The sequence below is a fragment of the Bos grunniens genome, chromosome 3 (genome assembly GCF_055505025.1).
Source record: "Bos grunniens cultivar Pamir isolate PY7600 chromosome 3, Bosgru_T2T1.0, whole genome shotgun sequence".
Classification (NCBI taxonomy): domain Eukaryota; kingdom Metazoa; phylum Chordata; class Mammalia; order Artiodactyla; family Bovidae; genus Bos; species Bos grunniens.
This window is the reverse complement of record NC_141167.1, coordinates 77001163-77289520: the sequence shown is the minus strand read 5'-3', so window position 1 is coordinate 77289520 and position 288358 is coordinate 77001163. Positions and strand designations below refer to the sequence as shown.

At 39.6% G+C, this 288358-nt stretch overlaps 1 protein-coding gene, 1 non-coding gene and 1 pseudogene across 6 annotated transcripts; 2 read left to right on the top strand and 1 right to left on the bottom strand.

The window, feature by feature from the left end:
- Positions 1 to 67770: 67770 nt before the first annotated feature.
- On the bottom strand, positions 67771 to 67876 carry LOC147375878 (U6 spliceosomal RNA). The gene has a single exon (XR_015161785.1). It is a non-coding gene; the product is annotated as a U6 spliceosomal RNA (small nuclear RNA).
- Positions 67877 to 145307: 77431 nt separating this feature from the next.
- PLPPR5 (phospholipid phosphatase related 5) lies at positions 145308 to 284948 on the top strand. 4 transcript variants are annotated; one of them, XM_086391381.1, is made up of 6 exons: positions 145308 to 145701; positions 188946 to 189078; positions 195955 to 196205; positions 235051 to 235227; positions 246169 to 246303; positions 280516 to 284948. In XM_086391381.1, exons 1-6 carry the CDS (start codon positions 145465 to 145467, stop codon positions 280546 to 280548), a joined length of 966 nt encoding a protein of 321 aa, XP_086247507.1. In that variant the 5' UTR covers positions 145308 to 145464; the 3' UTR covers positions 280549 to 284948. The 4 variants fall into 4 exon arrangements, with proteins under 4 accessions (XP_086247507.1, XP_086247506.1, XP_086247510.1 ...); XM_086391380.1 differs by having other exon boundaries at positions 145323 to 145701; positions 246169 to 246288; XM_086391384.1 differs by lacking the exon at positions 280516 to 284948 and adding an exon at positions 275598 to 275822 and having other exon boundaries at positions 145323 to 145701.
- LOC147375877 (zinc finger CCCH domain-containing protein 15 pseudogene) lies at positions 212621 to 222759 on the top strand (annotated as a pseudogene). Its single transcript, XR_015160560.1, has one exon. The product of XR_015160560.1 is annotated as a zinc finger CCCH domain-containing protein 15 pseudogene (transcript).
- Positions 284949 to 288358: the final 3410 nt, after the last annotated feature.

Below are 288358 nucleotides of genomic sequence, written 5' to 3'. Positions count from 1 at the left end.
TTCTTAATGTAAACTCCAAAAATCTTACCATGGTCTGGTCTGACACTCTCTGGCATCATTCCCTATTAGTCTTTTTGCTCAGCTCCAGGCACCATGGCCTCTGGGCTACTCCTGAGACACACAAACTCTTATCTAAGGGCTTTTGCAGGACTTCCCCCTCTACCTTGGCATTTCATTCTCCAAATATTTAAATGCCTTGTTTTCTTACTTAGTTTTGATCTGTAATAATTAATTTAAAACCTTCTCAAATAAATCTTAAGAAACCTCAATTGAAATAGAGTTGGGAGACCAGAAGGGGGAGCTCTCACACCCTACAATGATAGCAGAGCACATTGCCAGGCATGAGCTCAACCATTGAGACTGTTACAATTCAGCCAATGAAAAGTCACTGTATATACTTTGAACTCTTAATTCTTACAATGGACTCTTCATTTACTATAGCTTTCCCAACTTCCCTTTCCTCTCTGTAAAATAGTTTTCTCCTTGTCATGTGGGATTTGCTCATGGTTCACCATGGCGACAGACCCCAAATGGCAGTTCTTTCCTGATCCCGAATAAACCCATTGTTGCTGGAAAAATAAAAGACAATCTGTTTGTCTGAGGTCAACAAGTCTTTCTTCAATATGACATCTTCAGAGAAGTCTTCCTTAAACCCCCCTAACTAAAAAGAAAAGGAATCACTTACCCCTCCAATCTACTCTCTTGCTCATGCTTAGTCATGTCCAACTCTTTGCAACCCCATGGACTATAACCAGGCTCCTCTCTCCATGGGTTTCTCCAGGCAAGAATGCTGGAGTGGGTTGCCAATTCCTCTTCCAGGAGATCTTCCCTACCTAGAGGTTGAACTTGTCTCTCCTCATACATTGCAGGCAGATTCTTTACCCCCAAGGCACTGGGGAAGCTCCAATCTATTATCTTACTGGATTTTAATTTTATTAATAAATAGAGGCTAAGTATTCTCATCCGTAGTTGGATGGTCCAGGTAGGACCTCTGCGTGTAGGTGGCACTTATGTTGAGAAGCAATAACAAGCATAAATTCAGTCAAGTGAAAATTAGGAAGAATGCCTTCTAGGCAAATTGATATAAAAGTCTAAAACTTGAGAAGTTTGGAATATTTAAAGCACTTATGTGGCTGGAGCAAGGAGGATGAAGGGGAACAAGTTTTTAGATGAGGTTATGTGATATTGTGCTGTATAAGAATGACCAAAATAATTTTTCTCATATGTTTTTGTTCTCTATTCATGGTTTCTGGCTCATAGTTCCTCAAATCCTTGAAATTTTTTGAGTGATTAAGAGCAACGGGAGCATCTTTTGCTAGAATATTTCATCTTATCCACAGTTCCTGAAATCTATCTCAGAGCCATAAAGGTAAAATGGGTGTCTTGTTACTCATAACAAGCCCCTGTTTACTACCACTGGGTTTATACTAGTTAATGAGATGAATTTTGGAAAGCACCTAAGGATGGGTGATTTCCCACGATTGCCAGGGAAACCAACCACAAAGATAAGAATGAAACTTGCAATCCCAAGCTCTGATTTCCTAGGATAGGAGGGGGGCTGAAGGATGCATCGATTGCCAATGGCCAAAGATCTAACCAACCATGCCGATGTTATGAGGGGGCTTCTCCGACGGCTCAGTGGGTGAAGAATTCACCTGCCACTGCAAGAGGCCTGGGTTCCATCCCCGGGTCAGGAAGATCCCCTGGAGGTGGAAATGGCTACCCACTCCAATATGTTTGCCTGGAAAATCCCATGGACAGAAAAGCCTGGGGAGCTCAGTTCATAAGGACACAAAGTGGACACGACTGAGTGACTTAGTATGCATGTACGCACACGCCTATGTAGTGCAGTCTTCATAAAAGCCCAAAGGACTGGGTTCAGGGAGCTTCTGGATTGGTGAAAATGTAGAGGTGCTAAGAAAATGGCCCTCCTGGAAAGGACATGGAAGCTCCATGCCCTTTCCCTATACTTGGCCCTATGCATCTCTTTCATCTGACTGTTCCTGAGTTATATCTTTTCAAATAAGCTGGTGATCTAATAGGTCAATGTTTCCTCTGTTGTATAAAAGCCACTCTAGCAAATTAGCTGAACCCAAGGTGGGGGTCTTGGGAACATCTGATTTATAGCCAGTTGGTCAGAAGTACAAGTAACAGTCAACATTTTCAACTGGCATCCAAAGTCAGAGGCAGTCATGTAAGACTGTGCCCTTAACCTGTGGAAGCTGATGCATCTCCAAATAGTGTCAGAATTTAGTTCCATTTAGTTAAATTCGTGGACACCCTGCTGGTGCTGTGTGAAAACACCTGCTACACACACACATACACACACACACACACACACACACACACACACACACATTGAGACTGGTTCCAGGAACCCAATTTAGGTTAGAAAATGGGCAAGAACCAGATCGAGTAAGAATTTTGGTTTACAGTAGATATTAGGTGTTACTGTAAATCTGATGGGAAGATATCATAAAATTTTAAGCAGGAAAGTAGCATTTTAAAAGGATGACTTTGGTCACCATGTAGTACCCTTTACAGAGATGATCTAACTGTAGTGATTGTTATAAATGAATACTCCCAAGTACCCTGAAGACACCTGAGGGCCCTGATCTAGTCTGTTCAGGTCAGTTCAGTTCAGTCACTCAGTCGTGTCCGACTCTTTGCGACCCCATGAGTCGCAGCATGCCAGGCCTCCCTGTCCATCACCATCTCCCAGAGTTCACTCAAACTCATGTTGTCAGGTAAAATTTCTGTGCTCAAGTGTGATTTGAATGAAGAAAATCTGAATAAAGGACAAGAAGAGAAGATGGGGGTAGGGGCAGAGAGAAGGTCATTGCATGCAGAGAAACATGTGTGAAGCCCCTGAATTGGTGCACTTGAGGCTTGAGAGAAGACCATCATGAGGTCTGGGGGGGCACGAACAGCTCACTAAAGAAGGAGAGACAGGTAGACGTCAGTCTGCCAGGGGCTTATAAACCATGTTAAGAGCAATAGAAATCAATGAAGTATTCTAAATAGGGAATGTCATGATCAGATTCTCATGTCCTAAAGATCCTTCTGGCACTTAAGTATACAATAGGCTTGGGTGAAAAAGTCTAGAAACAATAAATGCTGGAGAGGGTGTGAAGAAAAGGGAACCCTCTTACACTGTTGGTGGGAATGCAAACTAGTACAGCCACTATGGAGAACAGTGTGGAGATTCCTTAAAAAACTGGAAATAGAACTGCCTCATGACCCAGCAATCCCACTGCTGGGCATACACACTGAGGAAACCAGAATTGAAAGAAACACATGTACCCCAATGTTCATTGCAGCACTGTTTATAGTAGCCAGGACATGGAAGCAACCTAGATGTCCATCAGCAGATGAATGGATAAGAAAGCTGTGGTACATATACACAATGGAGTATTACTCAGCCATTAAAAAGAATACATTTGAATCAGTTCTAATGAGGTGGATGAGCCTATTATACTGGAGCCTATTATACAGAGTGAAGTAAGTCAGAATGAAAAACACCAATACAGTATGCTATGCTAAGTCACTTCAGTTGTGTTTGACTCTGTGTGACCCCATAGACGGCAGCCCACCAGGCTTCCCCATCCCTGGGATTCTCCAGGCAAGAACACTGGAGTGGGTTGCCATTTCCTTCTCCAATGCATGAAAGTGAAAAGAGAAAGTGAAGTCGCTCAGTCGTGCTGGACTCTTAGTGACCCCATGGACTGCAGCCTACCGGCTCCTCCATCCATGGGATTTTCCAGGCAAGAGTGCTGGAGTGGGGTGCCATTGCCCTCTCCGCCAATACAGTATACTAATGTGTATATATGGAATTTAGAAACATGGTAATGATGACCCTGTATGCAAGACAGCAAAAGAGATACAGATGTATAGAACAGTCTCTTGGACTCTGTGGGAGAAGATGAGGGTGGGATGATTTGAGAGAATGGCACTGAAACATGTATATTATCATATGTGAAACAGACGGCCAGTCCAGGTTCGATGCATGAGACAAGGTGCTCAGTGCCGGTGCACTGGGATGACCCAGAGGGATGGGATGGGGAGCAAGGTGGGAGAGGTGCTCAGGATGGGGATCACGTGTACACCCGTGGCTGATTCATGTCAATGTATGGCAAAACCCACTACAATATTGTAAAGTAATCAGCCTCCAATTAAAATAAATAAATTATAAAAAAAACAATAGTCTTGGGTGAGAGAGAATAGGGCAATTGTAGTATGGGTGTTGGAGGTTCTTAAAGGGTGTCCCAGGTGGCACTAGTGGTAAAGACCCCGCCTGCCAGTGCAGGAGACATGAGAGATGTGGGTTCGATCCCTGGGTTGGACAGATCCCCTGGAGCAGGAAATGGCAACGCATTCCAATATTCTTGCCTGGAGAATCCCAGGACAGAGGAGCCTGGTGGGCTACAGTCCATAGGGTCACAAAAAGTTGGGCATGACTGAAGCCACTTAGCAGCACGTATGGTGGTTCTTATAGTGCCAGGACCTGTGGCCTGGTCTTACATAGATATTTTATATACACCTTAAATTAAGAAGGCCAAAGGGTAGAGTGGAGTGGAATGCTGGTGGTGGGGGTGTAGAGAAGTACTTAAGATTATAGATGTAGATAGACAGTTTGTTTAAAATAATCCAAAGTTGGTGGTACATTACATGAAAGCTTGAGAAGATGGCAACGACAAGATGAATTCTAGGCCCTTGGTTTGTGCAAACGAAGGATGATGAATCCCTTCACCAAGGCAGGCTATTTAGTCATAGCATGTTGGTTTCTAAAATAATATGTTGTCCTGTTGTTGTTTGCTGTTGTTTGTTGTTTAGTTACTAAGTTGTGTCCAACTCCTGGTGAAACCAGGGACTGTAACTCACCAGGCTCCTCTGTCCATGGGATTTCCCAGGCAAGAACACTGGAGTGGGCTGCCATTTCCTTCTCCCAGGGATTTTCCCAACCCAAGGATCGAATCCATGTCTCCTGTGTCTCCTGTATTGCATAGATTCTTTACTGCTGAGCCACCAGAAAAGCCCATAATATGTTGTCCTAATTACTTGTAAATGACCTTGTAAAGTCAAATAAAGGCTTGAAGACTGCAACATATGACAGGTATTACCTTATTTTTTAGAATTTTATGTTTTAAATATAGTTTTTGCATTTAAGCCAGGAACATTCTCTATAAACAAAAACTCTTTTTAATATTGGTTGTTTTTACATACTTATATGGTATCTTTAGTGAGTGAATCTTATTAATTTTTCTCACAAAAAATTATCATATATTCTTTCTATGAGAATTTTCTTCCTAGCTAATAACTGTGACTGATAAAGACTAATTCTGCTTACCTCAATTCTAATCTTCTGTTTTCTCACTCTGTAAGTCATTTTTATCTCTTTGAGAGCAAAGGGGAAATTTTATTCAATGAGTGGCACACAGTTCCCGGTTTCTTACATTAATCTCCAGATAATAAACATTTTATAATGCCAAGACTTTTTTCTTCCATCTCACTTTTTCACATTATTTCCTGATAGCAAGTCTTTGTTTTGAAAAGTAAAATTCACCTAACACAAGACTAAGAATTTTTGAGTGTAAAATCAGTGGCAGTTAGTATAGTCACAATGTTGTACAAACATCACCTCTATCAAGTTCAAAACCATTTCATCACCCCAAAAGAAATCTCCATAGTCACTAAGCAGGTACTCCCTGTTTCTTCTTCTTCCCAGCCTCTGATGTCCAATAGTCTGCTTTCTGTCAATAAATGTTACTTTAATTTTTCTTCTTAACATAACTTTTAAATATAAAATAGTACATTTCCTCAGAATATACTTAACATGTACTCTATGATAATTTTGATACCTTACATTTGAAAGGCCTCAAGCATAAAATTAATATTCAGATCTAACCCACAATTTCTAACTGAATGCACACATTTACCTCCCAATTGTTTTAAATATTCAAATTCATTCAATAAGTCTTAACTGACACCTTGTACATGTTTAGGATTGTAAAGATTAAGAGTATAATACATGACCCTTCCATTCAGGGAATAAATTTTAGTAAGTTTACTTTGAGTCATCAGTTTAAGTACAATTAGTACTAAGTTTAGATTCAGAATCCATTTTAATTGGTAAGTGGAAAAACTAAGGCCCAGATGCCAGGAAATATTTCCAGGTTGTTCACCGTCCCAACTAGATGCTACTTGCTAATCAGGACTGTTTGGTGGCTTCTTGCCTGATTCTATACAATAGAAGAGGTTCAGCAGATTGAGCATGTCTGGCAATCTATTATAAGCGTACGGAATTTAGTCTCAAATAATTAGAGGAAAATAATTGAAGGGGGAAGACTAGAGATCTCTTCAAGAAAATTAGAGATACCAAAGGAACTTTTCCTGAAAAGATGGACACAATAAAGGACAGAAATGGTATGGACCTAACAGAAGAAGAAGACATTAAGAAGAGATGGCAAGTATACACAGAAGAATTGTACAAAAAAGATCTTCACAATGCTGATAACCATGATGCTATAACCACTCACCTAGAGTCAGACATCCTAGAATATGAAGTCAAGTGGACCTTAGGAAGCATCACTACAAACAAAGCTAGTGGAGATGATGGAATTCCAGTTGAGATATTTCAAATCCTAAAAGATGATGCTGTTAAAGTGCTGCACACAATATGCTAGCAAATTTGGACTACTCAGCAGTGGCCATGGGACTGGGAAAGGTCAATTTTTATTCCAGTCCTAAAGAAAGGCAATTCCAAAGAATGCTCAAACTACTGCACAATTGCACTCATCTCATGTACTAGTAAAGTAATTCTCAAAATTCTCCAAGTCAAGCTTCAACAGTACGTAAACTATGAACTTCCAGATATTCAAGCTGGATTTAGAAAAAGCAGAGGAACCAGAGATCAAACTGCCAAAATCTGCTGGATCATCAAGGAAGCAAGAAGAGTTCCAGAAAAACATCTACTTCTGCTTTATTGACTATGCCAAAGCCTTTGACTGTGCGGATCACAACAAACTGTGAAAAATTCTTCAAGAGATGGGAATACCAGACCACCCAACCCGCCTCTTAAGAAATCTGTATGCAGTTCAAGAAGCAACAGTTAGAACTGGACATGGGAAAGCAGACTGGTTCCAAATCAGGAAAGGAGTATGTCAAGGCTGTATATTGTCACCCTGCTTATTTAACTTATATGCAGAGTACATCATGTGAAATATTGGACTGGATGAAGCACAAACTGGAATTAAGATTGCTGGGAGAAATATCAATAACCTCAGATATACAGATGACACCATCCTTATGGCAGAAAGAGAAGATGAACTAAAGAGCCTCTTGAAAGTGAAAGAGGAAAGTGAAAAAATTGGCTTAAAACTTAGCATTCAGAAAACTAAGATCATGGCATCTGGTCCCATCATTTCATGGCAAATAGATGGGGAAACAGTGGAAACAGTGTCAGACTTTATTTTGGGGGGCTCCAAAATCACTGCAGATGGTGACTGCAGTCATGAAATTAAAAGATGCTTGCTCCTTGGAAGAAAAGTTTTGACCAACCTAAACAGCTTATTGAAAAGCAGAGACATTACTTTGCCAACAAAGGTCCATCTAGTCAAATCTATGGTTTTTCCAGGAATCATGTATGTATATGAGAGTGGGACTATAAAGAAAGCTGAGCACCAAAGAATCGATGCTTTTGAATTGTGGAGTTGGAGAAGATCTTTGAGAGTCCCTTGGACAGCAAGGAGATCCAACCAGTCCATCCTACAGGAAATCAGTCCTAAATATTTATTGGAAGGACTGATGCTGAAGCTGAAACGCCAATACTTTGGCCACCTGATGCGAAGAGCTGACTCATTGAAAAAGACCCTGATGCTGGGAAAGATTGAAGGCGGGAGGAGAAGGGGACAGAGGATGAGATGGTTGGATGGCATCACCGTCAATGGACATGAGTTTGAGTAAACTCTGGGAATTGGTGATGGACAGAGAGACCTGGTATGCTGCAGTCCATGGGCTCACAAAGAGTTGAACATGACTGAGTGATTGAACTGAAAGGATAAAAAGATTATAATTATCCAAGTGAGACAATTTCAACCATTTGTGTAGAATAATCTACATTTTAAATAAAATTGAAGAAGAAAGTTAAGAAGAGTGCTTTTTAAATTGTGAGGACTGGTTTACTTCTCTATCAAAGAGAGAGAGAGGAAGGGGAAGATCTTTTTTTGGTTGCAAATAATCAGTGTCACCAATGGGGGGAAAATCAGGAGGCAGAAGAAATGTATTAATAGGATATTAGGCATTCCCAGTAATTTAGCAAAAGTTGAGCAACTATATTACTTAAATTTAGGACTTTAAGGTAGCATTAGTGGTAAAGAATTTGCCTGCCAAGGCAAGAGACACAGGAGATGTGGGTTTGATCCCTGGGTGGAGAAGATCCTCTGGAGAAAGAAATGGCAACTCACTCCAGTATTCTTGCCTGGAAAATTCCATGGACAGAAGAACCTGGCCGGCTACAGTCCATGAGGTCACATAGAGTCAGACACAACTGAACAACTAACACTGACAGATTTATTTATAGTCTCTCTATTTCTTCTTCCTAAATTTCAAATTCCTGGGAGTGGCTGGATTTGCTTGGTTTGAGACAGGTATCTATCTGTCAAAGGAGTGATCATTTATGGTAATAGTTGGAGGGACATGAATAGACATGGGCTCTGGGAGTATTCCACTCAGTGTTTTCCATAAAGGGAAATAAATGAAGGAGAAGGCAATGGCACCCACTCCAGTGTTCTTGCCTGGAGAATCCCAGGGATGGGGGAGCCTGGTGGGCTGCCGTCTATGGGGTCGCACAGAGTTGGACACGACTGAAGCGACTTAACAGCAGCAGCAACAGCAGGATACAAGAGGTTATCTATTATGATGATTTTAGTGTTTTTTTTTTCATGTACAATTAGAAAATATATTGTTTCAAAGGTTGTGACATTGGAAAGATCAGACAAACCACACTTGGCAATTGAGTACCTTCAATAATCAAACAAAGAAAAGCAAAATAAAATAGCTTCAAAGCTTCGTTATATAACTATCAACCTTGTTCAGAGATACAGAATTGTAATGAAATTCTTCAACAATTTCTAGTCATGCAATTTCTATAAATATAGTTGTATATTTAAGGAATTAGAAAACAATAAAAAATAAAACTAACACAAGGTACAGATATTACATTTCTGAAATTAAACAAATATATATGACTCTTAAAAGAAATACTGATCAGATTCTTATCTCTCTGATCTCCTGTGCAAGGGTGCTAAGTCATTTCAGTCATGTCCAACTCTTTGTGACCCCATGGTCTATAGCCCACCAGGCTCCTCTGTTTATGGGATTCTCCAGGCAAGAATACTGGAGTGGGTTGCCATGCCCTCCTCCAGGGAATCTTCCCAACCCAGAGATCAAACTCACATCTCTTACATCTTCTGCATTGACAGGAGAGTTCTTTACCATTAGCGCCATCTGGGAAGCCCCCCGTCTCCTATGAAAAGTGCTAATTTCTTCTTTAGAATATGATACCCTACTCAGATGACTGAGGCAAGAAAACCTGCAAGCTGAGAGCCCCTCTCACGTTTCTTTAACTCAAGATCTAGAGAAGAGCCTCTGCAATTTGCTTTTTACCTCCTTAAATCTGCATGGTTCCTCAGTTATGGCCAGGATCAGAGAATGAGTCACTGGGCCTGCAAACCGGCTTCAACAGAGCTGCTCTGTTTATTTGTTTTCTTTACTGGTTTCTGCTTTAGGGTTAGCTTGAAGAAACGGATATCTGCTGTTAAAAATAATAGTCAGTAGATCACAAGGAAAAGGGAAATTTGCAGAAGTTTTCATGATGGGAGAAGAGATTGAGATAGTCCTTGAAAAACATAAGGATTTAGATAGACAGCATAAGAGGAAATACAACTCCAGACAAAGAGAAGAGTATGGGTAAAAACTAATCAGTTATAGAGACAAAGAGATATAAAAAACTTTCCTACAGCATCCTGCAATTACAGTCTCCATGTCCAATTTTTAATCAGTGGTTTTCCTTTTCAAGAAAAATATCTAGGATTAAGTAGAAAAAAAGTGAGTAAGGCCTATAACTGCAAAATCAGAGCTTAATTATGGTTATGCTATGTACTGGTTGATATTTGGCAAACTATTAACCCATGCAAATCTCACTGCTCTTATTCGCAAAAGAGACCTTATAATAACACCTGGTTTATAAGGCTGCTGTTAAAGAGTTTTCAGCAGGTGAGGAAGACAGACAATGAAAACAAAGAACAAATACATGTAAATCATGCTAATTGAGTTGGTAAAGAACCCAACTGCAAAACAGGAGATCTGATTTGGATCCCTGGCTAAGGAAGATCCCCTAGAGAAGGAAATGTCAATGCACTCCAGTATTCTTGCCTGGGAAATCCCATGGACAAAAGAACCTGGCGGGCTACAGTTCATGGGGTCACAAGAGCTGGACACAATTTAGCAACTAAACTGCCATCAGATAAAGGACAGTAGAGGTGGTTTAGTTGGGCAGAGCCATGGAAAGGGCTGTGCCCTTTTATATATATTAATCAGAGAGGGCCTCTAAAAAGAATGGCATTTGAGCACAGACATGAATGAAATGATGGCCCAAACCATGCAATTTTCCAGAGTAAGAATGTTTCAGGCAAATAAATAGCAAATACAAAATCCTTGAAGTGAGAGATCACTTGGCATAACCAAAGAACAATAAGGACAGCCAGAGTAGCTGAATCAGAAAGAGCAAAAGGTTAAAAGTAGTATCTGAGAGGAAGCTGATCTGGGAATAGGGGGGCAGATAAAGGAGATCTTATAAGATGTGTAAGAAATTTGTATTTTATTTATCTCCATGAAAGAGAGGGAAAACCACTGAAAGTCTTTGAGAAGTGACATAAAATGACCTATGTCTATGGAGACCAGACAGCAAGGGGTCATGAGTAGAAGTGAGGAAACCCATTGGAAGGTTATTGCTACTGTTCAGGTGAGACATAGTGCTGCTCTATAAATTTTACGTGTAAACTTTAATGTAAATATTTACTATTATAATTTCCATTTCCTCCATTCCAATCCAAGAAATTCATTTCAGCTCTGAATACTTCTATTTCTTGCTACATCCGAGAAGAAAAGGCGTAGTGAGGCCCGCAAAATGTAATTGACATTAAAATTAACTTTAATGATGTAATTCTCTTACTTGATAATGATGCATAGTTGTTACTGCTTGAAAATAACTGGGGTGTTAGAAGTCACAAGGAGGTATTTTGAAATTTGCCTTTTTTACCTCACAAGTGCAAAGTTTTCTTTATTGTATAGAAACAAGTAGGAAACATAATTTCTCCTGGGCCAGATTTCTTTTATGCCTGTATCTGTAATGAAAAGAACCTTGCTTAGGGAGGGCTGTTATCTCAGAAAATTAGGAAAAAATACTGGATTAAATGACATTTTATTACATACTTTATGAAAACATGATCAGTTTAATAAAAATACAATATAAAGCAATAATTTTAAAACAGCCTATTAGTATTTGCACTATATCGTTTTAATAGGTCGTTGTTGACACAATCATGACTATATGGTAATAATAAATTATTGTCCTGAGACTGATTAATGCATTCAAATTTCAAAATATGACAACCTTTATGAAACTTTGCCTCTTCTTCTTGTCTCTAAATATTTATTTTACTGCTCAGTGTTTTGCAAAGGTGAACAATGAAAGGATTCTTTAGTTGCTTCTTTTTCTATCCTCAACATAAATCTGATTTAGTATAAAAGCTTTGATCTGGGACTAGTTTAAATGCCACATATACCCAAACTCATGATCTTCCAAAGTCCCAGGTTTAGAGAATGCAGCAGTGAGGAATATTATTTCAGACACAGTTGGAAAAAAAAAAACAAACTCCTCATAGTTCTGTTTTGACAAAACAGAGTCACCTTATTTGCCCTTCATTTGAAAAGAAGTTGGTGATGATTTTAGAGTGTTATTTTCCGTAACCACTCACCACTCATTGGCATCACTCCTGCCACCTCATCTTACAATATTCACCACCACTGCCGTGCAGTTATCTATGTTACAGGAAGCCACACTTCCAAAAAAAAAAAAAAAATGGCTGTTTCCCAAATTTCAGTAAAATGACTCAGATACTGCCTGGTTTTCTGGTTTTGTTGCCAAAATGCTCTCACACGTGATATAATATGTATTATACATATTATATGTCATGCCATACTCAGTTGCTTCAGTTGTGTGTGACTTTCTGATCCCGTGGACTGTAGCCCACCCGGTTCCTCTGTCCGTGGGATTTTCCAGGCAAGAATACTGGAGGGGGTTGCCATTTCCTCCCTCAGGGGATCTTCCTGATGCAGAGATCAAACCCACATCTCCTGCATCTCCTACACTGTCAGGTGGGTTCTTTACCACTGAGCTGCTGGGGAAGCTCCATACATACTATATATCATGTTGTTATATGTATGAGATTATACATATATATCATATGATTGATATAAGAATTAAATGGGTTACAAATGTGAAAGTCTTTGGAAACCAGCAGAACACTTAATGTAGATCCTTGCTTTAATGATCTGCTTTTACCTTTTAAAAAAACTAACAAAACCTCCAGAAAGGAAAGGAGCAGAATTACTAGAATTTAGGAGGACAAAAATGTTCTACAAAGCTTTCTGGATTCAGTTGTATATTCTATACACAATTTATTTCTATCTAGCGTTTTTCATTTAAAGTAAGCTTTCTTAAACTAAGGCACTTTATAAAAAAGTTCTATTTATCGTTGTGGACAGAAGAGAAAAGATAAAAGTCAAGGCTCTTGATAGACTATTCTTCACATTAGATGCATCAGAAGCTGTGACATAGCTTGATATTTCCAGGTTATATTTTATTGTTTGATCATTACTCCTTTTCCACAGCCAAGACCTCTATGGGGGTGAAGGACAGCTTCACTTCCTTGACACCTAGATGTTGCCCTGGCCATGGTACTTGTTTTGTCCAATAGAGAGGAGTGAAAAGGTGCCAATTCCAGACTTAGTCCTTAATAGACAACAGCTGTCCCATTGGCCCTTCTGGGAGCTTCTGATCTACAGTATGAGAAGGATATGCCCCAAGCATTTACTGCACCTCCTCTCTGGGACCCAGAATGTGATACATAAAGCATCGCATCAGCCTATCTGCTGATACGTGAGCAGGAGACCACGTGGCTGTTGTTTTGTGTTGCTGATTTTGGTGGGTGTTTGCAAGGCTGCATTATTATGATCAGAGCTCATTGTCCTTATTACCAAGACTTACTGATAAAGCTTTCAGGGAATATGAAACCAAAATGGGCTTGCTTCTCTTCCCCAATCTAGTCTTTGAAAGAGCCCACTCAAGGAAAATCTGTTTCCAGAGCAGGACCCTAGAACCAGATCATTTATCCAGTGGACTCGAGTGGGAAAGGGCAAGAGGCAGAGAGGAAAAAAGACTACAGGATCTCATTTTAGAATTTAAGATAGTTGAAATCCACCGAATCAGGAAAAAAAAAAAAAAGAATACGAGTTAACTCAGTTTAACCCTTGTGGGAGGAATCAAGGTGTTGAAACAAGAGGTTATTAGTGTTTAGGGGCAATCTTTCTTTCTTAACTTGGAAATTAGAGATAAAACAGACCTCCCAACATGCACACTTGCACACACACACACACACACTGGACTTAACTGTTAAGCCTATAGGCAAGCAGAGTGTGGCTATGTCCCTGGGGCAGGGGAGACAGCAGCTTATCAGGATATCTTGCTTCTAACAAGGTTCAGAACATGCTACCCCAACATATGACACCTGAGCACATAGAATACTTCAAGCTGAAGGAATTTGAGAAATGACAGGGGCAGGGAGGACTTTTTTTTTTTTTTTAACTTTCTCCTGAAGCAGGTCATAAGATCCTTGTGTGAGAGCTGCCCTTCCTATGCCCAGAGGAAAGGAGCATTCTCATCTCCAAAGATGGAGGGATGCAGAGGGGAATCTGAAGGAACAGAACTTGCTCTGTTTTCTTGTTTACTGACACCTTTTTTTGTCCCATCACATTTTCCCATGACTCTCCACTCTACATCTAGGCTAACATAAAAGCACGCAGGTTTCTTTCTTTCCTTACTAAGTATTTCCTATTGTATATAACTTATGTTACATAAATGTGTATGCTTTTCTGTTGTTAATCCGTCCTTTGTTATAGGGACCACGCCAAGCACTTAGAAAGGTAGAGAGAAAAGTTCTTCTCCCTTACACATTCATCTTCATAAAACCACCTCACCCCAAGACTCTCTCTGGATCTTTCTGGTAGGCAGCAGAGGTTTTACCCAGGAGACTCTGAAGAGAGTCACCATTGGATATTCATTACATTGAATTCAAGGTAATGTTGTGCTCGGGCTTCCTTGGTGGCTCAGTGGCAAAAAAATTCACCTGTCAAGCAGGAGACATGGCTTCAATCCCTCGGTTAGGAAGATCCCATTGAGAAGGAAATAGCAATCCACTCCACTATTCTTGCCTGGGAAGTCCCATGGACAGAGGAGCCTAGCGGACAACAGTTCACGGGTGTTTGAAGAGTCACACATGACTTAGTGACTAAAAAACAACAAGTGTTGTACTCAAAACCAAAAGTTTCTTTATTTCTGTCCTACTCCAAATTCAGTTCAGTTCAGTTCAGTCGCTAAGTCGTGTCCGACTCTTTGCAACCCCACGAACCGCAGCACACCAGGCCTCCCTGTCCATCACCAACTCCCGGAGTCCACAGAAACCCATGTCCATCGAATCGATGATGCCATCCAACCATCTCATCCTCTGTCATCCCCTTCTCCTCCTGCCTCCAATCCCTCCCAGGATCAGGGTCTTTTCCAATGATTCAGCTCTTCACATCAGATGGCCAAAGTATTGGAGTTTCAGCTTCAACATCAGTCCTTCCAATGAACACCCAGGACTGATCTCCTTTAGGATGGACTGGTTGGATCTCCTTGTAGTCCAAAGAACTCTTAAGAGTCTTCTCCAACACCACAGTTCAAAAGCATCAATTCTTCGACACTCAGCTTTCTTTATAGTCCAACTCTCACATCCATACATGACCACTGGAAAAGCCATAGCCTTGACTAGACGGACCTTTGTTGGCAAAGTAATGTCTCTGCTTCTTAATATGCTATCTAGGTTGGTCATAACTTTCCTTCCAAGGAGTAAGCATCTTTTAATTTCATGGCTGCAGTCACCATCTGCAGTGATTTTGGAGCCTAGAAAAATAAAGTCTGCCACTGTTTCCACTGTTTCCCCATCTATCTCCAAATTATGACTATCCATTTGGTCCAATGTAGCAATGAAATTAAGATATTCTAATAATGACTAAAAGCATCCTATAGATGCCAAAAAAATTCTACCATAACCTTGTCAAATTACCAAATTCCCAGGGAGAAACTTTAAATCTCTGTATAAGTCCAAAGTTAGTCTAAAAATGAATCCAAGGCTGATATCAGATTCTTTTGTCTAATTAATAGAATGTTCAAAGAAATAAAAGCCTCAAGTCAATCTTCAGAAATGTCTTATTCTGCTTAGGTTCAGCTGGGAAAATTTTCCACATTGGTTAAAATGTGTTCTCACAGCAGGAACATCCTAAGACAGTCCCTTAATAGAATGGGTGATTAAGTTACTAGTTAATGATATTACTCTGAGGAAGCAAACAGATTTTATAGCTGTACTAATACATATTAGTTCTTAAAATTAAGCAAGTCAGAACTTCCCTAGTGGTCTATTGGTTGAGATTTTGCCTTCCAGTGTGGGGGGTTCAGGTTCAATCCCTGGTCAGGGAACTAGGGTTCCACATGCCTTGAGGCCAAGGGGCAAAACAGAACAGAAGCAATATTGTAGCAAATCCAATAAAAGACTTTTAAAAATTTCAGCAAGACTCCAGCCCCTGAAGGAGCTCCTGAGGGCAGCATTATAACACAGGACCCCTTTGGTACTCAGCGTTGATCAAAAACACTAGCAGAGTCTCAGTGGGATCTATGTAAAGGGAGTGGATGGAAAAAAACAAAACAAAACTTGACTTTAGCCTTATTCTATACTCAGTCAATTCAGTTCAGTCACTTAGTCATGTCCGACTCTTTGCGACCCTGTGGACTGCAGCACACCAGGCCTCCCTGTCCATCACCACCTCCCGGAGTTTGCTCAGACTCATGTCCATTGAGTCAGTGATGCCATCCAACCATCTCGTCCTCTGTTGTCCCCTTCTCCCTCTGCCTTCAATCTTTCCCAGCATCAGGGTCTTTTCCAATGAGTCAGCTCTTCGCATCAGGTGGCCAAAGTATTGGAGTTTCAGCTTCAGCATCAGTCCTTCCAATGAATATTCAGGACTGATTTCCTTTAGGATGGACTTGTTGGATCTCATTGCAGTTCAAGGGATTCTCAAGAGTCTTCTCCAACACCACAGTTTAAAAGAATTAATTCTTTGGTGCTCAGCTTTCTTTATAGTCCAACTCTCACATCCATACATGACTACAGGAAAAACTATAGCTTTGACTAGATGGACCTTTGTTGGGAAAGTAATGTCTCTTCTTTTCAATAAGTTGTCTAGGTTGGTCATAACTTTTCTTCCAAGGAGCAAGCATCTTTAAATTTCATGACTGCAGTCACCATCTGCAGTGATTTTGAGGCCCAAGAAAATAAAGTCTGTCACTGTTTCCATTCTTTCCCCATCTATTTGCCATGAAGTAGTGGGACCAGATGCCATGATCTTAGTTTTTTGAATGTTGAGTTTTAAGCCAACTTTTTCACTCTCCTCTTCTACTTTCATCAAGAGGCTCTTTAGTTCTCTTCACTTTCTGCTGTAAGGATGGTGTCATCTGCATATTCTAAACTAGCTTGCCAGAATCAATGACAGGTGAACTAAAACTCATTTGGGAGAAATCTCCTAAAAAGAAGTTAATTTTGGCAATTCTTATCTCATGTTTCTTATGTGTAAAATCCTTGAAAATTTTTCATTTCCTTTTTGCCTTTGAACACCCAGCTTCTGGACTCTTATGATGAATTGACTGTGAATTCTACCTACATTCTGGATTTTCAGTGCTTTTCCATCTGGATGTGGCTGCTGACTTTTGCCATGGACTTTTGCATTTGGTCAAATGGAAAAATCCCCTCCACAAATCTTTGAATTACAGCTGCTTTGTATTTTGTTGAAACTCCTATCCGTGAGGGCCGAGAAGGGCGAATACCTCTGCCATATGCCCCACTAGAACTATATAAAAATTAGATTGGGGAAAATTCAAGCTGTTGTCAGAGCTTGCATAATTAACAATTAACATAATTAACAATTTGGGACCAATTAGGAACCACGTGGCAGGACTCTGGAGCCTTGGGACCAGTAACATGACTCCAAGACTCATCCATCCACAGGGTCATGGAGCAATTTTCTAATGCTGCCTATCTAAGCCTAGCACTGCCAATTAAAGCCAAAAATTCACTAGTTCACAGGGACCTCAGCTGTTTTGCAACTAAAAGTAGCAATTATTATGCTGCTTCCCAATGTCTGAAAATTGTTGAATCTCACGTCAGTCTCCCATTTGAAGCCAGGCCAAACTATCACCAGGTATCTTAGGATCAAGCTGCAGCAGCCAAGAACCTAAGAGTCCTGCCTACTTTTTGGTTAAGCCTACTTGCCTGTAATCCCTCCTAGAAGCGAACCTGCTCACCTCTGGGTAAACCTGATACAACTCCCTGTGAGCCAGTGAGGTCAAAAATCCTGCCCAGTTTAGCTGCTTAATGTCCAGGCTCAGGGCTATTGGTTCAGACTACAGCCATTAATAGCCATGGATATACCTAGAAAAATATGGTGTTATACACACCAGCATCACCTGCTTGGGTCAACACCCCATCTGGTCAGCACTTAGTCAAGCATGAGCAAAGCTGAAAGATTCCTACTTTATTTACACTAGAAGTTAAAAAAAATTTTTTTTTTAATTTTTATTTTTTTTAACTTTACAATATTGTATTGGTTAGGCCATATATCAACATGAATCCGCCACAGGTATACACGTGTTCCCCATCCTGAACCCTCCTCCTTCCTCCCTCCCGGTATCATCCCTCTGGGTTGTCCCAATGCACCAGCCCCAAGCATCCAGTATTGTGCATCGAACCTGGACTGGCGACTCATTTCATACATGATATTATACATATTTCAATGCCATTCTCCCAAATCATCCCACCCTCTCCCTCTCCCAGAGTCCAAAAGACTGTTCTATACATCAGTGTCTCTTTTGCTGTCTCGTATACAGGGTTATTGTTACCATCTTTATAAATTCCATATTTATGCGTTAGTATACTGTATTGGTGTTTTTCTTTCTGGCTTACTTCACTCTGTATAAAGGCTCCAGTTTCATCCACCTCATTAGAACTGATTCAAATGTATTCTTTTTAATGGCTGAGTAATACTCCATTGTGTATATGTACCACAGCTTTCTTATCCACTCATCTGCTGATGAACATCAAGGTTGCTTCCATGTCCTGGCTATTATAAACAGCACTGCAATGAACATTGGGGTACACGTGTCCCTTTCAATTCTGGTTTCCTCAGTGTGTACGCCCAGCAGTGGGATTGCTGGGTCATAAGGCAGTTCTATTTCCAGTTTTTAAAGGTATCTTCACACTGTTCTCCATAGTGGCTGTACTAGTTTGCATTCCCACCAACAGTGTAAGAGGGTTCCCTTTTCTCCACACCCTCTCCAGCATTTATTGCTTGTAGACTTTTGGATCACAGCCATTCTGACTGGCGTGAAACTGTACCTCACTGCAGTTTTGATTTGCATTTCTCTGATAATGAGTGATGTTGAGCATCTTTTCATGTGTTTGTTAGCCATCTGTATGTCTTCTTTGGAGAACTGTCTATTTAGTTCTTTGGTCCATTTTTTGATTGGGTCATTTATTTTTCTGGAATTGAGCTCTAGGAGTCCTTGTATATTTTTGAGATTAGTTGTTTGTCAATTGCTTCATTTGCTATTATTTTCTCCCATTCTGAAGGCTGTCTTTTCACCTTGCTTATAGTTTCCTTTGTTGTGCAGAAGCTTTTAAGTTTAATTGGGTCCCATTTGTTTATTTTTGCTTTTATTTCCAATATTCTGGGAGGTGGGTCATAGAGGATCCTGCTGTGATGTATGTCGGAGAGTGTTTTGTCTATGTTCTCCTCTAGGAGTTTTATAGTTTCTGGTCTTATGTTTAGATCTTTAATCCATTTTGAGTTTATTTTTGTGTATGGTGTTAGAAAGTGTTCTAGTTTCATTCTTTTATAAGTGGTTGACCAATCTTCCCAGCACCACTTGTTAAAGAGATTGTCTTTAATCCATTGTATATTCTTGCCTCCTTTGTCAAAGATAAGGTGTCCATATGTGTGTGGATTTATCTCTGGGCTTTCTATTTTGTTCCATTGATCTATATTTCTGTCTTTGTGCCAGTACCATACTGTCTTGATGACTGTGGCTTTGTAGTAGAGCCTGAAGTAGGCAGGTTGATTTCTCCTGTTCCATTCTTCTTTCTCAAGATTGCTTTGGCTATTTGAGGTTTTTTTTATTTCCATACAAATTGTGAAATTATTGGTTCTAGCTCTATGAAGAATACCATTGGTAGCTTGATAGGGATTGCATTGAATCTATAATTTGCTTTGGGTAGTATACTCATTTTCACTATATTGATTCTTCCGATCCATGAACATGGTATATTTCTCCATCTATTAGTGTCCTCTTTGATTTCTTTCACCAGTGTTTTATAGTTTTCTATATATAGGTCTTTAGTTTCTTTAGGTAGATATATTCCTAAGTATTTTATTCTTTTCATTGCAATGGTGAATGGAATTGTTTCTTAATTTCTCTTTCTATTTTCTCATTATTAATGTATAGGAATGCAAGGGATTTCTGTGTGTTGATTTTATATCCTGAAACTGTACTATATTCATTGACTAGCTCTAGTAATTTTCTGGTGGAGTCTTTAGGGTTTTCTATGTAGAGGATCATGTCATGTGCAAACAGTGAGAGTTTTACTTCTTCTTTTCCACTTTGGATTCCTTTTATTTCTTTTTCTGCTCTGATTGCTGTGGCCAAAACTTCCAAAACTATGTTGAATAGTGGTGGTGAAAGTGGGCACCCTTGTCTTGTTCCTGACTTTAGGGGGAATGCTTTCAATTTTTCACCATTGAGGATAATGTTTGCTGTGAGGTTGTCATAAATAGTTTTTATTATGTTGAGGTATGTTCCTTTTATTCCTACTTTCTGGAGTTTTTATCATAAATGGATGTTGAATTTTGTCAAAGGCTTTCTCTGCATCTATTGAGATAATCATATAGTTTTTATTTTTCAATTTGTTAATGTGGTGTATTACACTGATTGATTTGAGGATATTGAAGAATCCTTGCATCCCTGGGATAAAGCCCACTTGGTCATGATGTATGATCTTTTTAATGTGTTGTTGGATTCTGATTGCTAGAGGCAAATGCCAGAACTTTTTGCTCTTTCAAATTGTTGCCCACACAGCAAAACATTGATTATTTATTAGACCAGGTGGTGCTAGTGGTAAAGAACACAACTGCCAATGTAGGAAATGTAAGAGACCCCAGTTAACTGGGTTTGATCCCTGGATCGGGAAGATCCCCTGGAGGAGGGCACGGCAACTCAATATTCTTGCCTAGAGAATCCCATGGAGAGAGGAGCCTGACGGGTTACAGTCCATAGGGTTGCAGAGTCAGATACAACGGAAGTGACTTGGCACATTTATGAGACCACAGTGAGTCTTCTACCAGTAAACACCATCTCCATCTCCATCACCCCACATTTGAAAGCCTTATCCATCCAGTCACATGGTCTAACCTAGATAACGAATGCCTGCTGGAGAGACTTAGTATTTATTTACAAGTTTACTGCATGCTTGAGAGTAAACCAGAGAAACGCTTCCTGCAGACAAGCCAGTCCCAAGGAGAAAGGAAAGAGCAACAGGTGGAGATAAACCCACCAGCCCACCACTGACAGGAGAAGGCGCTAGGAGAGCCTAGAGCCCCTGAGAACATTCAGAAGGATGAGGGACACATAACTGGTGCTTAGAGTAAGCGTTCAAAGCTATTAATATTTTTTTTCCCAAACATCTTTTACTGAAAAACCACCTCCCACTGACCTGAAGTGCCCATTTCTTTAATTAATCTAGTTACTCATAGGTCTGTAATTATGCATTCAATCACCACTTTATAAACCAGTTAAATTATGAAAGTGTTAAATATTGTGCTTTTAAATGTTTATGAGGGTTATTCTCCTCTCTTGTTCTTCCCCCCATTGTTTTAATAGATATAAATCTGTTAATTTTCCTGGGTTAAAAAATCATTTTGTGGTATTCTTTTTGAGATTACATTATAGATTTGGCATAGAATTCTAATACAATTATCAATAATTTATTGTATTTGTTGTTTTTGTTTAGTAGCTCAGTTGTGTCCGACTCTCTTCGACCCTATGGACTGTAATAGCCTGCCAGGCTCCTCTGTCCATGGCGTTTTCCAGGCAAGAATACTGGAGTGGGTTGCCATTTCCTCCTCCAGGGGATCTTCCCAAGCTAAGGACTGAACTGGTGTCTTCTGTACTGCAGGCGAATTCTTTACCTCTGAGCTACCATGTTTGCTTAATCTATTGTATACCTCTTATTTATTTGTACCTTTTTCTTCTAGGTTTTGAGCTCCCAAAGGGTAAGGACCACTTATTTTCACTTTTGCATTTCATATGATAGCTGCTACATATGCTAAGAGATACAAAGAGCAATTTTCAAATACATCTTTTTTTTTTTAACATCAATGCCTTCTTCCTTGAAAAAAAAAAAAAGGATCATCTCGTTAGATACTCCTTCCTCACTTTCTCTGTCTGCCATATTCTGTTTATTCTTCCATAATCACTTAGCTGAAACCTCCCCTGGGAAACTTCACCTATACCTGCACAGGTAGAGTCTTCTCTCTCTATGTTGCTGTATGACCACCTATATGTCTGTCGCTCGTTATATTTTGCAGTGGACGTATTTATCTTTCTTCCTAGAAACACCAAGTTAGGCTTCTGTACAGAGGGACTGTGATATTCTTTGTAATTTTTACCTTATACATTTCCTGATACATAACATGGTTTTCAACATGTGTTTAATAAATGAATAAATGCAAATTACATTTGCTTGCAACATTTATCACAATGGAAAGTAAATAAATTCTTTCTTATGTAATTCTTTAAGTATTTCATTTTCTTAAATAAGTATCTTCCACATTAGATAGTAACTTTCATAGTCAGAGACCATATAAGTCTTCCTTACCACTGTATCCTTTGGTTCTGGCACACAATGACTCATTAATAAACATTTATTGAGTAAATTGATAATATTTCATATTGCAAGTTAATAATATTACTAATTTTGTGAGACTGTTGTTGTTCATTTGTTCAGGCGTGTCTGAATCTTTGCAACCCCATGGGCTGCAGCATGCCAGGCCTCCCTGTCCATCCCATTTCCAGGAGTTTGCTCAAACTCTTGTCCATTGAGTTGGTGATGCAATCCAACCATCTTGTCTTCTGTTTTCCCCTTCTCCTCCTGCCTTCAATCTTTCCCAGAAGCAGGGTCTTTTATAATGAGCTGGCTGTTCACATCAGGTGGCCAAATTATCTGAGTTTCAGCTTCACCATCAGTCCTTCTAATGAATATTCAGAACTGATTTCCTTTGTGATTGACTGGTTTGTTCTCCTTGCAGTCCAAGGGACTCTCAAGGGTCTTCTTCAACACCACAGTTCAAAAGCATTAGTTCTTCGGTGTTTAGCCTTCTTCGTGGTCCAATTATCACAGGTATACAAGACTACTGGAAAAACCATAGCTTTGACTATTCAGAACTTTGTCGGCAGGGTAATGTCTCTGCTTTTTAATACGCTGTCTAGGTTGGTCGTAACTTTTCTTCCTAGGAACAAACGTCTTTCAATTTCATGGCTGCAGTCACCATCAGCAGTGATTTTGAAGCCCAAGAAAATAAAGTTTCTCAGTCTCTATTGTTTCCCCATCTATTTGCCATGAATGACGGTACTGGATGCCGTGATCTTAGTTTTCTGAATGTTGAGTTTTAAGCCAACTTTTTCATTCTCCTCTTTCACTTTTATCAAGAGGCTCTTTAGTTCTTCTTCACTTTCTGTCATAAGGGTGGTGTAACCTGCATATCTGAGGTTATTGCTATTTCTCCCAGCACTCTTGATTCCAGCTTGTGCTTCATCCAGACTGGCATTTTTGCATGATATACTCTGCATATAAGTTAAATAAACAGGGTGACAATATACAGCCTTGAGGTACTCCTTTCCCTATTTGGAACCAGTCTGTTTTTCATGTCCAGTTCTAACTTTTGCTTCTTGACCTGCATACACATTTCATGGGAGACAGGTAAGGTTGTCTGGTATTTCCATTTCTTGAAGAATTTTCCACAGTTTGTTGTGATCCACACAGTCAAAGGCTCTGGCATAGTCAATAAAGCAGACGTAGATGTTTTTCTGGAACTCTTTTGCTTTTTCTATGATCCAATGGTAGTTGGCAATTTGATCTCGGCTTCATCTGCCTTTTCTAAATCTCACTTGAGTACCTGTAAGTTCTCAGTTCACATACTGCTGAAGCCTGGCTTGGAGAATTTTGAGCACTACTTTGCTAACATGTGATTGCATGGTAGTTTAAACATTCTTTGGCATTGCCTTTCTTTGGGATTGGAATGAAAACTGACCTTTCCAGTCCTGTGGCCACTGATGAGTTTTCCAAATTTGCTGGCATATTGAGTGCAGCACTTGCACAGCATCATCTTTCAGGATTTGAAATAGCTCAACTGGAATTCCATAATCTCCACTAGTTTTGTTCATAGTGATGCTTCCTATGGTCCACTTGGCTTTGCACTCCAGGATGTCTGGATCTAGGTGAGTGATCATACCATCGTGGTTATCTGGGTCATTAAGATATTTTTTTGTACAGTTCTTGTCTGTATTCCCTGATAGCTCAGTTGGTAAAGAATCTGCCTGCAATGCAGGAGACCCTGATCAATTCCTGGGTTGGGAAGATTCTCTAAAGAAGGGATATGCTACCCACTCCAGTGTTCTTGGTCTTCCCTTGTACTCAGCTGGTAAAGAATCTGCCTGCAATGTAGGAAACCTGGGTCCTATTCTTGGGTTGGGAAGATCCTTTGGAGAAGGGAAAGTCTACCCACTCTAGTACTCTGGCCTGGAGAATTCCATGGACAATCCATGGGGTCACAGAGTTGGATATGACAGAGCAACTTTCACTTTCTGTGTATTCTTGCCACCTCATCTTAATATCTTGTGCTTCTGTCAGGTCCATAACATTTTGTCCTTTATTGTGTGCATCTTTGCATGAAATATTCCCTTGGTATCTCTAATTTTGTTGAAGAGATCTCTAGTCTTTCCCATTCTATTGTTTTTCTCTATTTCTTTCCATTGTTCACTTAGGAATGTTTTCTTTTCTTTTTTTGGGGGGGGAGGGGAATGAACATATGCTCAATTTTGTTTTTGTTCAGTTGCTCAGTCGTGTCTGACTCTTTATGACCCCATGGACTGCAGCACACCAGGATTCCCTGTCCTTCACCATCTACCAGAGCTTGCTAGAACTCATGTCCATTAATTCAATGATGCCATCCAACTACCTCATCCTCTGTCATCCCCTTCTCCTCCTGCCTTCAATCTTTCCCAGCATCAGGGTCTTTTCCAATGAGTTGACTCTTTGCATCAGGTGGCCAAAGTATTAGAGCTTCAGCTTCAGCATCAGTCCTTCCAATGAACACTCAGGACTAATCTCCTTTAGGATGGACTGGTTGGATCTCCTTGCAGTCCAAGGGACTCTCAAGAGTCTTTTCCAACACCACAGTTCAAAAGCATCAATTTTTCGCTGCTGTCTCCTTGATATTCTTTGGAACTCTAGAATTCCAAAGTATCTGTCTTTTTCTCCTTTGCCTTTTGCTTCTCTTCTTTTCTCAGCTATTTGGGAGGCTTCCTCAGACAACCATTTTGCCTTTTTGCATTTCTTTTCTTGGGAATGGTTTTGATCACAGCCTCCTGTACTATAGCAAAAGTTCATATTGAAGTTTTGCATACAAAATTACATAGAGAAATAGAAAGGATCAATAGACACTTCAGGAAAATGAATAATGCTGACTTATGATGTTGTCAAGATTTAAACTCTTTATTTTAAAGTCATGAAAAGACTGCAACTATGGGAGATGGACTACTGTCCTTCAGCAAATTAATGTCTTTATTTTGCTCTAAGTCAAAATATGATGAGTAATCTACCCATAAAGCATTTATATGGTGCATATAAATAGGTTGCTGGCAATAGAAATAGCAGCCAACAGGTTTACCCTGTCGACAGCAATTTATTAAGATGACAAATAGATAAAAGTAACATATAAAATGAGCCATAACCCTACTTCATTTTCATTTCAATGGTTACTCCAGAAGAAATCTTATTATCATTGTATTTAAATATTTCCCTATTGAATATTTGGAGTGTTTTTGATAGAGAAGAGTCTGCAGAGTCATCAAGTTTCCTTTTGAATGACAGTGGAATGTATCTAGAGAGGCACCCTTTAGAAGGAAAAATTATTCTGAAAATATACACATTATAGGCTCTTCATGAGCATGACATAAAAAAATATAGATGCCATTATTGAATAATGGACTCACCGTTAGTCATCAGTAAGTCACTGTTGTTAATATATTATGTATTAATATTCTACTTAATATTTGATCATGTACATTATTTTTATAGGAATAACTGCAAGTGTAGACAGAGTGCAAGTATAGAAAGATTGAAGGCAGGAAGAGAAGGGGATGACAGAGGATGAGATGGTTGGATGGCATCACTGACTCAATGGACATGAGTTTGAGTAAACTCCAGGAGTTGGTGATGGACAGGGAGGCCTGGCGTGCTGCAGTCCCTGGAGTTGCAAAGATTCGGGCACAACTGAGTGATGGAACTGAATTGAATGACTTATGAAGTGAAGGCTCAGACAGTAAAGAATCTGCCTGCAGTGCATCCCTGGGTCTGAACAATCCCCTGGAGAATGGAATGGCAACCCACTCCAGTATTCTTGTCTGGAGAATCCCATGGATAGATGAGCCTGGCTGGTTACAGTCCATGGGGTTGCACAGAGTTGGACAAGACTGAGCAATTTACACTTTCACTTTCATGAAGTAGGTACTGTTACTATTATTGTTCGATTATACAGTGTTCTAAGGCTAAAGTGGTCAGTGATGAGGTCTCTGTTACCAAAGTCAATCGTAGTAGAACTGAAACTTGAAATCAGTTTTGTCTGTCCAGGGAATTTTAACTACTGTGCTCTATTCTGTAGAGCACGCTGGCAGTGCAGGGAAGAGATATGGCTGAAATGTTTTTCAGGAGACTATTACAAATATATTTGAACTTGAATATATTTTGACATGGTATCACTTTATAGCTTTTTGCATTTCTGCATTTCTCATGGCTCTGTATTTCCTGATTACCCAGCTTGGTGCAACTGATCTCCCGGGCCACTGAAGACATCTGATTTTGAGACTCCTGTTTAATCACATCAAAGACATAGAATAGAATAGTAAATGGTGGAGGCTGGGGGCAAAAACAAAAGAGTTTAGGATCAATAATACTAGCTGAAGATCCAGCAAAAGTGTGCCTCTAGGCTCTAAATAACATCTGTGTCTATGTCTATATCTATATCTTTCTATCAACTCCATCTGAATTGGCTTTTAGAGCAGACCTCATTTAGTTTTGACAACATATATGTCGCAATTTTTATATGCAGATATCTCAATTTGGGATTACAGAAGACGGAACTAATTTAGAGGACATGGATCTGGCCCACAGGCATTTTGTTATCTGAATTAGGAGACATCTGGTAGGAAGTAGCTGAATAAAAGTACTATACTAAGAAATGTGAGCGCATAATTTGAGATTCAGAGCTTTATAATAGAAAGAGCCCAGGCTTTGGTGTCAGAATGACCTGAATAAAAATCTCAGAGTTTCTATTTAATAACTCTCATCTCCTGAAAATACCTTAGCCATCCTGTTTTACCTTTGGCCTATCTAGGATAAGAGTGTCAGGGCATTCCTCCCTCTAGCAAGAGCTTATGGAGCTCTGAAATGAATCCATTCACCTTTTTGTACCTTAACTTTCTGTGGGTATAAAAATCATGATATTTATACAGTTCATAGGTCTTTCTTTTTCCCCATAGGTCTTTTCTTTTGAATTGTCCTTTCTGCTTTTAGAAATATGAAATGACTTTCATTTTTACTGCTGTATTTTTTTGTTCTAGAATTGTCATTTCTTTTTTGCATTGTTAATTTTTTCCTAAATATCCATTCATGCTCAGTACTTACCTTTTCTGCTGAGCATGTTAACATGTTTATAAGAGTTATTTTAAAATTTCTGTCTGCTAATTCTAATCTCTGGAATAAATTTGGGTCTGTTTCTATTGACCATCCTTTCCTTTTCAAAAAATGTTTTCTTATGTTTGTATTTTTGGGCCATGCCATGTGGCATGGGGTTGAACCCACACCCCCTGCAGTGCAGAGGCTTAACACTGGACTACCGGGGAAGTCCCTTTTCATCTTTCTTTTGAGAATAGGTCTTGTTTCTGTGCTTCTTTACCTGATTGTAATTTGTATTCTGGATATTCACCAGGGGCTTCCTTGGTGGCTCAGTCAGTAAAGAATCTGCCTGCAATGAAGGAGACACAAGAGACATAGGTTCAATCCCTGGGTCACGGGAAGATCCCCTGGAGAAGGGCATGGCAACCCACTCCAGTATTCTTGCCTGGAGAATCCCACGGACAGAGGAGCCTGGTGGGCTACAGTCCATGGAGCTGCAAACAGTTGGACGTGATTGAAGTGACCAGGCATGCAGCACACACGTTGGTATAAAAGAATAGTGGGTATTGAAATAAATGACATTTGTTCCCATTAAGGATCATGCTTTTTTGTGTAATTTACACAGAAACTGAGTCTAGAATGAGTTGAAGTTTGGTTTAATGTCAAAACACCACTTGTTCCAAATAATTTGAGAGTTCAGTTTGGATTCTCCTTCAAGCAGGACTTGGGATTTAAGCACCAATAAAAATCTCAAGATATCTCCGTGTTTTACAGTCTTGCGCTTTAGGTCACCAGAAAGCTCAAACAGCGCTCCAGATCTACTCCCACCTTTCATCATTTCAGAGATCTCTATCTATCCCCTTTTTCTGCACTTAGTCCTTCATGAGCACCCCTGTTCACAATATAACCCTCAGGAAATTTGTGGAATTTCTTTCAGCTCTCCTGTTATTTCCCCAGTTCTGTCCTGTGTACTGGTGAAGACCCCACGGAAAAGAGTTGGCAGATGGGTGCAGACTTGTTCTACACCTGGAGGTCTTCAAGATTCTAGTCTGACTTATCAACTTATTGTTGCAGAGAAGCAGCCAATTCTGACTCCATGGTAGAAACTGTTTCTTTGACTTGCTTTTCAGTGCTTTTGTTATTATAAGCATACGTAATGGCTTAACTAAAAGGACCCTGCCCCTCTGCCTGTTGGTGAAACTAAAGTGCCTGTGTTCAGAACTTTGTCAGCCTGTAGAAGGCAGGAAGGAAGGAATGAACACCTTCCCTGCCCGAGGCTCGCCATTCTAGGAGAAGTTTGCAAGATTAATGACCTTTTACTTTGCTTCCTCACCTCCCCGCATCTCTGATCTATTAAGGAAACTGGCATCCAGACCCCTGTAAGATGGTTATTTTGAGGTGCTAGGCTGCTGTCTTTTCAGTCAGCTGCTTTCGGAATAAAGTCATTTTCCTTGCCTCAACACCTCATCTCTCGGATTCATTGGCCTGTCAAGCAGTGAGCAGAGTGAGCTTGGACTCTGTAGCATTATGAGAGACTTTTCAAAGTTTAGCTGGCTTCTCCTGGCTTTGCAACCTTACTGTCTACATTTGGCTTGCATTGTTTCCCACCATGTTTCCAGAGGTGAACCCACCAGGAGACCTAGGAAGACACTGTAATGCTCTCAAGTTTAGTTCCATTAATGTTTTGTGTACCTCACCTCTTCGTGGGCTATAAAAACTAATTTTTGTAGTTCATCCATCCATCTTTTTACTTGTTCCATTAAGAGCAATAATCTCTTGTGATTTTTTCATATTCTGAGTGAGCCAAGCTTACCTTAACCATTCTCAGTCACTATTTTGTCGTCTCTGAAAATGAGAACTTTGTGAAAATTTAAGATAGCAGATGAAAATTGCTTAGCATGATGCCTGACATTGGTAGGTGCTTAATAAATTTTAATGCCCTTTCTCCATTAGGTTGGCTATCAAGGAATGTTAACTAAAAAAAATAAACAGCTGTGCTGATTTTGCCTGAAAGCGTTTGGAAGGGGTTAGGTTTTGAAAACACAAAGCACAGATGGGCATAAAGGAATAAAACTAAGTCTCTGTCTGCCTTGTTTATTTCTTTCAGCTAATATTTACAGAATGTTTCCTTATCAACTGTGTTTGTTATGATAGGAACTGTTCTTAAAGAGACTTCTAAACCAGAGGTTTTGTGCTCACAAATTAATTTTTTTAATCCTATTAAAGTATCCACTTCATTCTACAAAAACAAACATGGTTATTTGCACTTAGGGGTTTGTTTAAAAGGGAATGGGAGATGAACTGGAAGTTATGAAAACAGAATGGAATCTGATAAAAGGACAACTAAATTAAAGAGCAAAATAGGCACAATGTATAACAAATTAAAAAGAAGTTAGGAAAGTTCTCCACAATCAAGGACAGAAGACAATGACTGATGGTGTTTATGTCTCAAGGAAGGAATGAATTTTTAAACGCCTTGTTATATACCAGAAAAAAGTTGTAGATCATTGTTAGGATTCACACCTGGAAGAATGAATTGGCTTACCGGGGATTGGAGAAAAGATCAAAAAAGGGAAGCTGCATTGTCAGTTACATTTCACCCTGCAGGAGTCTTCTCTGGATGGTTTGCATCTGCTCAGACCAAAAAGAATCTTTTTGTTCAGACTGCTTTTCTCTCATGAGGAGAGCCAGATGAGTGATCCCAATAGGAAGATGAAGTAAACCTTTATGTATTAAGAGATTGTTGTTGAACAGAATAATTACATTTGGGTATGTGAATTTTCATATCTTTCAATTTCAGTATATGATTCGTGGAAACAAAAGACAGGAAATTAAAAAAAAACACACAATGAAACCTGAATCACAGTACTGTGGGCTACATGCATCCCAACACTTAACATATTATATCTTAATCGGGAGATGTGACAGTATAGTGAAAAGTACATCCACCTTGATATCAGTGTACCACCTCTAATACTAGTTGTGTGACATTGGGCAAGTTACTGTAAAACTCACTTCTTTTACTTATAAAATGGGCATAATAATAAGAAGCTTGTCATTGTTCAGCCTTGAGAAGCTTGGAATTGGTGCCAAGCAAAAAGTTGGACACGAGCAACTGAGCACAAACAGCACAGAAGTAGATAGCAGTTTTCAGGGTTTCGTTTGTTTGATTGTTTTTTTTTTTTTTTTTTTCTGTTTAACTTGATTGAGCTTCCTTCCCATATCAGTTCATCAATTTCTAAGCCTTTGGGGTCAAACAGGGCATTGCACTAATCTTTCAGGATTTGTGTGGTTTATCCCCACTGTCTCTCTGATGTATCCCTTCCTTATGTTTCAGACTGGATCTGGTTAACATGTCAAAGACGCTGATCTCTAGAATTTAGTAGGGTAAAAGAGCCAATTTTTGTGGCCTGTGCAGCTTGATTGAGGGATATCTGAGAGGACATTATGCTTTATTTCCCAATTTAGGGTTTTTGGTGGATTTTAAATAATCCCTGATAATAGCAGTAAATATTAGAAACCCAGAGGAAAGGATGATAAAACTGATCAATTTCCAGATGAACATATGAATGAGAACAAAAGTCTTGCTATCTAAGAAATACATATTTTTTAAGCAAAGTTGAAGGGAAAACTCAATGAAACAATCACAAAAGCAAAAGCCCCCAAACTCCAAACCTATAGAATTTGATCTTCCATTTCAGTAAAGTCTCTGAAAATCTGCCCCCCTCCCAAAGAATCTCAGTGTTTCTAGTGAAAATTTACCAACAAATATGAACTCCTATTCATGCCAATATGGTTTGTTATAGTCAGTCTATCTTTAAATAGCACTTAAAAAAGAAATTGTAGATGCTAATTAAGAGAGAAAGAGTTCTTTAAGGAAACCAGGATTGTGAAGAAACACACTTGGGCTTAAACAGCCACTGTACCCATACAAGTTTCAGTTTCAGGAAGGAGAGAGTGTTCATAAGGTATGGTGTTGACAAAGAAACACTTTAAAACACTCTGCTGCTACTGCTAAGTCCCTTCAGTCGTGTCCGACTCTGGGCGACCCCATAGACGCCAGCCCACCAGGCTCCCCCACCCCTGGGATTCTCCAGGCAAGAACACTGGAGTGGGTTGCCATTTCCTTCTCCAGTGCATGAAAGTGAAAAGTGAAAGTGAAGTTGCTCAGTCATGTCCGACTCCTAGTGACCCCATGGACTGCAGCCTACCAGGCTCTTCTGTCCATGGGATTTTCCAGGCAAGAGTACTGGAGTGGGTGTTGCCATTACCTTTTCTGTTAAAACACTCTACTATTTTGAATTTGAGTCCCTAACTCCTATGTTCCTATCCTATGCTCCTATCTTATAGGAGTCCCTAACTTCTGTAAGAGGCAGTGATCAAGACCATCCTCAATAAAAAGCAATGCAAAAAGGCAAAATGGTTGTCTGAGGAGGCCTTACAAATAGCTAAGAAAAGAAGAGAAGCTAAAGGCAAGGGAGAAAAGGAAAGACATACTCATTTGAATGCAGAATTCCAAAGAATAGCAAGGAGAGATAAGAAAGCCATCCTCAGTGATCATTGCAAAGAAATAGAGGAAAATAATAGAATGGGATAGACTAGAGATCTCTTCAAGAAAACTAGAGATATCAAGGGAATATTTCATGCAAAGATAGGCACAATAAAGGACAGAAATGGTATGGACCTAACAGAAGCACAAGATATTAAGATGAGGTGGCAAGAATACACAGAACTATACAAAAAAAGATCATCATGGCCCAGATAATTACGATGGCATGATCACTCACCTAGAGCCAGACATCCTGGAATGCAAAGTCTAGTGGGCCTTAGGAAGCATCACTACAAGCAAAGCTAATGGAGATGATGGAATTCCAGTTGAGCTCTTTCAAATCCTAAAAGATGATGCTGTGAAAGTGCTGCACTCAATATGCCAGCAAATTGGGAAAACTCAGCAGTGGTCACAGGACTGGTAAAGGTCAGTTTTCATTCCAATCCCAAAGAAAGGCAATGCCAAAAAATGCTCAAACTACCACACAATTGCATTCATCTCACACGCTAACAAAGTAATGCTCAAAATTCTCCAAGACAGACTTCAACAGTACATGAACCATAAACTTCCAGATGTTCAAGTTGGATTTAGAAAAGGCAGAGGAACCAGAGATCAAATTGCCAACATCCGTTGGATCATCAAAAAAGCAAGAGAGTTCCAGGAAAACATCTACTTCTTTATTGGCTATGCCAAAGCCTTTAACTATGTGGATCACAACCAACTGTGGAATATTCTTCAAGAGATGGGAATACCAGGCCACCTGCATGAGAAATCTGTATGCAGGTCAAGAACCAACAGTTAGAAATGGACATGGAAAAACAGACTAGTTCCAAATCAGGAAAGGAGTATGTCAGGGCTGTATATTGTCACCCTGCTTATTTAACTTATATGCAGAATACATCGTACAAAATGCCGGGCTGGATGAAGCACAAACTGGAATTAAGATTGCTGGGAGAAATATCGATAACCTCAGATATGCAGATGGCACCACCCTTATGGCAGAAAGCAAAGAAGAACTAAAGAGCCTCTTGATGAAAGTGAAAGAGGAAAGTGAAAAAATTGGCTTGAAACTCAACATTCAGAAAACTAAGATCATGGTATCTGGTCCCATCTCTTCATGGCAGATAGGTGGGAAACAATGGAAACTGAGAGACTTTATTTTCTTGGGCTCCAAAATCACTGCAGATAGTGACTGCAGCCATGAAGTTAAATGGCCCTTGCTCCTTGAAATAAAAGCTATGCTAGACAGCACATTAAAAAGCAAAGACATACCCATTTGAATGCAGAGTTTGGAAGAATAGCAAAGAGAGATAAGAAAGCCATCCTCAGAGATCATTGCAAAGAAACAGAGGAAAATAATAGAATGGGAAAGACTAGAGATCTGTTCAAGACCTTTGCCAACAAAGATGTGTCTAGTCGAAGCTATGGTTTTCCAGTAGTCATGTATGGTTGTGATAACTGGACCATGAAGAAGGCTGAATACCCAAGAATTGATGCTTTTGAATTGTGGTGTTGGAGAAGCCTCTTGAGAGTCCCTTGGACTGCAAGGAGAACAAACCAGTCAATTGTAAAGGAAATCAATCCTGAATATTCATTAGAAGGACTGATGCTGAAGCTGAAATTCAGATAATTTGGCCACCTGATGCGAACAGCCAGCTCATTATAAAAGACCCTGCTCCTGGGAAAGATTGAAGGCAGGAGGAGAAGGGGACGACAGAGAATGAGATGGTTGGATGATATCACAATGCACATGAGTTTGAGAAAACTCTGGGAGTTGATGATGAACAAGGAAGCCTGGCGTGCTGCAGTCCATGGAATCACAAAGAGTTAGACACTTCCGAGCAACTGAACTGAACTGAACTCCTTTCAGTTTTCTGAAGAGTTAACATTTTTGTCAAAGAGAATGAAGACCATTAACGATTCAGTGGCCTCCTCTGCCCTCCCCAGGTCTTGCATCTTATTCTCCAATAGGAAAGAAAAAAGAATCCAGGACACACACACCCAAGGGAAAAGAAAAAACACCGACCCCCATGTCTAAGGTGAGCTGTCCTAGGCCGTCCTCTCCAGGACTTCTTATACAGTGCAGTTACAGTTGCCCCAAACTTGCATCACCTCACCAATTGTGATTGTGAAAAAAAGTCCTGTAAGTAGTCAGTGGATGGAAGTGTAAAGAAACGGTACTAGCTGACTAGACTGCCTTTCAAAAAGGAGTAATGCTGACCTTATTTCTATATCAACTCCAGGGAAGACCTACATCTAGAAAGAGATTTAGGGACTCAAGTTTAATTGATTTCTTCTTTGAAAAATATCTATAATATATAATAGATCTCCATTTTCAATTCCATGTTATATCTTCAGTTTTTTTTTTTTTTTATTTCTGTACTCTAGAAAAGCATATACATTTTTTCTGTCAATCAGAATTGCCATCTTATAGTTTCAGTTCTGCAGTGTATGACCTCAACAGTGGACTTAAGCTGTTCATATTTCATCTTAAGATTTCGAGTATTTTGAAGTTATTTCAGTCTACTTATATTAACTTAGGAGCCTGGTAGGCTGCAGTCCATGGGGTCGCTAAAAGTTGGACACGACTGAGTGATTTCACTTTCACTTTTCACTTTCATGCACTGGAGAAGGAAATGGCAACCCACTCCAGTGTTCTTGCCTGGAGAATCCCAGGGATGGGGGAGCCTGGTGGGCTGCCGTGTATGGGATCGCACAGAGTTGAACACCACTGAAGCGACTTAGCAGCAGCAGCAGCAGCAGAAATCATTTATGAAATTCTCAGTTTACTGCACTCATACGGTTCTTCATCAATCTTAATTGTGAGACTATATAGTTATTGTAGGCAATTATTTAAAATTTGTTAATGACAAACTGATGTTACTTGCAAAATTTACAATATATAATTTTTAGCATTTATGTGGACAAAAAGGAATTTTGTAACATGTATCTTGCTGTCTCAATATGACATCTTTACAGTACAAAAATATTACATGAGATAAGAGAAAATTTATACAGCACAAAGACGAAATTATAAAAAATGTAAAAGGGAGTGATGAGACATGGAAAATTAAATAAGAAGGTTAAACATACACTAAAAAGCATTTCTAGGAAGATAGGAGAGATATTAGTCAATGATACAATACAAGAGTTTTTACCAGAGACAAGGAAAAACATAAATCCTAAGATTAAAAGTGTCGAGCAGTGTAAGTGAAAGATTCACACCTCGGCATATACTCCTAAGTTTTCTAAAACCAGGAACAAAGAGCAGATTCTAAAAGCCTACAAGAAGGAGAAAAAAATGACTACACAGAAGTGAGAAATGGATTTGCACCATGTTTTTCAGCAACAGCAATGGCCGATAAAAGGCAGTGGAATATGCTTCACTGAAAAAGTTTAATAATACAAGGGAAATGAAACTTACACAAGAGTGAGCATAAAATTATAATACCTGACTTAGATAAGCATCGGCTTCAAGGCAATGCTTTCAACTGAGTTCCTAATGAACAATTTACTTAAATTACCCAACTTACTTGAGTATGCCAGAGAAAAGGTAGCTACACAGATAATACATGGACTGTAGCTTAGCTGGAAGATTAGCACTCCCTCATCAAGAACTCAGATCAAAAGAGGGAAAGACCAAGAGTCGCTACATCACAAAACCTATTCTCAGTTAAGTATGAATGAGAAAATTGGGAGAAAGCACATCTTTCCACAGATTTTCTGTATGGAAATCATCAAGTTACAAAAATTTTAATCATCTCAAACCAAGGTGACATACACCATGAAATGATTGAAAATGAGACTGATAGAGCACATAAGAAGAAGATGAACAAGAAAGTCAGAACATTTCCAAATTTTGAGGATCCCAAGTAATCTGGGTAGAGTTTCCCTTAGAACTCTGAGTAGAATGATGGATGCCAAATAATTCATGATTATTAATAAGATAATGTGTAATAAATTTATTAGCTTATATTCTATATGCATTGAAGAAGCCTGGAAGAATATATACCAAAATGCTAATAAAGAATTATCTTTAAACAGTAAAATTATTAATTATTTTTGCTTTCTTCTTTGCATGTATTTATAAAGAGAATTGGGACTTCCCTGGTGCCTCAGCTGGTAAAGAATCCACCTGCAATCCAGGAGACCTGGTTTCAATCCCTGGATTGGGAAGATCCCCTGGAAATGGGAAAAGCAATCCACTCCAGCATTTTTGCCTGCAGAATTCCATGGGCTGTATAGTCTGTGAGGTTGCAAAGAGTCAGACACAACTGAGCGACTTTCATAAAGGGAATTAAATAATTTTATACTCAGAAAAAAATAAATCAACTTTTCAGTTGATAAAATATAAATTAGAACCATTTTAATAACGGCAAAACTATACTATGTAAATTCAGGCTGCCATGATTAGTACACTGCTTAATATATCTAGAAGAGCTAAGACTTGACCAATTTGGTTCAAAAGAAAGCTGAAGTGATCAGTGACAAATTTAGTGCTTTCTTTTTATCTTTGCAAACTTAGGTAGCTAAGTTTATCTCACAGTTTATGTTCCTATTGAGAAAAAATGGAATAACATGTATATGACCACAGCTCTGATATATCCAGTAAGACTTTCTGATTCACTGTAAAGCACCAACTCTATATTGCTGGACATCAGCCACACTATTTTGCTTTTTTGGCTGGACTGTTGAATCCATGCAAAGCCTAAAGACATGGCTAGAATCTCCAACATGGTCTTTTCTGAAATCTCTGGTTCACAGATTCTGAATTAAACTCTGCAAAGAAAACAAAAATCTATCGATTCATTCAGGCAAAGATTACTGATTCCCCAGTTTCTTCTACAAGTAGATAGAAGTTTCAGCAGGGCATATCTCCCAGACTCTCATGCAGGTAGGTGCGGCCTTTTTTGTTGTGTTCTGGTCAATATGGAAGTGATATGCACATGTCTTCTGTGGGAGAGGACATCCTTCTACTCCTTTCCTCTTTGTGTTTCCTAGAAAGCAGACCACAGTGAAAATGAGTTATATTGGGCTATGTAGTGGATGAGGAAAATGCCTGGACAGCAAAGCAACATGATAGAAGGAGCCTGGATCCTCAGCATTATGCAGCTGCCTTATCTGCCCCACACCATGTATGCCTAGACTATTATTAAGTGTGAAATTATTTTTTTTTAAATAAACTGTATTGCTTTATTTATTTTTGTATCTAGATTAAAAAAAATTACTGGAGTACAGTTGCTTTACAATTTAGTTATTAGTATTAGTTTCTACTATACAGCAAAGAGAGTCAACTATATGTATACATATATCCCCTCTTTCTTGGACCTGTTTCCCATTCAGGTGAGCACAGAGCATCGAGTACTGCCATATAGTTCCCTGTGCTATACAGTAGGTTCTCGTTAGTTGTCTATTTTAGACATAGGATAAATAGTGTATATATGTTAATTTCGAAGTCCTAATTCATCTCACCCACTCTCCCCTTTCCCCCTTGCTATCCATACTTTTTCTGTATATCTGTTTCTTTCTCTGCTTTGTAAATAAGATCATCTATACCAATTTTTTGGAGACGGCAATGGCACCCCACTCCAGTACTGTTGCCTGGAAAATCCCATGGATGGAGGAGCCTGGTGGGCTGCAGTCCATGGGGTCGCTAAGAGTCAGACTCGACTGAGTGACTTCACTTTCTCTTTTCACTTTCATGCATTGGAGAAGGAAATGGCAACCCACTCCAGTGTTCTTGCCTGGAGAGTCCCAGGGATGGGGGAGCCTGGTGGGCTGCCATCTCTGGGGTCGCACAGAGTTGGATTCAACTGAAGCGACTTAGCAGCAGCAGCAGCAGCATACCAATTTTTAATGCATGTAGATGCATTAGTGTACAGTATTTGTTTTTCTCTTTCTGACTTACTTCACTCTTTAGGGGGGGGATACATTTTTTTAAACTACTGTGATTTTAGCCCTCTATTACAGCATCTGAAAAGTATACTCAATAAAGCATTTCAAAACTGAAGTAATGAGGCACTTGTTTATCTGTGGGATGGTCGGTTTAAACATGCATTCAAGAACTCAGGCAGTAGCTTTTTTTAATGTGCTACTCCCTCACTTGCTGGAAAATTGCCATATTCACTTATTATTTCAAAGTAGCACAAACTTCATTATTCAATAGTCAAGATTAGAGCTTGATAAAGAGGAGATTTTTTTATATTCATATGTTATTTTTTCTCTTTCTCACTCTCTTTCTTCAAGAAAATGCATATAAGCTACCAATTAAATTACTATGGGTTGGTGAAAAGATAATTTAACCAAATATTCCCTGAAGTTAGACAAAACCCATTACAACAGTACCCAAGGGCACACAAGGTTATTGGCATTATGGATGATTTTAATATCATTTAGTGAAATTCTTCAATAGAAGCTACAATTGATAATCAATGAAGTTATTTTCTTGTACAGGGTGAATTCATATTTACGCACTGCTTGAGTCACAAAGGGACAATTAATGTAAATCAGTTAATACAGAATAAGGTATTAAAGCAATATATAAATGCCAATAAAATATAGAATCATATTGTAGGGAACTCTGGCAATAACAGAATAGCATTGGTGTGACTTAATTACATTAATTTTGCTTTAAAAATATCTGAATTTTTCTGCAGCTATTTAATACTTCAAGAACACAATAATATTACAAAATAATGTCCAGTCCCCTCTTAATTATTCACACTGATGATGAATTGAAGTTAAGCCAAATTTCTGATTGTCCTTAAATAATTTCTAATAGAATGTGTTACGTGGTTTCAGAGATAGAAAATACAACAGATTTACCTTCTTAATTTTGTTTTTCTGAAACTAATATTAACATTAATTAGCACTCCATTTGTACCCACCAGGAAAATTATTCCAGACTTTAAATTTGCTACAGTTAAGGCATATTCAAATTCATTAGATTTTTCTATGTATATTAAATTTTTTTAATTTTCCAGGAATAGGGGAAAAAACTTCCAAAATAACTTACATTTGAATAATTCTTTCAACTTTTCAATCTCTTTTATAGTTATATAAAAGATTTTCCAAGATTGTATAGCTGATAACAGTTCTTAAGATCTCCCCTCCAAAAAATCTAATCTTTTCTTACCACAAAACTGCTATTTGGATACCAGCTAGTCCCAACTATATATATAGCTAAATAAGGATTGAATTTAAAATAGTGTATGAGACCCCAATCTAATACCTTGTTGCTGCTGCTGCTGCTAAGTCACTTCAGTCGTGTCTGACTCTGTGCGACCCCATAGATGCCAGCCCACCAGGCTCCCCCATCCCTGGGATTCTCCAGGCAAGAACACTGGAGTGAGTTGCAATTTCCTCCAATGCATGAAAGTGAAAAGTGAAAGTGAAGTCACTCAGTCATGTCCAACTCTTAGCGACCCCATGGACTGCAGACTACCAGGCTCCTCCACCCATGGGATTTTCCAGGCAAGAGTACTGGAGTGGGTTGCCATTGCCTTCTTTGAATACCTTGTTAGCTATTACCTAGTGTATGGCAACCTACTCTAGTACTCTTGCCCGGAAACTCCCATGAACGGAGGAGCTTAGGCTGCAGTCCATGGGGTCTCGAAGAGTCAGACACGAATGAGCCTAGTAGGCTGCCGTCTCTGGGTTTGCACAGAGTCAGACACGACTGAAGTGACTTAGCAGCAGCAGTAGCAGCAGCAGTGTATTAGCTTGCTAGAGCTGGGTAGCTCATATGACAAAAGTTTACTTTCTCACACTTCCAGAGGCTAGAAGTCTAAGATCAAAGTGTTGGCAGTGAAAATTTACTCTTGGCTAGATGGCCATTGCTCTTCATATCATCACATGTCTTTTCTGTGTTTGTCTGTGTCCTAAACCCCTTTTCTTATAAGGATACCAGCTATATTGGATTAGGTTCTACTCTAATGATGTTATTTTAACTTAATTAGCTTTTTAAAGCCCTATGTCCAAATACAGTCATATTATGAGGTACTGGGAGGTTAGGACTTCCACTCTGCTCATAACATCTGGAAAATATAATTTCCTTTCTTCCTATCACAAAATCTCAGGTATAGTTTCATAGACAGAAGGGTATGCTCCATCTGCTTCATTGGTATCTGAGGACTATAGTACCAGGTCACATATCCAGAGCCTGTTTGGAGTGGACAACACTGACTGTCTTCCTCATACACAGTATTTCACATGCTATTTCATTTGATCCTCAAAACAAATGTGCAGTAGGTTATTATTACTACAGTCATGAAATAGATGAAAAAAATGAGGACCGTCAGAGCTAAATGGTTTGTGCAGTGTTACATACGGACTGACAAAGTCATAATTCAAGCAGAGTCCTGAGACCATACCACCTGCAAGGTATTAACTAACCAAATGCCCTTCTTTGTCCCTTCTTGTCTTTCATTTATTTCTTTCATTTTGGTTTTGGGTGCCCTGATGAATTTTTTTCAAATGCTATAAAATTAGTGCTATAAGTGATATAGTTAGTTCTTCATTACCTCCACTATAGTTTGGCCTCAGGTCAAACAGAGAGGGAACACAGCCCTGCCCATCAATAGAAAATTGGGTTAAAGATTTACTGAGCATGGCCCCACCCATCAGAACAAAACCCAGCTCCCCCGCCCTCCCCCCACCGTCAGTCTGTCCTATCAGGAAGCCTCCATAAGCCTCTTATCCTTCTCCATCAGAGGGAAGACAGAATGAAAACCACAACCACAGAAAACTAACCAAACTGATCACATGGACCACAGCCTTGTCTAACTCAATGAAGCTGTGAGCCATGCTGTGTAGGGCCACCCAGGATGGACGGGTCATGGTGGAGAATTCTGGCAAAACATGGTCCACTGGTGAAGGGAATGTCAAACCAGTTCAATATTCTTGCCTTGAGAACCCCGTGAACAGCATGAAAAGACAAAAAGATAGGACACTGAAAGATGAATTCCCTAGGTTGGAAGGTGCCCAGTATGCTACTGGAGATCAGTGGAGAAATAACTCCAGAAAGAAGAAAGAGATGGGCCAAAAGCAAAAACAACATTCAGCTGTGGATGTGACTGGTGCCGGAAGTCAAGTCCAATGCTGTAATGAGCAATATTACATAGGAACCTGGAATGTTATCTCCATGAATCAAGGAAAATTGGAAGTGGTCAAACAAGAGATGGCAAGAGTGAATGTCAACATATTAGGAATCAGTGACCTAAAATGGACTGGAATGCATGAGTTTAAATCAGATGACCATTTTATCTACTACTGTGGGCAAGAGTTCCTTAGAAGAAATGGAGTAGCCCTCATAGTCAACAAAAGAGTCCGAAATGCAGTACTTGTATGCAGTCTCAAAAATGTCAGAATGGTCTCTGTACATTTCCATGGCAAACCATTCAGTATCACAGTAATCCAAGTCAATGCCCTGACCAGTAATGCTGAAGAAACTGAAGTTGAACGGTTCTATGAAGACCTACAAGACCTTCTAAAACTAACACTCAAAAAGATGTCCTTTTCATTATAGGGAACTGGAATGCAAAAGTAGGAAGTCAAGAGATACCTGGAATAACAGGCAGATTTAGCCTTGGAGTACAAAATGAAACAGGTCGAAGGCTAACAAAGATTTGCCAAAAGAACACACTGGTCATAGTAAACACCCTCTTCCAACAACACAAGAGAAGACTCTACACATGAACATCACCAGATAGTCAATACCAAATTTAGACTGATTATATTCTTTGCAGCCAAAGATGGAGAAGCTCTATACAGTCAGCAAAAACAAGACTGAGAACTGACTGTGGCTCAGATCATGAACTCCTTATTGCCAAATTCAGACTTAAATTGAAGAAAGTAGGAAAACCACTAGATCATATAGGTATGACCTAAATCAAATTCCCTATGATTATACAATGGAAGTAAGAAATAGATTCAAGGGATTAGATCTGATAAACAGAGTACCTGAAGAACTATGGATGGATGTTCATGACATTGTACAGGAGGTAGTGATCAAGACAACCCAAGAAAAGGAAATGCAAAAAATACAAAATGATTGTCTGAGGAGGCCTTACAAATAGCTGAGGAAAAAAAAAGAAGATAAAGGCAAAGGAAAAAAAGAAAGATAAACTGACTTGAATGCAGAGTTCCAAATAATAGCAAGGAGAGATAACAAAGGCTTCCTCAGTGATCAGTGCAAAGAAACAGAGGAAAATGATAGAATGGGAAAGACTAGAGATCTCTTCAAGAAAATTAGAGATACCAAGGGAACATTTCATGCAAAGATAGGCACAATAAAGGACAGAAATGGCATGGACCTAAAAGAAGCCAAAGATATTAAGATGAGGTGGCAAGAATACACAGAAGAACTATACAAAAGAGATCTCATCATGACCCAGATAACCATGATGATGTGATCACTCATCTAGATCCAGACATCCTGGAATGCAAAGTCAATTGGGCCATAGAAAGCATCACTACGAGCAAAGCTAGTGGAGGTGATGGAATTCCAGTTGAGCTATTTGAAATCGTAAAAGATGATGCTGTGAAAGTGCTGCACTCACTATGCCAGCAAATTTGGAAAACTCATCAGTGGCCCCAGGACTGGAAAAGGTCAGTTTTCATTCCAATCCCAAAGGACAAAGCCAAAGAATGTTCAAACTACTGCACAATTGCACTCATCTCACACACTAGTAAAGTAATGCTCTAAATTCTCCACATCAGTCTTCAACAGTACATGAACCATGAACTTCCAGATGTGCAAGTTTGATTTAGAAAAGGCAGAAGAACCAGAGATCAAGTTGCCAACATCCGCTGGATCATCAAAAAAGCAAGAGAGTTCTAGAAAAACATCTATTTCTGCTTTATTGACTATGCCAAAGCCTTTGACTGTGTGGATCACAACAAACTGTGGAAAAATTCTTCAGGGTATGGAAATACCAGACCACCTGACCTGCCTCCTGAGAAATCTGTATGCAGGTCAAGAAGCAACAGTTAAAACTGGACATGGAAAAACAGATTGGTTTCAAATCAGGAAAGGAGGATGTCAAAACTATATATTGTCACCCTGCTTATTTAACTTATATGTAGAGTACATCATACAAAATGCTGGGCTGGATGAAGCACAAGCTGGAATCAAGATTGTCAGAAGAGGTATCAATAACCTCAGATATGCAGATGACACCAGCCTTATGACAGAAAGTGAAGAAGAACTAAAGAGCCTCTTGATGAAAGTAAAGAGTAAAAAAGTTGACTTAAAGCTCAACATTCAGGAAATTAAGATCATGGCATCTGGTCCCATCACATCATGGCAGATAAATGGGGAAACAGTGGAAACAGTGTGAGACTTTATTTCCTTGGGCTCCAAGATCACTGCAGATGGTGACTGCAGCCATGAAATTAAAAAACTCTTGCTTCTTATAGAAAAGTTATGACCAAACTAGACAGCATATTAAAAAGTAGAGACATTACTGTGCCGACAAAGGTCCATCTAGTCAAATTTATGGTTTTTCCAGTAGTCAGGTATGGATGTGAGACTTGGACTATAAAGAAAGCTGAGCACTGAAGAATTGATGCTGTTGAACTGTGGTGTTGGAGAAGACTCTTGAGAGTTCCTTGGACTGCAAGGAGATCCAACCAGTCAATCCCAAAGGAAATCAGTCTTGAATATTCATTGGAATGACTGATACTGAGGCTGAGACTCCAATTCTTTGTCCATCTGATGTGAAGAACTGACTCATTGAAAAGGACCCTGAAGCTGGGACAGATTGAAGGCGGGAGGAGAAGGGTACATCAAAGGATGAGATGGTTGGATGATATCACCGGCACAATGGACATGATTTTGAGCAAGCTCCGGGAGTTGGTGATGATCGGGAAGCCTGGCGTCCTGCAGTCCATGGGGGTCACAAAGAGTCAGACACGACTGAGCAACCAAACTGAACTGATAAATCTAGTGAGGATTGGTTTTAAAATACATATATTCTCTCTATTTATTCATGATGTTTGTATATTTATTTTTAATACTATGTGTTTAAAGCAAAATAAATAGAATATTTTAAGCCAAATGAAATTTCTAACATTCAACCAGCTTTGACCTACAAAAGTGGCAATTTTCATAAGATTGAATCAAGAAATAACACAGTCAACACCCAGCTTCCTATTTGCATCTCCCTTGAATTCTTTCACTCGAGATTTACTTCCACTCCCATCTCTCATCAGACTCCATCCAAACCTAGCCATTTTTCAGTCACTTGTTTCCTTCCTGATACCAACCTGGAAACAAAGCAGAAAGCTCAGGGCAGACATGGTGATAAGTCTATTGAAAAGTGTATAAGTGAGCGGATTATGTGCAGAAGCTAAAACAAAATAACCACTTCCAAGCATAGCTTCTTATGATTCTATTCCACTGAGAAATTAAAGGGCTTCCTAGGTGTGTCAGTGGTAAAGAATCCACCTGCCAAATGCAGGAGATGCAGGTTATGTGGGTTGGGCAGATCCCCTAGGGAGGAAATGACAATCCACTCCAGTATTCTTGCCTGGGAAATCCTGTGGACAGAGGAGCCTGGCCAGCTTCAGTCCACGGGGTCGCATAGAGTCAGACAGGAGTGAGTGACTGAGCATACACACATGTTAAAATGAGTTCATGTTTACTGTTAGGTATTCTCTTCCCCAGAATATCTTTGTATGTCTTTACAAAGAACACCATTCAAAAAAAAAAAAAGACATTTATGATGAGTCTTGTTAGCTAATATGCATGTGAATCACAGTTAATACTTGTGGTAATTATCTATTGTTGTATAAAATGTGTGTCTGCTCAGTAGTGTCTGACTATTTGCAACTCTATGGACTATAGCCCACCAGGCTCCTCTGTCCATGGGATTCTCCAGGCAAGTTGTATAAAAAATACACCCCCAAATTTGGCGGCTTAAGACAATGCACAGTTATTAAGTCAGAGCTTTTAGAAGAGTGGTTTATTTGGGCAGTTCTGGCTCAGCTTCCTCTTCCTGCTGCTGCCAGGACCTGGTAGGAGCTGTAGGCATTTTGAAGGTTTGGCTGAGGATGGAAGGTCCTTTCCAAGATGCCTCACTCACATGGCTGTTTACAGGGGATCTCAGTTTCCCACTGACTTTTGGCAGGAGGTCATCATTCCTGCCATGTAGACCTCTTCTCATAGCATGGAGGTAACTGGCTCCAGACTCAGCAACCTAAGAGCAAACCAGTCAACTGGAGGACACAGTGCTTTTTATGACCAAGTCTCTGAAATCACAGGCCATCATTTCTGCTCTATTCCATTCAGTAGAATCAAGTCACTCAGTGCAGGGAAGGGAAATTAGGCTCCACCTCTTGAAAGGAGGAGCATCAAAGAATTTGTGAACGTGTTCTAAGCTACCCTACATCTATGTCATGCCATAAATCACTCAAGAAAGAGTCTGGTTCTCAAACAGTAATTGGAGAGCAAGCAGGAAATTTTTTGACTTTAGTTTTGTACAGATATTATAGAATATATTAAATAAGTCAACTAAGCATTAAACATTTCTGAAAAATAGATTACCAATACTGAACATAGAAGCAGAAAAATTGCCTTTACTCATTTAAAAGATCAAAATATCTTGATTCTAAAGCATAACGTACATGATATAAGGCCATTCCTTCATGGTTAGCTCACCTGTTGCTGCCATATTATAGCTTTACTCAGCACCTGATTTTATTTAAATTCCAAATAATTGACAACTTGCACAGAATTAGGTAAAATTAACCAAAATATATTAATTTTATGATATGTGTGACAAATTAGCATCTAAAAGTTATCCAAAGTTCATCTTTACCTGTGTTCTTGGTCTCCAAGAGGGAGCACCAAGATGTGAAGAATCGCATCTTTATTTTGAAAGGACAACTCTGGTAACTTATACCAAGATGGAGACTGTTGAAAATGATGCTGGCAATATACCACTGCAGTATTAATCATTATTTTCCTTCTAGTTTAATAAAGACCACATTTCCTTTTTCATCACTCAGTCACCGTACATATTAAGCTTTGTAAAAGATTACATTATGTTATATTTGAAGAGGGGAAGGAGAATAGTGCAGGAGCAGCTGCCTGGGGTAACCCTGCTGACTGATAATGCTTGCAGTGTGCAGACATCCAAGGGCCACATGACCCACAGCTGAAGCAAGACCTGGCATCAGCCATGCGCTTCTCTCTCTCTCTCTCTTTCTCATCTTGAATTTTGGGGATCTCAAGTAATTTGTTTCTAATCATTGTCAATTTGGATTAGTCTTTTGTGGTGAAATTAATTCACAGACTTTTCTCCCAGGATTTCTTTGAAGATTCTTTGCAAAGAAGCTTGGAACCCTCTGCTCCTCAAAGATATTCTTGTCTGCACTGTCTTCTTGCTTGGATTTCTCAGCCTGACAAGGTGCTTTTCTTGAGTGTGTTGCTAGCAAGGAAGCCCAAAGTCCAGCTTCCTTCTCTCATTTCAGCTTCACCCACGGGAAAATGAAATGGGAAAATTAAATGTCCCTTCCCTGTCAGACAGTGGGCATGCAGGCTACTTTACAATGACCCCTGTCCCCAGTCTTATCACTTCTTTATAAGACTGTGTTGAAGGTGTAGAGTAAAATTGAAAAACATATGCACATAAAAAATAATTAATTAGAATGTATAATTGTCATCACACAGATGTCTTACCATTATCTTCAGAATTAATTATATTTTTTATCTATCGATCGATCTGTAGAGATGTTTCACATATGGACGTAAAATGAAATATTTTAAAATAAATTTTATGAACAGATATCAGTAAGATCACTGTGTATCATGGATTTCCACCATACAATGAAAACCTTTTAAACTAAGTGTGTAGCAGGAAGGATTCTTTGGTAAACAAGATGCTCCCCATAAAAATTTTTTTTATTGTGAGACAATTTCTTTATTCTATATAAGCTTTCCCATCCATAATAATCTTCAGTTAAATAGTCACACAACTTCTATTTTTCACCATCACAAGTAAGCTACTACTGATACATTTAAAGTGGCTGTAAGCCAGTGGGATATTAGAAAGTGGGGCAGAATGCAGGAACAATTTTTCACGATGCATAGAACTGTCCTGGGTACTGCAGTACATGTAGCATTCCTGGTCCTTGTCTTTAAATATCAAAAGAAAGTCCAACTCATTATGATGACTTAATTCCCATATTAAGACCTATCAGAAGCTGAAGATATTAAGATGAGGTGGCAAGAACACACAGAAGAACTATACAAAAAAGATCTTCATGACCCAGATAACCACGATGGTGTGATCACTCACCTAGAGCCAGACATCTTGGAGTGGGAAGTCAAGCGGACCATAGAAAGCATCACTACAAACAAAGCTAGTGGAGGTGATGGAATTCCAGCTGAGCTATTTCAAATCCTAAAAGATGATGCTGTGAAAGTGCTGCACTCATTATGCCAGCAATTATGGAAAACTCATCAGTGGCCACAGGACTGGAAAAGATCAGTTTTCATTCCAATTCGAAAGAAGGACAGTGCCAAAGAATGTTCAAACTACCACACGATTGCACTCATTTCACATGCTAGCAAAGTAATGCTCAAAAATTATCCAAGCCAGACTTCTATAGTATGCGAACTGAGAAATTCCAGATGTTCATGCTGGATTTAGAAAAGGCAGAGGAAGCAGGGATCAAATTGCCAATATCTGTTGGGTCACATAAAAAACAAGAAAATTCCAGAAAAACATCTACTTCTGTTTTATTAACTATGTCAAAACCTTTGCCTGTATGGATCACAACATCTGTGGAAAATTCTTCAAGAGATGGGAATACCAGACCACCTTACCTGCCCACTGTGAAACCCGTATTCGGGTCAAGACAGTTAGAACCAGATATGGAACAATGGACTGGTTTCAAATTGGGAAAGGAGGATATCAAGGCTGCATATCGTCACCCTGCTTATTTAACTTATATGCAGAGTACATCATGCAAAATGCCAGGCTGGATGATGTGCAAGCTTGAATCAAGTTTGCTGGGAGAAGTATCAATAACCTCAGATATGTAGATGAAACCACCCTTAATGGCAGAAAGTGAAGAGGAACTCAAGAGCCTCTTGATGAAGGTGAAAGAGGAGAGTGAACAAGCTGGCTTAAAACTCAATATTCAAAAAACCAAGATCATGGCATCCTGTCCCATCACTTAATGGCAAATAGATGGGGAAACAATAGAAACAGTGAGAGACTTTATTTTCTTGGGCTCCAGAATCACTGCAGATGGTGTCTGCAGCCATAAAAGTAAAAGATGCTTGCTCCTTGGAAGAAAAGCAATGACCAACCTAGACAGCATGTTAAAAAGCTGAGACATTATTTTGCTGACAGGGTCCATATAGTCAAAGCTACAGTTTTTCCAGTAGTCATGTGTGGATGTGCGTGTTGGTCCATAAAGAAAGCTGAGTGCTAAGGAATTGATGCTTTTGAACTGTGGTGTTAGAGAAGACTCTTGAGAGTCCCTTGGACTACAAGGAGATCAAACCAGTCAATCCTAAAGGAAATCAACCCTGAATATTCATTGGAAGGACTGATGCTAAAACTGAAGCTCCAATACTTTGGTCACCTGATGAAAAGAGCCAAATCATGAGAAAAGACCTGGATGCTGGGTAAGATTGAAGGCAGTAGGAGAAGGGAATGACAGAGGATGAGATGATTGGATGGCATAACTGATTCAATGGACCTGAGTTTGAACAAGCTTCAGGAGATGGTGAAGGACAAAAAAGCCTGGTGTGCAGCAGTCCAAGGAGTCACAACTCAGTGACTGAACAACAACAACAAATTCCCATATACAATTTCCAAATATCTCCTGAAGTGAGGCATGCCACTGAAAATGACTGAATTATGGGAAGAGAGTGGAAGTGGTTTAGCTGGTTTGGCTCCTTCAGTAAGAAGGCAGACACCAACAACTAAAACCAACTGAACTTAGAATATGGAACACATCACATTTGGGGCCTGGTCATGATACCACAACACAGGGGATAAAAATCACACTTTTTCACCACTTCAGCTTCATCTACAGATGAACACCAAAATGTAGATATTTTGTCTCTTTAATGAGTCGATTACACACACATATATTTTTGCATGTCATTATCTGCTTGTAATTATAAATAAAAATTTAATTTAGACTCTATGGTTTTGACAGTGAGATTTTCCTTCCTTGACTATCTGAAGTGACTAAAACAATTTACTTATTTCTTTGCATAAAGATCATAAAATATATTAGCTAGTAATTCTGCATACACATTTTCACAGTTTTGACTCATTTACCTAACCAAGTGGTTTTTGCATTGAGAATATTTTATTCTGTAAATTTTCCAAACCAAGTGGGGAGGACAGTAAGGAATGTCCTTGTAATTTGAGCTCCTGCCACAGGTCAAAGTTCAGGACCTCTATCTCCTTCATCATATTCTTTGGGTCAGGGGTACCCTATCAAGTTATTGACAAGAGTACGTCTCCTGAATTGGCAGGCAGGGTCTTTACTATTAGTGCCACCTGGAAAGCCCCACATCTAAAGGAATGTTTAATATTATGGTAGGATTGGGTGGGGGGGAGGGGTTATTTTTCAGGCACAGAGGTGACAAGAGGAGGTGTGGCCATGGTGCCCAGTGAACTTCAGTGCACTATTTCCATAGTCATAATGTCTGTCTCTGAGACAAATATACTCAAACGTTGAATATCTGGTTATCCCTGCAACAAGGTGAAAGTGGCAATGATGCTCTCTCAAGCCAGAGGTAACTTTGAAAAAGAAGGATCCCTGTGGATGCTAAGTGCAATACAAGTGAGAAAATATGATGTTTCTGACATTCCAAATAGTGACTCAGGATGCAAAATGTCAGTTTCAGGTAAAGACAAGGTTAGCTTTGTAATGAGAATTTATGACACGTCCAGTGTGTGTGTGTATGTGTATATATATATATATTACTTACACAGTTTTGTCCAGCTCTTTGTGACCCCATGGACTATAGCCTGCCAGGCTCCTCTGTCCATGGAATTCTCCAGGCAAGAATAACTGGCTGCTGCTTCTGCTGCTACTGCTGCTGCTAAGTTGCTTCAGTCGTGTCCAACTCTGTGCGACCCCAGAGATGGCAGCCCACCAGGCTCCCCCGTCCCTGGGATTCTCCAGGCAAGAACACTGGAGTGGGTTGCCATTTCTTTCTCCAGTGCATGAAAGTGAAGAGTGAAAGTGAAGTTGCTCAGTCGTGTCTGACTCCTAGTGACCCCATGGACTGCAGCCTACCAGGCTCCTCCGTCCATGGGATTTGCCAGGCAAGAATACTGGAGTGGTTGCCATCTCCTTCTCCAGGGGATCTTCCCAACCCAGAGATAAAACCCAGGTCTCCCACATTGCAGGCAGATTTTTTGCCATCTCAGCCTCCAGAGAAGACCACAGAGCATACAGCCATGAATAAACTGATTTTAAAATCATGTCTCCTTTTTCCCCTATCTGAACAGGAAAACATGTTTCCAAATCATCAAAGCCAAGAGTTTAGGAGCTACACAATATTTCCCTGTTTCATCTTTGTAGAGGTAAGAAAATTCTGGAAATCTGACTTTAGAATATATATTAAGCAACAGAAATATGCTACCCCTTAAAAGTTACTCCATATATCTTCTGTTTACCTTGAAGCCTTAACTATAGAAATCTGTAATGTCATGAATGTATTTTCCTCCAAAATGTTTCATGGTCATGATGATTATGAGCATGTGTCACATGTATGTCATGTGCAAATGCCTTTCTAGAGCTATAGTTTCATTATCTCATAAATGCATTTTCTTTTCTCTGCCTCTACTTTCTAATATCTACTCCTACCTCCACAAGTTATTCTTATCCTAGGACCTCTCAGCTTTGTTCTGGAACTCCATGTGTTGACTTTACTTGGTTGATTAATATAGTTATAACTGTAACTGTGCTGTGCTCAGTTATGTCCGACTTTTGCAAGCACGTGGACGGTAACCCACCAGGCTCAGCTGTCCATGGAATTTCTGAGGCAACAATACTGGAGTGGGTTGCCATTTTCTGTTGCTGTTGCTGTTAAGTCGCTTCAGTTGTGTCCGACTCTTCGAATCCAGAGACGGCAGCCCACCAGGCTCCCCCATCCCTGGGATTCTCCAGGCAAGAACACTGGAGTGGGTTGCCATTTCCTTCTCCAATGCATGAAAGTGAAAAGTCAAAATGAAGTTGCTCAGTCGTGTCTGACTCTTCTCGACCCCATGGACTGCAGCCCACCAGGCTCCTCCATCCATGGGATTTTCCAGGCAAGAGTACTGGAGTGGGGTGCCTTCGCCTTCTCCATTTTCTAGCTGACCCTAAATTAGCCAGCAAGTGCTGACACTAATGTCATGCGATTCAGGATCTTCTATCTTTTTTCTGCATCATCACCACTCACCTGTTTTGGTTCCCTCCATCTCATTTTTCTTTCTCTCCTTCTTTTCCATCCTATGCTCTTCTTTTAGACTCACTATTTTATCAAGGTTTATAGGAAAGTTGAGCTTATGGGAAATTAGGGTATATCTTCAAGATTTTTGTATTGCACAAGCCAATTGTGTACCCCCATGAGAGAGTTCATGAGATATTTAATGTGCATCTGGATGAACCATTACTCACATTTGCTTTTCAGATCATGTGTGCATAAACAAAATATTCATAATGCATCAGTGACAATGGAAAAGGCACACTAATCAAAACCTGTTTGTCCAGCCAGAGTGAAAATGTTTATTTTTTATATATTTTTATTAAGTATATGCACAATATTAGAGATACCACAAAAACATTTTACAGTGACCTCATCTTTATTATAGGTATATTGTCCTTGTTATAATGAGTAAAAGTAATACTGTAATTAAGCCAGAAACAGTAATTGGTAATTGCTTCTTGCAATGATGGCTTTAATAATATTATAGCTTAGTGCTCAGACATAACATTTGCTTTCTTGGAGTCAATCTCCCATTTTCACCACTGCAATACAGTTCTCTATTATCCTTCTAAAAATGATTCACAGCAATCATATGTCTTTAAAGGCAATGGTATTAAGATATTAGCAGAGAGAAAGTGATGAGATAAACTTCAAAATGGTTTTCAATTTTTCAAACTTTCCAATTATTTAAAAATACTTTAAAACTCTAGAACTACAAGACATAAAGCTCCTTTACGAAACTAAATTTTTTAAACATCCAGTAAAAATACAAAGCAAGCTAAAATTAACTATGTCTAATATTTGTAACAGAGAATGTTAGCCTTAGTGAAAGCAATATTTACATAAAGATAAATAGACTGATGAATAATGGACAGGAGAAAATGCTTTCTTTATAGCTGGGTAAAAGATATACATCATGCTACTTCTACCAATTTTTCTTCCATTACCTGGAAAAGAAATAGCATGAAAGACAATAGGAAGAATTTAACTCAGTCAGACTATGAGTTAAACAAGTAGAAGTTCCTGAGTAGCTAAATAAGGCTGGCCATGGGAGGCACAGATCGAAGTGTTTCACTATTTTAAGTTCTCCAGTTTAGTTGGAGCAGGAGAACTGGAGCACAGCAGGATAATTAACAACCTCTAATGCCAAATCACGTGGTTCCTGAAACCAAAACAGTCTGGTGTTTGGAGAGCAATGGATGTTTAAAAGGATTCTAACAGCTGAAAAAAAAAGTTTTAAAAGGATGAGTTGGGGACAGTTGCTAAATTATTTGTGGAGTCAATCCAGGAAAACAGTTAAGCAGAGACAGAAAACAGTTGAGGTTCAAGGGGTAACGCATGAATGGTGACTAGATGTTTTAAACAAACTTTAAATAGTATTTTAACTGATGATAATATATGAAAGAAACTGCTAGTCTATCAATTTATTGTAAGTGATGTTAACTTGTGCCTCAGTTGAGTGAACTAGAGATTAGATTAAAAAACGTTTTGAAGAGCATTAGTCTACAGACTTTGGCCACCCATGCGAAGAGTTGACTCATTGGAAAAGACTCTGATGCTGGGAGGGATTGGGGGCAGGAGGAGAAGGGGACGACAGAGGATGAGGTGGCTGGGTGGCATCACTGACTCGATGGACGTGAGTCTGAGTGAACTCTGGGAGCTGGTGATGGACAGGGAGGCCTGGCGTGCTGCGATTCATGGGGTCGCAAAGAGTCGGACACAACTGAGCGACGGAACTGAACTGAACTGAACTAAACTATGCTAAGGAGGAAAAAACCAGGCATGGTCCTCCTTCTCCATCATTTTATCAACTGCATCACCCAATACTTAACCGGACAGTCAGAATATAGAAAGATACTCTGATCTGGCTTCCTTGGGCCTCCTTTGGGTAGCTCTACTCCTTTGCTTTCACAGACCTGAGAGCAGTTTTCACGCTCCAGGTTCTTTGTTTTTGCTATCTTGTGTGTGTGCTCAGTTGCATCCAACTCTTTGCGGCCCCGAGGGCTGTAACTAGGCTCCTCTGTCCATGGCATTTTCCAAGCAAGAATACTGGAGTGGGTTGCCATTCCTGACTCCTGGGGATCTTCCTGACTCAGGGATCGAACTTGCGCCTCTTTCATCTCCTGCATTGGCAGGAGAATTCTTTACCACTATCACCACCTGGGTGACATTTCTCAAAGAAGCAAGACCAAACCACCTCTACCTGCTTGAATATCCGCTTCATTCCCCTATTTTCTTCCCAAATAGCATTTTTAATTTTTCTTTAAAATAGAAATTGCTTTAATTTTCTTTCTGTTTTTCAAGTAAGAAATAATGTTTTAAAAATGGATATTATAGCAAAATTTTTAAAATTCTCATTTATTTGTTTCTGTTTACTGGATGCCTTCTAAGAAGCAAGCATTGTTTTTGACTCTGGGGATACCGAGGTGATGAAAATAGATAATATCTCTTCCCTCATGGGTGTTGCATTCCAATAAGCCGAGAAAACAAGTAACACATAAATGAGTAGAATATTTACAGTATCAATTGTGGATCAGTGCTATAGGGAAAAAGAAAGCAGGAAGTGAGGATGGGGTCAGCTGATGGCAGGCAGCCTCAATTTTCTTTATAATGTTGCCACTCATAGGTAATCCTATTCATATTTTAGCATATGACTTACCATAAATTTTCTTTTTAAAATTCATTTTATTTTTATCTATAAATATACTCACATAATTTACAAGGTTAAAAAGCATAAAAAGTTATTTAAAAAATTACAGTCTACTGTTTCTGTCTCCTCTTCCTACAAAGTAACTTTTTGTTTCTCCAAATAACATGTGTATACTACTGTCTTGAATCATAAATTTTAAATACCTATTGACTAGCCTTTAAGGGAATGAAGACAACATCTTTTACATTCCTTACTCCTTTCTTTCCATTCCATTCTCGTGTGTGTGTGTGTGTGTGTGTGTGTGCACGTGCGCGCACGAGTGTGCTCAGTCCTGTCCGACTTTTTGTAACCCCATGGATTGTAGCCTTCCAGGCTTCTCTGTCCATGGAATTTTCCAGGCAAGAATACCGAAGTTGGTTACCATTTCCTACTCCAGGGGATCTTCCTGACCCAGGGATCAACCCACATTTCTTGCATCTCCTGCATTGGCAAGAGGATTCTTTACCATTGTGCCACTTGGAAAGCCTTCCATTCTCCTATGGAAGCTTCTGTGAAAAAAGTTCTCCTTAAAAGTACGCAGTATCTATTTTGGATGTATCAGAGTTTCTGGTAAAGTCTGTACCCAACATTTTTGTTATGATTATGGCTTTTAAAATTCTGTTCAAGTAATGGACTATTGGTTCATTTCCTTTCTCTTATAACTTGGTTTTCCTTGGAGTTAATAATGGCTTTATTATCTTAGTTTATTATTGCTTGCTGCTGCTGCTGCTGCTAAGTCGCTTCAGTTGTGTCCGACTCTGTGTGACCCCATAGACGGCAGCCCACCAGGCTCCCCCATCCCTGGGATTCTCCAGGCAAGAACACTGGAGTGGGTTGCCATTTCCTTCTCCAATATATGAAAGTGAAAAGTGAAAGTGAAGTTGCTCAGTCGTGCTGGACTCTTATCAACCCCATGGACTGCAGCCTACCAGGCTCCTCCGTCCATGGGATTTTCCAGGCGAGAGTACTGGAGTGGGGTGCTATTGCATTCTCCAATGCATGAAAGTGAAAAGTGAAAGTGAAGTCGCTCAGCCATGTACGACTCTTAGCTTAGTTCCCTTTAAATTTCTGATTAACTCTTGGCACACAGTTCTGTTACAAATGTCTTTCTAGAACTTTTTACATGATCAAAGGTAACATATCGGATAGTCTATTACTTTACGTTTCCCTCTTAATCCCTCTAGATGTCTTTCACTCTCTTGTTTGAAACTGGTCTGTTTGCTCTCCAGGCCTGGTTCACAGCAGTTGTGTTGAGGTCATCTTTCTTTCCCTCTCCTGTGTTGTACTGCTTGTTTGCTATTTCTCACTCAGATCTCCTGTACTTGTTTTATTCTCTTATTTTAGTGGAGAAAATCTTCCAGTAGGCCTCAAGAAAAGGTTAGTTTTTACTGTTTCTGTAACAAGTCACTACAAATGCAGTGGCGTAAAACAACAAAAATGTATTATTTTGCTGTCTGTATTTCAAAGTCAAATTTAGACAACATTGGGCTAAAACCAGGTAAAGGGAGGACTGCAGTCCTGTCTGCAGGTCTGAGGGTGAATCTTTGTTCCAATTTCTAGCAGATACATGCATTCCTTGGCTTGTGACCTCCCCATTTTAAAGCCAGTGATGATAGGTTGTGCCCTTCTCACACTGCAACACTCTGACCTCCTCTTCTGCCTCCCTCTTCTTTTTTTAAGGACCTTTGTGATTACATTGGGACTCTCTGGATAATCTCTCTATCTTAAGGTTAAATGATTAGTAAACTTTACTTCCTCTGCATCCTAAATTTCCCTTTGCTACATAATCTAACATAGTCAGAGGTTCCAGGGATTAGGGCATGGACATCTTTGGAGGATCTATTGTTCTGCATACCTCAAGATAGATAGGAAATACATATTAAATTCTGGCATGCATGGGCATCTGATTAAAAGATTGGTTGGATATGGAATTCTGTGTTTAAAATGATTCCATTCACAACTTATACAGCATTACTTCATTCTCTTGTAGTTTGCAACTTTCTCTTTAATTCAGATGACATTCTGAGACTCAAGAAGCCTTAAGGAACTTGTTATTACTGGTTTTGCACAATTATATAATCATGTATCTTAGCTTATATGCTTTTTATTTACTGTTCTTGGAATTTGGGCTCTTCCACTTTGAAGACAAATATCCTTCAGTTTGTATATTTTTTTCTAATTATTTATATTTATTGATTTTCTCCTCAACATTTTTCTATTTTCTCTATCTGGAGCTTCTATGATTTGGATATTGGACTTGCATAACATACATATATGAGATAGAAGAAACATCATATACATATAGATAAAAGAAGAGAAATTATTCTCATATTGAGTCTTGTAGAAATTAAAATATATAAATTATATATGTTTATATATAGAGAGAGGTTTTCCTGGTAACTCAGTGATAGAATCCACCTGTAGTGCAAGAGATGTGGAAGACTCGGGTTTGATCCCTGGGTCTGGAAGATCCCCTGGAGGAAGGCATGGCAATCCACTCCATATTCTTGCCGGATAATCCTATGGACAAAGGAGCCTGGAGAGCCGGTCTATAGGGTGACAAAGAGTTGGATACAACTGAATCGACTGAGCATGCACGGACATATGCATATACATAGAAAAAGAGAGAGGATTCAGCCAAGCAGGACCATGTATTATTATAATACTTATTACTGAAAAATATTTGCCTATAAGTAGAACCATGCAGTTCAATTCACACTATATACATAATATATATATATATATATATAATTTCTGTGGCTTTTTCTTCACTCCTTTATTTTCTGAAAGATATTTAAAATTTTATCTTTAAACATTCTCACAGAATTGGTAAAAAAAATGCTATAAAATTTTTAATTTATAAGAACTGAACTCATTCATCCTTTTTTGTCTCATTTTTTCCTATATTTTTTCTTTTCAAAGAATCATTTAATTGCAGTTGTCATCTGCTTTCTGCACTGCCTCCACTTTCTCTTAATTCCTTTTATTTCTGTTTTTTTTTTTCCCTGACCACTCCCTTTCTTATTTTTCAATATTTAGTGTTATTAAAATATCAATTTTATATCAGAATAAGACATAAAAGTTGATGGGTAATTTTGCATATAGAGGTCAAGTTTATTGATAATTTTGTTAGGGCACAAGTATTGCTCAAATTCTACCCAACCCAACACAATGATAAATTTTGAGATGCCCAAAACATGGTTGTTCAGTTGCTCAGTCATGTCTGACTCTTTGCAGTTCCCTGGATTGCAGCATGCCAGGCTTCCCTGTCCTTCAGTATTTCCTGGAGTTTACTCAAACTCATGTCCTTTGGGTCGATGATGCCATGCAACCATCTCATCCTCTGTCGCCCTCCAGAAGTAAACATAGAGAAGTCACTGTATTTCTTACACTTAGAATTCTTTAGTGAGCAGGTTGTTTATAATATGATGAGATAAATGTAGATACTGGAAAAAAAGATTATTGAGTGAATGTGGGATGTGAAGCTTTTATGAAAAGGTCTTCCTTAAAGGTACACAGCATTTATTTTGGAAAGAGAGAAAGAAAGAACACTCCAGCTTAACAAACCACAATCCAAGTAGTTTATTAAAAGTTCCAGTTGGAGAGGAGTGGATATTAAAATTAGATAGATAATACAACTTCAGCTTTAATGGATCTTCATTTCCAGTCTGAAAGTATAGAAATCTTTAGATACAGAAAGAATTTAGATATAATAGATATCTATGGATATCTTTAGATATAATAGATATAGAAATACAACAATAGAAATATAGAGATTTTTTAATGAAAGAAACTTTATGGGTAAGTAATTTTTAAAAAATTAAACTGATAGTGGAATTCCAAATAGTTCTTTTTTTTCTTTAAGTGAATTCTTGGAAAAGTCAAGGAAACCACAATGGAAGATATTTTATTAACCAGGCTTTTGTGGAAATAAAATTCTGAACTATTAAGTGGCATTGGGTATGAAGAGGAAGTGATAACCTAAGATGCTATTTCAAAGAGAGGCAACACTATTCAATGATTAAATATGAAAAGGGAAGAGAGCAGTTAAAGATAACTCAAAAAATTCAGGCCTAGGAGATAAGCTTTAAATAACTTGTGTGGTGAGAAATATTTTCAGTATAACCCTTGAGTGCTTCCTGCTTAAAATTTTAAAATTTTACTCACTATCTGTTTTGAGCTCTTCTTATTCTTTCATTTTTATAGCAAAAAACTTTGAATGAAATGCCCGTGTGCTCTTTTTCTTTTTTAGAATTTAAAATTTATCATGTAGTAGTGATCTGAATATTATAACATAGATTCATGGTGTAGGATAATCCCCTGAGAAATATATGTTTTATAAGTTTTTTAAATGATAAAATCCATCTTCTTTTGTTTCAACATGGGTAAAGTTGATAAATATTCATTTATTGAATCTGACAAAATTTTTTCTTGACCAAACTTTTCTCAGGCTATCGTGAACTCTTTTTCAACTAGGCTTGACTTTTGACTTGGTGTTCTTCTCTGTACTGTTCAATTTTAGCAAGTGTCCTGCAAGTCAGTTTAACCAATATCCCCCATTCTCCATATCTGATCACTTTTGATATACAATTAGGTTTCTTATCCTTTACTATCTCAGGTGGTGGTGTCTGATCACTCTGGCTTGCTTTCAACAGAGTCTTGTTGGGTGAAATTAGCCAGAACCACCCCATACTCCTCATGTTTCTTCTTAGTAATTCTTCATCCACTGACCTCCATCTTGCTCCTTGGCTATCAATTCCTGATTGTCCTTGCTGTACTAGAAATTGAACTCAATCTCTTTCTCCCACTACAAGACCACATTGCAATGATTCCTATACCCATGATGATACAACCCCTTGAGTTCTCCTTATCCTCTTCACGTATCATGAATACTTTTTTTATTTAACAAGTCTTACACCCAACTTGTGTTTCCGCATTGCCTCAGTGGTATAGAGTCTGCCTGCAATGCAGGAGGCAAAGAAGATGTGGCTTTGATCCCTGGGTCAGGAAGATCTCCTGGTGGCGGGCATGGCAACCCACTCCAGTATTCTTGCCTGGAGAATATGGATAGCGGAGCTTGGCAGGCTGCAGTCCACGAGGTTGCAAAGAGTCGGACATGACTGAAGCAACTTAGCATGCAGGCACGCACACTGAAGTTAATTTGAGCATTAGCCCCACATAATTTATTTCTGTGGAATGAGAAAACAACTGTACCTGAATGTCATGGAGACTGCAGATTCTGGATCATCAGTACTCCACAGTTACCCAACAGCAACTATGAACATGACCAGAACACCTACGAATGCCTGGTACTACACTAAGTTCTAGAGGTACAGGTAGATATAAGACTTTTCCATGCCAAGCCAAAAATTACAATTGTTTGGAAGAAAAAGTATATTTCATAATGGCAAATAACTATTTACAGCTTCTTTAGGTCAATATTTCATTTCATGATTTATGTTAAATCCCAGTCTTGTCTTATTGTCCCTATAAGTCCAGCAAAGAAATTGTATATATCTTGAATCCTTTCAAATTGTCAGGACAGAAGAATGTCTAAGCAAATGAAATAAATTAGGAAATAGAGCAACATTACCAATAGACTACTTCTATGTATTTGAATTTATCTTATGTTTACACAACTTACTAGGTTATAAGAGTACATGCTGCCTCAAAAATTCACCAAGAAAGTATATAATGTTTTGTATTCTAATTTCAGTTCAGTTCAGTTCAGTCAGTCAGTCATGTCTGACTCTTTGCAACCCCATGGACTGTAGCACACCAGGCTTCTCTGTCTATCATCAACTCCCGGAGCTTACTCAAACTCATGTCCATCGAGTCAGTGATGTCATCCAAATACCTCATCCTCTGTATTCTAATTTACTATAGAATAATAAGATATTTATCTAATTCATATCCCATCTGACACATTTAAACTCAGTAGGCTCTTGAAAAATTTTGTGACTCCTGCTGATTCTTCTCATCTCCCTCTCCTGTTTCCTTTTATCTTTTGAGAAGCACATTTTTAAGAAGTTCTTCTAAAGGAACTGCTCGAAGAGCAGTGTTGATTCTGTATACAATATGCTTCTCATCACACAATTTAGATTGCTTTGGTAACCTGGTAATTTACATTCATTCCCTTCAGGTAGCATTCAGACTCCACAAAGCACCTTCCCCATAAGGCTTAATGCTTTTCAATCCTGTGGAGTCTTATGCTGAGACAACTTCAGACACAGGCCTTCAATCACAACTCCTAGACTCACTAACACCCTGCTGTGATTCTTACATTCATTGCAAGATGGTTTGATGGTTTACATTGCCAGCTTTCTACAGGAATAATAAGAAATGTTGAGAGGATTTGATCTGTTACATCTCTATAAGAATTGGTCAATTTAAAACAACTATAAAAAAGCACCTTCCAAACAAAAGCTTTTCTTCATGCCATAAAAAGCATCATCAGTTCAGTTCAGTTCACTCGCTCAGTCGTGTCCAACTCTTTGCAACTCCATGAATCACAGCACGCCAGGCCTCCCTGTCCATCACAAACTCCTGGAGTTTATACAAACTCATGTCCGTCGAGTCGGTGATGCCATCCAGCCATCTCATCCTCTGCCGTCCCCTTCTCCTCCTGCCCCCAATCCCTCCCAGCATCAGGGTCTTTTCCAATGAGTAAACTCTTTGCATGAGGTGCCCAAAGTACTGGAGTTTCAGCTTCAGCATCAGTCCTTCCAATGAACACCCAGGACTTATCTCCTTTAGGATTAACTGGTTGGATCTCCTTGCAGTCCAAGGGACTCTCAAGAGTCTTCTCCAACACCACAGTTCAAAAGCATCAATTATTTGGCACTCAGCTTTCTTCACAGTCCAACTCTCACATCCATACGTAACCACTGGAAAAACCATAGCCTTGACTAGATGAACCTTTGTTGGCAAAGTAATGTCTCTGCTTTTCAATATGCTATCTAGGTTGGTCATAACTTTCCTTCCAAGGAGTAAGGTCTTTTAATTTCATGGCTGCAGTCACCATCTATAGTGATTTTGGAGCCCAGAAAAATAAAGTCTGACACTGTTTCCACTGTTTCCCCATCTATCTCCCATGAAGTGATGGGACTGGATGCCATAATCTTCGTTTTCTGAATGTTGAGCTTTAAGCCAACTTTTTCACTCCCCACTTTCACTTTCATCAAGAGGCTTTTTAGCTCCTCTTCACTTTCTGCCATAAGGATGGTGTCATCTGCATATCTGAGGTTTTTATACTTCTCCCGGCAATCTTGATTCCAGCTTGTGCTTCCTCCAGCCGAGCGTTTCTCATGATGTACTCTGCATATAATTTAAATAAACATCATGGTATACCTTATAAAATTTATTTCATCAGAGAAAGACAGTATGTCAAGCCCTATATAAGTAACTGTAGGTATATATTCTCATGAATGTTTCTTTTTTCTCATTTGGCTCATTTTTAAGCAAAAAAAAAAAACAAAAAACTGTACTTTAACCAAGACTACTAATACTGATAAAAATGATACTGAAGAGGCAGTGTGATAAAATGCCCACTAAGTTGAGATGCTCGTGATTCCTGTGAAACCTGGAATTACTTGGTGGAGAATGTTTTGTTTAGTGGATAACCATATTTTGGAGTCAGATCCTTGGATTCAAATTCATCTCTTAGTAAAAGTAAAAGCTTTGGGAGTTACTTTTTCTCTGAGACTCAGTTTCTGCTTCTGTAAGATGGAAATACTTCGAGTGCATTGTTCACAGGATTGTTGCTAGGAATAACTAAATCATTTTACATAATGTATTTAGTACTACACCTTGTACATATTGGTTCTCAATACTGCTAGTTGTTAACGTTTATTTATTCAACAAGGGGTTATTGTGCTGTTTCTATGTCCTCATCTGATTTGAGTATTCCAAACTGAGTGTTCCTGCACTCAAGGATTGTGCAACTTAATATAAGCAATAACCTCATATTTAAGTCATTTGAACAAGCAGAACCTGTAGAAGCAAACCTAAGAAGCCATACCTCCTTTCTGTAATTTTTTCTTTTGACCAGTTAATTATACCAGGATATCTGATTCAAGGCGATTCTGTCAGTTCCTGACAATGGAGATTTGGAATTGGTGTTAAGAAATACAAATTAGTCTCTGAATATTGCCTGAACTGAGGTTAGGTATATTTAGGAATTAAGGAAATCATGCCATGTATTTCCGAAGCAAATCAGAGAAATTTGATATTCTAGGAAAGAAGAAGAATGAGAGTAAAGCTGCCTTGCTTTTTGGTAGTTTTCCAATTTCTGATTCCATTTCTTTGTGAAAGCAAGCTTCAGTCTTCTGCCTATGGGTTACATTTAAAGTCTATGTCTTAATAATTAATTTTCCTTTTGGTCTAAATTTGTATCATTTATTACTTAAAACCAAAGTGCTTTAACTAAGACTCACAAATTGATATGAGTAAATGATATGAGGATATTTAAAGATCTGGAAACAAAGTCAGATGTGATGAAGGATTTGTTGTCAGTTATATCTAATAGAAATGAAAAGAGAGAGAGAGAAAGAAGTGAATGATAAGCAAGTCATTGCATATTTATATAACATAAAACTCCTCAGCAGCAAGAAGGCATAAACTATAAGCCTAGCAGCACAGATGAATCTCAGTTGTGCCAAGCAGAAGAAGTCACAGGCCCTAACAGGACTATATCCTATTTTGGTTTATTTATTTATATATTTCTAGAACACAAAAAATAATATATAGTGAAATAATATATAGCAGATCAGTCCTTGCTGAAGCATGGGAGACGGAGGTGGCAAGGGGAAGAAGCTTTACATAAAGGGCATGAGAAAAATTAAGTTGATGGATTTGTTCATTATCTTGATAATGATAATGGTTTCATGGGTGTATATATCATCTTTACTTACCATCTTATGTATTTAAAATATGTGTGGTATTTTGTATGTATGTAATATACTGTATTTGTTGTTTAGTTTCCAAGTCGTATACCAACTCTTTTGCAACCCCACAGACTGTAGCCTGCCAGCCTCCTCCGTCCATGGGATTTTCCAGGCAAGAGTACTGGAATGCGGAGAAGGCAATGGCAACTCACTCCAGTACTCTTGCCTGGCAAATCCCATGGACAGAGGAGCCTGGTAGGCTGCAGTCCATGGGATCACACAGAGTTGGACACGACTGAAGTGACTTAGCAGCAGCAGCTGCAGCAATAGTGGAGTGGGTTGCCATTTTCTTCTCCAGGGGATCTTCCTGATCCAGGGATCAAGCTCATGTCTCCTGAATTATAGGCCACATCTCTTGCATTGCAGGTAACTTCTTTGTTGCTGAGCCACTGGAGAAGCCCATGAGTTATATATACTATGCATTATGAATTATATGTTTATATCTTCCATTATCCTATGTGCTTTTCTTGAGCCACCAGGGAAGTCCAAAATATTGTATATGTGCAGTCAAATTTTATCAATTTTATCTAATAAAGCTGATAATGATTTTAAGAAGCAAAAAAAGCCTTTTAAATATGAATATTTTAGCATTTTAAAATTTTCAAGTAAAGAAAACCAATCTAGGCCTGCTGCTGCTGCTGCTGTCGCTTCAGTCGTGTCCGACTCTGTGCGACCCCATAGATGGCAGCCCACCAGGCTCCCCCGTCCCTGGGATTCTCCAGGCAAGAACACTGGAGTGGGTTGCCATTTCCTTCTCCAATGCATGAAAGTGAAAAGTCAAAGTGAAGTTGCTCAGTCGTGTCCGACTCTTAGCGACCCCATGGACTGCAGCCTACCAGGCTCCTCCATCCATGGGATTTTTCAGGCAAGAGTACTGGAGTGGGGTGCCATTGCCTTCTCCGCAATCTAGGCCAGTTTACACTAAAACACCTATATACAATCTTGAATGCCATTAGGTGGAATGAAAAGAGGAGTTTTGTCATTAATCACATATCAATATTGTTTCAGGATAATGATTGTCTATAGGTCTAAATTTTTACAATGTTCCCCACTGAAATCTGTGTTCCTTGCTTTTTTGTTCATTCATCTATAAAGTACATTATTTTTCATTAAAAACTGATCCAAATAGTTAATTGATTGGATAAAGGCAAAATATATTTTATTATTATGCCATTTATTGATGAGATTATCCATTTATATATTAGCTATTATAGGCAAAAGCTTTCTTTGCTTTTATGATCAGACAAATTTAAATAATTTACTTAATTTTATGAATATTGATGAATGAAGAAACAAAACATGATTCATTTCCTTATCATTTCTCATTTAAAAATTATTGTAGGAAGTACATAACACTCAGCTCAACACAGTGAACAGGGCCCTCAACATGGGGGTAGTTTTGCTTCATCTCTTTAATTGATAAACTGTCCTTAATTCATACAATGGAATAGTACTCAGTCATAAAAGCTATTAATATATAAAACAACATGAGTAGAGCGCAAAGATATTGTGTTAAGTGAATGAATCAATCTAAGTAGATCCCAAAAATATAATTCCATGGACATGGCCCTCTAAAAAAGGTGGGTACCAGAAGTTAGCGAGAGGGGAGGGTCTGACTCTAACAGATCGGCAGAAGGGAATTCTCTGGGATGTTGTAATTGTTCTGTATCTTGTTTGTGTTCACTGTAAGCTTTCTTTTAAAGTTCTCCTTTAATTTATTTTTGGGTAGCAGTGTTTCACCTAAAACCTCAATTTCCTAGCCTACCTGTCCTTGAAGCTATGAATAGCCATGTAACATAGTTATGGTTATTAACGTGGAAATATGGTACCAGTGGGAGGTATAGAAAACTTTTCTCACCTAATAAAATATTGACCAGACTAATCTTGTGTGCACGTTTTTTCCCATCATGATTTCCCATTACTCTTTCCCTTAGTGCAGATGGCATGAATGAAGGTGTGGCAGCCATCCTGTGACCATGGTGTATACACTATTAAAAAAGAGAAGAACAAGTTCTCATGTTCTCAATCAATGAGTTTGAAAAAATGCTGACATTTCTATTACTCAATTTATGTTTTAAGATTATCGTGTTCAAGTGAATAAACGACCTAGGAAAACTGTGCTTGGTTAACAAAGAAACTTGCCTTCATATTGGTAGCATGAACGTTCCAGTGATCTGTTATAAAAAGCTTCCCCTTTGAATTCCTCTGCAACTTTTCATAGCGATCATTAAATCTACTCTGAGACTGTATCAACACGTTCAGACTTTGCCTTTTGTGGGTAATACAAACGTTGCACTCTATCAACCTGTCACTGCATTTGGCTTTTGGAGCTCTTACTCAAAGAGATTCATTCCATGTTATCTTGAGGTGGTAGCAGCTTGTAAAATTTTACATGTGGGAAAAGATTTTTCTCCTAATGCCCATCTCTTACAATGAGTAATTATCAAAACAGATGGAGTAAAAGGAAAGCTGCTGCTGCTGCTAAGTCGCTTCAGTCGTCTCCGACTCTGTGTGACCCCATAGACGGCAGCCCACCAGGCTCCCCTGTCCCTGGGATTCTCCAGGCAAGAACAGTGGAGTGGGTTGCCATTTCCTTCTCCAATGCATCAAAGTGAAAAGTGAAAGTGAAGTCGCTCAGTGTGTCTGACTCTTAGCGACCCCATGGACTGCAGCCTACCAAGCTCCTCCGTCCATGGGATTTTCCAGGCAAGAGCACTGGAGTGGGGTGCCATAAATAGCAAAATGTGAACTTTTAAAAGGATATTAATACCTATATACATATTTGCTTAGTCTATATCTTTATCATATAGATAAATGCAGGACACTGTATAGAGGATGGCACTATTCCCTACAGACAGACATTAAGAAATGTAAGACTTCCCGGGACTTTCCTCATGGTCCAGTTGCTAAGAATCTGCCTTTCAACTCAGAGTATACAGCTCTGATTCCTCGTCTGGCAACTAAGATTGGACATGTCTCAGGGCAGCTAAGTTCACATTTCCATGTCTAGTGAGTCCGTGGGCTGCAATGAAGACCCAGAACAGCCAAAACAAAAAGACTTCCTGATCTTGTATTTGAGAAAGTACTATGATTTTAAAAAATATAATACGATGAATCATTTGCTAATGTATAAAATAGCAGAATCTCTTCAACAAGGAAAGAAAGAAGTCTTGTTAAATAAAATTGTCTAAAGAGTGCTACATAGCTCCTTCTGCACACTGCTGAAAGCAGTAAGAATCTCAATGGTAGTAACTCTCTGAGGTCCCCCCACCACGTGTATATCTATGACATCAAATTTACTTTCTTGGGGAAAAATAGGCATTTTCCTTAATAGGTACCTTGACATAGGAAAATGAATTTCAACCAACTTGTTAGCAATTGGTAACACTGTGGTAAGAAGAAATCTGAAGTCAAGTTTGGGTTCAACATAGAAGAACTTTTTTAAAATAATTAATCAATTAATTTTAATTGAAGCATAGTTACAGTATTGTGATGGCCTCTGCCATACATCAACATGAATAGGCCATGGGCATGCATATGGCCCTTCCCTCCTGAACCCCTCTCCCACATCCCTCCCCACACTATCCTTCCAGGTTGTCACAGAGCACCGACTTTGTGGTTCCCTGTGTCATACATAAAGCTCCCAATATTTTACATATGGTAATGTGTATGTTTTAATGATATTTTTTACAATCATCCCATCCTCTCCTTCTCCCACTGTGTCCAAAAGTCTGAAAAAACAAGATTCTTGATTACCAGTATCTGCACTGGCTCAGCAGGTGATGTGAAGGTTGATGTACTGTGCACAAGCCAGCTGTGGACTGTATCGTAAAAGATGAAGGGATTCATATACAAATGTCTGATTTCTCCTTAAGGAATTAATGAAAATCCTCAGTTAAAGGAATTATTTTCATTCTGAATTTCTTTTCTTTTAGGTTCTCTTTATCTGTGTGTGTGTAGCCCCTGTCACCATTTTTCTAGTAGGTTTGCACTGGAATAAAATGTTCTGGAATAAGACACTACTTATTGGAGACAATTTTTGGTCTTGGCTTCCGTATTTGCCATTTCTTGCAATAGATTTTGTTTCCATATTTTTGTCTTCCTAGTATCTGGTCTCCTTTCCTGAGCTGTGTGAATTTCCTGCTTCCTATGTGTGTGAATCCTTAGGCTATGTGTACAATTTTTGGTCTTTATGGAAGATGGAGCCTGATTCCCATCTTTTAGAAAGCTAACTGACTAGATGAACATTATCCCAGATTCTTGAAGCAGAGTATGTATAGTTTACCTGTGTGTATGTGTCCCCAGTCACTCAATCATATCTAGCCCTTTGCAACCCCATGGACTCTAATCCACCAGGCTCCTCTGTCCATGGAATTTTTTAGGCAAGAATATTGGAGCAGTTTGCCCTTTCCTACTCCCACGGTATCTTCCTGAATCAGGGATTGAACCCATGTCTCTTGCATCTCCTGCATTGGCAAGTGAAAGTGAAAGTCATTCAATCGTGTCTGACTCTTTGCAACTTCATAGGTATAGTCTGTGGAATTCTCCAGGCCAGAACACTGGAATGGGTAGCCTTTCCCTTCTCCAGGGGATCTTCCCAACCCAGGAATCAAATCAGGGTCTCCTGCATTTCAGTGGATTCTTTGCCACCTGAGCTATGCAGGAAGCTCCACTCCCTCCCCCGCTTCACCCGGCTCCCACCCACCCCGGGGGAACTGCTTCAGAATTTTCCTGTCATCCTTGCACAGGGGCCATGCTAATCTTCTCTGTATGGTTCCAATTTTAGTATATGTGCTGTCGAAGGAAGATTCTCCACTGTGCCACTTGGGAAGCCCCATAGTTGACTGAAGATCAACCAATCAAATACTGTAGCCATTCAGACAGCAGCTATTGATAACAAAGATGCAAAGACTGCAATAGAAGCAGATACGGAGATTGTGATGGTGGCAGCAGTAGAAGTATGTTTCCAAGAGCAGCTATGGCGGTAGTTCCAGTGGCAGCATCCAGTGTCCAGGGCTGGTCCTCCAGGCGGTGGCAGCTGCAGTGTGCACTCTAGCACCTAGCAACCAGTGTCTTTACTAGACCAGCTCTGTGACAGGATTCAGGCTGGGCTTCTTGCTACTTCCTGACTTCCTGTGCTTCTGCACAAGTCTGTTTTTCCACACTTACCAAAATTCTGTGGAAAGTCCAGTATACTTTCAATAAGTACTTTTTCTGCTTAAATGAATCAGAATGGATTTCTCTTGGTTGCAGCTAAGATCATTGACTAACAGACTTGTGAAGTCTTTATTAGTGAAAAAACTTCTCACTTTGCTCTGTAGATGATAGCTAGCTTTGCTACTTGTTGTAGTTGTTTAGTTGCTAAGACATGTCTGACTCTTTTGTGACCCCATGGACTGTAGCCTGCCAGACTCCTCTGTCCGTAGGATTTCCCAAGGCAGAATACTGCAGTGGGTTGCCATTTCCTTCTGCAGGGGATCTTCTTTACCCAGGGATCCAATTCTTTACCACTGAGCCACCTGGGAAACCCAGCTTTGCTACTTGTTAAATCTCAAAAACTGTGGTGTTGGAGAAGACTCTTGAGAGTCCCTTGGACTGCAAGGAGATCCAACCAGTCCATTCTGAAGATCAGCCCTGGGATTTCTTTGGAGGGAATGATGCTGAAGCTGAAACTCCAGTACTTTGGCCACCTCATGCGAAGAGTTGACTCATTGAAAAAGACTCTGATGCTGGGAGGGATTGGGGGCAGGAGGAGAAGGGGACGACAGAGGATGAGATGGCTGGATGGCATCACTGACTCGATGGACGTGAGTCTGGGTGAACTCCGGGAGTTGGTGATGGACAGGGAGGCCTGACGTGCTGCAATTCATGGGGTTGCAAAGAGTCGGACACGACTGAGCGACTGAACTGAACTGAACTGAACTGAAACCTCAAAAAAGGGTTTTCTGTCTCCCTATTGAAATGTGCTCCTTTATATAAGCTCTTCATATAGGTTATATGCTGTGGTATCTGCTACACTAAGTAGTGAGGCTGATAAGTTTTCTACCTTTTTGACAAAAAGAGTAACTTTAAAAGTCAGAGCTAAAAGTAGAAAATTCATCTTCAGAAACACAGATACCATAACTATTTTGTCATAATTTCTAATGATGAAGATGATATATTCCAAATTCAACCAATTCTCACATCTCTACTTCAACACTGTCAGCATCATTTCTCCATAGATGACTCAACAACTGAGTAACTGATCCCTGGTTTGTCTCCTGCCCATCCTAGCCATCTCCCACGAGTCTGGGTTACCTTCCAAATAAAATTATTAATGACATCTCAGCATGATTTAGGCAATGGCACCCCACTCCAGTACTCTTGCCTGGAAAATCCCATGGACAGAGGAGCCTGGTGGGCTGCAGTCCATGGGGTTGCTAAGAGTCAGACACGACTGAGCAACTTCACTTTCACTTTTTACTTTCATGCCCTGGAGAAGGAAATGGCAACCCACTCCAGTGTTCTTGCCTGGAGAATCCCAGGGATGGGGGAGCCTGATGGGCTGTCATCTATGGGGTCGCACAGAGTCGGACACAACTGAAGTGACTTAGCAGTAGCAGCATGATTTAGGGGAAAAGTCTAGAATCATCTCCATGGTTTACAAAGAGCTACATCTCTGACTTCATTTCCTATCACCTTTCATTGTGCTGCACTGGCCTTTTTGCTGCTCCTTTACCAAGTCAGCAATGCTCCTGTCTCAGGGCCTTTGCACTTGCTCTTTTTCTCTGCCTAGAAGACTCCTTTCCCAGATGCTCACAAAACTCATCCACTCACTTAGTTCTGATCTCTCTTATGACACCATCTCCACAGTAAGGACTTAACTCATCCTTCTTTCTAAATGACCACACTTGTTAGTCTTTGATCCCTAATCTACTTTATTTTCTCCTCATAATTCTTATCACCATCTGACATTATACAAGCCTTTGTTTGCTTATTTATTTTATTCCCTACCCCCATGAAAATGTGAGCTTCTTGGAAGAGGCAGAGACTCTCATATATATGCGTATTTCATGGCTATATTACAAGTGCCTGGTCAAGTGTCTGACACATGGTATTAAATAAAGGGCTGAAGGACAGTTTAGAGTTGAGTACTGGTTGAGTGTATAAAACTGCTGCATAGAATCTCAGATTTTCTTTATTACTATTGCACGAATTGTTTTATTGGAGCTGGACTCAAAAATAAAATCTTTGCGAGAAGCATGAACCTAGCACCTGACAAATTCTAAAAGTCTCTATATGAGTGACTGAATAACGACATAAATTAATCGGTGACAAAACCACTCAATAAACATTTAAATAATGATCAAATGATTAAATAAGTGAGTGATCAAATATTAATTAAACAGTCAACTTGGAATCCTTAAAAACACTAGGAAATGGCTTAGCATTCCTCAACTCTATATTTTTTTCCAGAGGTTTATATTTTGTTTTTGTACCAGCGGCTTAATAAATTTTTGTGAGCTTTTATGTTAAATCAGAGCAGCATGGACAATATAAATTATTTGTTTAGTTATAGTTCTTATTTGGTTGGTATTTGTGGCTTTTACTGAAATTCAACTAAGCAATTCATTTGCCATCATTTATCATGAGTGTCCGGGTAAATATTATTTACTCTGTTCCAAGAATATGATGTTATCTGATGCTTGCTTCAAGTCAATCAAATTCAGAGCACAGTGCAAGGAAATGTGGAGACTCTCTAAAGAAAATGGCATATTTCCTGCCTTCAAAGAATCTGTCAGTTCTAACATTAGTACAAATTGGGTCTCTTTCTGGGTATGACACTTGGTCTATTTCCAGCTGAGTCAGTCTCTATCTTAGCTTTCCCAGCTGCAAAAGCTAATAATATCACTGTCATGAAAAACAGTGGAGAATAGTGAGGTAATGTTTAGAGTTTGAACTTATTAGTAAGGTACAAGTTAGGTCGATATAGTCTAGAATGTTTTAGTTGCATGAAAAAACTAACAAAGAAATTAGAGACTCTTCTAGTATCTATTAGAGCTAGATGATCTATTAAAGCTGTAATTCTAACAATTCTCACAAAATAACTAATGTAGTGTTTTGCAAACTTAAAACATTGAAATCATTTTGCAATGAAATCTTAAGCTGAGGCATAAGTGCTTAAAGTTGTTAACAATAAAACTATATACATGTATACTGCTTAGTTAGAATTTGACATCTCTGGGACTTACCTCCTGATAAGCTGTTATAGGATACAACAGCCTTGCAGTTTTATGGTCAGTGGCACCAATTCAGATACAGTCTTCCCACTGGCACCGTTAGACAGAGATACCCATTTCCAGGACAGTAATACAAGCTGTCCCAGTGTAATCAAAAGTGAAGTCTAGTTGCTCACCTCCCAAAAGTCATTAAAGAGGCCCGGTTGGTGGAAAGGAAAGTATGCTTTATTTTGGATGCTCACAACCAGAGGGTAGGGTGGCAATGGACTCCTGTCCAAAGGTCGACTTCTCCCCAGTGACAATCAGTGGGCTAGAGCTTTGATAGGTGGAGGGAGGGGGTTATATGTAGACAGCACAGTCAGCTCTTGACAGTCATCTTGAAATTGGTCTGATCAGCATCATCTGGATGGTTTTGAGTACAGTTAATCTTCAGTTCTAAGGACCACTTGTTCCCATTTCCTTGAAAACAGTTCTTAGAATTGGAACTGTGACAGTTTATATCATCATGTAGTTTGGTCATCATGTAGCTAACCTGTTGGGGTTCAGTGCCTATACGATAGCTCACAGGATATGGCTCAGAATATTCTCTATTACCCTTGAACGTGAATGTGAACGTGAAGTCGCTCAGTCGTGTCCGACTCTTTGCGACCCCATGGACTGTAGCCTACCAGGCTCCTCTGTCCATGGGATTTTCCAGGCAATAGTACTGGAGTGGATTGCCATTTCCTTCTCTAAGGGATCTTCCCAACCCAGGGATCGAACCCAGATCTCCCACATCGTAGACAGACGCTTCACCGTCTGAGGCACCAGGGAAGTCCTATCACCCTTGAGGAGGAACTAAATGTCCTTGACCATGCTTAATGACTAAACTATTATTATTTGGTCTCCTTTGACTCTTTTCCTTTGTTTCTCCATGTTCTCACGTCTGTGATTAGATTAGACTTACTGTTTGGCTAAAGTTTTTCCACAGACAAAAGAGAAGCTGAGGACATGGGGAGGTGGGCAGGACCAAAGGGTCCGGCTCCATTTCACCAGCCCAGAGAGATAAGAGGAAGAAATTTAGCTGCCTTAGATAGAAGAGTTAGACTCTATCTTAGCAATTTCCTCTTGATATTTTGAGCTATAACCAGCCTTCTTATCTCTTTAACTGTGCTGCCTTCTGAAAAATTAAGAACCTAACTATTGCCCCAGATGTGATTATCTGTTCTCCCAGTCTGTGTGTGCAGGAAGGTCACCTGCACACACCCACACACACACACACATACACACACACAATCTGATCCCATTCAAGTTGGTGGTCACAACCCAAAGCAGACAGGCCTCTATCTGTTCTACCAAGACAGTGTTGGCAGAGAACTTGTAGATCTTGTTCACCATTGTATTGATATCCCAAATGCTGCCTGTATTCATGTATGTTACATCTATTTACTTACCACTTAGTTAAATATACACGTGCTTTCTCTGCATCTGACATTGTTCTTAATACAGAGAAACAATGTTAAGAGAATTTGTTCCTGCCTTTCTGGATATTACCATCCCATGTATGGTTGGTTTAATAGTAACACTTTTTCAGTTCATAAACAGTTTCTTGCTGGCAAATAAAGAAGCAGTCATGATTGAACAACAAACAAACAAGATTTTTAGAGCAGATTTAGGTTCACAGCAAAATTGAACAGAAAATATGTGGGAACAGAGAGTTCCCATATACTCCTTGCTCCTCCACCCCCACAGCTTTCCCCACTACCAACATCTGGCGCTAGAGCCTATGCTGCAAATTACTACCCTACACATAAATTACTACTCTAAATCCACAGTCTACATTAGGGTTCACACTTAATGTTGTACATTCTATGCTGCTGCTAAGTCACTTCAGTCGTGTCCGACTTTGTGTGACCCCATAGACGGCAGCCCACCAGGCCCCCCCAGGGATTCTTCAGGCAAGGATGCTGGAGTGGGTTACCATTTCCTTCTCCAATGCATGAAAGAGAAAAGTGAAAGGGAAGTCGCTCAGTCGTGTCCGACTCTTAGCGACCCCATGGACTGCAGCCTACCAGGCTCCTCCGTCCATGGGATTCGCCAGGCAAGAGTCCTGGGGTGGGGTGCCATCGCCTGCCTTCTCTGTACATTCTACGGGTGTGGACAAATGTCTGTTGACACGTGTCTCCCATTTTAGCATCATACAGCCTAATTTCACTGCCCTCAAAATCTGGCTAGACTTTTAAAATTCTATTTTAGGATATACAGAATTTAGATTGAATAACATCTCCTTTCAGCTTTTCTGATCAAAAGTTCTGGCTTGGATGATATTTGATTTTCTGAGGAAGCAGCCCATTCTGGCTGAAGCGTGCTTTCAGATCAGGTGACCTCACAAGTATAAAAGATCTGGCTTCTCAATCTCTCATAGCAAAGTAGTTTCTAGAGAAATTTCCCCAATGAGGCAGTACATGGAATGAAAAAAAAAAAAAAAAAGCTCTGCCTTTATCATTGCTAGGCATGAACATCACTTCGCTAGTCTTCTGTTTAACCTTTTATTCCCTTTTGGAAAAGGAGCCTCAGTTGGCTGATTTTATTTTCAGAAACCCACGCAATCTAGAGGGGTTTCTTTATAAATTAGGGATTGGCTGGCATGAGCCCCTCTCCAGTCATGACCCAACCATTAGGCCAAACAGGTTGCCACTAAGACTTGACTTTGCACTTGGCTGCTCACAGGTGGGCTCTAGACCAGGGGTCCCCACCCTCTGGAATCTAATGCCTGATGATCTGAGGTGGAGCTGATGTAATAATATTAGAAATAAAGTGCACAACAAACATAATGTGCTTGAATATCCTGAAACCATCCCCCACTCCAGTCTGTGGAAAAACTGTCTTCCACAAAATCAGTCCCTGGTACCAAAAAGCCTGGGGACCACTGCCCTCGACCTAGAACCTAGAGAGTCTCAGAAGTCAGAAAACAGTATGAGTTGAGCACAGTTCTACCTGACCCAGTGGTTCCTGCAGCACTGAACACAACTTGAAGTTCAGATTTTTGATTCCTTCCTTTTCAGAGAAGGGAACACAGACTTACAGGGTGAAGTCACCTACTTGCTTCAGGTTAAATAGCCAAGTGGAGGCAGAGCTTATGCTGCAACAGCAGGATCTGGCATCATTCCACTGCTTTGTATTAGTGATGTATTTTCCAGTGTACTTACTGTCATCAGTCTAAACCGACTAATCAGAAACCAAGATGTAATAGAATTGCATGAAGATAATATTCCTGACTTAGTAAAACACTTTGTAGCAAGATGAATCAAAATTTTCCCATTGAGGAAACAGTTCTCTAAAAGCAGAAATATGATGTCTGCGTATCTGAGGATATTTCCTTATCCTAGAAATTCTTGGGCTACCCTGGTGGCTCAGTGGTAATGAATCTGCCTAACAATGCAGGAGACATAGGTTCGACTCCTGGGTCAGGAAGATCCCCTGGAAAAAGGAAATGGCAACCCACTTCAGCATTCTTGCCTGGAAAATCCCATGGACCTACAGCAGTCCATGGGGTTTCAAAGAGTCATGAAGAGACATGACTGAGAGACGAAACAACAGCAACAACAACAAAAGGATCGCTCAAGATAATTTTTGATGACACTACTCCTTCCTGAATCCCACATATAGGGCATGAGTAGCCATTTGCAGGGCCTTGGATTTCTTCAAACTCTATTATTTTCTTCATCCTTTAAACTCAAATATAAATCTGACCAACACAACTCTGCAACTACTGAAAACAGAAAGGAAGACTGTTTTAAGTAGGTGAAATCCCTAGAAGTCTCAAGCAAGTCAAATACAATTATTTGAGAACTACATGGCATTTTTAGTGAGAAGACACAGTAAAACATCTAGTTTTTTTTTTTTTTCCCTTCAAAAACTGATCACATTTAACTCCTCTGAGAATAATGCAAGAGTTAACCACTACTGCCATCTAATTATAGAAGTCTAGATTTCTTTTTGAAATATACAGAAGCTGACAGATTCGTTGAGCCAAGGCTACCGCATCCCACAGGGTTTCGCTTGAGTACTCGTAACAGATGGCTGTCTAGACTGTTTTGAATACCCTAGGGATGAAATTCCAGTTTTAATTATGAAAATCATTTATATAATACATTAACATGCTTAAACATGGTTTTCCTACTTTACACAGCAATGGTGAGGATAAAATGAGATAATACATACAAAATGTTAAACACAGAGGCTGGAATACTATAGAGTTTAATACAATTTACTTTCTTTTCCGTTTCTATCACCAAAAGTAAACAGAAAATAAATTCAAAAGACATTAAGGTAACTGCATGTGCATTTTTGCTAATATAATAAGAAAGAGTGTGAAAGGAGAAGGGTGAGAAAAAAGGGAGGGAGGAAAGAAGGAAAAAAATAAGGAGGGAGAGGGTAGGAGATAGCAAGCAGTCAAACAGGCCTATATTTTTCTAGTAATTCCCTGCCATTTTTAGCTTGGATATACATACAATTTATTTTCATCTCCTTCTCTGTCACCAAATGTAAACAAAAAATAAATTGCATATACCTGAAACAAATACAACATTGTAAATCAACTATACTTCAATACTTTTTTTTTTAATTTCAAAGACTGTAAGCTAACAATGTGAATTTTTTTCTAATGCACTATATAAGCCCTTAAAGCAGACGCTATCATAATTCTGTACTCTTCCTGCCTAGTTCTGTGCATTGCTGAAGAGTAGGAACTAAGGAAGGAAGGAAAATAAACATGAAGGGCGAAGGTAGGAGACAACAAGCATCAAACAGGATTTCTCAGTGATTAGCTGCCACTTTCAGGAGGGAGAGACATGCATCTCCTAAGCTTGGCTTACAAGAAGGATCTTGTTTGGCCCTGGCAGCCTCTGTAACCTCTATAAATGCAGTCCATATTCAGCTTCTTCTGCTGTTAAGTCGCTTCAGTTGTGTCTGACTCTGTGTGACCCCATAGAAGGCAGCCCACCAGGCTCCCCCATCCCTGGGATTCTCCAGGCAAGAACGCTGGAGTGGGTTGCCATTTCCTTCTCCATATTCAGTTTCAGTGATGTCCAATTAGGAGAACTTTTGTGAATGCACTCTCCAGTCAGAGCCCCCAGCATTTGCATACTTTACACTTCTAACTAGAACATGCCCCCTCTTGATTTCTGTCCCTTTAACAGCCTAGCTAACTTCTCTCCATTTAAGCCTTGCTTAATGCATTTCATATAACCACAGTAAGTAGATTTTTCCCACTCTTTTCCTTTCTATTTCCTCGCATTTCATTAAGATGTTTTGTGGTTTTTTTTCTCTTTCAAATACTCATACATGATAGCATATTTGCTTTCTTAAAATGTACCCCAAATATTTTTTGTTTCCCATCCTATCCATTTTATGTATACCAAGTCCACATAGAAATTTCTTTATCCATAATATGTGCAATCTTCTTCCCCCTAAATGTTACTGGTTCCCACCTATTCTTTCCTGCTATGTATTCAAGAACCAGTGTTACACCTTAAGTAAATAGCTCTCTTTGACTCTGGGACTCTGGAATATTCTGTAGGAGAGCTTTTTTTTTTTTTTTTAACTTCAGTCCTACTTTAATGAAATGAAACTTTTTTATTTTATATAATTGTAGATTTATATGCAATTGTGAGAAACAGTAGAGAGATGTCTAGTACCATTTTCTTAGTTTCTTCCAAATGTAACATCTTTGAAAACTCCAGTACAACATTACAACCACGATTCTATTATCAATATACTCAAGATATGCAATAGTTCCATCATTACCAGGATCCACTGAGCTGCCTTTTATATTACAGCCACCTCCATTTCCCCAACACTATTTTTGACAGGTGGCAACCACTGATCTGTTCTTCATTTCTACAAGGTTTCATTTAAAGAATGTCATAGACATGAGACCATATAGTATGCAACTTATTAAGATTGGTTATTTTCACCCAGTACAATCCCCTGGAGAGTCATCTAGGTTTTTGCACATATCAGTAGTTCCTTCCTTTATGTCACCAGCTAGTATTCCATGATGTGGACACACTATAGTTTCTTTAGCCAGTCACCCACTGAAGGGCATCTAGGCTATTTCCAGTCTCAGGAATTATAAATTTGTTTTGTTTTTTTTAAATAACTATTTATTCAATGAATAGATAAGGACTGTGAGAACAGAGGTTATTACTCCATTATTTAAACCTCTATGTACATGTAGCAGTATCATTAGCACAGAGTATGTGCTTGATACATATTTTTGAATAAATAAAAGGTAGAATCTTGTTTTCACCTTATGATCCAAATGAAGATAGCTATACACACAAAAACTAGGTATTCTGAGTATTTCAGGGTCCCTCCTTTCTGCCACATAAGATGCGTATCTTGCAAATATATCATGATAGGAAGGTAGCGATCAAGTCACGCAGTCCCACCATTCCTTAAGCCTGACAAATGCTATTGCTCTATGTCTCCTCCGGGTCTCTCTGCTCTAACTGCAGCTGACAACCTCTGAGAGCTTCACTCCTTCAGTCCCATCTCTGTGAAGCCCCTCAAGACTTTCAGTTTATTCAACAATTGTATTGAGCACTTTCTCTGTGCCATGCACTGTGTTTGAAGCTGGGGGTAAAGCAGTAGACAAGATGAAAAGAGAACCTTAGCTTTTATGTACTCCATACTTAATCAGTGAAGACAGGCAATAAGTATGAAACATAAATTAACAAGATTTCAGATACAAAATACAAATGCAAAAATATTTAATTCTAATAATCCACATTGTCTTATATGACCATAGTCTTATGGTCTTATATAGACCATTGTCTAACATAGACCACGGACTATATTATGTTGTGGATTTTTGTGAGAAATTTCATCAATATATTATTTCAAAGTCCCTTATATCTTCAAATGTTGTTTTATTTGAGTAACTTTCATCCACCAATCTTTTTGTGATCCTCTTTCTCCCTTGGCCCAAACTCTACTTGTTCCTGCCTCACTGTTGTTGGTAAACCCTCTTGCCATCCATTTTCACCTAATTTAAGATCCCAAGGCAGCTCTTAGGTATTTATTCCACTTTCATAGGAAGTTATAATTTATGTATGAAGTTAATTCCCCAGAAATTTAAAAACTGTATTTATTTATTTTTGGTTGCACTGACTTTCTTCAGTTGTGGCAAGCACGGGCTACTTTTCACTGAAGTGCACGGGGTTCTCATTGTGTGGCTTCTCTTGCTGTGGAGTACAGGCTCTAGGCACACAGGCTCAGCAGTTGTGGCACACAGCTTTAGTTGCTCCAGGTCATGTGGAATCTTCCCAGACTAGGGATCAAACCCATGTCTCCTGCATCGGTAGGCAGATTTTTATCCATTGTACCACCAAGGAAGTCCCTCAGAAATTTTAAAAGAGTCGTTTTAGCTAGAAAAAAAAGTTCAGTTCAGTTCAGTTGTGTCCAACTCTTTGTGACCCCATGGACTGCAGCACTCCAGGCCTCCCTGTCTGTCACCAACTCCCAGAGTCCACTCAAACTTATGTTTGAAAAGAGGTGGCAAGAATACACAGAAGAACTGTACAAAAAAGATCTCCACAACCCAGATAATCACGATGGTTTGATCACTCACCTAAATCCAGACATCCTGGAAGGTAAAGTCAAGTGGGCCTTAGGAAGCATCACTATGAACAATGCTAGTGGTGGTGATGGAATTCCAGTTGAGCTACTTCAAATCCTAATAGATGATGCTGTGAAAGTGCTGCACTCAATATGCCAGCAAATTGGGAAAACTCAGCAGTGGCCACAGGACTGGAAAAGGTCAGTTTTCACTCCAGTCCCAAAGAAAGGCAATGCCAAAAAATGCACAAACTACTGCACAATTGCACTCATCTCACACGCTAGTAATGCTCAAAATTCTCCAAGCCAGGCTTCAGCAATACGTGAACCGTGAACTTCCTGATGTTCAAGCTGCTTTTAGAAAAGGCAGAGGAACCAGAGATCAAATTGCCAACATCTGCTGGATCATGGAAAAAGCAAGAGAGTTCCAGAAAAACATCTATTTCTGCTTTATTGACTATGCCAAAGCCTTTGACTGTGTGGATCACAATAAACTGTGGAAAATTCTGAAAGAGATGGGAATACCAGACCACCTGACCCACCTCTTGAGAAATCTGTATGCAGGTCAGGAAGCAACAGTTAGAACTGGACATGGAACAATAGACTAATTCCAAATAGGAGAAAAAGAAAAAAAAAAGTCATGGAAAGACATTATTTTTTCCTAGGAGCTACTTTTTAGAATTTTTGATAGTTTTTTATGGAAGTATGGTTCATTTACAATAATATATGATTTAGGTGTGTGCGTGTCCTAAGTGTGTGCTAAATCACTCCAGTCGTGTCCAACTCTTTGCACCCCCATGGACTGTAGCCTGCCAGGCTCATCTGTCTGTGGGATTCTCCAGGCAAGAATACTGGAGTGGGTTGCCATTTCTTCCTCCAGGGGATCTTCCTGACCCAGGGATCTAACCTGTGTCTCTTAGGTCTTAGGTGTATAACAGTAATTCACATTTTTTGAAGATTATACTCCGTTGGCTGTATTTCCTGTGCTTTATGATATATACCTGTAGCTTATTTATTTTAAACATAGCAGTTTGTATCTCTCAATATTTTACCCCTTAATAGCCCCTACTCTCTTCTCTCTCCCACTGTTAGCCACTAGTTTTGTTTCTCTATGTCGGTATCTATTTCTTATTTTGCTATCATCATTAGCTTGATTTAGTTTTTAAATATCACATATAAATTATAACCTACAGCACTTGTCTTTATCTATCTGACATTTCACTAAGCATAATACCATCCAAGTCTATGACAATTATTAAATGGTTTAAAAGAAAGAAGCCTTCAACCGCCAAAGAAACTCAAGACGGTTTTCATAAATATGGTAGAATTATGACCAGCCTTTTCCTAAAGGAACTTATGAACTGAACTAGTCCTTATATAGAATGGCGGATCAAAGTGACTAATGTTTCTGAGACTTTGCTAATCATGGCACTATGTCAAAAGGCTAATTAATTCAGCTGAAAGTTATGAGATTTTACCTGCAACTATACTTGTGGAAATAGCCATTGACTCAGCAAATAAAGAGCAATAAGAATTTCCTAGTAAATCAATTTAATTATTATGTATGTGTTTATAAAAACATGTTTTATGTGATACTGCTAGCAGTTAATGAGTTATTGAGGTGCTGTCTCCTAATTCTCTTTAAGCCACATGATTTTATATTCTGTTTCTACAGAATTATAAACCATGTAGCAGAAATCTCACATTAAGCTACTACCTTTGAACAATCTAATGGTGGGATTTTTGCAAAGTTAGATAAGTTGTAGAATAGATCTTCCAATGACATAGAAACTTTCTGGAAAAAAGACATAACTGGGTTCATTGCTGATCTTCAAGAATATCTGATCATGCTTGATGAATTGATGCATTGGCTCCAAAGAAGTCTAATTGTAGTAAGAGATTAAAAACTATATAGAGAGAACTGATTCCAAAGAAGAATAAACCAGGCGAATGGCTGGGATCCAATAACAAAGATTTTAGTCATCAAAGGAGGAGGAACTCAGTATGTCTTGGTTGATGCATGATTTCATTCTAGGCTCAGCTTCAAGAACCTATAAATTAAAACAGAAAGACTTCTTTTGCTAAATGCTGTAAGACTTTGTGACACAGGCAACACTAAATTCCATCATTGTAGTAAAAATTTGTTTAAAAATATTCAGAGGGAAATAAGATTGCTCCCACATCATTTCATAGACCATGTAGACTCTTGTTGTAACTAAGGGTTCAGAGTAGACATTCAGAGGTCTTGGGTACCCAGGAAAGCAGCAAGAAAGACTCTCACAACCATTGTAGCTGTGTGGTGGTAATCAGCAGTCTCTGAATTCTCGAGAACAGAGATTTTCATGCAAGTGAAGCATCATATAGAACATACGGTACCAATGAAGCAGCATGGATGCTATAAGTTAGGTCTTCTTCCTGACAATTTAAGACACTTCCTAGGGAACCTCTGACTAATTTATGGCCAGCTGTGTGGAGCTGGAAGTAGGAAGGAGGTGGTGCAATGCTAGGAGAGGAAATTTAGCTATATTGGATTTTCCTATATTGAGTATGTCAAGGCCAGAGTCAGAATAATTTAATAATCTAAAATAGGATAAAAATTTTAATTTACTCTAAAATTGAGAATTTATATAGGTAGCCATTTATACATTTTAAATATATTCATGACTGCCTTTATTTCTTCCCTTTGAAGCCAAAAATGGAAAAAATTGTGCATGTAGTTGGGCTTATAAAATTTCTGCCATTTTTCAGTTCTTTGTCTTGTCTTAATCTTAGTTTCTTTATTCTTTCTTAGTTCCCTATCCCTCTTTGATTATGTTTTGAAAATTGTTCTTAGAATTATGAAGTACTATATCAATAAAAATTGACATTTTTGTTGTAAAATTTGTTGGTTATTAATTATTCACCATCCTTTTCTCCTGGTTCTAGCTAATTGATAAAAAGAAAAGAGGGGTTAAATAAGGGATACAATTAAGTACCGATTTTACTGATAAAGTGGGATTGAGAACCCAGTCTGGATCTGAGGCCAGAATGGTCCTTCTGGTAGCCCCTCCTGAATGGAGTCTCCTCAGTCCCAGCGAAGTATTGCCTGATTCACAGGCAGAGATGCTGAGTTAGGGAGAACAGAGGCCAAGCTGGGCTCATCAAGGCATGTTTCAATTTGGTGACCACAGGGTGGGAATGCAAGTGTGGCTTGGCCCTCAGCACTTGTGGGTTGGTGGGTGACTGGAATTGGGGGGTGGAGATTACTTAGCAATATGGGAGCATTTCAACAGAGTAACACTGCCTTGAAGTAAATGCAGCTCATAGACATTAAGCTCCTCTAGATCTCACCAAGCAGATGTTTTATCTCTGCTCCTATGTGTGGAGTATGTTACATACTGTCTTTGCTACATGGAAATAGAGAGAAGGAAGTCAGGGAATGAGTTTTCTTCCCTGATATTCTCAAATTTTGTTCTTATGTAATTGTTTATTTTTAATAGCCAAGCCTATGTTCATCCAAGGTAGTGGCTAAACTGTTACTGAGTCCAAGCTCACTCTGCTCACTACATGACAGGAAATGAAGTGTTGAGGCAAGGAATATGACTTTATTTGAAAAGCCAGGGGACCAAAAAGATGGCAAACTAATGTCTCAAAATAACCATCTTATCACGGTCTGGATGTCAGGTTCTTTGATGGACTAGAGAGCGGGGGGGGGGGGGGGGGGGGGGGGGGGGGGCGGGGGTGGGGTGCGGGGGAGGCGGTGAAGAAGCAAAATAAAAAGGCCATTAATCTTGCAAATACCTGGAATGGCAAGTCTAGGGGAGGGGATGTTTTCATTTTTTAATTCCTGTAGCCACCCACAGGTGGAAGAGGTCCTGAACAGATGCATTATGGTTTAACATTCAAGCAGATGGGCAGGGTTCCCCAAGGCAGGCCATTATATATAAACAATATCCTTTTAGTGAATAAAAGCAATCAGGAAGCAAAGGTTAAAGTAAAAGAAACAGTTTTAATCTGAAGTCAGAATTGGCTCTTTCTTTCAACAATACCTCTTGTTGCAGGAAAAAGGAATTAGAAGTGTATCAGAGATGCATCATGGCCCACCACTGTCCTCTGGGCCTCCTTCTGGGTAAACAGTTCAGTTTTTGCATTCAGAAAGTTCAGACAGAACTTAGAATAAACAGTGAATTGGTGTAACTCACAGAGTACAATGTGTTCATGGCCCACAACTCTTTCCCTGTTCAATTTCTAACCTCAAATTATGCCCCACTACATTGTCAAATGCTTCTTATTAGAAGCTATGCAAAAAATCCATATAAAAGCAAAAGTAACTCTGACCAAAAGCAAAATCTTATTCAAGTTAATGAAACTTCCAGGAAATCCAAAATCTTGCTTATTCAATACACTTTTCTTGCTATTTTCAACAAGAAGCATCTCAGTCACATGCAATCAGCATTCTTTTAGGAGCAAGTTGGCCTTTTTCTATGGGAATAGGTGTAGCCTCTCCAACACCTTTGAAATTTAATGACTCCAATTTTAAGTCACACTCACATATGATGTTATCAGGCAGAGAATCCAGGGTCAATAGGACACATAAGATGATCTCAGCTGCAGCCTTCGCTCATAAAGTTTGGAAGAGACAAGGCAATTCCAATCCTCCCTTATCAGTTGTCCCCATACATAATATGATGTCACAAGGCCATCATCAGCACTGAACCATAGCAGAAAAATACAGTAGATCTGATTTGTCTTGCCAGAATTCCTGACAGGCTAGGCCAGTTTATTTTGAGTCCTTAAACCATGAATATAAATTCAGTTATGAGAATGCTTCCATTAAGAGATTGATTATGATGTTGTTTCTTGTGTTTGACATATTTCTACATTACAAATATTGCAAATTTGCTGTGATGGCCTCTTCGCCTCCAGGCCTTATCTGAAGCTCTTGTCTTTCACTTTATGTTCATTTCACATCTTTTCATTCCCATATCTCCTCGGAGCCATACTCTTCCAGCATGATTCTGACATGTGGATGCTGAGGAGAAAGCACAACGCCTGGGGATGCAAACGCCACACCACCTTAGATCTGGATGCCCAACTTTTTAAGAGTCAGAACTCCAAGGTTCACTGCATCACATTCTCCACAATGTTAGTCTTCTACTCTTTTTCTGGATTTATTCAACTTCAGAAATATCTCAAGGCATCTTTAGCAGTATGCTTTTTGCTATTGCCTCTTCTGGAATTCCTTGGGCCTGGAGAATCCCAGGGACTGGGGAGCCTGGTGGGCTGCCGTCTTTGGGGTTGCACAGAGTCGGACACGACTGAAGCGACTTAGCAGTAGCAGCAGCAAGAATCCTGTATCTTAAGGGGATCCTTTCTGAATCTTCATATTTGCCTCAGCTGGAGATTTTCCTTCAATATATTATTGACTGAAAGCTGCTATTGATTTTTCCAGTATTTGTGCCATTTGTGGTTTGTTGCTCTTGTTTAGTCATTGAGTCATGTCCTACTCTTTGCGATCCATCAGCCTCTTCTGTCCATGCTATTCTGCAGGCAAGAATATTAGAATGCATTACTATTTCCTTCTCCAGGGGCTCTTCCAAACCCAGGGATTGACCTCCCGGTTTCCTGAATTGGCAGGCAGATTCTTTATCCTCCCAGATACTAGGGAAGCCCCAAATTACTCATTGTCTACATTTGAATAGAACACCTCTGTCTCTAAAAATTATGCCCAAATTCCTAATTTCATTAGCCAGTTAAATCACTTATCCTTCAATAAAGAAGAGCAACTGAGGGGTTAGAGATAGTATCAGAAAATACTTCCTCCCATTCTGGAGAAAGGTAGTATTTTCTTGGGGTCAAGGATCTAAAATCTCTGAGTTGTTGTGGAGACTAAATGATTTCCTATAAGTTACCCTCATTAATAAAATCAGTAAGTGCTTCTCCACTCTCAAGAGTGTTACAACAGCTCCTTCTTTCTACACAGTGAAGGAAAGAGAGAATAATTCTGTTCTCTTATAATGTTCAAATTCAGGACACTCAGCCAAGGATGTGACTCCTCACAGCCACAGTGGAAGGAGAATTTGTTGATTCACTTACATCATATTTCTATCTTACAGCATGGAAGCAGAGTACACTGCTTAGGATTTAGCTTGTGGTGATTATGTCCCTTCTATGTTTTATAATAATGGTGCTTGATCATTTTTTCACAGCATTATATTGTATATAAACTTTTGGGTAATTTTCCTAAAAATAGCTTGACTTTTTAAAATTATAAAGCATGCCATTGCAAATATTTCAAACAACACTTAAACAGAGAAAAGAAAATGGAAATCATTGGTTATTCTACTTCCAAGAGTTACTGTTAACATTGTCATGGTAACCTCCTAGGGATTTTCCTGTTCACATGAACACACATAGCTTAAAATTATAAAGTGGGGCATCCACTGTACAAGTGGCCACTTATTTGTAAGAATGTATTTTTCCCTTAATAATATATCATTGATAGAGGGGAATCAAGCTGGTAGAGTAGGAAGCACTGAGCTCAACTGAGGGAACCCCCAAGCACATCAAAGTTTCAATTACATACATGGCAACTCTCAGTAAGAATTACCTGAAGACTAGCAGAACAACCTAGCTCTTCTTCAACTAAGGCTATAAGGAAAGAACCATATGGAGTCTGACAGGAAAGGAGGGGGCTTCCCAGGTGGCGCTAGTGGTAAAGAATCTGCTTGCCAATGCAGAAGACTTTAGAGATACGGGTTTGATCCCTGGGTCAGGAAGATACCCTGGAGGAGAGCATGACAACCCATTCCAGTAACCTTGCCTAGAGAATCCCATGGACAGAGGAGCCTGGCAGGCTACAGTCTATAGGGCCACAAAGAGCTGGACATGACTAAAACTACTTAGCATGCATGCAGGAAGGATAATTGATCTGGTTGGGACCCACACCCTTAAGGGGTGATCCAGAAGAGAAAGGGGATATCACAGGCTTGGAGATCCTCCCTAAGAAGTGAGAGTCCAGACCCCAGTAGAGTACAGCACTGGGAAGATGAGTCCCTTTGATGTGTTGGAAAACTAATGGGCTTACCTGAGGATTGTAAGAAAGTGAGACTCCACTCGTAAAAAGTACATACACAGTTTAGCTTTTTCCCAAGACCCAGGCAGAGGCAGCAGATCAAAAACTGCCTGATGCTCTGGCCTCCTGCCAAAATTGCCCCAGTGCACCTCAACCCACACCAGCCTCTTGCTGCAGTTCACCCTGGTCCTACACTTCTCCCTGCTAAGGCAGAGACCACCACTGTCTACACCAGGGAAAAGCAAAGAGAACTCAGAAGAGCAGCTCCAGGGCCTCGGGCCCCACATCTGTTCACAACCAAAGCAGAGACTGCTGTGGCTAGGAGGAGAAGCTCGACTCCTTCAGGGCTCCTGCTCTAGCCCCGGAGGCCCCAGCCCCACTCCCTGATAGCATGACAACAGCCATTGCTCCCAGGAGAAACCCCAGCTTGCACAGGGCTTTGGCTCTAGCCCTTCCAACTCCCAGGCTTCCCTCCCACCAAGGCAGCACCACTAGGGCATCGCAGAAGACGCAGCTCATGTTCCCTTCAGATTCAGCTCCCCAGTACTCTTGCCTGGAAAATCCCATGGATGGAGGAGCCTGGTAGGCTGCAGTCCATGGGGTCACTGAGGGTCAGACATGACTGATCGACGTCACTCTCACTTTTCACTTTCATGCATTGGAGAAGGAAATGGCAACCCACTCTAGTGTTCTTGCCTGGAGAATCCCAGGGACGGGGGAGCCTGGTGGGCTGCCATCTATGGGGTCGCACAGAGTTGGACACGACTGAAGTGACTTAGCAGCAGCAGCAGCAGCAACCAAAGCCACAGGGCACACACAGACTGCACAGGGACAGTCCCAAACAAGGACTCCTGACTGTCCTAACATGGCCAACCCCCACCAAGGCAACTGATAACAAACACACAACTACTTAATTGCTCACTCAGTGTAGATATTTGCAAATGAGTCCTCAGTTTACACCCACATCTGCCTAATGTCCTATAACTAATGTATTATTTCTTTAAAATCACCTTCCTACAATTCTCCAACAATCCTAGGGAGCATGGAAAATAGAATTTAGTTTAATCCAGTAACTTATATTGATCCAATAACTTAAACTTTTCCTTTACATAACAGTCTTATTCAAGCAAATTCTCCATCTTCCAGATTCCCTGTCCTTTCTCTGATATATCCAAAATGTTCTCAAGAGATATAAAGGGCTACATAACCCATGGTGATGAGAGGATGGGAGGGACAGGCCTGCACACATATCTCTGAATGCCCTGCTTGTATACTGTGCTAATGCTTGTGATTGGGGAATTTATTGCATCCTCTTTGGTTTGATCAGGACCCAGAGATCTTGCCTTCCTGACTCAACCATCCCTTCACTTACAAGTAAGAGATCCTACGTGGCTGCAGGGTTGTGTACTTAGTTGTACTTGGCTATAGTACATTCAGGAGACGGCAATGGCACCCCACTCCAGTACTCTTGCCTGGAAAATCCCATGGACGGAGGAGTCTGGTAGGCTGCAGTCCATGGGGTCGATAGGAGTCGGACACGACTGAGCGACTTCACTTTCACTTTTCACTTTCATGCATTGGAGAAGGAAATGGCAACTACTCCAGCGTTCTTGCCTGGAGAATCCCAGGGATGGGGGAGCCTGGTGGGAGGCCATCTATGGGGTCGCACAGAGTCAGACACGACTGAAGTGACTTAGCAGCAGCATAGTACATTCAACCCTTGCCAGACTTCTGTAGAGCCTCTGGCAGGGGAAGAGGATCTACCATAGCTGGATCCCCAAATACCTCATCCCCACATCAACTTCACTCTTAGGACATGTGGTACCTTCCAGGTCTTTTTCATGGCACATAAGCATTAGCAGCGCCTTAGGAGTTTTGTCTAAGATTCTCATTTTGTCTGAAATCTCTAAAAGGAGAGAAGGAGGGATGCTTTCTGCAGCTATGTCCTCTTTAAGGTAGACTGATGAAGACAGTTTTCGATCCAGATTTCAGTGCTAGCTGATATATTTCTCCATCTTGTTATTAATGTTTCCTGTTTGGTGTGACAGACACATACGTATAGATATCAGGTATAATACAAATATTATGTTCCAAGCTTGTGTCAAAAATATTTTTGATAGTCCTTGGTGTGTTGCCATCCTAGCTTAGTGAGGTATGTAGGATAAGACAATTTTCAGTCACAGCTCATAAAACAGAATTACCATCAACAAGTAGCTACAAAAGTATTTGATCAAGGCTGGTGTGAAGGGTGATACAAACAAACATAACAGAGACATATGAAAGGGTGCCTGGGTCAGCATTATAACACAAAAGTTGTTGCCAGTATTCTTTCATTTCCTAAAGTCATTTGCAATTTTAGAGGTGCCCAGTTTGTACTAGGGAGAAGGCAATGGCACCCCACTCCAGTACTCTTGCCTGGAAAATCCCATGGATGGAGGAGCCTGGAAGGCTGCAGTCCATGGGGTCGCTGAGGGTTGGACACGACTGAGCGACTTCACTTTCACTTTTCACTTTCATGCACTGGAGAAGGAAATGGCAACCCACTCCAGTGTTCTTGCCTGGAAAATCCCACGGACAGGGGAGCCTGGTGGGCTGCTATCTATGGGGTTGCACAGAGTCGGACATGACTGAAGTGACTTAGCAGTTTGTACTAAGGCATAATGAACCCCATGAGGTTTTAACATTGTTGGCCCAGTTTTAAAATGTGGTTAACTGAGTGGTTAATGTAGGGTGAATTCCTGGGACAGCATTAGGCCAATCAGTCTAATTAGGTTGTGTGCCCATTGGGCATGAACTATGGGTATTTTACTAAGTTTTTCTCTAAAACTTAGCACATTTTTGTTTCAATAAATTTCTTTTGAACTAACTCCCACAAAGAGGTATGCTAAATCACCACTTAAGTATTATAAAAATAAAACACATGGTTTATAAAACTAATACTTTCACTCAGTCTTCAAAACTGGCCTCTGATATTATGAAAGTGCTTTGGTACTGCTAGATAATTTTTTCCCTGAAACATTAATGGAAAAAATCTGTTGATTCAGTTATGCATTAGCTAAATGTTAGGCTATTGGACTTCTGTAGAATTCTATAATTCTATACTTATGTAAAGGAACTTTAGAAAATTATTCTATTTCCACCCAAAATTTCCAGACTGATTTATTAGTTGTTCACTTATTCTAATCAGTAGTTCAAGATACCTTAGGACTTTCCACTTTTTTCAATAGTTTGAACAAATATTAACACCGGTCTATGTAAACAGGACTTTTTACTTCATTGATAGTTAACTAAAAATCTTATGAGAACCAACCTTTTTCTACTGTTCACAGATGTTTGCATTATATATGTTCTAAGAGTTAATATATTTTTCTAGAGAAATTTTCCAATCATATGCCCATATCATTGTATTTAGACTATAAGATTTATGAAGGCACATCAAGTCTTTTTCATCTTAGTTTTACAACAGAGTCTGGCGCATGATCACAACCAAATATGAATAAGTAGCTTATTGAAACTTCTTGGCAATAAAGGACACCCAGTTATGTATTCTTGAGATGCCACCTTGGGAAAGAGAAAGAACAGTGACTCCAGGAGACTCTGCTTATGAAGATTCAGGAGATTCATAAGAACTTCAGTAAGAAAACAATTCATTCAAGATGGCGAGAACCATGCAGGCAAATATTTCCCTACAAATAACATACCTGTATCTTACCCTGGTTATTGTGACTTTAACATCCTTGAGAACACCTTGTAGATTTCACAGAGTATATAAAATCCATAAAAGGTACATAAAAGAGAAAATAAGGCAAACATTTTATAGTATCAGAGATTCTTAGAGTTGAGAAAAATCTTAGAGTTCATCAGCCTAAATTTCTACAAAAAATTAGAGATTCCCTTTCCAGACATGTTATTCATCCAGTTCAAATCCTTCCATTAATAGGAAATATGTGCTTTGTAATTATGTACTTATGTGCTTGTAATGGAGAAGGCAATGGCACCCCACTCCAGTACTCTTGCCTGGAAAATCCCATGGATCCAAGAGCCTGGTGGGCTGCAGTCCATGGGGTCGCTAAGAGTCAGACACGACTGAGCGACTTCACTTTCACTTTTCACTTTCATGCACTGGAGAAGGAAATGGCAACCCACTCCAGTGTTCTTGCCTGGAGAATCCCAGGGACGGGGGAGCCTGGTGGGCTGCCATCTATGGGGTCACACAGAGTCGGACACGACTGAGGTGACTTAGCAGCAGCAGTGCTTGTAATGGGCTTCCCGGGGGGCTCAGATGGTAAAGCGTCTGCCTTCAATGTGGGAGACTCGGGTTCGATCAATGGGTTGGGAAGTTCCCCTGGAGAAGGAAATGACAACCCACTGCAGTATTCTTGCCTGGGAAATCCCATGGGCTACAGTCCATGGGGTCACAAAGAGTCGGACATGACTGAGTGAATGCCTGTAATACAAACTAAGGGCTTCCCTGGTGGCTCACAGTGAAGAATCCACCTGCCAATGTGGGAGACACAGGTTCCATCCCTGGGTCAGGAAGATCCCCTGGAGAAGAAAATGGTAAAACAGTAACCCACTCTGCTATTCTTGGCTGGGAAATCCCATAGACAGAAGAGCCTGGCAGGCTACAGTCTGTTGGGTCCCAAAGAGTTTTACATGACTTAGTAACTAAACAACAAATCCAAACTAAACATATCCTAAAGAAATGAGTGGGCTTGAAGAAAACAACCGTACATATAGGACAGAAAATTCCAGACATAATGAAGAAATTTACCTAATTAGAAATAAAGCCTATAGCTAGATCAAAGGAAAACATTAGACTTCAAAAGCCAAGATTAATGAAAGAGACCAAACACAAATATTGGGGAAATTGTGATTTCAAGGATGAAGCATCCTTCAGGCTATACTACAACTGCTAATTGACACTTCTGACCCAATATGATTTCTCACCTTCTTTTGTAATAAGCATATTTTAACAGAGCTACCTAAAATAAGCATTCCCTTTCTCAGCCTCTCTTGCATCTCAGTGTGGCTATATATCACATTCTGGTTCAAAGGATGTGAGCAGAATTTGTGTATGTAACTGCTAGGTCCCGTTCTTAGGAAGAAGAGGTATATTTGTCCCTATGACCACTTTCTCCTTCTAGCTGGCTGAGATGTGAATATGGTCATGAGTCATTTACCATGTGGATGAAAACAACCTCCTAGAAATGGCAGAAAAGCAGGTTGAAAGGACTTGCATGTTTCCCTTGATTGTTTATGTTAGGATTATTACAAAGGAGAAAAATAAACTTACTTCTAACTTGTTTAAACTTATATCTTAGATTCTTACTTAATACATACACAGCTTACCCGGGTAGACAAATTGCAAAATATCAGGATCAGGATCTAAGTGATACAGATATAAATGTGTTTAGGAAACTTAAGCGTCATACAACAGATATGATACTTTCTCTGCAGAAGCTGATGAAATATTTTCCAATATTATGTTAAGCCACCAAAAACTCATTAAACTACAAAAAGCAAAATTTGTGCGCATGATTTTATTTGATAAAGAAAAGAATAACAAAAGGGTTCAGTTCAGTTCAGTTCAGTTGCTCAGTTATGTCTGACTCTTTGTGACTCCATGGACCACAGCACACCAGGCCTCCCTATCCATCACCAACCCGCAGAGTTTACCCAAACTCATGTCCACTGAGTTGGTCATGCCATCCAACCATCTCATCCTCTGTTGTCCCCTTCTCCTCCTGCCTTCAATCTTTCCCAGCATCAGGGTCTTTTCAGATGAGTCAGCTCTTTGCATCAGGTGGCCAGGGTATTGGACCTTCAACATAAGTCCTTCCAATGATCACCCAGGACTGATCTCCTTTAGGATGGATGGGTTGGATCTCCTTGCAGTCCAAGGGACTCTCAAGAGACTTCTCCAACACCACAGTTCAAAAGCATCAATTCTTCAGTGCTCAGTTTTCTTTGTAGTCCAACTCTCACATCCATACATGGTTACTGGAAAAACCATAGCCTTGACTAGACAGACCTTTGTTGGCAAAGTAATGTCTCTGTTTTTTAATATGCTGTCTAGGTTGGTCATAACTTTCCTTCCAAGGAGTAAGCATCTTTTAATTTCATGGCTGCAATCACCATCTGCAGTGATTTTGGAGCCCCCAAAAATAAAGTCAGCCACTGTTTCCCCACCTATTTGCCATAAAGTTATGGGGCTGGATGCCATGATCTTAGTTTTCTGATGTTGAGCTTTAAGCCAACTTTTTCATTCTTCTCTTTCACTTTCATCAAGAGGCTCTTTAGCTCTTCTTCACTTTCTGCCATAAGGATGGTGTCATCTGCATATCTGAGGTTATTGATATTTCTTCTTGTAATCTTGTTTCCAGCTTGTGCTTCATCCACCCAGCATTTCTCATGATGTACTCTGCATAGAAGTTAAATAAGCAGGGTGACAATATACACCCTTGACGTACTCCTTCTCCTATTTGGAACCAGTCTGATGTTCCATGTCCAGTTCTAACTGTTGCTTCCTGACCTGCATACAAATTTCTCAAGAGGCAGGTCAGGTGGTCTTGTATTCCCATCTCTTTCAGAATTTTCCACACTTTATTGTGATCCACACAGTCAAAGGCTTTGGAATAGTCAAAGCAGAAATAGATGTTTTTCTGGAACTCTCTTGCTTTTTCCATGATCCAGCAGATGTTGGCAATTTGATGTCTGGTTTCTCTGCCTTTTCTAAAACCAGTTTGAACATCTGGAAGGTCACAGTTCACGTATTGCTGAAGCCTGGCTTGGAGAATTTTGAGCATTACTTTACTAGCATGTGTGATGAGTGCAATTGTGCGGTAGTTTGAGCATTGTTTGGCATTGCCTTTCTTTGGGATTGGAATGAAAACTGACCTTTTCCAGGTGGATAATTATGGAAAACATTTGACTACTTAGAAAATTTTAAAATGTGTCTTTTAGGTCAAAGAAAATTAAAGTTGCAATTATTGCTATTTAGAAAATAATGACAAGAAGTTTCTATTAAAGTTTATGAGATGTGACCTCAGTACTGTGACTGTGGTCTCTGGATGTTGTTTTCTGCCAAAGGGAACCAGAACTCATTGAAAACAGCTGTTTTCATTTCTGGGTTAGGAAATGTACAAATGTACAAGATGAGTCCAGAGTATTTTTCATAACAGAAATAAAGTTTTCACAGTATACTGAGTTCATGTCAAAATGACTCCAGAACAAACATGAAAAGATTTCCATTGGACAAAGTGAATATCTTGAAAAAAAAAATATCTCCCTTGGATTGAAACACATCAAGTATGTTAAATCTGTTGATCCTTTCACTTCCCCCAAGAAATTTTTTTTAAAAATCCTTGGATATCTATAAAGGTAATAGGAAACAAACTCAATATTTTGAAAAATGTGAAAAAGAAAATAATCCATTATTTATCTTGTCCTTCACATAGGAACTACACACCAGAAAAAAGACAAATAATTGATGAGTGAATGTATCCTTTTATGGAAATTTTGGAGTTAATAAATTAAAAAAAAGAATGATAAAAGTGAAAATTACTACTCTGCAACCCCCTAGGGCAGAACTAACATAAATACTCCAGGCAATAATCAACAAAGGCTATAATATGACAAAAAAACATTCAACATAATGTGTTTCTTGATAGAAGTACATAATTCCACTTTTGATTGAAATCAAATATGCTCTGATAAGGACCAATTTAAAGGGAAAACAAGGGACAGAGAAAAATATGATACATGATACCTAAAGAAAATATCAAAATCAAGTCTTCTGAAACTTCTACAGAATAATAGAAAAAAAAGAGTCAGATTTCTTCAGTAAAAAGATGGAGAGAGATGGAAAGAGAAAAAGAGAGACTTGTAGAGCATAAGATATTTAATAGAATTTCAAGATCCTGATAGATAAAATTATATGAGGTCTAAGATTTCTTTTAAAATAATCCAACAGTAAAAGAAAGTGAAAGAAGATTGGCCATCAGTTGATATATTTGGACCTGAGTAAATGGGAGTTTATTACACTAATTTACTTCAAAAATAAGGAAGTTAAAAAATTATGGAAAAAAGCATTTCTCAGAGAAATTATCTTAATCTTAGAACTCTTATTAAACAAGATATAAACAGATCATTCAGCTCAAGAATAAAAGCAATAACTTAATTTTTAAGTTATTATTAAGCAAAAACTTAATAATTTAAAAAGAATAACAAAGCAAACTCAAGGAATATAAAATAAATTTAAAAGTTAAAGAAAATATTAAAAAATTCAGAAGTGTAATGATTTCTTTGTTATAAATGGTCTTCAGTACAGTAATTGATTCCTAATTTCCCGTATGAGGGCATTTGAATCAAGCAGTCTTCAAGTCTAGCTTAATAGCCAAAAGACTTTCTAATGGAATTCAGCCAGCATAGCTTCCTTGTCTTCATCTAACAGATGTAGAATATGTAGACTTCTTACAAGTCTTGGTGTTGCAAAGTCAATAAAAGTGATGGAAATTATTTCCCTTAAAACAGTATTGGAATATTGGTCTGTTTCTGGGACCTCATGGGTATAGTCTTAGGACTGCTGACTCTCCTCAGATTTGAACTCTTGCCAATAACCCAAGTGACAGTCCCTTAAAGAGTCTCAAAGCACTGTCCACACATCAAATTCTTCAAGGAGCTTTCTAGTCATGTTGCATATTGTTGACTATATTGTTTTCTCTCCTTCAGACTGCTGTCAACTTGACACCTCCCTTTACTACTTCTATATAGAGCAAAAATGTCTGGAAGACAAGTTTTTCATCTGATAATTCAATCCTTCTACTCAGGCAAGATAGATTCCAAAATCAAAATCATTATACAAACATCAAAGATGATACTCTCCACTTAAAAGGGTGCTGGCATTGAGCTGGTTAAGTTTCTGACGATGAAGGTCATTTTATAATACACCCCATAAATAAACAGTAAATCCTCAGTGACAGCGCATGATATGTATTTTCAATATGTGTAATCACTTCTTTTTCTCTAACATGTTTTCCCTAAAGTTGAATTTGCAATAGCTCATGTGGGCATTATTTTATGTATCCATGTAACTATTTGCCTAAGAATATATGCAATATTGGGAAAATACTTTGTTTCTCTGAGGCTGCATTTCTTTGTAGGTAATATTGAATAGTGACACTTACCTTATACTGATGTTGTACAAATTAAATAACAACATAAATGTTCAACATAGTGCCTGACATGATATATACATTGTATAACTTAAATTTCTCTGGACACAAAAAGGACAAACATTTAAGCATCAAAGTATATTCCTTAGGAGTTGTATGTATATCACTCTGCTATTGCAGTGGCAACACTATGATATTTGCACAATCATTCTCGTATGCTTTTCATTCTTTCCATTCACCATTCAGAAGAAACTTTTAGAGAAAATCATTTATAAAGAAATACAATTTACATTTTTCTCACAACTTAATGACAAAAATCATGAAATATATACACCTAATGGAAGAAAAAGTCATGCAAAGAAAATTAAAATGAAGCTATTGCTGGTGGCTTATTCATTAGCTATTGATTATGCTGATTTAATTACACAGAGTTATAAGATTTTAGAACTAAAAAAGAAAAGTTTGAGGACATCCAGTGCAATTCTGGTCATCTCAGCTTCTGTAGTTAGGAGTATTATTCATTTTGTAAGGGTACTACAGGTCCCAATAAGTCAAAACCAAATGAATTCTTCCTATGTGAAATCATTTAAGGATATAAAATTGGCAGAAGTTTTGAAAGTTTAGTTGGGAACCTCTCTCTTTCTTTATTCCTTTAATGGAATATGGTAAGGGTAGAAGCCTGGGGAAAGAAGAGATGAAAAATAATATCATTTTGGTTTATTACAAGGCATAAGCTAATATTATTTCTGTCCTCCATAGTACCAAATAGAGAAAGTAAAAAAAGCAGTTATATTCAAGAAAAACGTAGAAGAAAAATAAACTTACTGAAATTTCTTTGATTGTATGGTTGCTAAATCAACCTCATTTTCCACTGATTTATTTTGTTGGAAAAATAAAAAGCTCCCATGATCTTACACCCTATTAACTCTATGATGTCATCTGCTGCTAATTTCTCATTCTGACCTCATCTCATCTCAATTATCCTGCTCTAGCCACAGTGTCCTACTTGGAAATCCAAGAGCACAGTGAGCACACTCGGGCCTCAAACCCTGGCACTTGCTGTGCCTTTGCCTGAGAACGTTTTCCCCGCACATAGTCACGTTTGCCTTTCACTTCTTTTAATTATTCGCTTAGTCACCTCCGACTCTTTGTGACCCCATGGACTATAGCCCATCAGATACCTCTGTTCATGGAATTCTCCAGGTAAGAATACTGGAGTGGGTTGCCATTCTCTACTTCAGGAAATCTCAACCCAGGGACCAAACTTGGGTCTCCTACATTGCAGGTGGATTCTTTACTGCTGAGCCACTACATAGATCCCTTCCTTTAGTATCTGCTCAAATTCCACTTTATTACCTAACTATCCTATAGTATGTCTATACCTTTCTCATTTTGCATAATTTTTCTGCATATTTATCACTACCCAAATATTACTAGGTATTTATCAAGAAACAGCTTTTCCTGCTAGAATATAATCTACGTGAGAGGTTTTTTTTTCACTTCTCTGCTTCCAGCATTCAGATTGTATCTTTCAAGTAACTGCTCTCAATAAATATTCGTTGGCTAAATAATAATACCACTTGTTTTATCTTCTGGTATGTAATTCACTATAGCTTGTTTGCACTGTATATAATACATATTTATCTTCTTGTCCATATACATAGTATATCTTATCAGAGCAATCAATGATGCCTAACAATACATCTGCATTCTGCATACACTATCTGTGTTAACTTTCTTAACAACACTAAGGGTTATATTATGCTCATTTTATAGACATGTAAACAAATTCAAAGAGACTAAAAGTGTCAAATATGGTTACCATTTACAAAAACCTCATTCCTGACTCTGCCACAAATTAAAGTCTTTCCCCATCCCACATTTGAATTTGCTTTTCTAACATTTTGTCCAAACTATGACTATGCCAAAGCTTTTGACTGTGTGGATCACAATAAACTGTGGAAAATTCTGAAAGAGATGGGAATAGAAGACCACCTGACCTGCCTCTTGAGAAATCTGTATGCAGATCAGGAAGCAACAGTTAGAACTGGACATGGAACAACAGACTGGTTCCAGATAGGAAAGGGAGTACATCAAGGCTGTATATTATCACCCTGCTTATTTAACTTATATGCAGAGTACATCATGAGAAACGCTGGACTGGAAGAAACACAAGCTGGAATCAAGATTGCTGGGAGAAATATCAATAACCTCAGATATGCAGATGATACCACCCTTATGGCAGAAAGTGAAGAGGAACTAAAAAGCCTCTTGATGAAGGTGAAAGAGGAGAGTGAAAAAGTTGGCTTAAAGCTCAACATTCAGAAAACGAAGATCATAGCATCTGGTCCCATCATTTCATGGGAAATAGATGGGGAAACAGTGGAAACAGTGTCAGACTTTATTTTCCTGGGCTCCAAAATCACTACAGATGGTGACTGCAGCCATGAAATTAAAAGATGCTTACTCCTTGGAAGGAAAGTTATGACCAACCTAGATAGCATATTCAAAAGCAGAGACATTACTTTGCCAACAGAGGTCCGTCTAGTCAAGGCTATGGTTTTTCCAGTGGTAATGTACGGATGTGAGAGTTGGACTGTGAAGAAGGCTGAGAGCCAAAGAATTGATGCTTTTGAACTGTGGTGTTGGAGAAGACTCTTGAGAGTCCCTTGGACTGCAAGGAGATCCAACCAGTCCATTCTGAAGGAGATCAGCCCTGGGATTTCTTTGGAGGGAATGATGTTGAAGCTGAAACTCCAGTACTTTGGCCACCTCATGCAAAAGAGTTGACTCATTGGAAAAGATTCTGATGGTGGGAGGGATTGGGGGCAGGAGGAGAAGGGGACGACAGAGGATGAGATGGCTGGATGGCATTACTGACTCAATGGACATAAGTCTGAGTGAACTCCGGGAGTTGGTGATGGACAGGGAGTCCTGGCGTGCTGTGATTCATGGGGTCTCGAAGAGTCGGACACGACTGAGCGACTGAACTGAACTGATGGTATTTATTGGAAATTTAGTTAAATTAAGTAACAGGTGGGTTAAACATAGCATCATTTGCACACCTTTGAAATTTGGATCTACAGAAATAGCAGTTGAATTAACTACTTGATAAGAACTATTTTCCCATTCATCTTCATTTTCCTCTATGTTCATTAATGAAAGCACACTTTAGAACCATGAAATTATGGAGTTGTGTAAACAATTAAGCGTGAAAAACTGGAAAAACACATTGTTTCCTCTCAATGAGACATTGAAATTTCTATTTTTAGAAATATTTTTGGAGAGAGTAAAGCTTGATGAAGTACATGAAAATTTGAACTGAAATGTTTTATTTATTGACCTAAATTTTAAAAAACACCCAGCTTTTAAATCTTTTTCAGACTTAATTAGTTTATGCCACTAATTTTCTATGACTTTCTACTCATGCTCCCGTATTATTTCCCTCAAGTCTTTATATTTCTATTTCTCACACATATAATAAAGGCTGGAACAAATTGATGAGAAAAAAGAAGAAATTTGCCTTTCAAGATCTTTTTTGTAATTTCTAGCTGTGCATCCCCTGCTTTTAAATTAGCTTCAGCTCAGGATGTGATGCTCCTGTAGCTCCAAACTGAATATATGAGTATTCAGATATTCAAAAGAAGCTGGACTTTAGACAGAGAACCTTTCCTGTCTTGCACATCTCTGCACAGGGTTATATCATCCACTCAGGGGCATAATGTTTATTACCACATGCATGGAAATCACCCTGGACATCTCTTTTCCCTCTCTATGCTTTATGTCGCCATATTCAATCCATCACTGAATCCTATCGACTTTGTTGTTGTTTAGTTACTAAGCAATGCCCAATTCTCTCATGACCCCATGAACTGTAGCCCTCTAGGCTCTACTATCCATGGGATTTCCCAGTCAAGAATCCTGGAGTGGGTTGCCATTTCCTCATCCAGGGGATCTTCCCAACCCAGGGATCAAACCTATGCCTCCTGCATTCTTTACCTCTGAGTCACCTGGGAAGCTCCCTATCGACTTTGCTTCTAAATCACTCTCTAATCTATGAACTTCTCTGCCTATTTATTGTCCTGGTCCAAGTCTCTGGTTTATGGCAACAGTTTTTATACATGTTTTCCAGCTTAAAACCTTTTTTTTTTTTTTACTAAACTAGTCACTGTGATCTATTTTAAGCACAAATCAATTTGTAACTGTGTAAAACTTTTCAATATCTTCTTGTTGTATTTAGAAAAAATTCAGCTCTTTCCTGTAAATTATAATGTTCTTTATTCTTTGGCCTAGCTAATACCACTCTCTCTCTACCTACCATCCAGTGTATAAACTTCATTGCAACTTTTTCAGGTGGTCATCCCTTCATCTAGAATGTTCTTTTCCAGACTCTGTAAGGCTGGATTCTCACTTTCAGGTCTCTGTTTAAATGACTCTTCAGAGAGGTTCTCCCTGAATAACCAAATTAAAGTGATTCTTCTCACTGTATTCTCTGTCAAACAATTTTATTCATTTTCTCTGTGATATTTTTTGCCTTCACAATGATATATTTACTTGTTGACTCCATGTGTCTGTCATTAGACTACAGACTTCATGGGAACAGAGACAAGGTCTATATTGCTCTCCAGTGCAAAACCAAGGCCTCACACAATGCCTGGCATATGGTAGTTGTTCAATAAATAACAGATGAGTAAATGTTGAGCAAATGAAAAACTGAAAAAATTGTTTGATTAACTTGGTAAACCAAAATTATTGAGTTCAGATTATTTTACAAGATGTTCAAGTCAAATAAGCTTAATTACAAATAAAATAAAACACACACACACATATATATACATAACTTTTGAAAACTGTAAAGCACAAAAGAATTTTTAAACTTTTTCATTCAATAAAAAATATATTCTTTGTTCGATCTGATATCTATAATTATGGATTAAATCCTGGCTCCTTAAAAAAGCATAAATAAAATCATTACTGCATAAAAATATACAATAGTGCTTTACATTTTTAATAGTATAAGAGTAAATTTGTCTCTGTGGAAACATCAATTTTATCAACACAGCTTTAATTAGCAGATAAACTATAAAGGTTGGGCTCCTTAATTAAAAGTGAAGGCTTATCTGACTCAGCACTTCGAGTCCCTTATCCTCACAACGTTCCTCATGAAAGCATCTCCTTGTGTTTAAGCCTCATTCCTTTCCACAGGGCTAGGATTTATTTACGTTGTACTATTGCTCCGGGAAAAGGACATCACGCTGCCTACTTTCACTGCCTCAGACTCTGCCCCATTCAAATCAACTTATGCAAATAGATGTCTGAGAGCAGCCTTCTCTATCTCCACCAACTCAGCAGATAAAAGGAGTTCTTTGTTTAGGGTCAACATGTGTCATGTGTACATCCACATGGCATGAAAAATATTTTTCTTATATTTTTAAAAGATAATCTTAATATAAAAATGTAAGCTAAAAGCACAGAATATAAAATGTGGGAAAGAAACTATAGTAAACGTGACTAAAGACGTGATATGTAAAGCTATATTATAATCCAAGAAAATTCATCACAGCAAAGATGAGAAAACATAGCCTTAATATCTATTTACTCTCCCCAAATACTGCTGAATTCTGAGAAGAACATGTGGGAAAAAATAACAGCAAAATATTTTGAAGCCTTAATTTTCCTAAGCACTTTCTGTGTATCAAATAATTTATGCCTCACAAAAATTCAGTGACGTAGGTAGTATTATTCATAATGTTTTAGAGATAAGTAAGCATGACACATAAGTACTGGGGAACTAATACACAATCATGCAGCAAGTAAGTGGTATGGTTGAGATTTGAGTCAAAACCCACATTCTTAAATATTGGTCAATACTGCCTCTGATAAATAGTTATATTCCAATCCATTCTTAAGGACCCTACAGATCAGTAAGGCAGAAAGACATGTGCCTGAACAAACTATTAATCCTTTTACACAGATATTTATAGTTTCCATGATATTTTACTATGTTGTTCTGTGCTGTGTTACGTCACTTCAGTCGTGTCTGACTCTCTGCGGCTCTATGGATGGTAGCCCACTGGGGTCCTCTGTCCGTGGGATTCTGCAGGGAAGAATACTGGAGTCAGTTGCTGTGCCCTCCTCCAGGGGATCTTTCTGACCCAGGGATTGAACCCACATCTCTTACATTTCCTGTATTGGCAAGCAGGTTTTCTTTTTTTTTTTTTTTTTTTACCACTAGCATCACCTGGGAAGCCCAGATATTTTAATATATTATTACATTAATTAATATAGGTAAGCAATTTGCATAATACTTGGCAGAGCATATATGGGTGAAAAGTGTTTTTCTTCACTGGATCCTCAGCTTTACTCTGTGAGATAGGAGAGAATAGGTGTCAACATGAGGAAAGCTATTCATGATTAAAAATTAACCCTGAAATTCCGGAGACACATTCAGTAAGTTTATTTCTCACTCATGCAAAGGGTCATGTGAGTCAGCACGGGGTCTCCTTCAAGCATTGATCAGAAAGAGTAAATCTTTGACCATGGTTAACCAGTCATAAACCTCAGTCCTACTTCCTCCACCTCAACACATGGCTGCTTGAGAAGGCACAGCATAAGGTCAGGTGCTGATAGCTCCCTCTGATTAATTCAAACCAAGTCATTTCTTTTTGGTTTTTTTATTGAGGTATAGTTGAAGAAGGCAGTGGCACCCCACTCCAGTACTCTTGCCTGGAAAATCCCATGGACCGAGGAGCCTGGTGGGCTGCAGTCCATGGGGTCACTATGAGTCGGACACGACTGAGCGACTTAGCTTTCACTTTTCACTTTCTTTCTTTTTATTTATTTATTTATTTTTTAAATTTAATTTTATTTTTAAACTTTACAATATTGTATTAGTTTTGCCAAATATTGAAATGAATCCACCACAGGTATACCTGTGTTCCCCATCCTGAACCCTCCTCCCTCCTCCCTCCCCATACCCTCCCTCTGGGTCGTCCCAGTGCACCAGCCCCAAGCATCCAGTATCATGCATCGAACCTGGACTGGCATGAAAGTTCACTTTTCACTTTCATGCATTGGAGGGGGAAATGGCAACCCACTCCAGTGTTCTTGCCTGGAGAATCCCAGGGATGGCGGAGCCTGGTGGGCTGCGGTCTATGGGATCGCTCAGAGTCGGACACGACTGACGTGACTTGGCAGCATAGTTGCTGTGGGCTTCCCTGGTGGCTCAGCAGTGGCCCCCTGCAATGCAGGAGATGTGATTTGATCCCTGGGTTGGGAAGATTCCCTAGAGAAGGAAATGTAACGCACTCCAGTATTCTTGCTGGGGAAATCCCATGGCCAGAAGCACTTGGGGTGTTACAGTCCATGGGGTCCCAAGAATCAGACATAACTTAGTGACTAAACCACCATAATTGCTGTACAATATTACATAAGTTTCAGATGTACAACATGGTGATTCACAATTTTTAGAAGCTATATTATATTTTGTTATTATAAAATATAGACCATAGTCCATGTACTATACAATATATCCTTGCAGCTTATTTATTCTATACATAGTAGCTTGTACCTATTAATCCTCAACATCTGTCTTGCCCCTACTCCTTCCCGCTCCCCACTGGTAACCACTAGCTTGTTCTCTATATCTGTGAATCTGTTTCTTTTACGTTATATTCACTAGTTTTAATTTTTTCAACACAAGTCATTTCTGCTGCTTACATTTTCTTGATCAGAACCAGTCATACAACCTGAATGCAAATCCAAAAGAAACTGAGAAACATTGTTTTTCTATGGGCCTATAAAAAGAAAATCATATAATAAACAGAAATAATTGTATCTGTTATAAGTATTCCTCTTTGTTGAATCAGTAGAGTGATTACAGTGCCCTATTGACCAAATGCAATGGGCTGTCTGCCTTTTAAATTAGTGGTCATTATACCAAGTACTTAAAACCAAAGTACTTATAACCAGATAGTTAAAATCTTATGAAGAAAACAGTCATTTCAGTTGATATTGAGGGAAAGCCTCCATAGAAGACATGCCATTGAAACTGCTACTAAACGTACGCAGGATTTGTGTATGGAAAGATGGGATTGGGGAATCCTAGCAAAACTACACAAAAGAGTAGAAGGAGAACAGTAGAAGCATAAACAAGAACTAACTCAGTGTGACCAAGTCAGGATGATTACCTTAACGGCATATACTTACTCTGCTAGTGGGAAATTTCACCTTGATCTGATTGACACAAAAATCTAAGTACTAAGTTGATATAAATACTAAGGAAACTTACTATTTTATAGTTTTATCACCTTTGCTCCTTTTATTGTTAACCTAGACAACTCCTTGGGTTGTAAAATGTACATATGACACCGAAAAACCCATAATTTATTTAGAGCTTGCTAATAATGGTGATGGACAGGGAGGCCTGCTGTGCTGAGACTCATGGGGTCGCAAAGAGTCGGACATGACTGAGCAACTGAACTAACTAATGGTAAAATGCTTCAAAATATTCCCCAAATTTCAAGAATGGTCATTAATGACTGGTATATACTTGAAAAAATAGAAGCCATCACTATAGGAATATTAAATTTAAACAAAACTAAATTTAAACAAAACTAGCATTCATTCTGGAGAAGGCAATGGCACCCCACTCTAGTACTCTTGCCTGGAAAATCCCATGGATGGAAAAGTGGTGGGCTATAGTCCATGGGGTCGCTAAGAGTCAGACACGACTGAGCGACTTCCCTTTCACTTTTCACTTTCATGCATTGGAGAAGGAAATGGCAACCCACTCCAGTGTTCTTGCCTGGAGAATCCCAGGGACAGGGGAGCCTGGTGGGCTACTGTCTATGGGGTCACACAGGGTTGGACATGTCTGAAGCAACTTAGCAGCAGCAGCAGCAGCATTCATTTATTTATTCTTTTGTCATCTACTTTTCAAGGCTTTGTTATGTTCTACGCAAGATACTCATTGCAGGTTAGACATGATTGAGAGAGTTCACTCAGATTCTTTTTATTAGCAGCAGCTCAGTACAGTTGCTCAGTCGTGTCTGACTCTTTGCCACCTCATGGACTACAGAACACCAGGCTTCCCAGTCCATCACCAACTCCAAGAGCTTGCTCAAACTCATGCCATCGAGTCAGTGATACCATTCAACCATCTCATCCTCTGTAGTCCCCTTCTTCTCCGGCCCTCAATCTTTCCCAGCATTATGGTCTATCCAGTGAGTCAGCTCTTCGCATCAGGTGGAAAAAGTATTGGAGCTTCAGCTTCAGGACCAGTCTTTACAATGAATATTAAGGATTGATTTCCTTCAGGACTGACTGTTTGGATCTTCTTGCAGCCCAAGGGACTCTCAAGAGTCTTCTCCAACAACACAATTCAAAAGCTTTAATTCTTCTGCACTCAGCTTTCTTACTCTCACATCCATACATGACTACTGGAAAAACCATAGTTTTGACTAGATGGACCTTTATCAGCAAAGTAACGTCTCTGCTTTGTAATATGCTGTCTAGGTTTGTCATAGCTTTTCTTCCAAGGAGCAAGTGTCTTTTAATTTCATGGTTGCAGTCACCATCAGCAGTGATTTTGGAGCCCAAGGAAATAAAGTCTTTCACTGTTTCCACTGTTTCCCTATCTATTTTTCATGAAGTGATGGAGCCAGACTATGATCTTCATTTTTTGAATGTTGAGTTTTAAGCCAACTTTTTCACTCTCCTCTTTCACTTTCATCAAGAGGCTCTTTAATTTCTCTTCACTTTCTGCCATAAGGGTGGTCTCAACTGCATATCTAAGGTTATTGGTATTTCTCCCAGCAATCTTGATTTCAGCTTGTGCTTCATCCAGCCTGGCATTTCTCATGGTGTACTCTGCAATAAGTTAAATAAGCAGAATCAAAATATACAGCCTTGACATACTCCTTTCCCAATTTTGAACCAGTCTGTTGTTCCATGTTCAGTTTGAACTATTGCTTCTTGACTTGCATACAAATTACTCAGGAGGCAGGTAAGGTGGTCTGGTATTCCCATCTCTTGAATAATTGTCCACAGTTTATTGTGATCCACACAGTCAAAGGCTTTGACATAGTCAATAAACCAGAAATAGATGTTTTTCTGGAACTCTCTTGCTTTTTACATGATCCAGTGGATGTTGGCAATTTGATCTCTGCCTTTTCTAAAACCAGCTTGAACATCTGGAAGTTCACGGTTCATGTATAGCTGAAGCCTGGCTTGGAGAATTTTGAGCATTACTTTACTAGCATGTGAGATGAGTGCAATTGTGCAGTAGTTTGAGCATTCTTTGGCATTGCCTTTCTTTGGGACTGGAGTGAAAACTGACCTTTTCCAGTCCTGTGGCCACTGCTGAGTTTTCCAAATTTGCTGGCAAATTGAGTGCAGCACTTTCACAGCATCATCTTTCAGGATTTGAAATAGCTCCACTGGAATTCCATCTCCTCCACTAGCTTTGTTCATAGTGATGCTTTCTAAGGCCCACTTGACTTTACATTCCAGGATGTCTAGCTCTAGGTGAGTGATCACACCACCGTGATTATCTTGATCTTGAAGATCTTTTTTGTATAGTTCTTCTGTGCATTCTTGCCATCTCTTTTTAGTATCTTCTGCTTCTGTTAGGTCCATACAATTTCTGTCCTTTATTGAGCCCATCTTTGCATGAAATGTTCCCTTGGTATCTCTAATTTTCTTGAAGAGATCTCTAGTCTTTCCCATTTTATTGTTTTCCTCTATTTCTTTGCATTGATCGCTGAGGAAGGCTTTCTTATCTCTTCTTGTTATTCTTTGGAACTCTGCATTCAGATGCTTATATCTTTCCTTTTCTCCTTTGCTTTTTGCTTCTCTTCTTTTCACAGCTATTTGTAAGGCCTCCCAGACAGCCATTTTGCCTTTTTGCATTTCTTTTCCATTGGGATATCTTAATCCCTGTCTCCTGTACAATGTCACGAACCTCAGTCCATAGTTCATCAGGCACTCTGTCTATCAGATGTAGTCCCTTAAATCTATTTCTCACTTCCACTATATAATCATAAGGGATTTGATTTAGGTCATACCTGAATGGTCTAGTGGTTTTCCTTACTTTCTTCAACTGAAGTCTGCATTTGGCAATAAGGAGTTCATGATGAGCCACAGTCAGCTCCTGGTCTTGTTTTTGTTGACTGTATAGAGCTTCTCCATCTTTGGCTGCAAAGAATATAATCAATCTTATTTCTCTGTTTACCATCTGGTGATGTCCATGTATAGAGTCTTCTCTTGTGTTGTTGGAGGAGGGTGTTTGCTATGACCAGTGTGTTCTCTTGGCAAAACTCTACTAGCCTTTGCCCTGCTTCATTCTGTATTCCAAGGCCAAATTTGCCTGTTTCTTGACTTCCTACTTTTGCATTCCAGTCCCCTATAATGAAAAGGACATCTTTTATGGGTGTTAGTTCTAAAAGGTCTTGTAGATCTTCATAGAACCTTTCAACTTCAGCTTCTTCAGCATTACTGGTTGGGGCATAGACTTGGATTACCGTGATATTGAATGGTTTGCCTTGGAAACGAACAGAGATCATTCTGTCGTTTTTGAGATTGCATCCAAGTACTGCATTTCAGACTCTTTTATTGTCCATCGTGTCTACTCCATTTCTTCTGAGGGATTCCTGCCCGCAGTAGTAGATATAATGGTCATCTGAGTTAATTTCACCCATTCCAGTCCATTTTAGTTCACTGATTCCTAGAATGTCGTTCACTCTTGCCATCTCCTGTTTGACCACTTCCAATTTGCCTTGATTCATGGACCTGACATTCCAGGTTCCTATACAATATTGCTCTTTACAGCATTGGACCTAGCTTCTATCACCAGTCACATCCACAACTGGGTGTTGTTTTTGCTTTGACTCCATCCCTTCATACTTTCTGGAGTTATTTCTCCACTGATCTCCAGTAGCATATTGGGCACCTACCAACCTGGGGAGTTCCTCTTTCAGTATCCTATCATTTTGCCTTTTCATACTGTTCATGGGGTTCTCAAGGCAAGAATACTGAAGTGGTTTGCCATTCCCTTCTCCAGTGGACCGCATTCTATCAGACCTCTCCACCATGACCCGCTTTTCTAGGGATAAACATTGACATACAAAAGGACAGATTTTTCTTTTTAATCTTTCCTGGCAGGATTTACTTAAAGAAAACAGAGGATCAGCTTTTTCTCTCTTTCTGTGTATATTGTCCAGAATGAACAGGAGATTCTACAGCTTTGGCAGAGGACTTGGAAAAGAAGCACACAGCATTTCCCTAGGCAAAGCCCTAACAAGATTTAAACTGTGGCTCCTGTGAATCACAGTGTATGTGATATTATTAGGTGAAGTAACCAAGAGCGTAGAAAACAATAAAAACAATGCAGCTTTTCATTTGTATTCCACTTGAAGATTAGGCAAAGAGGATTCACTCAAGAACAGACTAGCTACATAAAACATGACACATGTGCCCAATTGGAGGACACCTCCATGTTTACGTTCTTTGGTTCCTGTGGTTACAGAAGGCTTGGCCAGATGGAGATAGACTGGCCTTGTCTTTCTTATAGGGTGAAGGGGTGACAGGGAGATATTTTTCCACAGTCTTACCATGTGTAAGTGTGTCTGGAAAGAGTAGACTGAGTAGTAAGCTACAAATTTAAAAATATTATTTTAGGATTTTGGGCTTACAAAGATAGTGAATGGATTTTGGTACAAGTTATAAAATGTTCTAATTTAAAACTGACTATATATTCTAGAAGACACTCCAGGTTTAAAGGAAGTTCCTATAGCAAATAGAAATATATAATGTAAATGTTCTCTGGGGTCACATTTTTGTGGCTTCATTATTTAGTGGGAACTTCTGATGTGGGAAACTAAATTATTCACTGGAGAGAGATAGTGATATATGGAATCTAGAAGTAGAATATTTCAAATAGGGCTTCAAGGTTTAATTAGAACAGGAAAGTTAGCAACCTATAAACCTAAAAAGAAGATTCCAGGTTTTCTGTCTTAAAAAACAAAAAAATAAACATATCATCAATAGACCGCTCTTACAGAGCCTTTGCTATAAGCAATGAGGGATATTTAAAAGAGAATGAGAAAATTTAATGCCATTTTTGAGGGGACAAAATCCTCCATGATGAACATTGTTATTTGTCAGTTCTGAGAACCCTATGAACAGAAGAGGACTGGCGGCTAATGTGCTATAATCAGGAAACAATATAAGTTGGGATAGAATGAAGAACCAAATTGTTGACTTTTCATATTATAGAATTTTGGAGAAAAGGTCTATCTGTAAATACTAGATTAGAGAGAAAAATATCAGGAGAAAAGTAAGGCTTGAGTTGAAGCTTCAGTGATGGGAAGAAATGATATTGAAAAGAAGATAGCAGAGAATTCTGACAGCGAATGGTGAGAAGCTAGGACATAGACAATAAAAACCTGGGAGGTGGCATCAAGAGGGAGCTGAAAAATGATAAAAAATTATGGAATTGATATGCTTAGCAGAGAATTCATTGAAAGTCATTTTTATAAAGTGTGATGTGATAATTAAGCTCAATGTCTTCTGAAGAATAATCTGGAAAGTTAAAGATCACTGATAGATGAATAAAGAGGATATAGTGTATATATATATATATATATATATATATATATATATATACACAAGTCAGGTAAAGACAAATATCATATGATATTGCTTATATGTGGAATCTACAAAAATGATACAAATGAATTTATTTACAAAACAGAAATAGGCTCACAGATATAGAAAATGAATTTATGATTGTCAAAGGGGAAGAGGAGGGAGGGATAAATTAGGAGTTTGAGATTAACACACTACTATATATAAAATAGATAACCAACAAAGACCTATTGTATAGCACAGGGAACTATATACAATATTTTATAATAACCTATAAGGGAAAAGAATCTGAATCACTTTGCAATATACCTGAACTAACACAGCATTGTAAATCAACAGTACTTCAATTATAAATAAATAAATAAGATAAAGTATAAGAAGTGAGGGAAAAAAACAAAACAATGGCTCCAGGGAATACAACCTAAAATATTCTTTAAGTGATGGGAACAGCTGAAGAGTTTTTATCCAGTGGGTGTAGTTTGGAATCAAAGATTAGAACATAAATCATATTAGAAATGTATTATTTGGTTAGTGCTGTCTTTTCCCCCTTAACACAGTACCTACAAAGTTAGTGTTCCATAAACTGGTTTTGAAAGAATACATTCTATACTGAGTTTCAGGATTAGCGAATGTGTTCTTTTTGGAGTTGGAAAGGTAGGTCTGAAAAGCAGGAGAAAATAGGAAAGATAGATTTGAGAGGCTTCTGAATGGACCTAGATGATGATCTGGTGTGGAAAAGGAAGTTTCAGGTGTCAGAAATGCATAAGTGTTTTAATACATTCGCGTGACTAATTTGTGTAAGAAAAGTTACTCTCATTTGACTAAAAAATTGTTTTAGCAAATTTAGAAATTAATTTGAAAAATTTGCAACCTAGAGGCAGAGCATACAAGTGCTAAACTTCTGAATTAATTTTATGCATACATGTCTTTTATTCATTAGGTAAATTTCTGAAAAGTAATGTGCAAATCAAATAAGGGCAAATCTAATTACATTGACTTACATTAGAAGAGCTATTTTATATGCATTTCTGATTGATTTGCAATTGGCAGTCCTTCATAACACCTTCATCATTTCTTTGCCCTTCAAGATTCTGTCAATTAGTTGATGAACTGTCAGCATTTAAATTCATCAGGAGCTTACTATTTAAAGGATGCCATAGTGAATGCTTTAGTTAGATGAGAAAATCATACTGGGATATACTGAGTTTTACAGAGAGTAAGGCACATCTTATCATGACATCTCAGAAAAGTTCGAGTTTCATAAGTACACACAAAGCATAGAATGAGATAATAGCTGTTTAAAACACAATAAATGTTGATACAAATTAGTTCATTGAAGTTTAAAGGGAAGATATATAAAGTTTTTAATTAGTGTAAGAATTTGACCAGCTATGAAGGTCTCTGAATTCAAATTTCGAAGACTGGGGATTTGATGAAAACTTGAAAAAGCTATTGATTTTCTTCTATTTCATTCTCTTTGGTCTCAAGCTTAATGTTTTTACTTTGGGATTTGTTTTAATTATGTGTGTCTGTGTGAATAGTAATTAGTTAACTTATCTTATTTTTCCTCCCTGTCCTTGGAACATCTATAGTAAATATTTGAGTCCACTTGAACCAATTAACATCTTCAAGAAAATGTTTTTTACATGAAAATGTTGGGGAAACAAATTTGAAGAAACTCTGAGCCTGACTCAAAGAGTTCTGAAATTCATGATCCAAAGAGCACCCTGAGGAGGAGGAACCCAAGAGCAGGGATCCTTGTCAAGTTCTCCCTTTTAGATCCCACGGCACCAGTGAAAGCTGTGAGGTTGGTACTTGCACAGAACATGTTCTCTGCTCTGAAATAAACTTCTTGCATTCATATTGATATAGTTACTCTTTCCCCCTGTCTTTTGAAAAAGTGACAATAACATGAGCAAGTGAGGCATCAGACCTTAGGCACAGACTCTTTTCTAATGTTAACTTCTTCTAAACCAAACCCACTTCTCATGTTCTCACCTAACCTCAGTTATTCCCCTTTTCTCACCAAAAGGTATGATTTTGATACTGATGGTCTCAATTTCTTTCCCTAAGCATTCCTGCTAAAGATACAGACAGAACAAGCAAAGCCCCATTTTAATACTGTTCATAATCTTTCCAAAGATTAAATAATGACCGAGAATGAGAGTAAATTATATAGGAAAATATCATTGAATAATTCTCATATGCAAATATACTGAGTGTTAATCAAATACACTAAAATACGTTGTAGTTATTTTTTTTAAAATCCTTTAAAATCTTAGTGGCTTCCAGCAACAAAAGATTTGGATTTGTTTATTTGTTTTGTCTTCTTTATTCCTGCAACATATCCATCTCAGGTCAGTAGTGAGCCCCGTTCCTTGTATTCTTCATTCAGTAGGGGTGGAAGCATACAAGCCAATATGGTATCAAGTTGAGAGCAATCAACTCTGTTTTTCCCAGGCTTCCAGGTGGAAGCTGCCACTCAACTTACCTTCACAATACTTAAACTAAAGCACATCACAGGTCTACACGCATCCTCAAGGGGATGGAGACTGTTGTCCCATCAGATTCCTGGAAGGAGGAAAATCACAAATCACAAGTACTCCTAAAAGGAGGTCACCTTGAAATGAATAAGCATTGTGTGTATACACTTTCATTTTAAATATAAATGTTCAGTTTAAATCGGTTCAAATGCATTTCGGGGAAGAATAAAGCACTATATATATTTTATTATTGTTAACATATTTTAGGCAAATATGCTCATTACAATAGCGAATTTGGTAATTATAATAAACGACTAAAGTATCCCTTGATATTTTTTTTTCTCTCATTCATAGAGAAATTTACTGAGCACTTCTAATTTTTCTAGTACTAAAGCACATAAGGATAAATGAGTCAGATGGCTTCCTATCAAGGAAATGACAATCCAATAGAAAAGAGTCACTAGTAAGTCAACAATAATGATAGACTACATTAAAATGATGGCAGAAACAAATAAGGGATGCAAAGAGAGATTTCACACAACGAGGTCAGGGTGACTCTGCCCAGACAGACTGCCAAGAGTAGGCGACTTTGAGATGAGTCTAAAATACTGAACAGAGATTCTTGTAAAAAGGATGAGAATGGTTTGGACAAGGGAAATACTATAAAAAGTTTATATGATGGTGAAAAATGGCAGGGGGTTCCAAGGCTAGAGAACAGATGTGCGGGGGCAAGGAGTCCACAAAGCTAAATATAAGTTGAGAGAGGTAGGCAGATACATGTGTGTCATGCTAAAAATTTGTCAATTTTATCTGAAAGATAATGGTAAAACACAGTAGATTTTCCACATTAGAAAGAACATTCTGTTGGTAGATAAACAGATCTTCACTCTGTTATATAATACCTGGTATATAATTCAGTTCAGTCACTCAGTCATGTCCTACTCTTTGCAACCCCATGGATTGCAGCATGCCAGGCTTCCCTGTCCTGGTACATAGTTGGCACTCAGTAAACAGTGTTGACTGAATGAGTGAAAGGTGACAGGTAGGCTCACTGCAATACATCAACCAATTTTTCTGAAATTTGGAAATATATGCATTCAAAATGTTGATAATATTTATGACAAATATTTCTGAATAAAGTAGTGATTCAGAAATGCAATTATTAATTTATTCATTCCTGTATTCATCTACTGATTTTCTAAATTCATTAATGAATGAATGAATTTCCTAAATTCATTTCTTTCTAAATTAATTTAGGTTTTTCTTTCTGTGCAAAGCACTATATTAAGCGACATGAGAAGAAAATATATTAATCATATAGATTTGTTTTTTTCTTGCAATAACTGTAGAATCCAACAACAAAAAAATAAGACCCATGCTCAAATAATTGCTTCAACATGGTGTAAGGTGAAAGGAATAAAAAAAAAAAACATATTGGTACTTAGTCTAGGCCAGTGGTTGTAAATAGTTTTTGGAATAGGTTATTCAGGCTGGCCTTTGACAGATTTTAGACTTCCAGAGACAGTCACATTATGAGTAAATAAAAAGCAATGCCTATTTCGAACAATCTGGTCATTTTGTTTTTTATCGTCATTGTTTACTCTAATCTGTCAAAATTATGAGTCAGACTGATTTTTAACTAAGCAGCAGATTCCAGCAAAACAGTCACTTAGATAGCCCTGAATTTATCTTGCATGCAAATGAGCTATCAGTGCACTCATATTTAGTTACCTTGTCTGACTTGTGGAACAAATACTGACAATTTGTTTTTATCACCAATATTTCCAGAAAATTAAAAAGTATCAGCATTTTGAACAGTTTTAAAATTTTATCCTTTGGGGAAAAAACTGGTAATGGAATAATTGAGTACATATGGATATTTTGCAGAAAACATATTACATTTTATAACCTGATAGTTGATAAAATACTTTTATTATGCTATTTAATCTCACTAATTTATTAACCATTGGAGTATTAGTTATGTTCCAGAAAATGTACCAAATGATTAATAATACCAGATTCATTAAGCCTATTGATTTGTCAGGCACTCAACTGTTTGCTTTGTACCCTTTATTCATTTAACTCTCAAAATGGCAATATCAGTCAGTTCAGTCACTCAGTCATGTCCGATTCTCTGTGACCCCATGGATTGCAGCATGCCAAGCTCCCCTGTTTATCAGCAACTCCTGGAGCTTGCTCAAACACATGTCTATCGAGTCAGTGATGCCATCCAACCATCTCATTCTCTGTCGTCACCTTCTCCTCCTGCCTTCAATCTTTCCTAGCATCAGGGTCTTATCCAATGAGTCAGCTCTTCATATCAGGTGGCCAAAATATTGGAGTTTCAGCTTCAGCATCAGTCCTTCCAATGAATATTCAGGACTGATTTCTTTAGGATTGCCTGGTTTGATCTCCTTGCAGTCCAAGGGACTCTCAAGTGTCTTCTCCAATGCCATAGTTCAAAAGCATCAGTTCTTTGACACTCAACCTTCTTTATGGTCCAACACTCACATCCATCCATGACTAATGTAAAAACAATAGTATTGACTAGACGGACCTTTGTTGGCAAAGTAATGTCTCTGCTTTTTAATATGCTGTCTAGATCAGTCATAACTTTTCTTCCAAGGAGCAAGTATCTTTTAATTTCATGGCTGTAGTCACCATCTGCAGTGATTTTGGAGCCCCTAAAAAATAGTCTCTCACTGTTTCCATTGTTTCCCCATCTATCTGCCATGAAGTGATGGGACCAGCTTCCATGATCTTAGTTTTCTGAATGTTGAGCTTTAAGCCAACTTTTTCATTCTCCTCTTTCACCTTCATAAAGAGACTCTTTAGTTTTTCTTTGTTTTTTCCATAAGGGTGGTGTCATCTGCATATCAGAGGTTATTGATATTTCTCCCAGCAATCTTGATTCCAGCTTGTGCTTCACCCAGCCTGGCATTTCACATGATGTACTCTGCACATAAGTTAAATAAGCAAGGTGACAATATACAACCTTGACATACTTCTTTCCCTATTTGGAACCAGTCTGTCATTCCATGTCCAGTTCTAACTGTTGCTTCCTGACCTGAATACAGATTTCTCAGGAGTCAGGTAAGGTGGTTTGGTATTCCTATCTCTTAAAGAATTTTCCACAGTTTGTTGTGATCCACACAATCAAAGGATTTGGCATAGTCAATAAAGCAGAAGTAGATGTTTTTCTGGAACTCTCTTGCTTTTTCGACGATCCAAGGGATGTTGGCAATTTGATCTCTGGTTCTTTTGCCTTTTCTAAATCCAGCTTGAACATCTGGAATTTCACAGTTCACATACTGTTGAAGCCTGGCTTGGAGAATTTTGAGCATTACTTTGCTAGTGTGTGAGATGGGTGCAACTGTTTGGTAGTTTGAACATTCTTTGGCATTGCCTTTCTTTGGGATTGGAATCAAACTGATCTTTTCCAGTCCTGTGGCCACTGCTGAGTTTTCTAAATTTGCTGGCACATTGAATGCAGCAGTCTAACATCATCATCTCTTAGGATTTGAAATAGTTCAGCTGGAATTCCATCACCTCCACTAGCGTTGTTCATAGTGATGCTTCCTGAGGTCTACTTGACTTAGCATTCCAGGATGTCTGGCTCAAGGTGAGTGATCACACTATCGTGATTATCTGGGTAATGAAGATCTTTTTTGTATAGTTCTTCTGTGTATTTTTCCCACCTCTTCTTAATATCTTCTGCTTCTGTTAGGTCATACCATTTCTGTCCTTTATTGTGCCCATGATTTCTTTGCATGAAATGTTCCCCTGGTATGTCTAATTTTCTTGAAGAGATCTCTTTACTTTCCCACTCTATTGTTTTCCTGTTTCTTCGCATTGATTACTGAGGAAGGCTTTCTTATCTCTCCTTGCTATTCTTTAGAACTTTGCATTCAAATGGGTATGTCTTTCCTTTTCTCCTTTGCATTTAGTTTCCTTTCTTTTCTCAGCTATTTGTAAGGCCTCCTCAGACAACCATTTTTTCTTTTTGCATTTCTTTTTCTTGGTGATGGTCTTGATCACTGCCTCCTGTACAATGTCATGAACCTCCGTCTATAGTTCTTCAGTCACTTTGTCTATCAGATCTAATCCCTTGAATCTATTTGTCACTTCCACTGTGTAGTCACAAGGGATTTGATTTAGGTCATATCTGCAAAATGGAAATATAATATTAAGATAATCTTATTCTTGCAAAGAAGAAATTTCAAGAGTAGAAGATTAAGTAACCTGCCCAACATCACATAAACAATACATGGAGATCTGAGATTCAAACCTAGATCTGTCTTTTCCAAATTACGCTCTTAATTTCTACACATATTGAAGAAATAGTGGGAAAAACATCTGACTCATCCTTAACGTCAACACACATGCTGAAATAGAACCTGAAAGCTCCCAAAGGCAGAGGCTGCCTTTCACCCTTTGAAATCCCAATACCTTATCTTGTTTGATGGTATATAATTGGGCTTGCCAGGTAGTTCAGTGGTAAAGAATCTGCCTGCCAATGAAAGAGATGCAAGAGATGTGAGTTTGATCACTGAGTCAGGAAGATCCCCTGGAGGAGGATATGGCAACCCATTCCAGTATTCTTGCCTGAAAGATTTCATGAACAGAGGTGTCGAGTGGGTCACAGTCATGGGGTTGCAGAGTTGGATAGGACTGAGCACAGCATAGCATGGTGGTTGCTTAGGAAACTTTTGTTTAATGGACAAATGAATAAATAACTACAAAGTGATACAAGGAGAAATTGCATCATCAGGAGATTTTTTTCTGAATAAGAAGAAATCGAGAGGTTAAATGTCTGCCCCAAATCAAACATCTATTCTAATCAAAATTAGGCTTGAGCCCAGATCATCTAACTCTATTCTTTTCCATGCTATCACAACTGCAGGAAGGTGGCACGCAGACACAGATAACACTTGTCGTGTATTTAGATGACAATACCCTGAACTCAGGTGTTGCTCCATATTTACTCTAAAGCTCCAGTTTGCTACTGTATGCATCAGGGGGCAGTATGTAGTGAGGAGAGCATGAACTGTCAGTTAGGTGTGAGCAGGTTCGAATTTAGGCTCTGCTCTTTATCAGCTGGGCTTCCCTTGTGGTTCAGCTGGTAAATAATCCACCTGCAATGCAGGAGACCTGGGTTTGATCCCTTGGTGGGGAAGATCCCCTGGAGAAGGGAAAGGCTACCCGCTCCAGTATTCTAGCCTGGAGAATTCCATGGACTGTATAGTCCATGGGGTCTCAAAGAGTAGGACATAACTGAGACACTTCCACTTCACTTTATCAGCTGTGCAATCTCAGGTAAATTGCTTAACCTCACTAAACCTCAATGTATGTGTGTGTATCTTAGTCTCTCAGTTGGTTCCGACTCTTTGTGACCCCATGCACTGTAGCCCACCAGGCTCCTCTGTCCATGGGATTCTCCAGGCAAGAATACTGGAGTGGGTAGCCATTCCCTTCTCCAGGGGATCTTCCCCACCAAGGGATCAAACCCAGGTCTCCTGCATTGTAGGCAGATTCTTTATTGTCTATGCCACCAAGGAAGCAAAATACCTCAGTATGACCACTTTATTTTATATAGACATGTTGCTCCCAATCCATAGGACTGTGGATTGGGAGCAATCCTCCCAAACTGTGAGGACTGAATGTGAAAACTTGTAAAAAGAGCTTAGCTCAGTGTCTAATGCACAGTTCAAAAGAACTGGCTATTATTTTGTATTATCAGATGTATCTGCTTCTTAGGACTGCTGTAGCAAAGCACCCCAAACTAGGTAACTAAAAACAATAGAAATGTGTTGTCTCACAGTTTGGGAAGCTACAACTCAGAAATCAAGGTGATGGCAAGGCCATGCTTTCTCTGATGGATCTAGGGGCAATCCTTCCTTCCCTTTTCTAGCATCTGACATTTGATGGCAAGTCTTTGGCATTCCTTGAAGAATGTATTACTCATTATTGGCTTGAGGGCTCCAGTCACATGGCCATCTTCTCCTTGGGTGTCTTTACATCATCTTCCCTCTGCACATGTCTGTCTCTGTGTCCAGATTTCCCCTTTTTATAAGGATACCAGTCATACTGGGTTAGACCCCAATCTAAAGACTTCATTTTACCTTTACAGACTACCTCTGTAAAGATGCTACTTCTAAATAAGATACTGGGGACTAGGACATCAACATATTGTTTTGGGGAGACAAAATTTCGCCTTTAATACCAGGCGTCTGTTTTTAATACTGCTCCTTTGTTTTAAACCTTTGAGGGTTTGTTGTTGTTGCTGTTGTTATAATTTTATTTATTTTTGGCTGTGCTGTGTCTTTGTTGCCGTGCAGCCTCTAAAGTTGTGGCAAGTGGGAGCCACTCTTCTCTGCAGTGAGTGGGCTTCTCATTGTGATGGCTTCTTTTCCTGTGGAGCACAGGCTCTGGGCATATGGGTTTCCGTAGTTGAAGCCTGTGGGCTCAGTGGTTGTGGCTCTTGGACTCTAGAGCATAGGCTCAATAGTTGTGATGCATGGGCTTAGTTGCTCTGCAGCATGTGAGATCTCAAACCAGGGATCAAAACCAGCGTCCCTTGCATTGCAAGGCAGATTCTTAACTAGACCACCAGGGAAGCCCAAATACTTTTCTTTAAAGGAGCCATGTAACTTCAAATCTCCCAACCCACAAAAGCTGTATAGAAAGCATTTTTCTGAGAACTGTCTCTTGTGCGTCCTACTTTTCTTTACCTAGCTTCCCAGCCATCTCCTGACAGCCTCAATTGAGAGTTGCCTCTTGGGTCTGGTTTAGATGTCACTCCTGGTCTAATTAGGGAGTCACTTGCTGACCTGCAGCTTCTATCCCCAGTGGGCCCTGAGTTCTGTTCTTGCATCAGTATCTGCCTTTGGTGCTGAGATTGCCTTCCCTGGAGACTGACCTTGTCCTCATTTTACCTTCATTCACCTTCTATTGACATAGATGATGGTAGTAACATGTTTACTGAAAGCTCTAATGAGCTAGGAGTTATATCAAATACTCTACAGGCATTGCCTCATTTAATGCCCACAACAGCCATATGTAGTTTACAGATGAGGAAACTAAGGTACGGAAAGGAGGTTAAATTGCCCAAATTGCACAGCTAGGAAAAGACAAAGTTAGAATATAAGCCTAACTGTATTTACTATCAACAATTGGTCCTTAACTATATAATCTGTGCTCTAAAGGAGCACCTAGTATAGTAGTAAATAAGACCACAAAAGCAGTAACTATAGGAAGTAAAATGGGTAGAAAAAAGGTAAATGTAAAAAACTGTGTGAATACCCATCAACCGTCTTAATCCCCATGGGGGTTATCAGAGAAGGCAGCTGAAGGATTTTCTCTCAACAAACATATGTGAGTATCATGGGCAGAAACTTGAAAAAGGAGAGGGATAAGGAAGAATTTTAAGCATACAGAAGTCTGCAGTCTTAAAGATGGTAGAGGGGTGGAGAGCATACCAAGAGGAGATAGCCTCAAAGATTCTTATTTAAGTAAGGAAATGACATTATTTGTTCACATGTTGGGAGGAGATATGAGAGGCACACACTGAGAGGTAGGGCATGTCTGTTGCATGAAACAGATGAGAAAGCATGAGGCTTGAACTAAGATGGTGGCTGAGAAGTGGAAGAGAGAGGATTTCAGAGAGAGCAGGTCTAATCTGTTGCACTTCAAACTGACTTAATGTGTGCATGAGAGAGTAAACAATGAAATCACTTCTGAGGTTCTAGTGGTGTACCTGATGGATGCAGAGCATTGCTTTCCACTGGAACAGGGAATGAGAAGGGAAAATCAGGTGTGGAGAAGGTGAGAGGCAATCATGATTTTACTTCTGAATTTGCTGACTGTGAAGTACTCTAGGTTATTGCAACTGAAGAAATTTCAAAACAGGAAAAAGAAGTACAGATATAAGACCAAAGAGGTTAAGTACAAATCTGGTATTCCCAACTTGAATTAAAATGTCAGTATGAGTTCATGGTGTATTTTCTCTAAAAGAAAAAAAAAAAAAGCTCTATCCATTGAAAAGACCTAGAAACAGTGATCAACCTGGTGGCAACAGAGCAATCCTTATTGATCAGGTTTGGTTTATAAATACCATTTTCCCCTATTTAGAATCAAAGTATTTTGGAAAAATATCTCATTCCAGGTCTGGGGCAAAACACGTATAAGACAATTCTGGGATACCTTACCATGACAGAGGCAAGGAAACCACATCCCAACAAGACACAAGAAGCCAATGTGAAGACGCTCTCTGGCCAAAAATAGGGTAGATGGAGTATAAGTAAGAATAACAATCTAATGGCTTTAAACACTTCAAATACTTTTAAATCTATAAGTTTGTAATTATATATATATATATAAACATTTATAAACTTTTTTGAGTGTTTGAAATGTTTCATAATAATAATGCAAAAATATCAGGTGGTTAGTACAATACCAACCACATAAAAGATATGTTGGACTTCTTATTTTTTATTGTCACATCCTGAAAGTAGTTAACCCCTTTTATAACTCATGTTATGCATGCTTTCATGCTAAGAAGTTTACTTTCCATTGATACAAACTTGCGGATTCAAGGGCACGTGTTGAATTATCTTATTCCTCTTGGTTCCCCAATTTTTAAAAGGGAACAAATGAAAATTGATAATTAATAAACTTGTTTTTCTCAGGTTCAGGTCACATGTAGAAAATTATTGCAACATAATGATAGTATATGTAATTAATCTTACCATGGACCACATTGATTTCCTTTTTGGGTTTAATACAAAACAGCTTTACTCCACATTTTGAAATGTTTTCATCTTTCTCATAAAAAGGCAGAGGTGCATAATACATTACTGATTTTCACTGGCAAGTGCTAGACCATGTGAAAAACCTCGTGGGGTTAATTTTCTGCCTTTCCTTTTTCCCATGCTATGCTGATTGGATGTGTCCCACAACTTAGTTCAGCCTCAAATTATGGCACTGGATCAATCAGTGGATTTGGCACAACTTTAGTTGCTCTGATATAGGATTCATCAAAAAGGAGTCATATTCATAAGCTATTTTAACTGATAAAAAGAGAAAAATAAAAGTGTTTTGTGTGCTTGTTACTTTTTCCCAAGGGGAAAGGGAAGAAGGGGAGCTGTTGGGATAAAAAGTCAAGGGAGTGGAGGCCATGTTTCTTGGATGCAGGAATCTTAAGGTTTGCCTTTCAGCTTCAAGATTAAGCTTTTTTCTCACAGGGGTATGGGTTTCCAAACTGGGATGCCCAGGTCCCTTCATATATATATATATACATATAGTCTTCTAAACTCCTGCTTTTTTTCAATTGGGTTACTGTGTTCTATTTTAGTACACTTCTCACTTACTCTATAAAGAGAGACTGATACCAGAACTAAATTAAAGAGGAAACAGTGCCTATTTTCAGATAAAGTGAGAACCATCAGCCTTCTTGAAAACATTATGTTTTGATTGATAAGACTTTCTTACTGGCTCTTTTCTTTCAACTTCCCCTTGGTAGAGGACCTCATAAACCTTTTTCTGCTTTCCATCAGTTTCAGTGGAAAAAGATGGTTTCACGAAGGGTGATCCTATTTCTCATCTCATCTTCTCACTCTTTTCTGCTCCTTTCAAAATCAAAGATGAGTTCTTCCCCTCTGGCTCCTTTATTCACTCACACTTCTGTTGGTTCTCAGTCATCAAATGCGTGCGCTGATTCTTCCTTTCACGGGAAAACAGAACAGAACAAAGAAGTCTTTACCTTGCACAGCCACTGTTGTATTCCCCTCACATTACTGATTCTCAAACTAAGTAGACCCAATGCCTTCGTGTCCTTACAGCTTTCTGAAACCTGGCTTACTCTTTGACCATCTCATGTAGAATAAAATTGTACAGGTGATCGGGTACCCAGTCACCACATTCAGTGGCTCAGATTCTGTTTTCATGCCCCATGTCTGCTTGGCAAATTTTATTTGTATTCCTCATACATCCTCTGTGAACTCTCCCTCCAAGATCTACCTGACACTGGAAAAATCCTTGATATTATCGAATGTTTTCAACCATTACTTCTCTGCTAGACCAGCTCCTTTATTTTTCTCCACACTTATACTTTTCTTTCTAAAACATTCCAGAATATTGGGGCTGTAGGAGGCTAATACATTCTTGATTCTACTGCATAATTTTGAAGCAAGTGAAAAACTGGACACAGGTGATTAGTAATTGGATATTAACTGTTTCTCTAGATCCATGGTCCAAAAAGGGATGGAATGTTCTTTGTTTCTCCACCTAGCTCAAGCTCAGAGATTGAGGGAATCTATTTAAGGACACAAATTGGATCTGTAGGGCAGACATACATACCAGAATGGTTGCTTCCCACTGAAAGGGGGAAATGAATCTCCATTTTTTAAGCCTTTATATAGATAAGATTTATGCAGTGGAGAATGTGAAGCAGTGATTGTCACTGCATTCCCAGTCAGATAAATCACTGCTTCCTCTTGGGCAGAAATGATTAAGACACATCTTGAGTATTACTCTAACACAGGTTTCTCCATAAGGAAATGCAGAACTATGCATATACACACAAGGTGGGATATTCTTTATTCTTGGGTTAATCATAATCTTTAGGTAGATAATTCTGTGTCTCTGAGTTTAATGTATACAAGGCAAAATCTCTACTATGCAAAACCTATTCACCCTATGATCTTCTCCATTATGGTCAATGGTACTACCACTCCCAGTCATCCAGACAAAAATCTTCAGCATCATCTTTAATTCATTGCTCTCCTTTCTTCTTAGCGGTTTTTCTTATGTCTCTGCCACTTATCCTTTCTCTTCAATTTGTACTTCTACCACTTTCTGCTACTCTACATTTATCACCCATGCATTCAGTAACTATGTATTGAGTACATATCAGGTGCTAGCAAGTTTTTTTAGGCAGTGGAGATACAAAAGAAAGGTAAACCATTGATTCAGATTTCATGAGGCTGAGAAAAGTGCACAAAGAGTTATCAAATAGCAACTTTAGCAAATCTATAATCTTAACAGGTTGTTGTTTTAGTCACTAAGTTGTGTCTGACTCTTTTGGGACCCCATGGACTGTAGTCTGCCAGGCTGCTCTGTCCATGGGATTTCCCAGACAAGAATACTGGAGTGGGTTACCATTTCTTTCTCCAGGGCATCTTTCTTACCCAAGGATCAAACCTGTGTCTCCTGCATTGGCAAGCAGATTGTTTACTGCTGAGCCACCAGAGGAGGCCAATCTTAACATAGACAATTACAATGTCTAAAGGCGCTTGGTGCTCTGTGAGCCTTTAATAGGAGGATTAGGGAAATGGGAGATCGTGTTTCTGAGAAGTGACCTTCAAATTGAGATATAAAGTATGAGCAGGAGTTAATTAGCAAAGAGGGCAGAGAAGAGCATTGCTGGCAGCATTCTCTATGTGCAAAAGCCTTATAATTGGAGGTAGCATGGTGAGTGAAAGTTGCAAGAAGTAGAGATAAACTTAAAGGGAATAGAGTAGACAGTAGGGGATCTGCAGAAGTAGGTAGGGGTCATGCCACATAGGGATCCGTACACCATGTTAAGGTGTATTTTCTCTATTTTGTTATGAAAGAAAGTCACTTAAGTATTTTAACAGCAGGATGACATGATTAGCATTGCATTTTAAAAGATCATTCTTGCATTTTTGGATAACTGCCTTTGCTTCCCAACTGCTCAGTTGAGTGTGTCTCCCATCCCATATAATTCTTTTGTGAATTATATATAAACCAGTGTCCAGATACTCCTCACAATGTGCTGTGAGAACTTATCTGTTTCCTAACCCGTCTGTTTAGATGAAGTGGAAGTGGAGGTGTTAGTCACTCAATCGTGTCTGACTCTTTGTGAACCCATAGCCCGTAAGGCTCCTCTGTCCAAGGGATTCTCCAGGTAAAAATACTAGAGTAGGTTGCCATTCCCTTCTCCAGGAATCTTCCCAACCCAGGGCTTTGTGTATTACAGGCAGATTCTTTACCATCTGAGCCACCAGGGAGATGACTCCCCATTCATTTGAGGGCTTCTAGGGTGGTGCTAGTGGTAAAGAATCCGCCTGCCAATGCAGAAGACATGAGAGAGGTGGGTTCGATTCCTGGGTTGGAGAGATTCCCTGGAGAAGGAAATGGCAACCCAGTCCAGTATTCTTGCCTGGAAAATCTCATGGACAGCAGAGCCTGGTGGGCTACAGTCCATGGGGTCACAAAGAGTCAGACACAACTGAGCATCTGAGGATGGAGCATATTATTTGTAGGAAAAACACAAACTATTACAATCTGTTTTGCTAAGGCTTGCTACAATCTGGGTTTAGCCTCCTAGCTAAAATCCTTTCCCATTTCTCCCCAACACCGACCGTCTACTCTGACTAAGTCAACCTTCCACCTGCCTCCAGGACATGACAACCTCACCCCAACCCTCCATTTCTTTGTTCAAAACTTTGAGCTTTCTAAATTCCTGCCAAAATTTTTCCTCTGATTAAAATCCAAATATAGTTCCACTCAGGTCCTACCTACTCTGTGAAATGACTGCCAAGTACTCTAGACCACAGTATGGGCTAAACTGATAGCATTTGTGATAGAGTTAAATGAGAATGGAGTTACATAAGTAGATTTCCTTTGTGGGACATGCCTTACCTACCCCCTACTTTAGGCACATTGTCTTGGCTTACTGTATCAATTTAGACCTAAATTATGGCCTTATCAGTGACATCATTGTGTTTTGTTTTGTTTCATCTTTATGAATGTGATATGTTTCTCAATAAAGTTTTAGAAATAGAGAAAAAGAGAGGGATAATAAAATAATCTGAGTCTAATGATTATTCTAATAAAACATTTTCAGCATTCTTAAAAAGCATTTAATGAGTATTTTTATTTGTGGCATGATAAACTGTTTTTCATAATTTACTCAAAGGTGCTGGAGATTTGAATCCTTTCGTTTTGTCATGTTATAAATAATATGACTAAACTCCATTTTATTAAGTTTCAATTATTTTCTTAGGATGTTCACCATATTCTTACCAGGGTGGAATTTTATAATTGATAGATACATCATTTATAACTCAAGATTTAAAAAATAGTATGGTGTTGCTTTGATTTGAATATTGTAACTAATGAGATTTGAGATTTGTCTTTCTGTCATCTGGAGGAGTGGGTATTGGGGAAATTACTGCAAAAAGTGTTGTGATAGTTGGTCAGTCGTGAGCGAACCGTGGCAACCCCATGGACTATAGCTCTCTAGCTCCTCTGTCCACGGAATTCTCTAGGCAAGAATGGATAGATATTTCCTTCTCCAGGATCTTCCCGACTCAGGGATCGAACCCAGGTCTCCCAAATTGCAGGAAGATTCTTTGCCATCTGAGCCACCAGGGAAGCTAGGTGCAATCAAACCACAATAGTTAGAAGACTGCCTGATATGAGTTTGATTCTTTTATTTATTCTACAAATATTCATGGAGTACCATCCATGTATCAGGCACTGGCACTACGTTCTATGTCAGACTGGCCAAAAATTTAGTTCAGTTCAGTTCAGTTCAGTTCAGTCGCTCAGTCATGTCGGACTCTGCGACCCCTTGAATTGCAGCACGCCAGGCCTCCCTGTCCATCACCAACTCCCAGAGTTCACTCAAACTCATGTCCATCGAGTTGGTGATGCCATCCAGCCATCTCATCTTCTGTCGTCCCCTTCTCCTCCTGCCCCCAATCCCTCCCAGCATCAGGGTCTTTTCCAAAGAGTCAACTCTTTGCATGAGGTGCCCAAAGTATTGGAGTTTCAGCTTTAGCATCATTCCTTCCAAAGAACACCCAGAACCAATCTCCTTTAGAATGGACTGGTTGAATCTCCTTGCAGTCCAAGGGACTCTCAAGAGTCTTCTCCAGCACTATAGCTCAAAAGCATCAATTCTTCGGTGCTCAGCTTTCTTCACAGTCCAACTCTCACATCCATACATCACCACTGGAAAAACCATAGCCTTGACTAGACAGACCTTTGTTGGCAAAGTAATGTCTCTGCTTTTGAATATGCTATCTAGGTTGGTCATAACTTTCCTTCCAAAGAGTAAGCGTCTTTTAATTTCATGGCTGCAGTCATTATCTGCAATGATTTTGGAGCCCAGAAAAATAAAGTCTGCCACTGTTTCCACTGTTTCCTCATCTATTTCCCATGAAGTGATGGGACCAGATGCCATGATCTTCGTTTTCTGAATGTTGAGCTTTAAGCCAAGTTTTTCACTCTCCGCTTTCACTTTCATCAAGAGGCTTTTGAGTTCCTCTTCACTTTCTGCCATAAGGGTGGTGTCATCTGCATATCTGAGGTTATTGATATTTCTCCCGACAATCTTGATTCCAGCTTGTGCTTCTTCCATCCCAGCATTTCTCATGATGTACTCTGCATATAAGTTAAATAAGCAGGGTGACAATATGCAGCCTTCACATACTTCTTTTCCTATTTGGAACCAGTTTATTGTTCCATGTCCACTTCTAACTGTTGCTTCCTGACCTGGATATATGTTTCTCAAGAGACAGGTCAGGTGGTCTGGTATTCCAATCTCTTTCAGGATTTTCCACAGTTTATTGTGATCCACACAGTCAAAGGCTTTGGCATAGTCAATAAAGCAGAAGTAGATGTTTTTCTGGAACTCTCTTGCTTTTTTGATGATCCAGCAGATGTTGGCAATTTGATCTTTGGTTCCTCTGTCTTTTCTAAATCCATCTTGAACATCTGGAAGTTCATGGTTGACGTATTGCTCAAGCCTGGCTTGGAGAATTTTGAGCATTACTTTACTACTTTCGAGCGTGTGAGATGAGTGCAATTGTGGGTAGTTTGAGCATTCTTCGGCATTGCCTTTCTTTGGGATTGGAATGAAAACTGACCTTTTCCAGTCCTGTGGCCACTGCTGAGTTTCCCCAATTTGCTCGCATATTGAGTGCAGCACTTTTACAGCATCATCTTCCAGGATTTGAAATAGCTCAACTGGAATTCCATCACCTCCACTAGCTTTGTTCATAGTGATGCTTCCTAAGGCCCACTTGACTTCACATTCCAGGATGTCTGGCTCTGGTCCCCAAATTTTGCTCATATTGTAATCATTGGGGGATTATTAAAAAAGCAAAACAAGACAAACTACTACTGCCTGGTTTTCAGACAGTTTTCAGAACTCCTAACATTCTGATTTATTAGTATGGTGTATGACCTGGCCAGCAAGACTTCTAAAGACTTTCTAGGGATTAAAATGTGCAGCAAATTTGGGGAACCCTGTTAGCATAAAGAAAGATGGAGTTCCAGAATATCATCAGGGGTGCAATTGCTCTGAAGTATACAAACAAGACACACACACACACACACACACAATGTTTTGAGTCTGCATGTGCTAGGTTGCCATAGACAGTAGCTTTAAACAGCCCTGCTTGAATGAGTTCAAAGAATAAGACTAAGCATTGGACAGAACAAGGCACTGATGATAAACCAAATAGCTATTTACTATTTCATGTCTGAATCTTAGCTTTCCTTTGAGATGCCTGGGAGCCTCAGAAGCATCAGAAGTGTCATCCTCACTATCAGTGAATCATCTGGATGAAGAGGAGCTCTGCCTAGGAAGTCACTGTTAAAATAGAACTCAAGCCTTTAACCAGGATGCCTGGTAGAAGACATTAGTGTAACACTGTAAATGTACTTAATCTTTTGATATATCTGAATTATATAATTTTAAAGTATCTATTCCCTTGTTTTTGCCTCTAAAATACTCATTATAGAGTCTCTCTCTCCTAGAAAATATATGTAAAATCTATGCAAAGGTTTTATCCAGCTCCTTTTGATTTAGTTATCAGAACACACAACATCTGCTAAAACTGAAGCCCACAGTCTCAGAAATTTTTCTTTCACTGCACTCCAAATCTGCACATCATTAGTACAATTCAGATGGAAATCCTGTAGAGATGCGGTATTGCTAACAGACTGCACTTTCCCAGAAAATCTGACCTCCCAAATTTGATTTATTTAACATATTTGCATTTTAATGGATTTTTCTGAAATGGTAATCTCATCAAGATGGGCTGCTGTGGTTTTTTTGAGTAATTCACAATTTTCAGCTCATTTATATGTATTTATTAATGTGCAGTATGTATATTTGCACAGTGCACAGGCACATACGGATTATGTCCACCAGAAAGACACGTTTAAAAATGTCAAGGGCTGAGCATTTGGTACTTTGGTTACCTTACGGATGTTCCTCCTCTAGTTTAATATACCCCACTGAGTCAGTCTTCCAGTTTTAACGTTAATAATAACTAACACACAAAAAAGGCAAAACAAAACAAAAAAATAATAACTAACACGTCTATGCACAGCACAGCATTTATACTCAGTCATATCCGACTCTTTGTGACCCCATGGACTATACAGTTCATGGAATTCTCCTGGCCAGAATACTGGAGTGGGTAGCTGTTTCCTTCTCCAGGGGAGCTTCCCAACTGAGGGATTGAACCCAGGTCTCCCACATTGCAGGCCGATTCTTTACCAGCTGAGCCACCAGGGAAGCCCAACACTTCTATGGTAACCTGCAACTTATAGTACATACTTTTCCAGGCTCCTCTGTCCATGGGATTTTCCAGGCAAGAGTACTGGAGTGGGGTGCCATTGCCTTCTCCGTCTCATACATTAACTCACTTAATAACATGTGTGATGTCTTGGGAAAGCTCAGTAACATTTTGAAGCTATAAAAGATCCATGTAAAGGGCCAGTCCCTCCCTCCCTAGCCTCTGTTTTCAGGGATGCAAGTTGCTATATCAATCCTGACTAAGCTGTTACACTTAGGGATGGCATGTGGACAAGGTCAGTGGATGTGGCCAGAGGGTGACTACTTGATATGACCAGATTAAGTTCTGGCATTTTCTCCTTCCACCAGCCACACCTGCTTCCAAACTCCATTTTCTAGGTTCAGTAGGCACTAATGTATTTTTTCCAACGTCTCTTTCCTAATTCTCTAGTTCTACAAGGGAACTGGTACGCTTTTCCCTCATCATTGGGACAGGGTGCCTATTTCTGCCAGCTGCTACCATGAGAAGGAGGTCTGGCAGAAGAACCCTATCTATATTCTTCTCAGATAGTGAATGGTATGTTTACATTAATACACTGAATTCTTCTCTGAAATGTTCACAATATTCATTAAGAGATAGACATATATTCCAAAAGACTGCCACAGGTACATATGAGTCTTCATTATTCTTAAGGATCAATTTTTATCATCTTTCAAATACAGGTAAGTCATAATTTACAACTTTCTGTATGGGATTAAAAATTCTCACAAAACATGTCATCTCTAAGTGTAAGAATAAAACTATAAAGTTTTCAAGTTTTATTAGTACAGTGATGTCTTTTCTATAATTTTTCAACACTTCAAACATTTTAATTTTTTATTGATGTCTTGAGTACAGTTCTATGAATTATAACCCATGTATATTTCAGATAATTGTTACAACCATTGGAATGCAGAACAGCTCCATCACCCAAAGAACTCCCTTGTGCTATTTCTTTAAAATCACGCCACACATCCACTCCTAGCCTGTGGCAAGCATTGATCTGTACTTTATCACTGTAGATGTGTCATTTCCAGAATGACATAAAGGTGGAATTGTATAGTATATAACCTTTTGAAACAACTTCTTTCACTCAGCATAAGGCCTTTGAGATTCCTCCAAGCTACGGAGTTTTATTCCTTTTCATTGTTGAGTAGTATTCCTTAATATGGATATACCACAGCTTATTTGTCTATTCAAGTATATATTTTAATACATTTACATTAAATACAAATGATATTTGCAGAGTTGGTACAACACGTTAAAAATTGTCAATATGATGCCTTAGAAATTACTTAGGGACCAGCCAGATATAGACTTAGACATCAGTACTACTTGACGAAAGTGAAAGAGGAGAGTGGAAAAGTTGGCTAAAAGCTCAATATTCAGAAAACGAAGATCACGGCATCTGGCCCCATCACTTCATGGGAAATAGATGGGGAAACAATGGAAACAGTGGCAGACTTTATTTTTGGGGGCTCCAAAATCACTGCAGATGGTGATTGCAGCCATGAAACTAAAAGATGCTTACTCCTTGGAAGGAAAGTTATGAACAACCTAGACAGCATATTCAAAAGCAGAGACACTGCCAATAGAGGTCCATCTAGTCAAGGCTATGGTTTTTCCAGTGGTGATGTATGGATGTGAGAGTTGGACTGTGAAGAAAGCTGAGTGCCAAATAATTGATGCTTTTGAACTGTGGTGTTGGAGAAGACTCTTGAGAGTCCCGTGAACTGCAAGGAGATTCAACCAGTCCATTCTAAAGGAGATCAGTCTTGGGTGTTCTTTGGAAGGACTGATGCTAAAGCTGAAACTCCAGTACTTTGGCCATCTGATGTGAAGAGTTGACTCATTGGAAAAGACTCTGATGCTGTGAGGGATTGGGGGCAGGAGGAGAAGGGGAAGACAGAGGATGAGATGCCTGGATGGCATCACTGACTCAATGGACATGAGTTTGTGTAAACTGCAGGAGTTGGTGATGGACAGGGAGGCCTGGCATGCTGTGATTCATGGGGTTGCAAAGAGTCAGACACGACCTAGCAACTGAACTGAACTGAACTGCTATTATTAATCATGGATCAGGAGGCAACTCTCTGAAATTCAGTTTTGGCAGAGTGGGAGGTAATGATACTTACAACGTTTTAGAAATACCTAAAAAAAATTAGTGGGCTTCCCAGGTGGCACTAGTGGTAAAGTACTTGCCTGCCAATGCAGGAGACTTAAGAGACTTGGGTTCAATCCCTGGGTTGGGAAAATCCCCTGGAGAAGGGCATGGCAACCCACTCTATTACTCTTGCCTGGAGAATCCCATGGACAGAGGAGCCTGGCAGGCTACATGTCCGTAGGGTTGCAAAGAGTTGCACATGAATGAAATAACTTTGCCGACAAAGTTCCATCTAGTCAAAGCTATGGTTTTTCCAGTAGTCATGTATGAATGTGAGAGTCGGACCATAAAGAAAGCTGAGTGTCAAAGAATTGATGCTTTTGAACTGTGGTGTTGGAGAAAACTCTTGAGAGTCCCTTGGACTGCGAGGAGATCAAACCAGTCAATCCCAAAGGAAATCAGTCCTGAATATTCATTGGAAGGACTGATGCTGAAACTCCAATACTTTGGCCACTTGATTCGAAGAACTGACTCATTGAAAAAGACCCTGATGCTGGGAAAGATTGAAAGCAGGAGGAGAAGGGGACAATAGAGGATGAGATGGTTGGATGGCATCACCGACTCGATGGACATGAGTTTGAGCAAGCTCCAGGAGTTGTTGATGGACAGGGAAGCCTTGCGTGCTGCAGTCCATGGGGTCGCAGAGTCAGACACGACTGGGCGACTGAACTGAACTGAAGTAACTTAGCACAAATACAATTAAAACATGTGAAATGTCTGGCACATAGTAAAGTGTCTGTATTACCTTCCATCTGCCACTAAGTTAAGGTAGTATAGTATATATTTTTAGTAATTTTCTTTTTTTTTTTTTGTATAGGAATGCAAGGGATTTCTGTGTGTTAATTTTATATCCTGCAACTTTACTATAATCATTGATTAGTTCTAGTAATTTTCTGGTGGAGTCTTTAGGGTTTTCTATGTAGAGGATCATGTCATCTGCAAATAGTGAGAGTTTTACTTCTTCTTTTCCAATTTGGATTCCTTTTATTTCTTTTTCTGCTCTGATTGCTGTAGCCAAAACTTCCAAAACTATGTTGAATAGTAATGGTGAAAGTGGGCACCCTTGTTTTGTTCCTGACTTTAGAGGAAATGCTTTCAATTTTTCACCATTGAGGATAATGTTTGCTGTGGGTTTGTCATATATAGCTTTTATTATGTTGAGGTATGTTCCTTCTATTCCTGCTTTCTGGAGAGTTTTTATCATAAATGGGTGTTGAATTTTGTCAAAGGCTTTCTCTGCATCTATTGAGATAATCATATGGTTTTTGTTTTTCAATTTGTTAATGTGGTGTATTACATTGATTGATTTGCGGATATTGAAGAATCCTTGCATCCCTGGGATAAAGCCCACTTGGTCATAGTGTATGATCTTTTTAATGTGTTGTTGGATTCTGATTGCTAGAATTTTGTTTAGGATTTTTGCATCTATGTTCATCAGTGATATTGGCCTATAGTTTTCTTTTTTTGTGGCATCTTTGTCAGGTTTTGGTATTAGGGTGATGGTGGCCTCATAGAATGAGTTTGGAAGTTTACCTTCCTCTGCAATTTTCTGGAAGAGTTTGAGCAGGATAGGTGTTAGCTCTTCTCTAAATTTTTGGTAGAATTCAGCTGTGAAGCCGTCTGGACCTGGGCTTTTGTTTGCTGGAAGATTTTTGATTACAGTTTCAATTTCCATGCTTGTGATGGGTCTGTTAAGGTTTTCTATTTCTTCCTGGTCGAGTTTTGGAAAGTTGTACTTTTCTAAGAATTTGTCCATTTCTTCCTCGTTGTCCATTTTATTGGCATATAATTGTTGATAATAGTCTCTTATGATCCTTTGTATTTCTATGTTGTCTGTTATGATCTCTCCACTGTCATTTCTAATTTTATTGATTTGATTTTTCTCCCTTTGTTTCTTGATGAGTCTGGCTAATGGTTTGTCAATTTTATTTATCCTTTCAAAGAACCAGCTTTTGGCTTTGTTGATTTTTGCTATGGTCTCTTTTGTTTCTTTTGCATTTATTTCTGCTCTAATTTTTAAGATTTCTTTCCTTCTACTAACCCTGGGGTTCTTCATTTCTTCCTTTTCTAGTTGTTTGAGGTGTAGAGTTAAGTTATTTATTTGACTTTTTTCTTGTTTCTTGAGGTGTGCCTGTATTGCTATGAACTTTCCCCTTAGGACTGCTTTTACTGTGTCCCACAGGTTTTGGGTTGTTGTGTTTTCATTTTCATTCGTTTCTATGCAAATTTTGATTTCTTTTTTGATTTCTTCTGTGATTTGTTATTCAGCAGCGTGTTGTTCAGCCTCCATATGTTGGAATTTTTAATAGTTTTTCTCCTGTAATTGAGATCTAATCTTACTGCATTGTGGTCAGAAAAGATGCTTGGAATGATTTCTATTTTTTTGAATTTACCAAGGTTAGCTTTATGGCCCAGGATGTGATCTATCCTGGAGAAGGTTCCATGTGTGCTTGAGAAAAAGGTGAAATTCATTGTTTTGGGATGAAATGTCCTATAGATATCAATTAGGTCTAACTGGTCTATTGTATCGTTTAAAGTTTGTGTTTCCTTATTAATTTTCTGTTTAGTTGATCTATCCATAGGTGTGAGTGGGGTATTAAAGTCTCCCACTATTATTGTGTTATTGTTAATTTCTCCTTTCATACTTGTTAGCATTTGTCTTACATACTGCGGTGCTCCCGTGTTGGGTGCATATATATTTATAATTGTTATATCTTCTTCTTGGATTGATCCTTTGATCATTATGTAGTGACCTTCTTTGTCTCTTTTCACAGCCTTTGTTTTAAAGTCTATTTTATCTGATATGAGTATTGCTACTCCTGCTTTCTTTTGGTCCCTATTTGCATGGAAAATCTTTTTCCAGCCCTTCACTTTCAGTCTGTATGTGTCCCCTGTTTTGAGGTGGGTCTCCTGTAGACAACATATGTAGGGGTCTTGTTTTTGTATCCATTCAGCCAGTCTTTGTCTTTTGGTTGGGGCATTCAACCCATTTACGTTTAAGGTAATTACTGATAAGTATGATCCCGTTGCCATTTACTTTATTGTTTGGGGTTCGAATTTATACACCATTTTTGTGTTTCCTGTCTAGAGAATATCCTTTAGTATTTGTTGTAGAGCTGGTTTGGTGGTGCAAAATTCTCTCAGCTTTTGCTTATCTGAGAAGCTTTTGATTTCTCCTTCATACTTGAATGAAATCCTTGCTGGGTACAATAATCTGGGCTGTAGGTTATTTTCTTTCATCATTTTAAGTATGTCTTGCCATTCCCTCCTGGCTTGAAGAGTTTCTATTGAAAGATCAGCTGTTATCCTTATGGGAATTCCCTTGTGTGTTATTTGTTGTTTTTCCCTTGCTGCTTTTAATATTTGTTCTTTGTGTTTGATCTTTGTTAATTTGAGTAATATGTGTCTTGGGGTGTTTCGCCTTGGGTTTATCCTGTTTGGGATTCTCTGGGTTTCTTGGACTTGGGTGATTATTTCCTTCCCCAGTTTAGGGAAGTTTTCCATTATTATCTCCTCAAGTATTTTCTCATGGTCTTTCTTTTTGTCTTCTTCTTCTGGAACCCCTATGATTCGAATGTTGTAGCGTTTAATATTGTCCTGGAGGTCTCTGAGATTGTCCTCATTTCTTTTAATTCGTTTTTCTTTTATTCTCTCTGATTCATTTATTTCTACCATTCTATCTTCTAATTCACTAATCCTATCTTCTGCCTCTGTTATTCTACTATTTGTTGCCTCCAGAGTGTTTTTAATTTCATTTATTGCATTATTCATTGTATATTGACTCTTTTTTATTTCTTCTAGGTCCTTGTTAAACCTTTCTTGCATCTTCTCAATCCTTGTCTCCAAGCTATTTATCTGTGATTCCATTTTAATTTCTAGATTTTGGATCAATTTCACTATCATTATTCGGAATTCTTTATCAGGTAGATTCCCTATCTCTTCCTCTTTTGTTTGGTTTGGTGGGCATTTATCCTGTTCCTTTATCTGCTGGCTATTCCTCTGTCTCTTCATCTTGTTTAAATTGCTGAGTATGGGGTGTCCTTTCTGTATTCTGGCAGTTTGTGGAGTTCTCTTTATTGTGGCTATTCCTCACTGTGTGTGGGTTTGTACAGGTGGCTTGTCAAGGTTTCCTGGTTAGGGAAGCTTGTGTCAGTGTTCTGATGGGTGGAACTGTATTTCTTCTCTTTGTTCAGTCGCGCTGTGGGGAGGGAGGGAGGGATGCTGCAAGCAAATAACACTGGCGTGCGCTCGCAGTGCCTCAGCCACACTGGGTCTGCCCCCGCTCACTGTGCGTGTAGCCTCCCTGCCCACACTGCTCGGGCTCTAGGTTGTTCCGCCGGGAACAATCCAAGGCTGGCCCTGGGTTGCATGTACCTCCCAGGTCCAAGCCGCTCAGGTTCAGGCACTCGGATAGTCCTCAGAGGCGCAGACTCAGTTGGGCCTGAGTATTGTGCTCTTCCCAGGTCCGAGCAGCTCAAGTGATGAGGTGTTTGGCGAGCGCCAATGCTGCGACTTATCGCCTCCCCGCCACTCGGTTATCTGGGCGCAAAACCGGCGCACCTTCTTAGGCAGATGTTAACCGTCCAGACCCCCAAGAAGTTTTAGTTAGCAAAGAAGCCTGCTTACAGTTTTATAGATAATGTCTCTCTGGGGCTGCGATTGCCCCCTTCCGGCTCTGGCTGCCTATCACCGGAGGGGGAAGGTCTGCAGCCGGCTATCTCTGTTCAATTCTTTGTTCCGTGCACGGGCCTGGCGGTCTTAGGTTGGGGCTGGCTTTTCGCGTAGTAGATATCCCACAGTCTGGTTTGTTAGCCCAAATTATTTCGCTCAGATAGTGCTCAGGGTATTCAGGCCAGATTCTTACTCTAAGCGATGCAGCCCGCGCTGCGCCTCCCTGCCCAGCCCCCGCTTGTTAATGGCGCCTGCAGGCGTCTGCGCTGCTTCTCCACTGGGGGAGTTACCGTAGGACTCGCAATCTTCGAGTTTTAATTGTTTATTTATTTTTTCTTCCTGTTACGTTGCCCTCTGTGCTTCCAAAGCTCGGCACAGATTCGGCAGTGAGAAGGTTTCCTGGTGTTTGGAAACTTCTCTCTTTTTAAGACTCCCTTCCCGGGACGGAGCTCCGTCCCTCCCTCTTTTGTCTCTTTTTTTGTCTTTTATATTTTTTCCTACCTCCTTTCGAAGAGTTGGATTGCTTTTCTGGGTGCCTGATGTCCTCTGCCGGCATTCAGAAGTTGTTTTGTGGAATTTACTCGACGTTTAAATGCTCTTTTGATGAATTTGTGGGGGAGAAAGTGTTCTCCCTGTCCTACTCCTCCGCCATCTTGGCTCCTCCTCAGTAATTTTCATCTTACTAATTTTCAGGTGTGGAAACTCATACTACTGATTAATGTTTTGTGAGCAGATGGGAGGTAATCTATTCTTACTATGCTTGGTACAGATCTTTGCAGAGAAAAATTTCTAAATATGTCTCTAAACAAATGCAAACCACTAGTTTGCATGCTTTTCTAATACAAGGTGATTGTACGGAATAATTTTCTAGAGACCCAGCATCTGGTAAAGTTGTTTTGAGCAGTACCAGCAGAACTGGGGGTCCATGTAAAGTGAGGATGATTTATAACAGATGCGTATTTTATCAGCTTCTCGAAAAGTAGTCATAGCCAGCTGGAGAGAAGGAGGCAATATGTAAATACAAAGGAGGTTTGGGTGATTTGGACAGGACTGGTAAAGCCCTCCCATGAAGCTGATTTCTAAGCATCTTATCTCACTTGATACTGGACTCTACTACCTGTCAGTCATTGATGTATTGCAATTCCTGGAGCACAGCATCTGGCTTCCTCATCAATATGAGCAAGAAGAAGCAATTAAATTTCTGACCCAAAGGTAAAAAATATGTATGCTTAGCCCAAACTCCACATATTTTATTCATTTTATACTTCCGGAAACACAACTGAGTAAGACTGTCCTTCAGGTACCAACATTTATCGTCTGAAAATTATGCTGAGGTGGGTTTTAGAGCAGTTGTATTTCCAAGTAAATTGTTAAAGTTATGTGCCATTGATTCAATTTTAACTCATGCTTTCTGACTTTTACAATGAGGTAGTAAAAATTCACTTGGTCTCAAACAACTTTAAAGACTTCAACTAGAAATCTATCAGATTGGGAGGCTTAGACATCATTAAAGAGTAAATATAAACTTATTTTTTCTTAATGTTACAATCTATGACATAATCACCTGGACATCTCAGCAATCAAGCAGATTTGTATTGACCTTGTATAGGTTGGTCCATTTGACGTTGCCAGTAATCAAACTATTTCTCACCTGTTGTTGTTGTTGTTGAGGCACTAAGTAATATCTCTTTGTGACCTGATGAACTGCGTCAGGCCAGGCTTCCCTGTCCTTCACTATCTCCAGAGTTTGCTCAAACTCATGTCTACTGAGTCGATGATACCATCCAACCATCTCATCCTTTTTTGCCCCCTTCTCCTCGTGCCCTCAAATGGCTATTTCATATGATGCAACCTAATGAAACACTTTAATATATATTGAACTGGGAGAGCAGTGGAATGCTGTCATGGAATGAACAGTGTCCTCTCACTACTCGTATATTGTTAAGCTCTAACCTCCAGTGTGACTATTGAAGATAGGGCCTCTAAAAGGGAGACAACAAAGGTTAAACGAGGTCATAAGGCTGGGACCCTAATCTGCTGGGATTGGTGTCTTTGTGAGGAGAGGAAGAGCTACCTCTCCATGCAAGGACAGAGTAAAGGCCACATGAAAGCATGGTTAGAAGGCACTGTCAGCAATCCAGAAAGAGAGGGTTCACCAAGGGAAAAAAAAGGAAGCCTGATGGGACCTTGATCTTGAACTTTCAGCCTCCAGAACTGTAAAAACAAAAATTTCTATTGTTTAAGCCACCCAGTCTATGGTATTTTGCTATGGCCACCCAAGCAGAAACTTTCATTTCTGGTTTGGTTCAATAGCTAAGGTAGATCATCCAAAGTTAAAAGGACATGGGGCATCTACTCCCCAAGCCTATGGTCTCATTTACAGGTCCACTAAACACTGAAATGAAAATTCTGTGGCACTCCAGAGCAACTTTCGTTTTATGCTGCTGTAGAATTACAAACAAGAATCTTGATTAGTGAGAATCTGATCTATTTAAACTAGACTCCACAAAGACTCGGAGAAGGCACTGGCGACCCACTCCAGTACTCTTGCCTGGAAAATCCCATGGGCGGAGGAGTCTGGTAGACTACAGTCCATGGGGTCACTAAGAGTCGGACACGACTGAGCGACTTCACTTTCACTTTTTGCTTTCATGCATTGGAGAAGGAAATGGCAACCCACTCCAGTGTTCTTGCCTGGAGAATCCCAGGGACGGGGGAGCCTAGTGGGCTGCCAAGTGACTTAGCAGCAGTAGCAGCCACGTAGACTGGGACCTTCACTACATGGTAGTATTGTATATACTACTTTTTGAAAGACTAATGCTGTCATATCTCTTCAGTAAATGGAGTGGAGGGAGAACTGTTTTAACATATAGTAGTCACTCAATATATAGTATTGCAGTTTCAAATAAATAAAAATATATTTGGGGCATTTTTTAAACAAAATGTCCAGAGTTTATCCTACCATCAGCACTTACAAAAATTAATCTCCTACATCTTGAACCACTACAGAAATGAATAGTGAGAACTGAACTCAAAACAATGACCCCTATGTCAGATCATCAAAGAAAAATGTAGTATATTCAGCACAATTTGATTACTAATTTAACAGTTCTGACAAAAAACGGTAGAGGGTTTCTATTAATAAAAGCAGTAGTTTCCCAGGATACCTATTTAAGAGCCTTTTTGAAGTTAATTAAGATTTTAATATTCATGTTCTTCTATTTTTATTGGAGATATGTATGAGCCAAAAGAAGTATTAAAGCAAGACATCAGTAAGTGGAAAACAAAGTAAAATGCTTTATCTTTATCAATTACATTAAATTCAAGACACCATTACACACTGAGGCATTGATTATAGTAATGAAATATGATTAATCATACTCAACAGCATAGAGTGCTAAGCACAAGAGTAAACACAACAATATGCACAGTGATGTTTCTTTTCCAAATATTTCCTCCACTTTCTTTCAAAGTGATACAATCCACACGCACTTATATTTTAATGGAAATTTTTCTGCTACTTACTATCTTCCAATTCAGTAATTAAGACATTATGTCTTTACTTGTCCAAAAAATTACTTTCCATGCTTATAGTTGTAAATTTGTAGATGGAAAAAAGCCCAGTCATTTACTAATCCATTCAAGAAAGATGAAATTTAAGCCAGAAATTCATCATGCCAGAAGCCTTTATGCTCTCACTAAAACAGCATTCTGAAAATCCTCTGATATTAAACTAATAGTTGACCCTGGACCACATATGAACAGAAGGACTATTCTGAGTGTTTAGTTTCTGTTGTATCTTTGTTTCAAGCACTATCTAGTGCATTGAAGGACAACCGAATAAATGCTGATTAGCATTCACAAGCTGTATCCTTGACAAAGGACCCACAGCTGTCATAACCATAGTTTTTCCCACATGCTCCATATCGCTGCTAAAGAAACTGTTTCTCAAAGTGTTAGCAGGATTTGTGATTTTGTTTAGTTGGATGGTTTTCATTTATCATAGCACACATAACGACTTTCAGGTGTCTTCAAGTAACATGAAGTTACAAAGATAGTTCAGCAGAATTTTATGCAGGCACATTTCCAAATGGATCAATAAAAGTTTTGCTGACCCAGCAGTGGCAGGATTAATTACACCAGAAGAGTAACAATATCTGTAATGATCATTTATAGTCGTGAATGGCCAAGGTTCTATACCACATCTTGGTGAAGCAGGCAACATTATCCCCATTTTAGGACACCACAGAAATTAAAATGACTTGGCCAAGGTCCCTCAATTATGAATCTACATAGTAAAGATATGAACTCAGTTCTGTAGAGTTCTGGGTCCTCGGGCTTATCCATCATAGTTAACTGCCACATTTTTATGTTCTTGTCCTTAATAATTGTTTAAAGACATTCTTAGGGAACATGCATATTCTGAAACTTCCCTTGATATTATGGATCCATGGAGTTATAGGTAACAACTTTTTTATCATTAAAACACATGGTCAACAATTCAATATTCACAGATATAGCAACTGACAGGGCAGCAATTAATCTGAGTTTTTGTGATTTGAAACAGTGCTGGGGAGAAAATCCAGGACCCAGTCAGATTAGGTATCCTCTTCTCCTAATTAGAATGTTTTCTAATGCAGATTTGTCCAGTGCTTTAATATTTATTAAGCATTTTATAAATATAAGCCGTTTGATGGCTTTGTAAAGATTCATTAACCCAATTTTACAGATGAGCAAACTGAGATTCAGAGAGGCCAAATGACTGTCATGGGCATACAGTTTAAGTATTAGCCACATGTCCTAATTAACTTTCACTGACTTAATAATTTAAATTTTAAATATAGGATAATAACATTATAATTTTAAATAACAGCATGTTGTTTTTTTTATTATTTCCCAGCCTTAATATTTAATAATTATTTTGTGCTTTAACTTGGCCCATCAATTTCATACCTTTCCCTTCAGTGATATATAACTAGGTTTTCTAATAAAACATATGCTTCATTTGTGTTAACTGTTTTGAAAGTGAAAACTTGAAACTCTGTAAATGTAGACTAGAACAGCTGTAACACGGCCATATAGTGAGACACTTCCAAGACTTCTTAGTGGTCCTAGTTGAAGATAAGCATCACTTCTCCCGATCAAAAGCATCTGACCTTTGAAATAAACATCCCATTACAGCAGGAACCTCAAAGACAGACATACAAATTACTATTCTAGCTGGTTTCTCTTCCTGTTTTCTTGAGAAAGAAGCTACCTCCTAAATCAAGCACTGAAAATCATTCTGTGAGGATGCAGTATGCTATGACGCCCAAAATGAAAAAGTCATAGGTATAATCCTGAATGTTCCTAGCTCTCTTTAGTTTGACTTTGAGGATGTTGTCTTTTTGAGTTTATATGACGGGGTTTAAGCACAACAATTCTTGAGTTAACCAGTCCTACAATGTATTTCTTATACAAGCTTCAGGGGTGTTCTCTATATCAAACTCTCCTGAGGTTAGTAAACTGGTGCCCTTGTTCATTTTCTAGATCCACATCAATAAAGATCTGTTAAGATACTGTCTTTTGTAGTTCAGTAAGTATTAGAATGAATTACCAGATGCCCTTACTTATTCTGAATACAGTTATCTGGCCTAAAATATGCCTTTTTCCATACCTATTCCCATGAGATCTTCTACTAATATGTATGTTAATATTTAAAGTTCCTCACTAGTGCATGTGACAAGTCATGTGATCTTCTACTAATATGTATGTTAATATTTAAAGTTCCTCACTAGTGCATGTGACAAGTCATGTGACCTGTCACATGTGTGAATCTCCTTAAACATCTCTAGCACACGTTAAGCATTATGAACACAGATTTTTGAAATTTTTAAAAGAAAGACTTTTTTTTTTGAGAGCTTCTGAATTCTTCGTACCTCATCATCTCAGCTATGCATTGACATTGTGATGTTATTTATCTCTGTTGTACATGGAGTGAGAAAACATCAGGAAAATGCCTGGGTTTACCTCTGAATTACCTTAAACACTAGGAAAACAATGTTTATAATTCTGCATCTTCTTTGGTCTTTGGAAATGCTCAGGCATCTCTGCCAAAAACATTCTGTCTATCCCAAACTCCCTAACTACTCCTTTTCCCTTTTCCCCATCCTTTCTTCCAGGAACCATAAGTCTGTTCTCTAAGTCTTAGTTTGAGATGGACATGTACACACTGCTATATTTAAAATGGAACAAGAACCTACTGTATAGCACATGGAACTCTGCTCAAGGTTATGTGACAGCCTGGATGGGATGGGAGTTTGGGGGAGAATGTGGTGGTTTAGTCGCTAAGTTGTGTCTGACTCTTGAGATCACACAGACTTTAGCCCGCCAGTCTCCTCTGTCCATGGGATTTTCCAGGCAAGAATACTAGAGTGGTTTGCATTCCCTTCTCTAGGGAATCTTCACAACCCAGGGATTTAACCCGGGTCTCCTGCACAGCAGACAGATTCTTTACCAACTGAGCTACCAGGGAAGAATCCCTTTGTGGGAGAATGGTTACATGCATATGTATGGCTGAGTCCCTTTGCTATCCACCTGAAAATTATCACATTGTTAATTGGCTATACTCCAATGCAAAATAAAAAGTTGAAAAAAAAAGAAATAGCTGTGATGTAAACCTAACAATAAATAAAATCTAATAGTAAGTAAAACTGGATCCTAACTTTAAACAAATATTCTGTCTATAAATTAACGAGGTCCGAATCCTTGAACTTGAGCAGGGAATCTCAATCTGACTCTCAATATGCATAGATTCGATGTACGGAACCCATTTGGTTATAATATTGAGAAGCCAGGTCCATTTCCTATTCCCTTCTGTTAGGCACCTGAGGTTCTAAAACTTAAGAAGAATACATTCACTCATCTAGCTACCCACAAATACTCAGTACTTGACTTCCCAAGGACTATTCAAATGGTCTTTTCACTTGCTGCCAATCTAAAGACCACTGCCACCCTGACTTTTTGTATGTCTGTTTTCTACCTATAGAAGAAAAGTTACAAACCATATAGACAAGGACTATATCTTCCTATGCCAGTCTAGCACCTTACTAGTTCTTACTAGAGCATCAGTATTGTGGTGGGTGGATGAGATGTACTGGAACTGATAAATAATTCCCCCAAGGTCTGTCCCAGGATTTATCATGGTTTTATAGGTGGAGAAAGATGGTAGGAGGGAGTGGTTGTTAAGTTCTGCACAAATAAATACAATATGAATCACTGGAAGTTGGAAAAGAAGAGAGCTCTAAATACCACACTTTTGATCTATATTATCCAATTTGCTGGGAGCTAAGATGGGGAGAATTTTGTTTTTTGTTAAGAAAGACTGACTGCTACAATACATTTGAAAGCATAATAATATGCCTAGGAATTAAATTAAGAATTTGGGCAAGATTCCAAAAGATTAAATATGGGTAGTGCTGTTTTTAATCTAGAAATAGATAGTTAAATTAATAATTGAGGCAGGGTTCCAAAGGATTCTTTGAAATTGAAAATACATATTTTGGAAAAGAATTAGCTTAAATGATTCATAAGAAAATAAAATGAAGAAACACCCTAAATAAGTACCTTTTTTGGGCCAGGCACTTTACATATTCTCATTTAATTGTCAAAATAAGCCCAGAGGTAAGAAAAATTAGTTCATTTTGTCTCTAAGAAACCTCAGGCTTGGGAAAGGAAAGGAACCAGTCCAAGGGCACACTGCTCATGCTCTTTCACCCGCCTCACACCATTTCTATGTATAACCAATTTGCTCAAACATTCATAGACATTTTATGTTGGTATCTTTAAAACATGAGTTAAGATTCAACATTAACTTTGAATTTCAGCACTGGATGTTAATTCAACCACAAATCAGTCAGCAACACCAATTTGACCATCTAACATGAACAAATGATGGGGACACTGAGAATTCTGAAGGAAAATAATATCTTATTCTTGAGATGGATACCATCTGAAACAGAAGATGGAATGTGCACAGATCTACAGAAAAACAGATATTCCTACAGAAATATGGATATGCCCAGAATCATTTTGTAAGCAATAAAATGACAAGGAAGTGACTGGGGATGGGTATTAGAGTGGCCTGGGTTAAGGCTGCTAAAAACATGTATGACTCGGGTATATTTTATAGAATTAAAACACAATGTGCCAGATATAATGAAATAAGCATCAATAACCCTCATATCAACCTTGTAAAGTAAGTACCAGTATCATCGCAATTTTATCAGTGATGAAACTAAGGCAGCAAGAGGTCCAGCCTGTTGCCCAGGTTCCCTGAATTGGTTAAGTGGTAGAAGGACTTGAACCCAGGTAGGACCCTGAGTTGGTGCTATTATGTTGCCCCGTGTTGCAAATAAGTATACAGGCTAGGTTTATCTAGGGAGATAAAGACGATGATTCTCTAACCTTGACAACAATTTTATATGTGAAAACACTTCCCTGTTGTTTAAGTTTAGAGGGGTAAGGTCCTTAATTTATTCAGACTAAATACCTTTGTGAATGGTACAATGTACCATTCCCTGCTCACTGATGAGGACAGAGCAGTGAACAGCACTGCTTTGTTATGCATAGAGCTAGGCACACGTGCATGCAGGCTAAGCCGCTTCAGTTGTGTTCAACTCTTTGCGACCCACCAGACAACAGCCCACCAGGCTCCTCGGTCCACGGGATTCCCCAGACAAGAACACGGGAGTTGCCTTGCCCTCCTCCAGGTGACCTTCCCGACCCGGTGTCTCTGGAGTCCATGCTGGGAAGTCCAGTACATGCTGGAAGTCCATGGACTGTCTCCCAGTCCATGTACTGGGAAGCCCAGTACAGGAGCTTGAATTAATTTGAATTCAAATTAATTTGTCAAAATGAATGTTTTCATTAATTTGAATAAATTACCTACATTAGACTCTCCTTAATCCAAAGTTACATTTAAAAACTACCTTTTAGAATTAGCACCATTCTTCAAAAAATTCTGTTAAACAGGAAGGTTTGGGGGATTCCTGTTTAGAACCAGATTTGCAGTTCAGACACTCTTACAGCCTTAGAATGATTTTCTAAAGGTAACCCGAGACCATGCATCTCTGCAGTAATTACATTTTCACAATATCATGTCTTTTTTGTCCATTTAGGAACAGTTTACTCCCAGTGCCCAAAACTGTTTATTATACAGGTTGTTAAGTGTTGTTTATCTGGTAAGCACTAAGTAATTAGTTATTAAATGATGTCTGTAACACCGTAGAAGGTAAAATATTCTACATTAAATTCATACTGCCTTTATTATCTTATCCTAAACAATCATTTGCCAAATTTAAAAGGGCTTTTTCGCCTAAAAATGTTTCTTTACCGATGATAAAGGCCCACCTCTAAAAATCATCAAGCTACAACCAATTAAAATGAATATTCTAGAAATCTGCTAGATTGATTCCACGCTGTAATGAGAAATGCAGGGCTCCGGGAGTATTTTCATCCCCTCGCCTTGCAAACAGGCTTCCTACCTTCTCTCTGGAGTGGAAGGTAAGCAGTGTCAGGTTCCCCTAAGCTCCCCCACCCCCATGTCCCCTCAGTATGCTGCCTACTCTTGCAGGCAGGGATACACATGGCACACGAACGGGCTCTTTACATACATGCAGTTGCACTGCTACTTACATACCCACGCACACGCGTGCATGGCCAGTGTATTGGAGGGTTCTGTATGCCTGTGGTGTGAGCCCTCTTTGTCTCCCAATCCTTTCACTTGACCCCTGGGAATTGCAGCAATACTCAGGGAATAGCGAGGTGAGGCAAACGGTCCGTTTTTCCTTCCCTAGTGGCTGCCACCGCTGGGTCCTAGGAATTTGCAATGGCTCGACTCACAGGCATCTAATAAAGGGAAACTGAGATGATAAGCCAGAGGAGAATACGTGAGCGAGAAAGGGGCCGTTGTACAAGAGATGGTGCTTCCGGAACTCCGGAGCTCTGATTTCTGTTTTTACGTACAAAGCCCTAGGAAACTGGAGGAGGAGGCAGAGAAACTCCGAATCTAAAATCCTCTGAGATGATGCTTCTCTCTGCGCCTAGAAACCAGCGCTGGGCGTTTGTCCTGCGCGGGATTAAGGAATCCCAGGGAGCGCCGGCTGAAAGTCGCTGCACGGCACCGGGACTTTGTGCTTCGAGGGGCTGCCCCCCGAAGACGCATCCACGCACCGTTTTCCCAGGCGTTGTGCGGGTTTCCTAAACCGTCCAGCTGCTGCCTCAGAAGGGAGTTTCTAGAAGCTCCTTCTCTGCTGCCTCCCCTCCCCCCTTTTGGGTTTTTACCCCGGCGAGGAGCTTCTCCAGCTCTACTGCGTCTGCCCTCCGAGGGGTACAGGTGCCGCTGTCCCAGCCGCCGCCGCCTGGTCCGCCCCTCCGCCGGGCGGGCCCGCGGCTTCGGTCCGGCGCGGCTGCATCGCGAACCGTCTCCTGCCCGGCCGCTGCCGGCGGCCCGGGACTCCCCGCCCTCCCGCGCGACCCCGCGCCCGGGCGGGCGGCGCTTGCGGCGGGCAGGGGGCGGGGAGGGGAGCGGGGGTTCGTCCGGGGGGTAGCCGCCTCCTCCGCAGCCCGCCGGCGCCTCGAAACCCGGACCTGCCTCCGCCTCTTCCTCCGGCAGCTCCATCCCGCCTCCCGCGCCTCGTCCTCCTGCCGCCCCCGCCGCCGCGCCCCCGGGTGGCTGCCTCGGCGGACCCGGGAGGGGGTCCGTCCGTCGCCCGCTCGGCTCGGCCCGGCCCGGGGGGCGTGCATGCCCCTGCGGCCCGCGGCGCTCACCAGCAGCATGCTCTATTTCCAGATGGTGATCATGGCAGGGACGGTGATGCTGGCGTACTACTTCGAGTACACGGACACGTTCACCGTGAACGTACAAGGCTTCTTCTGCCACGACAGCGCCTACCGCAAGCCCTACCCGGGCCCGGAGGACAGCAGCGCCGTGCCCCCCGTGCTCCTCTACTCTCTGGCCGCCGGGGTCCCGGTGCTCGTGGTAAGCCCGGGGGCACTCGCCCTCGCCCCGACACCGCTTTTCTTCCCCTCGCCTTCTGGGTTGAGGCCCCGCCGAGGTCCGGGCGCCTCAGCCTCTGCCTTCTAAGTTCCTTCAAGTTGCCGGCAGCCCCTTCCCCAGAGGACAGTGTTTTAGGGCGCGTCGGGGGTGGGTGCCAAGGAAGCCCCCAGCTCTCCGCGGCTGCCGCCCCTGCCTCCCCGCACCCCCGCGATGGCTGCACCTTAGGGTGTCACGAAGAGGGATGGGAGGGAAGGGGGTTGTAGGAGGTGATGGGTGGGAGTCGGGGCTGGGGAGGAGGTGAGTTATCGGGTTGAATCTTGAGTTCATCTACTCTGTGGCCTTGCTCTGCTGTCCGCCGCCTCTCACCTAGAGACTGGAAGGCGAGCGGTAGCGGGGCCGGCGAGAGGGAGACGGGGATCAATTGCTGGATTGTGGAAGGGACTCCTGCTTCCAGAGTCGGGGCGCATATGTCCGGTTTACCGCCTGTTTTCTTTCTCGAAAGGCAGTGCCAATGGCACTAAGCTGACCAGGGAACAAATACCTAAAAAAGAATATAAGAACTCTTAAATGAAGAGGGTCCAGAAGCAGTGCTTGCTGAAAAGCGGGAGCTATGCTTAAATTACAAGATTTATTTAAAGGCTGTTCCACTCCCTGGGCAGCTTAAGTCCTTTTCCTCTAGAGCCTCTCAGAGAATGTCTCTTGGGTTTATGAACTGTGTGTGTGTGTGTGCGCGTGTGTGTCTACGGACACGCCTGCACACACATAAATATATATACACGCACATATACATATGTAATTATTAAGCTAATAATCATTTAATAATTTCTTATGTGAATGTGGTGCAAAGTTATCGGTAGGAGAATTCGTGTTTTTTCAGAGGACAATATATGGTTCCTTTAATATTGTCAAAGTACTGGAGGTTCCCTTCCTGTGGTAGCTTCTTCCCTTCTCTCTCAACAGATAACAAATGGAGAAAGAAAAGGTACTTTTTTTTCAGTGGTTGAGTTGCAGTAATGAATGTTAAGAACATCTCTTTTATCTAAGGTTTGGATACTCATGGTTTCTTTGATTTCAGGGGAAATGAGTCAATAATTTACAAAATAATGATAAGTTCCCACCCATCATGGAATTCCATAAACAAGCCAAGAAACTTCTTGGTAACTTTGAAGTAACTTTATCACAGGTACTGTGATAGTTGAGTTCAAATCCAGCTCAAATTACTGGTTTGAAAAGTGTTAGACCTTGCACCAGAAAATGTTTGGTTTTTTTTCCATTGTAATTTGCTAAACTATGCCAGAAAGTCCAAATATGGTGTCATTTTTATTTTCCCTTCTCTATTTGAGAAGCTGTAATAGAAAAAAATTAATTGGTGATTCTCAGGCCCTTTTGCTTTCTGCAGATGTTGGGTTTCCAAGGCACATGTTTTTTAAGAGACTGAATAGCTCAGGGATTTTTCAAGATTTTTTTTTTTTTTTTTTTAAGGAAAAAGCCTGTCACTTTCAGGACACTGGTTTGGTTACAACCATAATCAGTAATGTCTGTAACTTGTCAGTTGGTGATTACCATTCAGATCCAAGTATCCATCCCCGTTGACAGGTGCCATTTAGAGATGCTAACATATTTGCACAAAGAACTTGATTATTCTCCACTTAGGGGGAACTTCTAAGGGGAAAGGGAATTCATTAGTCATTATTGAGTGCCTACTTTGTGCTGGGCACTGAAAGTCAGGGCCACATATACTTCTCAGAGCAGTCCTTCCAGGAGATACAGTCGATTAACATTTGGGGCCCCCGAGGATCAGATAATAAACTCGAAGCACCTGAAAATGAAAATGGTGAGTGTGGTGTTTGATGCCTCTGCGACCTAATGCCAAGTGCCATACTGCTTGTCCTAGTTCCAGAGAACACTTTCTCTGAAAGAAGCTAAGTAAAGCTGCCAGGGTGAGAATCTAGAATATACTCACGAGATTTTAAAAGGAACGACCCAACTTGATTTCTATGTTTTGATTTTCAGTTCTTTAGTTACAAGAGAGAGAATTTGGGAGTCAGTGTGCAGAGCAGGAAGTGTTGGGTTTTTGAGGCTAACTGTGCTGCTGCTGGCCTTTGTTTCTTCTTCTGCTCTTCCCACTAGTACACTCTCACAGTGTGAACGGTTGGGAACAGTAATGGCAGCCCCGCCTTTCCATTCCTCTCAAGAACACTGACTTAGCCCAGTCACTATTCATGAAAACAATGTTACTAATAATAGTGTTAGCAATACCTGTCATTTGTTGGATTTTATTCTCTGTGCTTGCGTGCTAAGTCTCTTCAGTCGTGTATGACTCTGCGACCCTATGGATTATAGCCCGCCAGGCTCCTCTATCCATGGGATTCTCTAGGCAAGAATACTGGAGTGGACTGCCATGCCCTCCTCCAGGGCATCTTCGGGACCCAGGGATCAAACCCGCATCTGTTAATATCTTCTGCATTTGCAGGCGGGTTCTTTACCACCTGAGGACTTGAGGGCTCAGACGGTAAAGCGTCTGCCTGCCAATGCAGGAGACCTGGGTTTGATCCCTGGGTCGGGAAGATCCCCTGGAGAAGGAAATGGCAACCCACTCCAGTATTCTTGCCTGGAGAATCCCATGGACAGAGGAGCCTGGTAGGCTACAGTCCATGGGGTCGCAAAGAGTCAGACTTCACTTCACTTCACTTCTTTACCACTAGCACCACCTGGGAAGCCCTTATATTCCCTATACCTATCTAATACTTGAATTACCTATGAAAGCTGTTATTATTGTCAACTAACCTTTGGGAAAACTGAGATTTAGAAAGCTTAATTAACTTGCCAAGGACCAAGCCTAAAAACATTACATCCAGAATTTTAACCCTACTATGTCAAACCTGTGCCTTTTCCGTTACAATATTCAAATTCATCTTACTCATAAATCATTCTTCTAAACAAATGCCTCAAATGGTCTCTTTCCCCATCTTCTATATTTCTTGGACTGTAGTGATAAAGATTCTATATAATATAAATATTTTAACCTTCAAACTCATTTCTAATCTTTAAAACTAATTTTGGAAAGTAGTTCTCCTCACTACCACAATCAGTGGTTTGGTTTCAAATTTGCCAGATTTATTTATCTAAAAGTGAAAAGCAATATATTCTTTACATTTTGTTACTTATATATAGTGTTGACTTGGGGTGCATGTTTGGAATCTGACAGATTCAAAGTGCATTCTGCTGTTACATTAAAAGTTGGGGATTCTACTTGCTATGTAACCTTGGTTGCTATGTAACAACTAATTTACAGCTCCTTAATTCTTGATTTTCTAAGTCACAGGATTTTGAATATTAAATGGGATATAATATGTAAATATCATTCTTGGCTCATAGTTGATAATCCATAGGAGATCACTCTATAATTAACATTATTTTAACAAAATAGTAATTCAGTATATGCTTATTGAATTCCTGTGTTACATGCATTCTATTAGCCAGAGTGCTAAGTGCTAAGTCGCTTCAGTTGTGTCCAACTCTATGCAACTCCATGGACCGCAGCCCACCAGGCTCCCCCGTCCCTGGGATTCTCCAGGCAAGAACACTGGAGTGGGTTGCCATTTCCTTCTCCAATCCGTGAAAGTGAAAGTGAAGTCGCTCAGTTCTGTCCAACTCTTAGCGACCCCATGGACTGCAGCCCACCAACCTTCTTCGTCCGTGGGATTTTCCAGGCAAGAGTACTGGAGTGGGGTGCCATTGCCTTCTCTGATTAGCCAGAGTAGTGGTTATAAAAACGGCAATTTCGGAAGTAATCTATGGTCACTGATCCTAAAGGGTTTACACACTAAGTTGGGAAAGTAGATAACCATGCCAAGAGTCATAAATCACCATAATAGAAGTGTCATATGCACATATATGTGTATATATATATACACACACACACACACACACACAGATATATACCACAAGGACCCCTGGTGGTTCAAAGAGGACAAGATCATTTTTAATTGAAGAGGGGGAGAAAGGGTTCTTAAAGCAAATGGCGACTTTTGGGATGTGATTTGAAGAAGGGCCAAAATGGAGTTTGAGTCAGGACATCGAAGAGGCAGCTGTATGAACATGAACTGCGTGCTTGGTAGAGAGAATGCAGCTTGTACTTGTGAAACAGGGAGTGGTCGGTCTTGTTTCTAAAGTGTTGTGTGGGGAACACAGGGATATATGGCTGAAGAGGAAGACTAGGGTCTCAGCACTGAGTCCTGAAATGTCAGGCTGAGTTTTTCTCAATTTGTTGGGAACTGAGTAGGGACTTGTGTGATGGGTGGTGTTTTAGGACCTTTGGGGGACCGTAGTGTAGGGTTCTTCTGTTATTAAACATCCGTGTAAGATAATTTTAGGCTCTTTATCCCCAGGTCTATTTTGTGTTGTGAAATATTATTATTTTAATTGTGTTCTCAGGAAACACCTGTAATTTGACTCATTTACAAAGATGACATGGTTTACAAACTCTTTTAAAACAGGTATTGTTCAGTTTGACCTGTATAGCATTTACAAAAGCACCACCTCCAGGATTTACAGGTGTAAATTTAATAAGGGACCTGTGTTTTTCATTGATTAAAAGACCTGGTGATGACAATGGTTTCTGCTCTCTACATTTGGATACAGTGGCCACTACACTAGCCCCTATTGTTCCTAAGATCTCTGAGCAACACAGATGATCTGAAGGAGACAAAGCTAAACCATCCCTCTTCATAGAGCCAGAATGAAGGCTGGAAAAACAACACTGAGCTGGGCACGTTTGAGTGTGAGGGAATATTTATGATTCTTTATGCCTGCATCCGCAGGAAGCTCCCTCGGCTCTGAGACTGAGGCATGGAGCTGCTGCTGCTGCTATCCCAAGGATGTTGCATTTCTAAATGTTGTGGAAGAAGATGGTGATAGAAAGATATCTCATATCCAGTGCTCTGTCTTGTTAAATACTTGAAGCTTCCCCACAGACTTCTCGTTCCTTGAATCTTGCCTTGGGTGCCCACTCTCAACTCTGCCCATCTCCACTCCTAGAATACACTATACTTCTGTGGAGTGGGCAGGAGAAAAAGCACAGATATTGGCATTAGGTCTGAATTCTTATCCTGCTTTTTCTCACTATCCATGTGAACTTGGGAAATTTTACTTATTCATAAACCAAGGATTAAACAATATTCTTCCTGAGAGGCAGTGTCTATAGAGGTTAAGATCACAATTCTGGGGTCAGATTGCAAGCCCAGCTTTACCACTTTGCAGCTATATGAACTTGAGCCTGTCTTTCTATGCCTGTTTCTTATGTAAAATGGAGATCCTATGAGTATGAAATTGGTTAACATATGCAAATATCAGATTAGGGCCCAGCTGTATGTGTGTTAGCTACCATCATTCCTCCCAAGGTTTGGGGATAGTTAATCACACAGCCTATTTAAGGCGTCTAGCAAAATACCTTTGTTAGGGGCTCCAGGGCTGATAAAATATTCGAGGTGGACAAAAGCCACCTAGTTCCATCCATCACCCACAAAATTGGGGAGGCTGAATAGCAAAAATAGTAAAATTCAATCAGACCTCTGTTCTTCCAATGCAGTCAGTGATTTCTGCCTTTGACAGCTGCTTCATTTCTTCAGCAGGCTAACACTAGCGAATATTTCCTGTGTACCAGACACTGTGTAACATAAATTTAATGTGTTCCTTTGTTTAATGCTCACCATAGTAACATAATACTTTCTTTAAACATACACACTATCATTAAGCCCACTTTTTAATGAGAAATGAAATGTTTACTGAGATTAGATGTCAGACTTGTATTAAATTTTTTCAATCCATTAATATAATTAATCTTCACAGTAAACTTATGAAGGAGACTTGGATATAAAAAGGTGAGATGATCAGTCCAGAGTCCTACAGTGACGGAATCGTCAACGCCTGTGTATTTACTTATTTTGTAATGTACCTTTTATCGTTACATGTCAAACAGATCTTTAAGGATAATTAGTCATAGGGATTCCATACTGAAAGGGTCAAATTTTTCTCAAACCTTTTTTCTTCGGTTTCTTTTTTTTTTTTTCTGATTTGATGGGAAACTTTGTGTTCCAGAATAGATAATGGTTTCAATGTGTAGTGTAGGAAATTGATTTGTTTCCTATTAAGCTTGAAATGTCGTGGAAAGGTGGGTGGCAACAGGACGGACTCAGAGATGTTTCTGTTCTGATCTGTAGCCACGTTTCTTATGTCTCTGGCGCACGTGGGTGTGGTGCTGTGGGTACCTGCTTTTCTCTGGAGCCCTCTGGTTCTAGGTCTGCAAACAGCGGTGCATGGAGAGCTGAGGCATCCCCTGCCTCTAAGACGTGTTTCTTAAAATGGACCCTAGCACTGGATTTGGGGGGAGTAGTGAACACACTGAAATTGTGGTATAAAATACCATATGTATGTATGTGTGCCCATATGTGTGTGCAGGTATGTATGCATTTTTATAGTAAGAGCCTTGTGGCTTTATCAGATTGTCAGAAATGCCCAAGATTCCTAAAAGTTAAGAACTACACTTGGAGGATTTATGACTCTGTTTAAACTCCTCCTCATGTCTCTGAGGGCTTTTCTTTACTTAGATATTCTCATTCATATTCATTCATTCATATTCATTCTCCCTCTTTCCCTTCTCCCTCCCTGCATCCCTGTGATAGTCTCTTTTTTTCATTTATCCCCTCCCCTTTGCATACTGATTAAGAGATTGTTATGGGGGTCAGGAATGTGAATCCTCTCCTCCCTCTGCCTCTTCTCCTGCCCCTCCTCCTCCTCCTCTTCCCTTCTCCCCCACCCCCTCCATCCTCCGTCCCTCATTATCCCTGTGGCTTCTCTGCAGCAGTTACCTTATCTGAAAAAATGTTGACTTATTCCTGCCCGTCTTTCCTGTCTTGCGGAGCGAGTTTTGAGGATCAAATGGGTGTAAATGCATGTTAGAGACAATAAATCACTGCATGCGTATAAGGAAAACATACCATGAGCAGATTACATGGGTTATCTAGCTGCTTGGTCATTGGAGATGGTTATATTGCTTATAGCATGGCTTTGCCAGCTCAATACACTTACTCTGTGGAGTAGAAAAATGAATGAGATTTTTATACTTCTTTTCTTAGTTTCTTGTAGAGAGAATAGCAAAAATAAAAAGCCAACAGTATGAAATGGCCTAATTATTATAGCACATAATTCTAATACCCAATGCTGTCTATCAAAATATTTCAATAAGCTCTTATTTTCAAGATTATTATAAAGAGTCATCTCATTCATTTGTGTAATTTGAAAGAAATAATGTTTCCAGGGAGCAGTGTTGATACCATCTGTTAAGTGTGCATTGTATCATATTAATTTTTAAATTAGAACTGTGCCCAAAAGTCATTATTTATAAGTTTGGAATGATAACCATGCATCTACTGTGTGCTAGGCACAATGGTATTACTTGGCATGTATAACAGGGGAGGCATATTCACTGCCCTGCGACAGTTCAGACACTGTGCGTGAAATTGTATCTCTTATCCTCAACTTTCTTGTCTGTAAGACTGAAATGATGATACTTCCCATACCTTTTAAGAATTAAATATAAACATGCATGAAATAGTAAGTGATAGCTGCTCTTTGAACATAAATGCCAATGACATCTATTGGTAGTACATGGCAAAAGGATGTCACCCTTAATCATTTGTTGAATGGAAGTGGTAAGTCATTAACTCTTCATAATAACTCTTTTAGGTACTATGTGTGGTAACACATCTAAGGAGCTTAAGCAGTTTGCTCTACTGGGATCTGAATCAATTACTTCAAGTCCTGTTCTCTCTTGGCTACCTACGGTTGCCCACCAATTGGACTCACAGCATAAATGGTGTCATTCCTAGAAGACAGGGGAGAGTTAAAGCATCTTGATTATATATCACTGTGCACTTTACAGTAACCTTATGCTTGTAAATGTATAAGCTCATTTACAACCAGGCATGAAAAGGGGAATTTAAAATCTGTGTTCAAAGATAAAACTTCATTGGTTTCTAAGACCAGCGGAATAGCCAGTGGCCGTGCGGCACATGTTTAGTTGTGTCCAGCTCTTTGGAACCCCATGAACTATAGCCCGCCAGGTTCCTCTGTCCATGGAATTTTCCAGGCAGAAAACTGGAGTAGGTTGCCATTTCCTACTCTAGGGGATCTTCCCGACCCAAGGGATCAAACCTGTGTCTTTCGTGTCTCCTGCTTTGGCAGGCAAATTTCTTTAGCACTGAGCTCCCTGGAATAGCCAGTAGAACTTGCTTTTCCCAGCTCAACATTCCGTGTAGATAGATGGAGGAGGCAAGTTCTGAGGTCAGAGATCTTAACCTATAGTTAGGAAGATCTTTTTAACAGTCTTTGGAAAATCATAGGAATATCATTTTGATGGGAGATATTTTATCTGAATATAGCATGTGAAATGGAGTTCTATATTCAGTAATATTTAAACTATTTCTGAGAATGCCAGTTTTCACTCAGCAGGCTGGTTACTTTTTTAGTCTTATTATGACAGATGTAGTTTGAGAATCACTGTCAGGAAAATCACTTTTTTTTTTTTTTTTTGGTGAAAACAAAATCTTGAGATTTTTTTCCCGATCAGGTGCATTTGAAACTTTAAAGACAGTCTTTTGGTGGACTTTTCTCACTGAGAGAACATGTGTGAATGGAAGTGTGTGTGTGTATTTGGTATTTAATACATTGATAATTTCTTGTTATGAATTCATTATCTCCCTTGCTTCTAACCTTTATAGTGCTCCCCCACCCTTCTCCTAAGAAAAGAAAATTTCTGGAACATTCCTCTGTATCCTTTCAGACCAAGCACCAACCCTGTGAGCAGATGTTTTTCCTTAGATGAGACAGCTGCATTCACTTCTGTGATTCCTTCACATCTTTAGCATGTGCGTGTATGCTAAGTTGCTTCAGTCGTGTCCAACTCTTTGCAACCCTCTGTACTATAGCACACCATACTTCTCTGTCCATGGGATTTTCCAAGCAAGAATACTGACATATCTACAGTTACCAAAGTCACTTACGGCATTTCCTCTCTAAGGACATGTGTTGATACAACCAGAACTTCTGTGTTGCGGGAATTGTGTTTTGCAACACAATTTTCTCCAGGGTATTTTCCTGACCCAGGGATCAAACCCACATCTCTTAAGTCTCCTACATTGACAGGTGGGTTCTTTACCATCTGTGCCACCTCTTTAGCACATTATGGCATTAAAAAATCTTATATTGTGCTTTTTGTTGTATTTATTTTTATTCATGTTTCCATCACTGGATTTGAGCATCTCAGAGTTTTATAATCTGACTCATCATGCCCAGCTCTTTGGTTATTTTTGGGTAGATAAATTATCCAGGGACTAACTGAAGTTTGTGATGATGAGATTATAACCAAATTCTGCTGAGCACACGCTTAATAACCATTCATTAAAATAGGCAACGTAGTCTGTACACTCTGTTCTATAAGTTTAATAAACTGGCAGGTCTCTGTCCTTTGAGGTATTTTAAGTGTATAAACCTTATATGAAAGATATATAGAAAAGAAGCATAGTCAAGATATGATTCTGTGTCCCCCAGTTGATATACTTCAAGCAGAAATACTCCTGTCCATTGAGAACAAGTCAGAGGGCTATAGGTTACAGGCCTTGCAGGAGTTTTATACCTTGTTTGTTCAAGGGTAGGAAGTATTTCCAAACTATTTTAGTCAATCTGCATAGTTTGAATTTTACCAATAAGAGTCCTTTTTTAGCATTTATCATGCTAACTAAAATTCTCTACTTTGATCAATTAAATATATATATATATTTTTTTTATCAACAATGCTTCTCTAGTTGTTAATTAACATGCATGCATGCCAAGTTGCTTCAGTTCTGTCCGACTCTTTATGACCCTATGGACTATAGCCTCTGTCCATGGGATTCTCTAGGTAAGAATATTTGAATGGGTTGCCATGCCCTCCTCCAGGGGATCTCCCCAACCCAGGGATCAAACCTGTCTCTTGTGCCTCCTGCTTTGGCAGGCAGGTTCTTTACCACTAGTGCCACCTGAGAACCCCTATTAATTAACATATGATGGCAAAAAGATTTATGGCAGTCTCTTTGGTGTGTGACCTTTCTGATAAAACTCTTGTGACTATTGGGATTTCCTTCTTCCCTCCCTCCTCTTTCCTTCTTTCCCTGAACAAACATTTGTTGAGTACTTTCCATGGGTAGCTTACCTTGAAAACAAGGCTTATAGAGATTGCTTGACTTGCTCCAAATTCCAAAAACAGGATTAAAGCTAATTTCCCCCATCTCTAAGTCTCTCAGAACAATCTCAGGAAATAAAAGGCTCGTGAAATCATGGGGCGCTTAAAGACAAATGTAGTCCTGACATATCTACAGTTACCAAACTCACTTACGGCATTTCCTCTCTAAGGACATGTGTTGATACAACCAGAACTTCTGTGTTGCGGGAATTGTGTTTTGCATTTCGAGCATAATGATCCCTTTTTTAAGGGTTCTCTCAGCAGTGCCGGCAAAAACTGTACTTTCCTATCGAGGTTTTTAATCGAGATTTCAGATTTAGCTTTTTCTCACACTGGGTTGCACGGAAGTGCTCTTGACACTGAGAAATATCCTGTATTTCCAGAGATCTCATCAAAGCAGAATGCCATGTTCTCCCAAACATCAAAATTGAGCAGTCTTGGATAAAGGCAGTGCACCTGGGGCCTCATCTTGTAATTTAAAATGAGCTCCTGACATTTCCAGTTGAAAAACAAACCACTATCTTCGGGTTGGTGGCAATGACCTCTTCCTTCACACGTGCCTTTCCAGCGTGGGCTTTGCTGAGTTACTCAATGAATGAAGAGACTTAGTCAAAACTACGTGACAACCCTTTTGGTCTCTCACAAAGAGACCTTTGTTTCTTCTTCTCACTGGCTCCATCACATGGTTCCTTGGGGTCCCCTTTTCCTTTTTCCCGGGGCTCAGTCTAGAATACAGATAGAGGAATCCAGTAGACACTTTATTCCAGCCACACTGACAGGCTTTTTCTGCCAGTCCATTTTTGGAAAAGATTTGTGAACCCATTGTGAGAGAGATTATGCTTCTTTGTAGCTGGAACTTTTTCATCATGAAAGAGGCCTTAGAGATCATTTAGTTTCATCTCCTAATTTCCAAATGAATGGCCAGAGAGATTAAATGACTTGCCCAAGGCCACGCAGCTAGTGAGAAACTACACCGATGGCGGAACATATACAGGCACTTGGTGTACATCAATCTTTGTAAGTACTTTACACATATTAACTAATTTAATCCTCGCAATATTAGGGATAGGCACTATTGTTATCCCAGTTTACAGATGAGGACACGGATGCTCAGGAAGATTAATCAACTAGCTCATGACCCCACAGCAAGGAAGTGATGTACCTGCATATGGGCTTTTAACACAGAGATGGTTCTCCTCCTCAGGACCAAATTTTTTGTCATCTCTGGGAGGAGTTATGACTGCCTACAACAAATTGTTCCACGTAGCAGTATTATTAATAGTTAGAGATGAAGAGTATATGATTATTGTGATAGCTTATTTTTTATGAATTTATACTATTGATTGAATATTGTATTTATAGTTAACACTTAATCTGTGATAGTGAAGAGGTAGTAGCAGGTTAGGAAAAAAGCATTTAATTTAACCAAAATCATTTGGTTCTATGATGCTTTCCTTTATTTTGCTGACATCAAATCTTTTCAGACAAAAAGTAAAACTACATTTGAAATTTGCAAATGGATATAACAAAAAACTACCCATTTTTGATACACAGATCTTAAATTCTTATAATATGATTTTAACATGGCACAATATAGTTGTCATACTATATAATTGAACAACTGCACTCACAGCATAGTTACTACATTTAGCATACTAGTTTGGCATAAGTTTGGCAACTAGTTAGAGTCATGGAAGAACTATTCAGTGATGTATTTCAGGGAAAAATATAGACATTTATATATTTATATATTTTTAATCCTTTTTTTTTTTTTTGGAGGTACTTAGAAATACTCTTGAATCTTGGTCCAGTCCTGTGGTGCTGTTTCCTGTGAAACAGCAGTGACCTAAGAAAGTGCAGTTCTCTGCTCTGTGTGCTTTATGTAATTCTCCCTGCTCTTGGTTTCCATCTATTTAAATAATCTCTGTTCTTTAATTGGGCAGCCCCAATCCCATCTTTTTCTTAACACTTCTCTTGATGCATCTAATCAATGGTAATCTTTCCTATAAACTCCTTTTTAAATAACTCTTTCCCCTTATGTACTTACATAAAATAGGAGTCATTGCAGGTGTGGACTGGGGAGGTGGAGAGAAAGCAAAACAAAAGGAACAGTAGTCATAATATACTATTTTATGGAACTAGTGAATACAGAGAATTGTGAATAAATTGTGTATATGTAGGGTTCATGGATCTGAAATTAAAACAGATAAATAAAAGGAGCAGTGACTCACTGATCTGACTGGCAAGTGACCCCAGTTGTCTTCCTTGCTCTGCTAGTTGCTACTTTTGAGACCTTGAGAAAGCCACCTAGCTTTTTGGCCATTGTAACATCGGATAACTGGTTTTAACTCCACTCAGGGCAGAAAACAGACTCATGGCTCCCAGAGAAGCCCTTTCTGTGCATGAAACAATTCTGACTGTTTGGACACTCTATTTTAACAGTGAAAGCCTGTCTCCTTGTCTTCTGCTTGGTGGTCTCTCACCTTTTGAAGCCATATGGAACAACCTAGATGGTTTCCCAGTGAAAGTGTTGGTTGATCAATCGTGTCCAACTCTTTGCAACCCCATGGACTGTAGCCCACCAGGCTCCTCTGTTCATGGAACCCAGGCAAGATTGCTGAAAGGGGTTGCCATTTCCTTCTCCAGGGGATCTTCCTGGCTTAGGGATTGAACCTGGTTCTCCTGCATTGAAGGCAGATTCTTTACAGTCTGAGCCACCAGGGAAGTCCAATGTATGAAGTTATCTTTCAGTTCTCTGACTCTTCTTGAGATTTATGGTCTTCAGCTTGACATAGCATGAATTTGAGTCCATTTTACCATTCTGGCCACTCATATCTGACTTTTCTCAGATGTCCTGTGTTTTTAAAGCCTGGCGCCAGTACCAAATAGTATATTTCAGATGCACTTTCACTCCTGGCCAATAGAGCAGAAATTTTTCATACTCTTTTTTTTCTTAATGCTTTCGCCTTGGGATCAGTATCAAGTCATCTTATGGACAGCTATGTTATCTATAAAGGAAATGGGTTAAATTTTTCACCAAGTAGGCAAAAATACTGTATGACAATGTACACTCTTCTTCCATGACTATGGCAAACATTGCTAAGAGACTGTGGCACTTTCTCTCTGAGTCTGATCTAGGAGTTCAATCTTTAAGACAAAACTCCACGCAACTTATGATCAGACTTGCCCTCTTGGAATCAAATGACTAATAAAATCTTTCCAACTGTAGATAGCCTATACAATGTAGTATACTACATGACTATGCATTATGGTTCAGTTCAATTCAGTTGCTCAGTCGTGTCTGACTCTTTGCGACCCCATGAACTGCAGCACGCCAGGCCTCCCTGTCCATCACCAACTCCCGGAGTCCACCCAAACCCATGTCCATTGAGTCTGTGATTCCATCCAACCATCTCATCCTCTGTCGTCCCCTTCCCCTTCCCTCAATCTTTCCCAGCATCAGGGTCTTTTCAAATGAGTCACCTGTTTGCATCAGGTGGCCAAAGTATTGGAGTTTCAGCTTCAACATCAGTCCTTCCAATGAACACCCAGGACTGATCTCCTTGAGGATAGACTGGTTGGATCTCCTTGCAGTCCAAGTGACTCTCAAGAGTCTTCTCCAACACCACATTCAAAAGCATCAATTCTTCGGAGCTGAGCTTTCTTTATAGTTCAACTCTCACATCCATACATGACCACTGGAAAAACCATAGCCTTGACTAGATGGACCTTTGTTGGCAAAGTAATGTCTCTGCTTTTTATGGTTAATTGCATGCAAATATTATGGCCATCAAAAGATTGTGAATTCTTATAGAAGAGCAAATATGTCTTGTATATCTTTGACTCTTGTTCACCACATAACGCCCAATATAATGCCTTTCAAATAGTAGATATAAGTAATGATTTGTGTGTTTTAAGAGAAGAGAATTAAAGAAGTATAAATTATTTGGGGTACCTATTCATAGAGGCTTCCCTGGTGGCTCAGAGGTTAAAGTGTCTGCCTGCAATGTGGGAGATCCAGATTCGATCCCTGTGTCAGGAAGATTCCCTGGAGAAGGAACTGGCAACCCACTCCAGTACTCTTGCCTGGAGAATGCCATGGAGGGAGGAGCGTGGTAGGCTACAGTCCATAGGGTCGCAAAGAGTCGGACATGACTGAGCAACTTCACTATACACTATTCATAGATACTTAAACCATAAAGTCCAAATTACTTTTCTAAAACCCATTTTTAAGATTTAACTTTGCCAGTCATCTCTAATTTCAAATCTTTTCCCATGTACACTCAGTTTTTTCATGTATGCAAAGAGGTTGCCCTAGTGGTAAAGAATCCACTTGCCAGTGCAGGAGACCTAAGAAACACGAGTTCAATCACTGGGTCGGGAATATCCCCTGAAGGAGGAAATGGCACTCCACTCCAGTATTCTTGCCTGGAAAATTCCAGGGACAGAGGAACTTGGTGGGCTGTGTAGTCCATGGGGCCACAAAGAGTTGGACATGACTGAGTGACCAAGAACACACACATATAGAATGTAGTTCCAAATAAGTCTTATTTACTTTGTGTGGAGAATATTTCAAACATCTATCATTTGTTGTAAACATTTTTAACATCATCAGATTTTGCCTCTGTATTCACTATGTCTTTCCCCTCCATGTCCTTAATTGTCCAAGGCACAATTAAATTTTTATTACTTTGAATCATCTCTACTTAAGCATTTATGTGGGCTTCCCTGGTGGCTCAGATGGTAAAGAATCTACCTGCATTGCAGGAGACACTGGTTCAAAATGTAATATTTTCTCTATTTTCGGTACTTTATGTTTTTCAAAACAAATTGGTCGGAATCTTCCCGACCCAGGGAGAAGAGAATGGGTACCCACTCTGTTCTTGCCTGGAGAATTCTGTGGACAGAGGACCGGGGGGGCTACAGTCCATGGGTCTCAACAAGTCGGACATGACTAACACCACACATATAAGCATTTATGCAGCATATGCTCTTTCTTCATCAAATGTGATATTGTCTCTATTTTCAGTACTTTATGTTTCTCAAAACAAATTGGTTGATTTAAAGAGCATATCATCTTCCATTCTATTTGGTAAATTAAACCACCAATACATTTCACATGTGAAGTTTGCATGTTTGGTAAATTAGAAAACTTTTTTGATGTTCTCAAGTAGGATTCAGATCATCGCTAGCAGGGTTTCTAAATGAGGTGAGTCAAGATTTTATTGTCACTCAGGGTGTCTGAATCATACTCTGTACATTTTCATTAGTAATTATAGATTAAGAGTTGAAACATTTGACTCAATACATGGAACTATTTTTGAGAGGAGTTTCTTTCCTCGGAGAGTGATAAAAATTGGTGGTGCTTTAGAGAATGACATTAATGAGTAAAGGAAGATTCAGTGCTCTGGTGCAGGCAGAATCACTTACAACTTCAATTAATTTCAGAAGGAACCAGGAAAATGAAATTCGGATTTTACTGCTTATGGATACTTTTCATTGAAATTCAGGATTTCCCAATTAGGGTGAAATATCAAACAAGTGCAAATTAGTTCCTCTCCAAAGAATCCAGTGGTTACAAAGGAAATAGCCTACTCCCAATCACATTAAAGCACAATGATCTGGTATTTAGTAATTCAGTCCTCATTTATTCTTTAGGAAACATTTACCAGACTTCCCTGGACAAGGCTTTGTGGTGTCAGGGGCTCTACATATTCAAAGATGGAAGGAAGAATCTCCATTCTCAAGGAACTCAAGTTCCATGTAGGTGAAGAGTTGAAATATCCTAATCCTGATAACTGACAGTGATCTGGGATGAGGGAAAGGGAAGAAGGCATGAAAGATGTGAGGCAAGGGTGTTCCAAGCAAAGAACAAAGTCTTTTAGACTCAAGAAACCTTCTTGTTTGAAGAAACTCTAAGAGTATCTGGAATAGAAAGGTAATTAGGTTCAGAACATAAGGATGTTTAGTAAAAAGTACATTATAGTAATACTCAAGGGTTTGAAGTAAAAATTCCCTCATCAGCTTGGAGAGATAAACCTGTGATATACTGTCTAACCTCTAGGCTCACTTGATCTATCTGCAAAATGTGACATCTAAATCTGCCTGTCTTGCAAAGTAACTTTATTTCTGTAACTGATTTTAACTAAAAAGTTAACCTTTCAGACACATATGTTACATAATATTAAATCATTATTTGCAACATGGGCAATGCTAAATTTGTACAATTGTAAAAGCTTATGTTAGTATGCACAATTAAATTAAAATTGGCTAGGATATTTTTGTTACTATTGCTGTGTTTTGCTTGTATAATGAGGTCATTTTGACTTGCATTTTATAAACTACTTGACAGGTGTACTCACCTGTGTAGTAAATGTCTTTAGTCTTCTCATTTTAAATTGGATAGTGAAGTGGAAAATATGTATCTGCATGTTGCTCTAGAAACGTGAGGACATGCTCCTGCAGTTCTTTTAAAAAGCACAGGTTGAAATTTATGTGTAATCGAACTGTACTATTCTCGGTAGGTGAAGCTCAGATTTTCCAGTTTATGGCATTAAGGATTAAATGTGCTTGCTTTTCTTGCAAGATGCTCTATCCTTCTAAATTTAGTCATCTAATTAAGATTTCCATTCATGGGAAATGACTTTAAAGAGCACATAAGACATGCTTTTACACAAACAAGCTTTGATTGGATTAATTGGATTTGCATAAATTTTATGATTTGAGTGTGTTAGTGTCTTGGCTTCATCCACCTGGAAGGGAGAACTTAAAGGGATTTGTAAAGAAGAAACACATTAAAGGTTGCAAAGGAAGCATGTAAAAGCAGTCAGGTTAATGGCATGTCAAGAACACTGCAGCCAAAGCTTTGGCAATATACAAGTTGGCCAAGTCTGGAAAAGCTGGGCATAAGTAAAAAGAAGTGGGAGGTTCAGAAAGACCACAGGATTTTAATGTTTGTTTGTTTGTTTGTTTTTCCCAAAAGAAAAGGGGTCTAGAGCATCCCTGATGCCCAATATGGGTTTGGTAACAGAGGATGGGGGAGTTGGTGGTACATTTAGGACTGCTATGACTAAAGCAAGGATGGCAGCTTGGATTGTAGGCAGGCAGGCTTCTTGCAGGCAGTTCTAATAGAGGGTCACTTATTCATCAGGGACCTGTCCTGATCGAGGTTTACCAAAAGGATGGCAGCCTGGAACTGGGGCACTGAGAAGTAGGGCAGGGCAAGGCAGGGCAGTACTGGGAAGCAAAGAGGTAGTGATATGGAGGAAGGCATCCTGAGTAAGAAAAGGCAGGCTGGTCTGAATAGGCACATCCAGAAGAGTCAAGGGGACAGAACAGGGTGCTGAGATGAGGCCCCAAACACACAGTCTGGGCTATGGGGCTTGGCAGCCCAAATTAGGATCATCAGCAGTGGAGAACAGGAATCCTTCCCAGTAGGCAGTGATCAGAGGCTCAGAAGTTGATTCTGAGCCAAGTTTAAACAACAGATGTGAGGCAACAGAATTCAGAAAGCCTTGGTATGGAACCAGACTTCAGACCTTACAGCTGCTCCTGCAGAAGTGATCTGCAGAACATTGGTTCTGGCATTCATGTGTTAAATAGTAATGATGGGACATCAACAGTAGCAACCTCATGACCTCTTTTCCTGTATAATCATTTAGAGATGATAAAACCCAGGCTCAGAAAAATTAAATTTTCTCACAGTCTTACAGTAAAACAATGGCAGAGTTTAGATTAGACCTGTCCCTGGTGTTTTAAACCTTTGATCTTTAACGTGCTTCGTAGAGAGTAAAGAAAAGGGCAGCTGGTGTGAAGATAAATGAGCAGGGCTTTCCTGGCCTCAGGAAGCTCATGGTCCAGTCAAGGATCCAGGCTTATGCAGAAATAACCTTAATGTTTTAAAAATCTCAGCTTGGTACTAGAAGAGCGCCTGGGACTCGGCCACTGTTTGATGTCTGAATGAATATTGAGGGAACTTCTGTGGTTGACCAGTGAAGAAAATGATCAATTTGAACTCAGCCTACAAAGAAGGTGCTTCCCTGGTGGCTCAGAGAGTAAAGAATCTGTCTGCAATGTGGGTGACCTCGGTTCGATCCCTGGGTTCCAAAGATCCCCTGGAGAAGGGAATGGCTACCCACTCCAGTATTCTTGCCTGTAGAATTCCATGGACAGAGGAGCCTGGCAGGCTCCAGTCCATGGGGTCTCAAAGAGTCAGAGGCGACTGAGCAACTAACACACACTCCGTCAAGAAGGCTTCTCTGGGAACATGGCAGTTTAGTTACTCAATGCAGGATGCTTCCGTGAAGGACAAGCATGTTTGGATTTGCATGGAAGGGAAAAAGAACTAATATTTACTAAGGTAGATTTAGATCAGATACATCTGAGCTTGGATCCTGGATCTGCTACTAATTAGTGTACTCTGAGACCTGACCTCATTGACTCTTGGTCTTCTTATAGCACATGCTCATTGTAGAGGAGCTAGTGCTTTGAAACATGGTAATTTGGGGAGGAGGGTGTGTGATTCAGTTTTCACAAAGGTTCTTTCTTTTTGTATTGTCACCCTTTTGCAAAAGAAGAAACTGAGACTTAAAAAATGTTAAGTTACTTGCATGCAGTTAAGCAATTTGAAACCAGAAGATCTCCCAGCCTCCAAAATCCATTCTTTTCCTGCCACCTCCAGTGACATGCAAGGGATGTACGGAGGGGCTCCAGGGGGAACTTTGAAAAGAGGGAGTATGCTTCTTTCATTTACTCCAATTGACTGCCTTAGGGAGTTTATAGAAGGAGAAAGTAAGAAACAATAGGAAGGAGCAGTAATTCATGTGTAATTGAAACAAGTCCAAATGCAACAATAAACCCATCACAAGTGGAGGAAAAAGGTTTAGAGAATGTGGTAAAAATTCCATATGAACATCAAATGCTGATTGAAAACATGGCGCTTATAAACTAAGGGGTGTGTGTATGTGTGTGAAAGTCACTCAGTCGGGTCCAACTCTTTGAGACCCCATGGCCTATACAGTCTGTGGAATTCTCTAGGCCAGAATACTGGAGTGAGTAGCGTTTCCCTTCTCCAGGGGATCTTCCCAACCCAGGGATCAAACCCAGGTCTCCCGCATTGCAGGCGGATCCTTTACTAGCTGAACCAGCAGGGAAGCCCACAAGTAAGATGAGGTGGGTTTAAAGATGTAAACATATTCAGTGAGTGAATCAAGACTATACTGAGTTGATCTAAACAACCAGAAGAATAGATATATTTTGAATTAAGGATTCAAATTTAAGAATTTATGGGTATTTTGAATTAGGAGAAAAGAGCTGAACTGTAAGAACAAGAAATGAAAAAAGGGAGGTAGTGTTAGTTTCTTCCCAGAGTATTATCTGGGATCCATGTGTATTTAATTATCTTTTCATATCTCCTTTTGTCAATTCTGCTGTTCCCAAGTTATTCTCAGTTGTTGCAGGATCGCAGATAAGTAGGTATGATAAAAATATAAATGTGAGGACTTGTGGATTCTCATAGTACCATAAAAAGGAAGCTGTCTTGCTGCTAAATATGTAATATGTATAGTTTTTATCATATTAATATATTAGGAAAGGTGTAAATTCGGAGCTTCACGGGTTATGTGAGTGTGTGGGATGGATGGGTGATGAAACATTGACACCAGGGCATGGTATGTGGTGTCAGATCCACAAATGTTCCAGTCAGGTCCTACCATTGTCATAGAGAATATCATTCATTCAGATGGCAGGTATTCAGTGTGTGATTCAGCCAAGCCAAGTTTCTTTTCATTCTTCCTGTCTCCCTCTCTTCTTCCTTTCTTCTCTTTCTTCCTTCCTTTCTTCAGCAGACATTCGTATTAATATTTTTCTTTATACCAGGAACTGGGCAAAGATCTGATAATACAAAGATAAATAAAAGAGTCAGGAATTATAGCTGAGATTCAACCATTGTAGACATTCAGTTCAGTTCAGTCACTCAATCATGTCCAAGTCTTTGCGACCCCATGGACTGAAGCACAGTAGGCTTCCCTGTCATAGCCATCTCCTGGAGCTTGCTCAAACTCATATCCATTGAGTCAATGATGCCATCCAACCATCTCATCTTCTGTTGTCCCCTTCTTCTCCTGCCTTCAATCTTTCCCAGCATCAGGGTCTTTTCCAATGAGTCAGTTCTTTGCATCAGGTGGCCAAAGTATTGGAGTTTCAGCTTCAACATCAGTCCTTCCAATGAATATTCAGGACTGATTTCCTTTAGGATTGACTGGTTTGATCTCCTTGCAGTCCAAGGGACTCTCAAGAGTTTTCTTCAACACCACAGTTCAAAAGCATCAATTCTTTGGCGCTCAGCTTTGTTTATAGTCCAACTCTCACATCCTTACATGACCACTGGAAAAACCATAGTTTTGACTACATGGATTGTTGGCAAAGTAATGTCTCTGCTTTTTAATATGCTGTCTAGGATGGTCATAGCTTTTCTTCCAAGGAGCAAGCGTCTTTTAATTTCATGATTACAGTCACCATCTGCAGTGATTTTGGAGCCCAAGAAAATAGTCTGCCACTGTTTCCATTGTTTCCCCATCTATTTGCCTTGAAGTGATGGGACCAGATGCCATGGTCTTAGTTTTTTGAATGTTTAGTTTTAAACCAGCTTTTTCACTCCCTTTCACTTTCATCAAGAGGCTCTTTATTTCTTCTTTGCTTTCTGCCATAAGGGTGGTATCATGTGTGTATCTGAGGTTATTGATATTTCTCCCTGAAATCTTGATTCCAGCTTGTGCTTCATCCAGCCTGGCACTTTGCATGATTTGCTCTGCATATAAGTTAAAAATGCTAGTTGTAAACATTAGAGGAATTAAAACTCATTCCTGCTTTTCTTCTTTGGTTTTTGACTGACAAAACCTTGCAACTGTCAAAAAATCTTACAACTTTCATCAAAAGTTGCATTCATTAATGATTTATAGCATAACTATAACACCAGAGGTAGTTCTTCATGAGAATTTTAAAACAGTTACATTCATACTATTCCACCATCTCCTTTTCATCTTTGTTATCTTTAATTACTGGTTTATTTACGAGGTACTTTCCAAAAGCTTGGTCTACTGTAGTAGAAGTATATATTATATAAGATGGCAGTGTTCTGTAAGAGCCTTTTCTATGATTTTTTGCCTTTGCCAATATATTAACATACTAAAAACTCTTTATTCATATCACATATCCAGCAGCAAGTTACCCAGCAGCAGTATTCTTAGGCCAGTTCTTGACCAGAGAATAAACCATCCCTCCCTAGCAAATATCCACAAATATCAGCCACTTATAGGGAAACTGAGTGGATTAAAAACATACCAGGAAAAAGGTATACTTAAATAATGCAAAGATGAGAGACTTTTTAAGGGGAGAAGCTGTTTCACTTCAAAGTGTTTATTGAGTTTGCTGCATTTAAGTAGATGGCGTCTATAAAAAGGTTACTTGATTTGCAAAAATTAATAGTAAAGAAAAAAGTTAGAAGTTCTAGATACATTAGCATATGTCTATAGAAACAATAATAATATCGCTTTCAGAAAGGTAAGTAGGAAAAAAGGTACAGGTTTTATGAGTTGATTCCTTTCTGATCTGTTTGTTTTACTTAGACCTTGTAGGAATAATGGATGGTGAATTGATTGTTGCAGGATGTGTGATTGAAACATCAGAGCAGGATCTAATTCAGGAGCATGACAAATGTCAGAACAGCTGATTAAAATACCCATCCAACACACTGGAGTTTCCTGTGTATTTATTTAATCCATCCACAAATGTATGCTCAGTTGTTTGGTAGAGTGTTTATTATAGAGCATTTTATCTTTTAAAGACCAAAAGACAAAGAAACATAGTGAAAAGTTTTCTAAAAGCTCTTCTCTTAATTTTGTATTTCTACCTTAGAGAATCAATCAGATGTGCACAGTAAGTAAATGCCTAAAAATCTATATCTGTGATACCTTGGCAGATCTTGCTTCTGCTCGGGCTCCTCTGAAAACCAAGAATCTCCTGAGCCATCTGCTATTATGATGGACCAGGGAGTATAAAAATAAAATCTAGTCCCATGATATCTAGTAGAAATATGCGTGTGGGTGTGCTCAGTCGTGTCTGACTCTGTTACTCCATGGACTGTAGCCTGCCAGGCTCCTCTGTCCATAGAATTCTCCAGGCAAGAATCCTGGAGTGGGTAGCCATTCCCTTCTCCAGGGAATCTTTTCAACTCAGGATCGAACCCAGGTCTCCTGCATTGCAGGTGGCTTCTTCTTCATCTGAGCCACCAGGGAAGCCCACGTATAGCGCATCTCAATTTGGACCAGCCACTTTATGAGAGCTCAATAGCCAAGTAAGTGCCCAAGGCTAATGGCAACATACTGAACAGGGCAGATGTAGACATGTTTTTCTTGTTATCTTAGAGAAGCTGAGTGGTTTCCTCATCTATTTTTCTTATGATTTTAAGGAATACTTTTGGATTGATATGCACCATTGTGAGCTGTACTTCAGAAGACACACCTAGATAGATATTTTAAAAAGTTTTCTCAAAGTAACAAGCACTTGGTTTACTGTAACCACTTCACATATGATTTTTAAAACATACTTTTCCATCAAGGTTAAGAAATAGAGAAAGCTGTGAAAATATTAGCCCCATGTGAAGCTTAAACTTAGATCAGAAGGGAAATTACAGATTTCCCTTCCATGAATCTTGTTGTGGGAGGAAAAAATTCATTGCTGCGTGTGGATTCTCCTCCATTTGCCCTTTTGTCAGTTCCTCGTTTATGTTAAAGAAGTATGTGGAGAAAGCTTATTCAAGGCATCATTTAAGCATTCTTGCTTTTTTAAAAAAAATAATAGGATTTTGCCTTATCTTCAGCCCACACAGTGGCAGCAAGTCCCCTCAAGGCCCCAGTTCTATCACTTGTACCTTTTCTTTGTTTCATTCATTCATTGGTTCATGTAACTGTTAGTAAATATCTGTTATTTGTCAGGCAACTTATTGGGAGTAGAGGTTAAACCAATGAAAAGACTCTCACAAGGTCGTGGGAAAATTGTATGCAAAAACCCAAAACACAAATATTAATATATGATGTCCTTCACCACACTAAAGAGGACATATTGTTTATTCTTTGTTGGTGTGATGGAGTTTGGGCCCAGATGTCTTGGAAATGGGGAAGTGTTTCTCTCTTCCTTCACTTTTATTGAAGGTGCTAATTATGTAAATGTTCTTGGGTTCCAGCCAATCCCTTTTTCAAGCAAATACCCCCATCAAGAGAAGCTTGTGTTCATGTTTGTTCTCAATTAGTAATATTAGAGGCTTCAAATCAGGCTGGATAAATATCAAAAGAAGTGAATACTATTTGAAATTACACATAGGGTATATTGGTACTTTTAATTCAAGTATTGTCACCAAAATATCATTGTTGACAGCTTTATTCATACTAGGAATATTGTCAAAAAATATACTGTTGCAACCTTCAGTTCTTCTATATGTGTGGATCAGAGCTTCTCAGTTGCTTCTTACACATCTCTAAGTACATGAATCACATGCCATGGTTTATGTTAATAGAGGAACACGTGTGTATGTGTTAGCTGCTCAGTTGTGTCCCGACTCTTTGCGACCCCACGGACTGTAGCTCACTAGTTCCTCTGGCCACGGCATTCTTCAGGCAAGAATACTGGAGTGGGTTGCCATTTCCTTCTCTAAGGGATCTTCCCAACCCAGGGTTTGAACCCTGGTCTCTGGCATTGCAGGCAGATTCTCTACCATCTGAACCACCAGGGAAGCCCCTGAGTTGCACATTGCAGAATCTGTTTTTCTCTGATTACAATTTCCAAATGTTCCCACTTGCCAGGATGTTCTTTGCAAAGATGAGATTGGATACAAACATCTACTGCCCTGTGTCAGTATAGGTGAGGCAGAGAGCCATTCTGTAATCCAATGGAAGGTATAAAGTCAGGAAGAGCTGGGAATGGGAACAATTGAGGAAAGAGCACAGGAGGGTAGACTACCCCAAGGGTGCTCTGCGCATCTGGTCTTGCAGCAGAACACAGGCTGTTGAAGAAGAGTTACAGAAAATAGGTATTGTAGGAAAGTCTCCATCAGGGAGGCCTGGGGCATGTTCTGCTGTTGGGCAGAACAAAGCTCCCAGGATCTAAGAGCTGGTGGGCGTGGGGAAGACTTGCTGCTAAGTTACAAGAGGTCCACTGCTTGGAAGACAGAGGAGGACTGCCAGTCTCATCCATAAGGCCACTGGGGTGCTACATAGGTGACCAAGGTAGGTCAAGCAGAAATCAGGCACAAAGTAGAAATTGCATTTCAGGAACAATGCATAAATCCCATTATCAAATGTAGGCCAGAATGTTCAACTTGAATTAGCGGCAGACTTGATATTGAATCACAGAGCCTGGGCTATACCAGTGTAGTTCTCTCCTGCCTGAAGTCAGGGTTTTCAGAGATCAGGGAGACCAGAGATTAAATTTGGGGGATAAAGGATCAAGAAATATACCCAAGTGGCCCTGGTTTTGTGAATAGGGTGGAGAGTGGGAGATACAGAGCAAAGAATGAAGTAGGATGAAGCACTGTTATCCATTTCAGAGTCTCATCTTTCACTTCTCACCAAATTGACCTCATTATTTAAGCTGATCCCATTGTCAGGTTATTTACGGTTAGACCGTATGGGGAATTGCCCCATTGATTCAGCTAACAAGGTTTTGTGAAAGGCAAAGGCAAGACTAAAAAGTTTTCTGCTTTCATCACTGCCAGACCTTTTCTTGGAGGTCACCAAGAACAACCTCTTGTTTGGACATTAACTTCCTCCTCTTCTTTGCAACACCGAACGCTGCTGGTCGAGGACCTCCACCCCGTGACATTCTCCTCTCCTGGTTTCTTTGACATGATCATTTTCTTCCATCTTGCTGACATTCCTGCTTTGTGTCCTTTCTTTGTTCCTTTCTTTATCTCCCACTCTGCAGTTATGTGCTTCCCTGGTGGCTCAGAGGTAAAAAATCCACCTGATAATCTCTAGAAGAATATTTCTTCTGTTAGTTTCTAAGCAAGAATCCCTATTACAGAAGCACCCTCTCTTAGCAGTCACCTCATCCCTCCTTAGGCAGAATTTCATTACATACCCAGGCCTGAACTAGTCACACATGAAGCTATCGGGACTTGACAGATCATTCATCCCCTGAGGCCGAGGTGGCCCTGATTCCCCAGAAGATCGTGGCCAGGAGAGAAGGTTGCTAACTGAGCAAAATCAAGGCTCTATGAGGAAGAGAGGCTGTTAACACTGATTAGGCAAACTACTGTATCTTCTTCATGTAAGTTTGGGTTCAATCAATGTTTATTAAGTAGGGCTTTTGTTTTATTTCAAGATATGAAGAATTTTAACTCACTTGAATATTCTAATGCTGTAATGAATTATAAATACTGATATTGAATAAACCTTTAAAATGATCAGTGCTGCACATAACAGGTTCATTTCAACTGTTTTGCTTAAGTTCATATGGAGCGATTATAATTAAGATTTTGAAAGCAAACTTGATTGAGATTTTAATAGCTGTCTAAAACTGCTGGCCAGAAAACTGTGCTCGGAATTGCTCATTAAGTAGAATTGTTTCCTGTCACTTTTTGAGGGAATGTTTTTCTGAGTCTTTGAGTGCTATATTCACAGGATTCAAATGTTCATAGAATTTCAGCTATCTGTTAACAAATTTACCTTTTGGCACTGAATTGCAGAATTCTCAAAATGCCTGCCAAGTGTGAAATGTAATAAGCAATAGGTCAAAAAATTATGATTTTGAGATGTTTTGTAGCATTTTAGAGTTGGAAAGAGAGGCTGCTTAACCAGAATCCTCTTCTCGTACCCCTGAGAGGACTCTTGTCCTTCCCACTCGGTGTCTGTTCAGGCCCAGCACCTCTCAAGATCCACTGTGGATCAGTCAGAGGTGGAAGCCAGAGAATTTGAAGAAATTCTCGTATCCTTCGCACAGCAGTGAGTACCGTCCTCTGTGAGTGGGGGCTCGTTTAACCTTCTGAATTGTTGTCACCGGTCTACCACACAGATGATCCCAGTGGAGAGATCAAAGCGGGCCAGCACCCTCTGGGTGCTGAAGATATTCTATGCAGTCAAAGAGATCAGAAAGATTCATTTTATTTCTGAATGAAACAGAAGCGACAGAACAGAGGAACACTGCTTCTAAACTCTTCATTGGATATTGCTGCTCAGAGTTATGGACCTTGGCACCAGAGGGCTTTGAGCTGGCATTTTATGTTTTCAGCAACCCTCTTGCTAACTGCTGAGAAGTGATGACTCTCAATATTTTGACAGCCTGCAATAGGACTCAGGAGAGAAGCAAAATCTAAGATGATGCCTGGCTTGGGCATTTGAACAAGTTTTCTGAAGGTTAAAGGGTCTGGATAAGATCAAATTCCTCCCAAGTGTAAAAGTCAGGTATTCTTATCTAAGGGCAGTTTGTTTACATGCATGCTCAAATATGTGTAAAAGTTAGTGTGATTCTCACAGGGAGTAGTGGTAGGAAAAGAGCAGAGAAACTGAGTAAGCTATATACAGAAGAGATAATGGATTTCAAATCGACTTTCTTTCCCTTAATAATTCATAGAAACATTTTTACATCAGTTCTATAGGCTTCTACTATTCTGTTGCAAAGGATACATGCATGTGTGCTCAGTCATGTTTGACTCTTTGCAAACCCATAAACTGTAGCCCACCAGGCTCCTCTGTCCATGGTATTTTGCAGGCATGAATACTGGAAGGGATTGCCATTTCCTCCTCCAGGGGATCTTCCTGGCCCAGGAATCGAACCTGTGTCTCTTGCGTCTCCTGCATTGGTAAGGAGATTCTTTACCACTGAGCCACCTATTCTGTTAAACATATGCAAATACATATTTAGTCATTATTCCTTTGAGAAAAAAATATGAATCTGTAATTTTTCTTCAAAGTTTTAAAAATGAACTTCCTGCTAATATTATCTGAAACTCCCAGCAAACTTCCACATCACTAGTACTTCAAAATGACATTTTGGAGTAACAGGCTGATTCTAAAGTAAGATGCAGAAGGCTGGGAAAACATTGCAGAAATTAAGTATTCCCAGCCCCACTGTACTCTGCCTATCCATACAGATTCTGTACATTTTTTTGAATACATGTAACTGTTATAGGCTTCCCAGGTGGCTCAGGGATAAGGAATATGCCTGTCAGTGCAGGAGATGCAGGAATGATCGCTGGGTATCGAAGATCCCCTGGAGAAAGAAATGGCAACCTGCTCCAGAATTCTTGCCTGGGAAATCCCATGGACAGAGGAGTCTCATGGGCTGCAGTCCATGGGGGCGCAAAGAGTTGTATACAACTTAGCAACTAAAACAACAATTCTTCATTAGAATACCTTATCTGTAAGCCTCATCTAGCTTTTTTTAACTTTTAGGACAAATTCCAAATTTGTGCTTTATTCAGGAAAGTTAATTGGGGGAAATTATGTTCATAAGTGCAGAAGTTCAGGCGAAAAACTTTAACTGCTAGACTTTTCTTCTTAAAGCAAAATAATAAAATATTACGATGTCAACCTTGACAATGAGTCATAAAGTAGGTTAATATGGATTTTATACAGTGCTTTGACTCCATTCCTGCAAAAACCTTTAATGATGAATATAATATTAAAATTGGAGCTATGCTTCCATGTTTGAATCTAAGGTTTGCCATTAGCTATTAGACTTTATGAAAATTATTTAATCTCTTGGTGTTCCAGTTTATCTGTGAAAGGTCTTCCCTTGTGGCTCAGCTGGTAAAGAATCTACCTGTAATGTTTGGAGACCTGGGTTCAATCCCTGGGTTGGGAAGATCCCCTGAAAAAGGAAAAGGCTACACACTCCAGTATTCTGGCCTGGAGAATTCATGGACTGTGTATAGTCCATGGGGTCTCAAAGAGTTAGACACGACTGAGCAACTTCCAGTTATCTGTGAAAAGGAATAATGCCTACCTCATAGGGTAGTTGTGAGGATCACAAATTGATATACATAAAATGTTTAGAACAGTGCCTGGTCCATGATAAGTGTTACATATATCACTTTTTGGAATGACAACAAAGGGAATGTATTTATGAATTTACATAACAAATATGTATGTATCATAGGCTTAAATTAAGAGCATTTGGGATAAATAATCAGTTTTCTGAAACATATTTCCCATTGTATCTTGGAAACCCTTACTTTGGCTTTCTTATTAATGAAGTCAACTGAATCAGAACTGTTAGGGTTTCACATTTAAGTTATAATTATACATTTCCTAATACACTGGGAGCAATAAGCTGAAAAGTTATACATACACCAAATGCAAGTGAGACCAGACTGCAAAATGAGCTTCTGTTCCAAGATTCATCTCATTCATTTATTTTTGGGTTTCAATCATGCTAGTCTTCATACATTCTCATCAACATTTTTAATGACTTGGTAAAGTAGAAGGATTTCCTGTGTAATCAACTATTTTTTTTTCCCCTGCGAGTGTGTTTTAAAAATAAAGTTCTTTAAATGTCTAGTCTTTTTTGTTTTTAGTAAAAATGAATGGCCTTAAAAGACATTTGTCCTGCTAGTCTATTTAAAGATGAGAGAGATGAAAGCCAGGAAAACTGGAAGAAGATGGCCTCAAGAGAAAGATCTGTATGATAAATTTGAAATTGCAGGGAATACTGTTTCTCCTTTCCAAGGCAGAGCTGTCACCTCAGAAACCTATTTTTTATGAAAAGAAGAGTGTTACACAGAGTATTAGAGTTTAGTCTGTTGAATACATATGGGTAAGGCACTTGAAGGTGACCACGAATCATTCAATCCTGGTATATTAATACAACGGAGACTTGCATTTTTGTCCAGGAGAAATCTTAACCAAACAGAAGTATAGAGTCTCCAGAAAAAAAAAAAAAAAGATAGAATTACTGTCTACTATAAGACAGTGGCTCAGATGGTAAAGAATCTGCCTGTAATCCAGGAGACAGGGGTTCAATCCCTGGGCAAGGAAGATCCCCTGGAGAGTGGAATGGCAACCCACTCCAGTATTCTAGCCGGAGGAATCCCCATGGACAGAGAAGCCTGGCAGGCTACAGTGCATGAGGTTGCAGAGTCCAACACAACTTAGTGACTAACACTTCTACTTTTCACATAAGACAGTAATGCAATATTTCAGGACCCAGGATAATCCCCCCTGGATTCAATAGCCAATAGACACTCCAAGGAAGTCCTGTGAGGAAAAGTATAATTCTTCTGTACTGTAGAGAAGAAATGTCATTCTTTCTTAGCCATTGATTGGAAAGGTCAGGTAAATCCCACTCTACTTCCCTGACTGCTTTGTGCTCACAAAAACATCTCAAAGCACTTCTTAAATGCCTCTTTATTTCCCACCTGTGTCACTTGCAAAGTAATACTTTTCTCTTTCGTTGTGTGAATTAATACTTGATCTCTTTGTTTTAGACATTCTCTACCTAATGTCACGGGAGTGGTGAATGAGTTCATCATTACTTTATAAAGTTAGTATTTCTCAGCTTTACTTTTTCTTTCTAAAGAGCCCTAATTCTTTTATCCAGTTATCATAAATAGGTATATAGCAAATCCTTCCTAAATGTGAATTTTTCTCTTCTTAAAAAAATAAAGAAGATTTTGCTTTAACTTACTTTGCCTAATGTTTCTGAGATACAATCTCTACCTAGAAGATAGATTGCTAAGAGTAGAGAAATTTGGGAAACACTGGGCAGAAAAGTTAACAGTTTTACTTAACAGATTGTCATGCTTTGGGTCATGCAGGAAAGCTAATTGGGAGGAAATTACACCTTTAAATGCAGAAAGTTCAGACAAGAAAGCTTTAACTGCCAGACTTTTCTTCCTAAATTAGAACAAAATAATGAAACAGTGCAGTGTCAACTTGAATGCCAGAACTGGACTGCATGGGGTTGAGTGAGCCCTGGCTTCCTGACTTCTTACCTGAATGCCCTTAGATAAGCAGGTAATCTCTCTACACCTTGGTGTCCTCATCTGTAAAATGAAGACAGTGGAATAATACCATTCTGGGGCAGCTGGAAATTATGAATCTTGATGTGCTAATATGCACTGTGACTCTCTAGGAGGGGTTAGAGTTTAAAGCTGATTTTTTTTCACCCAAGAGTCTCCCCATAACCCCTCTTAAAAAACTACTTAACATCCTGTTGAACTTAGTTTTAGAAGCACTGACATGCTGCTGCTGCTGCTGCTGCTGCTAAGTCGCTTCAGTCGTGTCCGACTCTGTGCGACCCCGTAGACGGCAGCCCAACAGGCTCCCCTATCCCTGGGATTTTCCAGGCAAGAACACTGGAGTGGGTTACCATTTCCTTCTCCAGTGCATGAAAGTGAAAAGTGAAAGTGAAAGAAGCAGTGACATAGGGACATTTGATTTTTGCTTGTCCTTCAAAGGCTCATTTCTAGAAACTTTATCATCTTCAAGTCCCAAAGACTCTTTAAATTTTCTCATGTTGCCTTTTTATTATTGATAAGAACAGGGGAAATTAATTCAAGCATGTACTTTAGAAGGGCTTGAAAGCAAGCTAATAACCTGTTTACTAGTTTTTATTAGGGCTTGCCTTGTGGCTCAGCTGGTAAAGAATCCGCCTGCAATGCGGGAGGCCTGGGTTTGATCCCTGAGTTGAGAATATCTCCTGGAGATGGGAAAGCCTACCCCTTCCCGTACTGTGGTGTAGAGAATTCCATGGACTGTATAGTCCGTGGGGTCACAAAGAGTGGGACACAACTGAACGACGTAGCTTTTATTTTATTGATGATAAACTAGCTCTTTTGAGGAATGACAGGTGCATTATAACAGTACTGGCCTACAGATTTGTGAATATACAGAATCTGACCTTATATGTTAAAAATTAAAAAAAAATAACAACACAAGTATACAGAACGAATTTTATTATAGTGCTCTTATGATTCATTTTTCTCATAGCTATGTCTCCTACATTTATATGAACGGTTGAGCAAAGTATGGATATCATGTAAAGTTTAATTAGCTTTTATTTCAATTAGGAAAGAAGTTTTAATTTTTTTTTTTTTAACAAGCTTCTAATCATTAGAAAAAAAAAAGAATGAGCATAGCATGTAAGTCCGTGTCTGGTTGTTAGGTAGACCATGTTTCCTTTATGTCCTCATGCTGCTCCCCCATTGCACACACGTATGCACCCCAGGCTTAGTGTCTGGACTTTCACACTATTCCAACTTATCAAACTGCTCTGTTATGCTGTTCCAGGCATCCCGCATTCCTTTGCTTGCTTGCTAAGTCGCTTCAGTCATGTCTGACTCTTTGCGACCCTATAGACTGTAGCCTGCCAGGTTCTTCTGTCCATGGGATTCTCAGGCAAGAATACTGGAGTGGGTTGCCATGCCCTCCTTCAGGGGGTCTTCCCGACCCAGGAATGAAACCCGTGTCTCATGCATTGACAGGCTGATTCTTTCCCGCTGAGCCACCAGGGAAGACCTGAGAGAGCTTGAGGGCTTATTGGAACATTAGTGGTCTGAACCCTTGCCCAGAGTTGCTGAGTCATTAGAATTGGGATGGAATCCAAGCAGCATTTTCATCCAGTTCCCAGGTGCTGTGGATGCTGCTGCTGTGGGGAACCACATTGGAGAATCTCTGCCCATAGAGTGCTCTCAAAAAAGCAGGTCCCTTTCCTCTAGTTTCCCAACTAAAAAATGATTCATTATGATTGCCCCATCCATTGGTTGATTTCCTATCCCCTGTCATCTGCATTTGAACAGGAGTCTCCTTTTTAAAGACTACAAACCTTAATTCACAGGAATAAATCTAGTTCTTGGCTTCATATCCTTCAATCTAAGCTGCTTTTGACCCACTGTTGCACTAAAACTGTCCTTTCCCTAGGGTATTTAGGCTTCCTGGTTGCCACACACCCACATCTTAACTGCTACTAGTAACATGTAAAGGTTAAGAGCATGGTCTCAGGAGGTGGACTGCCTTGGGTTGAGATGCTGGGTCCTCACTCTACCCAGCTGTAGACACTTTATCTCTTCTTGATATTCCTCATCCGCAGCTGGATTTCAATAACAATACCTATCTCATAGGATTGTTTTGAATATTAAATTTCACCAACTCAGTGGACATGAGCTTGAGCAAACTCTTATAGATAGTGAAGGACAGGGAAGCTTGGCGTGCTGCAGTCCATGGGATGGTAAAAAGTTGGACAGAACGTTCGGACTGAACAACAACAAAAAATATTTCCAAAGTACGGAGAATAGTCCCTTAAAAGTAGTACGTGTCATGTACATTTTTTAAAAGCTTTTTCCTCAACTTCATTGAGATATAATTGACCTAAAACAGTATAAGTTTCAGGTTACAGTGTGTTAATTTGACACATTTTATATTGCAAAATGATCACCACCAGAGCAGTAACCAACACCTCTGTCCCATCACATGATTACCATTTGTGTGTGTGTGTGATGAGAATGTTTAAGATCTACTCTTTTAGCATCATTCAAGTATATCATACACTATTTTTAGCTATAATCACCATGCTGTACATTAAACCCCCAGAAGATGTTAATCTTATAAGTAAAAGTTTGTGCCCTTTGACAAGTGTATCTGCATTTTCCCAACTTCCCAGTCCCTGGGATTCAAACCACTGTTCTACTTTCTGTATCCATGAATTTCACTGTTTCTTCTTTTTTTTAGATTCCATGTGTAAGTGATCCCATGCAATATTTATCTTTCCCTATCTGATTTATTTCACTTAGCATAATGCCCTTAAGGTTCATTCACATTGTCACAAACTGTGGGATTGCCTTCTTTCTTGTGGTGAATAGTATCCCACTGCATATACATGAAACATCTTTATTATCCATTCATCTGTAAATGAACACTTAGGTTGCTTCCACATCTTAGATACTTTGAAAAATGTTACAATGAATATAAGAGTGCAGATGTCTCTTCAGTATTCTGATTTCAGTTCCTTTAGATAAATACCCCTCGGATGTGGGATTGCTGGATGACATGGTAGTTCTATTTTTAATTTTTTGAGAAGCCTCTGTATGGTTTTCTGTAGTAGTTGTACCAGCTTGCATTCTGATCAACAGACCAGCAATGCACAAGGGTTGCCTTTTCTCCATACCTTGCCAACACTTGTCATCTCTTATGTTTCTTGATGATAGCCTTTCTGACAAGTGTGAGGTGATATCTCACTATGGTTTTGCTTCGCATTCCCTGTTGCTTAGTGATGTTGGGCACCTTTTCATGTACCTGTTGGTCTTTTGTATATCTTTTTTTGAAAACTGCCTGAATAGGAAGGAACTGAATAGTTCCTTCATACACTTTTAATTGGGTTGGTTTTTGTTGTTGTTGCTATTGAGATGTGTGAGTTCTTATATGTTTTGAATTAGTATTAGTGAAAGTCACTCAATCGTGTCTGACTCTTTGCAACCCCATGAACTGTACAGTCCATGGAATTCTCCAGGCCAGAATACTGGAGTGGGTAGCCTTTCCCTTCTCCAGGAGATCTTCCCAACCCAGGGATTGAACCCAGGTCTCCCATATTGTTCCTAACCCCTTATTGGATACATGATTTGTATGTATTTTTTCCCATTCCATAGGCTGCATTTTCATCTTGTTGTTTCCTTTGCTTTGTCAGAGCTTTATGTTAGCTATTATTAAAAGTTGCCCAGATTTGCCTCTCAGGGTCTCACCTTCATGATTTCTATCATGGCAGCATATCACCTCAACTATCAATTATTTCTTCTTCAAACCAATCTACTTTACCAACATTATTATAAAAGAAAATGTATTACTATAAATGGAATTACCAGCATCACTTGATATAGAAGGTAACTATAAAATAAATACAGTGAAAAATCAATTATTTTTTTTAAATTCTAGACCGTTATTTTCTGCAGAACACTCTGAGCCTGAGACTTAACCCTTTTTTATGAAAAAGAGGTAAATTAGCAAGCTCTAGCCGCTATCACATTTCAGTGACTAGCCCCACATTTCAGTGTCTTCATATGCTAGAGTTTATCATCCACTCACGTAGTAGTCCAGTGCAGGCCTGCTACCTCCGGGGACCCGGCCTCCTTCCACTTTGTGGCACCAACACCTGCTGGACCCAGGAATCTCTTTGCTTCTAGTCAGCAGATAGAGGCAGAGAACATGGAGAAAGACACCTGTTTTGTTGCCTTTTAGGTCTGAAACTGTCCTAAGTCACTCATCCCTTGATATAAGTCACCTAGAGGCAGGTGTGCAGGGAATGTTGGTCCAGGCTAAGTAGCAACTTTACGCTATGAAATCGAGAACACAAGTTTTTGGTGGTCAAATTCTGACATATATATAGGTTATAGCAAGACATAGCCACAGTGTCTTAAATGCTAGGAGGGATCGTACAGCTATTACTTCTTTGGGAAAGGGAAAGTGTTAGTCACTTAGTCATGTCTGACGACCCCATGGACCATAGCCCACCAGGCATCTCTGTCTATGAGATATGGGATTCTCCCAGCGAGAATACTGGGGTGGGTAGACATTCCCTTCTCCAGGGGATCTTCCTGACCCAGGGATCGAACCCAGGTCTCCCGCACTGCAGGCAGATTCTTTACCATCTGAGCCACCAGGGAAGCCAAGTATTATTTTTTTAGTTCAATTTATTCTCCTCTCTCTGAACCTCAGTTTTACTGGGAAACTGTTCCAAGAAGTTAGCAACTGTCTTACTTAGCAAGTATGAAATCCATATATACATGGGAGAAACCTGTTTCTCTATATCATGATACAAAGTTAATAAGATAGTACCAAAGTAGCTTTTTACCTCCTAGTGTAGCCTAGAACTCTCCTTGGCTAGATGGGAAATGAGCTCACTCTCTATATATGTGTCTTTATAATAGTCAAGAATGCATGATGTGTTTGATAGGAACATATACCCTCCTACATTTTAAAATTTAACTGTGTGCCATTACTAGACTTTTATAAATTCAAGTTGCTTTTCAGGTATTATTTGACATATATCTGAAGTGTGTGAGACTCATGCCAAGTACCGTGACACTGATTGCATGATTTCTGCTGGTGCAGTACATCTGAAATTTTTTCTTGTACTAATCTCAAGCTGATGAAGCATGGGTATGTTTGAGTGGCCAGTTGAAAGGGAGAGGAATTTCTCATTGGATTTTTAAAAAATGAAAATATGAAGCTGTTTGGAGTTTGACTATGATGTCATAAGAAAAAACTTGGTTCAGTTTGTCATTAAGAAATACGTCTCCCAGAGGGTCAGCCTTTGGGAGTTGAGGTATGAGGGCAGCATGTGCTCATAATAGAGATATTTATACTTAGTGATTTATGATTCACAGCTGCATTTTTGTAGCTTGCTATTCATCAGCCAGCTGGGGAACAGGGTAGAAGATAAAAACAGAACTGGATACCAGATCTATCGTCAAAGATGAGACGGAGACATGAATGGGTCATTTAGGAAGTAGGGGTGTATAGGTACAGCTTGATAAACAAGATAGCGTTCACGGAGCTTCACGGTGTCAACACTGAGTTCAATAAAGTGTGACAGATGGCTCAGTTGGAGGATGATGGATCATAGTACTAGGACATAGTACTTAGAACATAGTACTCCCTTTTGGTTGCTCAGTGGACTTAGGACTTCCATTTTCAGGGTGGGAGAGATTCAGGAGCACAACTGTTTCCTCCAAGGAGGTGGACTGTCCAGTTGTGGTGGGGAGGGGACTGTGACTCACGGAACAGCACTTGCTCACACGCAGCCCTGTGAGGTAGTGACAGCCCTTCAGTATCAGCTCCCCAGCCCTTGGTGGGCATCTTACCACATTCTGGATATATTGTCCTAGATCTTGAGTGAACTTCCACGGACATTGCTTCAGGGTTTCCTGTAGAACTGGGGGAGCAGGGCCTTCGCCTCTCTTGGCAGAGGAGGGCTGGTGGTGGGATGAGGTTAGTGAGGCCATATGAGGGGAGCTGGAAAACAGATGCAAGAAATGAACTGAGGGTTTCCTGCTGTGTTCTTCCTGTGCCAGCCTACACCTCCCTCTACCGTTAGAGTCTTTTTTCCTTTTTCTGTTATTTCCCAGTGAATCAGAATCTTTGCTGAGGTGGGGGAGGAATGTCCCCTGTGAACTGCTGGCCCTCAGGAAATCAGTTGATTTTCCCCACCAGGGCCTCCGATGTCCTTCCCAGTGTCCCACTCCTTTCTCACTCTCTGGAGCCAGCTGCAGCCTGTGGCAGACAGGAGGAGGTTCTGTGCTGGGTTAGCACTGTTCATCCCCTCAGCTCTCTCTGGAAACAGCTTTCAGTTACAAGTTCACAGAGAAAGGGAATTTTATCAAGGAAAACGGCAAAGGATGGAGTGACACAGCTTTCACATCTCCATCTCTTGCTTCTATGTCTTTGTCCTGTCATGTTTCCTGTCTCCCACTCCCAGGAGAGAAAACAGCCAATCAGGATCTTTCACCAAGAGCTTCTTCGGGAATCTAATGAAAATGGCAGGCGGTGACTCCTGATTAAGAACTTCTCTTGCCAATGGTGGTGAAATGACCAAACCACCAGGTCCTCAGTTACATATGAAGACCAAAAGCATGCAATAGAAATACGAAGAAATTTCTCTGAAAACAGAACCTCAAAAAAATAATAATAATGGCAGAGTTAGAAAGGATGGTGTGAAGCTCTTTTGGTCTTTGTTGGAAGACTGGAATGTGCGTCAAAAGGATCAGGAAAGTCTTTCTATACTCAGTTCTCTTATACCTGGAGACCCCAGGAGCTGTGAAGGTGCTTTGTGCCCCAACAAGTTTCCCTTAAAACTATAGAGATACACTGAAACTCCTGGGTGTGACTTGAGTCTTGAGGAGTGTCAGAGTGGAGCAGGGAGGTGATCTGGCTTAACCTGGAAAAATTAGAGGAAAGGCTTACACAGTCCTAGATAGAGACTGTGGTCAAAATAGCTCTGATCTTGGATTCAAATTTTGGCTGTGCCAGGAATAGACATGATTAACGTCTTTATTTCTCTTTGGATCGGTGTCCTTATCTCTAAGGGAAGACTGAGCTAAATTTCATTCATTCTAGCAGCCATTCATATTCATTGCCAGTCACTGTGCTTTAATATGAAAGTATAAAGAAAACATTATACAATCCTTGTCTCAGAGAACCTCTCAATTAAGTGGAGGAGACAGATGTTGCTGATACTTATAAAAGCATGTGTAAAGTACCATAATAAATGTACAAAGTGCTATTGGAATGCAGAGAGGGAGGGATGGCTTGTCCCAGGAATAGAGCTGCAGTAGAGAAGGCAATATGTAAATCATGTCTTAAGAACAGAACTGCCTACCATTGCCCAAGTATAAAAGCCAGAATATATGGGAATGCCTGGTATGTTTGAGAATGAAAAAGTTTAGCTGTGACTATAACATTGCATGTCTGGAGGTTTGTAAGAGAAGCTGAAAAAGATGGGTTTAGGTTCATCCGTAAATAGTCTATTACAACAGCTCCTGTCATTCCATTGCCTATAAAGACACACTGGAAATTGTAAATAGAGGACCTGGATTGCACACAATTTGAGCAGGGAATATGAAAGCACAGAAGCTGAATTCTGATGATGCTTTAATGCAGGAAAGAAATGATGAGGGACTGAATTTTTAAATAGGGATAATGATAGAAGTGTATATATTTGAAATACAATCAAAATATAAGAGCACTGGTGGTGGGGGTGGAATGGTTTAGTCATTAGCACGTTCGACTCTTGTGACCCCATGGATGGTGGCCCACTGGACTCCTCTGTCCGTGAGATTTCCCAGGCAAGAATAATGGAGAGGGTTACCGTTCCTCCTCCAGGAGATCTCCCGACCCAGGGGTCAAACCAGGGTCTTCTGTATTGCAGGCAGTCTCCTCCATTGCAGGGGGATTCTTTACTGGACTGAGCCACCAGGGAAGCTGATAGAATTTAACAGTTGATAGAAGCAAAGGAAGGAAATGAAGGTTTTAGTGTTGAGGTAAAGGTGAGAATTTCAGCCTGTGTGTCCAAGGTGGCAGGAGGTTTAGGGTGGGAGGCAGGAATTTCGTTTCGGATGGGAAGGCTTGGAGCACTTCAACATGCCAATCTGAGCATGCAGAGATTTTGCTATGTAATAAGTGGTTTTGCTTTGTAATAAGTGGAGATTTGCATCTGGAGCCCAAGGGAGAAAGAAATATTTAGTAGCAGGGGTTGGTAAAGCCTTAGGAGAAATGAAGTCCTCTAGAGTGGGCTTCTGACAGGCTAAGAGAAAAAGAATCAAAATAAAAATCAAGGAACATAGAATTTAGAATTTAGGTCTGCAATTCACTGCCCAGAGCCTCTACCTCCAAGGCAGACTTAATCCGCCTTAACCTATGTTCAGGTCAAGTTGAGAGCTACTGGGAGAAATGCTATCTCCTTTCCTGTTCTAATACTGCCTTCTCTGTAGGGCTTGCATCAGAATTCTCTCCATCTGTCTAATAATTATTCTTCCTTGTAGTGTAGTAAGGATCACCCCCTATCTTTCTTTCATGTCATGTTAATTTAGGTTCTCCTAGGGGAAAAAAGTGAAAGTGTTAGTTTCTCAGTTGTGTCTGACTCTTTGTGACCCCATCGACTATAGCCCACCAGGCTTTTCTGTCCATGGAATTCTCCAGGCAAAACTACTGGAGTGGGTTTCTGTTTCCTTTTCCAGGGGATTTTCTTGACCCAGGGACTGAACCTGAGTCTCCTGCATTGCAGGCATATTCTTTACCATCTGAGCCACCGGTTCTCCTAGAAACAGGTACCAAATGTGACTAAATATATAAGAGATTTATCAAGGGAAACATTTGTAAAAGACAAAACTTGGAGGGTGGTAAGCCAGAGAAGGCAGGAGAACATTCAGATTATGATGAAGGTCTGACTCATGTGAAGGAGAGAGGGAAGGAAGAAGGATAGGGTAGGAGGTATCTCAGAGTACCGCATAGTTCCAAGAAAACTTTGACCAGAATTGTGGGGAGTCTTTATGTCACATCTTGGAGGAATAGACTCACCTGAATTCCCCCACCATGCTTAGCCATTTCTAGGAGAGCCCACAAGCAGTGCTCAGTCACATGCATGCTTAGTCACTTCAGTTGTGTCCAACTCTTTGCAACTCTATGGACTATACTCTGCCAGGCTCCTCTGTCCATTAGATTCTCCAGACAAGAATACTGCAGTGGCCATCCTCCAGGGATCTTCCCGACCCAGGGAACAAACATGCATCTCTTGCAAGCCTCCTGCGTTGCAGGCTGATTTTTTTACCCACTAAACCATCTGGGAAACCTGTGACTCAGTAATTAATCCAAAGGAGTGACAACTGGAACCATCAGACCAAAACCCTCCCAGAGCAGAGATGCTAGTGGTGCACATTTCATGGCCACTATAGATGCCTTCAGTGAGTCAGTGACGCTTCCTAAATGTTCTACTGGCACTTATTATCCACACCAGTCAAAACTCAGCATGTCCAGCATTCCACCATAGTTTCATTTTGTGTCCACCCAACTGGATTATAAACCCTTCTTTAAAGATCAGTGCCGTGTCCTTAACTCAGAGGCATCTAGGTATTCATCATAATAAGAATTGTGTTATTTTCTTTACTTGAATTTATCTGAGAGTTGTAGCAGTGGGAGTTTTGACTTAGGAAGTTGAGATGGGGGAAGTTAAGAATATGATTTGGTTGAGGAGTCCCATATATATCACAGTGAGGGAGGGAGGATTAGAGCATGGAAAGTAGACATACCCGCTAAAGAAAAGCAGACACTAGGGCCTAGGCACATGCATTTGGTTAGGTAAAGTCCAGGTATGCAAACAAAACACAGTATCCAGAGAACATGATGGAAATGCTAGTCTAGGCAAGAGCTAGCAGGGAGGAGGTCCAGCAAGGTATAATGGATGGGAGTTTGAAGTAGACATCACTGCGACTCTTTGAAAACTAACCTTTATACCCACAAGGCAGTTTTCATACACCATATCACACCTTCTTTACCTTGATTAATTGGACCAGAAGAGACACCTGTCTCAAGCTGAACCTTTCAGAAATTTTTACTCCGGGTTCAGTAAATCTAATTAGTTGAATTTTCCTTGAACTGAGCTGACATGTTCAACACAGAGTTCTTGGAGCCTGCTGGGGCACTCATATACACTAAGAAGCAGGAGACGCAGATTGCAGAAAGACAAGAATGAGTCAGACATTCAGAGAATTGAGGTGAGAGCATAACTCTAGAAAATAAGAATGAGACTGAGAGAATGGTTGCCTGGACTCCTGAGACATTTCCAACCCTGGACCCAATCCTGTGCGTTACAACACTAGGTTCTGAGATAACCTGCCAACCTTAGATTAAATTCCCTATTTTTCTTAATCCAGTTTGATTGGGATTCTTTTAGTGGTTCAGGTGGTGAAAAATCTGCCTGCAATGCAGAAGACCTGGGTTCAATCCCTGGTTTAGGAAGATCCCCTGGAGAAGGGCATGGCAACCACTCTGGTATTCTTGCCTGGGAAATCTCATGGACAAAGGAGCCTGGTGGGATATACAGTCGACAGAGTCGCAAAGAGTCTGACACTACTGAAAAACTAACCCACACACACTTTTAGTGGTAGCCAAATAATATTGACCTTGACAGTTTGTCAGGTATGCTCAAGACATAAACAGAAAACTCAGAAAAGTGCAATGTGCAGAGATACAGACAAGCAAGAGGTTATCATTAGGAAAACTCGGAAGAGTAGCCTGAACAAGGCAGCTTTTAGTCTGGTAACTGGAAATGGGTAAGCAAGTCAGAAACTAAGCACACAGAACCTGGTTACAGGAACTAGGATATAGGGTAGAGCCTTCACTGCAGAAACAAGGCAGAAAATGTTGGTTATTAGGAATAAAGTAAAAGAGGCAGATAAAGACCTCTGATCTAGCGAGGATGAATTAATTCATACACTCAGAATTCTTGGGTGTCTGCTACAGTCTAGGGACTGTAGTGTGTTAACAGACTGAGCTCAGGGTTCAGTGTACTGTGGGATGGAGCCAACCTGTCGGTGGAGACACCATGATACCTGCCCTGGAGAAGAGGAGGCTCAGAGGGCTGAATCAGGGCACCAGTCAGCTGATTATGTGGAGTGGATGATAGAATGTTAGAATTTGAAACATTCTGGACAAAAGCAGAGATATTACTTTGCCAACAAAGGTCCATCTAGTCAAGGGTATGGTTTTTCCCTTGGTCATGTATGGATGTGAGAGTTGGACTGTGAAGAAAGCTGAGCGCTGAAGAATTGATGGTTTTGAACTGTGGTGTTGGAGAAGACTCTTGAGAGTCCCTTGGACTGCAAGGAGATCCAACCAGTCCATTCTGAAGGAGATCAGTCCTGGGTGTTCTTTGGAAGGAATGATGCTGAAGCTGAAACTCCAATACTTTGGGCACCTCATGTGAAGAGTTGACTCATTGGAAAAGACCCTGATGCTGTGAGGGATTGGGGGCAGGAGGAGAAGGGACGACAGAGGATGAGATGGCTGGATGGCATCACCGACTCAATGGACATGAGTTTGAGTGAACTCCGGGAGTTGGTGATGGACAGGGAGGCCTGGTGTGCTGTGATTCATGGGGTCGCAAAGAGTCAGACACGACTGAGAGACTGAACTGAACTGAATTAGGCAGAACAGACTTGGAAAAAGTTGAAATTGAAAACTCAGTAACTTTCAAGGAGAAGCTGAGAGGAAGATAGGCCATAAAAAAGTGATTCAGAACAGGAGATAAGATGTCAGACACTCAGCTTGTCTATTTGTCAGTGTTTCCTAGGGCCCTGGTGGCAGCTGACGAACCTGTAAAAAATACCTCTTGTTCCTTTTTAGGCTAAATGAACTGTTTTGTCACAAACCTTCTCTACTTTGCCAAAGTTAAAAACTTCAGGAGGATTTGGAAAGCTTTAGACTCTAGCCTTTCCTAATTCAGTTGTGCCTCACCAGACAGACAAGACTAGATTCCTTTAAATTAATTCAGCTCAACATCTTCTGGTTAAACCTTGAACTCTCACATACTTGTAAGAAGAAATATAGTAGAAGAAAAGGAGACAGAAGGAAGGATAAAAATTCAGAGATACCTCATGATCTGTTGCATACAGCTATTGGGATACATATTGGGATAAAATTAAGTCAAACACTTGATCTCCTGTGATCTCTTTGTCTACCTCCCACTTTGAATTTTGAATATCTTGTAATCATAGATATTGCTTTTCACAAAGACCCCAAAATCACTTCTCTAGTGGGTGTCAGGGAGTCCCTATATAGTCTTATATTTAACCTTGATAAGATGACCTAAAAAGTAACCTAAACAATGAAATTAGGAGATGTGCTATTGGCTCTGGTTTCTTTTCTCATAATCTTATTTCTAGTATGGTTGTTCATGGTATTAAATCGAGTCAAAAGATCGAGGACTGAGTCAGAAACTTCTGTCTGGCTTGTGATTGGCCTTATGGGGAGCAAATTGTTTAACCTCCTCAAGCTCTAATTTCCTTATCAATATTATTATGACACATGACGCTTGCTCTAGTACCTTGCTGGGTGATGTTTTTTAATTGGGGTATAGTTGCTTTATAATATTGTGTTAGTTTCTGTCATACAATGAAGTGAATCAGTTATATGTATACATATATCCTCTCCTTTTTGGACCTCCATCCCACCCCACCCCCTGTCCCATACCATTATTAATTTCATACATTTTTGAATTAAGAGAAATGTGGGTTTTATATATATGGGGGGGAGATTATAATAAAAAGGTTTGGTCAACCAAATATGGTTCAGCTTTATATTGAGATTGTTACCACTCAAAAGAACTCATTTTTATCCATTTTTTAAAAGTAGAAATATTCTGCATTTATGCTGGTTAAATTCTAATATTCTTTAATCTTTTATTTCCTTGCAAGATAATAGTTGGAGAAACTGCTGTGTTTTGCCTACAACTGGCCACAAGGGATTTTGAAAACCAGGAGAAAACTATTTTAACTGGAGACTGTTGCTATATAAATCCACTGGTGAGGAGAACTGTACGATTTCTTGGTATGTGTTCACTGAATTGTTTTTATTGTTTCTGAAATAATGTTTATGTATAAGCTAACCTTTAAAATGACCAGCATTTTAACTGTTTGAAAATATTAGGTTATATTTTCTTTGAAATGTGTCTATTTGGTTTTAAAATAAACACTTCATATTATTTTCTCTCCTGTTCTGCAAAACTCCACTTCATGGTGTCATTTCCACATTATTTTAAGGGAAAAAAAATCCCACCACACTTGGATATTTAATATTCTGAAAGAAATTAAAAATTATGTAAATAAAAGAAATGGTTTAGTGTTTGTTAAATTTCAGAAACAATGCTTAGGTAGAAATGATGATCTAGGTTGATTACTGAATGTCACAAAAGACAAAAAGAATAGCTGGACAAATAAATGCCATATTTGTTAATTATAATAAGTATCACTCCATGAACTACTTTTCAATTGTTGCTTTTTTTTTGTAATACCAACAAAATTGTATTGGTGATTTTATTAAGGGACAAGATTTAATGATACTTTAAATCTCAGATTCTAGCACTAACACATATGAATATGAATTACTGAAAATCATCTCAATCCAATAGACATTTGGCCAAGGCAAGTTTTTAACTGAACAATTAAACTTAATATAGATTATTCTTTCCTGGCTTTATCAAATAATAAAAAATACAACTGTATATATTAAACAACATTTAGGATAAATTCTTATTAGTATTAAGATTAAGGATACTATAACCCTTCGATGTTTTTCTCATATTGATGGGATCAAAATGACAACTGTGGAGATACTGTGTTTCAGTTCAGTTCAGTTCAGTTCAGTCGCTCAGTCGTGTCCGACCCTACGCGACCCCATGAATCACAGCACGCCAGGCCTCCCTGTCCATCACCAACTCCCGGAGTTTACCCACACTCATGTCCATTGAGTCAGTGTTGCCATCCAGCCATCTCATTCTCTGTCATCCCCTTCTCCTGCCCCCAATCCCTCCCAGCATCAAGGTCTTTTCCGATGAGTCAACTCTTCCCATGAGGTGGCCAAAGTACTGGAGTTTCAGCTTTAGCATCATTCCTTCCAAAGAAATCCCAGGGCTGATCTCCTTCAGAATGGACTGGTTGGATCTCTTTGCAGTCCGAGGGACTCTCAAGAGTCTTCTCCAACACCACAGTTCAAAAGCATCAGTTCTTCGGCGCTCAGCTTTCTGCACAGTCCAACTCTCACATCCATACATGACCACTGGAAAAACCATAGCCTTGACTAGACGGACCTTTGTTGGCAAATGTCTCTGCTTTTTAATATGCTATCTAAGTTGGTCATAACTTTCCTTCCAAGGAGTAAGCGTCTTTTAATTTCATGGCTGCAATCACCATCTGCAGTGATTTTGGAGCCCCCAAAAAATAAAGTCTGACACTGTTTCCACTGTTTCCCCATCTAGTTCCCATGAAGTGATGGGACCAGATGCCATGATCTTAGTTTTGTGAACACTGTGCTTAGATCACCTAATCTATATAAAAGCCCATTAAAGACTAATCAGATGTCATCATGACTTTAAAGCTCTCTGGAGATGAAAGGTCTTCATATCTAAGAGTGTTCTTTTTATTGCCATCCACTTATATATCCCCATAGCTCTCATTTATACTGTTGAAAGGATAACTTTTACATAAAACTTAGAAATTACATTTGTCACATGCATCAATACTGTATTCTTGACTCATTTAATCTTTGCATGAGAATCATTTAATAACAAAAAAAGCAATAATATAGTCAGAACTGAAATGTTTTTGATGAAACTGAACCTTCCTAAATTCTGTTAAATTATATTATGCCTACTTAAGTAAAATTTTTTTTATTCATTTGCACCCATATTTCTAAAGAATATGCAGGCATACCTCCTAAGATATTTGAGCTCAGTTCTAGACCACTACAGTAAAGTGAATATCACAATCAAGTGAGTCACATGACTTTTTTGGTTTCCCAGTGCATATAGAAGTTATATTTATACTATATTTTAGTCTATTGAAAAAATACATACTTTAAGTAAAAATACTTTTAAAAATAAAAATGGCTAAAAAATGCTAATCATCATTGGAACCTTTAATGAGTTGTAATCTTTTTGCTGGTGGAGAGTCTTGCCTCAGCTGATCATATTGGTAGAATCTGAAGATTGGGGTGGCTGTGGTAATTTCTTAAAATAGGATAATAACAAAGTTAGCCATAGTGATTGACTCTTCCTTTCTCTAGTGATTTCTTTGTATCATGCAATGCTCCTTGATAGCATTTTACCCATGATAGAACTTATTTTGAAGTTATAGTCAGTTCTCTCAAGCCCTGCTGCTGCTTTATGTAGTATTTCAAATCCTTTGTTGTCATTTCAACAATCTCCACAGCATCTTCCCTAGGAGTAGATTCCAATCTCAAGAAACCACTTTCTTTGCTCATCTGTGAGAAGCAAATCCTCACCCATTCATGTTTTATCATGAGATTGCAGTGATTCTGTCAAATCTTCAGGCTCCACTTCTAATTCTTTTGTTATTTCCACCACATCTGCAGTTACTTCCTCCACTTAGTTCTTGAACCCCTCAAAATCATCCATGAGGGTTGAAGTCAATTTCTTTCAAACTCCTATTAATGTTAATATTTTTTTTAAATTTTATTTAATTTTTAAACTTTACATAATTGTATTAGTTTTGCCAAATATCAAAATGAATCCACCACATGTATACATGTGTTCCCCATCCTGAACCCTCCTCCCTCCCCATACCATCCCTCTGGGTCGTCCCAGTGCACTAGCCCCAAGTGTCCAGTATCGTGCATCGAACCTGGACTGGCATCTCGTTTCTTACATGATATTTTACATGTTTCAATGCCATTCTCCCAAATCTTCCCACCCTCTCCCTCTCCTACAGAGTCCATAAGACTGTTCTATACATCACTGTCTCTTTTGCTGTCTCGTTCACAGGGTTAATGTTAATATTTTAACCTCTGCCTATGAATCATGAATGTTCTTAATGGTATCTAGAATAGTGAGTCCTTTCCAGAAGATTTTAAATTCCCTTTGACCAGAACCATCAGTGGAATCCCTATCCATGGCAGCTACAAATTTATGAAATGTACTTCTTAAATAATAATGTTACTGAGACCAAGCTCACTCTGCTTACTGTACAACACGCCAATTAACCAAGAAACCAGTGTTGAGGCAAGGAATAGGACTTTATTTGGAAAGCTGGCTGACCAAAAAGATGGCAGACTAATATCTCAAAATGACCATCTTATTGGAGTCTGGGTGCCAACGTCTTTTATAGAACAGAGAGGGAAAGGAGGTGAGGAAGTAAAGTAAAAAGGTATTTATCTTGCAAAATAGGGGATATGTTAATTTCTTCTTCTGTGCAGCCATTTACAGGTGGACTGGGTCAGACTGTCTCTAATAAAGGCAGAGGGGTAGGGTTCCTGGAGACAGATCATTATGTGTGATATATTTAAAAAAAAAAAAAAAACAAAAGTGAAGATTAAAATCAAAGAAACAGATCCAACATGGAATCAGAATTGGCTCTTCCCTGCAACAGTAAGACTTGAAAATCAAAGTCCTCCTTGATCCATGACCTGCAGAATGAATGTTGTGTTGGCAGGCATGAAAACAACATTAATCTCATTGTACATCGCCATCATCAGAGCTCTTGGGTGACCAGGTGCATTGTTAGTGAGCAGTAATAACTTGAATATTTTTTCTAAGCAGCGGGTTTTAGCAATGGGCCTAAAATATTTAGTAAACCATGTTACTAAATAGATAATCTGTTATCCAAACTTCATGGTTCCATTTATAGAGCACAGGCAGAGTATATTTAGCATAACTCTTTAGGGCCCTAGACTTTTCAGAGTAGTAGGTGAGCATTGGTTTCACCTTAAATTCACCAGCTGCATTAGCTCCAAAGAAGAGAGTCAACCTGTCTTTTGAAGCTGTAAAGCCGGGCATTTTCTTCTTTCTAGATCTGAAAGTGCTTGGTGGCATCTTCTTCCAATAGAAGGCTGTTTTATCTACATTGAAAATCTGTACTTTAATGTAGATACCTTCATTAATGATCTTGGCTAGGTCATCTGAATAACACTGCAGCTTCTGTATCAGCACTTGATGCTTCACCTTGTACTTTCCTGCCATGGAGATGACTTCTTTCCTTAAACCTCATGAATCATCCTCTGCTAGCTTCGATTCACACTTTTTTTCTGCAACTTGCTCACCTCTTTCAGCTTCTGTAGAATTGCAGAGAGTTAGGACCTTGCTGTGGATTAGGCTTTGTCTTAATGGAGTACTGTGGTTGATTGGATCTGTCCAGACCACTACAACTTGCTTCAAATCAGCAGTAAGGCTGTTCCATTTTCTTATCATTTGTGTGTTCACTGGCATAGCACTTTTAATTTCCTTAAAGAGCTTTTTCTTTGCATTCATGACTTGGCTAAATGTCACAAGAGACCTAGCCTTCAGCCTGTCTCAGCTTTCAACATGCCTTTCTCATGGAGCTTCATCCTTTCTAGCTTTTGATTAAGGGTGAGATGTGTGACTGTTCCTTTCACTTGTATATTTGGAGGCTATTGTAGGATTTTTAATTGGCATAGTTTCAATAATATTGTGTCTTACAGAGTAGGGAGGCTGGAGGAGAGGGAGAGAAATATAGGGGAATGAGTAGTTGGTAAAGCAGTCAGAACACACACACATTTATCAAGTTCGCTGCCTTATATGGGTACAGTATGTCTTGCACCCAAAGAACGACCATAGATTACCAATAACAAATAAATCATAATGAAAAACTTGAAATATTGGGAGAATTGCTAAAATGTGACAGAGACACGCAGAGTGAGCCAATGTTATTGGAAAAATAGCGCCAGTAGATTTGCTCAACACAGGGTTGCCACAAACCTCCCATTTGTAAAAAAAAAAAAAAAAAGTATTATTCATGAAGTCCAATAAAGTGAAGTTCAATAAAACAAGCTCTGCCTGAATGGCATAAAGTATGCGTTTAAGCCTGTGCATGTTTCTTACTTATGTGATTTAAAAGATATTTAGAAGTACTTGATTTGTTTCTTGTTTCCTTGTTTATCATGATTTGGATGTTTCTAGTTTACTATAATAAAAGGGAAGCTTGTAAGAAAAGCATTACTATAGACTAGGACATCACTCTTTTTTAGTGACTTTATTCTGGAGGTCACACTCCAGTGTATCTGGAGGATACACTCATGGGATCTCACTTACATAAGTATCTTTGTAGACAACTTCAATATTGGACTTGGGCCTGATGCACTATTTTAATTCTGAAGCACATCTGGGAGCTTTATAAATATCAAGAGACATTTCCATATCCTTATCAAATATTCCTCTCTAGACAGGAAAACTTATTATACCTGATAAAAGAATGGTTTAGTTAAATAAAATGAGTACATCTTAGCCTAGATTTCAAGAGAAGAGAGATGAACGCTTGCCATTTAGGTTCCCATGCTAGGCCATGAGATTTGCAAGGTGAGGGTATATACAATGACATTTTATTGAGCTTCATTCTCTTCTTTTTCTCTGCCTCTGCCAAATTTCTGATTTTAATAACATTTACTTGTATGACTCATGGAATGCTGGTAAGATGGAAAGAAAGCTCTTCCTTGTAAATGTTTTCAATAAGGAACTAAGGTCTTTGTTTCATTGTGGTTTATATACACATGGAGCTTTGCTGTGTGTGGATTTGGGTGTTAGAACCTTTTATAATCTTATATAATACTTTGAAAATGAAAAGATAGTCATGTATCTAATCCTGGAAAAATATTTTTTCCTGCTGATTTGCAACACAACAGTCAATAATTATGTAAAGCCTTAGGAAACAAACAATCCAGAAATACATGACAAAGAAAAAAAGCATCTAATTATCATAATAGAATTATATGCCTTTTTAATGAACCAGCTGTTTGGGAAGTAGTATTTTGGTATAGTTTTAAAATGTCCTTGATGGATTTTATTATCAAAAATTATAAAAGAATGGATTTCTTTACATTAATACCACATCCTTGTAGATTATAGCTGGAAGTTTGACAATGATGCCAAAGAATCTGTTTTGCCTTTCTTACCTAAATAGAGAGATAAGTTTTGGCATTAGTGGCCAATTATATTGAATTTAGAAAACAGTTTTTGTTTTTGAGTAAATTGACATATTCCTTATGAAAGGGGGGAAATTTATGTACTTAATTTTTTATGTTCAGGTAAACAAAGCAAGTAAATTTTAATATTGTGAAGATAATTTAAAAATTATAATCTAATTGCTTTATTATTTACTAAATTGTCCCAAACTTGAGAAATTGAAACTCAGTACATAAAAGATAAGCTGGGACTTCGCAGTTACATGATTTTTTAAAACTGATAGCCTAGGATTTTGCTAATTGGCACCTCCAGCTGAGTTAATATTAGTTAGAATGGGCTTAAGAGGTATAATTAAAAGGAGATGACTGCTCTGTATTATGTTAGTAAGATATTCAGAAATAGGGAAAAAATAAAGATTGCTAACATTAGTAGAAGGTGATAGACTGAACCCTCTCAAGGGAAACACATCTCCATTTAAAAAATCACGTTACCCAAACACAGTCTTAGAATATATTTTCTTCTTTTATCTTATGTCTTATAAACCTGCCATGCATAAAAATGTAGCCAGTGGCAGACAACTCAATATGTTAAATAATTTAACACTCCCACTACTTCAGAAAGCAAAGGGGGAAGCTGGAGGGAGTGAAATGGAAGGAACCATATGTATGGACGTGTATGAACTATTTTATAGTTTCTAAAATATTTCCATGTTGGTTTATTGTAAACTGAACCACAACAAACCAAAGGGTTTAAAATGGTGTGTTTTTCTTCCTCAGGAATTTATACATTTGGACTGTTTGCAACAGATATCTTTGTAAATGCTGGACAAGTTGTCACAGGAAACCTGGCTCCCCATTTTCTTGCCCTGTGTAAACCCAACTACACGGCACTTGGGTGTCAGCAATATACGCAGTTCATCAGTGGGGAAGAAGCCTGCACAGGCAACCCAGATCTCATCATGAGAGCAAGGAAGACTTTTCCATCCAAAGAAGCGGCTCTCAGTGTCTATGCAGCTATGTATCTGACAGTAAGTAAGGATTAGAAGCCATTCTTAATTTGTCTTTCTGATAATTCTCCCAAAGTAGAAATTATTTCTCCCTGCCATAATGGAAGTCACATTAACAGTTTTCTGCAGGCCATTTAATTTATCTTTAATAATAGCTGTTGGTACTGTGACTAAAATTAAGTCAGTTGACTCTCATGAGATTATGTGTGGGTAGTTGGTTGTATTAAAAAATATAGCTATTAGCATTTCCATTTGAGAATATGTTTGTCTTTATATTAAATAGGGCTTAATGGAAACAAATTTGTCCTATGCAGTTCTTATAAACTTATAATAGTGCAATTAAGAGAACTCCCGAGGCCTCTTTGCCGCCTACTCAACTTCCAGTGTTCTCTGGTGAAGGTAGGGAAAGACACACTCTTTTTCTAGAAAGTTCTTTTTTATTGGTAACTCTATCATCTTAGTATCTCAACCACTGTTTTAGTATTTTGTTATAGAACTAACCAAAATGCCCTTAAAAATGATACTCATTTTATTTATTCTTGAGTATTTGCCGTCATTCTAGTGGTAAGAGCCAGACCGTAAGTGCAGCTGTCTTAGGACGTCTAGGTGGAAGGAAGTGGTCACCACTGAGTGCATTAATGGTGGGCAGGAGTAGGAAGAAGAGCAGCCTTGGCAGGCAGCTCTTGTCCCCAGTGTTTGTATCCATCATTCTTACTCTCTATCACCAGAGGCTGCCTTGAAGCTATAAAGTTGCACTCCAAAAGTGTTCTTTGAAGACTTTTTCTTAGCTCCAGTAAGAAGTGCAGAACATTTTTCCTTTTGGAGTTCTCCTAGTAAATGGTGCCAGTAACTACTTCTGATTTCAGCTCATTGACAAGAGATCTCAGGGCCAATGTCAAGCCAAATTTAACTAATTTCTAATTGCTTGGAAAAACTCAGAATTGTTTTTCCCCTCAAAGAGCTATTCATTTATGGAAATGTTTCTAATGTTCCTAATGTAAGCTTGTACGTTTATCTCTAAAAGAGAGAATATTTCCTGTGACACCTCTGCTTGATATTGGAAATAAAGATTTCTAGATAAAAGACAATTTAAGAGTGGAACTATAGCATCCTATATAATACTCACAATGGCCGAGTCATTTTGGAGGTCATAAGGGTGTGCGTTTTAACATTTTTAAAATGTTTAAGCCAAGTTAATTCTACCATTCACTTCTTGGACTTTAAAAGAAATCCCATCAGGAAAATTTTTATAGCATTAAGGACCAAATATCATTCTATCCATTTTCTCTTCTGTACAATTTTCCAGTTACAACTCTTTTCTTACCCTCATACTGCTTCCAACACTGTTCCTCTAATTGCCCCTGATTTCTTTAGCCCATTAGTTTTACTTTCTGCTACACATTTTAAGGTACTTCTAGACTTGATATAAAATCTTCTAATCCATGTGTGTTCTTTCTTAGTCACTAAATTGCTTGACTCTTTGTTCCAACTCCTCTAGAAGGTGGAGCAGTTAGCCTTAATATGAAGATTTAAAACTTGTGTGAATCAAGAACAGTAAAATATTTTTCTTTCCTTGTCATTACATCTAAATCTTATGTTTGTATTTGTATCTGGGTATTAATTGTAAAGGTCTTCCCTGGTGGTTCAGATGGTAAAGAATCTACCTGTAGTGCAAGAGACCTGGGTTTGATTCTTGGGTTGGGAAGATCCCTCGGAGAAGGAAATGGTAACCCACTCCAGTATTCTTGCCTGGGAAATCCCATGGACAGATGAACCTGGCAGGTTATACAGTTCATGGGGTCGCAAAGAGTCAGACACAACTAAGCAACTAACACACATTAATTGTAAACACATCTTGTGTATAGATATGTGACCAAGCCAGTGACTTGAGACAAATTCCGGAATACTCTCAGACACCAAATACTGATACATAATTATCTTAGCACTAATATAGACTTCGTTGTGTAATCAGGATATGCCAGTGGTAGTGAGTGTGTTAGTGTAGTGAAACACCTGGTGTTTTTATTCTGCCAAAATGGTGTGTCTGCTGGCATTTGTTTAGCAACTTCTTATCTGTTTGTTTGTTTTACCAAGTTACTTAAAGGCACTTATTTAAGCTATGTCTGAATTATAAGTCACACTTCTCTAGACTTGGGGCTTCCCAGGTTGGCACAGTGGTAAAGAATCCACCTGTCAGTACAGGAGACACCAGAAATAAGGTTCAGTCCCTGGGTTGGGAAGATCCCATGAGGAGTAATGGCAACCCACACCAACATTCCTGCCTGAAAAGTCCTATGGACAGAGGAGCCTTGCAGGCTACAGGCCATGGGGTCTCAAAGAGTCAGACACAACGAAGTGACTGAGCACACACGCACACGCTGTTCTAGTCTGTAGTAAACACTTGGAGATGTTTTAACAATAATGATTATTATTATTAGCAAACATTTATTGAGCATGTAGTATATGCCAGGCACTAGTGCTTTACTTTTATTTATTGAATACTTTACTAGTTCTTATTTATTTTAAAATTTCTTTATTATTTTTATTATTGTGTAATAGTTGATTATTTATCACTGGAGACGGGAATGGCAACCCACTCCAATATTCTTGCCTGGAGAATCCCATGGACAGAGGAGCCTGGTGGGCTACAGTCCATGGGGTCGCACAGAGTTGGACACGGCTGAAGCGACTAAGCAGCAGCAACAGCCCTAATGTGTGTGTGGTTAGCTGAATTCCCTCCTGGTCCTACATAACCTCTGCATCCATAAAAGTTAAAACCAGAGGTTCAGGTGGTAGATATGTTTAGAGAAAAAAAAATGTAATAACAATCTAGCACTCAGAAATCTATCATTAAACAGCGGTTCAGACTAAGAATCAGGATTCCTGCTTGTAATTACATTGAAAGGTACCGCTGTCTTTTTAACAATAGATTCTGTTCTCTGCTAGCTGCTTTTCTCTCTTTTCCACCACCCCTTTGTGTGTGTGAGCGTGGGTGGCTGCTATGGCAACCCTGAATCTAACTCCTCCTGCAAATGGAGGCAGTACAGTCAGGGTTTGCTGTTATATTTGAACCTATACACATGCATATATTTTCTCCAGCTTCACTGGAGACACCTTGGGAAAACTTTATAATAAAAATGTTGGGGTTTTCAACAGGAAATGCTTGCCAGAATTTTTACATGTAGATGAATAGGAGAAAACAGCCATATTTTTAATATTCTCTGTGGAAACAGGCTTATTGCTGTATTAAGGCAGAGATATATTTGTTTAGTGTGGTGAAGGTGTTATAAACATATATAAACACATAAATAAAAATAAATGAGCCCTATTAGGAAGTATGCAAATAAGAGTTGAAGAACATTTTCCTGATGCTTCTCTTTGTGGATTAGTAAATAAAATGAAGGAACTCGAACTCTCCCTTAGCATCTGACTTTAATTAAGGCTGTGGGGATAATTTGATCACTGAGTTGTTATCTTTTGCTTTTCTGAGAACTTTCAGGGAAGAAAATCCTATGCCTATTTTTGCAAATGCTGTCAGTTTCCCAGGAAAAACTTCTGGAGGTTATTTAACCTTCAACCATTAAATTTATAATTCAGTGTTGAGTTGCACTAGAATAATATTTAAATTAAGCTTTGTGGCATTTCTTTTCATATAAAATGGATACAACTTTTTTCAGTTAAAATCAAATGAACTCCAGAATTGGAATGAGACATAATGTTTGATGACTTTCCAGTTAACCTCATAAACCATTGAAACAAAAAGTCATAGAATGGTCTCTCTAGATCACTTCCAATTCTGACCTCAGGTTTTATGAAAATATTTTTTTTTTAAAGGGAAGGGTCAACAATATTTATTAGTCTTTTTACATTATCTGTTGCTGCTTAACAAACCACCCTAAACCTCCTCCAGAATTTAGGGAAGCATGCCCATTTTTGAAACAGTTGACTCCATGAGACTGTCTAGGTGGGGACAGTGTTTGGAGAAAGGATTGGGGAAGGTAAAAAGAAAATCTCTGAACTGTCTTCACAAATTTGTCTTCACTGGCTGGTAAGACCTGGCTGACATCAGAAAGCCCTTCCTGTAAATTGTCCCCACTCAGGAGTAATTTAACACTGAAATGTATAAGGTCCCTGAGCTCCAGATTTCAAATGAGCAAAATTGTGTCTGGTAGACTATTTATTTATTGAGCATCTACTCATAATGTGGCTGCTATGCTATCACTTGACCACTGGTGCCACACTGATATTAGTCTTTTGACATTTCTGTTGTGAGCCTTCAGCTATGTGTTAATTGGTATTAGGCAGGGGAAGGAACTAAAGATATCTGCCAAGTAGCCATTGGGTTCCAGTATTTTCACCACCATAGACCCTTTTATGGTTTACCTTTTTCCTCCCAACTACCACTCCTCCATGAACTCCATGTTTTCAAATGTTCTGTTTAACATAGTAACACTTTCCCATCCCAACTTAAGCCCAGATATTAAACAATGGTCCATAATAATAAAAATGTAATATGCTGTTTGAAACTGCACGATGCAGTTATTAAACTTGCATACATACAATTATTAAATAGCAAACAGTGAGTGATTGGAGACACATGGGTACTCTGCCTCTTCACCATAATTTTACCTGCCTTCTGTAGGTGATACTTATATCTGGGTATTCTGTGATTGACCTATGGATTTATAGTGGCATCTGGTTCTCTGGTTAAATCTCAAATATTCCTGTGTATTCCACGTATCAGAACCACTCAGCAGCATGAGATCACCAATGTTGCCAAATGACTTAGTATAGTTCCAGCCAAAAGCAAAGAGTACTGGCATTTCAGTTAGTGCGTGTGGGCTTATTATGGGTAAATATACTTTTCTATTAAGCTCTTTGAAATATTGAAAAATACATCATAGAATTTCATTGATATGTCTGGAGTTTCTTAGGTGTTAGCAAACTCCAGTTTGAGGATTGCTGGCAGCCTTTGGATATTCTAATTAGGAAAATAGGACTTACTATCGTTGGGCAATATAAGATAGCCAGGGCTCCATTATGACTTCTGTAGTCCCTAGCACTTGGATATGTGCCTTCATGGGCCACTGCTGCCATTAAAAAGTATGTTCATGTATGCTACATAGCTTCAGTCATGTCTCACTCTTTGTGACCCTGTGGACTGTAGCCTGCCAGGCTCCTCTGTCCATGGGATTTTCCAGGCAAGAATACTGGAGTGGGTTGCCATTTCCTCCTCAAGGGTATCTTCATGACCCAGAGATCAAACTGGCGTCTATTATGTTTCCTGCGTTGGTAGGCAAGTTCTTTACCACTAGCACCACCTGGGAACCCCCTAAAAATATATATATATATATATGTGGGCTTCCCTGGTGGATCAGCCATGAAAAATCAGCTTGCCAATGCTGGAGACATGGGTTCGATCCCTGGGTCAAGAAGATCCCCTGGAGAAGGAATCGGCAACCCACTCCAATATTCTTACCTGGAAAATTCCATGGACAGTGAAGCCTAATGGACTACAATCCATGGGGTTACAAAAGACTGAGATATAACTAGCAACTAAATAGCAACAACAGCATGTGTATGTGTTATGACTTCATTGCTATAAAAACATTTATAAATAATATATGTTGAATATTTTATTTATTGTTCACTTTTTCCTTCTGGTGTTAATATTAAGACAATTTCATAGGTCCCTACAAGTATCATTGTGCCTACTGGATAAGTTTTTCTTGTGGATGGTACACACATAGTACAGTTCTGAGTGAAATATGATTGTTAATATACCTGGTAATGACAGTGGGAGCCTCTGAGTCAGATGATATGAAATATATAGATTGGAGCAGCCGGGGGATCCTTCAGCACTTTCTCTGAGAGTCCAAGAGGGAAGAGGTCACTATTGGCAAGCACTGTGGGGAGTGCTTCAGAAGTAAGTGGTACTTGGGATGCATCTTGAAGATGAATATGATTTGAATAGGTAAAGAAGAGTCATTCCAGGTAAGGGGACAGGGAGAGCAAAGGCCAGGAGCAAAAACAGCAGATACATTTTGGAGGGACTGAGAGAGGGTAACTCTCATAAGGAAATATGGTGGGGGTGGGATTGTGGGGTTTAAGAATTAGCAAGGGTAAATAAATCAGAAAGACCTGTAAACCAACCTGAGACTTCATGCTCGAGTTAATAAGCAAATAAATGCCATACAGAAGCAGTTCTTTAGAATGATTCTATTTATTCCAATTCCTGTAAATATATATTGAATATGTAGAATGCATCAAGCCTGTACATACTGATGTAAACTCCTCCTGAAGTTTAAAATGGTTTAATAGAGAGTAAAGTGAAAGTCGCTCAGCCGTGTCTGACTCTTTGCAACCCCATGGACTATCAGATCAGATCAGATCAGTCACTCAGTCGTATCTGACTCTCTGCGACCCCATGAATTGCAGCATGCCAGGCCTCCCTGTCCATCACCAACTCCTGGAGTTCACTCAGACTCATGTCCATCGAGTCAGTGATGCCATCCAGCCATCTCATCCTCTGTCGTCCCCTTCTCCTCTTGCCCCCAATCCCTCCCAGCATCAGAGTCTTTTCCAATGAGTCAACTCTTCACGTGAGGTGGCCAAAGTACTGGAGTTTCAGCTTCAGCATCATTCCTTCCAAAGAAATCCCAGGGCTGATCTCCTTCAGAATGGACTGGTTGGATCTCCTTGCAGTCCAAAGGACTCTCAAGAGTCTTCTCCAACACTACAGTTCAAAAGCATCACTATAAGGTAAGATAAGTTACTTCAGTCGTGTCCGACTCTGTACAACCCCATAGACAGCAGCCCACCAGGCTCCCCCGTCCCTGGGATTCTCCAGACAAGAACACTGGAGTGGGTTGCCATTTCCTTCTCCAATGCATGAAAGTGACAAGTGCAAGTGAAATTGCTCAGTCGTGTCCGACTCTTAGCGACCCCATGGACTGCAGCCTACCAGGCTCCTCCATCCATGGGATTTTCCAGGCAAGAGTACTGGAGTGGGGTGCCATTGCCTTCTCCGTCCATGGACTATACAGTCCATGTAATTCTCCAGGCCAGAATACTGGAGTGGGTAGCCTTTCCCTTCTCCAGGAGATCTTCCTGACCCAGAGGTTGAACCCAGGTCTCCCACGTTGCAGTTGGATTCTTGACCAGCTGAGCCACAAGGAAAGCCCAAGAATACTAGAGTGGGTAGCCTACCCCTTCTGCAGTGGATCTTCCTGACCCAGGAATCAAACCAGGGTCTCCTGCATTGCAGGCAGATTCTTTACATCAACAGTAAAGAGGGAATTACAAAGAAAAGAAACTAAAAGTGAAGGGACGATTTTAAGAAGATGGTCAGTCTCAGACTTGAAATGATAACCATTTGAATTCAGTTGGTTTCCTTAAGACTGAAAGCCCTAGTGCTGATGAGACCAGAGTCAAGTGATATGAAATGTATAGATCTGAGCAGCTGTGGGACCCCTGTTTTCTCTGAGAACACAGGAATAGGAAAATCAGATGTAGACCCAGAGCCAGTGCTCTGATGTACACCTCAGGGTTTATACACCATCACCAGCTTACTTGGGCTTCTCTGGTGGCTCAGGACAGTAAAGAATATGTGTGCAATGCAGGAGACCCTGGTTCGATCCCTGGGTCAGAAAGATCCCCTGGAGAATTCTCATGAATGACTATCCACTCCAGTATTCTTGCCGGAAGAATTCCATGGAGAGAGGAGCCTGGCGGGCTACAGTCCACAGGTTTGCAGAGAGTCAGACACTTCTGAGCGAGTTAACACTTTCACACTTTCACCAGCTTACTTAGATGCTACGGCTAAACAGAGCCAAGCTTTCATTTATTGAAAAGTAACAGTCTAGCACCATACCCAGAACTCTCTATGCCTTAATCTTCACAATGGCTGGAATGAAATTTGGGTATCTTCATTTTACCGGTAAGAAAACTAAGGATGCATGCATGTGTGCATGCGTGGTCATTTCAGTCGTGTCTGACTCTTACACAGAAGCTAACTAACCTGCCCAAGCTTATTCAGCTAGTTATTTGTTAGAGCCAGGACTGTGACCCAGGGTGGTGTGACGCCAGAGCCAGCATTAGGTTTCTTCGTCACACTACCTCCTGAGGTGTGCCCAATGAACAGAAGGCAGCTGCATTTTATCTCCCAGTGCCTTACACAGAGTCGGTGAAGGAAACTAGTTCATTGATTTTCACTGAAATGTTGCACAATATAAATTAGGAAGGTTGTCAAAAAAGTATGCATTCCATAAGTTCCTGTTTTGTGTCCTATTTTCCAGGCAGCCAAGTAGCTCAAACACTAAAAGTAATATGAATGATCATCATTATTGGACTTTAATTGTACTTTGATTTTAAGTAAATGCATATTTTATTCTTATGAACCTTAATTTTGAGTATCTTATGTCCTGCATAGTGTTTTCAGATGGTACAGAACTTTAATGGCTTTAAAAATGACAACTTCTAACTTATCTTCAACTTCTTTACAAGTACGATAGTTGACTGCATAGTAACATAACTACTCTTGGCCATGCTTCATACTTACTAAACCTCCACAGTAGGCAGTATCACTTTGATGTTATGGGCCAGAAGTGTATTCATAAGTGCGGGATGTTTCCTCAAGTGTCTTATCAAGGCTCCAGTGCGCTAACCACCTCTCGTTTATCTTGCCTGATCAGAAGACGTCTTGGATGTAAAGGCTCAACATGGCTTTCAGTAAGGTGTCCAAAATGTCCATCTCACTTCAGACTATGATGTGGCAGTGAGTCAGAGAGTTAACATAGCACGGACATAAACTGAGATGTGAGGAGCAGCCCATTCCAAGTGAAAGTGAACCGATGACATCTTTTGCATGAGATAGAAAAGAACACACTTGACAAATCAGTGGTTACCTCTACCTGGTTGAAGATTCAGTAGTCTATAGTCATTCTCCAGGATCTGTCTAGACTGGTAAATTAAATGGACACATGAGGAGACCTGCAACCTCCGCATTCTTGAGATCCTAAGTGGTGGCATTAAATCTTTACCATTCCCTTTCCTAATGCAATATGATTTTTCATTTCTATCCTGGCAGGAGTGGGAGAATACTGTTTTCATAAGCTTCCAATTGAATTCCCCCAGTACTCCACCTCCTTAGGGGAAAATGACCACTGGCTGTGCTCTCAGACCTAGTAAATCCACTGTGAGCCAGAGTCTGGTCTGGATTCATTTATTATGTTGTCCTCACATGACCCGACTTTACCCTGAGGCCATGATGATGTTAATTCAGGTATCCAGGTAACAATGTCCACTAAGATCCTATGTCCAATAGTCCTCAAAATATCTGGATGTTCTCTTTTCCCCAGTGTATAGTCACTTGAATGAATGGTCACCGGTCCTTTTGGGGCAGAACTGGGAAAGTCATTACAATATCTATTTTCTGTAGTGTTGCAGATCCTTCCCTCTGGGTCCAAAAGTTGTCTCATTGGCTCTCCATCTGTTTTCCTCCAAGGGAAGGCTATGATCTGTAAGTCATCTCTAAAACTTTCAGATGGTCAAATCCCCTTGGCTGTCACTCAGGCCTCTGCATTATTATAATAATTGAGACACTCCCTCCCACCCCACTGCTGCTTCTGATGGTTAAGCTCCATAACTGGCTTCTGTTTCTTCAGGCTCGCCTTCATCCACATGGGTATAGGGGAACTCAGCTCTGTGATGGGCTCTTCTACCATCAGTCCTGGCTGTACAGGAGGGGTGCTGCTGGGATTTTGCATTGTGCTGGTGGCCCTCTTGCTCACACTTTCCTGAAACTTCAGTGAATAGCTCATCACCTAGATCCTCCCATGGTGCACAACCCTCTAGCAAGCCTTTGTGATCATATCAAATGTCCATTCCAGCAGTGCCCATTTCTTTGAGACTTCTCATTCCTTCCTTCACCAACTGCCAGGGCAATTCAGGCATGTCAGGTTTATTAAGAGAAAGCAGTCATTTTCCTCTAGGCTTTTAGGAGCCAGCCCAGCAAGGTGTTTTTACTGTCCTCTGGAGCCTTGTAAGAGTGTTAAATCCTTAGTGCTCAGGGAAAGTATCCCTATGTCAACAAACATTTGCTTATCCTTTTTCTGTTTCATTCTTATTGATAAAGTCCCCGGAAAATCTAGCCCCCTAGGTCTGCCCTGCCTCCAACCTGTGTGTGCTGGCTAATTCTTGCAGCTTCTTAAGTGTGGAGTCTATCTGCTTCTCATCAGGTTCCTCACATCCTGAGCAACTTAGTCCTAGTCATTGGCCTGGCAGTCAGGAGGAGCAGTGGGGGCAGATCATGAGGGAGCCCCCGGTGCATTGGGGGAGAGTGACTTCTTATTTCCCCAGTCATGCATCTTGGCATGGGTAAGCTGAGGGAGTACTAGCATTTTGTAGGTAGAGGTGGGCCACATCTGAAGGCTCTAAGGGTTTACAGCAGTCTCGTTAATCAAAATCTTCAGTCATATCCACCCAGATGTCTCTGTCCTTTGTGTTAAGGTCTCAGATTTTCCACACCAGGGTCCTGACCTCGTGTGCATAATAGACCTGTCTTAGCTGAGCACTCAGTCATCTTTGAAGGTCCCCTGTCTCTTAGTAAGTCATAAGTTGGTCTTCAGATTTTTCTACCCTCATATTACAGAATAAACAACCTCTTTCTAAGTTACCAAAGAGGCTCTCCAGCTTACACATTCAGTTTTCGTTTGTTCGTTAATTCCCCTCAGCTTTTCATTTTCTCTCTGTAGGGCACCAGCAAGACTTAATAAGAATCAGCCAATTTTATTATCCCTGAAGGCATTGTTTCCCTGATTCCTCAATTGCTTGAATCATTGACCTGGCTAACATCTTCCTCCCACCTAGAGGGACCAACCACCAGGCTTCAGACTTCCAGTGCTGAAATCAGGGATGTTTGTGTAAACAAGGATGAGTTGCTTAGCCCGGGGGTCCCCAACCTCCAGAATCTAGTGCCTGATGATCCAAGCTGAAGCTAATGTAATAATAATAGAAATAAAGTACACAATAAGTGTAATGTGCTTGAATCATCTTGAAACCATGCCCCCTCCTCCTGGTCCATGGAAAAATTGTTTTCTATGAAACCAGTCCTGGGTGCCAAAATGGTTGGGGACTGATGAGTTAGCCTGTTCCTACCAGAGCATTCTTCCAAGCCACTACTGATGACTTTTAGCAATTGCATAGCTACCTGGTGGACTGTCTGTGCCTCACACACCATGTAGGATGAGGCTCTCATTTCCAGCCAGGATATGTTCCCAAACGCATCTTACCTCCTGCTATCTTAGACCAGCCCTGGTACTGACTCCATTAGTCAGGATTCTCCAAGAAGTGAAAGAGATTTATTGGAGGGTTGGAGGGGGGCAATATTTGCAAAAGTTAGAGGAAAGACGCAAGATTGGATAGGGAGAGTCTTAGCCAGTTCTGAGCAGAGGTTGTCCATTAAAAGAGCCCACACTGGGCATAAATGGGCAAGCCTTAGAACCCATGCTATGCTTAGTCATTGACTTGGGGCTGGCCAGGAAGATTGTGGCCTCTGCTCAAACACTATGGTGAATCCAACTGTTTTAAAGGCACAGCCTCTCAGCTCACTGCTCTCCTAACAGCACAATAGCTTGATCTTTGCTGAGAGGAGGTCAGAGGAACTTACCTCTCTGGCTGCCATACAGATTTCATCTAGTTCTAACTTAGAGAGGTTCTCATAAGATAATGCACAGCAAGGGGCTATGAGTGTGCTGTGTTGTCTTCTGTGATCCTCTCTGTACTAAATGTATTTGCATTTGAAGTGCCACAATGTATAGCAAAAATTATAACTCTGTAATTTCAGTCATCAAACTTCTCCTAAATTGATGGACGTTATAGTTCAAATCCTAAAGGAAATCAGTCCTGAATATTCATTAGAAGGACTGATGTTGAAGCTGAAACTCCAATGCTTTGGCCACCTGATGTGAAGAGCTGACTCATTGGAAAAGACCCTGATGCTGGGAAAAATTGAAGGCAGGAGAAGGGGATGACAGAGGATGAGATGGTTGGATGGCATCACCGACTCAATGGACATGAGTTTGAGTAAACTCCGGGAGTTGGTGATGGACAGGGAGGCCTGGTGTGCTGCAGTCCATGGGGTTGCAAAGAGTCAGACATGACTGAGTGATAAACTGAGCTGATAGTTCAAATCAAGGAGATTCTTGGCACATCTTCCACTGTATTACAAAAGACATTACCTTCTCCTATGAACACAGTCTGCTTTGAGCCTTTTGTTTGTTTATGTCATGGAAAGAAAATTTTGAAAGGAGAACAAAGGACTTCAAATAACAAATAGAAATTCTTCTATAATAGTGTAGAAATTTAGAGTATAAAAGTAATAACTGTTATTATGGCATGCTTACTGGGCTAAATGTTTTACAGATAGTATACTTACTGCTTTCTTTCCTTTGTCAAACATATTAATCAGGCATATTTTTGTATATAGGAATGTGTGCTTTTAGCTTATGTACAGTGTAGGAAAATGTGATTTTTTGAGACATGGTAAAATCTCCACCATCAAAAAATAAAACCAACAACCCTACAATACCATCCATAAATTTGAACTAACTTCTCATTTCTGAAAGCCTGCATCTAGAAAGACTAATTAATACTTCCTCACCTTATAAACTAGATATTATGTGGGTTTTGTTCTTCTCCACCCCAGCTACACTCTACCTAAACTACTCTTCAGAATTCATCCACTAGAGATTTTATCAAAAGTTTCTTAAGACCCTTGTCTTTCTGACCATTTCAACATTACTAAGACTCTTGATCACCCCCTTCTATCTGAATTTTTCTTTTTCTAAACTTTGGGAACATTTTATTTTCTAAATTGGCCTCCTCCCTTATTAAAAGTGCTTTATTGCAATGTCATAAAACCACCTACCAGCATTTACCAGACTTCCACTCTTGACCTCTTTTTGTTCCCTCAGTTATCCCTCCCATGGGTGATCTCATTCATTGCCACTTCCATGTCTTTTCAAGTGAACCCCAAAGCTCCTTCCCTGGCCTTACCTTTCTCCTGAACTCCTAACTTGAACATAAATATATTGTTTTTTATCAGCTCCTTAAATTCTGCATTTCAAAAATCGAAATCATGACCTGCCATTGCTCCAAACTAGCTACTGCTTTTCTATCTTCTGATTTGATTATTGGCATTCCTACTGTCTCAGTTACCCAAGCAAAACCTCTGAGTCATCCTCAACTCCTCTCACTTCCACACCCCCACATCCAGATGTCTGATTAATTATGTTGGTTCCACATTTGAAATATCTCTCAAATTTAGACTTGTCTTCTCCACCCTGCCCCTCATGCTTCTCCTTGAACATGGTTCCTTTACATCACTCACCTTGACTATTGCAGTAGCCTCCCAAAGAAGCTTCCTAAGAAAGTTCTTCACTCACCCCATTCATTTTTCACTGTGCCACTAGAGTAACACTCCTAAAGCAGTTGTTTAAACAAGTCTGTTTTTGCACAAAAGCTCTTCATAGCCTCCACCTCATCAACCCTTCAAAGGTCACACCCCTATATGTGGCATATGAGACCTTCTTCATCCTGGCTAAGCTTGTGTTCCCTTCTGCCATAGATTGAATTGTGTCCCCTGAAAAATTCCTGTTGTTGTTTAGTCACTAATTACCTGTCATTGAAGTCATCCAGTCTCTGGTATTTTGTTATGGCAGCTTCAGCTAAGACACCTCCCTTCATTCACTACACCATCTTTCAGGAGCTCAGTTCCCAGGTCATGTGAACTCAGTTCACACTAGATCATCACCAGTCACTAACTACAATATTTTTTCCACATTAGTACTTTTACCTTTGCTGTTTTCCTGACCTATTAATATAATATCTTCAGTACCTCCTACCTCCATATTCAGCTAGTCAAAATTCTAGTCATCTTTGTATGTATCAACCAGAGTTCTCCACTACACATAATGGAAAGTGAATCTGGCTGATTTGGCCCAAATGAGGTGAAAGGATGGGCTTACAAACTAGGTTCAGGGAATGAGCAGGAACCGATGGAACCTGAGCAGCCAGAACGTCAGCCAGGACCTGACCACAGGAAGGACACGGTGAGGATACACTGCTGTGCCTGCGGGACCCAGGACCCCACATGGCCACCCTCTGGTGGTGCCTCCACCGGCATGGCTGCCACCGCAACTGCTAATAAAATGGATATTTCACTTTGTCTGCTTCTTTGCATCACTTTCAGGCATCTCTGACTGACTGAGTGTGGCTTATGTGCCAGCAAACTTCTGGCCAGGACTTTGAGGAAGGCACTGTCCAGCTCTTGTTGGCTTTGGTAGTGGGATAGAGTCTGTGCTTCCCGTATGGGAGGTATACTGTGTGGAACGGGGTTCAAACATTCCATAGGGAAAAGAAACATGTTCTTTGTCTTTATTATCTAGATCAAAGTTGCTTTCCTTTTTGGAGTTTACTCTCGTCTTTTTAATTGAAAGTAATCTACTTATCAAGGGCTTCCCTGATAGCTCAGTTGGTAAAGAATCCTCCTGCAATGCACAAGACCCTGGTTTGATTCCTGGGTCAGGAAGATCCACTGGAGAAGGGATAGGCTACCCACTCCAGTATTCTTGGGCTTCCCTTGTGGCTCAACTGGTAAAGAATCTGCCTGCAATGTGGGAGACATGGGTTCAGTCTCTGAGTTGGGAAGATCCCTTGGAGAAGGGAAAAGCTACCCACTCCAGTATTCTGGCCTAGAGAATTCCATGGAGTGTATAGTCCATGGGGTCGCAAAGAGTGGAACACGACTGAGCGACTTTCACTTTCAATCTACTTATCTTCAGTGGCACACCTAGCATGTTTGACACCAAAGAAAATCATTCTTTAGTATCCCTTCCTCTGGATGGAAAAATTACTTTCAGCAATAGTTACATGGTAACAGTAATAAACATAGTATTGATTGATTTTTCAAGTTTAAAACAAACAAAATTGTTTTAATTGTTTTTAATTGGAGAACAATTGCTTTATAATGTTGTGTTGATTTCTGCTGTACAACAATGTGAATCAGCTATAAGTATACTTATATCCCCTCCTCTTGAACCTCCTTCCCACCCCTACCCTACCCCACCCCGCTAGGTTGTCACAGGGCACCTGGCTGAACAGTCTGTGTTGTATAGAAACTTCCCATTAGCTATCTGTTTTACATATGGTGATGTATATGTTTCAGTGCTACTCTCTCAATTCTTCCCACTTGTCCACAAGTCTTTTCTCTATATCTGCGTCTCTAGTCCTGCCCTGCAAAGAGGTACATCAGTACCATTTTTCTAGATTCCACATATGTGCATTAATATATGATATTTGTTTTTCTCTTTCTGACTTACTTCACCCTGTATAACAGGTTCTACATTCATCCACCTTACTAGAACTGACTCAAATCCATTCCTTTTTATGGTTGAGTAATATTCCATTGTATATATGTACCACAATTCTTTATCCATTTATCTGTCAATGGATATATATTTTAAAGGCATTAAAATTTAGTAAAATATTTTATGTATGAAGTAAAATTTGCACATTCCCAGCAAAATACTATACTCTGTATTTACATTATTTTATGATTTTATTATATTGAAATAACCTATTATTTCATTAAGTTAAACTCCAGGTAGTCACATAAATTGGCAGAATCAAAATAGTTCAAGTTCTCTTTCTTCATCTTTACCTTTACTAAGGTATCATTTTAGCACCATAGGAGTTGGAGACACTTCATAGCCAAGGCATGGTTGAATGCTTCCCAGCCTTTAGAGCAAACTTACTCTCCAGATGAATATATATAGCTGAATGCACATGCCAGAGGTCAAATTAACTTCCATGTACAATACAATATTTATTAGAAATTATGTAGTAAAAATGTGCTGATCATTATATATATTAACACGTAACAGTAACAATAGCAATTATTTCAGTTTAAACCAGTGTCCCACTTACTATTGCTCCTTAACAAACTGTTCCTTGGTGGCATAAAACAATTTACTGTGCTCACAGATTCTGTAGGTCAGATATTTAGAAAGATGTGGCCTGGCTATCTTTCTCCTGTATGATGTTTTTGGCCTCTGTTGAGAAGACTCAAAGCCTGGCTCCAAGGATTCCTTGATATCTCAGGCATGGAATTATCTGAAGGATTGTTCATTCAATTGCTGCATCAGGTCTGGGAGGACTTCATGACTTGGGCTACGTATGTGTGACTTTACTGTATGTCTTGGCTTCCTCACAACATGGCAGCCCCAGGTGGGTCAGGTTTCCTGCAAGACTCCAAGCACAAGTGTTTCAGTGAACAAAGCAGAAGTTCATTGGCTTTTATGAGTTCATAGTGTCACATCTGCTGTATTTTGTTGTTTACAAGCAAGTCATAAGATGGCCCAGTTTCAAAGGGAGGAGAATTTGACTTCACCTTTTAATGAGGGAGTGACAAGGGAATGAGAGACTGTTGCAGCCAGTTTTGAAGAATACAATCTGCCACAACCAACAGGATTCTGAGAGGCAGAAGTCTGTATTCAGTGACATTGTTTAGAATTGCCTGGCAATTATATAGAGCAGATAGTTGGTTTTATTATTGCATTCCTGTTATTGCCTGCACCTGGGGTAGACTGCTGTCACTGCTCCTGTTCTGATCTGGAAAGGCCTTGGTAAAGGAGCACTTAAAAAAGGTAAAGATTAGCCCAGTTGTTTTATCATTTATGTATTTCTGCCTCCAGTAGACTAAATTCACTGGCATTAGAGACCATTCCTTTATAGCCATCACAGTGCCAGCAGTAGCATGAATATAAGGCAATCTAGAAACGTCTGTTGATTGGTTCAAATAATGACAACCTGTTTCAGATGCTCATTAGTTGTTACTAGGAAGTTTTAAAAGATGTTTTGCCCTTGCCCCCTAATAAATCTATAGTCTCTAATTATAGTGATGAAGAAAATGATACTCAGAGGTTGTGCCTATACAAAGCCCTGGATCAATTCTTCTGAATAAATAGGTCTAATTCCTTAAGTAAATTAAGCATTGGCATTCTCTCTCTCTGGCACTTTATTAGAGACAAGAGAGGTAATGGGGATACACCTTGGCATTTATGTAAGTCTCCATAGGCCCTCCCCCAGAGCCTCTTCGCCACTCTGACCTCAACTAGGAAAACCTTTACACAATCTCATCTTTGGAGATGAGGCCTGAAGGGAATCCATGCACATATCGGGGGTGGGGAGGCTTTTGTACACCCTTAAATGATCCTACTTTGTCCTCATTGCCTAAGAATGTGGACGCAGCTGAGTTGGATCCACAGAGATGCTGGCTGAAAGGACCTCTGTCCCCAACCCAGTCTGTGGCTGCTCATGGACATAACCTCAGCATCCTGTACAGCAGCGGTCCCCAACCTTTTTGGCACCAGGGACCAGTTTCGTGGAAGATAATTTTTCCATGGACCAGGGCGGGCCATGGAAATCATGATTTTCATAAGGAGTGCACAACCTGGACCCCTCACATACACAATTCACAGTAGGGTTTGTGCTCCTGTGAGAATCCATTGCTGCTGCGGACCTGACACGAGGTGGAGCCCAGGTGGTAATATAAGTGATGGAGAGTGGCTGTTAAAGCAGATGAAGCTTCACTTCCGTGCAACCTGGTTTCTAACAGACCATGGACCAGAACTGGTCTGTGGCCCCGGTATTGGGCCAGCAGTCAACTTCGCAATACTTATACACTCAAAAAAAAGCCCTAAAAATTAATGCTCTTTTGATTCTTACTTTCCCTAAAAAGAGGTCCACCTTATTTGTGTGAATAGCTGCATAACAAGTGACAGGCTTTTACCATGTGTCCCAGTACTGTGCTAAGTAGCTTCTGTAGCTGATACTGTTCAGTCTTCACAATTGTGAGCTATTATAATTCTGAAATTAAAGATGGAAAAAAAAGTCAGACTCAGAGAAATTTAATAACTTGCCCAAAGTCACACAGTGAGTGTATGCTGGAGCCAAAGTCTGAATCCAGAATGCTTCCCACGTGTCCTTTCTGAGCCACACCCCCTCCACGGCCCCCCAGTGCAGCCGGTAAAACCAAGGTGCGCAACTGGAGTGCTGACTCTGCAGATTCCAGGTGCCTTACCTGAGACCCTTTGTTCCGGTGGCTAATGTCTCTGTAGTTTCCCAGGAGCAGAGTTTTGACTCACACATGGCAGTGGCCTTAGATAGTGTTCCAGCACAGTTGGTTTCTTAGGGCGAGCCAGAAATCACAGTGCACTTGCCAGAACACTAAAGATAGCCACTGCACATCAATCAGACATATTTCTTATACTTAAGGGTTCCTAATGGCTCCAGTGTGCTCATATATTCATTGCTATTAAGTTTAACTAACTGACGATGACACTCGCTAATTCAGGTGGACCATTTTTAACATAAAGACATGGTCTTTTAAACTCATTCTGTAATTGATTTTCTTTGTAAATTTTTTCTTACTGGGTATTTTCATTTCGTGAAGGTCTGTGGTGTTAAGATGGTAGTTTGGGGGTAATTTACAAATATAATTGAAATAGGGAAAATTAAATAGAAAAGTTGAACTCTTATAAGAGGTGTTAACTTCAGCATAAAATCCTTCTCTTCATCACACCTACAAATGTGGTTGGGGCCATCATCATAGCTTGCCTGGATTACCAATATCATTTTCCTATAGCCTCTTCTATAGCCTCTCCTCCTGCCCCTGTAATCCATTTGTTCTTCAGGTAATTTTCCAAGTGGCTGTCTAAAATGGGAATCATAACAGGTAGGGCCAGTTCCATTGTGTGTGTAACCTTTGCTGTCAGGCACTCAGGAGGGCCCCATGCTTGGTTTTGATGCTCTACTCGTTATCCTGACATTGCTGATGATTTCTTCACAGAGATCTCTCGTTTTCACTTTGCACTGGACCTTGCAAATTAAATAACCAGTCCTGGTAACATAGAATCATGCAATCCGCTCACCACACTTCCTCATACATGCTCTAGAAGCCCCTTTTTGAATTTCCAAAGAATTAATGGAGTATGATTTAGAAGCATCTGGATTATCTGTGAACTTCCTTGTTTTGCACTACTTTAGTTCTGTGATCACAAAACACTTTACAAATACAAATATTAAGGAATGTCAAAGATGTAATATTTACACAAGCACCTTAAAAACTAACCCAGTGCAAATAAACCCAAGATGGCAGTAGTTTTTGTTCACTTGTTTTGGTTTCCCTGCTTGCTTATTTTATCACACTGTTGAGTCCATGGTCACACAATTCCCAAGGTTTTTCTTTAGCAGTGAACTTTGTCTTTTTCTTTAAACTCACAGATCTAGATTCATTTTTTAAGTAATATTCAATGACACTAATTATCTTAATATCTGATAAGAAATACCTAGAAGGGCTCAAAGTAAAATAATCTTGATTCACTATATATCAATTGATAGCACTTGTGCCACATTTTAAAGAAAAAAATTAGATTTAAACAATAATTAGTTGGTTTAATTCAAACACTGACAATAACAGTTAATTCAATTATATAGTCATTAATTTAACAAAAACCATTGCACACCTATAATATGCTAAGAATTTGAAGACAAGGACTTTCAGCCCTTGATCTCAAGGGGTGTCTGTGTGTGTGTGTGTGTGTGTGTGTGTGTGCATACGTGCACACTCAGTTGCTCAGTAATGTCCGACTCTTTGTGACCCCATGGACTGTAGCCCACTAGGCTCCTGGGTCTATCTAATTTTAATTTCTCCATGGCAGGAGTATTGGACTAGGTTGCCATTTCCTTCTCCAGGGGATCTTCCTGACCCAGGGATTGAATCTGTGTCTTCTGACTGAGAGCAGCTACTGCATGTGCCATGGTGGTGGTCAGAGCATGGACTTGGCAGCTAACTGAAATTTATAGTTTTTTTGACCATGCCCCTTGGCATGTGGGATCTTAGTTCCCACAACCAGGGATCGATTGAACCTGCACCCCCTCCATTGGAAGTCCAGAGTCTTAACCACTGGACCACCAGGGAAGCCCTCACTAGCTTCTTGAATTTGGAATGCTGCTCCATCACTTTTAGCCATAAGTCCATGGGCAAGTGGCTAAACCTTTATATGTCTTAGTTACTGCTCCTGTTAAGTACCAAAGTCATGCGGTTATTTGGATTACATGATTGACACAGGTACTGAAGTTAGCACAGTTCTTGACATATAGCAAGCATTCTGGTGATCTTAACTTTTAGTATAATTAATCAGTTATTGAGAGTTAGCCAAGCACTGTGTTAGTCACTGAGGTGACCAAAAGGATATTTCTATCCTTCATAAGCTAGCAAAGGAGAAAAAATATATATCGTTTCAATACAAAAATGATGTCTTTTCATAATTGTTATGAGCAAAATGCTGGGGAGCAAAGTGAAAACGACAGAAGCCTATCTTTATCTAAATATTATTTACTTTCTATGTGGTGAATGGAAACAGCTGTTACATGATGGAAATGTGAGAAAATGTCTAGTAAAAGCATTTTTGTTCTTCCGGCTGATGGACAAAGTGCTGTGTGTACAATATATTTATCATGGGGGTCATACTGGAGAGAAATGGTCTCCATGTGAAACCAGCCACGGCTGCACTTAAGGGATAAGGTAAATGTGTCAGTGATGAAGGGGCTGTTATTCACAGCCAAACCATCAGTCGGCCATTGTGCTGAGGGCAGCTGAGCCACTGAGCGTGTTCTGATCTTAACTGCACGCACCAGCTGGTCCTGAACACTGAGCTTGTTGTTAATTCACTTCACATTTGTGACTCCCTAGCATTACCCATTCAGCAACATCAACTACATGATAAATTCTGTGTCTGTGATTATGTAATCTTTTGTTAGGGACCCATTAAGTATATTGTAAAGAAAATGGATGGCCACTCTTGGTTTTTCAGATGCAATGTGTTCAAGGGCCTTTATTCCCATGCCCATAAGTTAAGCAATATAATTTGTTATTTCTCTCAGAAAATGTAGTTTTCATCCAAATATATCATTTTAATCCTTTAGGTTTATTCCTGGCACAGAGCAAGCACAAATCTTCACGGTGCCTGTGACAGTAATAAAATTTATACTACTTGTGAGATAATTGTGCTAAATCCTGTCATTTTCATTTAACAAATGATATAATAAGATTCACAGAAATTAAGTACTCTAAGGTCACAGAAAGAATCAGTGGTGAATTGACATTTTAACCCAGGTCACTAAATACCTAAAGTTGAGCTTTTCTTCCTGGTTTACACTGACTAAATATGGAATGCACCAAGTATTTAAAGGGTATCAGTAAAATATGAAGCAATTGATTAACTTTCAGAGGCAAAATATTTTTAAAAGCTGTTATAATAATCAGAACCTGAAAAATGGACTAACTCTGATAGTTTAACTCTGAAAATTCAAGATAATTTCATAAAATCATTTTATTACATTGTGTATTTCTTGAAACAGTAATGTATTAATAGATGTAAAGAAAGGCAATGCCAAAGAATGCTCAAACTACCACACAATTGCACTCATCTCACATGCTAGTAAATTAATGCTCAAAATTCTCCAAGCCAGGCTTCAGCAATATGTGAACTGTGAACTTCCAGATGTTCAAGCTGGTTTTAGAAAAGGCAGAGGAACCAGTTGGAATAAAATTGCCAACATCTGCTGGATCATGGAAAAAGCAAGAGAGTTCCAGAAAAACATCTATTTCTGCTTTATTGACTATGCCAAAGCCTTTGACTGTGTGGATCACAATAAACTGTGGAAAATTCTGAAAGAAATGGGCATGCCACATCACCTGACCTGCCTCTTGAGAAACCTGTATGCAGGTCAGGAAGCAACAGTTAGAACTGAACATGGAACAACAGACTGGTTCCAAATAGGAAAAGAAGTGTGTCAAGGCTGTATATTGTCACCCTGCTTGTTTAACTTATATGCAGAGTACATCATGAGAAATGCTGGGCTGGAGGAAGCACAAGCTGGAATCAAGATTATCAGTAACCTCAGATATGCAGATGACACCACCCTTATGGCAGAAAGTGAAGAACTAAAGAGCCTCTTGATGAAAGTGAAAGTGGAGAGTGAAAAAGTTGGCTTAAAGCTCAACATTCAGAAAACTAAGATCATGGGATCTGGTCCCATCACTTCATGGCACATAGATGGGGAAACAGTGGAAACAGTGTCAGACTTTATTTTTCTGGGCTCCAAAATCACTGTGGACGATGATTGCAGCCATGAAATTAAAAGATGCTTACTCCTTGGAAGGAAAGTTATGATCAACCTAGACAGCACATTAAAAAGCACAGACATTACTTTGCCAACAAAGGTCTGTCTATTCAAGGCTATGGTTTTTCATGTGGTCATGTATGGATGTGAGAGTTGGACTGTGAAGAAAGTGAGCACCGAAGAATTGATGCTTTTGAACTGTGGTGTTGGAGAAGACTCTTGAGAATCCCTTGGACTGCAAGGAGATCCAACCAGTCCATCCTAAAGGAGTTCAGTCCTGGGTGTTCATTGGAAGGACTGATCTGAAACTCCAGTACTTTGGCCACCTCATGCGAAGAGTTGACTCATTGGAAAAGAACCTGATGCTGGGAAAGATTGAGGGCAGGAGGAGAAGGGGACGACAGAGGATAAGATCATGGCATCATCGACTTGATGGACATGGGTTTGAGTGGACTCCAGGAGCTGGTGATGGACGGGGAGGCCTGGTGTGCTGCGGTTCATGGGGTCGCAAAGAGTCGGACACGACTGAGCGACTGGACTGAACTGAACTGAAAAGATATAGATAACTATTGTTGGACAGAGCACAAGTGTCCTAAAAAATGATTTTATGTGCAGTACCCAACTCCAACCAATATGATAAATAAATTAATAAGATAGCAATAAATGCTGAAATGAGGACAATATTTTTGAATATTAACTGATATAGTTTTCATTTCCTTTGGATCATGGTGCTCTTGTCTAGGTCGGCATTATATAGTAGAAATACAAATAAATCACATAAATGATTGTTAATTTCCTAATAGTCATATTTTTAAAAAGCAAAAAGTTAAATTAATTTTTGAAATATATTTTGTTTAACCAAGTATGTCCAAATTTTAACATTTCAACCTGTATCAATATAAAAAGTATTAATGAAATATTTTGCATTCCTTTTTCTGCAAAATTTTCAAAATTCAGGGTCTATTTGACTCATAATGCATCTCAGTTCTGATACTACATTTTCATCTTAAGTATTTGCTCTCTATTTAGGTTTCATAAAACTTACAGTGTAAAAGTACGAGCACATAACCAATTTATTCCAAATATATTTAAAAGTTTTCTAATAATCAAAGCAAGTGCCAGTTTTAAAATTTAAATTAAAAAATGCGGTCCTTTTTTCCCACTATCCGTATTTCCAGTGCTCAATAGTTCTAGTTAGTGGCTTCTATACTGTACAACATAGCTGTAGGATTTCTCATCTGTTATTCAGTGTCTCAGAGAAGAACATGCCATAAGAGAAAGGTCAACATCTCTCCTCCAATTTCCTGTCCTCTAGCTCCTGGAAGCCCCCACTCCACTCTCCGCATGTATGAGTTTGACTATTTTAGATTGCATATATGGGCTAGATCTTGCAATATTTGTCTTTTCTTGACTGGCATATTTCACTTAGCATAATGTCCTTCAGGTTGATTTGTGTTACCTCAAATGATAGGACTTTCTACTTTTTAATACTGAATAGTATTGTATCTATACACACCACACAGATTTAATATATAGCAATGTAACTATAGTTTACAATACAGTATTGTAGACTTGAAGCTTGCTTAGAGAGTAGGTAGATCTTAGATGTTCTCACCACACACATACACACAGAATGGTAACTATGTGAGGTAACAGCTATGTTAATCAGCTTGACTGTACTGATTACTTCTCTCACATTGCAGAAAGGGGGACCTCTTCCAGGGCCTGAGAATGGGCTTTTGTCTAACACTCAAAAATGAATTGTCTGAGGAGACACACATACTAACGAAAAAGAGACTTTTTTGGGAAGGGGCGTCCCAGCAGAGAACAGCAGGGTGAGGGAACTCAGCTGGACTGCTCTGCCACTTGGTTCACAGTCTTGAGTTTTATCATAATAGGATGAGTTTTCAGGTTGTCTCTGGCCGGTCATTCTGGCTCAGGGGCCTTCCTTCTTGGTGGTGTACGCATTGCTCAGCCAAGATGGATTCCAGCAAGGAGGATTCTGGGAGGTTGGTAGGACACGTTGTGTCTTCTTTTGATCCTCCTTAATTCTTGAATTCTTCTGTTTGGTGGTGGCTCGTTAGTTCCATATTCCTTACTAGGACCTCCTGTCATAAAATAACTCATGTAGATAGTTAATATGGTGCCTGGCCAGGATGGGCAGTTTCAATCAATTCTTCCCTTAAAACACATGTAAAAAAGCATCATGTTGTATACCTTAAATATATCCATTTTTAAAATTTGTCGATTAAACCTCAATGTGTGTGTGTGCTCAGTCCCTCAGTTGGGTCTTACTCTTTGCAACCCCATGGACTATAGCCCTCAAGATGCCTCTGGCTCTTCCTACCGCGGGGCCAGAGTCCCTGAGGGAGTCCAGCTGCGCTTAAGTCTGGCCGGCACGACCTGTCTCTGCAATGCCCCCCAAGAAACAGGCTCAGGCCAGGGGCAGCAAAAAGGCGGAGCAGAAAAAGAAGATTATCGAAGACAAAACTTTTGGTCTGAAGAATAAGAAAGGAGCAAAGCAACAGAAGTTTATCAAGGCTGTCACTCATCAAGTTAAATTTGGTCAACAGAATCCACGTCAGGTAGCACAAAGTGAAGCTGAAAAGAAGTTGAAGAAAGATAACAAGAAGAAAGAATTGCAAGAGCTAAATGAGTTGTTCAAACCTGTAGTTGCTGCTCAAAAAATAAGTAAAGGTGCAGATCCCAAATCCGTAGTATGTGCATTCTTCAAGCAAGGACAGTGTACTAAAGGAGATAAGTGTAAGTTCTCTCATGACTTGACTCTGGAGAGAAAATGTGAAAAGCGAAGTGTTTACATTGATGCAAGAGATGAAGAACTTGAGAAAGATACTATGGATAATTGGGATGAGAAAAAACTGGAAGAAGTTGTGAACAAGAAGCACGGTGAGGCGGAAAAGAAAAAACCGAAAACTCAAATAGTGTGCAAGCATTTCCTTGAAGCTATTGAAAACAACAAATACGGCTGGTTTTGGATGTGTCCTGGAGGGGGTGATATTTGCATGTATCGTCATGCACTGCCTCCTGGATTTGTCTTGAAAAAAGATAAAAAGAAAGAAGAGAAAGAAGATGAAATTTCATTAGAAGATCTAATTGAAAGAGAGCGTTCTGCCCTAGGTCCAAACGTTACCAAAACCACTCTAGAATCTTTTCTTGCATGGAAGAGAAGAAAAAGACAAGAAAAGATTGATAAACTTGAACAAGATATAGAAAGAAGGAAAGCAGACTTCAAAGCTGGGAAAGCATTAGTGATCAGTGGTCGTGAGGTGTTTGAATTTCGTCCTGAACTGGTTGACGATGATGATGAGGAAGCAGATGATACCCGTTACACCCAGGGAACAGGTGGTGATGAGGTTGATGATTCAGTGAGTGTAAATGACATAGATTTAAGCCTGTACATCCCAAGAGATGTAGATGAGACAGGTATTACTGTAGCCAGTCTTGAAAGATTCAGCACATATACTTCAGAAAAGGATGAAAACAAATTAAGTGAAGCTTCCGGAGGTAGGGCTGAAAATGGTGAGAGAAGTGATTTGGAAGAGGACAACGAAGGGGAAGGACAGGAAAATGGAGCCATCGATGCTGTTCCTGTTGATGAAAATCTGTTTACTGGGGAAGATTTGGATGAACTAGAAGAAGAATTAAACACACTTGATTTAGAAGAATGACACCAAACAAGTCAATGAAAAAATTGAGCCAGCTCAGCAGGAGTTGAAATTGACTACATTAATTTTTTTCCACCTAAAACTTTTCAACAGGATGTTTGTTTCCCATGCTGATTCTGGAGGGCTTAGTTCCTCCAAAAAAGGAATATTCTCCCTACATCTTGTTTTCTGACTTTGGCTACATCTCATAGTAAGTTCAGAGTAGTTCATGATAAATTAAAGATAAATGGTCATTGCAGGAAATGATTGATTATTGTAATTGTGTACTCAAGTGGGAAGTGTAAACTACTTTTCCAGCTTTTGATTTTCATTGGGCATGTGTTGTTATAAGGACAACATAAATTTAAATTACCCTTCATTTAATGCAATTTTTAATGAGTGATTCTATTTCCTTTGTATTTATATGTTTAAAAGACTTCCTAAGATATGAGCCTGTACTTCATCAAGGAAACTGCGTATGCAGGTTCAGTATTATATATCTTTGGACAATTAGATGGTCATTTAAAATGAAACTTCATTAATCTGACAGGATCAACTGCAATGCCCTGTGTTAAACTGTTTGAAACTACTCCCTTTTCTTTTTTTGCCAATAAAGTTGTAAATAAAAACAGTGATACAATAAATTCCAAAAAAAAAAAAAAGATGCCTCTGTCAATTGGATTCTCCAGGCAAGAATACTGGGAGTAGGTTGCCATTTCCTACTCCAGGGGATCTTCCCGACCCAGAGATCAATCCCTGTGTCTTACATCTCCTGCATTAGTGGGTGAATTATTTAACACTGTGCCACCCTATTCCTCAATAAAACTGAAAAAAGAGAGAGATGGGCCAATACCAATCAGAAAAGGAAGGTGGTGTTTGGTTTCAATAGTCAAGTCTCATTTGTCCTAAGAGAACAGGAATTTCTAAATTCCAAAGCTACCTTTACATACCAAAAGCAAAATTTGAAGATTTGTATATATTATTACAAGATAACAATAGAGAGTACACAGAGTATAATATAAAAAGGATGGTGCAACCATACCTGGGAGTGGACGGTGCCATCTCTTCGCCAAGAAGTGGGAGGACTGGAGGAGAGGAAAGGGTAGAATGGCAGGTATAAGCATTTGGGTGAGCACCCTTGGTTTAGAAACCCTTAGAAGGGAGTTGACCACCAGATTACAGATACTCCAAAAAGGTTGAAGAGGAAACAGAAAGTAGATGGGCTTATGTCTGTTTTCTGCCATGAAACTGGGAGAGCTTAACCTCAGGGCAGCCCTGTGGCAGGTGGGTCAAGCAGCAGAGCAGATGGTTCTGTGGGAGCCGCAGAAGCTGCATCCAAGCTAGAGAAGGCAGAAAGCCCCAAGGCCAGAAGGGGATGTGCTGAGGACCAGAGTGCGAGTCTAAATGCGCCACGTCAGGGTGGGCCACAGGGACGTTCACAGTGGCAGTTGGGAGGCCTCAGGAGACCCGTGGGAGAAGCACGGTGCGGTAGTAGTGTTAGTCACTCGGTCCTGCCCAACTGTTTGAACCCCGTGCGCTATAGCCTGCCAGGCTCCTCTTCATGGGATTCTCCAGGCAAGAATATTGGAGTGGATTGCCGTTGTGTTTTCCAGAGGATCTTCCCAACCCAGGGTCTCCTGCATTGCAGGCAGATTCTTTACCATCTGGGCTAAAGGGAAGTCAGGGGAGGCCGTTCAGCAGGACAGCCCTGTGGCCACCCTGAGATCGCCTCCTCTCCTCAGGCAGCCTTGAAGGCTTCCAACTGGGCCAGGGTATTTTGCCAGAAAGAGAACAGTGAGAAACTCAGAACAACTGAGCATTTATTCCGGTTTTTCCCCTCCCCCATTCCATTCCTCTCCAGTGTGGGATGGATGCCCGTGATAAAGTTTAGGTCAGTTTGTGGGGTGGGGGTAAGTAAATGCATGCTCCATACAACCTATGCTGTAGTATATTAAAGTATGACTTCAAAACACCACCATTTATTGCACTTTCCCCCCACAGCTCTGAAAAGTCTGAATTAGGTGAACACAAATCTGTCTGGTACAAAGTCCATGGCCTTTCCAACATCACATTACCTTTCATCACAGTTCTATTACAGAAGAATTACACAGCTCCATTCTAATACACAGTTCTATTACCCCATCAGATACATTTCCATTGCAGTTTGGCAAATTTATGATCATTGATAAGTTTGGATACAATAATAAGACAATAATTAGGTCACTGCACACCTGGCTTAATAAGTGAACACTCCATATTTTGTTCAGTGTCTCTGTACCAATTTGCGAATAAGTCTCCAGTAGAGCGTCATGGAATTCCACCCTTAACACTGTCTTGTTATTTGTGATCTGTATGTACTAATGTAACTAATTCAAAAGCAGAGACATTACCTTGCCAACAAATGTCTGTCTAGTCAAGGCTATGGTTTTTCATGTGGTCATGTATGGATGTGAGAGTTGGACTGTGAAGAAGGCTGAGCACCGAAGAATTGATGCTTTTGAACTGTGGTATTGGAGAAGACTCTTGAGAGTCCCTTGGACTGCAAGGAGATCCAACCAGTCCATTCTGAAGAAGATTAGCCCTAGGATTTCTTTGGAAGGAATGATGCTAAAGCTGAAACTCCAGTACTTTGGCCACCTCATGTGAAGAGTTGACTCATTGGAAGAGACTCTGATGGTGGGAGGGATTGGGGGCAAGAGGAGAAGGGGACGGCAGAGGATGAGATGGCTGGATGGCATCACTGACTCGATGGACATGAGTCTGAGTGAACTCCGGGAGCTGGTGATGGACAGGGAGGCCTGGCATGCTGCGATTCATGGGGTCGCAAAGAGTCGGACACGACTGAGCGACTGAACTGAACTGATGTACTAATGAGAAACTGAGAGAAGGAGAACTAGTTTGATAGATGTCAGCCTCACAGTTCAAAAGGGTTTTGACAAGGTGAAGTGCTATTTTGAAAACAATTATGAAATTTGATTTTTTTGAAAAAAACTCCAGGAATCCAGGATAAGAGGAACTTGGTAGGGCATTGGTCCATGTGAGGACTACAAACAATATGACCAGAAATGCTATGTAGTTATTTAAAAAAACAAAACCAAAATTAAAAAAAAATCTGATTAAAGTAGTCAGTACTTGGATATCAGTTTAAAGAATCCAGTTCTAACCTAATTGTGGATTGTAGTTCCATGAGTAAGACTATAGGGTGCAATTCAAATGAACTACTCATTTATGGTCAATTAATCTGTGACAAAGGAGGCAAGACTGTATAGTGGAGAAAAGACAGTCTCTTCAATAAGTGGCGCTGGGAAAACTGGATGGCTACAAGTAAAAGAATGAAACTAAACCATTCTCTAATAGTATACACAAAAATAAACTCAAAATGGATTAATGACCTAAATGTAAGACTGGACACTATAAAACTCCTAAAGGAAAACATAGGCAGAACACTCTTTGACATAAATTGCAGCAATATTTTTTTGGATCCATCTCCTAGAGTAATGGAATAAAAACAAAAATAAACAAATGGACCCAATTAAACTTAAAAGCTTTTGCATAGCAAAGGAAACCATAAGCAAAATGAAAAGACAACCTAAGGAATGGGAGAAAATATTTACAAATGATACTACCAACAAGGAATTGATTTTCAAAATATACAAAGAACTCATATAGCTTAATATCAAAGAATAATCCAATTGAAAAAAAATGGCCAGAAGACATTTCTGCAAAGAAGACATACAATGGCCAACAGGCACATGAAAAGATGCTCGACATTGCTAATTACGAGAGAAATGCAAATCCAGACTACAATGTGGTGTCACTTCACACCAGTCAGAATAGTGATGATTAAAAAGTCTACAAATACTAAATGCTGGCGAGTGTGTGGAGAAAAGGGAACCCTCCTACACTATTGGTAGGAATGTAAATTGGTGCAGCTGCTATGAAGAATAATATGGGCGTTCCCTAAAAAACTAAACATAGAGTTACCATATGAGCCAGCAATCCCAGTCCTGTGCATACATCCAGAGAAAACTCTAATGTGAAAAGGTGTGTGCACCCCAGTTTTCATAGCAGTACTATTTTCAATAGCTAAGACATGGAAACAACCTCAGTGTCCACTGACAGATGAATGGATAAAGAAGATGTGGTGTATGAACACAATGGAATATTACTTGCCCATTATAAATGAAATGTCATTTGCAGCAATATAGATTATTTTAAGTAAAGTATGTCTGGAAAAGAAAGACAAGTGTTATATGATGTCACTTATATGTGAAATCTAAACAATGATATAGATGAGCTTACAGAACAGGAATGGACTCAGAGTGAAGTAAGCCAGAAGGAAAAACACCAATACAGTATACTAACGCATATATATGGAATTTAGAAAGATGGTAACAATAACCTTGTGTACAAGACAGCAAAAGAGACACTGATGTATAGAACAGTCTTATGGACTCTGTGGGAAGATTTGGGAGAATGGCATTGAAACGTGTAAAATATCATGTATGAAACGAGATGCCAGTCCAGGTTCGATACACGATACTGGATGCTTGGGGCTGGTGCAGTGGGATGACCCAGAGGGATGGTATGGGGATGGAGGAGGGAGGTGGGTTCAGGATGGGGAACATATGTATACCTGTGATGGATTCATTTTGATATTTGGCAAAACTAATACAATTATGTAAAGTTTAAAAATAAAATAAAATTTAAAAAAAATTCAAAAAAAAAAAATCTATGGTTACCAAAGTGGTTGGCAGAAGGGTGATGGTGAAGGTGAATTAGGAGGTTGGAATTAACATATACACACTTCTATGTTTAAAATAAACAAGGACCTACTGTAAAGCATAGGAAACTATATTCAGTATCATTTGAAACCATATATATATATATATGCACTTTTACTGCACCGGGTATCAAGCATTTTGTGTGTGCTTAGTTGCTCAGTCATGTCTGACTCTGTGCAACCCCATGGACTGTAGCCCACCAGGCTCTTTTGTCCATGGGGATTCTCCAGGCAAGAATACTGGAGTGCGGTTGCCATTTCCTCCTCCAGGGGATCTTCCCAACCCAGGGATCAAACCCAGGTCTCCCACATTGCAGGTGGATTCTTTACCATCTGAGCCCTTATATATAAAGAAATATATATAGAAATGGATGGATGAAATCAAGGCCTTTTAGTTTGTAGTAAAGAAAAGGCAAAGGCTAAGAGAGTTCATGATAATTACCTGCAAATAATTAGTGGATCTTTTAAGGAAGAGAACATGAAAGGGAGGGAAAATGGCAAAATAGCATAAGGAAAAAGTGAAAAAGTATGAAAGCAAGAGAAGAATGTGGGTTTTCCAGGCTCAGCCACGATGCTGCCACAGCCCCGATGATCTCTGTTCACCAGGCACTTCTGCAGCAACATGTAGTGTAGTCGGTCTGGGTCCTGCTGTATTCTCCAATCTGACCATGACTGAACCCCTGCAGTACTAAGAGCTTACTGTGCACTATCGCTGTGCTAAGTACTTTACCTGTATTATGTCATTTAATTCTTTCCACACTGCCTGGTAATATTTCTATCATTTGCATTTTATGCATCAGATCAGATCAGTCGCTCAGTCGTGTCCGACTCTTTTCGACCCCATGAATCGTAACACGCCAGGCCTCCTTGTCCATCACCAACTCCCGGAGTTCACTCAGACTCACGTCCATCGAGTCGGTGATGCCATCCAGCCATCTCATCCTCTGGCATCCTCTTCTCCTCCTGCCCCCAATCCCTCCCACCATCAGAGTCTTTTCCAATGAGTCAACTCTTCACATGAGGTGGCCAAAGTACTGGAGTTTCAGCTTTAGCATCATTCCTTCCAAAGAAATCCCAGGGCTGATCTCCTGCAGAATGGACTGGTTGGATCTCCTTGCAGTCCAAGGGACTCTCAAGAGTCTTCTCCAACACCACAGTTCAAAAGCATCAATTCTTTGGCGCTCAGCCTTCTTCACAGTCCAACTCTCACATCCATACATGACCACATGAAAAACCATAGCCTTGACTAGACGAACCTTTGTTGGCAAAGTAATGTCTCTGCTTTTGAATATGCTATCTAGGTTGGTCATAACTTTCCTTCCAAGGAGTAAGCGTCTTTTAATTTCACAGCTGCAGTCACCATCTGTAGTGATTTTGGAGCCCAGAAAAATAAAGTCTGACACTGTTTCCACTGTTTCCCCATCTATTTCCCATGAAGTGACGGGACCAGATGCCATGATCTTCGTTTTCTGAATGTTGAGCTTTAAGTCAACTTTTTCACTCTCCACTTTTACTTTCATCAAGAGGCTTTTTCGTTCCTCTTCACTTTCTGCCATAAGGGTGGTGTCATCTGCGTATCTGAGGTTATTGATATTTCTCCCGGAAATCTTGATTCCAGCTTGTGTTTCTTCCAGTCCAGCGTTTCTCATGATGTACTCTGCATATAAGTTAAATAAACAGGGTGACAATATACAGCCTTGATATACTCCTTTTCCTATTTGGAACCAGTCTGTTGTTCCATGTCCAGTTCTAACTGTTGCTTCCTGACCTGCATACAAATTTCTCAAGAGGCAGATCAGGTGGTCTGGTATTCCCATCTCTTGAAGAATTTTCCACAGTTTATTGTAATCCACACAGTCAAAGGCTTTGGCATAGTCAATAGAGCAGAAATAGATGCTTTTCTGGAACTCTCTTGCTTTTTCTATGATCCAGCGGATGTTGGCAATTTGATCTCTGGTTCCTCTGCCTTTTCTAAAACTAGCTTGAACATCAGGAAGTTCACAGTTCACATATTGCTGAAGCCTGGCTTGGAGAATTTTGAGCATTACTTTACTAGCGTGTGAGATGAGTGCAATTGTGCGGTAGTTTGAGCATTCTTTGGCATTACCTTTCTTTGGGATTGGAATGAAAACTGACCTTTTCCAGTCCTGTGGCCACTGCTGAGTTTTCCAAATTTGCTGGCATATTGAGTGCAGCACTTCCACAGCATCATCTTTCAAGATTTGCAATAGCTCAACTGGAATTCCATCACCTCCACTAGCTTTGTTTGTAGTGATGCTTTCTAAGGCCCACTTGACTTCACATTCCAGGATGTTTGGCTCTAGGTCAGTGATCACACCGTCGTGATTATCTGGGTCATGAAGATCTTTTTTGTACAGTTCTTCTGTGTATTCTTGCCATCTCTTCTTAATATCTTCTACTTCTTTTAGGTCCATACCATTTCTGTCCTTTATTGAGCCCATCTTTGCATGAAATGTTCCTTTGGTATCTCTGATTTTCTTGAAGAGATCCCTAGTCTTTCCCATTCTGTTGTTTTCCTCTATTTCTTTGCATTGATCGCTGAAGAAGGCTTTCTTATCTCTTCTTGCTATTCTTTGGAACTCTGCATTCAGATGTTTATATCTTTCCTTTTCTCCTTTGCTTTTCGCTTCTCTTCTTTTCACAGCTATTTTATGCATAACGAGTTCAAAATAGGTTGAATAACTTGTTTAAGTAAGTGGCAGAGCTGGGACTCAACCCAAAACTCTTTAATTCTAGAGCAAGTGATCACTGGGCCACAGTTCTCTCTTATAGGTCATTTTTACAAATTCCGGCCCATTTATTCATTCACACATGAAGCAGATATTGATTCATTATAGTAGTTTTCTTTTTAAACCATGACACAATACCACAAACATAGGGGCTTAAAAACAACCTGAAGTTATAACCCTAGAGTTCTGTAGATCTGAAGTCCAGTGTGGTCTCACTGGGCTAAACTGAAGGTTTCAGCCTGTCTGCATCCCTTCAAGAGTCTCTAAAGAAAATATTTCTTACCTTTCCAGATCTCAGAGGATATCTGAATTCCTTGGTTAGTGGCTCCCTTTCTCCATCATCAAAGACAATAGCGTAGCATCTTCAGGTCTCTTTCTGACTAAAGCTAGGGAAGGTTATCCACTTTTAAACACTCATGTGATTAGGTGACCTATTCGCAGGTTCCCAGGATTAGAGCTTCAGCATTGTTAGAGAGCTAATATTCTTTCTATCACAGGTCCATTCTGTGATAGAAAGTTCAAGTTTTGATTCAGGCAATATGAGATAGGAGGAGAAGGACAATAGCAAGTAAACAAATGCATATGCAAGACATTTTCTGATAGTGATGTGTATTTTCTGACAAAAGTTCAAAATTTCACTTTCCCCCAAGCATGCCGTTTATACATTCACTCATTCAACATTTTTGAGTACCTTCTATGTAAAAGGAGTTCTGTGCATTTCAAGTGGGCTTCCTTGGTGACTCAGTGGTAAAAGAATCTACCTGCCAATTCAGGAGACACGGATTTGATCCCTGGGTTGGAAAGATCCCATGGAGAAGGAAATGGCAACCCACTCTAATATTCTTGCCTGGGAAATCTCATAAACAGATGAGTCTGGTGGGCTGTAGTCCACGGGATCACAAAGGAGTTGGACTTGACTTAGTGACTAAACCATGACAACAGCAATGAATTTCAGATAGAATTGTGAATGGACAGAGGTTTTACTCTGATGGAATATTCTCATAGAGGCAACAGATAAGCATACATACACAAAGTAGAGAACATGATTTTTAGATAGTGGCAAATGCTATGAGGGAAATACTCTATGCTCATTCTCCTGTACCTTTGCATTTTTCATGTATTCCCTCTTTTATTTAGTTTAATATTTATTTCAAGTGCTTACAGTGTTTCAGGCAAAGTACTAACTAAGCACAAGGTTTACAGTACAGAACACAGATCTGGCTTATATGTCATTAGTGTAGTGAAGGGAACAAATTAGTATAAACCATGCATTGCGGTGAGTGCTGTGGGGATGATGCAGGTATTGGGAGACATACAGGGGGCCATGGGTGCTCTGCCTGGGTCTAGGACAACTTTTCCCCCCACTTCCTCTTCACTGAGAATTCATGCTCATCCTTCTGGATATAACCTAGATGGCTTCTCTTTGAATAATAGTTTCAGGTTTATACTAAGTGCTTAACACAAACATTTGTGTTTTTATTTTTGTTTTATAATAGTATTGTTTTTAAAATTACACAGTGCTTTCTCAGTTTACCCAAGAGATCGATGATTATTCTTACAGTTGTGTCCATTCACATTACTACATGACATGGGCATTGTGATTGTGGAGTGAAAGTGTTAAGTCGCTCAGTCATGTCCAGTTCTTTGTGACCCCATGGACTATAGCCCACCAGGCTCTTCGGTCCATAGAATTCTCCAGACAAGATTACTGGAGTGGGTAGCCATTCCCTTTTCCAGGAGATCTTCCCAATCTAGGGATCAAACCTGGGTTTCCTGCATTGCAGGTAGATTCTTTACTGTCTGAGCCACCAGGGAAGCCTGGGCTTTTTTATTATATTTTAGTAAAAGCACTCAAGTAAGCAAAACCCCTTTATATATGTGTCAATTATTGTATACAATGTAGAAACAAGGGAAAAGGTGTTGAAGAATATACCCCAGCTGTTAGCAGATAGCAAATGACCAGTTTTGGCTTTCTGCATTTGGGCAAATAGACATTTGTGGGATGGATGAATAAGAACTGCCCAATTATGGCTAAATGGCTTGGCTTATAAGGTAGCGAGCATCCACTGAGGACTGAACAGATACCATCCTGCTCAAATCATACACCCTTCTGCTTGTGTTTTATTTTAGTTACATTTTGACATCTGGTTAACCTAGATGGTTTCATAACTGAATTAAAAACCAAGAGAGCATAAATAATCAATTTCTGTCCTGCATCCAACTTGCTTAATAGTTTCTTATGCCATAATTTCCTTTTCTGCAAATTAGGGATAATAGACCTTCTGAAAGGATAACACAATTAGACTGGTTAAAAGGCAGTCATATTCATAAGTACTAGGGAACCAGAAAGTTTTCTAGTATGTATAAGTGAAAACTGAAAATTTTCTTTTGTGACATCCATGCCAACTGAAAAAAATCTGTGCATTATAAAGGATTATGATCCACTTTAAAGTTGAAAGTATTTGAACAAATGTCACCCTTCTTTCATAACCCTTTGCATTCAGTTTTCTTCTCTTCTGGTTCTGGACATTAAGTGGGATCTGTTGGAAGAAGAGCGAAATCTCAGGCTATTCCTATTATAGAAGCTCCTCATGAGTTTGCATAGTGACCAGGCTGTATCCTAGGGCCGCTTATAAACAATACTTGAGTCATACAACTTAGGAATGAATTGAAATTTAAGCGAAACTTAAGAGGATCATAGCCCAAGCTCAAGGATTACTAATAAGCCAACACAACTTGGACAAGTAAGGCCTGAGCTCTATCTGAGGTGGCCTCTGGAGATGAAGGAGAAGGCAAATACTTTCCAAAGTCATATAGATTCTATAGAAGATTTTCTACACAAACCACACTTATACCATTTCCTACTTCTCCCTAATAGTAGAGTACAGATGTAGCCTCACCCCTATGTGCTCTGCTGGCCTTCTTTCCCCTGTTTTTAATTTTATTTCTCTTGCATTCACTGATACTTAGTTTATGTCCACTGGCCATTTTTTTCCAGGCAAGAAATTAATCAAGAGAGAAAGGAAGGGTGGAGGCACCAAAATGCTCTATCCTTACTTCCCTTTGACATCTCTCTTTCTCAAAAGTACCACCCTCAGTAGTCAAATTGCGTATTCTTTATAATAAGCTTTATCTTGAGTCAATTTTTTTATCTGTCAAATGAAGGTAATGATGATATCTTACAGTTATTTTGAGGACTTAATAAGTAAAATGCTTAGAACATTGTCTTGAACAGACATTGCTCATGAAAATCATAGCTCTAATGATTATTAGCATATTAATATTATTCAGTTATCATTTCATATTCATTTTGTTTTAATGAGGATGGTTGTCTTTTAGTGTTCTGACAGATATGAAGAAATGCAAAGGTAAGAAGTCAGTAATGAGTCAGAAAATCTCACTAGCAGCTTAAATTTCACTCCCTGTTTATATGTGTGAGTCAAATAAGAAACTACTCTACTAGATGCATCACTGGAAACCTGAAGTGGTGTAATATTCTTGTCTTCTTACTCATGTGGGCAGATCTCTTTAATATATTCTCTTGGAATGGCAAAAGCATCCTTTTCTCTTCTCATCTCCTCCTATTTCTCTCTCATGTCTACTTATTCTTCTTAACTGAGATTATTCAGCTCTTCTAAGCACAGGCTTAGAATACACAGACGTAGCTCTGAAGGTCATATGCCAAAATGAAGATAATCCAGCTTCTTAAATTTATTTCCTAGAGTATTGAGACCTAAGATAGTTTGCAAAAGGCTAGGACTTGGCTAGATAGAAACCTTGTATCATATGAACTCTTTAAATATTCATAGTGTGTACTGGCAGCTAACAGGGCTACAAACTTTGCCCAGAAAAAAAAAAAAAAAAAGAATTACTGAATTTCATAGCATCCAAAAATGGCTGCCATGGACTAAAAGCTTAAGTGCTGATTTTGGTTTAATCTCTTAGTCAAATATATATATTTTTTATTCAACTGAGGACAATAGGCAAGTGGTTATATGCATTTGTAAGTATTTTTCTGACTATATTATCAGTATCAGATTCTGACATTAATGTCATAAAAACTTATTGTACTGTGAAAGCCATCTCTTTAATAATTACTAGTGACTTGAAATAGGGGCTTCCCTGATGGCCCAGACAGCAAAGAATCCTCCTGCAATATAGGAGACTAGGGTTCAATGCCTGCATCAGGAAGGTTCCTCAGGAGAAGGGAACGGCCACCTCCTCCAGTGTTCTTGTTGGAGTATCCCAAGAACAGAGGAGCCTGGCAAGCTACAGTCCTTGGGGTCACAAAGAATTGGACACAGCTGAGCAACTAAACACACACACGGTGACTTGAAATAACTGACACATTCCTTCACAGTCAACAGATTCACTTCTATAGAAATGCATATAGGAAATTATGAGCAGTTGAGCTATAAAATAAATCAGATTGGGGAAGAACTGCGTTTCTTGACATGGTGTCTCGCAACTTGAAAAGATTTCATTCTGTGCAACCAGCTGACACTTACACGTTCTTCATTAGCATATATGAAGATGCCAAAAATGTAGGTGTTTACTGCTTATTTTGGTTTAACTGACACATTTCTCCCATATAATTAAGGGTTTTTTGTTGTTGTTCTTATACTGGTTGATAAAATTTGTTAAAGTATTTTCACAATTTCAGATAACAGCATAAAAGTAAATGTTTGTACTGTAATGAACTTTAAATTCTTTTTTCCAAGTAAGATCTATTTAGTGAAATCCACTTGATTTTGTTTTTTATAGATATGCTCACAAGTTTGATTTTTATAAAGTATGTGTGCACTCTCAGTAGCCAGTCCTGTCCAACTCTTTGTAATACTGTGGATTGTAGCCCACCAGGCTCCTCTGTCCATGTGATTTCCCAGGCAAGAATACTGGAGTGGGTTGCCATTTCATCCTCCAGGGTATCTTCCCAACCCAGAGATCAAACCCACACCTCCTGCATCTCCTGCATTGGCAAGCGGATTCTTTACCACTGAGCCGCCTGAGAAGCCCCTTTTTAAAGTGTTCATCCTCTCAATTTGGTATACACAAATGTAAACATTAGAAACATTCATTAGTTTTCCCTTTCCAATAGTATTTATATAAAATGTAAATTCAGATAAAATGAGAGTAAGTAATTAAAAGTTTATGAAAAGTGACTTGGAATGTCTGCAACTCAATATCTTAAATGATTAATGTTACATAAGAATTGACCATTACTTAATATAAGGTAAGTACAATTAACTAATCACTACTTTTAAACTCTACTTTTAAGAAACTTCTTCAAAAAATGTATAAACTGTAGTTAATTATTTGAATTATATAAATATATCGGTTCCTATAAATATGTGTGTACAGATACATGTATAAGGTGTGTATCAAGGAAATACATTCACGCTTTTTGTTTGCTATTTCAGATGTACATTACCAACACAATCAAAGCCAAAGGAACAAGACTTGCTAAGCCCGTTTTATGCCTAGGCTTAATGTGTTTGGCTTTTCTTACTGGACTCAACAGAGTTGCAGAATATCGAAATCATTGGTCTGATGTGATAGCAGGCTTTCTGGTTGGAATATCTATAGCAGTATTTCTTGTAAGTACAAATTTCTTTACATATAATTTATTTCTTAATTAATGTGTATAACCACCTAGTAGACAATACAGGTGTGAATCACTGGGTTTAGCTTTTGAAAGGTGGTCTATGAAATGGAAATACGTATGTTTTAAATCACTCATTTCTTTCTTCTTCTTCATTTGTTCTGCCTAAAGTCAGGCTTGGGGTGAGAAGTGCTTATTTTCTACATTTAAAAGTGAAGAGAATATTTTCATGCAAAGTGGAATGGGGCTAAAAAAACACTCATACCTCCCTAGATGTTTTTTCTTTTGAATTTATTTTTTGATTGGAGGAAAATTGCTTTATAATATTGTGTTGGTTTCTGTAGTACAACAATGCAAACCAATCATAATTTATACACACACACACACATATACCTTTCCTGTTGAGCCTCCCTCCCCAGCCCCCTCATCCCACCCCTCTAGGTAATCACAGAGCACCAGGCTGGGCTCCCTGTGTTATATAACATCTTCCTACTATTTTACACATGATAGCATGTATATGTCAGTGCTACTGTCTCAATTTGTCCTGTCCTGTCTTTCCCCCAATGTGTCCACAAGTCTGTTCTTTACATTTGCATTTCCATTCCTTCCCTACAAATGGGTTTTTAAGACTGGTTTATTTGAATGTTTAAAAAATTTCCTCAGGGCACTTAGCGTCCTGAAGTATGTAGAGTATCCCAAAGTGCCCTGGTGCCTCCAAACAGCCCTCTCCTGAGCTGCCAAGTCCGTGAACCTGATAACAGGTGAACCTCACTTATGAGATGAACCGGTCGCCTTCAGTGACTGAAAATCCATGGAGAGTTTCCAAGGCAATATCACTCAAATCAGATTTTGCCAGGGAGTGAAGAGCACACACAGTGACTCCTAATGAGGCAAGCCTGCCATCTCTACTTCTGTGATAAAAATCTCCTTGGACTATTTCTGTAAATTTTAGTTCTGTAGGTTTAGTTGTTTCAATCTGGCTTTCAGTTCAGTTCAGTCGCTCACGTGTTCAACTCTTTGTGACCCCATGAACCAAAACACACCAGGCCTCCCTGTCCATCACCAACTGCCGGAGTTCACCCAAACTCATGTCCATCGAGTCAGTGATGCCATCTACCATCTCATCCTTTGTCGTCCCCTTCTCCTCCTGCCCTCAATCTTTCCCAGCATCAGGGTCTTTTCAAATGAGTCAGCTCTTCACATCAGGTGGCCAAAATATTGGAGTTTCAGCTTTAGCATCAGTCCTTCCAATGAACACCCAGGACTGATCTTCTTTAGGATGGACTGGTTGGATCTCCTTGCAGTCCAAGGGACTCTCAAGAGTCTTCTCCAACACCACAGTTCAAAAGCATCAATTCTTCGGCTTTAGACTTAATTAATCCTTTATAGGTATGGATATGCAACATTTTTGTTGTAGTTGTTGTTTAGTCTCTAAGTCATGTCCAACTCTTTTGTGACCCTATGGACTATAGCCCACCAGGCTCATCTGTCCGTGGGATTTCCCATGCAAGAATACTGGAGTGTGTTGCCATTTCATTCTCCAGGGGACCTTCCTGACCCAGGGATCAAACCAATGTCTCCTGCATTGGCAGGTGAATTCTTTACTGCTGAACCACAGGGAAGCCCGATGTAACATTTTACCTAGATGGAAAAAGGTGTAGACTACTGAATAAACCAAAACGTACTTTTGCATTGACACATTGCAAGAAACAGTTTATATTTTAATTACATTTAAATTGTTTCTCAGGAGTAACTTTCTTTCTTCAGCTTCTTTTCACTAGTTTATAACAGTACGTTAAAGCTTATATAAACTTTTCCAGCTACCAATGATTTGCACACTGTTATGTGCCGGGCATTTTATATAGGTTATTTCTTCTAGACTTCTTGTGGTAAAAGTAGTGACTATATCCTGATCCCTTTCTAGACCGTTTTCTATTTTTCTTTCTGATGCCTTTCCTTGCTGTGTCCAAGGTCCCTTGGAAACTTAGGCTTACCTTCCCTACCCCCAGAGATATCCTGTAGCCTCATGCAAACAGGGGCCCAAGTATGGCCCCAAACCTTTCCCTTGCTTTCACTTATGACAGTTGAAACAGGCTAACTTTTTATAAAACAAACAAAAAAAATGCTTCACATAAATCCTAAGAAAATAATCATAGGCACAGCAAACAGCATGCCAAAAGTTGAAGCATTAAAGCACTAGTGTCAGACGTAACTGAATTTCAAGTCCGTGGGTCTGGAACATCTTGGCTGGTATTTCATCAGGCTTCATCTCCTCCTGTGGCTGTGGCCATCTTCCCTTGACTGCCAGTGAACATCGTGATACCTTGCAAGGTTAAGCCTAGAGCACTCATATCTTCCTTTCGCTTCCTCGTCTGAGAACCATGTGGGGAATAATGAATTGGACTAGGGGTCCCCCTTGAGCTCAAGACCCTCTTACTGCACATATTCAGAACCTTCCATAAGGCCCTTCAACCATCCCCATGCATCCAGGGAAAGGACCTTATAAAAAGGTCATATGGAAGTGCTTTAACCATGTAATGGCTAAACAAGCTTTTATGCATAAAAATAGTGTTTCTGATTTTACAGTGTCAGTGTAAAAGTATGTTTTGCTTTATACAATGGTCTCCTCCTATACCCATAGGAGGAGAAGATGAGGTGCCAGCAAAGATGTTCCAGACCCATGGAGCTGAAATGCAGTTACATCTGACAATAGTGCTTGTTAAAGGGGCCTGCAAAGGGGTCATAAATATGACTTGGCTTCTCTGGGAATCTGTTTCTGGAGTCAGACAGTAATGGCCAGTCTATTCCCTCAAACATTCCCTCCTTTTCTTCTTTCATGAAACAAACATTTACTGAGACCCTACTCTAATCCAGGCATTGTGCTTGGTACTGGGAATAAGTACATGAAAAGGATACAATCCAGGTACTTAAATAGATTGCAGTCAGGTGGGACGAGATGGACATGAAGAGTTCTATAGAGGATGAACGTAATGGTAGATGTATGGTACATATACTCAAGAGATCTACTCTGTTTGAATTAGGGACAAATCAGAAAGAAGAGACAATATATAAACTTGAAGAGTTTGTAAAGCAGAAAGGTGTAGCTTGGGGCATAAGGAATGAAGGGCAAAGAGCACAGTGCACTGGCAATATGAAACGTATCATAAAATAAGCATGTATGAAGCCCCTAATGTATTCTAGGCCGAAGGCACAGTATGCATCTGGCACCCAGAAATGATACCAGTCGTCCAAGATGGGTGACAAGAAGGGGAATGAAGAAGCACACAGGGGACACCCTGAGCCTTGTGTGCTATGACAGTAATTTGGGCTCTTGCTTAAAAATGTAGGTGATTTGGCAGCCTCTGTCAGCTCCCAGACAGCTGAAACAGAGAAAAAGTCTGGTTGAATCTCATCCTCACTATCTACTCAATTTGTGCCCTTAAGCAATTTACCTAACCTCAGTTTCTTCCTCTTTAAAAAAGGTTCAGTTCAGTTCAGTTCAGTCGCTTCGTCATGTCCGACTCTTTGCAACCCCATGAATTGCAGCACGCCAGGCCTCCCTGTCCATCACCAACTCCCAGAGTTTACCCAGACTCATGTCCATCGAGTTGGTGATGCCATCCAGCCATCTCATTCTCTGTCATCCCCATCTCCTCCTGCCCCCAATCCCTCCCAGCATCAGGGTCTTTTCCAGTGAGTCAACTCTTCGCATGAGGTGGCCAAAGTATTGGCGTTTCAGCTTCAGCATCAGTCCTTCCAATGAACACCGAGGACCAACTCCTTTAGAATGGACTGGTTGGATCTCCTTGCAGTCCAAGGGGCTCTCAAGAGTTTTCTCCGACACCACAGTTCAAAAGTATCAATTCTTCGACGCTCAGCTGTCTTCACAGTCTAACTCTCACATCCATACATGACCACTGGAAAAACCATAGCCATGACTAGATGGACCGTTTGTTGGCAAAGTAATGTGTCTGCTTTTTAATATGCTGTCTAGGTTGGTCATAACCTTCCTTCCAAGGAGTAAGGATCTTTTAATTTCATGGCTGCAATCACCATCTGCAGTGATTTTGGAGCCCAAAAAAATAAAATCTGACAGTTTCCACTGTTTCCCCATCTATTTCCCATGAAGTGACGGGACCAGATGCCATGATTTTCGTTTTCTGAATGTTGAGCTTTAAGCCAACTTTTTCACTCTCCACTTTCACTTTCATCAAGAGGCTTTTGAGTTCCTCTTCACTTTCTGCCATAAGGGTGGTGTCATCTGCATATCTGAGGTTACTGATATTTCTCCCAGCAATCTTGATTCCAGCTTGTGCTTCTTCCAGCCCAGGGTTTCTCATGATGTACTCTGCATAGAAGTTAAATAAGCAGGGTGACAATATACAGCCTTGACGTACTCCTTTTCCTATTTGGAACCAGTCTGTTGTTCCATGTCCAGTTCTAACTGTTGCTTCCTGACCCGCATATAGGTTTCTCAAGAGGCAGGTCAGGTGGTCTGGTATACCCATCTCTTTCAGAATTTCCCACACTTTATTGTGATCCACACAGTCAAAGGCTTTGGCATAGTCAATAAAGCAGAGATGTTTTTCTGGAACTCTCTTGCTTTTGTGATGATCCAGCGGATGTTGGCAATTTGATCTCTGGTTCCTTGCCTTTTCTAAAACCAGCTTATACATCTGGAAGTTTACAGTTCACATATTGCTGAAGCCTGGCTTGGAGAATTTTGAGCATTGCTTTACTAGTGTGTGAGATGAGTGCAATTGTGCGGTAATTTGAGTATTCTTTGGCATTGCCTTTCTTTGGGAATGGAATGAAAACTGACCTTTTCCAGTCCTGTGGCCACTGCTGAGTTTTCCCAATTTGCTAGCATATTGAGTGCAGCACTTTCATAGCATCATCTTTCAGGATTTGGAATAGCTCAACTAGGATTCCATCACCTCCACTAGCTTTGTTCATAGTGATTCTTTCTAAGGCCCACTTGACTTTACATTCCAGGATGTCTGGCTCTAGGTGAGTGATCACACCACCGTGATTATCTTGATCTTGAAGATCTTTTTTGTACAGTTCTTCTGTATATTCTTGCCACCTCTTCTTAATATCTTCTGCTTCTGTTAGGTCCACACCATTTCTGTCCTTTATCGAGCTCATCTTTGCATGAAATGTTCCTTTGGTATCTCTGATTTTCTTGAAGAGATCCCTAGTCTTTCCCATTCTGTTGTTTTCCTCTATTTCTTTGCATTGATCACTGAAGAAGGCTTTCTTATCTCTCCTTGCTATTCTTTGGAACTCTGCATTCAGATGTTTATATCTTTATTTTTCTCCTTTGCTTTTCACTTCTCTTCTTTTCACAGCTATTTGTAAGGCCTCCTCAGACAGCCATGTTTCTTTTTTTGCATTTGTTTTCCATGGGGATGGTCTTAATCCCTATCTCCTGTACAGTTTCACGAACCTCCGTCCATAGTTCATCAGGCACTCTGTCTGTTAGATCTAGTCCCTTACATCTGTTTCTCACTTCCACTGTGTAGTCATAAGGGATTTGATTTAGGTCATACCTGAATGGGCTAGTGGTTTTCCCTACTTTCTTCAATTTAAGTCTAAATTTGGCAATAAGGAGTTAAATAAGGTTACAGTCTCCTTGAAGGATTGTTATACAGATTGATAATGTGTAAACGAAATGGTGTGTATGTTCAGTGCACGGCCACACGGATGACTGAAATAATTTTACAAATGAGAGATTGTTTACTTTCAGACGCTTTTACTCTGTGATAAGATTTGTGCTTTAAAAATATGTTTTCTGGAAAATAAAGTTCCAGGTGAGGATAGAGACAAGTTATGCAGATCCAGGGAAGTGGTGGATGGGCCTCTGATTGCACAGAGGGAGGGGAAGCTGGCTGGAGGTGGGATGGTTTGGAAGTTGATGAAACAGTGGAATTGATGAGGATGAAGTGGACAACAATCTATGATGATTTTCGAGTTTCTTATTTGGGCAACTAAGTAGAATATTTATTTCAAGCAGTGACTACAGCTCTGGCTTGCAATATCTTGGAGTGTTTTCAATTATTCTGCAGTGTGTGCAGATCACTAAGATGATTCCAAGATAAAATTAACACTAACCTACTCCAAGCCATTGTATGTCGGTTCAAGGCATTTGTGTCCCCTGTCACCCACATCCAATGTCTAGCATATGCCTTTGACTCACTCTCCTCCCTCATCCATCCCCACACCCAGTGATTCATCTAGTTGAAGCTCGTTTCCACTACAGAATCTTTCTCCCATGTCTTATTTCTTTGCTGTTCTGATCATCACTTCTTGATTGTAGAGATCTAACTGCTTACCTCTTCTATATCTATCGGTTCCTAGCTACCTTCTCACTTTAGACTCTCCTCCAAATGCCTTGCATGCTGCTTCATACACATGATAATATAATTCATTGCTAATAAAACAAACAGAAAACCAAGCTGCTTTCGTGCTGGATTAAATCAGACACTTCCATTGGGCTCCTGGGATCCTCCAGAATCTGGCTGCACTCTTCCTGGTCAAGTTTATGTTTCCCTTTTTTTTTTACAGTGGAAATCCCACACTTGGAATCCAGTCAGTTTTCTTCCTCTCTCACACACTCTGTCCAGCCTGCACATTGCCTCTGCTGGAATGCTCCGGTGTATATTTTAGAGAACAAAACAGGTGTGGGAGTCAGAAAAACCTAGATTGAATCCTGCTGTTGCCACTTTTTTTGCCAGTTTTCCTCAATGTGATATTGACCATCCCACGTAGCTCCTTATTATTCCTAAAGTGTGGCCTCCCCTGAACTGTATTTAAAGTGATTACCTCTCCCCCGGACTCCTTTCCTCATTTCCTATTCACTTTTCTCCACTGCACGATTTTGAGTTTTGTCTTTTGCTCTCAAACCCTCTAGAATGTAAACCACTTACAGAGATGGTGTTTGTTTTCATCACTGTATATTCCCAGTGTTATATAGGAAGTTCTCAGGAGATATTTGATGAATGAATGAATGAACTGTTTTATTTATTTCCCAGAGCTCTTTTGAGGGTTAAGTGAAATCACATATGTAGTCAAGTCAGTCAATTGCATGGTACAGAGAAGGCTATGGATACCATACTCTTCACCTTTGATGACTTTATTATTGTAGATTGATTCATATTATTTTATAAAAATGGACACCTCAAAGTACTTGCAAGAAAGATGGATATTACAGTGTCAGGCAGGATAATTCAAGTTTACTGACCAAAGCAAGAGCTTGTCAGGTTATCATGCATTTTCCTAATAGTAATAATAAAGAGTTATTTGAGTATTCTTTACTGCATTAACTCAATTAATCTTCACGCATGGTGAGACCCAATTATTATTGTCCTAGTTTTGCAGATAAAGCAGACAGATCTAGTTATATTAAATAGTTTGCCTAGGCTCACAGAATTAGTAAATAAAAGAGCCCAGGATTAAGCCCCAGGCCTGGTTGACCCCAAAGCCCATGAACGTAACCCCATACAGCAGAGATGTTTTATTTGCCACAAGGAAGAGGCAAACTGATCACAAATGGATCAGATTAATTTATTATCACTACTGGAAAAAGAAAACAAAAATGTATATGTAATGGTGACTTATTACTAGTGTTATTTTTTGGAAGAGAGAGTAGAATTATACTCATGGAAACCACTAATGTAAAAATAGAATGTTTCTAAAGAAAGTCACTTTCAATTATATAGGAACATCAGAAAATTTGAGAATTTTTATCCTGGATTCATGCTCATTTATTAATCTGTTCATTCACCTGGCACTGAGAATAGAATAGTGATCAGAAAAAGAAGCATGTCTGCTTCCATGGAGATGATAACCTTGGAAGAGAATCACGTCAACCAGAATGCTATGCTTGCAGATATATAATTTCATATAGAGATAGGTATTTCAGAGAAAAGAATCATAGGTCCTTGCCAGCAAATAAAAACAGCCTGGGATCAAGGAAGACTAATAAGGCGGTGATGCAGAGATGAGATATCACAGATGAATGAGATATGATGCCCAAAGACAGTGGAGATGAGTATTCCAAACAAAAGGAAGTGAAAGGAAATAGAAGGTGTTTGCAAAATAGAGAAAGAAGGCTGAAAGGTGGACCTGAGTTTACATTTTGAGAGGAATGAGAAGCCAAGCCACAAAATAGTTTTAAGGAGGTCGACATGATAAAATTTGCATTTTGGAAAGACCATTCTCACTTCTTTGTAGAGAGGGATTGGAGGGAGTCAAGATTGGATTTAGTCTTGAGAAAGCCATGCAGGAATTCAGGCAAGTAATGATGATTGCTTAGTCTTTGGAGTTGGTGTTCGAGATAGAACAAGGCAGATATAAGAAATCAAAATCTTTAGGAGGAAGAATTGAACAAATTGAATGACTGGTTGAGTACAAGAGGTGTTCAAGCTTTCAGCCACATGCAACTGCATTTGGGGATGAGGGGGAATTACCTTTCCCTGAGAGAATCCAGAAAAGGATCAAGGTTTGGAGTAGGGTCAGAAGATGGGCACATCTTGGGTTTTATTTTGAACGTTTGTTGAATTTTTCATACCTTTGACAACCAAAGAAATGGAACTGACCTTGCTGATCTGTCACAACTTCTTCACTTTCAAATTGAGAAAACTGAGACCCAGAGGACTGTCCAAGAACAGAACATGCAGACTCAGCCTCAAAAACCATGTCTATTGCTATTTCCTATGAGCATTTTTCTAATAGGAAGTCAATTTCATCTTTGTGAATGTTACCAGACAAGACTTACTAAATATTTGAATATGATTCTATGATAATTTCCTTCCTTATAATTTAAATAATAACAGTAATGAAGAGTAATCATTATGTTAATAGATGCTTTAATGAATATCTGCTATGTGTTAGGCATTTAAATATTTCACATGTGAATTCTTAGCTGCTTCAGTGGTGTTGTCCTGACCCTCAATTAAGGCAAAGAGATAACTGGTAATATCTTTCAGAGTTTTCTGAACCAAAATTAGTATAAAAAGCAATTATACTAATTTCAGTAGCCACTGTTAAATCTGTTCTTCATCTAATGACTTCCATTTGTCTGTGTATATAGTTATTTCAGCAAATTTTAATTCAGAAGAATTTGTAGCAGTTTTTTTCACCTGCTGATTTTCCATAAATTTATATAATATTAATGGTGCTTCCCAGGTGGCCATAGTGGTAAAGAACCCACTTGATAATTTAGGAGGCATAAGAGACGAGGGTTTGATCCCTGGATTGGAAAGATCCCCTGGAGGAGGGCATGGCAGCCAACTCAAGTATTCTTGCCTAGAGAATCCCATGGACAGATGAGCCTAGTAGGCTACAGTCCATAGGGTCACAAAGAGTTGGACATAACTGAAGTGACTTAGCATGCATAATATTAATGCAAAGAAAATGTGTGTGTATGTATATTTCATGAAATGGGTATGAAACTGCTGTTTGTTATATTGTTGTGGGCTCAAATTCTTGATTCTATCCTTTGCTGCTTCCACACCAAAATGGCAGAGCTGAATACTTGCTGCAGAGATTGTATACCCGCAAAGCCAAAAATATGTCCTATCTACTCATTACAGACAAAATTTGCTGACCTCTACTTTAGGTCAGTTACTGTCTATTAGTCCTTTGCAGGCTCATCATTTGATAGAACGTTTATCAGGTACCCATTTCCAAATCTTTGCCACGACTTTACTCTAAAGATCTTGATGGTAGTGATGAAATTGAGTATTAAGTTATTAGGCTTTGATCTGTGCTTCTGATCTGTAATTATTCAAAGAATTGAAAGGTAATAAGTATATATCCATTTGCAAGGAAATTTTTTCTGAGATAAAGTTTAATAGTGTGTGTTATTTTGCAGATTTCAAAATTTAATTTAAAAGCTGGAGAACAATCAAGATGTGTTGACCTTTGAAAGTATTCAATAATGAGCCCTACACTTTCCAGTGTGATCTGTGGAAAATATACAATGTAAACCTGTGATAGTATATTAAGCATTTATTTATTAAATGAATGTTAAGTTATAAACTAACTACAAGTAAATTCTGTATTTCAGTTTGATAATATAATATAAAACTCAGAAAAAGAAGGCTCAAGAATATCTTACCTACTAGTTCAGTATAAGCAATATAAGCAACTAATTTTCCTGTATTATTTAAATCACTAATTCTTGAAATTTGATCCACCTATATCAGAAGCTTTAGAAATGTCTTTTAAAAGTGGCAACTCCTAAACCTTATCCTTCTATCTACGAAAGCAGAATTTTTAGGAGACGGCTTAGGAACGTCTTTTTTTTTTAAGTACCAGAACTTTATTTTCATGTACAGTAGAATATGAGAAATTCTGGTTTAGTATGGGATATAATCAATTGAAACAAGGGTCAGTTTGCTTTGTGTAAAAGGTCTTCTATTTTAGTGGTAGCCACGGTAAGCTGTTGTTGAAATGCCAAATATATATGGGATGTGATAATAGACAATAAACTAGGGTTAATGATGCTACTAAATTAGAAAGTGCCAATCGTAGTAGGTGTATTATGAATGTAATGATCTTGAAGCAATGGGATATAATTAGCATTTAAATTAAGTTGTAGGTTAGCCACATTAAGGAAAGGTTAGCTTGCTATGAATTTTTATAAGGTTATGGTGTTATTTTTATCAGTTTGAGCAATGACTATAACCTAATTTAATGAAAATTTTGGAATAATAGCATTGTCATTATTAACTGAGCTACATATTAATTGATGAATACTCTTGAACACACTTGCACTGGACTACAAGATAAATTTGAATGTAAAGTTATAGACATGTAGTATTTAAGTCATGCCAATACTTTATTACTGTGATTAATCAGGCTGCTCACAAAGATCATGTTTATAGGGAGCATGGCTATGTTTTAATTGTATTTTTTCCTGAAATTGTAGGTTGTATGTGTGGTAAATAATTTCAAAGGAAGACAACCAGAAAATGAGCATACACACACGGATAGCCTGGCACAGCTGCCAATGATAAGCATTCCTCGAGTAGAAAGTCCTTTGGAAAAGGTAACATCTGTACAGGTGATTCATAATTTAAATTCTAAAGTGCGATTGTTCTCTAGAGCAAATGAATAATTATTCTTGAGAGTTCTTTCACATTTTTTATTAGCTAAAATAAGCTCAGAGTCTAATGTGGTATTTAGCAAGAACTTAATCACTGAAGAGAACATCTTTGAAAAATGCATATCACATAGAAAACATTTCTTGGAACCTCTCAGGCTTAAAAGTTGAGTCTGTACATGGACTGTGCTGTAATTTGCCATAGCTTTAAGATAAGGAACGTTATACAGTGGTCCCATGCATGGGCAAAATATAAGTTTTACTTGAGAATGTATACATTTTTAATAATACATATTCCATTTCTTCCATGCTTCATTTATATGAAAATCTGTGTAGTGTAACTGGCACATACTCAGGACTCAATAAATATTGTTAAATCTCAGTGTGTAAAGTTCTGGCCTCAGGGAAACACCACTGTGCTTTCCTGATCAGGGAGGCCCTGGGATCAGGCTGGGCTTAAGGGAGCCTGATGAGGTAGCACTTTGAGTAGCAGGTCAAGGCCTCATGGAACATAGCAATGAACAGAAAAGCCAGGTTGTAATAACTTTTCTTGAGACTTCTGTGAGCTAGATAGGTTAATATTTCTTAAGCGATGATGCATTCATGCATGTATGTAACTGGTTAAATGACTGCTCATTTAGTGACAGAGGGTTACTAATGGCTTCTCAGCCCTGTCCACATCCAGATTTTGATCAATATCTTAGATGAAGTTATTAATAGATGCTAATTTGGGGTTTAGATGGTATGAATCTGTGGAGGGGTCATATAGGATACATGCTCAGTCATGTCTGACTCTTTGCAACCCCGTGAACTGCAGTCCATGGGATTATCCTGGCAAGAATACAGAGGTGGGTTGCCATTTCCTACTCCAGAGGATCTTCCTTACCCAGGGATCGACCCACGTCTCCTGCAGCTCCTACATTGACAGGTGGAGCCTTTACCACTGAGTCATTCACCTGGGAAGCCCCAGGTGAATCTGTGAGGGATAATTGATACATTGGATGAAATATTAAAAATTCTTGGAAGATTGCAATAAATGTACAAATAACAATTAACTAGAAATAAAGGAAGCATTTCACATTTGGACTTTAAAAAGTTCCTGTAGGGCAGGGTATGTCTAGGTTAACTGCACAAATGCAAAACGCTCAGAGGGTTTAAGAGTCTACCATTCCGCATGGGTCAACAACATGATATGACTGCCAGAAGTTAATATAGTTTTAAGTCCCACTTAGGGAAAATGATATCCTGAATGAGGGATTGATGGTTTGCTTTCTCAGGTAAACTTGGTATACAGTGTACTACCCTTGGTGACATGGTTATCAGATGAACTTTGATTAAAACATAAAAGTTGACAGTAAATTTTTTTAAGTGAGTAACTAGATGTGTCTAAGATGCTGAGTAGAGTCAAAGTCATGAATTGTGAGACTGGAAGGAATAAAAATATTGTTTAAAAAATAATAAGTTTATAGGAAAAGGAAACTCAAGAAAGAAGCAATAGCTTCCCATAAATATCTGAAGGACTGTTGTATGACAGAGGGATGCAGTTTGTTTTATGGGATCTCAGAGATCACAATTCAGATCAGATCAGATCAGTCGCTCAGTTGTGTCCGACTCTTTGCGACCCCATGAATCACAGCACTCCAGGCCTCCCTGTCCATCACCAACTCCCAGAGTTCACTGAGACTCACGTACATCGAGTCAATGATGCCATCCAGCCATCTCATCCTATGTCGTCCCCTTCTCCTCCTGCCCCCAATCCCTCCCAGCATCAGAGTCTTTTCCAATGAGTCAACTCTTCGCTTGAGGTGGCCAAAGTACTGGAGTTTCAGCTTTAGCATCATTCCTTCCAAAGAAATCCCAGGGCTGATCTCCTTCAGAATGGACTGGTTGGATCTCCTTGCAGTCCAAGGGACTCTCAAGAGTCTTCTCCAACACCACATTTCAAAAGCATGAATTCTTCGGCGCTCAGCCTTCTTCACAGTCCAACTCTCACATCCATATATGACCACAGGAAAAACCATAGCCTTGACTAGACGGACCTTTGTTGGCAAAGTAATGTCTCTGCTTTTTAATGTACTGTCTAGGTTGGTCATAACTTTCCTTCCAAGGAGCAAGCGTCTTTTAATTTCATGACTGCAGTCACCATCTATAGTGATTTTGGAGCCCCCAAAAATAAAATCTGACACTGTTTCCACTATTTCTCCATCTATTTCCCATGCAGTGGTGGGACCGGATGCCATGATCTTCGTTTTCTGAATGTTGAGCTTTAAGCCAACTTTTTCACTCTCCACTTTCACTTTCATCAAGAGGCTTTTGAGTTCCTCTTCACTTTCTGCCATAAGGGTGGTGTCATCTGCATATCTGAGGTTATTGATATTTTTCCTGGCAATCTTGATTCCAGTTTGTGTTTCTTCCAGTCCAGCGTTTCTCATGATGTACTCTGCATAGAAGTTAAATAAACAGGATGACAATATACAGCCTTGACGAAATCCTTTTCCTATTTGGAACCAGTCTGTTGTTCCATGTCCAGTTCTAACTGTTGCTTCCTGACCTGCATATGGGTTTCTCAAGAGGCAGGTCAGGTGGTCTGGTATTCCCATCTCTTGAAGAATTGTCCACAGTTGATTGTGATCCACACAGTCAAAAGCTTTGGCATAGTCAATAAAGCAGAAATAGATGTTTTTCTGGAACTCTCTTGCTTTTGCGATGATCCAGCAGATGTTGGCAATTTGATCTCTGGTTTCTCTGCCTTTTCTAAAACCAGCTTGAACATCAGGAAGTTCACAGTTCACATATTGCTGAAGCCTGGCTTGGAGAATTTTGAGCGTTACTTTACTAACGTGTGAGATGAGTGCAATTGTGCAGTAGTTTGAGCATTCTTTGGCATTGCCTTTCTTTGGGATTGGAATGAAAACTGAACTTTTCCAGTCCTGTGGCCACTGCTGAGTTTTCCAAATTTGCTGGCATATTGAGTGCAGTACTTCCACAGCATCATCTTTCAGGATTTGGAATAGCTCAACTAGAATTCCATCACCTCCACTAGCTTTGTTCGTAGTGATGCTTTCTAAGGCCCACTTGACTTCACATTCCAGGATGTCTGGCTCTAGGTCAGTGATCACACCATCGTGATTATCTGGGTCGTGAAGATCTTTTTTGTACAGTTCTTCTGTGTATTCTTGCCATCTCTTCTTAATAGCTTCTGCTTCTGTTAGGTCCATACCATTTCTGTCCTTTATTGAGCTCATCTTTGCATGAAATGTTCCTTTGGTATCTCTGATTTTCTTGAAGAGATCCCTAGTCTTTCCCATTCTGTTGTTTTCCTCTATTTCTTTGCGTTGATCGCTGAAGAAGGCTTTCCTATCTCTTCTTGCTATTCTTTGGAACTCTGTATTCAGATGTTTATATCTTTCCTTTTCTCCTTTGCTTTTCGCTTCTCTTCTTTTCACAGCTATTTGTAAGGCCTCCTCAGACAGCCATTTTGCTTTTTTGCATTTCTTTTCTATGGGAATGGTCTTGATCCCTGTCTCCTGTACAATGTCACGAACCTCTGTCCATAGTTCATCAGGCACTCTATCTATCAGATCTAGGCCCTTAAATCTATTTCTCACATCCACTATATAGTCATAAGGGATTTGATTTAGGTCATACCTGAATGGTCTAGTGGTTTTCCCTACTTTCTTCAATTTCAGTCTGAATTTGGCAATAAGGAGTTCATGATCTGAGCCACAGTCAGATCCTGGTCTTGTTTTTGCTGACTGTATAGAGCTTCTCCATCTTTGGCTGCAAAGAATATAATCAATCTGATTTTGGTGTTGACCATCTGGTGATGTCAATGTATAGAGTCTTCTCTTGTGTTGGTGGAAGAGGGTGTTTGTTATGACCAGTGCATTTTCTTGGCAAAACTCTATTAGTCTTTGCCCTGCTTCATTCCGTATTCCAAGGCCAAATTTGCCTGTTACCCTAGGTGTTTCTTGACTTCCTACTTTTGCATTCCAGTCCTCTATAATGAAAACGACATCTTTTTTGGGTGTTAGTTCTGAAAGGTCTTGTAGGTCTTCATAGAACCATTCAACTTCAGCTTCTTCAGCATTACTGGTTGGGGCATAGACTTGGATTACTGTGATATTGAATGGTTTGCCTTGGAAATGAACAGAGATCTTTCTGTCGTTTTTGAGATTGCATCCAAGTACTTCATTTCAGACTCTTTTGTTGACCATGATGGTTACTCCATTTCTTCTGAGGGATTCCTGCCCGCAGTAGTAGATATAATGGTCATCTGAGTTAAATTCACCCATTCTAGTCCATTTCAGTTCGCTGATTCCTAGAATGTCGACATTCACTCTTGCCATCTCTTGTTTGACCACTTCCAATTTGCCTTGATTCATGGACCTGACATTTCAGGTTCCTGTGCAATATTGCTCTTTACAGCATCGGACCTTGCTTCTATCACCAGTCACATCCAGAACTGGGTATTCTTTTTGCTTTGGCTCCACGCCTTCATTCTTTCTGGAGTTATTTCTCCACTGATCTCCGGTAGCATATTGGGCACCTACTGATCTGGGGAGTTTCTCTTTCAGTATCCTATCATTTTGCCTTTTCATACTGTTCATGGGGTTCTCAAGGCAAGAATACTGAAGTGGTTTGCCATTCCCTTCTCCAGTGGACCACATTCTGTCAAATCTCTCCACCATGACCTGCCCGTCTTGGGTTGCCCCACGGGCATGGCTTAGTTTCATTGAGTTAGACAAGGCTGTGGTCCTGGTGTGATTAGATTGAGTAGTTTTCTGTGAGTATGGTTTCAGTGTGTTTGCCCTCTGATGCCCTCTTACAACACCTACTGTCTTACTTTGGTTTCTCTTACCTTGGCGTGGGGTATCTCTTCATGGCTGCTCCAGAAAAGCGCAGCCATTGCTCCTTACCTTGGACCGAGGGATATCTCCTCACCACCGCCCTTCCTGACCTTTAATATGGGATAGCTCCTCTAGGCCCTCCTGCGCCCGCGCAGCCAGGGCTCCTTCGATGTGGGGTTGGTCCTCCCAGCCACCACCCCTGGCCTCTGTCCTGCGGTTGCTCCTCCCCGCCGCCGCCGCTGCCCTTGGCCTCAGGCTTAGGGGCCTGGGTTGCTCCTCCGGAGCGCCGCCCCTGGCCTCGGGCTTAGGGGCGTGGGGTATCTCCTCTCGGCCGCCCCCCCTGAGGATGAAAGAAAAGGAAGTGTAGGAAGATAAATAATGTCTAGAAGTTAGTTAATAACTTTTCCACCTTAAAAGCAATGAAATTTCTTTTTACTATAGGGATTCAAGAATAGCTAAATAAGCACTTATCCATGATACTGTGGAAGGATTTTAAGCATTTAAATGATAGAGACACTAGATGATGATGATGGTGATGATGACAATAAAAAGAACAATGACCATTTAGTGATCATGCACAATGTGCCAAATGCTATACTAATTGCTTCCACAAAACCACTTCTGTGCTCTACAAAGTATAATTTTGTTCTTTGCAACAGTTTTTAAAGCTGAGTATCCCTCGTGGCTCAGTGGTAAAGAATTTGCCTTCAAGGCAGTAGATCCAGGTTCAATCCCTGGGTTGGGAAAGTACTCTGGAGAAGGGAATGGCTACCCACTCTAGTATTCTTGCCTGGAGAATTCCATGGAAAGAGTTCCATGCAAAGAGGTAGCCCGGACATGACTGAGCAACTAGCATTTTCACTTTCATCATTATAGTGGCAAAGACTGCTAATAGATGATCAGTATTCCTTCTCCTCTTCTTCCTTTCAGTAACTGAGTTTCTCACTCCAGTTTTAACTACACTCATGGTTGTCCGTCTGTAGTCTTTATTCCCCAGCTTGCCCTGCAGTTAGGTGTGACCTAGTAACCAAGTTTAGACCCATGCAGTGTAAGCAGAAGGGTAGGTGCCACAACCTCTGGGTCATCTCTTTGAAAACTCTTGTGCTGGACAGTCTGTACTCCTTATCACCAAATGGAAAGATAAGTGACTGGAATAATATTTTATTTTTGAAGATGACCAATACTCCTGGACAACCTGGGTTCTGGATGAGCTCATGGAGCAGTCCATATACATACCCTAGGTGGTTCTGAAAAAGAAATAAACTCCTTCTCTAAGTCATTGATTATTTTTTTTAATTTTTATTTATTTTTTAATATAAATTTATTTATTTTAAATGGAGGTTAATTACTTTACAATATTGTATTGGTTTTGCCATACATCAACATGAATCCACCACAGGTATACACGTGTTCCCCATCCCGAACCCCCCTCCCTCCTCCCTCCCTGTACCATCCCTCTGGGTCATCCCAGTACACCAGCCCCAAGCATCCAGTATCATGCATCAAACTTGGACTGGTGATTCATTTCATATATGATATTATACATGTTTCAATGCCATTCTCACAAATCATCCCACCCTCTCCCTCTCCCACAGAGTCCAAAAGAGTGTTCTATACATCAGTGTCTCTTTTGCTGTCTCGCATACAGGGTTATCATTGGCGTGGTTTAGCTGATGCCCTCTTACAATAAATGTCCTCATTATACAGTGAAGAAAGGCTCCCAAGTAGTTATGTGTGTGCTGTTTAGTCATGTCCGATTCTTTGCAACCCAGTGGACTATAGCCCACCAGGCTCCTCAGTCCATGGAATTTTCCAGGAAGAAAACTGTAATGGGTTGTCACTTCCTTCTCCAGGAGATCTTTTTGCACGTGGATTCTACCATTGTACCACCTGGGAAACTCAAGTAGTTAATCAGATTGCAAATGTCCATGTCATTGGTAAACAGCAAAGAAAAATTATACAGGATAGCGATTCAAGATATATACCTATGTAATAAAATATATACATACATGCATGCTAGTTGCTTCAGTTGTGTCCAACTCTTTGTGACCCCGTGGACTGTAGCCTGCAGGGCTCCTCTGTTGGTGAGATTCTCCAAGCAACAATACTGGAGTGGGTTGCCATGCCCTGCTCCAGGGGATCTTCCCTACCCAGGGATCAAATCCTCTTTTTTATGTCTCCTGAATTGGCAGGCGGGTTCTTTACCAGTAGCACCACCTGATAAGCCCCAATAAAATATATATATCTAAGTGAAGATTTTTAAAGAGATGAGAATACCAGACCACCTGACCTGCCTCCTGAGAAATCTGTATGCAGGTCAAGAAGTAACAGTTAGAACAGGACATGGAACAACAGACTGGTTCCAAATTGGGAAAGGAATACATCAAGGCTGTATATTGTCACCTTGCATATTTAACTTATATGCAGAGTACATCATGAGAAATGCTGGATTGGGTGAAGCACAAGTTGGATTCAAGATTGCCAGAAGAAATATTAATAACCTCAGATATGCAGATGACACCACCATTATGACAGAAAGTGAAGAGGAACTAAAGAGCCTCATGATAAAAGTGAAAGAGGAGAGTGAAAATGCTGGCTTTAAACTCAATATTCAAAAAACTAAGACAATGGCATCCAGTCCCATCACTTCATGGTAAATAGGGAAACAATAGAAACAGTGACAGACTTCATTTTCTTGGGCTCCAAAATCACTGCAGATGGTGACTGCAGCCATGAAATTAAAAGACACTTACTCCTTGGAAGAAAGATATGACAACCCTAGATAGCATATTAGAAAGCAGAGACATTACTTTACTGACAGAACTCCATACAGTCAAAGCTATGGTTTTTCCGGTAGTCATATATGGATTTGAAAGTTGGACTATAAAGAAAGCTGAGCGCCAAAGAGTTGATGCTTTTGAACTGTGTTGTTGGAGAAGACTCATGAGAGTCCCTTGGACTGCAAGGAGATCCAACCAGTCCATCCTAAAGGAAATCAGTCCTGAATATTCATTGGAAGGACTGATGTTGAAGCTGAAACTCCAGTACTTTGGCCACCTGATGCAAAGAACTGACTCATTGGAAAATACCCTGATGCTGGGAATTGGAAAGATTGAAGGCAGGAGGAGAAGAGGATAACAGAGGATGAGATGGTTGGATGGCACCACTGACTTGATGGACTTGAGTTTGGGCAAGCTCCGGGAGTTGGTGGTGGACAGGGAAGCCTGATGTGCTGCAGTCCACAGGGTCGCAAAGAGTCTGACATGACTGAGCGACTAAACTGAACTGAAGTGAATAATACATATAAAATTAGATCTTGTTGAACTTTAAATACAAAAAGCAGTAGCAATTAGGTAGAGATCTTAAATATACTTTGAAGAAAATCGTCAGGGTAAAAATTAGGTATTTTAAGCACCTCTCAATATATTAACTTGAACAGTAATCTCAGTCTTCTACTTTTTTACATTTATTTGCAAAATGTTTCTTTAGAGGTCTGCTAGCCTTGCCAAATATCTTATATACCATTACATCATTATGTGTATTAAATGATGAAAATATTTCTGTTCTTGATTTTATGCAAATTCATTTTTATTTACAGCGACTTTTAGGATACTAGATGATGAAAGCAAAAGTATTCTATTAGAATCTATTGATTGCAAGAGATCAGTGTTTATTCTTTAACATTTTTGTTCATGATACATTCGTGTGCTTTATCTTCAATCTGATAGTTAGGCAATAAAGATGATTGGAATCTAATTTGATTCTCCCTCTACACACCTAGAGCATTGGCACTCGCCCCGTTGAGCTCTGCCTTCCCTCTCCACTCTCTCCATCCCTGTTTCCAGGCAGAACCCTGTCTGCACTCACACAGGAAAATCCAGAATCTTGGGCTTCCCCTTGGAGCTCTACTGCTGAGAGGATATGTATTTCTGCTCATCAGCCAGAAAGGGAGGAAGGCCATCACTTCAGAGAAGCCCAGAGTAGCTTTCTCTTCCTTCTTTAATAAGGAATATTTGGAGTAAATGCATTGCTTTTCATCATAGATCACAATGGGAAACAAGTGAATGCAAAAACCCTCCCTAGTAGTTTGATCTTTATAATTGACAGTTGGGAAGTGACATTAGCTCCTTAAGCTGGCCCTCTGAGGAGAGAAAGGGGGCCTCGTGTTAAAGTTGGGTGGCAGTTGTGGCCTATTGTTTTAGCATGGTTATGCCAAGCTGTCATTTTCTGGTTGTCAGTTTTGTGTAGAGCAGACAATGGGTTTCTTTTAGAAGTTATGTACTTAATATAACTTCTTATAGTCAAAGTACACATTTGATAAACTGTAAGCTACAGAATAATTACAGCATGCAAGTGTTCTTGCTTATGAAATGCCAACAATTTATCCCTTAATTATAGGGAGTTCATCATATAGTTAATTACCATAGTTTGAGGGAAAGTCATGATTTTTCTGAAGACTAAGTAAATCTGAACATTCGTTACATTTGGTTTTATGAAAAGAATTAATCATCTGTGGAAACCAGCCCATCATATCTCAATGTTCACTAAACATTGAAGTTACCAGTAACTTTACTTACAGCTGTTTGTAATATCAAATCAGGAGAGGTCTAAATGTTTATCTGTAGTGACTTATTAAATCCATTGGGCTACATTCCTACAGTAGGATCCAGAACATTTTAGTGTGGTGTTTCTGTTTACAGTTTCTAGCGGTAGAATGGCTGGCAGTTTGGGGTACTTTGGATCTTGGGCAGCTTACTTAATTGCTCTGTGACTCAGTTTTCTCCTGCATAGAATGATTCATAGAATGAGAGCCATAAGAGTTCAGTAACATAATAAGCAAGCACTTAGAACAGCCTGGCACCTCTGAAGCCTTTAATCATTACCAATTATTATTACTATTCAACAGCTGAAATGGATGAGGTAAATCAAGATGTGGAAAGTTTTCTGACATATTGTAGAATGTGTTTTTTTAAGTTGATGTGTATAAAATGTGTCTATATATGATGAAGCCAGTTATGCAAAATACCAAAGATATTTCTCTCTGCTGCTGCTCTGCTAAGTCGCTTCAGTCGTGTCCGACTCTGTGTGACCCCATGATGGCAGCCCACCAGGCTTCCCTGTCCCTGGGATTCTCCAGGCAAGAATACTGGAGTAGGTTGCCATTTCCTTCTCCAGTGCAGGAAAGTGAAAAGTGAAAGTGAAGTCACTCAGTCATGTCCGACTCTTCCCGACCCCATGGACCGCAGCCCACCAGGCTCCTCCATCCATGGGATTGTCCAGGCAAGAGTACTGGAGTGGATGCCATTGCCTTCTCCACCTGTTTCTCTCTAGTAGGAAACAAAAAGATCATGTAGATGAGACAGAGAAGTGGGAAGGTTGCCTATAGACACTAATCTGAGAGCCACTGACATTGTGGACCTGATTGTTGCTCGCTCTTCCTCCTTTTCCTCCCTTCTTCCCTTTCTCCCTTCTTTCCTTCCTTCCTTCCTTTCTTTCTTCCTTTTCTCCCTTTCTCTTTTCTTCTTATGATGAGGTTATAGTCATGAAAAATTGTGTAACTAAAATACTTACAATGTTTTAAAATTAGTCTTCTTCAGCTGCTCTTTAAGAAGGTCCTGGTTATGCTTCTTTGTATTAACTATCAATATATTCTAATTGACCGAAGTCCCTTGGAAAAATTCCCCCAGAATTATTTAAATTCCTGTGCCCCTTCCTTATGACTCACACAAGCCTTTTGAGAGCGTTCAGTGTACTTTTCTCAGCCAAATTGGGCACGGAGACCTTGGTTGTAGTGCACATGTCTTTATGCCTCATGCCAGGGTCCAGCTGCCCTTGGCACACCTCTCTTTTGGGTCCTGTCTGTCCTGGGGCCCTTATAAAAACTGTGCGCAGGTGCCTCTCATGTTCAGGACCCACACGTCCCACCAACTGAAGGTCCCAGGGAGCCAACATTTTTCTTCAGTCACACCACTTCTCCCTTTCCAGCTCATCCTTTTCTGGCTCCTGCCTTCAAGAGCTCATGCATCCAAAACAGAATCTTCAAGGGTGCTGGCTTTAGGAGGTTAGCAAAAATACAAAGGCACTGTTAATCACTCTCAGGAGTCCAAAAAACAAAAGTCTGCCTCTCAGGGTATATGCCCAGTTGTGGGATTGCTGGGTCATATGGTACTTCTATTTTTAGTTTTTAAGAAACTTCCATAATTTAAAAAGACACATGTACCCTAATATTCATTGCGGCACTATTTATAGTAGCCAGGACATAGAAGCAACCTAAGTGTCCATCAATAGATGAATTGATAAAGAAGATGTTATACATACATACAATGGACTATTATTCAGCCATAAAAGGAAGGAAATTGGGTCATCTGTAGAGATGTGGATGGACCTAGACTCTGTCATACAGAGTAAAGTAAGTCAGAAAGAGAAAAACAAATATCGTATATTAACGCATATATGTGGAATCTGAAAAAAATGGTACAGATGAACCTAGTTCCAGGGCAGGAATACAGATACAAACATAGAGGACTGACATGTGGACATGGGGGATGAAGGGGAGGATGGGATGAATTGGGAGATTGTTGTTGTTTAGTCACTAAGTCACGTCCAACAGTTTGCAACCCCATGGACTGTAGTGCGCCAGGTTTCCCTAGCCATCACTGTCTCCCAGAGTTTGCTCAAACTCGGGTTCATGGAGTCAGTGATGCTTTCCAACCATCTCATCCCCTTTTCCTGCCTTCAAGGAGATTAGGTTTGACATGAATACACTCAGTTCAGTTCAGTCGCTCAGTCGTGTCTGACTCTTTGCGACGCCTTGAATCGCAGCACGCCAGGCCTCCCTGTCCATCACCAACTCCCAGAGTTCACTCAGACTCATGTTCATCAAGTCAGCGATACCATCCAGCCATCTCATCCTCTGTCGTCCCCTTCGCCTCCTGCCCCCAATCCCTCCCAGCATCAGAGTCTTTTCCAATGAGTCAGCTCTTTGCATGAGGTGGCCAAAGTACTGGAGTTTCAGCTTTAGCATCAGTCCAAAGAACACCCAGGGCTGATCTCCTTCACAATGGGCTGGTTGGATCTCCTTGCAGTCCAAGGGACTCTCAAGAGTCTTCTCCAACACCACAGTTCAAAAGCATCAATTCTTCAGCGCTCAGCTTTCTTCACAGTCCAACTCTCACATCCATACATGACCACTGGAAAAACCATAGCCTTGACTAGACGGACCTTTGTTGGCAAAGTAATGTCTCTGCTTTTGAATATGCTATCTAGGTTGGTCATAACTTTCCTTCCAAGGAGTAAGCGTCTTTGAATTTCATGGCTGCAGTCACCATCTGCAGTGATTTTGGATACACTACCATGTGTAAAACAGCTAGTGGGAATCTGCTATAAAGCACAGGGAGCTCAACTTGGTGCTCTGTGATGACCTAGATGAGTGGGATGGGAAAGACGTTCAAGAGGGAAGGGATATACATAGATATAGATATAGATATAGGTATAGCTGGTTCACTCTGTTGTAGAGCAGAAACTAACACAACATTGTAAAGCAATTATACTTCAATATAAAAAGATTCTACCTCTCCTAGGAAATGAAGATGGAAACATTTACATATTCATTAGCTTTACTCTCCTATATTAGCAAGAGTAAAGTAGGAATTAATGTCTTAATAGCTGTGTCACTGAGAGCAAAAACTAGATAGAGTAAAATTTTAGGCATTTCTGCTAGATATAGTATGAATAGTTTCAGTTTGATGGATGTCACCAAAGGACAATTAAAATTTTTCTTTGCCAGTAAAGAAGTTGGATGTTGTAAAAGTGGCTAGCATCCTATATAATCCCAGTAATATCCTTCAGATTTCAAAGAGTGAGAACAAGAGATAGGAGCAACCTCTGAGAGAATGAGAAGTCTTATTTACCACATGATTCAGCACCATGAACCAACACCATATGAAACAGGGCTAGCAAATAGGCAAGTACACCCCAAAAGAAAGCCTTCAGACAAGAAGCTTTCCTCTGATCAGGCTTCTCATTAATAAGGGTCCATGCCAGATGAAGAAATCCCTTCCTGAACTGAATAAGTACTATAAAATGGGATGGAGAGTTATCTTCAGTCAAAAATATAAATAAGCTACATCCAAGGACTATATCATTCTCCTGTAGAAGAGATTAAGCTGAACAGAATAGCAGTCCTGACATTTCAGCAACCATAGCAATGAAACTGTAGAAATAAACTGACCTTCCTGAAAATGTCCATGGCCTCAGCTTCTTCTTCCACTCCACTCAGGCTGCCAAATCATCAACATGATGTTGTAAAACTATATTCTCCAGCTCTTCAGCTCAAGATCTAAGTGAAGGATCCCCTGACTATTCATGAAAACACTTAAAGGATCTTTGAATCTTCTCCCACTACATTTAGGAATATAAACTGAGCTAAATCTATTCTGATTCAGGCATAAATAATTAGAACAGTTCCTTAAATTCTTTAAGATGATTTTATGACACAGAAGGATTTTATGACACAGAAGAGACATTTTAAAGAGTCAGAATACATTTTTTTAGGAAAAAAAGATGAGCTCAAGATATTTAATTAAATTTATTATAGATAATATGTGTTTTCTACTGTCAATGAAATTAAAGAAAATATGTTTAATGAGAGATGAAAGATAGCTAGCACAAAGGTACAGTTAGGAAACTAATGTGAGAAAACAGTGTCATGGCAAGATTAAAACCAGTACTGTGTATGTGAGCTCAGTTGTGTCTGACTCTTTGGGACCCAATGGACTGTAGCCCACCAGGCTCATCTGTCCACGGAATTTTCCAGGCAAAAATACCGGAGCAGGTTGCCGTTTCCTACTCCAGGGGATCTTCCCAACCCAGGGATTGAGCCTGCCTCTCCTGCCTCCCCTCTGGCAGGTGGATTCTTTACCAGTGTGCCACCTGGAAAGTTCAAAATCACAAAGACAAAATCCACCATGGAGAAAGTAAAATCAGTTATGTTAAGGACAGGTTTCAGAATTCGCAGTAAAAGTACAACAGAATAAAATTGATCCAAGTAAAGATAATAGATATGAAGGATATACCTCAGAATATAACAGGTGAATCACTTGTTATATGGATGTTGAAGAAGAGGACACTATTCAGATAAATACTATAAGGAAACTTTCCTTCCAGATAAATATCTGAATCTTTAGACTTGAAGGATTAACAAAATACCAGGTAAAATATACTAGAAGTTAGATATTTCTTGGTAAAAAATTCAGATTTCAATACTGAAGAAAGAATTCTATAAATATTGTGGTAGCTGATATTATCGTTCCTAATTACTATCTACCCCCTTCCATAGGCAGAGTATCCTTTCTGCTTCAGTTTCTTTAGACTTGATCAATGACAAGTGGATGAACCTGACAGATAGCTCATCAACCAGAAACTTGTAGAGTCATCATAAGCTTTGCCCAGTCTTGTTGCTCATGATCCTTTCTTTCGGGGAAGGCCATGTTCCAGATATGGGCTGTTTCTGACGGCCTAGGTCACAGAATGGGAAGTCATGGGCAGCAGACCAATGCCCAACCTGTAGCTTGGAGCAGATCTACAGTACCTGAGCACCAATGTGTAGTATAAGAAAGAAACACACATTTGTTACTGGTAGCCAACTGAGCCTTTGAGGTTTTAATACAGTGTGCCTAGTGAATGAAACCAAATACACACAAAGCGAACACCCCACGCAAGACTAACAGCATGCTAGCTACAGACTTCTCCCTCGACAGCATGAGATGCCAGAATAGAATGAAGCAATGTCTTCTGAGTTTCCATGGAACAGTTTGTGACATACGAATTCTGTTCCCGCCCAAAAGGTCATTTAAGCATTAAGATAACCATAAAGCACCAGATATGTAAGAATTCCCGGGTGGTTCAGTTGTAAAGAATCCATCTGCAATGCAGGAGACACAGGTTCAACCCATGGGCCAGAAACATCCCCTGGAGAAGGGAATGGCTACCCACATCAGTATTCTTGCCTGGAAAATTCTATGGACAGAGGAGCCTAGCGGACTGCAGTCCCTGGGGTTGCAAAGAGTCAGACACGACTAAGTACGCACACACATGGTAAATACAGTGACAGAAACAGGGCAAAATTAATAAATTCATTTAAACAGAAGATCTATTGCAAAATTAATTAATGCAGCAATGACAAAATGAGACAAATCTTAGATAATACCAATAAAATTGTGAAAGTGTGATGAGTTGTAGACTTTATAAAGGAGGGACTCAATATTAGTTTCATTCTTGCAATAACTAGAAAATTTAGGTTCAAGCATTTTTAAAAATAAACCTGTAAAATATAAATGACGTACTTGCTAGTGAGTTAATGTCTGTAATATATAAAACATACTAGTTGAAAAATAGGCAAAGTTCATAAATAGGCACACCATTAGAGATGAAATTCAAACCAAAAAGAAGTATAGGAAAAAGTATTCTTAGATTCATGAAGTCTTTTATGCAATACTGTGGGGTTGATTATTACCCTATAAGCAAGGACGAGCCAAGAAAGAGTATCAGGAAGGAAATGGCATGTTCAGAATGGAAAATAAATTGAAGGAGAGCAACACTGAAGCAGAACAAAACCAAAAAGAAACGAGTCTGTGACAGACTGTTGTAAAAATCCAGACAAATGATAAAAGATGATGTAGACTCTGCCTCAGTACAGCCTTGTCATGCCTTTTGACTGACCAGGCATCAGTTCAGTTGCCAGTCATGTCCAACTCTTTGTGACCCCATGAACTGCAGCACGCCAGACCTCCCTGTCCATCACCAACTCCCGGAGTTTACCCAAACTCATGTCAGGTGGTCTGGTATTCCCATCTCTTGAAGAATTTTCCACAGTTTATTGTGATCCACACAGTCAAAGGCTTTGGCATAGTCAATAAAGCAGAAATAGATGTTTTTCTGGAACTCTCTTGTTTTTTCAATGATCCAGCGGATGTTGGCAATTTGATCTCTGGTTCCTCTGCCTTTTCTAAAACCAGCTTGAACATCTGGAACTTCACAGTTCACGTATTGCTGAAGCCTGGCTTGGGGAATTTTGAACATTACTAGCATGTGAGATGAGTGCAATTTTGTGGTAGTGAGCATTCTTTGGCATTGCCTTTCGTTGGGATTGGAATGAGAACTGACCTTTTCTAGTCCTGTGGCCATTGCTGAGTTTTTCAAATTTGATGGCAAATTGAGTGCAGCACTTTTGCAGCATCATCTTTTAGGATTTGAAATAGCTCAACTGGAATTCCATCACCTCCACTAGCTTTGCTCGTAGTGATGCTTTCTAAGGCCCACTTGACTTCACATTCCAGGATGTCTGGCTCTAGGTCAGTGATCACACCATCATGATTATCTGAGTCGCAAAGATCTTTTTTGTATAGTTCTTCTGTGTATTCTTGCCGCCTCTTCTTAATATCTTCTGCTTCTGTAGGTCCACACCATTTCTGTCCTTTATTGAGCCTGTCTTTGCATGAATGTTCCCTTGATATCTCTAATTTTCTTGAAGAGATCTCTAGTCTTTCCCATTCTATTGTTTTCTTCTATTTCTTTGCACTGATTGCTGAGGAATGCTTTCTTATCTCTCCTTGCTATTCTTTGGAACTCTGCATTCAAGGGTATATCTTTCCTTTTCTCCTTTGCTTTTCACTTCTCTTCTTTTCACAGCTATTTGTAAGGCCTCCTCAGACAGATATTTCGCTTTTTTGCATTTCTTTTTCTTGGGGATGGTTCTGATCCCTGTCTACCATACAATGTCATGAACTTCCGTCCATAGTTCCATCAGTCACTCTTTCTATCAGATCTAGTCCCTTAAATCTCTTTCTCACTTCCACTGTATAATCATAAGGGATTTGATTTAGGTCATACCTGAATGGTCTAGTGGTTTTACCCACTTTTTTCAATGTAAGTCTGAATTTGGCAATAAGGAGTTCATGATCTGAACCACAGTCAGCTCCCTGTCTAGTTTTTGCTGACTGTATAGAGCTTCTCTATCTTTGGCTGCAAAAAATATAATCAGTCTCATTTCGGTGTTGACCATCTGGTGATGTCCATGTGTAGAGTCTTCTCTTGTGTTGTTGGAAGAGGGTGTTTGCTATGACCAGTGCGTTCTTTTGGCAAAACTGCATTAGCCTTTGTGCTAGTTTGGTGAAATGTATTTTGGGCGGGTGCTGATTCTGTTCAGAGGAGTTGTCTTACTCCATTCAGTCTGCTATAACAGAATACTATAGACCGGTCAGAGAAGGCAATGGCACCCAACTCCAGTACTCTTGCCTGGAAAATCCCATGGACAGAGGAGCCTGGTAGGCTGCAGTCCATGGGGTTGCTAACAGTCAGACATGACTGAGCGACTTCACTTTCACTTTTCACTTTCATGCATTGGAGAAGGAAATGGCAACCCACTCCAGTGTTCTTGCCTGGAGAATCCCAGGGACTGCGGAGCCTGGTGGGCTGCCGTCTATGGGATCGCACAGAGTCGGACATGACTGAAGTGACTTATAATAGACCGGTAGCTTATAAACAACAGAAGTTTGTTTCTCACAGTCCTGAAGGCTGGGATGTCTGAGGTCAAGGCACTGGCAGATTCAGTCCCTAATGAGGGCTCTCTTCCTGGTTCACAGATGGCCTTATCCCTGTGCCTTCTCACAGCAGCAGGGTTGAGGGAGTTCTGTAAGGTCCCTTTAATAAGAACAGTTATCCCATTCATAAAAGTCTCTGCCTTTAAGATCTAATCACCCCCTAAAACCCATTTCCTAGACTCATCATGTTGGGAATTAAGTTTCAACATAGGAATTTGGGGTTACAAAAGAATGCAGTCTATATGCAGCGGTTATCTAACCACACCAGTGATTTACAGTGAAAAAGGGCTATATGCTGTCCAGGGTGTCATTAGGAAAACTATTTCTCCATCCCACCCACCTTAGGAAACACGCCAGTCTTTCATCTGTGTCATTTTCCTGTCCTCCCTTCAAAGATTTCTCTTGAACAGAAAAATGATCAATGAAAAGAAATAGAGGAAAACAATAGAATAGGCAAGACTAGAAATCTCTTCAAGAAAATTAGAGATAACAAGGCAAATTTTCATGTAAAGATGGGCACAATAAAGGACAGACATGGTAGGGACCTAATAGAAGCAGAAGATATTAAGAAGAGGTGGCAAGAATACACAGAACTATACAAAAAAGATCTTCATGACCCAGATAATCATGACAGTGTAAACACTCACCTAGAGCTAGGCTTCCTGGAATGCGAAGTCAAGTTGGCCTTAGGAAGCATCACTACGAGCAAAGCTAGTGGAGGTGATGGAATTCCAGTTGAGCTATTTCAAATCCTGAAAGATGATGCTGTGAAAGTGCTGCACTCAATTTGCCATCAAATTTGAAAAACTCAGCAGTGGCCACAGGACTAGAAAAGGTCAGTTCTCATTCCAATCCCAACGAAAGGCAGTGCCAAAGAAGGCTCAAACTACTGCACAATTGCACTCATCTCACACGCTAGCAAAATAATGGTCAAAATTCTCCAAGCCAGGCTTCAACAGTACGTGAACTCTGAACATCCAGATGTTCAAGTTGGATTTAGAAAAGGCAGAAGAACCAGAGATCAAATTGCCAACATCCACTGGATCATCAAAAAAGCAAAAGAGTTCCCTAAAAACATCTACTTCTGCTTTATTGACTATACCAAAGCCTTTGACTGTGTGGATCACAATAAACTATGGAAAATTCTGAAAGAGATGGTAATACCAAACAACCTGACCTGCCTCCTGAGAAATCTGTATGCAGGTCAAGAAGCAACAGTTAGAACTGGACCTGGAATAACAGACTAGTTCCAAATTGGGAAAGGAGTGTGTCAAGGCTGTATATTGTCACCGTGCTTATTTAACTTATATGCAGAGTACATCATGAGAAATGCTGGGCTGGATGAAGCACTGGCTGGAATCAAGATTGCCAGGAGAAATATCAATAACCTCAGATATGTAGATGACAACACCCTTATGACAGAAATCGAAGAAGAACTAAAGAGCCTCTTTATGAAAGTGAAAGTCAAAAGTTGGCTTTAAACTCAACATTCAGAAAACTCAGATCATGGCAGCTGGTCCCATCACTTCATGGCAGATAGATGGGGAAACAGTGGAACCAGTAACAGACTTTATTTTGGGGGGCTCCAAAATCACTGCAGATGGTGATTGCAGCCATGAAATTAAAAGACACTTGCTCCTTGGAAGAAAAGTTACGACCAACCTAGACAGCACATTAAAAAACAGAGACATTACTTTGCCAACAAAGGTCCGTCTAGTCAAGGCTATGGTTTTTCCTGTGGTCATGTATGGATGTGAGAGTTGGACTATGAAGAAAGCTGAGCACTGAAGAATTGATGCTTTTGAACTATGGTGTTGGAGAAGACTCTTGAGAGTCCCTTGGACTGCAAGGAGATCCAACCAGTCCATCCTAAAGGAGATCAGTCCTGGGTTTTCACTGGAAGGACTGATGTTAAAGCTGAAATTCCAGTACTTTGGCCACCTGATGCAAAGAACTGCCTCATTGGAAAAGACTCGGATCTGGGAAAGATTGAAGACGGGAGGAGAAGGGGACTACAGAGGATGAGATGGTTGGATCATATCACCCACTCAATGGACGTGAGTTGAGTAGACTCCAGGAGTTGGTAATGGACAGGGAGGCCTGTCATGCTGCAGTCCATGGGTCACAAACAGTTGGACGTGACTGAGGACTGAACTGAACTGAACTGAACAGAAAAGGAGTTCCTTGTCTTCTTTCCTTCGAGGGATCCTCCTGGGTCAAGCTGCATTCATTCCAGCAGCAGAGCACTAGGTGCTTTTATTTTTATCCTCTCTCTTGCCCTCTGCTTGTTCTCCCTCTTAAGGCAGAAGGCTACCATTCAAATTTGCATAGGTAAGCACATTCAAATGATGTATGCTTATGCATCATCAGTTTTAACTGATGCCAAACAACAAAATCTAAAGAAGTGGACACTATATGGCAAGGGAACAAAAAATGTTTTAAATAAATATAAGGATGTATGGGATTTGATAGAAAATGAAGTATTTCCAGTAGATCCAAGAGCAATTGATATCTTTTTTTTTTTTTTTTTTAGTTTTGTTAAGGCATGTATTAATAGGACAGGCTGCTATAGCCACTTACAGCTATTCTGAGATATCTCTGAGAATTCATTTAATGGATTGAGCCAGGTAGAGGAAATAAATGCTTTTTGAGAAAAAAATTTTCTCCATTATATATATATATTTTTTAAGGTTTATGCGATCTAATCATTTAAACCAAAAGTGATCCCCTTTTGCCTACAACAGGAAAGGGAAAGTAATGCTAGAAAGAATTTACAAGATTGCAGATTACAGTTTTGTACATCAAAACAGGGACTTTTTACTAGCCTGTACTACCCAAGAAGCTCGTAGTGTGAAAGCACTCCCTTATCAACAGAAGCGTCACTGGAATGAAAGTGGTGAGCATTGATCACAACTCAAAAAATCTAGAAATGGCATAAGAAGTGTGTAATATTACAGATGGAAACTTCTGTGTTATGTTTAATTCTCATGGCAACTGTGCTTCCCAGGTGGCTCAGTGGTAAAGGATCCACCTGCCAATGCAGGAGACACAGGTTCAATCCCTGGGTCAGGAAAATCCCCTGGAGAAGGAAATGGCAACCCATTCCAGTATTCTTGCCTGGAGAACACCATGGACAGAGAAGTCTGGCGGGCTATAGTCCATGGAGTCACTGAGTCAGACACAACTTAGCAACTAAACAAAAATAATGGCAACTGTAATGGAAATTTATATGGATAAGAAAATTCTAAGGGAATTCATGGTGACCCAGAAAAGGCCATGCATTGACATTTACACTGATTGCTTTGCAGATTATAAAATCATAGAAATCAGAGTGAAGCCTGTGTTGAAATTTAGGCAGAGTTAGGGTGGGTGAAGGATGGAAAGACAGGCTTTTGCAGCTTGACCTTGAGAGCTTCCCTGGTGACTCAATGATAATCTGCCTGCAATACAGGAGCAGCAGGAACGAGGGCTCCATCCCTGAGTCTGGAAGATCCCCTGGAGGAGGGCATGGCAACCCACTGCAGTATTCTTGCATGGCAAATCCCACGGACAGAGGAGCCTTGTGAGCTATAGTCCATACGGTTATAGAATCAGACATGACTGAAGTGACCTGGCACTCACACATGCAAGCATCTTCAGTTTGAAGCTTGGTTTGACTACATTATAGCTAGTCAAACTAGGTGGGATTACATGAATACTCCTCTCCTCATTTTCTGAAAAATTGATATAATAATCATTTCCTTATGGAGTGATTGATGGGATTAACAGATCACAAATGAACTTCTTGGCACATGGTAGGTGCTTAACATTAGTTCCCTCCTGTAACAATAATGCTTCCCTTAATAGGATTTTCGTTGTGTTTCAGGAGCTAGATAGATAATAGATAGAGATATAGAGATATATACCTATCCTTATAGATATATTTCATGGATTTAAACATTTATACAGATTGTCTATGTCATGCATAGCACATGTGGCAGAAAAGATTATACTATAAAATGTTGCATACATTAGTGTCACAGCAACAGCAAAACAATCCTGTGGTTTCCTGCCAAAACAAATATGATTATACATTACGGTGCTGTCTGTGATAAATTCCTTTGAGGTTTCAAAATGTCGTGCTTGAATAAAGATGGCAATCTATTTGAGATTCAGTTGCTTTTCTGGAATGCAAATCTTTGTTTTACAGAGCTGCTGAACTGTAATGTAAATGTTATATAGGATCTTGTCAAAACAACTGTATTAGTGATCAGATATTGGAATAGTTAGTGGAACTAAATACCCTCATATTTTAGGGCTTTTTTCTCAATCTAAGGTTTGATTACTTATGAGAAATATTTGAAGTAAATCAGTGTTTGCATGCTGTACTCTGTTCTCACTTGTTTAATTTTGCTTAAAAAGGACAATTTTAAATGCAGGCTTAACAATTCCAACCAGGCATCAACATTTTAGTTTAAAAAAGTAATTATATACTGATATTACTTTGCCATATGTCATTTTTTTTCCTATTTGTGCTTCCATGTATCCATTATTTATTTCTCCACACTATGTATACCTGATAATACACTTCACAAAGAATAAAAGATAGATTTTTTTTTCAATCTTACCTAACAGGCCTATTATAAAAACCTCTTTTCAGTAAATTACTTCTGAATATAAACAAGCTATCTCATCTCGTTTTACTAATAAATAGAGAGTTGATGACTACATTTTTAAATTATATGATTTATGTAGTCATTAGTTAAGGAGAGAATAAAACCATGATGGATTAAAAAAAAAATCCCTCTCAGTGCACACATCGTTAGTTACACATGGAAAACTGCTCCTACCCATTCATTCTCCTCTTCTCTCAGATCGGTTCCCTTTTGCTAGACGGTCCCTGGGACTCTATGGAGGGCTTCAAAGTCAATCCAGGGCACCATGGCTCTATGAACATTTTTGGAGGAGAAAAATGTAAAATTCTACTTGACTGAAACTAGGAAGATAAACAATTACTTCATTCCCTGTCTTACAAAATAATCACATTTTATTGTGGTTTATTGTTTCTATTAAGGAAGCAACAAGTTATTCAGGTATATTGTTTAAAATTTGAAAATCTGGAGAAGCAAAACACAAACAGAAAGTATCCATATCCTACCACAGTAATCACTGGAAATATTTTCTTAAAATAGCCTCGAGGCCCCATGAGTGTGTGGGTGGGTTTGTGTGTGGTAGAGGACCTACCTGATCCTGCTTTTTTCTGATCCTGCTTTTGCTCTCATAACAGTATATTGTGAATATGGCCACAGGTCAATGAATATATAATCATATCAGGCATAACTGTAAAAGCTAAATCTTCAGTGAAAGCTTAATATGTGTCAGGAATTATGCAAAGAACATAACATATCATTTTAGTTTTTACAAAAATAATTTGAATATATCTTATTCATTTTTCTCAGAGAGACTTAAAAAAGTAATTTGCCCAAGGTCATATAACCTGTGTTCTGAGACAGGAGTATAGGACTGTATTTTCCACTTTTGATTTATGTTCCATGTTTATTACTGCAGAGTTCAAAATCATAATCACTGTGCTATACAGTATTACAGAATTACATTGAAAAAGTTTTCATCCATATAAATTAACCATTACCTCTATTAGGCATAGAGAATGGCTTCCACTTCCAAGTTCCCACAATTATAAACAATACTGGGGTAAACATCTCCAAAATAGACATATCTATAAGTTCAATTAATAAAACTTATTTAAGATATATTTATAGAAGTGGAAATGCCAGGGGGAAAAAACGATGAGTACTCTTAAGGTTTTTGGTTTAATAGCCAGTGTTTTCTCCAACAACAGAGAATGTTCTTAAGAATAAGAGAATTGTTCTTAATAATTTTCATACATCTTAAAGGTCAAAAATAAATGAAGTACCTCATTTTCATTTATATATTTTTAATATCTTTCCATACATTTATTTTGTGCCTTTCTTTTGTGACTGAAATAATCAACTGTTCAAATAATAACTCAATAACCGGGCTTTCCTGATGACTCAGACAGTAAAGAATCTGCCTGCAATGGGAGACCCAGGTTCAATCCCTGGAGAAGGAAATGGCTACCCACTCCAGTATTCTTGCCTGGAGAATTCCATGGACTGAGAAGCCTGCCAGGCTATACAGCTCATGGGGTTGCAAAGAGTCAGACACACCTGAGCGACTAACGCTTTCACTAACTGACAAATCAAATTCTAGGTACCACTGGCCTTTAGACTTAATTTATGGAGTGGTTAATGGTCCTAATTTTTTAATTAGAGTTCATTAAAGGCATAATTTACATCCTATAAAATTCCCTTTTATAATACATTTTAGTGAGTTTTGACAAATGCCTACCATCATGTAACCATCACCATATTCAAGTTATAGGACATTTCTACCACCCTAAAATGATAGCAAACTCCTGCTTTATCTCCTAACACCAGCGAGAACTAATATGTTTTCTGTTCCTATGCTTTTGCCTTTTCCACGGTGTCATATAAATGGATTCACTCAGTATATAGCCTTTGAGTCTGACTTCTTGCATATTGTTCAATGCATTTGAGATCCATTCATGTTTTTACCTGTTTTCTTTTTCTTCCCTTTTTATTGCTGAGTGGTATTCTGTTGTGTGGATGTACCACCATTTTTTAAAATCTATTTACCAATTGAGGGCTATATAAGCTGTTCTAGTTTTTCCCAATTATGAATACATCTGATATAAAACTTTATGCACATGACTTTGTATGAATGGGCTCTAGGGCATGCAGGCTTCAGTAGTTGCAGCCCGTGGGCTCAGAAGTTGCGGCTCCCGGGCTCCAGAGCGCAGGCTCAATAGTTATGCTGCACAGGGTTGGTTGCTCTTACAGCATGAGGAATCTTCCCAACCAGGGTTCGAACCTTTATCTCCGGCACAGACTCCTCACCACTAACGCACCAGGCAAGCCCAAATAGGCAAGTTTTTTAAATAAGTTTTAATCAGTTCCTGGTTGTATATGAACTTATCATACAGTTGATCCTTTACCCACATCCTTTGATTCATCTCTGTCAGGTAGTATTAGGCTACTTATTTAGCAAATCACAAGCTGTAATCAAGATTACCGGGAGAAATATCAATAACTTCAGATATGCAGATGACACCACCCTTATGGCAGAAAGAGAAGAGGAACTAAAAAGCCTCTTGATGAAAGTGAAAGTGGAGAGTAAAAAAGTTGGCTTAAAGCACAACATTCAGAAAATGAAGATCATGGCATCTGGTCCCATCACCTCATGGGAAATAGATGGGGAAACAGTGGAAACAGTGTCAGACTTTATTTTTTTGGGCTCCAAAATCACTACAGATGGTGACTGCAGCCGTGAAATTAAAAGATGCTTACTCCTTGGAAGAAAAGTTATGACCAACATAGACAGCATATTCAAAAGCAGAGACATTACTTTGCCAACAAAGGTCCGTCTAGTCAAGGCTATGGTTTTTCCTGTGGTCATGTATGGATGTGAAGAAAGCTGAGCACCGAAGAATTGATGCTTTTGAACTGTGGTGTTGGATAAGACTCTTGAGAGTCCCTTGGACTGCAAAGAGATCCAACCAGTCCATTCTGAAGGAGATCAGCCTTGGGATTTCTTTGGAAGGAATGATGCTAAAGCTGAGACTCCAGTACTTTGGCCACCTCATGCGAAGAGTTGACTCAGGAAAAGACTCTGATGCTGGGAGGGACTGGGGACAGGAGGAGAAGGAGAGACAGAGGATGAGATGGCTGGGTGTCATCACTAACTCGATGGATGTGAGTCTCAGTGAACTCCAGGAATTGGTGATGGACAGGGAGGCCTGGCGTGCTGTGATTCATGGGGTCACAAAGAGTCGGACATGACTGAGCGACTGAACTGAACTGAACTGAACTGAATGTGTTTTAAAAAGTTCAGTGCAGTTCAGTCACTCAGTCATGTCCAACTCTGCAGCACGCCAGGCCTCCCTGTCCATCACCAGCTCCCTAAATTTACCCAAACTCATGTCCATTGAGTCGGTGATGCCACCCAACCATCTCATCCTCTGTCGTTCTCTTCTCCTCCCGCCTTCAATCTTTCCCAGCATCAGCGTCTTTTCAAATGAGTCAGCTCTTCGCATCAGGTGGCCAAAGTATTGGAGTTTCAGCTTCAACATCAGTCCTTCCAGTGAATACCCAGGATTGATCTCCTTTAGGATGGACTGGTTGGATCTCCTTGCAGTCCAAGGGACTCTCAAAGGTCTTCTCCAACACCGCAGTTCAAAAGCATCAGTTCTTCAGCTTCTCAGCTTTCTTTATAGTCCAACTCTCACATCCATACATGACTACTGGAAAAACCATAGCTTTGACTAGACAGACCTTTGTTGGAAAGAAAGAAATAAGAAGCCATTCGTTAGATTAAAATATCAGTGTAAATCAAGGCATGGGTACATGGGTGAGTTATATTTCTTATCATCAGTTGTGATGTACAGTAAATTCTCTGTCCATGGGATTCTTCAGGCAAGAATACTGGAGTGGATTGCCATGCACAGCTCCAGGGGATCTTCCTGATCCAGGGAATCAAACCCAGGTCTCTTGCATTGCAGGCGGACTCTACCATCTGAGCCGCAAGGGAAGCCTATGGAACATGTAACAAATATCAAATAAGAAACACTATGGTACATTTCTCAGGACGAATGAGTTTACAGTCTCATGAGTCTCTACTTATAGATTTATAAATAATTTTATAAGAACAGAGTGATGATAGTTATGTTAGAGGAGCATATAAAGGGTGACCTATCCAAACTTAGTGATGCTGCTGCTTCTGCTGCTGTTAAGTCGCTTCAGTCGTGTCTGACTCTGTGCGACCCCATAGACGGCAGCCCACCAGGCTCCCCCGTCCCTGGGATTCTCCAGGCAAGAACACTGGAGTGGGTTGCCATTTCCTTCTCCAATGCATGAAAGTGAAAAGTGAAAGTGAAATCGCTCAGTCGTGCCCGACTCTTAGTGACCCCTTGGACTGCAGCCTACCAGGATTTTCCGTCCATGGGATTTTCCAAGCAAGAGTATTGGAGTGAGGTGCCATCCTGTAAATAGAGATCTGAAGGGCTGTTAGCCAAAGAGGGGAGAAGAGAATGTTCCGGACAGAGGAACCAGCTTACACCAAGATTTTGTTTGGCAGGTGAGAGAAGAGTACTAGGGCAAGAGAATTGAGGATGCCATCAAAGAATGTTCAACTTGACTACAGAATGAGCATAATAGAAATAAAATTGAGAAAGAGTAAGATGGACTAGAACAGATGAAAACAACTATTGGTTGGGAAATTTCCAGAATGGCCAGAGAAAATTTATTGTATGAGGGAGATAGGCCAGGAGGTAAATAGGATGGGTGGTTGACCACGTAGTTGTGACTGTGGACTAAAAGTATTGGACAAATCATTAGAATTAGGGAAGTTAAAAAACTTCAGATAGAGTCCTGGGATACCGACATCCACCAAATAACATGAACACATTCGTATTAATAGACTTGCATGGAGTTTCATGTCAGTACATTGGGAAACTGAGCTAAAATGAAACATAAGTGTTTATTACAAATCTTCTCAACACCTTATGCCCCGTGAACTCTCAACAAGGAATGCAATGTGCAGCTATTGCCAGAAGTGTTAGAACACAAAGATTTTATTTTATTTTTTTGAGAAACATTCAATATTACTGCTCTTGTAGGCCATGCTCTTTTTGCCAGAGAAGTGATAGCATTTTAAAGAAACAATTGATTGTCTATACCTGACAGTGCTCACATTGCTAACTGATCACTTTTCCACACCTCTTGGCAGTGGTTCTCAGACTGATGTAAAAGGGAATCCATCACTTGCAGCATTCAAAAAAAAAAAAAAAAGGCCAGACTCCTGGAATGCAGCCTCAAGAATCGGATCCAGTAGCCCTGGGCTTGAGCCAGGCGATTGGTCGTGTATCAGGCACCTCAGGTGATTTGGACGTGTTGCCAGCGGTTGGCGTGGGTCCAGCTGGGCATGCAGAGTTTCTGAAACAGTTTTCAATATTAGCTGCACACTAGAATCATCTGGAGAGCCTTTAAAAATCCCACTGACCAGACCACGCCTCATAGCAATTAAATCCAAGTCTCCAGAGTTGCCTCAGTATTTGTTTAAAGCCCCCAGGTGATTCCAACATGCAGCCAATTAGAGAACCCGTGCTCCTAAAGATTCATTGTGGAAAGCCTTAAGTTTCTTTGGCTCCTTGGGACTTGGAAATATTTCATAAGATCTATAGCTAATACTCCAGTAAAAGCTTGGCCTGCCTCTGGGTTAATTAGCTTATCAGAGAAAGCCACCTAGAGTTTTCCCCTTTCTCTGGGGAGGAACAATTCTCTCGGAGAGTGTTTTAGCCTCTTTCTCCAAATAGTACCAAAAGGAAATTCCTGAGAAGAAACAAAACTCAGAGCTATTATAAAATTCTAAATTGAAACAGAACCACCATAAAAAAAAAAAAGAAATGGTTCCAAAAAAGTTGTCATTCCCAAGAGAATTCTGGTTCTGTCATCTTTAGCTCTTATGTCATCACATCCCCAACTTTTTAAAACAAGAAATTGCTTGGATGAACTTTACAGTGTTTCATAGCCTCAAGTTTGAAGTTCTTTAGTAATTTCTTCTTAGATGGACTTAACATCATTTCTCTTTTCTGAAATACCAACTTCAGGCTGTACCAGGAGGATAACCTACTGTGATGGAGTTGAATCTTAGAGCACACACTTCATACATGACTGCTTTTCTTCCTCTCTCTTCTCCTTTTCATTTTGCCTCATCAGAGGACATGGTGAATGAAGGAAGAAGCAAATAGCAAAATAAAGATGGCCAGTATTTGGGAATATGACATCCATCTACCTTCCCCTGGTAAAACGTAGGCTGTATCTGTAACAATTGTTGGTTATAGGACTGTGGTTCCGTATCCTAAATCATTAGTGCTAGATGTTTCTCAGGATTAAACTATTTTATATTTTAGGAGAAAATACCGTGTATTGTTACACAAGCAGGATCTTGAGCATCACTTTGTAATCAAAGATGGATATTTCTGCAGCACAGCAGAGTACAAATTGCCTCACAGGGAATTCACCAATGGTGGTAAGAAACACCACCAAATGAGCTTGCACCAAAAAGAAACATTTGGGTTTTAAAGCTCGTTTGGATATTAGAATTGTAGACTATAGCATCCTGGAATTCCGACCAATTATAAAAAACTTCTTTGTTCTCTGTCTTTTTCTTCCTCTTTTTTACTTTTTATCTTGCTTCTGGCTTTTATGGATAACCATAATATGTTTGTGTAGAGAGATGAGGACCTTTGTGCATATCATCCCATTTAATCCTAATCAAAATCCATTCAAATATGTATTATTATTTCCACTTTACAGATAAGAAAGCCAGATCTCTGAAAGATTAAACTGCTTGTGAAAATGTCAGTTGCTACAGAGCCCACCTTCAGACACCTGACATTCACACTACCTGACCACAGCATCCACTGTGCCCCACGGCTTCCTTACCAATAGAGTGAAGACACAAATCACTGAATTCAAGATACCATATGCACAGATCCCATTTTATATTTAACATAAAAGCTGATTGCTGATAACTTCCAATTAAAAGCCAAAAGCTGTTTATAATCATCCAGAAAGAAAGAAATGGAACAGTATTTAAGCTCAGCATTTGGTCCAGCAATATAACATCGGCTTTTAAATAGACGAGTGCTTTATCCAAGTAAGTCAATACTTAAACACTGAAATAATATATAAAATACATTTTGTAGGTGTCCCGAATCCAACCCATTGAGAATGGTCAAGAAGAAAATTCACAGGGAAGGTCCTTTAAAGATTGTCTCGCAAGACTCTTCAGCTGGATAATGGGAATCAGCCACTGTGAACACCTTCAATTAAGGCAATAAACGTATGTGCGCTCGCGCGCACTGGTGTTAGAATTGAGTTGCAAAGCTAAGGCAAATACAAAATATGTGTCCTTCTGTGCAATTTTCCATTATAACCAGAAGGGATCTAGATACTAGATCATTTTGGTTATTATTGTTATTTTTATTTTTTCTTGTTCAAATATATTTTGGTTTATCACTGATATTTCACTCATTAATGGTAACTTAGCATTCCTCAATCAAATAGCCCTTGATAGTAGTAACTTTTTTTGTTTTCTTATCTGAAGTGCTGTTTTTGCATCTCCCTGTATTTTTTCGAGGAAAAATGGTGAGTGGCAGATCTCACTAAGTAGCAAGTTATTGCCAAATTTCATGTCATAAATAACAATTTTGTTTTAAGTAACTTTAAAATTCCAAAGTATAATTTATACAAATGGGATATAGGATAAATAGAAAAATCAAGATTTTTAACATGGAACTTAAAGCTTCAAAAATTGACATACTAGGGACTTAGAGTTTATCAAATTTAAGAATCCAAAACTACTTTTCAGAAACAAGTACTTATTTTTCCATGGGACCTCTGCACTCAAGGACTGGATTCAGTATTTTGCTCACTGACTTGCTGTGGACTTGAATGAACACTTTCTAATGAGTATAACATATTCTAATCTTCAGTACTTTGGACTCAAGCTCTGTTAACTTCTCTGTACACCTCTCTGTGTGTAATTGCACTGATGAATTGTATGACCACTTTCTTCTTAAGACTCTGATTTAAGCTTCTGTGCATGAATGTTTAGTTTGCCTATTGAAAGTTTGCCCTGTCTACTAATAAGATTTAATATTGCATATAAAGAATTCAACCAGATTAAAAGGCAAAACCCCTTGTCACCTAGTTTGACTCATTCAGGGGAACTGAAAATATTAAGTGCAATTCTGATTTTTTTAATATTACTAAAAAAAATGCTGATGGGGAAGTGAGGAACATATCTTCCTGCATAGGAATCATACCATTTGAATATTTCAAATCATGCAGTTACATACATGTAATTGTTATAATAGAGAATCATACAGTTTTATAGATGATAAGGATTTTACTTTGTCCTTTCTCTAGATTCTTTCAGGAAAAAAACTATTCCTGGGCTAGAAGAGAATTCATCTTATTTCTTAAAGCCTACTGAGGTTAATAGTCCATCTCTTTCATTCTACGATTTGGGTTTGTTTGCTGTTAGTGAAATTAATGAACAGATGGCCCCGTGCTCTCTGTCCACTCCTTTCATGTACTTGGAAACTATTATTAAATTTCCCTTTAATGTTTTCTTCCCTACGCATAGTCACTTCGTTGTTTTCTTTTCATCTGTTTATCTCTCTAACTACCGCCTTTAAGTGGTAAGTCCTGAGCAGAATCTTTTTAATTCCAGCCAAGTAGGTAAAGCCATCTCAGAGGTTAGAACTTAAGTCTGATGTGAAAGTGTAAGGGTACTGATTAGAAAAAGCAGGCTTTTCCCCTGAGTCCTGGGATCTAAAAGTGGAGTCAATCTGGAACCACAGTTACCCTTGAATTTAACCTGGTTATGACTTAGCATAAAGAAAGGGGTACTATTGCTTGGAATTTATAAGCAGTGAAAAGAAGATCTAGTGGTCACCAAAATGTGCTTTTAAATGGCAAAACCTAGATCTTAATAGCTCACTTACACTTATCTATGCAATGCCTTGTTTCTAAGGTGACCTTTTATCCGTATTTGGGACGGCCCCAGTTTAAGCAACCGGAGAAGGCAATGGCACCCCACTCCAGTACTCTTGCCTGGAAAATCCCATGGATGGAGGAGCCTGGTGGGCTGCAGTCCATGGGGTCGCTAAGAGTCAGACACGACTGAGCAACTTCATTTTCACTTTTCACTTTCATGCATTGGAGAAGGAAATGGCAACCCACTCCAGTGTTCTTGCCTGGAGAATCCCAGGGACGGGGGAGCCTGGTGGGCTGCCATCTATGTGTCGCACAGAGTCGGACACAACTGAAGCGACTTAGCAGCAGCAGCAGCAGCAGCAGTTTAAGCCACAAGGGAAGCTCAGCTGGTAAAGAATCCGCCTGCAATGCAGGAGACCTGGATTCGACCCCTGGGTTGGGAAGATCCCCTGGAGAAGGGAAAGGCTACCCACTCCAGTATTCTGGTCTGAAGAATTCCATGGATGGTATAGTTCATGGGGTCGCAAAGAGTTGGACACAACTGAGCGATTTTCACTTTCACTTTCAAGCCCAGGTTTAGATGAAAATTTATATGCTCTCCCTACAGTCACTGCACAGTCTTTGTCACTCTCCAGCTTTTTTACCTGTCACTTGGTTTTTCCTCTGCTTGTTTTCTCCCTTGCATTGATTACCAGTGATTTGTTTCTGTTACTTTCTTGGCTTTATTAAGGTCTTTTAATACAGGAAGTCCCCTACATATGAAAGTTTCTAATTTTCAAAGATGCAAATGTGCATTCTCATGTCCAGTCACATAAGTTAGTTCATGTGTCTGGCGTACATTGTCACGTGTGTGTATCCTCTGCAAGTGGTTGTGCATTTGTGTACTTTACAGTACTATATAGAGTACAGAAGTGCAGTTTCTTTATTTCAAGCCCAGGATGTCCAGAAGCATTGGTGACATAGCTGGTACTGCTAAGAAGTGCCAACTGTTATACCATACTACTATACTTTTCAAGGTACTGTACTGTAAAATTAAAAATTTTTTATTTTTTGTTTGTTTTTTATGTATTATTTGTGTGAAAAGTATTACAAACCTGTTACAGTACAGTACTATATAGCTGATCATGTTATTTGGCTACCTAGGCTGACATTGTCGGACTTATGAACCCGCTCTCAGAACAGAACTCATTCATTTGTGGGGGACTTAGTGTATTTCTTCCCTGGTGGCTCAGAGGTTAAAGCGTCTGCCCGCAATGTGGGAGACCTGAGTTTGATCCCTGGGTTGGGAAGATCCCCTGGAGAAGGAAATGGCAACCCACTCCAGTATTCTTGCCTGGAGAATCCCATGGACGGAGGAACCTGGTGGGCTACAGTCCACGGGGTCACATAAGAGTCGGACACGACTGAGCGACTTCACTTTCATTTTCCTTTAGTGTATTTCAGTTCTGCTTTCCAGGGAGATGGTCCCTTCACTCAGGATCATCGTTAGTAAATTTAATGAGCCTCGTGTACATTATTATTTAGGGTAAGAGCACATTGATACCTAGGCCAGTGGCCTTTGGAGCAACATCTGTTTTCTCTCCCTTGTTTAAACCTCCTTTCGTTTCTTTCCAGTGTCACATCTTCACTTTCTTTACCCACCAGTTGCCACAGACTGATTAATCTTCCATTTATAACTTAACATCTTTCCAGAAATTACTATGTGCTGGGCCCTGTCCGGAGGAGTGACATTCCTGTCAGTTTTGCACTGAAACACTGTGTATTAAATTGTATTTTTTCAGTTCACAGATTTCAAGTCCCCGTGGGGCCACTAGAAATAAAACTATGATGTACTGTTTCCACAGTTCTTATGGCTTTTTTCTATCCTAGTGCAATCTGTAACTCCGAAAGATCTCTTTTGTCTTAAAGGCATGCTTGTGCTTTTGGAAGGAATACTCAAGAAAACTTAGAGATGAGACACTGAATTAGTCAACATTTTTATCAGGACTTTTTGTTTTTAATGGGAAATTAAACTTTCTAAGGGCTTATCAGGAATTAGTAAAAAGGTCCACATGCTCTGGTCACTACTGATTCTTACTGATACTGTTGTTCTCTAGTAGGTTGAAGTGGGTAAGACCTAGAAAAAAATGCCTTAAGCAGTCATCAGTGGTATTCTTCTAGTTGTGGTTAATATGCCTCGATTCAGTGAAAATGAATTTATTCACATACATTCAAAACATGTTTTAGCTATTCAAAACACCTTGCCTTGTAAAGTGCCACACATACATGGAAGAAATCTCATGGCATGTGTTCATTATGTAAAATTCTATTTATGATATCTTTGACTTATAAAGAGTCAAAGCTACAATGAAAAACATTCTAAACATGTAATTTGATGGTAAAACCCTTTTGTAATGCTGCTATTATTGGTTTGGGCTGTCATTTATGTTAGCTCCTGACATGACCTATATGTAGCATGATTAATTATGTCATATCGATTTCCACTGCAGTATTTCAGCAGCTATATTGCATGTCTGAAACCATTTAAATATTAGCAATTCCTCAGGGTTCCTTTGTACACAATTCAGTTGCTTTAAAAAAACTGTAAAAAAGTCTCTACAACGAATTCTCTGGTTGAGGTAAACAACAGAGATTGCAGTCTGTAGTCTGGATTCATGCATCAAAAATGAAGTGTTTAAAGTAGATCTTTGTCAGCTAGCAAATGCCATTTCAGTCTGAACATTTCACCACTCCTTCTATGCCATCTGTCTCACAGGGAGCAATTAATCTGAAACTCCAACATGCAGCATTAAAATTCCATTAACGCTGAACAGAATATTAACATGTCTGGCATTACCATATTTATCTCTCCAAATTTCAGTGTTAATTTTGAATAAGGCAGGTATAACATTTTCCTCTATTTGGTTAATTAAGAATATTGGATAAAATATATAATTAGTAGCTAAATTGATATAATAATATATGCAACTCATTTGAATAATGCTGAATGTTTTTGCAATTTAAGTGTATCTGGGCTACAACTTTATATAAGGCTACTGATTATTTGTAAAAGCACCAAAATCTTTTACAAAGCCAGTTTTCCCAAGACTCTGACTTTGTAATTCCTTTTTCTTTTTGCAGAACCACATCACTGCCTTCGCAGAAGTCACATGATATTGAAGCAAATGGTCTCTCACTGCATTGGACATCATCCCTTGTCACCATTCATTCGTAACACCCAAAGTGTGTTTGATGACAAAAAAGGTTTATAAAGTTGTCTAATCATTTTTATAATTTAAAAACCAGTGTCACCTTATCTGTTTCCCCCACTAGACTGTGAGCTCCTCAAGGGCAGGACTGTGTCTTTCTTCTCTGTCTCCCCTAAACCTACAACAAAGCCTCACACAGAGTAGGTAGGTGTTCAATAAAAAAGTGATGACCAATGAATAAAAATTAATTCTGAAATAAAACATTCATTTTAATTTCTCACAGAATCACTGAGACTAAGTGAAAAGAAACCTCTATACGAGTCATATTTGTGTGAGACGTCCCTCCACTTTGAGCTAGTTAAGCTTTTTAATTTATCATGTATCTTCTATTTGGCAGCATACCATATTTCATTCGAAGTGGACTTTGAAAGTCATGGGGGTTTTTATTTCATTATTCAGCATGACCTTATTTCCATTCTAACAGATTTCAGTGTGTGAAATTACTTTACTTTTAGAAAGTATGTTCTATACTAAAATAATGTTTGCACATAATATTATGCTATATTTCACTTAAAATACCATTCATACTATAAATTCTAAGACTGGTGCTTCTGCTTTTGAAGGTGAAAATGCCAATTTTTACTGTAATAAGTAATGTATCATAATTAAAAATTATTTATTTGGATTTTTGTTCCTGACAATCGTGATTTAATTGTTGACTTGTAGTTTTTGAATGCAGGCAGTGTTTAGGATAGTCTAAGTGACTGAATCCAGCAATCGTACCTATGTATTGAACAATTTTCCACAGATAACCATCTCAAGAGTGGTCAAAGGCTCCATTCTTTGGCTAGTCCAAGTTTCCACATAATTTAAATAGAAAAGAATCACCCCCAGACAATGCAGATTAAATGATATAAATGCAAGAAATATAGTCAATGTATTTTGCTTTGCATAATTGTAGTAGTTTACAGTTTACAAAGTATACTGTACTTTGTTACTTCATCTAATCCTCACAATGAAAAAAAGTGAAAGTTGCTCAGTCCAACTCTTTGTAATCCCAAATCCTCACAATAGCCCCAGGTAAACCGTTAAGAGTTTGGCTTTAGTGTTACAGATGAGAAAAATAAAGACAAGGCAGGGTAAATAATGTGCCCAACTCCACACAACTAGGATGAGGCAGTTAAAGTTTAAATTCAGATTTAGCATTCTTTGTAAATATGCCACAGCTGCCATATCATCTGGACACATCGAGGCCTTTCAGTGGTCAGTGGAGTCCTGGGCAATCACCTATATGTCAAAAAAATGAAAAAATGTCCAAATAAAGTTATAAAAGTCATGTGGTATTAGTGTTTTAAGGATAAACACTTTTCAAAATACAATATACTAATCAATTTATAATCTTATTTAAAAATAATGTCAAGACTAATACAATTATGTAAAGTTTAAAAATAAAATAAAATTTAAAAGAAAAAAAAATAAAATAAAATCAAAAAAAAAAAAAATGTCAAGAATCTAGATGTGAGGTCTTTGTAAAGTCAAAACCTCAATCAGCTGTCTCTCCTGCAACCCTCCCACCCATGCCCTAACCCCACCCCTCAGGAGAGGCCCTGAGGGGCATCCCTTACACTGAACATGTGGAATCAAGAATGAAAGTTATAACATAAGGAAAATAAATTGGACTATGACAAAACCATTCAACATATTCCTCAACAATAACTATGATTTTCAAAGCTACACAGAGTAGCTTCATCTTATGTGAGTAATTGATTGAAAAGATTCTTCTTAACCTTGACAAAACTAAAGGACATAAATTTTTAAGTTTTTATACAATTGTAACAGAAATCAAAAAGTAAAAGGCTTCTCCATTACTCTCAAAATAGACATAACTTACTCTTTTCATCACTGTAGGATTTAAACTACTTAAAGTAGGACCAGAAAAGCAGAAAATTCCTATTTCTACCTTTCAGACTTCTGTAGCAAGTTCAGTTCTGGAGGAAATTTAGAATACTAAAAAGCTTGGAAAGCCTTGACACTCTTTAAAGATTTTTTTTAAGGCAATAACAGTGGTGGAGGATTCACTTACTGGAAATAAAAGTGGAGGAAATGATCATAATATTTTAGGAGGCAGGATTACCAGTAACACTTAAAGAGGTCTATTTTCTCAGTTCTAGCATCAGTCTTCAAGGAATCAGTCACACTTTTCTTGTTGGAAGCCTTATATATATATTTATACCTTGCTAAACCTGGTCTGAATGCAGGAGTTAAAAATTCCTCAGAAATCCAGATTTAAACCTGTAATGTCATCTGTAAATATAAATGTCATGGACCCAAGATTGTATAATGAATGATCCTGCCATGAAGGAAATTCAGAAGAATAAAAAGATACACATGCCTAGGGCAAGAAGTCAGCAAAGAGCCCTTAACCATGATGCTGTTACTGAGAATAATGAAAACACATTAAAAAAATACTCATTTGTAAATATGTGTATATATAGTCTAGTAAAAGCAGGCAAACACATATCTTTCTGATAAAGACATCTTTTTATTCTACTTACTTGGGGCCCAGGTCAGTATCAATTGGTCAGCCTGAAAATTTCAGTAGTCTCTGTTTGCATGGCAGAAATTCTGCACATGTTTTATCTGATTCCTAAGAGTATCTAAAAGGATCTTTTATGTTAAAAGAGAGGTGAACCTTCTTTGACAGACTTTGTCTATTCCACTTCTAACTGGGCCTCTCTTTTCTCAGGATCTATCCTAGACAAATATCTCAGTTACATTTACCATGCAGTTTCCTTTGTGAAAGAGCAGTAGGGGAAGAAATAGTTCTCTGCTGTGAGTTGTATTTTTCAAATAAAATATTAAAAATTAAAAACATTAAGTATGATTTTTGTCCCATACATTAATTCTTTCTTGAGGGTAGAGGAATAAAGAATGCTTGCTATCCTGATGAAAGTCAGATTGCCATAGTGACTAGAGAATGTTTGGAAAGGCATCACGTGGTTCTGATTGGACCGGTCCTTTGGGCAGATAAGTGACCCCCTGCGTCCAATGGGCCATCCTGGGATCTCATCAACTTTCTTATTTACAAATCACAATCTTCTGGAGACAGCCTGGGATATTGAGCAGGTACACAGTCTACAACATACTCTGCCTCCTCCATGTGAGCAAGGTGCTGAAGAATAGGGTTGGTCAAACATTCCTTCACGTTTTTCTGTAAGTTGGTTTTAGTCGTGCTTACTTATTTTAACTAAGTCTTTAATTTCATTTGAAACAATTTTGCTAGATTGTCATTGTTGACAGATGTCATATCAGCATGCATTTTTAGAAAAAAACATCAAAACTGGTGAATTTTTGTGGAATCATTTTAATACTGAAGCTGGAAGGGAAAACAACATTTTTGACATATTATGCTTTACTATTTCAAGAAAGGTAAAAAGAAATGAAGTGCAAAACAAGATCTGCATTGTATGGAGAAGATGCTGTGACAGATTTGAATGTGTTGAAAGTGGCTTGAGAAGTTTCATGCTGGAGATTTCTCACTGGATGATGCTCTGTGGTCTGGTAGACCAGTTGAAATCAATGATTAAGTCGAGACATTAATTGAGAATGGTCAGTGTTATACTACACAAGAGAGAGCCAACATACTCAAAATATCCAAATCAAGCACTGAAAATCATTTGCACCAGCTTGGTTATGTTGACCATATTTCCATATGCAATACTCCATTTTGAAATGTAACAAAAATGTTTTGTTTTTAAAACAAACTGTTACAGGCAATGAAAAGCAGATGCTGTACAGTAAGGTGGAACAGAAGAGATTGTGGGGCAAGCAAAATGAACTACCAACAACCACACTGAAGGCCAGTCATCAACCAAAGAAGGTGATTTTGTGTGTACGGTGGGATTGGAAAGGAGTCCTCTATTATGAGCTCCTTCTGGAAAACCAAATGATTAATTCCAACAAGTACTGCTCCCAGTGAGTCCAACTGAAGCGGCACTTGTCGAAAAACGTCCAAAATTAGTGAACAGAAAACCATAATCTTCCATCAGGAAGACCCAAAATGGCAAGCTTGCTTTGATGACCAAGGAAAAACTGTTGTACCTTGGCTTGGAAGCTCCAATTCATCTGCTGTATTCACCAGACATTGTACCTTCGAATTTCCATTTATTTTGGTCTTTACAAAATTCTCTTAATGGAAAAAATTTCAATTCCCCATGTATAAAAGGAACCTCGAACAGTTCTTTGCTCAAAAAGATAAAAAGTTTTGGGAAGAAGGGATTATGAAGTTGCCTGGAAAATGCCAGAAGGTAGTGGAACAAAATGGTGAATATGTTGTTCAATAAAGTACTTGGTGAAAATGAAAAATGTCTTTTATTTATACTTAAAAATCAAAGAAACATCTTGGCCAACCTGATAAATAACCTTGTTCCTGCCTCTAGATTACCATTTATTAAATTTTTATTGCATGCTCTAAAAAGTTGTCCTGGACATATACCAAGTGATTCTATTTATACCTTACAAATATTGATCTCACATTTGGCAGGCATTGTTTTTCTAATGAATTTTGTGAGTTAAGTTTCTTTTAAAACATCAATTTAGAAAATTTCTTCCAGATTTTCAGTGAATGATTCTCTTCTAATAAGAAAATATAAAAATATTCGATTTCTTTTTTTCTGTCCCCTTCACTTTAGACTATAGCTGAATCTTGGTGTGATAGAGCCTCAGGACTTGGTCAAGGTATAATAACAATTTTGCTCTCCCCACCCCAAGATTTGTGAGCCATGGATGTATTGTTGTTCAGTCATGTCCTACTCTTTGCAACCCCGTGGACTGCAGCAGTCCAGGCCTCTCTGTCCCTCACCATCTCCCAAAGTTTGCCCAAGTTCATGTCCATTGCATCAGTGATGCCATCCAGCCATCTCATCCTGATGCCCTCTTCTCCTTCTGCTCTCAATCTTTTCCTTCATCAGGGATTTTTGCAGTGTGTCAGCTGTTGACATCAGATCACCAAAATACTGGAATTTCAACTTCAACATCAGTCCTTCCAATGACTGGATGGATGGATTATAGAATCTAAATTCAAAATTCACATTGCCATTTTCAAATCTGTGGCCTTGCTCACAAAGATCTCTCATAAAAAGAAAGAGATGAGTGGGTGCACAATCACCTTCAACCATCAGACAAAAGCTGAAAGTTCGCATCTCAAAGATGCCAATAATTAACAAGGGTGATTCTTACTGACACCATCTTTGACTTACTGTTGTTTACTTGCTAAGTTGTGCCCAACTCCTTTGCAACCTCATGGACTGTAGCCCACCAGGCTACTCTGTCCATGGGATTTCCCAGGCACAAATACTAGAGTGGGTTGCCATTTCCTTTTCCAGTGGATCTTCCCAAGACAGGGACCAAACCCACACCTGCTGCTTGGCAAGCAGGTTCTTTACCACTTTCATTTTATTGCATTTATAAATGCATTTTCATTTTTCACTGAAGCACTATCATTTGTAGAAAAGGGTAAAAAAAAATTTTTTTCCCAGGAGTCAAAACAAGTGCATTTTTAAATTGCTTCTGAAAAGATAAAAATGCTTTCCAAAATATTGAGACATTTTGAATATTAATCAGGTTTCCCTAGAAGTAGTGCTCTTGCTCAAGAAGGCCATTCAACCTTCATTCATTCAGCAAATATTTGTAGAGTGATTTTGTACAACAGATAATTAGGAACATGCTGACTAAACAGTGGTTAGAAAGGGAGACATGGTCCCTACTCCTCCAGGTTGGATAGATCAGCAGCAGTGACACTAATCGTGTCTTAAGAGACTGTTTAAAGTTAAGGGGGGAAACTGGCTTGGGATTTACCAGCTACCTAATCTCAGAACTAAGCAAAAGACATTTTTATAGATTACAGTGACAGCTAAAGTTAGTACTTTTTAAAAAAGTCTCTGCCTCTATAAATAGCACTGTACTATTTAACTAGTTAATATTCAACAAGCTTTAAAGATTTCTAAATGCTATAATAATAAGCAAATACTGTTCTCACAAATCTATGGTACAGCTGAGCTATTTTTCTAGTCTGAGCTGGGCTCATTCATTAATCCATGACCAGATTGGCAGCTCTGCTGATCTTGACTGGACATTCTCCCATGTATGGGAGCCATCTGAATATAGACTAGTCTAGAATGGCTTCTCTTTGGACAACTTAAATTTTCTTTACATGGTCTCTCAACTCGATCAGACTAGCTAAGCTCCTTCACACAGGGGATAAACAGAGAAGAAGCATGCAAGAGTCTGGCACATCGTCAATTTCACCTCATTCAGCTGGCCAAGGCGAGTCCCAAGGCTGGCCAAGTTCCAAGGGGTGAGAGAGGGGTTGCAAAAGCACACTACAGAGTGATGGATGCAAAGATGAATGGAGAACAAGGACTCTACCACAGATTTCATGCAGCTAGATCTAAAAAATGTTCATGCAGTCCCTAACTAATTGAGTTACTCAAGGTGAAAAGTATGGATTTATTCTGATAAGCATGAGAAACTCACAAGTGACAACAGAGAGTAAGCTTATTGTATCTGAGCCAGAATGACCACATCCTCAATTTCCAGCTATCCCTGAAAAATGCTTTTGAGATAAACTGGCTAGAGAACTGTCCATCCAGAGCTTAGCTGAGAGCAATAGGGAGCTTGTAGAGTCTCTTAGGTTTCCCAAGAAAGCCTTCCTAGGTTTTTTGTATTCACAAAAGAAAGAGGGCAAGAAAGTGAGAGAGAGGAGGAGGAAAACATCTGAGCAAAAAGAGTAGGAAAGAGATTGAAGTAAAAAAAATAAAACCTGAAAAAAATAATAATTGAAATATAAGACCAAGTTCTGATACTTTGATTGACTGTGTGTGTGTGTGTGTGCATGAAAGTGCACGCAAACATGCTCTTGCTTTGTGCAACTTTGATTTTCAAAACATCAGTTATCATGGTAGTGCCAGGCTGTCTAAGTCAGTAGAGCGTGAGACTGTTAATCTCAAGGTCATGGGTTTGAGCCTCATGTTGGGAGACACTTGTTTGTGGAGTGTAGGTGGCACAGTGGTAAAGGATCCTCCTGCCAGTGCAGGAGACTCAGGAGACTTGGGTTCAATTCCTGGGTCAGAAAGATTCCCATGGATGCAGAACTGGTTACTCACTCCAGTATTCTTGCTTGGAAAATCCTGCAGACAGAGGAGCCTGGTAGGCTACTGTCCATGGGGTTGCAAAGAGTCAGACACAACTGAGAGACTAAACACACGCACGCACATGGACTGGATATCCACCACCACCCTCTAAATTCACACAGTAAACCCTGAATCCCCAGTGTGATAGTATTTGGATATGGAGTAGTAAAGAACTCGCCTGCCAATGCAGGAGACTTAAGAGACGAGGGTTCAGTCCCTGGGTTGGGAGGATCTCTTGGAGGAGGGCATGGCAACCCACTCCAGTATTCTTGCCTGGAGAATCCCAGGGGCAGAGGAGCCTGGCAGGCTACAGTCCATAGCATTGCACAGAATTGGACATGACTGAAGTGATGTAGGACACAGGTAGGCCATAAGGATGGAGCCTTCTTGATGTTAGTGCCCTTATAGGAGAACTCACTTCCTGCCTCACTGCTCTCCACCGTGTGAGGATACGAGAAGACAGCTATCTGGGAACCAGGAAGATAGCTCTCCTCAGATTCCAGGTTTGCAGTTACCTTCATTTTGGACTTCACAGCCTCTAGGCCTGTGGAAAGTAATGTTTATCGTTAATGTTTGCTTTTACCC

What these genes read in the sequence shown, in the direction of transcription:
- PLPPR5 (XM_086391384.1), top strand. Translation starts at nt 145,465, where the DNA reads ATGCCCCTGCGGCCCGCGGCGCTCACCAGCAGCATGCTCTATTTCCAG. An exon ending in CCGGGGTCCCGGTGCTCGTG is followed by an intron (nt 145,702 to 188,945) that starts GTAAGCCCGGGG and finishes TTTCCTTGCAAG; the next exon opens with ATAATAGTTGGAGAAACTGC. An exon ending in GAGAACTGTACGATTTCTTG is followed by an intron (nt 189,079 to 195,954) that starts GTATGTGTTCAC and finishes TTTCTTCCTCAG; the next exon opens with GAATTTATACATTTGGACTG.